This window comes from Erpetoichthys calabaricus, chromosome 2 (assembly GCF_900747795.2).
Source record: "Erpetoichthys calabaricus chromosome 2, fErpCal1.3, whole genome shotgun sequence".
Taxonomy (NCBI): Eukaryota; Metazoa; Chordata; class Cladistia; order Polypteriformes; family Polypteridae; genus Erpetoichthys; species Erpetoichthys calabaricus.
The window spans coordinates 47,654,936-47,895,933 of NC_041395.2; the positions used below are offsets into that span (position 1 = coordinate 47,654,936).

The 240,998-nt window shown below is 38.0% G+C and overlaps 4 protein-coding genes and 1 long non-coding RNA gene across 9 annotated transcripts; 3 read left to right on the top strand and 2 right to left on the bottom strand.

Moving 5' to 3' along the window:
* Nucleotides 1–10,173: 10,173 nt before the first annotated feature.
* Nucleotides 10,174–46,648, top strand: tmem41b (transmembrane protein 41B). Its single transcript, XM_028793749.2, has 7 exons — nucleotides 10,174–10,477; nucleotides 18,767–18,884; nucleotides 26,931–27,059; nucleotides 31,913–32,006; nucleotides 33,069–33,173; nucleotides 34,047–34,185; nucleotides 44,273–46,648. The coding sequence occupies exons 1-7, from the start codon at nucleotides 10,378–10,380 to the stop codon at nucleotides 44,440–44,442; spliced, it is 855 nt and encodes a 284-aa protein (XP_028649582.2). The 5' UTR covers nucleotides 10,174–10,377; the 3' UTR covers nucleotides 44,443–46,648.
* Nucleotides 46,649–52,048: 5,400 nt separating this feature from the next.
* LOC114645867 (HMG domain-containing protein 3) lies at nucleotides 52,049–55,596 on the bottom strand. Its single transcript, XM_028793751.2, has 7 exons — nucleotides 54,807–55,596; nucleotides 54,569–54,708; nucleotides 54,261–54,465; nucleotides 54,070–54,174; nucleotides 53,763–53,959; nucleotides 53,514–53,655; nucleotides 52,049–53,393 (listed from the first exon to the last, which is right to left on the bottom strand). The coding sequence occupies exons 1-7, from the start codon at nucleotides 55,594–55,596 to the stop codon at nucleotides 52,735–52,737; spliced, it is 2,238 nt and encodes a 745-aa protein (XP_028649584.2). The 3' UTR covers nucleotides 52,049–52,734.
* Nucleotides 55,594–56,940, bottom strand: LOC127526570 (uncharacterized). The gene is made up of 3 exons (XR_007934062.1): nucleotides 56,881–56,940; nucleotides 56,396–56,555; nucleotides 55,594–56,046 (listed from the first exon to the last, which is right to left on the bottom strand). It is a non-coding gene; the product is annotated as an uncharacterized LOC127526570 (long non-coding RNA).
* Nucleotides 56,941–62,719: 5,779 nt separating this feature from the next.
* Nucleotides 62,720–189,295, top strand: dennd5a (DENN/MADD domain containing 5A). 4 transcript variants are annotated; one of them, XM_051922348.1, is made up of 24 exons: nucleotides 62,720–63,196; nucleotides 111,891–111,962; nucleotides 112,727–112,836; nucleotides 114,290–114,953; nucleotides 130,826–131,013; nucleotides 137,010–137,327; nucleotides 140,957–141,172; nucleotides 141,519–141,753; nucleotides 142,146–142,235; nucleotides 145,345–145,495; nucleotides 150,723–150,816; nucleotides 153,555–153,686; nucleotides 157,037–157,189; nucleotides 157,281–157,368; nucleotides 157,448–157,532; nucleotides 166,046–166,174; nucleotides 167,014–167,135; nucleotides 171,009–171,154; nucleotides 171,767–171,885; nucleotides 172,745–172,926; nucleotides 177,327–177,409; nucleotides 178,873–178,996; nucleotides 184,654–184,822; nucleotides 185,448–189,295. In XM_051922348.1, the coding sequence occupies exons 1-24, from the start codon at nucleotides 63,097–63,099 to the stop codon at nucleotides 185,629–185,631; spliced, it is 3,954 nt and encodes a 1,317-aa protein (XP_051778308.1). In that variant the 5' UTR covers nucleotides 62,720–63,096; the 3' UTR covers nucleotides 185,632–189,295. The 4 variants fall into 4 exon arrangements, with proteins under 4 accessions (XP_051778308.1, XP_051778309.1, XP_028649585.2 ...); XM_051922349.1 differs by lacking the exon at nucleotides 111,891–111,962 and having other exon boundaries at nucleotides 62,721–63,196; XM_028793752.2 differs by lacking the exon at nucleotides 142,146–142,235 and having other exon boundaries at nucleotides 62,726–63,196.
* Nucleotides 189,296–199,970: 10,675 nt separating this feature from the next.
* On the top strand, nucleotides 199,971–205,175 carry sinhcafl (SIN3-HDAC complex associated factor, like). 2 transcript variants are annotated; one of them, XM_028793755.2, is made up of 6 exons: nucleotides 199,971–200,065; nucleotides 201,312–201,456; nucleotides 203,223–203,322; nucleotides 203,939–204,017; nucleotides 204,129–204,279; nucleotides 204,781–205,175. In XM_028793755.2, the coding sequence occupies exons 2-6, from the start codon at nucleotides 201,329–201,331 to the stop codon at nucleotides 204,932–204,934; spliced, it is 612 nt and encodes a 203-aa protein (XP_028649588.1). In that variant the 5' UTR covers nucleotides 199,971–200,065; nucleotides 201,312–201,328; the 3' UTR covers nucleotides 204,935–205,175. The 2 variants fall into 2 exon arrangements, with proteins under 2 accessions (XP_028649588.1, XP_028649586.1); XM_028793753.2 differs by having other exon boundaries at nucleotides 199,972–200,065; nucleotides 203,939–204,053.
* Nucleotides 205,176–240,998: the final 35,823 nt, after the last annotated feature.

Genomic DNA, 240,998 nt, shown 5'->3' on the forward strand with positions numbered 1-240,998 from the left:
AGTTAGCTGTCTCAGGCAGGGTTGGTTCCAGTGCCAGTGTTGGGGTGTTTTTGTTTTTATATAGCTTAAAATCAGTTATTGTTGGTTTCTTTTTACTGAACTCTTTTTTCATGTTATCAATAAAAATTTGATTTAAAAAATTACAATAAATTAGCATCCAGACCCTTGCTTGATGTGTGCTTCTTCTGTCTGGTCATCAAATATATTTAAGGACTTGTCCTTAAAAGCTCATCTTAGGAAAAAGGGACTGGGTTATGAAAAAGTAGGGCAGAGTCAACAGGATAGTTGAAAAAAAACAAGGTGAGGGGAGGGTATATGATTAAAAGTCAAAGTACCAAATTAAAAGTACCAAAACAACAAAACTAAAATGCTAAACAAGAATTCAAGGCTGAAAAGTCAAAATCATTATAAGAAAAAAGGATCTCTAACTTACAAAAGTAATATGAGTTGCTGTTAGTATTATTTTGAGGAAGAATCCAAAAACTTGAACATTGATATTAGTAGACGGCAGTGTTTTATAGTGGCAGGCCTATTATGTCACATGCTGCATGATTTGAGTCGTGTAATCAAATGGTAAACAAAATAGCAGCAATCATGCAGAAAACAAACAAAATGGTGGCGATCGTGTAAATTCAGAATAACACTGAGAAAATAATAATGAATAATTCAAAATAAACATAGTTAAGAGATTAATTTCAATAAAAGTAAACTGGAATTAAAAATCAAAGCAAATTTAATTTACTTTATTTAGTAACTTATTATTTTTTCTACTTAATTTAGGGAAGGAGGTGAAAGACTGTGGCTTTCAGTAAAAACTTACAAATAAAAGAATAATTTCTCAGAAAGAATGTGCCTAGATGTTCCTTTAACATAACAGCTGAAATCTATCCTGCACTGGTTCCAACGGACATCCTTTATTCAACAGGTCTGACGGAGCATTTGAAATATCAACACCTCAGTTCACTATAAGTTTATAAACATTGAGACAATCTTCATAACAAACACTGGAATCATTTGCAATTTACAAGTTTCTGGTAACCATCTTGTCATTAGGTTGGAATTATCTTGTATTATTATAGTTGACTCTCTTTTATTTGTTTTTTGAATCTTAGGAGAATGATAGAATTCCCTTCTGGGCCTGGGTGGGCTTTTAGTTGTGGAATGCTATAGGTTTTTTTTTCTCCACTGGAGTTTTTTTTTCCTTCCCCCCCACTCGTCTGGCCAACTGACCCTTAGTATAAAGTGCATATGATTTTCTTTACATTCACTTATTACTATTTGAAAAAACACTCTACCATTTATAAAGCACCTTATATTAGAAGGTACTATAGAAATAAAAATTGTTGTTGTTGTTTTAGCTAAGGAAAGAGTTACATACTAAAAGAATAAGAACTTATCATATGATCCCCCAACCTCCATCTTGGATGTAGTAGGCATGATAATTCTTTATTACACAGTATAGCATTAAAAGATAATACATATGAAAAAATGGTAGTAAATTAAGTAGAAATGAAGGCTGAAATGAGGTTCCTGTGCTGGGTTGCTGGGCTCTCTGTCCATGGCTGGTGAGGAATTCAGTAATAAAGAAAGACCTTAGAGTAGAATGTCTACTAATGATATCTGTTTAGAATGCCCCCTTGGTGCCTTCCATTGGAAATGAAAAAGCCACTCTGGCCTGTCAAAATGCAAAAGACACTCAAGAGAAAAATTAAACAGAGACAAGATCATAACTCTTGAGGTTTTATGGCCAGCCTTACTTTACATTTCTAGGCCTTATTAATGTATTTTAAATATCTGAAACAATAGTCAATATGACGTTTTCTAAAATACATTGTAAGATATCTTGATTACATTTCTACAAATCTTGAAATAACATCCAAATGATTCTGAGGTATCGAAAATGCATTTTAGATCTCCATTTTCAGATGTTTACAATGCATTTCAAGGTTTCTCAGAATAACATCCTGCTCATTTCAGAGTATCTCAAATTAATATCAAGATGTCTTAAAATTAACAGGAACTCCTATTGAAACATTGTTTATAAACTTACAAAGCTGTTTGTGGTCTTCAGGACAAAAAACATACCAGAAGACTCTGTACTAATTTTACTATGTTCATAAACTTGGAGAGGCGTCAGCTAACTCTTAAGAATTACCCAGGGCAGAGCACGTGGACCCACCTTGTGCTTGCTGCCCCACTGGCTTTCGTAAGAAGACACTGGCGATACCATATCTTAGCCGTATCACTGGCATATGAGTCCTGTTAATCTTGGTCTCGAGAAAATACCTCGGGATAGGCAATGTTTTTAGTGAAAACCTCTAGCCTTGTCCTCTGTTACTGAGGTGTTTCACTTGCATGTTGTTGAGCCGCGCCGATTGCTTTGTTTCAACATTGGGTCTCTTCCTCTGTGTCATTAGCATGACGTTGTTCTTGTGTGGCAGTATTTGCTACACACAGGTCTTTCATAGTGAGGTGCATGCAAGTACCGAAAAAATTTAAAAGTTCATACGACTCCAATATACAAACATGTCATCTCTGATTATGCAGAATATTCTAAGCTTGTTTCTTTGTAATTTCGTGATTGATTAAATTATGTATTAGTATTTTGTATAGCTTATCTTGAATTTTATTATTGTTTACTTTGTAAATGGGCAAAGTGGTGGCTCTGAGGCTGGGGATAAGGTTGTCAGTTCGAATCCCATAAAATGCCAAAAGTGACTCTACTGTGTTGGGCCCTTGAGCTCGGTCCTGGGTATGACATTAATCTACATCTGGCCTTGTATGTAGGTCCCCCAACCTGCAGGGAAAAACAGAACTGGCACCCCATTCCATCTGAACTAGTGTGGTGCTGAGGTATCACCTGTTGCATGGCTGCACTCTGGCCCTAATCTGGGATCCTGAGTTGGTTTGTCATGTGGTGGGTGCGGCAATGCGCTGCATCAGCACATGCTCCTAATCTCTTCCTCCTCCTCCTCCTCCTCCTCCTCACTTTGTAAAGAACCTTGTGGTAGTTTGCTGTAGGGAAAAAGGTTCTATGTAATGCAAAGAATGATTATTAGAGAAAGAGCTAGTGACATACTATGATTTAGTTGAATACACAACAGACCTTTTCCAAAATAAAACTGTGGTGATCATCACAATTCATTGGTATAACAGCTTTGTTAATTCCACTTGAAAATCCCTCTTCTCTATATTATTATTTTTGTCGAGTTGTAACAAAGGAGTGACATATTTGGATGTTTTGTCAGTTTTCTTCTTAGACCACCTAACTGAAGAAAATGATTGTAATTACATGGCTAGCCTTCCATTTTAATGACTTTTGTTTTCTTATTCAGTGTCCATGTCATCACCCTCATTCACCTATCAACTGTGGCTTGGACCTGCAAGTATGCACAAAAACCAGCACATTTCAGATTTTAAACTTTTGTTTAAAATTTTGCATTTTGTTCAAGAAAGTGGCATATTAAGTAATAGGTCACTATTACTTTGGTCTTAATTGAAGGTTTGTGACCTGATCTGTTCTGGAAATCCAAAAAAGTAAGGTAGTGGCTACCTGGTAGCCATGACCTGTGGTGGTGTGTTAACAGCAAAGTGATCGAGTGTCATGTATTGAGATTAAGATATGTGTAGCTTATGTTTTACTATTGTGTTAATTTGTTTTGAGTTATACTTTTCATGTCCTTGTGTTATTTTTATTGGTTTCATATGTGGTTATATATTGATGTACTGTCCCTTTAAATATGCATATATTCCATGATCCTTGTGGGAGAAACCCAAAAAGAGCAGGGCCATCTGTCAGTCTCCATTTAGGAACTGTCTCCAGCCCTATAAAACCTGTGAAGACAGACAGTTCAGTGGAAATCATTTGTTACTGTAAACTCTTTCAGAGTGTATTATTTTTATGCTTGTGTTTTCTATTTTTTATTATTATTTTTCAATGTTTTGGGTATCTGATTCCTGGATTGTGTTTTTTTTTTGGGACTTGCTCTCTGTGGACCTTTAAGGCAACTGCTTTACTGCTTCTGTTTGCTCAGTGGAGCTTCTGTTACATTTTTTGGTATTTTTTCAATTGAATCTCCTTTTTAAAAAGATTCTTTTTTTAAACCAGCTGAAGTTTATGGTGACCCTCCTTAGGTGTTTCTTGTTGTGATACTGAAAGACAGTTCAAGATTATTTTTGGGGCTTCATTCCTTTTATGCCCGAGGAATGACATTTGCATAGGGATTGGCTCAGTAGGGTGAGGTTTAATTCCAGACAGGTATCAAAGGCCTGGCCTGGCTAGTGAAGAAGCCTGGGAGCATTAGTGAGGCCTCACATTTTTTTCCTTTCAGGAAAGCTCCAATTCATGAAATTAAGAAACCAGGTGATAACCACCACAATGACAAGAAGAAATAGAACAACAGTAACATCTGTTAAGCATCAAGCATATCACAGAAAAAGATTACGTGCCGAACAGTGAGAAAGAATAAGAAGATGAGATGCTGAAAACAACAGACAAGCAAGAGGTAATACTTCATATAAAATCTATGCAGAGGAAACCTTGTGGCCAAAACAAAAGACAGCAAAGTGACCCATGGTTGTGTGTTTACAGCACACTGATCGAGAAACTAAGTGATAACCACCATATTGGCAGAAAAAAAGAGTAGTGACATCTTCTGAGCATCAAGCACATCACAGAAGGTGATTAAGTGATGAAGAATGAGAAAAATAAGAACATAAGATGCTGAAGCACATAGACAAGCAAGAAGTAATCCTGATTATAGCCAGATAAATTTTGGAAATTCAAACAATTTTATGTTGTGGCAACCTGGTGGCTTCTTTACTGGCGGCACAAAAACTTTATTGTAATAAGAACACAGACCCTGTGTTCAGAATTCACTATATAGTGTAAGCATTGTGTTTATTGATGAAACATCAAACTTTATTAAACATAATTAAAGGATGGCAATGTGACTTGTAGTTGTGTGTTTATCGCAAAGTGATTGCAAAACCATGTGATGCCCACCGTAATGGCAGAAAGAAAAAGATAAGCAGTGACATCAGCTAAGCGTCAAGCTAATGAAAGAAGTTGATTAAGTTCCAAAGAATGAGAAGAAATAAGAAGACAATAAGCCCAACCACATTGACAAACAAGACATAATCCTGAATGTAGAGCAATTACGTAACAGGCCATCATGAGAGTTCAGAGTCTAGGATACAGAATGCAAGAATGGCACAGACACAGAAATACACAGAAACTATCAAGAAGAGACAGATGTCAAATAGTCAAAACCCCTGATCATATGAAAGCATTTCTTTTACATACTTACATTTTTGTTTCTTTGCCACGCCACATTTGCAATATGATCAATGTCTAGCTGTATTTTTTCGCATTGAAAATAAAATAATGTGTCCCCAAAATAGAAAAGTTCCACTTGCTCTAGATGAGCCTCCTTAAGTAATAAAATACATTATGGCGCATGCAGGAAATGAAAGAAGTGACAGGTTAGAAAACATAACAAATATCCATGGCTCCTTATCTTCAATTTGTTTTTATTTGCATATTTTTTTTGAACTGTAAGTCTGTGATTCACTAGTAATAATCACAAAACAGCTTCACACCACACCAATATGGTAGTCTGGCCTACCCCATACTTTGCATAAGTTACATCATTTTGTTTTTTATACACAGTCCAGGTAAAATGATGATTCTATATGGGAGGTAAAGTAAACTTTGCAAAAAAGTAAATGAAAATGAAAATTATAAAATGAAAACGCAATCTCTCTTTTGCCATTTATTTTTCAAAGCCTACACACAAGGATGCAGCAAAAATTTAAAATTAATTAAATAAAATCATTTGCAATTAAATTTTCCACAAACATAAGAGTACAGTAATTTGTAAAAATTGTAAAAATAAAATTAACTGACATGCTTTATGTTTAATATGATGCTGTTTGTACATTATGATGTGGTGTAATTAACCGTGGCTAAAATGTATACTACTAGGGAGCTCTGCCGCCTGCTCGCTTCACTCGCCAACCCCCCCAGCCAGCGCTAAATGCCAGCCACTTTGCGTCTCTGCTGCTCGCGTATGTGGATTTCACTTTCACGAAACAACAAACCTTTTAATTCTCACAGATATGACTCTTCATTGGGAAGAAACACTACTTTTCTCTGATGGCAACACGAATTAGACTATCTACAAGTCTCATACTTAAAGTTTAATTCCAATTAATATATTCAATCTCTTTTCGCTATCCTGTTATTTTACTGGGTAATAATTTCCTTTAGTTTGCGCTAATGCGATCTTTACTATCATTATTTTTGAGATTTTCGAATTTTAGTACTTTCATTATCTGTATCCTGCACTGCATGTGTATCGCGCCAACATTTTAGAATTCTTTATGACATTCTACTTTGTCATCTACGCTTTGTCTTTTATTTCCAGCCCCGGGTGTGGTTAAATCTCTTGGCACAAAGTCTCATCTTGTAGAACGTGAAAGTATCTCTCTGAAAAAGTCACGTCTCGTCCCAGGCTAAAAAGTCTCGTCTTGTCCCAGGATTTTTTTATTATAATAGAGAGATAAGAAAGTTAATTAACTTCTTGCATAATCTGATCTTTATACATTGCCAAGCTGGGAAGGGACTGGGGATTGCATAACTGGAAAAGTGTAACTATGGCTACCAGAGGTGCCAGCATTGCTCAGAACTGAGTAGGGCCAGGCAAATAAGAAAGAGAGAAAGACAGACAGACATAGACGAGGTATATCCAGGTTTGCAATTGTGCTAAAATGTATGTGTGCTACTGTGGGAATAGGGGCAAAACCTGGAAATAGTGAGCCTTGAATTTAAAGTAGGCGTCCTAGAAGTAACATAAGGAAAACAGAGCAAGAAAGATGTAGTGACACCTTAGTGGTTTGTATGAGATTCACCCAAGATGCTAGAGGGCAATCCTGTATGGGTCAAGAGTGTAGGACATACTAAACAAGGACAGAGTGGGGCCAAGGAAAGTAATTGAAAGGTCAGAACACTTTCTTGCCAATACTTAACAGCACATGGTCCCATGTCAGGAAAAATGGCACCATGCTACCTAGGCAAAAAACCCAGATCAGGCTCTTCAGGAACTATATAGGGGTAACAAGGCCATCCCATTTTAAATGTCCCTAGAGTCATACTGTCCACTACACTACATGAAAATGTACTCCATGTGTCTCTGGTTGTATGCGTGAACAAAAACTTTCTAATTTTTGTGTAGTACTAGGGTGTTGTACCGTGTTAGCCATTATGAATGTAGAGAAAAGCCAAACAAAATGACACCTTTTATTGGCTAACTAAAATTGTAATCTTTTTAGTTAGCCAATAAAAGGTGTCATTTTGCTTGGCTTTTCTCTAATTTTTGTGTGAAATGTACCCTTAAGTTTCCCCATGTTCCTGATGAACTCACTTTAAAGTAACTGTCTCAATCCACTGTACTTATTCCTGTCATACTTTTAAACACTTCAGTCATGTCGCCATTTAATCTACTTTTGCTTAAACTGAATTCTTTTAATCTTTCTTCACAACTCATTCCATGCAGTCCTGGAATCAGCCTAGTCGATCTTCTCTGGACTTTTTCTTGTATTGCTATGTCTTTTTTGTAGCCCGGAGATCAAAGCTATACATAGTACTCCAGGTGAGGGCTCACGTTATAAAGCTTACCCACAACCTCCTTTGACTTCTATTCTACACATCATGCTATGTAACCTAACATTCTGTTTCCATTCTTAATGGCATCTGAACACTGTCTGGAAGTTGATAGTGGCAAGCAAACCATGAACCCTAAATCCTTCTCATAAGCAGTAAATTCAATTTTCAGACTTTCTAAAGTGTACTCAAGTCTAACATTTTTACATCCTAATACTTTACATTTAGTTACATTAAATGTCATCTACCATGAATATGCCCAAATCTGTATACTGTCTAAGTCTCTCTGTAATGATTCAACAGATTCTAGAAGATCTGCCAATCCACCTGGCTTGGTATCATCTATAAACTTAACCAGGTTTTTGTTTATATTCCTAACCAAATCATTTACTGTATATTTATTTAAAAAAATAGTAGCAGATCTCGCTCCAACCCCTGAGGTGACACCACTCTTACCTTCACCTAATTCCTATAAGGTTCCTCACACCATAACCCTCTGCTTACTGTGTTTTAGCCAATTTTGCACCCATCTACATACTACACCCTGAATTACCACTTCTTTTAATTTGATGCCCAACCTCTCATGTGGAACACTGCATTCTGAAAATCACAATAAGTAATATTACATCTAATTATATCCTTTTTTTACTTCCTTTTAGAATTCCAGCATATTAATAAAACACAACCTTCCTTTATCTGAACCCATTCCATTACTTCCACTAATTAACCTGTGATGCACATTAAGCTTACTGGCATGTAGTTACTTGGACTTGCCCAAGCACACTTTTCATATAACAGGATAATATTTTCCATTTTCCATTCCTTCAGAATTTTCCAAGTGCACAGAGACTTCCTAAAAATATGTGCCAAGGGATTATATATGCACTCACAAACTACCTTAAGCACTTGAGGATAGATGTTATCTGATCCTGGTGATTTGTTAGATTTCACCCTCTAGAATATCACAAATGTAGAGAAAAGCCAAGCAAAATGACACCTTTTATTGGCTAACTAGAAAGATTACAATATGCAAGCTTTCGAGGCAACTCAGGCCCCTTCTTCAGGTTGCCTGAAGAAGGGGCCTGAGTTGCCTCGAAAGCTTGCATATTGTAATCTTTCTAGTTAGCCAATAAAAGGTGTCATTTTGCTTGGCTTTTCTCTACATTCATAATGGCTAACACGGTACAACACCCTAGTACTACTAGAATAACACAATAACTCAGTACCTCCTTATCAGTTCCTGCTTATCAGGTTATCCACCTCCTCTCACATGTGAAAACTTCAGAAAAATGCAAGTTTAGAGGATTTGCTATTTCACTGTCTGTGTCTTTTATTCTCCCCTTACTATCCCTGATACACTTCACCTCCTCCTTGCCTCTTTGTTTTACTGCTAAAATACTGAATCACTCTGGGTCATCTTTCACCTTATCTACAACATTCCCCTCTGACAGCCTTTTAGCTTCCCTAATATCCTTGTTAATGGTTGCCCTCATGAACTCTAGGATTCGCATTGGAGTTTTTAATTTTATACGACTTATACAGTTTTTTTTCTTTTGCAGCTTCTTTTTAAATGTTTTAAACCTGTTTCGCTGTTCTTCACTTGTCTCCAAAATCTATCCCAGTTTACCGCGTTTCGACTTTGTCACTTCTGCTTAAAATTTGCAGAACTAAAGTTAAACTTAACAGTTTTTGTCTTTCCACCTGCACATTTAATATTTCAAAAAGGGCATTTACTAACAAAACCATTTTTTATCATTAGTAAAATTAGAGAACTTTAAAATAGACACAGTAATGTCAAACTCAGCACACCCTGCATTAATCCATTTTTTTAATTCTAACCATACTTGCAACGGCTAACATTGGGGTATTGTAAACCGTCTCACTACAACACTACACAAACTCTCACACTCATTCATACATACATCCATCCATTTACCAACCCGCTGAATCCAAACACAGGGTCACGGGGGTCTGCTGGAGCCAATCCCAGCCAACACAGGCACAAGGCAGGGAACCAATCCCGGGCAGGGTGCCAACCCACCGCAGGACACACACAAACACACCCACACACCAAGCACACACTAGGGCCAATTTAGAATTGCCAATCCACCTAACCTGCATGTCTTTGGACTGTGGGAGGAAACCGGAGCGCCCGGAGGAAACCCACGCAGACACGGGGAGAACATGCAAACTCCACGCAGGGAGGACCCGGGAAGCGAACCCGAGTCCCCAGGTCTCCCAACTGCGAGGCAGCAGCGCTACCCACTGCGCCACCGTGCCGCCCACCTCATTCATACAAGATAAGGTAAAATCGCCAATTAACCGACAAGCTTATTTCAGGATGTGGAGAAAAAGTTACAAGACTGTTTATTTTCAATGGTTAGGTTCTTATCCGTTTAAATAGGAGGTATACTTCCGCCATTTGAGAGCGACTGTATAACAAAGTCAAAGGCTGTCCAATTGGAATTAGGGACATAACACCGGAAGTAATTACTATTGGTGCACATGTTGCGTCACTGAGCAGATGTGACCGGTCTTTGACTGAGTTGTGCGAGAGGTCGGTTTTTCGGAAGGAGGATTCTAAGCAGTGACTGTTTGTCATAGTTTGTATTTTTTTCTTTTCTAGACAGATTTAGAGAGATTGTGGAGACGCCTATAAAACGTGAACCATCTTTGTTTGTTTGGACCTCACCGAGAATCTTGAAAACAATAAAATGGTAAAAAAGCGAAGTGACAAGCGACAGCCTGAGTCGATTTCAGCAGAGTCATCTGCGCACGAAAAGCCATGCCTGCGAGATGGGGAGCTGATTACAGGTAGGATTACTCATGTTACACACCACCGCCTTGAATTAAAGTGGACTTTGAAGGTTAGCTGACAACTTGTACGTTTTGAGCAACCCGGTCCAATCAAATGACGGCGTAGTGTATTTACATCTGTGAGATGGATTTATTTCGTGTATATCACTAGTAATTGAACACAGGCGTTTACATCAGAATATAGTAAGTAATCGAAGTCTGTCTCAGTTAAGAGAAACAAATCCCATATGGAAATGTAATTTTATGAGTGATAATTAACTTTGTTTATGGAGGTTGTAGTGTGTACCCATTAACATATGATAAAATCAAAGTAAGTATGTCTTTAATGTAAATACACTGTAAGCGGTTTTTCTTTTGTTTCTCTCGTTCTTACTTTCTTGTTTATCCAAATTTGGAAAGTGACAATAACTATAATGAAAAGGACAGTTTGTGAAGAAAAGTTTAAAAGAGACGAATGTTTCACTTGGGCTACTTAAGTTGATGAAGGGCTGTACAACATTGCAAAATACAGTTGGTGGCTGTTAAGTGACACTCGGTGTGCCAGTCTGCCCCCAGAAATATGAAAATCAAACAAACTTCAAATACTGTACTGATTTAGTTTTCTGAATGCTCCTACTTCAGTTCTCCCTCCATCAGTTCTGGTCTTTTTGTTATTTTTAGCCCCCTTTGAGTTCTCCACGTGCTTTGCTTGCAGTGCATCAATTGCTATGGTGTTTTGTCCTTACTGCTGGTGAAGATCCAAATTTTGTTAAGAGCCACCCAATAGCGCCTGTGCCACAGACATTAATGGCCAAACCATAGGGCAACGAATGTAGTGGTGGTGTGGCAATGGTAATTATAGCCTTGTATTAGTATATTCGTTCTGATTGGTGCTGCTTGCAGCCAAATTCAAAATTTCAACTTGCAATCGTCTGTATTTAGCTCTTTTCTCTTGTCAATTTCGTGGACTGTCATTTGTTTTTATTCTGCAATCAAAGGTTAATCAACAGCAAATTAGAATATCATTTGTAGTAATTGTGGCTCACACTGCTAACATAATTCTTGTACATTTTTCTTCAGTATTGCTGCAGCAGAGAAGAGATCAACAAACTGCAGCATGATATACAATTTTGAGAAAATTACATTTTCTCAAACTCATGGTTTTTCTAGAAAGTGAATTTTGGTATAGAATAGTTAGTTATCCACTGCGGTGGGTTGGCACCCTGCCCGGGATTGGTTCCTGCCTTGTGCCCTGTGTTGGCTGGGATTGGCTCCAGCAGACCCCCGTGACCCTGTGTTCGAATTCAGCGGGTTGGAAAATGGATGGATAGTTAGTTATCCATGTAAAGTCATTACAGTAAAAACACACACCCGCAAATCAGTCATCCATTTTAACATTCCTGGATGTTTTTTCTTAAGAGAGAAAAGTTCTGGAATTAGACTAGATTGGCTAGTTCATTGGCAGTGACATTAAAAATGATAACCGCAAGTCTGGACTAATGGGTCATCTTTAATGACTGCAAAGGTTTAGTAGCTTCATAACTTCATAACCAGGGACTTAAATGAGTCAGTTTTTTCTAGATATTAAGAACTGTACTGTCTTGTACAGTATGTGCTAAGTTGAATACATTACTCATGGTACTAAAATCATATCTCCAGGTATCACAATCTGTTCATGTTTTGCCTTTTGTTTTAAGATTATGATGTTTTAAAGAGGTATTAGTTTCCTTGATTTTATTTCTGGACAAATTAAATATTATGTATTATTTCTCTGCTGTCACTAGCATTCTTACGGTATATTTGTGTATATAAATATACCCCATGGTCAAAAGTTTTAGAACATCACAGGTTTTCCAGTTTTTCTTTATATTTAATCTGTTGAAATGTAATGAGTGACCTAAAATGATGAAAAGGTATACAGTAAACTACCAGAAGTTTAAGTTTGGATTAGCAAAAACTGAAAAAAAGGAAATATGAGAATATTAAAAATGGGCCTTTTCAGGGAACAACGAATAGGTTTCAACCTACAGATGTTCTGCAGCAATTAAAATAAATTAAGCCTTGGAAGTTGAAGCAAACAGTTTACACAGGTGTTCCATCTTCTGTTGATTACTTAAAAACCCTCGGTCTGTCTTAAAACAGAGTTGGAACAGACTGTGTTACTACACCCAAGTACTACTTGGACAATATTCCAGTGAATATAACCATGGCAAGAAAATGGCAATTAATAAATGAAATGAGAAAGAGAATTATTACCCTTAGAAGTGTAGGCCGTTCATTTAGAGAAATTGCAAAACAAATCAAAGTGTCAGTGAGTATGGTGTCCTACACAACCCAAAGGGAATTAGAAACTGGAAGAAACTCTGACAGCATGAGATCTGGCAGACCCAAAGTCTCAACCCAATCAGAAGATAAGTTTCTGAGGGTTACCAGCTTGTGTGATAGGTGCCTCACAACACAACATTTAACTGGTTGTGTGTGTGTGTGTGTGTGTGTGTGTGTGTGTGTGTGTATGTATATGTATATATAGTAACTCCTACACAGTGTATCAGGCCTGAATTAGTGATTTCTTTGCTTCTCTGACACATAATTAATAACTGATTATAGTGGCTCATTTTATATATTAAAAAAAGTGCAGTTGTAAGTAGGGCGGCACAGTGGCGCAGTGGTAGTGCTGCTGCCCAGGTTCGCTTCCCGGGTCCTCCCTGTGTGGAGTTTGCATGTTCTCCCCGTGTCTGCATGGGTTTCCTCCGGGCGCTCCTGTTTCCTCCCACAGTCCCAAAGACATGCAGGTTAGGTGGATTGGCGATTCTAAATTGGCCCTAGTGTGTGCTTGGTGTGTGTGTGTGTGTGTGTGTGTCCTGCGGTGGGTTGGCACCCTGCCCGGGATTGGTTCCTGCCTTGTGCCCTGTGTTGGCTGGGATTGGCTCCAGCAGACCCCCATGACCCTGTGTTCGGATTCAGCAGGTTGGAAAATGGATGGATGGATGGATTTTTTTTTTTTTTTTTTTAAAGTTTAGTTTTAACTATAATTTAGAATGTGTTCATTTTGTCATTGCTGGGATGGTTGTTGTGTTTTTATTTCAATAGTTTGGTTATGTATAGATGGATTCTGTTAAGATCTGGCAGCTAAATACCTAGGCTTAATACATTCACAAGAGACAATATTTTAATTGCTCCCAAGGGATCTAGAAGAAGTGATGAAACTATTGTACATCTGTTACAGTGATGGAAAAGGCACCAGTTAAATATACCATTAATATAGGTAATAGTAAAATGTTTATTTTAATCAAAATTTATTAGAAAATCTTTATTCACTTTATTTAGCTGTAAAATATAATTATTCTATGGACTTTTCCTTAAAATAAAACTTCATTTTAAAATGGTGTTGATACAACCATTGGAAAAAACAGTTTATATCATATAGTATATTATATATACAGTACTGTGCAAAAGTTTTAGGCAGGTGTGAAAAAATGCTGTAAACAAAGAATGCTTTAAAAAATGGAAGTGTTAATCATTTATTTTCATCAATCAACAAAATGCAGTGAACGAACAAAAGAGAAATCTAAATCAAATCAATATTTGGTGTGACCACCCTTTGCCTTTAAAACAGCATCACTTCTTCTAGGTACACTTGCATACAGTTTTTGAAGGAACTCGGCTGGTAGGTTGTTCCAGACATCTTGGAGAACTAACCACAGATCTTCTGTGGATGTAGGCTTCCTCACATCCTTCTGTCTCTTCATGTAATACCAGACACACTCGATGATGTTGAGATCAGGGCTCTGTGGGGCCATACCATCACTTCCAGGACTTCTCGTTCTTCTTTACGCTGAAGATAGTTCTTAATGATTTTGGCTGTATGTTTGGGGTCATTGTCCTGCTGCAGAATAAATTTGGGGCCAATCATACGCCTCCCTGATGGTATTGCATGATGGATAAGTATCTGCCTGTATTTCTCAGCATTGAGAACACCATTAATCCTGACCAAATCTCCAACTCCATTTGCAGAAATGCCGCCCCAAATGTTCAAGGAAACCTCCACCATGCTTCACTGTTGCCTGCAGACACTCATTATTGTACCACTCTCCAGCCCTTCGACGAACAAACTGCCTTCTGCTACAGCCAGATATTTCAAATTTTGACTCATCAGTCCAGAGCACCTGCTGCCATTTTTCTGCACCCCAGTTCCTATGTTTTCGTGCATACTTGAGTCGCTTGGCCTTGTTTCTGTGTCAGAGGTATGGCTTTTTGGCTGCAACTCTTCCATGAAGACCACTTCTGGCCAGACTTCTCCGGACAGTAGATGGGTGTACCTGGGTCCCACTGGTTTCTGCCAGTTCTGAGCAGATGGCACTGCTGGACATCATCTTCCGATTTTGAAGGGTAATAAGCTTGATGTGTCTTTCATCTGCTGCACTAAGTTTCCTTGGCTGACCACCGCGTCTACGATCCTCAACATTGCCCGTTTCTTTGTGCTTCTTCAAAAGAGCTTGAACAGCACATCTTGAAACCCCAGTCTGCTTTGAAATCTTTGTCTGGGAGAGACCTTGCTGATGCAGTAGAACAACCTTGTGACTTGTTGCTGTGCTCAATCTTGCCATGACATGAAACTGTCTTCCACAACCTCACCTTGGTAGCAGAGTTTGGCTGTTCCTCACCCAGTTTTAAGCCTCCTACACAGCTGTTTCTGTTTCAGTTAATGACTGTGTTTCAACCTACGTGTGACATTGATGATCATTAGCACCTGTTTGGTATAATTGGTTGATCATACACCTGATTATAATCCTACAAAATCCCTGACTTTGTGCAAGTGTACCTATAAGAATTGATGCTGGTTTGAAGGCAAAAGGTAGTAACACCAAATATTGATTTGATTTAGATTTTTCTTTTGTTCGCTCACTTTGCATTTCGTAAATTGATAACAATAAACAATCATTATTTAGATTTCTCAAAGCATTCTTTGTTTACAGCATTTTTTCACACCTGCCTAAAACTTTTGCACAGTACTATATGTGTATGTGTATATATATATATATATGTATGTGTTACCTGTCAGTACTGTTACAATTAGAAGACGCCTATGAGAAGCCAAGCTATTGTCAAGAAGCCCCCTGCAAAGTCCCATTGTTAAAAGAAAGACGTGCTGAAGAGGTTACAGTTTGCCAAAGAACACATTGACTGGCCTAAAGAGAGAAAGCGCAACATTTTGTGGACTGATGAAAACAAGATTGTTCTTTTTGGGTCTAGGGGCCGCAGACAGTTTGTCAGACGACCCCCAAACACTGAATTCAAACCACAGTACACTGTGAAGACCGTGAACCAAGCATCATGATATGGGGATGTTTCTCACACTATGGTGTCGGCCCTGTTTATAGCATACCAGGGATCAAGGATCAGTTTGAATAACTCAAAATAAGGAAATGCCCTTGAAATGGGTGTTTCAACAAGACAACAACCCCAAACACACCAATAAACGAGCAACATCTTGGTTCCAGACCAACAAGATTGATGTTATGGAGTGGCCAGCCCAATCTGCAGATCTTAATCTTGTGAGGTGACATTAAAAATGCTGTTTCTGAGGCAAAACCAAGAAATGCAGAAGAATTGTGGAATGTAGTCCAGTCAGCGGGGGCTGGAATACCTCTTCACAGGTGCCAGAAGTTGGTTGACTCCATGCAATGCAGATGTGCAGCTGTTCTCAGAAACAGTGGTTATACAACTAAATATTAGTTCAGTGATTCAAAGGTAAGCAAAATCTTGAACTATTTTTATACAGCCAATGTTTGAGTTTGAAAAGAAGAATGCAGACACTGCTATTTTTTTAACGTAATATTCCTTTTTCTTCACTTCCTGTAAAGGAATAACACAAATTTGACAAATTTTTCTTCTTGTTTTGATTTGGAATAGCACATGCAGTGTTCCAATGCATTTGCGTGTATGGAAATTAAAGCTATTATAAGGATTTTGAGCTTTATTCACCTTTTTAAGCATACTGCTATTATTCTGAAGACAACTGTGTGTGTGTGTGTGTGTGTGTATATATATATATATATATATATATATATATATATATATATATATAAATAAAAGTAAATCTGAAAAGCACAGTGACAGATAATAGGAAGTGGGCTGTGTGAGATCTTTCATCAGATTTTAACAACCTATATCTTAACAGGAAATTTCGTAGTGTTTAGAAATTGTGAAACTTTACTAGTTATCAAGAGGAAGCTTGCATTAAATAAAGTGGTTCCTAAAGTATATTTTTTAGAAAAAAATGTTTCAAAGATTTTTTTTTCTTTATATAGAGTGTCTTAATTAAAGTGAGGAACGACATACATGTTATTTTACTACTTTCTATTTTTCTTTATAACTCCTTACACCCTGGGGACATTTTTTAGCAGTCTCCACCTAAGGGGAGTATCCCAAAGTAAAGCCTTATTATTCAAAAAATAAAGGCAAGGCAATCAAGTTTTTACTAAAACATGACAGACAACTTCTCAAATGTAATAGAATTCGTGATTTTGTCCAATTTAATCATTCCTTTAACTTGGAAACTGCTGCTAAACTAGGAAAAAGTTTTATGTTGATAAACCAAACAAATAGTTAACAGTGTTTGGCACTTTGTATCACCCTTCCCTGTCACTTTGTATCACCCTTCCCTATCCAAAACCTCTCTAAATGGGGATCCAGGTTCAGAACAGTTTTATATCACATAAAACAAAACTCTGAACCCCATCCCCTAATACACACTTACACTCAAGTACACCTTCTACCCAATTACATGAAACTATTTACGTTGTTTCCTTCTGCTTCAGATAGTGTATTTTTCATTACGTATGCCATCAGCTGTGTCTCATTATGTCCATATATGGACATCTATGCATCATTGGAGAGGTCTTTGTCGCTGGTCAGAGCTTTTGACCCGGAAATGTGAGGTGGTACTTGCTAAAGGTTGCTTCATGACTCCTCTTATTTGGAGGATTTCTCATGATTGATGCATCATACAATAATGTGATTTAATTTTAATGGATAAGTTGGCATTTTTTGCCCATCATTCTACACAGTACCCCATAATGACAAAATGAAAGCATGGTTTCTCAAATGTATACAGATTTATTATAATCAAAAACAGAAATCTCTCATTCATACAGGGTAGTCCTTAGAGTGTCACACAAAGAGTTTGTCTGATCAGACCAGAGCATCTTTTTCTTTATGCTTTCAGAGTCCTTTAAATTCCATTAGGCAAATTCCGACCTTTACCATAATCTCCTGATTGATGGAATGCTGGGTTCTCATATGTCAGCAGAGAACTTCTGAAGTTCTGCTAGAGTGGCCATTGGGTTCCCGGCCAAGCAGCCAACTCTAGAAGGAGTCCTAGTGGTTCCAAACGTTTTTGATTTTAGAATAATTGAGGCCACTGTGTTCCCGTGAACACTCAAAGCTTTAGAAATAGTTTTATACCCTTTTCCTAATCTATGCCTTACCACAGATTTAACACAGAGGTCTACAGAGTGTTCCTTGGACTTCATGACTTGGTTTTTGTCCTGAGATGGACTGTGAATTGTGAATTTTGTGAATGAGAGATTTCAGTTTTGGATTTTGAATAAATTTGCAAACTTTTCTCAAAATATGTTTTCACTTTGTCAGTAAGGCTTATTGAATGTAGATTGATGGAAAAAATAGCAAATGTATCAATTTTAAATTAAATTCACAACTCAATAAGGTGTGTAGAAAGTGAATGGGTCTGAACAGTTTTTGAATCCGCTGTGTATCTGTAAGAATTGTGTTTTAATGCTTTGATTATGATACACTAGCAGAAATATACCTAGTTTGGATTGCATACACAAATCTTTATTTTAGTTATGGGAAAGATAAAAATATGAACATTTTGTGTATGGATATATTAGATTATGTAATTAAGATCTTGTCTATTGATTAAATCTTCCAAACTTTTCATATTTTTTTAAAACCATTTATTGCATCTTCTTTTAGATGTAAGTATATTTTCATACTTTATATATTCCAATTGCATTTATTGTTAGACTATTAACTTTATGCCCAAAGCAAAAATAAGTGTGTAGCCTTTTAATAGTTAATTTTGTGCTAATAGCAAATCGTGGGGCAATTTTGATTTCTGAGTCATAAAGCAATTTTATAAAGTTCTGACGCTTTAAAAGTTTTCAAATGTTTCTGAATTAAAATGTTTACTAAATATTAATTTTTTTGTCTGTATTTGTTTTTGTAAGTTTGCATGCACCAGAGGAAAAAAGTTTTTCTAAATAATTTTTTCCCACATTTTAGGAAAAGCATATTCAGAAGGTGGATCGGCTCGGATGTCTTTATTGATTTTGGTGTCAATTTTTCTGCTGGCTGCATCTGCGATGTACCTGGTTTATCAAAATTTCCCAGAGTTAAACGAGTAAGACCTGTTTAATTTTTGTTGTAGTATTTGTTTAAGTGGGTCATGGCATATTCAACTGCACACTTAACACATGATTTAATGTGTTATCTGTTTCTCTCTGTCTGCAGGGCCAGCTCTACCATTTTAGGTGAATTGTGTTGTCAGCTAGGGTAGCAAAATCTAGGAGGCGTAATTTTTTTTAAAACATTGCAAACCCTGAATTACTAGCACTTGGACTTAATACAACAGTCCGACTCCTATTAGCCCTATTATATTGTCTTAGGTGATTGCGTGATCCCTCCTTTAATTGCAGTTTACCTTGTTAAAGATAAATGCATATTGTGGCATAATGATTAAAGTATAAACATGATAGAGGAGTTTTTTTTGGTTTGTATTTTTAGGTGAGTTTGCATGTAGTGTGAGAATCACCTATTGTGAAAGCCCATGTCCTTCAGTCCATCTGTTTGTCTGCAATTTTGTTGAGATGTGGCACACTTACTCTTCAAAGAAATTTGTTTAGATGGTTCAATTTTTGTTATCTCAAACAGATCGCATTGTATAAAGTTTTAAAATTTCACAATTTCCCATTGAAAAGCATTGGTGATTTTTGTGAGCTCATCCATCTTAAAACTGAAGAATGTGTGCAACTTCAACTATGAATTGGTTTACTGTTTCAGTTTTAACTTGAAAGTGGCTGCTTGAACTTGTATACGTTGTATATTTTCCTTCTTTACTTGTCTGACAGCCATCTGAATACCCAAAACAAATTAATCAAATGCTGGGCAGAGCGTGTACGCCTACAGCTCACACAGCAGCACCTTCTCTTGCTGCTTTGGATGAGTTAACTAACAAAGTACAATAAAAAGCTAGTTCTCTAGAAATAAATACAAGGGAAAAGCAATTATATAAGCATATGTGATGACGAATTGATTGAACAATATAATCTGCAGCTTATTATTAAAAAGAACAGACATTATCAACCTGCAGCTAAATGGTGTTTGAACTAATTAATAACATGGGAAAGACGCAGCTCCCTTAACTGATATAAGCATAGGACATGTTTAAAAATAGACAGTGGTGTCAGGAAGTGGTAAGTTTCAGTGGCTTAAGCCCCTGATCTCTATTGCCCAGCCCCTAACCTTTCTGTCCTAGATTAGTTTAGTGGGGCCAGACATGATTCTCAAACAAGAATGCATGTCTGGAAACAATAAGTGGTAGTGAGTAGTGGCAAAATCCTGCGCTTGAAAGGCTATACCCTCAGGGCTTCTAACTAAAACACCCACAATTTCTCCAGTCCACACATTTTAAACTGCTGTTGGGGTTTCAGGGAGAGAGCTAAACATACTGAGCAAAAAACTTGACATTTAGAGAACATAAAAAGCTAAAATGGCTGTTGTCCATTCAGGAGCTCAGCAGCATAAGGTGACTGAAGTTTAACAGTTAATCTGTGCGTTGTGATGACCATAGAGTCAGACAGACAGACACACACACAAACAAACATACAAGTAGAGCACTGGAGCTACTGGGCTCCACACTTTTGAGAAGTACATCTGCCTTTATGTCAGTTTAGCTATTTCATCACTTTATGACACAACTGGAAACAGAATTTAGATGAGCGTTGTGGTCTATGAATAAACCTTATCTTAATAATAAATAAATACATAATAAATATAAATACTTAATAAATACAATGCTGCAGCTATTTTGTCATGGCATGTTTGCATTTCCAATTAGTAATGTTAAATTTCTTTAGTTATTCATTTAGACATACAATCAGAAAGTGGATGCTGTTCAGCCTCCTGGGTGCTTCTACTGTTGTTGTTAGGCAGATTTGTTGATTCAGGTGCTTTTGAGTACTGAAATACAGATCTTCTGCGTCTGTTATCAGCTCTCTTCACGTCAGTTCTTTAGGCACAATGTAACACACCATTTACTTTTTTGCAGTATATACAGTTAGGTCCATAAATCTTTGGACAGAGACAACTTTTTTCTAATTTTGGTTCTGTACATTACCACAATGAATTTTAAATGAAACAACTCAGATGCAGTTGAAGTGCAGACTTTCAGCTTTAATTCAGTGGGGTGAACAAAACGATTGCATAAAAATGTGAGGCAACTAAAGCATTTCTTTAACACAATCCCTTCATTTCAGGGGCTCAAAAGTAATTGGACAAATTAAATAACTGGAAATAAAATGTTAATTTCTAATACTTGATTGAAAACCCTTTGCTGGCAATGACAGCCTGAAGTCTTGAACTCATGGACATCACCAGATGCTGGGTTTCCTCCTTTTTAATGCTCTGCCAGGCCTTTACTGCAGCAGCTTTCAGTTGCTGTTTGTTTGTGGGCCTTTCTGTCTGAAGTTTAGTCTTCAACAAGTGAAATGCATGCTCAGTTGGGTTAAGATCAGGTGACTGACTTGGCCATTCAAGAATTTTCCACTTCTTTGCTTTAATAAACTCCTGGGTTGCTTTGGCTGTATGTTTTGGGTCATTGTCCATCTGTATCATGAAACGCCGCCCAATCAATTTGACTGCATTTAGCTGGATTTGAGCAGACAGTATGTCTCTGAACACCTCAGAATTCATTCGGTTGCTTCTGTCCTGTGTCACATCAAAACACTAGTGTCCCAGTGCCACTGGCAGCCATGGACGCCCAAGCCATCACACTGCCTCCACCGTGTTTTACAGATGATGTGGTATGCTTTGGATAATGAGCTGTTCCACCCCTTCTCCATACTTTTTTCTTGCCATCATTCTGGTAGAGGTTGATCTTGGTTTCATCTGTCCAAAGAATGTTTTTCCAGAACTGTGCTGGCTTTTTTTAGATGTTCTTTAGCAAAGTCCAATCTAGCCTTTCAATTCTTGAGGCTTACTGTATGATTTGCTTGCGCCTTGCAGTGCACCCTCTGTATTTACTTTCATTCAGTCTTCTCTTTATGGTAGACTTGGATATCGATATGCCTACCCCCTGGAGAGTGTTGTTCACTTGGTTGGCTAGTGTGAAGGGGTTTCTATTCACCATGGAAATGATTCTGCGATCATCCACCACTGTTGTCTTCCGTGGACGTCCAGGTCTTTTTGCGTTGCTGAGTTCACCAGTGCTTGCTTTCTTTCTCAGGATGTACCAAACTGTAGATTTTGCCACTCGTAATATTGTAGCAATTTCTCGGATGGGTTTTTTTCTGTTTTCACAGCTTAAGGATGGCTTCTTTCACCTGCATGGAGAGCTCCTTTGACGGCATATTGTCTGTTCACAGCAAAATCTTCCACATGCAAGCACCACACCTCAAATCAACTCCAGTCGTTTTATCTGCTTAATTGATAATGACATAATGACGGACTTGCCCACACCTGCCCATGAAATAGCCTTCGAGTCAATTGTCCAATTACTTTTGAGCCCCTGAAATGAAGGGATTGTGTTCAAAAAATGCTATAGTTGTCTCACATTTTTATGCAATCATTTTGTTCACCCCACTGAATTAAAGCTGAAAGTCTGCACTTCAACTGCATCTGAGTTGATTCCTTTAAAATTCATTGTGGTAATGTACAGAACCAAAATTAGAAAAAAAGTTGTCTCTGTCCAAATATTTATGGACCTAACTGTATTTTAAAGATTTATAGCTGCCAGTTCTTTCAAGATTACCTCGACTCCTACACTATACTTATAACGTTGAACAACAGAAAGCACACATACCACCTGACACAACATGTTGTTCACATTTACCATTCGTCTAATGATGTTGTTGAAAACAAATGTATAATGTAATGCTACAGAAAGGTTTTTCCCTTGCATCAGGTTATGCTTATTTTTAAAACATGTTTTGTTTATTTTAAAAACGTGCAATGTGTTCTCTGTACACGCTATACATGTTGATATGTCTATTGGGGTTTTTCTGCTGTAAATGGTTCATAATAAACAGAAGCTTGTGCTCTGTCAGACCTGATTATCAAGAGCACCACTAAGCTTTGCAGTTCAGAATCACCGCTACTACTTTGAGTGCTGCCTTTATGAGGCATTGGATTGGTTTAGTATTGTGAAAGTATGTGAGCTGTCTTAATTGTTCCCACCCAGTTTTAAGCAAAATTCACTTATGGTTGTCTCCAGATGTATTTATTATAAGTCTGGCTTCAGTGAGGCTAGTCCCAGATACACACAAACAATTCTGGCAAGCCTCTAATTTCTTGTCCATCATGTTCCATTCGTATATCCAGTTCCTTTTCAAGTTTCTTATTTATATAATTTTAAAATATTACTGTGCTTTAACCAATATTAATAGCTAGTTGGGGAATTTTATTTCTGTCCTTTTCTGCTTTTATAAGGTTACATTAATACAGGATTTAGGCGATGATCAGTCGTTTTGTACAGGGTGAGCCAAAAAGAAGTACCACATTTCAAGTATTTATTCAACAAAACACTACAAGATAAAATAAATTTCATTACAACACAAGAAAGGGTATACAAAATATGTTTTTTCACTGTGTTTTTAAAAATGATTTCTTCAAGGAGGTGGCCATTATTAGCGATACTCTTTGAGATGATTTCTAAATGCTCACATGACTTGTTTGGCCATTTCAAAAGGCATGAAGGCCAACTGACATCGCAGTGCAGGGAGATGAGCTTTTCTAGAAATATGCATGGATCTCTGTGCCGTATGAGCTGTTGCTTCATCCTTTTGAAGCCAGGCATCCACCACATCCATTTCTTCCAGTTGGGGCCACAAAAAGTTTTCTAGCATTTCAATGTAACATTCCGAATTGACAGTGACTGTTGTTCCCCCCTCCTGAAAAAAGTAAGGGCCTACAATGCCAAATTCTGCAACGGTGGACCAAACTGGAACACACTCACTGTGCAGGGGTTTCTGATGAAGTTCACGAGGGTTGGTTTCAGCCCAAGAGTGAAAGTTTTGCTTATTTACGCAACAATTCAAATGGAAATGTGCCTCGTCGCTGCACATGACAATGGCATCTCGATGAACGGTTTGCAGAATGCTCACACACTACTCTCTACGGCTCTCCCAGTCTCTCTCAGTGAGTCCCTGCACTACCATCATCTTGTATGAATGGAAATTAAGGTCCTCATGCAAAATCCTCCTCAAAGACGTGTTGGAAATACCTAAGGCAGGAGCATGTCTGCGTGCTTAACACCTAGGAGACTGCACAATTGATGTCCTTACAGCTTGGATGGTTTCAGGCATTTGTACAGTCCAAGGACGGCCTGTTCAGTGTTGTACCCGTCTGTCTAAATTTTGCCACCTACTGAAGAATTGTTTCCGATTTGGGATGTCCCTGTTAGGAGGAATGCTGAAGTGCGTTTGGAAGGCACGTTGTGTAGTGATGATGGATTCATTGTTTTTGAAGAATGCTTCAATAGCAAAAGCACAGTGTGCACCGGACTAAGACATGTTGACAAATGAAACTACAAGGGATCACCTATCTTAGCACACCCACCCCAATTGCTAATTATTGGATACTACTCTATTGGGTATACTTTCAAAAATGTTTAGAAAAATTGAAGAACAATTAGTCACAGACCCCCCTTCAACCACTAACACATGAATCAATGCCATTTTCATATCACTTGAATTGCAGTCTGCTGTGTATGAAAGCTATTGAGCCACCACAAGCCTATTTGTACTCTATTTCTAACTCCATTGTAAAGTGCTGCTAAAAAGCACATATTTAATGTAGTTTACTAATACACGTAATTGCATTCTGTTACATAACTATTTAATAAATAAAAATGTAATAATTGAGTCTTGAATGAAGTAAATAAAAAATCTCCAACTCACATTACTTAACTAAGTCGCCGAATACTCCTTTTTTTACGAGCTAGACAAACAAAGTAGCAAAAAAAATGCACAGGTTCTGTCTGTTCATTAGACAGTTTTATATTATTTTATTAAACATGCTTGCTTTTGCTATTTGGTTTTCTTTAGTGGAACAATGGTTAGCACTGCTTACCCATTACTTTGGTGTCAAGGGTTTGTTTCCTGGCTAGGTCATAATTTGTGCAATGATTGTGGGTTTTCTCTGCATTCTTGGGTTTCTTCCCACAATTTTAGGATTTTTAGGATGTACTTTATGTACTGGGTTAATTGCTGGCAATACATTGACCCATTATGAGACAGTATGTGTATGTTTATCTGTGTGTACTTGCCCTAGCATATTCTGATACTCCATCCTAAGTAGGCTCCATCTTTGATCTGGTGTATTTTTGAATAGTTTATTGATGGATGGAAGGGAAGCTAATGAGATTTTCATGTTATAAATGGGTCTGTGCTCAGTAATGGTAATTGGTTCACGACGGTTACATGACCCATATTCATGTGAAATCTGAGTTACCATCTTGAGTGTTTTTAGAACAAGGTTTTTGTTTTTTTGTAATGTAACAAATGAGTGCAACTAAACAGAAGCGATTAAAATATTAATTTTAATTTGAGAAAAGAGCAGTTGTATAAAGAATGCCCGTGTAACAAACAGTACAATATTAAACAACTTGTCATTACCAATGCTACCTGGGGCCACCAAAGCTTCAAAGTCACCCTTTTTTTTGGATACTATTCTGCCAGTTGATGATTGGATCATTTCTGACTGTAATTACAGTTACGGTGCCTTTTTTATTTTTTTGAGTATCCAGTTAGTAACAGTGACCTTGAAGATGGATGTTAGTTTGAAGCCAAACTAAACCTATAAGCATCCATCCAGAAGTACACTGCATAAAATGCATTATCAAATGAATAAGGAATGAGGGTGTTTTGCACCTTACAAATGATAGATAGTCTCATCTGTCTAAAGTTTTGTTTTCTGTACCATGACAGAATCAGGAAAAATATGAGAGATTGTGGCTGAGCTCTCCATACCTGTAAACCCTTTGTACAACACTGGTTCCATTGGGCAGCAAATTATTAGCTGTCAGAAACAGAGACAAACTTCTGATTCTCTGGAAATTTGAAACTGTGCTAGAAAGTTGTCATGTAGTTGGGTAGTTTGGGATCCCCAGCAATTTCTAGCTTTGACATTTCCAGCCATTTCTAGTTGTATAAAGTGGCATACTTGGGCGACAAGATCAACAACTATAGTCGTCAAGTTTAACATACTCTCCAGTTAAAAATATGACATGGGATTATGCTGCATCAAAGATTATTCTCCAGAAATGCAATTCTCCAATAAATTACTGAGATGTAGGTTGCTTATCATTTCACAATACAAAATTCATGCAACAAAGTAACATGGTCTCCATCTACTTTAAGTTCCTAGGAGATGACATTTCATCACTTCCAGATCCCTTTAGTATGGCTAGAAAGCTGCAATGACAATGAAACGAGCCTTCCAGCTTAAAGGAATACACCACCCAAAAATTATATATTTTTAATATGTTACTTACCTCATGTAGTTTGCAGAAATGGCCAAGAAAATGTTTTCATGCAGAACATACAGTAGATAAAGTTTATGACATAATATAAGCTAATGGTGACCAATGCTGCACAACAGAAAATAATGTGAAAAACATCCCGTGGGGGGGAAAAAGAAAAAAAAAATATCTCATGTTACTTGTGTTACATAATCCACTTGTCAGCTACCCAGTACTGTGCTCAAAGCATGCAAAATATGTGCATTTTTGTTGCTAAAATATTGTTAGAAAGGTGCTTTTGGAAAAATCCGGACACATCCTTTAATGGAAACATAAGCCATACTGGGATTGAGTTTTTTTAATTAAAGATAAGACACAACGAATGAGGGGGAGAGGCAGAAACTTGTAAAATCTCTGATCCTGTTTATAGTAGATCTTGTTTTAAATTTTGAATATTCAGGTACAGTCTTCTCTGGAACATTTGCCACTCTGATGGAAGAACTGCTCAATTACATGCATAAATCTTTGATGCAAATTCAATTGTGTTAATTATCAAGGGGCTGGGGGTTAAATCCCCATAGCATGAATCAATAAATATTTACGTGGTCTGGTTTTAGAATCCATTCTAATTTGTCTGTTCTATAATATGTCAGATACATTGCCCTTTTCAAATTTAATTCATTTTTTATTATATTTTTTGTTAACTTTCAGGGAAGAAAAGGAGAAGATAAAAATACCAAAAAACATGGATGATGCCAAAGCACTGGGAACTGTGTTGTCTAAATATAAAGATACATATTACACTCAAGTTCTTCTAGCATATTTTGCCACTTATATCTTGTATCCTTTGCATATTGGAAGCTTTTTCTTGGGTTTTTTGGACCAATTATTTGTCACCACTAAATTATTTATGCTACACATTTCTCTTAACAGTATTCATGTGTTCATACTTATTTATTTACAATTATGTGTTTGTGTGCGTGTAATCATATATATATATATATATATATATATATATATATATATATATATATCTTTTTCCTATTTATAATATTTTGCCTGTAGTGAATGGATCAGTGGAGTTTGTGTATGTGTACACACTGTGTGGGACTGGTGTTTCTAAATGTTCTTTGCTCAGTCTGCTAATGGCTATGTAATGGATAGTAAGATGGATGAGTATTTGATGTAATGCTGTAGATCTTTATTGAACATTTCTTTGTGCCTTATGTATGCATGTTAATATAAGAATCGATATGTGAATTCAATACAAATACAAAAACTATTGCATTCAACAAGCGTGTGTGTGCTCATGATGAATGTGCATGTATCCTATGGTAGTGTTCCTTTTATTTTGACTGCTGACCTTTCCCAGAAATGCCTCCACAATTTTATCTAGGTATTTCTGGTTTCAGAAATTAAATATTTACAAACAGTAGCAATGCTAGACATGGAGAAGGTAGGGTAACAACGTTTCACAAACGTATTGATACTGCATAATTCCAAATCCACTAAGCTGGAAAGATGAATTACAGAAATGCCACATGCAGTTATGTATTCATATGGTAACATTCTCAATCCTGCTTAAATCATTTCAGGGTCACATGGATATCAATACCTTCAAATTGGAAAAATGAGGTCATAAATTGAATGAAATGTATTTAATGTTTCCAGCATAGTTAAGTCAAAGCCAGAAGCATAAGAACTGGGTCCTTGTGGAAACAGTAAACTGTACATGTCATTTGTCATACAAATATGAAAACACTGCATCTATGAATTTTATATGAAGCCTTTTATTTCTAGTTTTCTTTCACATTATATATGCACATTTTTGTGTTTGTGTTCACCAACAGTTTTGATATCATGAGTGTAAAAAAAAAAAAAACGCATTAAAGGTATAACGTTCTTTAAACATTATTTGTCTGCTCTGCTAAGGAAGATGATTTTTCTTTGTAAAAGTCTCCATTTCTGTTTCTGAGCATGACTCAAGAGGGATAGTAGAGGATTGCTCTAGAGTAAGGACATCAAGTGAATGGCAGCAGAGGCAGAGTCAGTGGTAGGGGTGGCAGCAGCAACAGTGACGGTGACGACATGTTTTAGAGTAAATTAACTGTTTGAATTTTGCTATTTGCTGAGTTACTTTAGACAAGAAGAGCGTTGAAGTTGCAGAAGATTTTTATATTTTTCCTGGATTTCTGTTATAAGTTAAAGTTGAAACAAAGCTATGGAGTCCTAGAATACTTGAGTTAAACTCCTATTTATATTTTAACAGTAACATTAAATATTACATTTACAGATATCAATAATCATTAAGTAAAATGATAGTAGATTGCATGTCTGTTTAAGTGTTGTCTATGCCTCTGTTTGATCAGTTTCTTGTTAACTATAAAGCTAGAAGGCTAACCATCCATGTATATATTTTTATCTTATTATCTTTTATTTTTTTGCATGAAACGTGATGCATTAGAACTGTAAAACTGTGAACAAATCATTGTAAATCATTGGTTATGGTGGGTTGTTCGACTTTAGTGCCCTTAGCCAGGAAGAAAGAGAATACAGGTCAGTCCAGATGAATAGGTGCTCCATAGTCAAGCACTGGTTTTTGTCAGTGCTTGTGGTCAAAGTATGCCTGGCACAATATTAGCTTTCAAGTTTTTCTTCCTTTTTTTCCTCCCCAGTTATTGTGGCAGTTACTCATAGGACAAAAAAACTCTGATATGTTCTTAATTTCTTTTTTTTATTAATCTGTGATTAATAAGTTTCAGTTTAAAAATAGATTGGAATCATGTAATTTTAAAACACGGCATTGTGCTTAGTGCTGCTAGAATAAGTGGGACATGGATGTGGTAACATCTACTATTTGGAGCTGCTGTCAAAAAATAAAATATGTCTGGGGATGTCTGAGCCTGAGTCAGTTGAAATATAGTTGATTTAAGCTAAGTAGTTATTCCATTTGATGCAGCTTGCATAACTTGTTCTGGGTTGGAAAGTGAGTCAGTGATTGGGATTGAGCCAGCAAGCAATACTATGCTTAAAATTACAGTGTCCTAACTACTAAGCCACACTTTCTCCAATAAGGAGACATAATCATTGCACCGTGGCTTTTTAAATCTGACCGTGAAGTCCCAATGACTTTGATAATTACTGTTTAAATTCTGACAAATGTTACCCTGCATTTTCAACTGATTAGTTATATTCTGTTAAAAAGTGAACAAGTAAATTTATGATTACAACTTTTTTTGTTATGTTAAATTGTCTGATTCATTCTTTTGTCACCCAATAATGCAGCCGATATTAAAAATCTTTTGTCTTCTTTCAAAACTATCATAATTAATGATCACTTAAGTCCATCCATCCATTTTCCAACCCGCTGAATCCGAACACAGGGTCACGGGGGTATGCTGGAGCCAATCCCAGCCAACACAGGGCACAAGGCAGGAACCAATCCGGGCAGGTTGCCAACCCACCGCAGGACACACACAAACACACCCACACACCAAGCACACACTAGGGCCAATTTAGAATCGCCAATCCACCTAACCGGCATGTCTTTGGACTGTGGGAGGAAACTGGAGGAAACCCACGCAGACACGGGGAGAACATGCAAACTCTACGCAGGGAGGACCCGGGAAGCGAACCCAGGTCCCCAGGTCTCCCAACTGCGAGGCAGCAGCGCTACCCACTGCACCACCGTGCCGCCCGATCACTTAAGTCTTCATTTCTAAAGCATCCAGAGGTAAGTTTGAATTGGTTGTATTTTGTAACATTTAGTTATATTTAGTTAGCTATTTTTAATACATTTCATCCATTTGCTTTATTTATTAGTTATATATTAATACATACCCATCATATGATCATAGCAAATCATTTCTTGATTGCTGTATAGCTTGTGATAATTGACTGGTTTTAGTGAAACTTTTCAAATTACTAAAAACCAAGTCTTGTTTTCAGCTGACATGTGCTTATTTAATGTAATTTCTTCTCAGAATGCATTATTTGATTTATTTTCTAAATCAGCTTTTCACTACTAAACGCTTTCATAAAAGAATGATCACATTCTTAAACCTATTCCAGTTCAATTTATTGGGTGACTAGTGACTGTCCTGGCACACTAGGTCAAGAAAAGAAATCACTCATAGTAAGCCTTTTTACTTAAGGACAGTGCTAATTAGCTGTTACTGATGCTTGTAAATTTCATTACTGGTTTATACACTTGATTGTCTAACCATTTTTGTGTAGGAGAATAAGGGTGTTTTTTTTTTTTTAAGTTAGAGAGACAGAGATAAAATTAGTTTAATTTCCTAAAGCAGAAACAACTGTTTTTTCTTTTTTAAATACATTTTAAATACATTTGGGGTGGAGTGGTGGCTCTGAGGCTAAGGATCTGCGCTGGTATCCCGAAGGTTGCCGGTTCAAATCCCTGTCACTGCCAAAAGAGATCCTACTCTGCCTTGAGCAAGGCCCTTAACCTGTAATTGCTCCAGGAACTCTGTACAATGGCTGACCCTGCGCTCTGACCCCAAGGGGTATGTGAAAACTAACAAATTCCTAATACAAGAAATTGTATAAGGCGAAATAAAGAACAAAAAAAAAAAAAATGTCATAAAGAGTCACAAAGTAATGTAAACATGTTAGTTTCTTTATTGAAAACACTGGTTTCTTTAAAGAGTCTATTCTGAATTTTTTGTTCTTATACTTCCCTTAGTATGCGTCTAAGTGGTGATAAACCAAGCAGAGTACACTAGATTTCTTTAATCAGATGGTTCAGCTACTTTTTAGGTAGTAGGAGGAGCTTCAAACATTACTTCACCACACAAGACACATAAATCCTTTATTTATTTTTGGTTTTACCCTTTGTCTCCTGCAAGTAGTCTATGCCTGGTAACTAAAGTGGTAGTTATTCATTATGTAACAGTATGGCTGTAACTGAAGTTAATTAAATAGTTAAACCTATAAACAGATCTTTAAGCAGAAAATTAGCTTCAGCTGCTTTTGCCTACTGGGCACTTTACATGATCACACTTTTTACAGTGTAGATTTCAATGTACATATGCAATTCTAAGATGCTATTTAAAGACACAGTGGCTACCCAACTTAAGTAAATGTCCTAGCCAGTTGACTTGCAAGTAAACTATGGCCCAAAACTGTTCTCTAGGTGTGAGACTTATTGCTCTTCATTCATTCATTTTATATATATATATATATATATATATATATATATATATATATATATATATATATATATATATATATATATATATAATATTTTGGTCCCCTTAAATAGCCCCTTAATCAGCCACTTGTGAAATGTCATGATTAATAAAGGGACCTATGTTTTAAAATGTTTTCAAGATTATAATTTATATATTTTTGTTCATTATAGTCGTATGCGTTATTTAAAACTTTAATAGCTCTAGTGAAGTAAATTCAAAAATGTTACATTTTATAGGAGGCAGCGTAAAGAAAAAAGGGGAAAAAATATAAACCAGTAAAGGACCAGAATGATTGGCAAGTAGATGTTTGAATAAATATTCCAAACTACTTTACTTTTCTGTGTTGTTATTGCCCCATGTTATGCATTCGGGGAAATCTGTGCTTGATTAAACTTAGAAGCCGGTATATATCGATATGTATTGATATGATTCAAGAGATTTATGTTTTCACATCTTTATGAATTCCTTGACTTTCCCAAACAGTTTACAAACCTTTGCCATTCCAGGCTCAATATTTTTGAGTATTTTGTCAGGATATCTTTACCCATTTCCCTTGGCACTATTCCTGGTGTGCTTGGTGAGTAGTGTTCATTACATTTTAACTCTAACATCTAGCTTTAAATTTGAAATGTGTTTTTTTTTTGTTAAATTTTAAATTTAATTTGTGTGGCTCAGCACCATTTCTTTTCTGTCTGTTCATATTTGTTGATTCCTATTTGTGTAACACTGATGATATGAGTGTTGACTGTGGATAAAATAAAATTGCCTTCCGAAAAATAAAGCAAGTAAAGGTGTTGATTTTCCTGAGTTAAGTACTGATAAAAGTAATATATAAAAATGTAATTTGAAAAAAAAACATTTTATGCATTATAAACTAGATGAATTTAAATGTTGCTGATGAGCTGACTGTATTGTATAGTGATGATATTATTATCCATACTCCTATTCTCATAAATAGCCTGAGTATTGTATAGTGATGATATTATTATCTATACTCCTATTCTCATAAATAGCCTGAGTATTGTATAGTGATGATATTATTATCCATACTCCTATTCTCATAAATAGCCTGAGAAACCCCTCAATTCATTATCCTTGCTATTTTTTGCTATTTGCTTGATGACGTCTGTCAGAACAACATGTAACTTTGCTAGTTATTTGTACATGGCATTCCCGAGGAAGTGAGATGGAATTCAGAAAGATCTGGAAAAGATCTACAGTCATCAGTGTTACACTTGGCTTTTGTTGGTGTTAAGAGGAAGAGTGGCTTCTGATCAGAATTAGTCACACATGGGCCTTAATCTGGCAATTAGCCAGAGTTTTTTTTATGGTGGGGAGAATACATGACAGAGGCATATGAGAGAATCGTCTGAGTGAAATTGAATTTCTTGTGAACAATACTGTACTGGACTCCAGGGCATATTTATACAGGATTATAAATATGGAGAAACATGTAAGATATAACGTACTAAATTGAAAAATAACCAAAAAACTTTAAAAGCACTTGAATAAATCCTGCTTGATGAGTCCAAATTAAGATATGCTAAACAGTGTCAGACAGAATGTGCTTCATAAACTCGAGTATTCTTGTTCTACATTGTTTACTTGATTTTATATTTCTTGATTGTTTTCTTTGCAGTGCTCAGGACTTGGAGCTTCCTTCTGTTATATGCTCTCTTACCTAGTAGAAGACCAGTGGTCCTACAAATATTTAACAGAAAAGGCACTGAAATGGTCACAACAGGTAGTTCTTTTTTATATATTTATTCTTCCTTCTTGTGACAGAAATTCTTGATAGTTAAGTGCTGAACTGTGTTACATACTGTGCAGACATTCTGTCACTGTGTCAACTGGACCACAGGTATAAGTCAAATTCAGATAATTTCATTTTTTTCCCCTCCTAATGCCAGTTTCTCAGTTTGTTCTCTTTTATTTCAACTCTGTATGTATATTAAATGTTGTGTTTAAACTCTCTTGCTTTTTGTGTTAGCCCAAACTGTTCTTGAAATAGCTGGCAATCATTATGTCTAAATGTACTTGGTATTTCTGTTTAAAAGAAATTCATAATTCATAATGGCTAACACGGTACAACACCCTAGTACTGTTTAAAAAAAATTAAATTTTACCACAATTTATTAATTTCTTTTCATCAAGTCATGTTGTGACAAGTCAAGACACCTTTTATTGACTAACTAAAAAAATTACAATATGCAAGCTTTCTAGGCAACTCCGGCCCCTTCTTCTGGCAAGATGTAATGATTACATCTTGCATTCATTACATCTTGTAATCATTACATCTTGCCTGAAGAAGGGGCCTGAGTTGCCTCGAAAGCTTGCATATTGTAATCTTTTTTAGCTAACCAATAAAAGGTGCCATTTTACTACATTCATAATGGCTAACACAGTACAACACCCTAGTATTAAGTCATGTTAAAAATAGTCCAGAAAAGTAAAGGTTATGAGTTCTATAAACAAAGTAAAAACCAGCACTGAAAAAATTGTTTTAGTAATGCCGTGAAAGGCAATATTAAAAGGGGAAAGCATAAGATGTTTAGATGTAGTTTTTATATATTGTAATATTATATAATATGTAAACTTTTTTTTTTGTCTTGTTCAGGTAGACAAACACCGGGAACATTTAATAAATTATATCATCTTCCTCAGAATTACACCGTTCCTTCCTAATTGGTTCATTAATATAACATCTCCTGTAATCAATGTGCCTTTAGGAGTTTTTTTCGTTGGCACATTTTTGGGTAAGAGATCATTTTTCAAAAGTACTTATTTTACAGTCACTTAATTTATTGTAATTTTTATATTGTCCCGTTATATATAGTATCATTTTTAAATATATACTGTATAATATATTTTTGCAATATTAACTTGAAACTTTGTTTCTCTAGTTAGTTATTATGTTCGTGTTTAATTTGGTGGTTTATCCTCAGTTATAAACTTAAAAGTTACATATATTTTGTTGCTGCAGTTCCAATACTGTATCATTAGTTGCTCATACTGTATATACTTGATATATTGATTTTTATTGGTTAAATGGATTTCATTACAGTGAATGTGATCAGACATAGAGTGTCTCATCTAATTCAGACCAAATCTGCCACCCCCCCTTATTTATTTAGAAAGCAAGATATAAGAAGCTATTGAAAAATTATTAAAAAGAAGTCTGTCAAATTAGATTTGTACAGTTCCTGGCAAAGTGAATTTGTTTTTTTTTCTGATTTTAAGTGAAATAGAAATAATTTCTTCAATATATATCCATCCATCCATTTTCCAACCCGCTGAATCCGAACACAGGGTCGCGGGGGTCTGCTGGAGCCAATCCCAGCCAACACAGGGCACCAGGCAGGAACCAATCCCGGGCAGGGTGCCAACCCACCGCAGGATACACACAAACACACCCACACACCAAGCACACACTAGGGCCAATTTAGAATCGCCAATCCACCTAACCTGCATGTCTTTGGACTGTGGGAGGAAACCGGAGTGCCCGGAGGAAACCCACGCAAACACGGGGAGAACATGCAAACTCCACGCAGGGAGGACCCGGGAAGCGAACCCAGGTCCCCAGATCTCCTAACTGCGAGGCAGCAGCGCTACCCACTGCACCACCGTGTCGCCTCTTCAATATATATTGTATTTATTATTTATTTAGCATATTAATTACACAATAAACAAAGCAAAATAAAAAAAATCTGAATGTGCAATGACTAAAAAAAATTCACAATTTCAAAATTTTACATCATGTTGCGTAATCCATTAAATTGCTGCCATTGTCACATCCTAGAAGTCTGTCATTTGGCCCTAGAATTCTCTCCAGTTGCATTCTTCGATGAGGTGTTAAACACAGTGATTGGCTGCATGGTAATCAATTTTTTGGAAGAGACATTCCCCTACTTGTATAAACAATCAGCCCATGCTTTTGCAAAATTGGTTAAAGCTGATGTCGCATTATGGAATTTCTAATCATAGGATAATTGCTGACTGCAGTTGCTGATCTCATTGATATACCATGTTAATTTATACAACTGAATATTACTGGGCATGTCGTATTTAGCGAATGCATAATGACTTATCAGCACAGTTGTGCTTGCCCCTTTTTCTGACTGCCAATTGCTACTTGACAGAGCTAGTGCTATATAAAGGGTTAACAAGCACAGCAAGTTCAATCATGATCTCAGCCATTTTCTTTTCTTTTCTCCTTTTCTCCATTCTGTTATTTATACATGAGAAATCAGATAAACGAGCATTCAACTTGAAACCTCAAATTTTATTGAAGAAATTTAATACCATGTATAATAATAATAATAATAATAATAATACATTTTATTTATATAGCACCTTTCCCATGCTCAAGGCACTTACAGAATATAAGAAAGAATGGCAGGGTATACAGTATATACAGTGCATCCGGAAAGTATTCACAGCGCATCACTTTTTCCACATTTTGTTATGTTACAGCCTTATTCCAAAATGGATTAAATTCATTTTTTTTCCTCAGAATTCTACACACAACACCCCATAATGACAACGTGAAAAAAGTTTACTTGAGGTTTTAGCAAATTTATTAAAAAATAAAAAAATTGAGAAAGCACATGTACATAAGTATTCACAGCCTTTGCCGTGAAGCTCGAAATTGAGCTCAGGTGCATCCTGTTTCCCCTGATCATCCTTGAGATTTTTCTGCAGCTTAACTGGAGTCCACCCGTGGTAAATTCAGTTGACTGGACATGATTTGGAAAGGCACACACCTCTCTATATAAGGTCCCACAGTTGACAGTTCATGTCAGAGCACAAACCAAGTATGAAGTCTAAGGAATTGTCTGTAGACCTCCGAGATAGGATTGTCTCTAGGCACATATCTGGGGAAGGTTACAGAAAAATCTCTGCTGCTTTGAAGGTCCCAATGAGCACAGTGGCCTCCATCATCCGTAAGTGGAAGAAGTTCGAAACCACCAGGACTCTTCCTAGAGCTGGCCGGCCATCTAAACTGAGCGATCGGGGGAGAAGGGCCTTAGTCAGGGAGGTGACCAAGAACCCGATGGTCACTCTGTCAGAGCTCCAGAGGTCCTCTGTGGAGAGAGGAGAACCTTCCAGAAGGACAACCATCTCTGCAGCAATCCACCAATCAGGCCTGTATGGTAGAGTGGCCAGACGGAAGCCACTCCTTAGTAAAAGGCACATGGCAGCCTGCCTGGAGTTTGCCATAAGGCACCTGAAGGACTCTCAGACCATGAGAAAGAAAATTCTCTGGTCTGATGAGACAAAGATTGAACTCATTGGTGTGAGGCATCACGTTTGGAGAAAACCTGGCACCATCCCTGCAGTGAAGCATGGTGGTGGCAGCATCATGCTGTGGGGATGTTTTTCAGCGGCAGGAACTGGGAGACTAGTCAGGATAAATGGAAAGATGACTGCAGCAATGTACAGAGACATCCTGGATGAAAACCTGCTCCAGAGCGCTCTTGACCTCAGACTGGGGTGACGGTTCATCTTTCAGCAGGACAACGACCCTAAGCACACAGCCAAGATATCAAAGTAGTGGCTTCAGGACAACTCTGTCAATGTCCTTGAGTGGCTCAGCCAGAGCCCAGACTTGAATCCGATTTGAACATCTCTGGAGAGATCTTAAAATGGCTGTGCACAGACGCTTCCCATCCAACCTGATGGAGCTTGAGAGGTGCTGCAAAGAGGAATGGGCGAAACTGGCCAAGGATAGGTGTGCCAAGCTTGTGGCATCATATTCAAAAAGACTTGAGGCTGTAATTGCTGCCAAAGGTGCATCGACAAAGTATTGAGCAAAGGCTGTGAATACTTATGTACATGTGATTTCTCAGTTTTTTTATTTTTAATAAATTTGCAAAAACCTCAAGTAAACTTTTTTCCCATTGTCATTATGGGGTGTTGTGTATAGAATTCTGAGGAAAAAAATGAATTTAATCAATTTTGGAATAAGGCTGTAACATAACAAAAGATGGAAAAGGTGATGCGCTGTGAATACTTTCTTGATGCACTGTAGCATTGTACAAACCAGATAAATAAAGAAGATTACGACAGTAAAAAGAGAAAAAAAAAACAGACAACATAATTGATGGTCTCGCACACACACATACAGGTTACATGAGCATTTTGACAGAGAAGTAAACTGAGAGAAGGGTAATAAAGTCAAGTACAGCTAAAAGCCTTCCTGAACAGATGAGTTTTGAGTTGTTTTTTAAAAGAATTCATGGAGTCCGCTGCATTAAAGGATACGTTCAGTATTTTTCAAGCCATAGTTTTTCTCTTCATAAACATTGTGTATATGCATTTGCCACACAAATTTGTGTTCTAAAGTTAATCACTTTCTATAAATTTTAATGTAGTGAAAAGTCAAGCAAAAGGACACCTTTTATTGATTAACTAAAAAAGATTACAATATGCAAGTTCTCGAGGCAGCTCAGGCCCCTTCTTCAGGCAAGATGTAATACAGAAACTGGAGTTCCCTGTGCTTATATATACACACTAGGACAAGAAACAACATTGGTAAATCTTTAAGTGAGAAATCTTAAATGTAAAAAATTAATGGACTCCTTCAGGCAAGGGTTCATTTAACAAGAGAGAAGAACAGTGTATGGTCAAGATCTTTGGATAAGATACAGTAACTGTCCAACAAAGTCTTTTGAAGTTTCTAATGAGTTTTTCAATACAATGTGGATCTGTAGTCATGTTGTCTGTGTCAGTCTGAGAGATGCAAACAATCCTCATATCTGGCCATAAAACTCATGTCTCTATTCAAACCATGTTGCAATGTGTTAAATTTCAGCATGAGTTTAACTTCCCATTCTTTTCTCTCTTGCTGTGTTCTGAAGTTGCCCATAAGCATGTGACTTTAAAGTCCCTTTCACAGTGTCCATGGCTGTTAAAGTGGGCCGCTACAGGAACATCTGTTTTGCCACGTTTAATGTGGAACCTGTGTAAATTCATTCTCTGGCGGAGTGTTTGTCCAGTTTCTCCCAAATAGAGTGCAGTGTCAGGACATTTCATGCAGAAAATTAGGTAGACCACATTAGATGATCTGCAGGAAAATGATTCCTTTATGTGATGTTCTAGTCGGCAGTGTGGTATAACGACAAATTTCTTACAGAAACCTTAAAAATATCTGTCCCTCTATCCTTTCTGGATCCATTTCTGATCTTTTACTGTCTTCACCTATTCCGTCAGCACTAGATAGTCTTGTTGACCACTATAACACAGCCCTTCATTCAGCATTAGATAAAACAGCTCCTTTAAAACATAAGGAGGTTTCCTTTAAACGTTCAGCTCCTTGGTATAATTCAGAATTGCGATCTAGGAAAGCAGCTGGCTGACGCCTTGAGAGAATGTCACGCAAGTCTGGCCTCACTGTGCACATCCAGGCTTTCTCTGACCACCAAAGAACTTACAGAGAAGCACTAACCGCTGCCAAGAACACCCATTATGGCAGAATAATAGAAAGTGGCCATGATAACCCAAGGGTTTTGTTCTCTGTAGTTAATAAACTACTCAAACCCACATCTGGCCCAACTACCTCTTCTACTGAAGTCTGTGAGGAATTCCTCCACTTTTTCCGTAACAAAATTAAAGATCTAAATAATTCAACTAACATAAATACATCATCTGCTTATATCTCTCCCTGTTTTCCCATTCCATCCAGCTCCTTCTCCAAGTTCTCACCAGTCACATCTGTGTTTGTTAATAACCTGCTTTGTAAAATGAGGCCGACTACTTGTGTACTGGACCCCATCCCCACCACACTACTTAAATCCTGCCTTTATGCCATAATCCCGACTGTTACAACAATAATAAACTCATCCCTTGACACTGGCTCTGTGCCGCTCTGTTTTAAAATTGCTTCTGTAACCCCAATGTTAAAAAAGTCTGGTCTTGATGCTGAGAATCTTAACAATTTCCAGCCTATTTCCCACTTACCTTTCCTGTCAAAAGTTCTTGAGCGTGTTGTAGCTTCCCAACTCACCAATTACCTAACCTCTAATAATTTGATGGAACCCTTTCAATCTGGTTTCAGGACGCGGCACAGCTGTGAAACTGCTCTGCTACGGGTAACCAATAATTTGCTTATGGCAGCAGACTCTGGACAAACCAACATATTAATTCTGTTTGACCTCAGTGCAGCATTTGACACTGTCAGACATGACATTCTACTGTCCAGAATGGAGAATATGCTGGGTATCTCTGGCACTGCCCTCCAGTGGTTCAAGTCCTATCTTACTGATAGGCAAGAGTTTGTTAGTCTTGGCAACAGCAGATCCAGCTCAGCGCCAGTCACACAAAGAGTTCCTCAGGGCTCTGTTCTCGGTCTTCTGCTCTTCTGTATTTATATGCTTCCCCTTGGCCATATTATTCGTAGCTATGGACTGGGTTAGTATTTTTATGCAGATGACACTCTACTTCAATGTTTAAAGTAGAATTTCATCAGAGCTTTCTCAGCTCACAACCTGCCTTAGTGAAATTAAAACCTGGATGGAGCAGAACTCTTTAAAATTAAACTGCAACAAAACCAAACTCCTGCAAATTGGGACTAAAATGCAGCTTAATAAAATGAGCTCCTTCCCAGTCCATCTTGGCGGTGATCTCATCAGACCTGCCTCTACTGCAAAGAATCTTGGTGTCATTTTTGATTCCTCCCTTTCATATTCCGCCCTTATAAATCACATTAAGTAACTTTCTTACTTTCACCTCCGTAACATATCCCGTGTTCGCTCCTTCCTCTCCTTTTCTAATGCTGAGAAACTTGTCTATGCTTTTATCACATCCTGCATCGATTATTGTAATTCCCTACTGGCAGGTGCCCCTTCTAATCTTATATCACAGCTCCAGTTGATTCAAAACTCGGCTACAAGAGTCCTTACTCAAACCAGCAGCAGCGAGCACATCATACCCATCCTGCTCCGTCTTTCCTGGCTCCCTGTGTCTTCCAGAATCGAATATAAAATTCTACTAATAACCTACAAAGCCTTAAATAACCTCTCGCCAAACTACATCAGTGACCTTCTCCATCACTATGTGCCTGCCCGCCCACTAAGGTCCTCTGATTCTGGCAATCTTGTTGTGCCCCACACTAATCTACACTCCATGGGTGACAGGGCCTTCAGCTGTATAGCGCCCAGACTCTGGAATGAGCTACCGAAATTAATCAGGTCAGCTGACTCCATGAATTCTTTTAAAAAACAACTCAAAACTCATTTGTTCAGGAAGGCTTTTAGCTCCATGTGACTTTATTACCCTTCTCTCAGTTTACTTTTCTGTCAAGAAGTTAATGTAACCTGTATGTGTGTGTGCTAGACCATCAATTATGTTGTCTGTTAGGCTTTTTTTTTTCTCTCAGAATTCACTGTCTTAATCTTATTTATTTATTTATCTGGTTTGTACAATGCTGTATACTGTGTACCCTGTCGTTTTGTCTTATATTCTGTAAGTGCCTTGAGCATGGGAAAGGCGCTATATAAATAAAATGTATTATTATTATTATTATAACTATACGGTCTGTATTATAAATGTGGGCACACGTTTTACATCTTTTCTTTAGGCAGGGAGATGTGCCATTTTCTGTTGGTTCACTTAGGGAGCTTTGGACAATTAATTGCTGAAGGTTTGGTGGTTGTCTGTATGCCAGGAGGGGAGGTTCAGGAAATACATTTTTCAGTGTTTGGTCATTGTTTAGCATTGGCTGAAGTTCTTTTATAATTTTTCAAAGTGCACTCCAGTTTCTGTATTACATCTTGCCTGATGAAAGGGCCTGAGTTGCCTCGAAAGCTTGTATATTGTAATCTTTTTAGTTAGCCAATAAAAGGTGTCATTTTACTTGACTTTTCACTACATTCATAATGGCTAACACGGTACAACACCCTAGTAGTATAAATTTTAAAAAAAATTGTTATCATTGGGGCTTTACATTGTATGCAATGGGGCACCGAGAAAAGCTTCAAAACTTACCAAATATGTCCATTTTTCAAGACATTTGTCAGGTATTGTTCCACGTCTTTTGATTACATGCACATTGTAAAATAATTTCTACATGTCATTTTTGAACAAAAATACCAATTTCACTGAGATTCATTTGCCCATTTAAGCTGTATGGTTTCTGATCTTTGTCTGAATTTTGGTGATAATTTTGCCTTCAGATTTAGCATTAAATCTTACCACTCAGACTGAATAAATACTGTGTTAGATCTCTCAATTTTCTTGGATTATTTTGTCTCAGCAATCTCAGGGAGCTGTTAATTCATATCTGTGAGAACTTCATGAGGGAGTTTCCACACTTTTATATTTTCATTGGAAACGGCGAAGGCGGGAGGAATAGTAAATGGGCTTTAACAAGAAAGTACAACGCTGGTAAAATTGCATCGCAAACAAAGACGACTAGTAGAAAAGTGATGTAATTTATTTTTGAAATTCTTAATAAATAAAATAAAAAAATGTGGAAACCTTCTGAACATCCCTCGTACAATTCAGTATTTTCCAGTGTCAACCAATTTGTGCTTGTGTTATGACATTTAAGAGACTTATACTTTCCTTTAAAAAATGATAAATATGATGGATTGATTATAAGAAATTCAGTCAAATCAGGACTGAAGGTTAAAAAGAAAATCAAATGAATAATTAGAAGGACACACATAAAAGAAAAATATTTGATTGTGGAAAATCAAAAAATGTACACCTGAACACTGAAGGGAAAAAAATAAAGATAACTTTTGGGTGGAAAAAAACAGAAATGAACAGACACTTTGCAACATGTTTAGTAATATGAGATTTACCAGGGAGTGTTACAAAATGAGATACTTGAACAAAGTCATAGATAGCGCTATGGCTGTTCCTATTGGAGTTACTAATATGCAAGGTGATGAAGAAATTAAATGGCTACCTAAAGTGACATACTTAGTTGCACAAATAATTGTCCTTTCAGTTTTATTGGACTAAGTTTTTTTTTTTTTTGGGGGGAAAAAGAATATCCTTTTGGAACAATGTAAACTTGTCAAAGCAACCTATGGAAACTACCTGAATGACAAATGTTTGTCAGAAATGTGCCAAGCCATTGCTTGCACATTATTGGAAGAGCTACAAACAGCTTTAGTGACTATTCCACTGTTTTTCTTAATACTGGATGAGTCAACAGATGTTAGCAACAACGTTAGCTCATCGGGTAAACAAATTTTAGCAAGACCTGTGAGCAGTTTTTGTTTTCAGCAACTAAGCTGTAAGAAGGCACATGATCCTTGAATTACAGAAGTCGTTCAGATATTTACCCATCTACATATCTACATACAGTAGGTACTGTACATGTTAATTCAAAATCCAGCAGCCGTTATTTAATGATCACTGGTATCTCTGAGAGATGTCCTAAAACACCTGGCTGCCACCAGCACTCAGAACTCATCTAGACACTTGGTCTTACTGTCATTCAACCCTGTGAAACTCTGACATCTGCTTAAGTACAGTATGTTCTCACGCATGTAGTCTATCTCGCAATGTATTGTCTAAGGGACTTCCCTACAGTCTGGCCCATGCTTCAAGGGGAAAAAGAGGCCTTCACATATGTAGTATACCATCCTGCACCTTTGTGATAGTAAAAATAGATGTATTTGGTAAGTTTTTAAATCTGTGCCCTCAGAGGGGAGCAGATGCAAAGGGAGAAGCTGGTTGAAGACAAGTATTTGATGGGCTAGTGAGAAAGACAAAAGTTTTAATTTATATTGTAGGGCAAGTTTGAGACCTCTTTAGAAAAGCTGTCTGCTATATCTGTTCTTCTTGTGAACCATCGAGTAAACAAACTGATGGAAATAATGCATTTTATCAGAGTGTTGAATTCTCAGATGCAAAAGAGATACTAAATAAGACGTGAGAAATATGCAAATACTGTATAAACCAAAAGTTAAGAAGTATGTTTGAGCAGCAATATGAAATTATTGTAGCATTAATATAAACGATTGAGGGTGTAGACCGTCCTAAAGCCACACTGAATGTCATGCTAAAAAGTGCAGGCAACTTAAAGTGTGCCACAATGACAAAAGCTAAAACCTACTCTGCGCTATAAAGGGAAACATTTTATGGAACACCTTATTTTGATTAGGAAGAATGGACTCTTTTTAGTTATATGGACATCTTTCTCCTGGTTTTACTAAGCCAGCTTGCAGTATGGACATTTATTTGAAACCTTCAGATTGTATTTTTTCTTTAACTTTTGACTTCTAGTATTAAAATTGCTGGTTTATCTTCAAATAAGCATAAGTAATGATTACATTATAGTTTGAATATTTCCTCAGTAAAACTTGCCTTGATTATTGATATCATGTGCCCCTGTGTACTTTTACAAGTGATTTGTTACTTTTTTAGCCCTTTTAAAGATAATGATCTGGCCTTGTTGGAGTATGTATCTTGCATATTTGATCAGTTGCAAGCTGTGCTTATTCTGTTAGAATTGTGCAGCCCTTTCAGGGATAAAGATGAAGTAGCCAGCTTCTAGCCCCTGCTATGGTTTGAAGCTGAGGTTGCCAGCCTTGGACATGTTCTTGTTTGATTTATTTATTTGGGATACAAGTGGTGACTAGGTGCCACATAGGTAAGTGTTGGGGAATATACTGTACATGTAAAAATGTAATAATGTAGGCATTGTCAATATTAACTTGTCCACTAGTATAAAAAGAACTTTAGAGGTACCTTTTTTTTTTTTTTGATCATTTTCACATGACAAAACAGGTGTTACAATGTCCATGTCAGGAATACATGGATGCATGTCATTACTTTTAACTTGCTTAATGTTTTTTTTTTTTCTTGTTTGCATTTTGTATTTTTTAGGAGTTGCACCTCCATCTTTTGTTGCTATAAATGCTGGAACTACATTATATAAGCTTGCAACAGCAGGAGAAGCAGTGTCCTGGAACTCTCTTTTCATCCTTGGGATTCTTGCTGTCCTATCCATTCTACCAGTCTGCTTCAGACAGAAGCTTCAACAGAAACTGGAGTAAATTTGATTTTTATTGCAGCTCAGGAACTCTGTTTTAATTCTTGTTTAATATTTATGAGATTGTAATATTGTACTTTAGTTTTTATTTTCAATTTGGACCCTGTTAGTTGTGGGTTTCATTAATGTTTATGTATATAGAATGCCTCATTTGGTAAACAAACAGAAAAAGTTGCTCTTCAAATTAATGGAAAGAGCAGTGAAATATTTTAATTTAACATAATATATTTGTAAAAGAGTAACAAAATTATGTTGAAGCAGCTAAATTACCCAAGTAGGTTGCAGTTTGAATATTCCTCCTAAAGGTTATATGCATTTAAATGTATGGCATAAATGCACACACATGTTGGTATGTATTATGACCTTACAATAGGTTATTTCAGAATGAAACTGAAACTGGTACTTTAACCTTATAATTGTATGCCTTCTGTTTATTTATTGTAATGTTTTTCTTAAATTAAAGGTAGTTCTATGGGTGATAGAATCCCATGTATATGCACACTACACTTTGCCAGAAAGAGATGTTGAAATAGCAGTTTTTTAATGCCATACATGCATTTCTGTAGTGTTCAAAATGAGGGGTTAAATATGAGTTGCAGTTAAAAAGCAAAATTGATTCTAACAGATGTTTAGGCCTCAGATAAAGTGTGGGAAATAGACTAAGACAAGTTATAAAGTGTATACAAAAGTATAGGGTGTATATAGTTAATCTGTTATTAACTTTGAGCAGAGAAGATCTATGAGAAGCAACAAAGAATTTTGGTGCCACACATGTATGCAGATAAGTGAACTACTGTATTCATATTGTTTAATTTTCCAAACAGGAATTTACCCGTGAATATATGAAACATAAGGTAATAAACTATTTCATCTGAGTGCGAACTAAAAAACAATGTTAACATTTTTCATATATTTGATTTTTTTACAGGATAATCCGTGGTGGGCAAAAAGTGCCAAATTAATGACAATTTATGGAATATGTAAATCCTTTCACTAAAGAACCACATTGTTATTAATGTGTATTTATAATTGGAAGGGATGGTGGCTGTAAATGTAAGGAAAGAGTATAATTATCTTTACAGTCTGCACTTTTGTGTCTTGTATTACTATTTAATTCATTTGTATATTTAACTGACTGTCACTATTCATTTATTTGTATAAAAAAAAAAAAAAAAATCATTTTTTAGGTAAAATAGAAAAATATACACCTTTCATATAAAAAGTCTTAAGCCAGTTCATGCAGTGTTAGAGTATATATAATTTTTTTTTTTCTCTCTCCTGCATTTTTAAGGTTATTTTGTGCTTGTATCTGAAATATTTATCCCCAAATTCCAGCTCTTCTGATTTACACATTTTAGTAGAATGTGTTGGCATATTTTGGTGTTCATGGAATTATAGCCAACCACATCAAAGTTGTGTTCAAATTAATAGCTCACAACCCTTTTTTGACTCTTTAAAAAAAATTTCTGGTGTCCGGCTTTGGAACAGATTGCTGTACTACCTAGTGTATTACCAGAGCCCCTTAATAATATGTTACCTAATTTAATAAAAATCTTCTTGTACTAGTGATAAAATATTAGTAAATAAGTAGCACAGGAAGTGTAGAGTTAGTCTCTCAACAGTTGTATACATGATAATATATACACTTCTACATTTCATACTCAACAGTAGTTCTTCAGTCCACAAACTAGTTAAAGAAACTGTAAATGAAGAAGTCCAACTTAGTGTGGGGTTCAAGTAAATTGTTTAAAAGTGATTGAATGAAAACATGTAGCTGTGGTGGTCTCTCTAATCAGGCATGAGTATCACAAGTAGAACTCCAGAGCTGCTTTGCGCATCAGTATCTATTTTTACTGTGATTTCAGAGAAGTTAGTTTTTTGCCTTGACTCTCATAAACATATATTTTATCAAACAGCAGCTTATAGCCTGTGTATTTTTTCCTGAACATTTTAATTTCATAATTTATAGTGTTAATTGTCAGTATTAACATTAATACATAAAAATGCACAATATATGTATATTATATGTACAGAAAGTACATGTATAAATATAATTCTTAACATATTTTTTGTACTTGACAGAAATATGATGGAATAAAAAATATTTCTAAAATTTATACTCCTGTGTACAAGTAAAGAGCTGATATTACAGAACTGTAACAAAAAACAACAATTAGCATTTAATAAAATTCTGTCTGTTTTGTCTATTTTTCATTGTGTATTGTGGTATGTTAATAGAATCCTTTTTGACTTCAGTTTTTTAAAGATTGTGATGTGATCACCTAGTTTATATTGCCCTGCATTTTTAATTCACAATTTCACTTCAGCATATTTTCCGTCTACTTATCTTTGAGCGAGTTGTGGTTTCAATACCTGGAGTTGTTATGTCTCTTTTGCCCAAATAGTGTCCAGGTACTTTTGAAGAATGATGAGGAGCCTATAGTTTGGCAAATTCAAATAATCCTCAAACCTTGTCCTGGGTCTGCCCTTGGGTCTTCTCCCATTGGGCCATGCTTGGTACATCTTCAGGAAGAGGCAGCCATTGGGCGTACTCTGTACAGGTACAAACCACAACAGCTGATGCCAATCAGTCTAGCTTCAGTTTCACTTACAGCTCTTCATCATATAACAGTGATTAATATCAACAACTTAATTTTGGTAGCTTGCACCCAATATCTTAATCATCTGGTCACTTCACAGAGACAAGGGCCATAGGTGAGAAAGGGAATGTACCGTAGATTGCCTAGTTGACTCAAATGTTATACTGTACTTTATCCTCACATTCCAAAGCAGTGTTTATAAGACTACAACCACAACAGGCAGTTTAATGTTCAGTTGTGAGGTAAAAGGAGATCAAGATCCAAGGTACTTGATCTCTTCCTCATTGGCCTGCTGCTCCCCTATAACCTCCAGGAAGCAAAGTACCAGTGTTTTGGTAGAGGACCATGCCATCAGAATTGGAGGTACTAATTTAATTCATTGTATTTTTGTATTGTTGCTCACAAAGCACAGCCTAAGACCATATGCACATGTATCCAGCAATCCCTGAACAATATAATCTTCACCCTGACTGCATCACACATAAATCCATAACTGTGAATTTTTCAGAAGTTACTGCACACTGGGGATTTTCTAAGGATTTGCACAATAGAAACATGACATTACATTAAAAAATAATGTTTTGGCTGATCTGAAAAACTGAATTAATGAAAGCAATTGTTAATTAGAAGACAACATCATCTATAAAGTACAAGTGAAGGTTGAACGTGGATTTAAATCGGGAAGAGAATGCTTAATATGTTACAGTTCTATGAGAAAACAACACAAGTATTTAATCTGAGAAATTTACACAATATTTACAGTGCCTACAAAAAGCATTTAACCCTTTTGAAGTTTTTACACTTTATTTTTATATAATGTTGAACCACAGTGGGTTTAATTTGCCTTTATTTGAAACTGGTCAATAGAAAAGGACAATGAAAGCAGGTAAACGAAAATGGATCTCAGTAAAACCTCAAGTCATTATTTAGTAGGTGCAGCTATGACCGCCTTGAGTCTGTGTGCACTGGTCTCTTTCACCTTTGCATATCTGCACTCTGCCATTTTCCCCCCATTCTTGTTTGCTAAAATGCTCGGGCTCTGCTAGGTTGCATGCGGATCAATGAGTGAACAGCCTTTATCAAGTCCAGGCACAAATTCTCAATTGGACTGAGATCTGGATTCTGACACGGATACTCCAGGGCATTGTTGTTTTTAAGCCAGTCCTGTGTCGCTTTTGTTTTATGCTTGGGGTTGTTGTCCTGCTGAATAACAAATCTTCTCCCAAGGTGCAGACTTCCCCTGCACTCATTTGACCCCCTACCATAACAAGCCTGTAACGACACTTCCCCTCCCACAGCCTGATGCTGCCACCACCATACTTAACAGTGGGGTCATGTGATTCAGATAATGTGCAGTGTAACATGCCGTTTAGTCCAAAGGCCAAAGACAGCACTTAATTTTGGTCAAAACAGACCACAAAACTGTCCAGTCTCCCATGTGCCTTCTGGCAAACCCTAGCTGAGATGCTAGCATTTTTATTATTATTATTTGCTGATCTCCCATAAAGCTGCAGCTGGCGAAGCACCTGGACAACAGTTGTCGTCTGCACACTCTGTCCAAACCTAACCACTGCAGCTTGTCACTCCTTTCAGATTTGTTTCACTTTTACATTAAAGAGTCTTTTTCTGCTGATTAGTGTCAGAAATCCCAAATGAGTCAATGTTGTATAACAATAAAATTAAAAACTTCCAAGGGGGTAACTAGTTCTTAAAGGCATTGTAATTCTCACAGTGTTGTCAGCCTAGTTCAGATGGGAATATGTGTTGTGGAACATAATTAAGATAATTGCATCTTCCACTCCAATATTTATCTGATAGGCAAACTGCAGTGTGTATTGAGGTAATTCTTTCATTCATTATCTATTCCTGCTTTGCCCAATTCAGTGTCACAAGAGCAGGAGCCTCTCTTAGAAACAGAAAGTAGTCTTGGATGGGGGTCTTCAGTGTCGGTCCTTAGCAAGATACACTGATGCAGATAGCCACAATCACTCACATCAGACAATTTAAAGTCACCAGTCAAATAAACATTCACGTCTTTAAGATGGAAACCCGGAGTCAAGAGATGGACATTAATGTGCATCTCCAAGCCGAGAATTCAGACCCAGGCTACTGTAAATGTGAAGCAGCAGTGCAAACTACTGCACCTCAATACCACCCTTGCATTAAATATACCTGGTGGGTGTCCAAATTACATTTGATGACAGGTCCAGTTGATCCATTATAGAATATATGGAATTATGATTCATGTGCCCCCCGTTAAATTAACGCCTCAAAATGCCTCTGCACCCTTTTTTTTCCTGTATGCTGAACCAAATGTCTCAAACAAGAAGTGTTCTTGACAAAGTGATTTTGATTGATTATATATGACAGTGTCACTTAATTAATGCTGTTCACTCAGTTCTCATTTCCTTCATAAAACCTGTAAGAAAGCGAGTGGGGACAAAATAAAGTGTTGGCTACTGCTCTGGTACCCTGTTTAATACATAAGGGACAAGAAATGGAAGTATGTTAGAAAACAAATAATGGAAAGACACAATGCATCAACCTAATGTTTCTCAGATTTAATGAGTGTCTGCTAGGAGAGCTCCATCATCTTCAGGTGAAGGTTCAAGACTGACCACTGATTTCCAGTCTGACAATTTCTTAAATACCCAGTGGGGAGGACCCTAGTGGGCTGACCCCAGAAGTTATGTTAGAGATCCTCTTGTTTACCATCCTGGATGAGAACCATTTTTTATCTCATTAGAGTCTTGAAGGTACTCCCAATGTGCCAGTCTGCACCACGTCACATATTTAATATTAATAATATTTAAACACACCACATGTATATTGGAGGTTATTTCATCAAACGGGCTTAATGGATGGAATAGTCTCTTCTCGCTTGTTGAATCTCTCATGTCCTTATTTGAGTTTTGCTTATCAAAAGCATCTACAGCTAGACTAATTTTGGGTTGCTTTTAGAGCATACATTTTACATTTTAATGTGAGATTCTCGACCACAACTGTTACAGGACACTGGCTATGCCACAGAGGGCAAAAGTGCTAGAGATGTGGAAATGGTGTGACAGAACCTGCAATGAAAATAAATTAATGTTGTGAAACAAACACTACAGCTGGGAGCAAAACAACAGTCAACACTGCCAGGACATTACTGAGGAGCCATGACCAGAATATGTTCTTAGCTACAATATAACTACCATTGCTTTCTGTATTGCACCAGTTTTGTAGAAGTTTCTGTCCCTGTGAAAGCTGATTGGATTTGATGGAGATAGTTGGATGATATTTTCTGGAATGCACTGGAATGTGACATTGTACGTGAATCCGTAGAACTTCAGGTTGACCTGGAATGAGACATGGTGGATGAGTCCATGAGCAGTGTCAGATCTACGTTTTTTGGGCCTTGAGGCTTGAACTGTTATGGGTGCCTGTATAAATCCAGCAATGAGGTCTGGGTAACCACCATTTATCTTTTTCAATGACAGATTACCACAATTTTTTTTTTTGATATTTTAATAACAGCGGCACGGTGGCGCAGTGGGTAGCGCTGCTGCCTCGCAGTTGGGACACCTGGGGATCTGGGTTCGATTCCCGGGTCCTCCCTGCGTGGAGTTTGCATGTTCTCCCCGTGTCTGCGTGGGTTTCCTCCGGGCGCTCCGGTTTCCTCCCACATTCCAAAGACATGCAGGTTAGGTGGATTGGCGATTCTAAATTGGCCCTAGTGTGTGTTTGGTGTGTGGGTGTGTTTGTGTGTGTCCTGCGGTGGGTTGGCACCCTGCCCAGGATTGGTTCCTGCCTTGTGCCCTGTGTTGGCTGGGATTGGCTCCAGCAGACCCCCGTGACCCTGTGTTCGGATTCAGCGGGTTGGGAAATGGATGGATGGATATTTTAATAACCTTTTAATCTTTCTTTTAAAACCCTTATCATAGTAGACACCCAGGATTAAGAGCCCTGATACTTAAGATTCATTAATTTCGTAGAAGATACGTTAGAAATACAAACTTTATTAATCCCATGGAGAAAGTGAGACGAATACAGCAGCAGAAACATAAAAAACAAGGATAAGGACTCGCAGAATAAACAATACAGTCAACCTATTGATAAATAAATAAATTAATGTATATTGTGCAAATATTTCAAAATGAATATAACGAGTATTTCTGGAGTATTTCATTGAACTTCTTAGCACACCGTGGTGTAATGAGCCTGTGGCTAAAAGTAGTCCAAGAGAGTGCCACCTGGAGGGGATAGATGGGATTTTTCATGATGACATCCAGTTTTGCTGCGATCCTCTTTTCTACAACAGCTTCCAGTGTGTTCAGAGTTCGCCCAGTGATACAGGAGGCTTTATTAATATGTTCGTTCAGGCATTGTGCTTCTTTTGAGCTAAGGTTGCTTCCCCAGGATCCCCTGGGCTTCAGGGCCCCAAAAATGCCCCTGTCTGCCAGTGTCCTCTGCTATGGACTCACTGACTCTCTGGTGTTGTTACTGTTCGCTCGCTAATCTAAACCCGAATTAAAAGGAGTAGGGTCTGGCTGCAGACCGTGCACTCTCAGCCACTGACGTCAGATGCACGCTCAGCCACAATAGGAAGTGCAACAGGGGAGTCGTTTCCTGATTGCTAAGTTGGTACGTTTGCTAGTTATAGTCTTACCATTTATGAACGATATGGAATATTCTTAATCATGTTAACTTGTGCAAATTCACGTTGTTTGGCTGGCCTGTGTTGGTTTATTAACATGTTTACCATTTTAACAGATCAAGTTAACCAAGGTAAATGCTTGCCTGTTATTGTGATTACTAGCAGCATGGCCGTGGTAGCGTAGCGAGAGCGCTGATGTTTAGAGCGTGCTAGTTTAGTGTTCCCGCTGTTATCCCAAGGAAAAAACAATTATGCAACCATCATAACTTGCTAACATCATTTAAATTTAATGTATACAGTATTTATGTGTGAATAAAGAGTAAAATGAAAATAAAACAAATAGAACAATTCTGTGTCGTTAATAATCTTATACAGTGGGTACGGAAAGTATTCAGACCCCCTTCAATTTTTCACTCTTTGTCATATTGCAGCCATTTGCTAAAATCATTTAAATTAATTTTTTTCCTCATTAATGTACACACAGCACCCCATATTGACAGACAAAAAAAAGAATTTTTGAAATTGTTGCAGATTTATTAAAAAAGAAAAACTGAAATATCACATGGTCCTAAGTATTCAGACCTTTTGCTCAGTATTTAGTAGAAGCACCCTTTTGAGCTAATGCAGCCATGAGTCTTCTTGGGAAAGATGCAACAAGTTTTTCACACCTGGATTTGGGGATCCTCTGCCATTCCTCCTTGCAGATCCTCTCCAGTTCTGTCAGGTTGGATGGTAAACGTTGGTGGACAGCCATTTTTAGGTATCTCCAGAGATGCTCAATTGGGTTTAAGTCAGGGCTCTGGCTGGGCCATTCAAGAACAGTCACAGAGTTGTTGTGAAGCCACTCCTTCGTTACTTTAGCTGTGTGCTTAGGGTCATTGTCTTGTTGGAAGGTAAACCTTCGGCCCCAGTCTGAGGTCCTTGGCACTCTGGAGAAGGTTTTTGTCCAGGATATCCCTGTACTTGGCCGCATTCATCTTTCCCTCGATTGCAACCAGTCGTCCTGTCCCTGCAGCTGAAAAACACCCCCACAGCATGATGCTGCCACCGCCATGCTTCACTGTGGGGACTGTCCTAAGTCAGAGAAGGTGATGTTTGCAATGTCATGAGATCTGTGACCACGCTGTAACTGGAGCTCCAAAATCTTCTTGTTTGTTGTTGTGTTTTTGTAATGGACTATGTTGCGCATCATGAAGATGTGTGTTGAGGCTGCCATATTGTTGAGAAAGTAGTTGCTTTTCCGTAAGTTTGCAAAGAACTGCTCCACAACTTGACTGTTTAGCCATCCTTGTAGCTCTGGAACCAAATTAATTCGTCTCAATACATCCTGAGGGTCTTTTGTGTTTGACTCGTGAAGTCTGTCGTAAAGAACATAGTGATCAGCTGATCCAGTGACGGGGTGGCTTTGTGGACTTGGATTTTCTGACTTCTCAGTCAACCAAGGAAGAGATATCTTCAGTCTACCCTGCTTTGCTGAGTCAATGTTTTCCTGTGTTGATTTGGCAAGTCTTCCTTCATGTGGTTGGAATGGGATTGAAGATGGCATGCGTAAATTTCCATGTGTTGCAAGACCTCGTGCAAAGTCGTACACAGAAACGTTGGGCAGGTGTCTCCAAGAGAAAAGGAGGTCGGCATAGTCCCTAGGACTCTCAGCTCTCAAATTAAACTTCAGGCTATACACAACACCATGTGGACATAATATGACTGACCATCCACCTATAACAATAATTTAATTACAAAAATAATAATACATATTATCCTTTTTACTATATATATATATATATATATATATATATATATATATATATATATATATATAATTAGTAATGCTCTTACCTGATGCCCCCCAGATTTTTTGGAAAATCTTGTCATAACATTGACGTGTTCTCATCTCTGCTCGTAACCTTGATAACATGTCCATGCGTGAACCCCTGGAATCAATATTGCAGGCCCTGCAGAGTTTTCTGACAACTCCAACCTAATACAGGTAATAATAAAATGTCATTAAACATGCCATAACAAAGACCATAGTTCCCCTACACTTCATCTTAACTGATTTAGTAACAAATACTTAAATCCATCTACCTTCTGCTTCATTAACTCATCCACAAGACGATCTTCGGATAAATTAATGATCTGTGCTTCTTCTGGAGCACTCTTTGAAGTTGTTACTTTCTCATATTCAGTATTGAGTACTATTTGGGCTTTCCTTGTATGTTTACCAATCCATGGAGCCCAGTTCTCATAGGTGGGTTCCACTGAAAAAGGGTTCTGCGCACGACCTGAAGGGAAACACGAGTTAGTTAAATTTCATTTTAAACCTAAAATAACAAATTAGATGATATAATAAAACATTTCAGGAACCAGTTATCAAATTTAAGTGGGTAATTACTTGGAAAAAATCCACGTGCAACCATCTCAAGACAAACAGATCGCCAGAACTGTTCAATGTCCACTTCGCCTTTGAATTCACCAGGTGGCTCTTTGAGGTCACTCACTTTGTTGTAAAGAGAAATAAGGGAAGATTTTTTCCTGGTATAAAATGTAGCATTAATGAAGAGACATAATTTAAATGTTTTTTACCTGCTAAGCCGAAAACACCTTTTTTATGAAGGTCCATGATAACAACTGGGGGATGGTATCCACAGTTTACACATGAATAACTGTAGTCATTATCTGTTAATGCTTCAAAATGCAAGTAACCATGGAGAAGGCTGTCTCTGTTTGGGTATTGGACTCCCCTGAGGCCTTCCAAAGTGTTGATGGCCCTAGAAGTTGAAATATGATTCTGAAGGAAAAAGAAGCAGGGTGAACAGAAAAATTTAGATTATAAAAATCAAACTAAATGAAATTAATCAATCAAGCTCTGTCTTATGCACATTCATACAAACCTGCAACCCTTGTCTAAGGTACAGACAAAGTTCAAGACTTAGAAACAAGTGATTATCAAAATTGTGCAGTCCGTCCTGCCACTCCTGGTACCTGTAAAGCACATGACATACTGGGCATCTTCTTGTGTAGACCCAAACATCTAAAAAACAAAAGGAAAACAAAAAGTGTTCTTCCAGTATTGTGTGTGTGTTGGGAGAAACATGCAAGGCCACACATTTAAGTGAATATTCAACTTACCGTGCATTACACCTGCCATTGTTGCAATTTTGGCCTTTTTTGTGACCAACAGAGGCATTTCAAGTACAGTTTGTTCAGAACAAAATGTACATGTTGTTTCCACAGGACACAACTGTGTAGGATACTCAAGTAATGACTTGGGTTTGCTTATTGCATCTGGGAGGAAAGCTGGTATTTTTTTTTCATCAAAGACATATTGCACACTTCTTTGCAAATCAATGTTGGGCACATGAATACCCACTTGCATTGTTTGTGCATCTGCTGATTTAGATGGTCCAGTCTTGAACAAGTCTCTATTAATTTGAAACAAGTGCCATTTACCAATGTTTTTGTGAGTACAGGATGTGCGAGCCTTTGCACAGGGACAGTGCCAATTGCCATCAGTCGAATTATAGCAGACCATGACTCTACCGAGACGGCTATAATAATGTATTGTAGGCTCATGTATGGATAGCGTAATCTGCTTATTGGAGCCACCAAATTCCACCAAAACAGAAAATGGGACACAAGCTGCCCGTGCTGCTTTTTGCCGTTTTAGGCAAACTGCTTTCTTTTCATTCCCAAAAAATTTAAGGGCCACCATTTCATCTAGAACAATGGGATTTAAGATATCTTCAAAAGCAGTGTCATGGCAATAATCAAGTGAGCGGAGATGTTCACACTGACTAAAAGGCAATCCACTTCTCTGAGCAAAAAGGTGGAATTGGCAGCATTCCTCCAGTTCACATTTAACATGATGAATGTTGCCTGTTGTCTTCCTTTGTACATGGACCGGAACAGAAAAAACCATGGCCAGTTCGTTGAACTACTGACACTCCATTAGATACATCAACACAAATGCTGGAAAGATGAGACATGAGTGTTACATCCTGGGATATGTCTGTATGTTTTCTTAAGATGTGTGTGTCCAAATTCTTTTTGAGCAAATTTAATGAGCAATGAGGGCACTTTGTTGTATTTGTTGTTTTAGAACTGTTTTCTGGACCCAGCTCATTAGCTTGGGAGGGCTCTTGTACTGGTAGCGGTATGGTATGAGAAGGTTCTTGTGCCATAACAGGTAGGTCGAGGGAAGATTCTTGCGCTGGAAAAAGTAGGCTGTGGGAAGGCTCAGATGCAGATTTTGAGCATATTTTTAGATGACACTCCATACTGTTTCTTCTAAGTATTGTCTTCATGCAAAACGGACAATGGTAGTGACCCTCAGACCTACATGGCAGATGGCAACGACATATTCTCTTATCTGTTAGAAATAAGAACAAGTAAAAGGTAACAAGTCAGTAAATAAATTAATCTTGAAACAAAGCATTCAGATGCTAAACATTGGGACTATTGTGGCTATTATGTGGGCTATATCATGGTCTGTGTCCAGTAAATTTAAAAGCACCTTATTTTCCATGTCTGTACAATGCCTTAAAGTAGACTGAAAACAGACTCTGTTACATGGGGGACTCTTACCAAATTTTTAAAAGAATATTTTTCTCATTAAATATTCAGGTTTTTTGTGATTTAACATGCAAGAGTTCAGTGCATTTTTGCACATTAATTATCCATTCACTCTAGTTATATTGTAATAATCCACCTTGCATTACCTTCAAAAATGATTGCATTTTTTAAATGTCCATCTAAATGCTGTTGGATTCTTGCCAACCTCATAGACTGTAGGGCAGGGCATAGTGGACAATGATACAAAGTGCAACAATTCGTGCACTGCTGTGGAACAATAGCCTCACGTCTTATGGAGGGGTGCATCTGTAAAAGCACAAAGAAACAACACATCTTTGTTTTATTAATAAGCTTAATACACATTTTTACATCACTTTAATTCACACGAATTTAAATATGCTTCTGATATCTTAAGGTCGTAGACATGTGTCTATTTAACGGTAAGATAACGTGAGCTAACTGGCTAGTAGTCACCGTAACTGAAAACAAACTCACTCCAGTCATCAAAGAAAGAAGTTACTTAACGCACTTGACCAAAACATTTACACTGCAATAACGTGTGTATGGCATGAAATACAATAAAACATGTAACTATATAATTCGGTAAAAGAACTAATAAAACGTAACTTACCGTTCGCGTTGGCCTCGAAAACTAAGTTGCTGATTGAGCGTCGGTTGGACTTCCTGTTGTGGCTGAGTGTGCATCTGACGTCAGTGGCTGGGCGTGCATGTGGCTGAGAGTGCACGGTCTGCAGCCAGACGCTTTTTTAAAAGTGCATTACTAGAAATGACTATTCCAAGTTTGGCCAGCAGAGGACAGCATTATCCGTTTAAAGGGACTGACGACACTTTTCCTAAATAGCATTTCATTCATTCATTTTCTGTGCGTGATTATTACAACAGACGATTGCGGATGATATTACTCTCTAGACCAGATTTAACTAATGTGGGCTGCTTTCATGGGGGGTTACAGCGAGACGACAATTTAAATGTATTATCCAGTCAAAATAAGAATGTTGCAAGGCATTGACACCTCCTTGTTGTGAAGACTGTACATTCTTTACGCGTTCGTGCGGGCTGATCTGAATTAGTTACTCACCCTTAAAGGGTTCATTTAAAGTGAAAGTGTGCGTGATTGAGCCCAGAGGTGGACTCTTACATCGTTCAGATTTGTATTTCTCTTGAGTCTGATGCTGCCAAGAATGGCTACCGAGCCAATTTAGGTTCGTAGAATGCCGGAGTCTTCTCCGGCAACAACAGGCGCGAGTGAGTAGGCAGCACCGGACAGGGCGACACCCCAGTCGCCAGTCCCTTAATGGACACCCCCAATTTACAAGGTGAACGTGCAAACTCCATTCATGAACAGGTATCGAGCTCTGCTAGACACCTTTTATCTGTATTCTAGCAGTCCTTACCACCACTAAGCTACTGCACCGAATGGAACATTTTAAAATCTGTGCATATTTAAAATGAATACTTTGGCTCGAGCTCTTGAATTCTAACAAATTTAGATAGAAATGACACAATCCATACATTTTCATTTCTGAGCTTGTGGAGACATTAAAGGCACAAGCAAGCACTGACCTGACCGGGAATTCCCGAAAGAGCGTCTTGTTACATTCCCAGAACACGGAACTTGTCATCATTCCTCAATTCGATTCGTTTTTCGCGACCTGTTTTTGGCTGGCATTGCCTTTCGACACAAAATCAGTTCTTTCTGATAGTGTAGCTCCATTTGAGGGCGCGTATATCCGCCAGCTTGAATTACCAAGATTACCGGCACCTCATCACGTCTCTGCGATTAGTCTAAGCTTGACGGAGCTTCAAAGCCTAACGGATCCTTTTCTCGCTCTATTGCTTTTTTTATTTGGGCTGCGCCAATGCAAAATCCAACTCTTATTCTGTGTCTCGTAATGAAAACTATTTTACACACACCGGTGCATTATTGCTCGCCTGAATTGACTATCCAGGTAAACTGATTTTCTTTACCTTCAGGAAATTGGTCACGTTTCCAACAACAGAATTTGCATTAAACATTCAGGCAATTGATTCTTTCTCTCAGCATGATACAGATTTGAGTTCCATTGCAGTGTTTTGGCTTTTGGTCTTTTTCAACAGACAAACACGGAGTTGTCACAGAAATAAGAAGAATTAGGTGGTTGATGGTAAATGGATGCAATGATAGACTTTTTCTTCTTCTTTCGGCTGCTCCCGTTGGGGGTTGCCACAGCAGGATCATCTTCTTCCATGTCTTTCTGTCCTCTTCATCTTGCTGTGTTACACCCATCACCTGCATGTCCTTTCTCATCACATCTTCTCCTTCCTCTTCTTTGGCCAACAGTAGCCCAATTTCCGCTAGCTTTCTCTTGGCTAACAGTACTGGTGTATGCAAGGACGGACATTCTGTTTAAAAATATATGAACAAATAATACATTTGGGAACCTCAGGAACAGGGGATTGACACCCAGTACACAATGTGTGCCTCTTTCTGTACTCATGCACACTTCATCATCTCACTTCCATTTCATCTCCTCCCACTTCTATGGGATTGATGTGTATGACCAACCATCTCCATACAGCTAGGCCCTGGACAGGGTTACCAGATGCCTCAATAGCTAAAGGAGGACATGGGAACCTGGAAAAAGGACAAAAGGAGGGGGTCTCCTATGCAGTGCTTGTAGAGGAACCAAATAATTAACTGGTACTGTCTATTTTTATTGGCTTCAACATCATCTTCACAATGCAGACTTTCAAATGTGCTGATAGTACTAGGGTGTTGTACCGTGTTAGCCATTATGAATGTAGAGAAAAGCCAAGCAAAATGACACCTTTTATTGGCTAACTAGTAAGATTACAATATGCAAGCTTTCGAGGCAACTCAGGCCCCTTCTTCAGGCAAGATGTAATACAGAAACTGAAGTTTCCTATGTTTATATACACACTCTAGGACAAGAAACAACATTGGTAAATCTTTAAATGAGAGATTTTGTATGTAAAAAATTAATAGATTCATTCAGGCTAGGGTTAATTTAGCAAGAGAGAAAAGAACAATGTATTGTCAAGATCTCTGGATAAGATAACTGTCCAACAAAGTCTTTTGAAGTTTGTAATGAGTTTTTCAAAACAATGTGGGTCTGTAGACAGGTTGTCTGTCATTCTGAGAGATGTAAACAATATGTGCTGATATATCTACATTTTATCAAAGAGTGTGGAGGATAGGGGTTCCCCATTACAGTTTCATGTGCACAAATAAACCGGGTTTGGGATCAGACTGTGAGATGTTTGTATGCAACTATTTGGTTCCAGTACTCAAGTTCTTTAAAATGGAATATTACCAATACAGCCCACCTGAAGCCCTGATCTACATAAACTTACAAAAGCCAGACCTTTTTTCATTTTTTTCAGGTTTGCCTGCCAGACAGAGGTCAAGAGGCCAGAAAGAACACAATGTCCTCCTTTTGCCAGATATCTGGTAACCCTTATCCTGCACCTTTTCCCCAGTCAGACTTAACAAGAGCTTACCAGGGGAGTATCCTGGTGTCCTGACATGTTGGGGGTGACTTTGTCGGGTTTGCTGATGACCATGCTCGCTTAATTATTTCCTGAAAATTTGCCATACGGCTAGCTTAGTCAGACTTTTTTCCCAGTGCACCATGATGCTTTGCAAAGTTAGTTATGACATGTGTTGTACATTCCTATGTGGATCTGGGATAGATTGCCATTGCAACACGAGCACTCAAAAACAAACAAACAAAGACGGCATTGGGGCAAGACTGAAAATATGGTGTACTTTTTCATTTCACTCTAAAATGGAAAAACAATATAATTTTTAGACTCCTTGATGTTCATAACCCTTATTTGTAGAGCATACTTATTAAAAATCCATCCAGGAAAAAATTAACAAAGATGGCTAATCATAAGAATGCTGATCCCTTGCTTCACAGGCTGTTGGTAGGAGATCAGGAGATGCAGAAAGAGAAATAAAGGACTTGGAATATTTTTCTTAGTTGATTTATATATAGACTGGGCATATATCCATCCATCCATTATCCAACCCGCTATATCCTAACTACAGGGTCACGGGGGTCTGCTGGAGCCAATCCCAGCCAACACAGGGCGCAAGGCAGGAAACAAACCCCGGGCAGGGCGCCAGCCCACTGCAGGGCATACACACACACTCACACACACACACACTAGGGACAATTTAGAATCGCCATTGCACCTAACCTGCATGTCTTTGGACTGTGGGAGGAAACCCACACAGACACGGGGAGAACATGCAAACTCTGCACAGGGAGGACCCGGGAAGCGAACCCGGGTCTCGTAACTGCGAGGCAGCAGCGCTACCCACTACGCTATGTCACCGTGCCGCCTATATATATATATATATATATATATATATATATATATACTGGGGCGGCACGGTGGCGCAGTGGTAGCGCATGCTGCCTCGCAGTAAGGAGACCCGGGTTCGCTTCCCGGGTCCTCCCTGCGTGGAGTTTGTATGTTCTCCCCGTGTCTGTATGGGTTTCCTCCGGGCACTCCAGTTTCCTCCCACAGTCCAAAGACATGCAGGTTAGGTCGATTGACGATTCTAAATTGGCCCTAGTGTGTGCTTGGTGTTTGTGTGTGTCCTGCGGTGGGTTGGCGCGGAATTGGCTCCAGCAGACCCCTGTGACCCTGTGTTCGGATTCAGTGGGTTGGAAAATGGATGGATGGATAGATATATATACTGTATATATATATTATATATATACTGTATATATACACATATATATATGTATATATATATATATATATATATATATATATATATATATAGAGAGAGAGAGAGAGAGAGAGAGAGAGAGATAGAATTGTTTAGTGCTTGTTTGTGGCTATTTGTTGTATTTTTTTGTGATTATTGTTCCAACTCAGTTTTGTTGTTTAAGGCACGGTGATGCAGTGCTTAGCAGGTTGAAAAGATAAATCTTCTCCTTCTTCTTCTTTTCTATAATGGCAGTTGGCAGACCATCAAAAGTCCATTACTGTCACCAACTGGACTGGAATGTGATGCAGAAAGGGAAAAAAACCTATAACTATAAATACCTATATTTCCAATTAAATGCTTTGTAATAGCCCTATAGTTTTTAAATAACAGAATATGGATCTATTAATCAATTTAAACTCATCTCCATACTTTAATAATTGTTATAATGTCAAATTACACATTCCCAGAGATTTAAAATATTGAACTTGTTTTATGCCACAAATCCTAATAAAATATGCTCTACTGTCTCTAATTGATTACACGATCTGCATACTCCAGACTGATGCTGTCCAATCTTGAATAATGTATAATTTAATCTAGCATGCCCAATTCTGAGACATGTTCATATAATTTCTTCCCTTCTCATTTTGCCCCCTTTTCTCATGAATTCAACTCTGCTTTGTATTCTATACATTTGTAGAGACCAGATCATTTAAAAGCACTATCCATCCTTCCATCTATTATCCAACCCGCTATATCCTAACTACAGGGTCACGGGGGTCTGCTGGAGCCAATCCCAGCCAACACAGGGCGCAAGGCAGGAAACAAACCCCGGGCAGGGCACCAGCCCACCGCAGGGCGCACACACACACCCACACACCAAGCACACACTAGGGACAATTTAGAATTAAAAGCACTAAAAACATTGAATTTGATCCAGTGCTTTTACAGTTTCTTAAAGCAAAAAACCTGCAGAACATCATCCCAAATGCAGGCGTTGCTTTCAAGCTTTACCTGGCATTGCCTGCCAATACAAGTGATAAGCAATATTTCTTCAAGCACAGCCTAGTAAACAATAGGCTCAGATTCACAATGAGACTGGAAAGACTGCATCTTTTGACTACGGTAACAACTGTGATCTGATCAAGGACTTTACTGGCAGAAAAGTACAATTTTGAAAAGTAATACAGTATTTATATATAATTCCTGATTTTGAAGGCATTTTCTAAAGAGTTCTATAGTTGACTTTTGAAACCTTGGTTTGGATGTTTACAGATGTACAGTCCCTCCTTAATCTGGCCCTGGTAGCATCCCGCCTGGGGCTGGTTTCCGCCTTGCTCCTAATGTGCCCAGAATATTATTTGGCTACTAGCAAACCATTAATGTACATAGTAAACTCGGAATAAAATCATTGAGGCAGACACACGACCTTTAAATTGGACTAAAATGTGATGTGTGTAAACCTGATACTTTAATCACGAATAAATCAAAATAATGCAAATCTTATTTTGCATGTGAACATCTTTATAATCATTATCCACTAAGTAATGGAATAAACGGGTTAATAAAACATCGTATACCTCCAATTCATTAAACAGATGTTTAAAGCGTTTAGAGTAACGGTTATATGAAGAAAACGTTTAACTTTAATTGGAGACATGAGGAGATACCAGACTTGTTTCGGTAAAAAGAACATGTGAAATTACAGTGACTATAATACGAAGATAAATGTTTTATCCATGCCAGGACCCAGTTTAAAATCCACACCATTCCTCGCCGATCACCTCCTTCTGAACGAGCGGACCTTCGTGTCCTCTTTGTTAAGTGATAAAAACGTATGACGTCATTGCTTTTTTCGCGCAGCCGTAGTTTGGCGCTCAGAGCGCCTCTTACTTGGGAGCCACAGCTGTGCCCTTGGCCCATGATGCAGCGCGATTGACACCCTCCTCCTGTGTCTTCGGTCTCCTGTTCTTCTTCCAGCTGCTCTCTCCTCCAACGAGCGTTTCTCTTTTTCTGTTTTTCATGGAAGCCTCAAGGTACGGTTGGAAAGCTTGACATGCAGTGCGCTGACAGAATAGCCACCAGATCAGCCTCAAAATGACCACGGGCTTCAGCTCCAACTCCTGCCGATTCGCGGACTACTTCGTCATCTGCGGACTCGATACCGAAACCGGTCTGGAACCGGATGAGCTCTCCGGTGAGTGTGCGGGCTTCAGCAGTGGACATTTAACACGAATTCTTACTGAGGGTTCGGGAAGGTGAGGGGAAAGAAAGAACGAACTGCGGAGACTTTCGCAAAAGGACGGGGTAGCGTTCCTTTTTTTGGCTAGGGGAGAAAAAAAAATCTGGCCAAGATGTTGCAGAGGACAGCTGCTCACTGGCAGATGTGCAGCGTTCATAGCCTTTCCACAAGCAAGCTTTAGCTTGTACACTGCCCCTTTGAGTAACCAAACAGTTTACTTACTTAGTTGCTTAGTTAGTTAAGCAGTTCTGCGGGGTTAAAAGAGGACATCGCTGGTTCTCCCCGTTTGACAGCCGACTGCGTAGAGTGAGGAAAAAGCTTTCCGCACTGCGAGATCGTGGGGGCTCAACCTGAGTTTGGGGCCTAGCAGGAGCACCCTTACATAGACTTCTTGCCCAAATATGCGGTTGCGTGGGCAAGCTTGAGGAATTTGCACAAGTGGTCATTTTCTCTGCATATGGTCTTTAGTGATGGGAAGGGAGTGAACACCCATTACAGTACGTATGTGTATAGTGTATATACAGGGAGTTTGTGTGCATATAGATTGTACTGTATATATTCAGCATACTGTATATGCACACGTGTATGTGTGCAAGTGTGTGAATGGAAACACATTAGTGAAAATTGCATTAAGTAGTGCTACATCAGTGTCTGTGGACACAATCTTAGTATTTCAATTGCCGATTACGTTTAAGAATGCAAGTAAACCAAAAAAAACTAAAATGGCAAAGTAAAAGGGACATCTTATATATTTAAAAAAGTTGTCTTAACAAATGGTCGAACACTTGCCTTAATTTATTTGTTGAGTAATGTAAACTGGCACACTTGGAGTTTTTTTTTCCCCAGGCAGTGTGATATAGTAGTTAAGGCTTTAGACTTGAAAACATGAAGTTGTGAGTTCAAATCCCACAACTGACACAGTGTGACCAGGAGCAAGTCACTTCACCTGCCTGTGCTCCAAGTGGAAAAACAAAAGAGATGTAACCAATTGTATCTCAAATGTAGGTTGTCACGGATATTGGTGTCTGCTAAATACATAATGATAAAACTAATACATTTACAACTTGAGTGTCTACAAAGTGGCATCAGGATAGCTGTTATCCTCAGAATTTTAGTTCCTGGATACAACCCCAGTAATTTTTCAGTGTGGAACTTGGAGTTATGGCAGTGTGACAGATAGCATTGCTTCCTCATCTTTGGACACGGTTTTAAATACTCGTGCTGGTGATCTGTGTACAGATATCATGCCACCCCCAAGTCATGTTTAGTAGTTTTCCTCTGGTAGTTCAGGTTTTTATTTAAAGTCAAAAGAGATGCAGTTAGGTTTATGGGCAACTGGAAGTTGTTCCAGTATGAGTATACCCAACACTGAATAGACATCAAGGATTGGCTTACTGTTGAATGAGGTCTAGGATCCCAGTAAACACAGTTTGAATGAAATGGAAGGAAAAATGTATGAGGACAGATTGGAGATAGGAGTGATCTGTTGCTCAACATTGTTTGCACTCACTTTGCAATAAAGAGCTGCAAGTTTTCCATTGCATATTCATTTGATTTTCATATAGTCTGCCTATAGTACAGGAGGCAGAGTCTCCTTGTAGGTATAAACCTCTGAGATAAATCTAAATCATCTGGGAAATGTTAAGAATCTGGTGTCTATTATGAATGAATTTATTAACAATAAGGACTTGTCTTATTTTTTTAAGAGTGCAGACAGTAAAATAATTCTGACAGTATGCTCACAGCTTTGTTAAAGACTGTTTTTGTAGATTAAATACTTAAACAATAATGATAAGTTATTAAGTTAAGATAAGGAAGTTATAAAAATGATTATGAATCCTGCTTTGGATGGATGCCAAATATTGTTCAGTTTATTATAACATCATTTGTATTTGATTATATTTCGTGTGGTGCTGCACGTTACAAGGGTTTTGTCTTCATTTTTTGCTATGTAATGCATTTTCATTGCTGTATTGCAATGTTGCTCTATGAGCCGTGTGGCAAGTGGTTCACAGAATAATGGTACAGTGGCACAATTTCAGGAACCTTAGGGTAAATTCCCAGCACGGTGGTCTTTGTGGAGCCCGTCCTTTCACTCTCTGTGTTTGTGCAACATTTTTTCTCTGTCTCACAAAGATATGCATGTTTGGCTGACTGGCAACTCTAAAGTGGCACTTTGTGAGTAAGGTTGTATGTGCCCTCTGAAGGATTAGCTTCTCATCAATTCTGCCTTGAACCCATTGCAGCTAAGAGTAATTTCTCTCGTTTTGTGACCATCTTGTTTGTAAAGCGTCTTCAGAAAACAGTGGGATGGACTTTAAACTGTGGTTAACCTAATTATGCTACTTATTGTCAACAACTGTCAGCAACTTACATGGAAACATATTTGTAGTTGGGACATTGCTTCATAGTTGACTTTATTCAGTTTTTGACAGTGTAAAAGGTTCCTTTTTACTAATAATTACCTTCTGGATAAGTGTGAATGTTTTTTTTTATTATTTTTTCAGTTTAAATCTGTGAACTAGTATATCGGCATACTTTGATATTTTGCTTTTGTTTATTATTTTTGGTCAAATTCATCCATTTTCAGAGTGCACATTTCCATTTTAGTTGCAAGAGATGCCAGATGGCCAACCATCCATTGCTTTAGAAGAAAGTCATCAAAAGAGTTTATTGATTACTCTTTGCTGCTGTTTATTGTAGGATTTCTTCTTGCTTCTCTTCTGGTTATTATTACTATTTATGATATTATTCAACAAGTGCCTTGTTGTGGAAAATGGTCAGTTTACAACAATCTAGGGTATATCATTTACCCACCTTCGTTTTTTTTTTTTTGACGTCATGAAGTGAGTGTGCCATAGTAAACCAATGTGTCATTCAATGTCTCTCAGAACATTTCCACTTGCTGGTTTGTGCTATCTGTGCTCCAGTGAGCAGTTAGTGGACAATAAAAGTTACTCCACATGATTTAAGTATTAATGATGTGTTAATAGAGTTGAATGTGAGCACTGTCAAACTGAGGAGAATATATTATTATAAATAATAATTTTATTAATATTAATTATTATACAAATAATAATTTATATAAAATGTAAAGCATGCAGTATTCAACTGTAAAAATTGTGAAGGTTTTAGAAGAACATGTTTTCAGAATTTGTATTAGTTTAGTAAAAACTAGATAGACTTTTGGTTTGCAGCAGTTTCTTTATAATATAGACTAGTCATTTCTTTAAGGCATCTTCTGGTGCTTCTGCTCTAAATATTTTTTTCATCATTGAGCCCTTTGCTGGTTAATAGTCCATCCTGTAAGTACTGGACACAAAAGGAAAGCTCGCTGTCTGCCTTAGTGTCATCCCCTGGGTTTTGACACAAGTCGTTGGCACTAGGCGCCGTGTAAGAAGATGATGTCATTGTAACTGAGACTTGCTTCAGGAAGTCTGTGAGTACTGTCTCGTTCCTAAGGGAGCCGGGGAGGCCAGAGCTGCTCAGTAACGTTTAATAGCTAATGCATTTTATTGAATGGGGCTTGCAGGTAGGCAAAGCTGTTGGAAATCTCTGAGTAGCCAGTTAGCCTTGTTCCCTCCTCCCAGTTAGCTATTGACTTGTGCAATCTATTCTGAAGCTATCCAAAATATCAGTGTATCATAGTTTGTCTATGATTATGGAATTAATTGAAATGTCTTCTCTGTAGATTTGGACAGTACATCTTTCACCATCAGGAATCACTTTGATATTGATATAAATAGAGGGTGGTTGTAAATTAGTTATGTCAAAATATATATTTTGTAATGTTTTATCTGTGGATCATCTAGTCGAGAATAGCACTAAATGAAGGATATGGATTAGCCTGCAGTTAGTTTTATAACATTTTTTTTTTGTCCTTATTAAGTCAGTTCGTTTTCTGACCACTGCTGGAATTAGCTGCATTCAAGACAAATCCCTTCCATTGTGATTTATTTGGTTATTAAACTGAGGAGGAATGTGTACTTTGTGAGTGTGTAGGCATTTATGTAGCTAATAACTTTATCTGTATTGACTTCTAAATTTTACAAGTATAGTGCAGTTTTTTATATTTGTGTAAATAGAGCATCAGTAATTTGTTCATTTTGTTTTGACAAATGGAGTATTTTTAAAAGCTAGATTTATACGGTCATCTTAGTTTTAGGTATGATGTTGTTTCCCATTTTCTAGTTATCAGTGGAGTATTTATTAAACTATTTGAACATCCTAACAATATAAATTTTATGAGTAAAATTAAGTCATTTTTGTATTACATGCACAAATAAAATATTTGTGTGAATGCTTTATGTACTATTTTTACTTGAATCTGTGAAGACTATGCAAAGATCACTCTTTAGGAAAATTAGCATTTTATATTAATTTGAACTTGCAGCTTTTTGGCGTAGAGTTCTGTGTCCTGAATACCTTTACAACACACTGCCTTCCTTTCTAGAATACCAGTACCACTATGATATCTTGATATGTAGATTTGTAAACACAGCTAGGTTTGGAATACCTTTATTTCTACATTTATAATATTATGTTACCTAAAATGCTTGCTCTTTACTTGTTAATGAGAAACTGGTCGACAAAGATGAGGGTGCATTTTTGTGTTCTTAATAGAGAAGCTCCCTTCAATGGTGAGTTTAATGCTAAAGACACCCTCGTCAACATTCCAAGCATTTTCTAGTGAAAATACTTCACTCAAATATTTACTGCATTCTGTCTGTGTCTTAGCAGGTTTGTGATAAAATAAAGTGATGGTACTATGAAGTTTATTCTCACATTTCCAATAAGCCCTGACTGTACTAAACACTAGGGCATATTATGGTCATATGATAGTGGATATAAAAGTAAAAAATGCTCGGGTAGAAAAATGTTTTTTTTATTTTTTTAAAAGAAATAAATGTTCCTGTCACTGCTGCACAGCAATACATCACGTATTGTACATTTTATTTTATGTTTATTGTATGTTTAATGAAAAGGACTTTGGCTACAGCATTGATGTTGTTTTAAATGTACTCTATAAATTGACATAAATTAACGTATTTAAATATTAGTTTTTGCCCAAAGTGCAGTGATATTTTAAAATGTTATTTAATTTATTTCACAGTAAGGTAACTGATTCGGTTTGCATCTCTGTACAGCTGTTAATCTAGTACATTAATCTGCCAGTGCCTTGTGAAAAATATGGTAAATGATTGTACTATAGGTATTTACCCTGTAAATCACCTTCTCTACTGTAGAACAGTGCATGATTTTCAATAAAAAGTTATTGCTTGTTTAAAAAAAAAAAAAAAAAGTAAATGTTATAGACAAGTAGTTTGAAGTTTTTGGTTGAAAGTATCTAAAGGAACACAGTGGGACTTTAAGAATGAATTAACAGCAAAAAGGGAGCCAGCATTCTTATTGCATTGGAATATCCTAATATTGCTGTTCTCAAATTTTTATTTATTTATTCTTCCCTCAACACCCTGCTGTCAATAGCTTAGGAAAGTAGCTATTGCTGGCTGTCTTAGCCGTTACGTTTTCTGCTAGTGTGTTTAATAGCAGTCTGGGGCGTACCTGGCAAAGCATTTACATCTCAGTTTGTAAATACAGTAAAACCTGCTAATGTGACCACCTGTGTAAGGTGACCAACTGGTCAAGGTGACCACTTTTCCTTGGTCCCTTCAGAAACAGGGTGTTTCATACAGCAAAATGTTTGTATAAAGGGACCACCTGCCTATTGTGACCATTGACCACCTCTCCTTGATCCCTAGGAAGACAATCATCTTGGCTATAGTGACCAGAAAAAAATTAATTTGGGAAAACATACAAATTTGGTCCCTTTATTCTCTGTAGGTGTAATAAATCATGTTAGAGCTTCTGGGAGGGACAGGTTTCCAGGAGACTACTGGAATAGCCCTAACTCCCCGCCCCTCTTCTTACTTTCATTTATTCGTGGAATTCTTGTCAACACATGACTCTATGCTGCTTCTGTGGATTACTCATTTCTTTCAAATTTTTTGTATAAATGGAATAATTCCCATTTTTTCTTCAATATTAGTACTTTTTTGTTTTTTCTTGTTTGTTAGTAATAATGTTTTCATGCTTCCCTTCGAATTTTTATTTTAGAGTCTTAAGTTTTCCTTCCATATGTCCTTCTTTGGTTAAGGTGACCACCTGCCTAAGGTTGGTCCCAATAGCAGGTTTTACTGTACTTGTAAAGTCTGCTGTTTAATTAAGAAGAGATTTACAAATCTAGTTTTATTGGAGATTTTAAATTGTTATTAATATTCAAGACATAATACCAAGGAATAAGTATCATCATAACAGCTATCCATTATAATTTATATGCATTTGAGTGCATTATAGTACCTTCTTATAACTTCTGAAAACCACCTTGTTGCAGCAGTTTTGAAGAATTAGCAAAATGTATATAAAGCAACTTTAGATGAATAATAGATTTGCTAGCTACATGGATTTTAATAAGAAAAAGAGTAAATACCCCACTGTTCTTTGAATTAATTTCCAAGTATTAATAATAGTACAGTACTCTTCCTTTTTACTGAAACATTTTTTGCATATAGAAATAAGATCCTCATCATGGGATCAATTTATTGATTTTTTTTTTTTTTATATAAATAAAGTTCTCACCATTTGCTACATACAGTCTTAAGTGGAATTTGTTGATGCTTACTTATCAGTTTTCTTATGGACACTGCAGAGCTCACTTATGGGTATTGTGTTTGTATGTTTGGATATTTTAAAATGGTGACCTCCAGTGAAGGATGCCCTGTCATCTTTAATAACAAGTGATGAGTACTACCGTATGAATTTGAAATAACTTAGCTCTTGGCAACACATTTATATATTTAAGACAATGAATCGGCCTACTAGATGTACATTTTAATTCTAACTTAGTAGTTATTAGGCCAGTTCAGACAGGTGTTAAACACCGCTCAGAGGCTTCCACTTTGAACCAGACAGCTGCAGTCAAACATATCTGAAGAAGGCACTGTAAATAGAGTTGAATCGTAAAGTAGTTTTTAGCTTGTGTTAGATTTTCTAAGCTTTGTTCATCTTTTTTTATTTAATCTGAAATAATATAATTGTTATCATTGTTTGGAAAGTCTAGGAGCCATTCACCAAAAGGGCTGCTTCTATAATTTTCAGTCAGCAATTTTAATTTTTCTGGTGTCTTCAAATCCTAACTGCATCAAAATTAAAAGAACATTAAGGTCTAAAATTGAGCAACAAAATAAAAATGTATTAGGCTGTTGGTCATATTGGGGATTTTTTATCTGTTCCCCACCCACATTTTGTAAAAGTTGTCTGCTTACCTGCATATCCTTCAGCATTTCTTAACTAGGCTGTTTTCAGTAAAATGTTAGAACATTGTGGTGCATAATCAGTGATATTTGTTGTGTCACCTTACTAGAGAAGATAAGCAAAGGAGTTTCTCGTTGCTATACCAAGTACTCAAAATAGTGTATCACCAATGTTTTTCTTTGGTGAATTAATCAATTCAACTTTATGTATGTGTGCATTAGTTTCCAGCATATTGATGGTTTCTTATTTTTATTATTTTTTTCCTCTGTTTTGTTTTGCAATTTTGTACACTGATCAAGGAGGATGAGCTGGTGGCTTCAGGAGATGAAAATGGCTTTACAGCTTTTGTGGAGGGTTTTTTTTTGTATTATTACTGTCTGGGGTTTTTCTTATCTTCAGCAGCCCTTGCTACTTATATAGGCCAGGGCTGTTATAATACTGTACTAGATTAAGTGGGTCTGGTTAAGTTTTATTGTTTTGTTATTGTTAATCAGGGTCTTTTATTAAAAAATATATTCTGTTTCTGAGAAAACGTTTTAGAAACGTGGTACATTTTTGGAATTGTATCTTACATATTATTATGTAGTATTTTTCTTGGAGGTGTAATTTTTCGGTGTGTGAAAATTCTTTTAATACTGTGTTACTTGTCTTCATGTAAGTTAGCATTCAAATTGATGGCATTTTATAGCCTGTGGGTTAACTCAGTCAGATGTGCAGCATATTTTTCTAGGTGTGGAATTTTTCCTTGTGCTTTGTACTATTTACAGTACTTAACTCCTTAAATTATATGTTGGCGTTTCCTCAATTGTTATTTAAGTTGTAATAGTTCTATTTTAACTGGGGCTGGGTGAAGGCAACAGTTGTGGCCATTCTTCTTGTGATGAGTTCCTTAAAGTTTGCAGTTAAAAAGTATTTTCAAAATGTTTCATTAAAGAGCCCATACATCATAGTATTTTAAAATGTATTTTCTTGATATAAATACATTTTCTAATTTGTGTGGTACATGTAAAACTCTTCTGTTGACTGTTAGTCTTATCATGTCACAAGAATCTTTAAAGCTTAAGCCCCCAGGGTAGGTTTTCTCTTTGGAATTAGAGCTATGTACAGGATGTATGCATTCCAACAGAGTGACTTGTTAATGTGGTAGCAGAGAATATTCCTTTTCCTTTGAAATGTCAGATTGTATTAACAGAATCTAGATCTCTATGCAGCTTAAAAGCTGGCAGTTTGAATGTTTCTTAGAATGTATTTTAATTCTAGCAGTGATCTGCTTGTTTCCAAAGAACTAAATGCAATCTGTGTGAAGAGAACAGTCTGATTTTATGTATTTTTTTATCAACCAAAATGTCTATCCATCCGGTCCTCTATTAAATATATGTTGAATGTGAAGCATATATCGGATTGCTTTAACCTCAGATTTCAAATTCGCTTGAAACTGTTCCTCACCCAGGTGGCTCTTTTAATCCATCCTTCTTATTTTTATGTAACCTGCAATTAAGTTGCTGAGTGCCTGCTCCTTTGCAGATTGTTTAGTGTAGCAGTACTCGACGTAGAATTGCTGCTTCTCTGGATAGACAGTAGCCACTTGTAGTAATTTGGGCAAGTATATATTATGGCATTGTCACATGCACAGAGTACGGTGAAATTCGTGTCTGCGTATTCAGTGAAGAAGCTAGCTCACTTGTTAACGAGTAGAAACATTATAACCTATAATACTATCCAATCATGACACCACATTTTGGTTGCATGGTATGTGATAGATAGACATGGAAGTAACAAATTCATTGTACTCTGTACATGTGACAGTAAACTTGATATTTGTGCATTGAAGCATGAAATCACTTAAAAACATATGCAGATGTTCAGTCTGTCTCTGTTTCTTTTGGCTTAACAGAAGAAAAATCATGTTGTTCTTTTAATGTTTTGTTTTTTTATTTATACACAAAGTTAACCCTGTCATAGTTACTTAAAAAAACATGGGAAACCTTTTGTCATTTTTAAAACTGTCACACCAGAGGGAAGCGTCTTCGTATCTAAAGGAACAAGAAGGCTCTGAAATACATAAATTAAAGGCTTATCTTGATGGAAATTTTTCTGATAAGTATCAAACTCTCCTGCAACAAAGAGAATATGTTTACAGTGTTTCTCTTATATTTACATCTCTGACTTAAGCTGTCTTTTAGTTTCCAGATTTACCAAAACCTTTTGTAAGAAATGCACCATTTGTAGCTGATCATCCAATGATGAATAATAAAAGAGGGTTTTCATCAACTATTTTTCATGAATCTGTATATTATTTTGAATGCAACTTTGGGCAATTGCTGTTCATCTTGGTAGCATCTTGAAGTAGCAAGACATTGCTAGTAGGATGTTTTAATAACTTGGTATTGCAGATACTTGGAGTATATATAATACTTAATGCAGCTTTATTAAGCGTGCCTAATCCAAATCTGTTAATTGTGGGGTGTTGTTCTGTCCCAAGAGCATTGGGTACAAATCCCTAGTTTTATGGTTCACCCACACAAGGGCAATTTGAAAGTGGCAATTAAAGTAACCTGCACATATCTGGGGATATGGGAAGAGAATCTAAGGAAACCCCATTTCAGACGGGGGCTTGGGGGGAGGCAATAACCCAGTGCACTGGATCCATGTGGCAGCAGAGTTAAACTCTGTGCCCTCATAGATTATATAGTATTAATAAAGATACGGGTTGAAATGATTTTGCTAGCCATTTACATGAGAGCACAATAACACCATACTCTAGAACATATTTTGATATCACCAAAGAACTGGACCTTACATGTATATACAGAGAGTGTACTTATATGGGTTTATGTGGTCAGCGTGTGAATTATCAAATCTAGTGCTGAGTTTAAGCATTTAAAGTCATTGTGCTGGAAGGGGTAAAGGTGACAAACAAACATAAAATTTGCACTTGGTCACTTTTTGTTTTTTCATGATGTGTTTTTTTTTAACTCCTTGTAGAATGGAACCAGTCTATCTATCTGCAGAATGTTCTGATCAGGTTTGACATCACGGACCATAAGGTGCATACTAATTCAGCGAAAGCAGGAACACTCAGTAAAACTGAATAAAAACAAATTCAAGTGACAAATGAAATAGGAAGAAGGCAAACTCACCAGCGTTTGTGTGTCAGCTTTTATCCATCCAGATCTTAGAATTTCCAGTTCTATTGTCTCAAAACACCACTCACATCTACAGTTACTCCTAGTTTCAAATAAAAACTAACATCATCAGATCCCTTTGGGGGGTTGGGTAGTATGTATCGTGATCGTGACTGAGAGAATAAAACAAAAAAAAAAGTTAACTTTTACAAGTACTATAAATGTACACTGGCTGTTCCAGATGCAAATCAAATGTATGTTTTTATTGTATAATATTATAAGAGCAACTACTCAAAACAGTAAATTTATGAGGCAGTCAGGATCGAACTGGGGGACTCTTGATTACAAGTCAGCAGTTCTTACCACTGCGCTACAGAAGCTGTTGTACCATCCTTGGACCTTTTGTGAAAGTGTTTATTTGATCTTTGGACTTCAGACTTCACATATTATATACAGTTTATGTCTACATTTTGTAATTTATTACTAAAATATGAAAAATGTTTCTGTTTTAACAATGTGTTTACATAGATTGTTGTAGAAACGGAACGCACATGAAATGCATGTGTTCCAAATAACGATCACTTATTTTCCTATACAACTCTACGTACCTGACTCCCAGATAATCCAGGCTTAAGCTGGGAGAACTTTGTGACCGTTCTGTGGCGGTGGGGGGGATAGAATAGTAGGCTGCTTGTCTTGATCGGCACATTTACAATACAAAAGACGGTGGCGGAGAGGTGTGAAGGCATTTAAGATGGGCCAGTTTTATGAGTTTTTTTCATAGGCTTTGGTAATTCTAGTGTTAAAAGCCAATGTAAGTCAGTTGTGCAAGAAGAAAATTTTAAGCAGGAGTTGCCATTAAATCATATTATCAGTATTAGTTGCAGTATAATGGCTATACAATGGCAATTAGTAAAATACATTTGCTTATTTCTTTATCTTGCAGGAAGGAGATTAATAATTTTATGTAATCAAATACACAGACTAAAAACTAGCAGCAAAGAAAATGTGATGATCTACTGTAAGAAGAGCTTGTTATGCTGTCATAGAAAAAGCAAAACGGAGAGGTGCGAAGGGATTTAAGGTGGGCTAGGTTTACGAGTTTTTTTCATAGGTTTTTGTAATTCTAGTGCTAAATAAATACAAACTGCTATTATTTACATACAAAGGCGTATAAGTGATTTGGATGGCTTGCACAGAAGTTGATGCTGAGAAAGCTTCCAGCCTCATTGAGCTGTATGTCTAGGGCATACACCAAATTAACATAATTTTGGACCAAAATCTAAATGCCATAGACGGCCTTGGTGTCACAAAATCTTCTAATCCACTAACCGCTGTGTTTGGTGTACTTCCAGATGGACTTAAAGTGGAGAAGGACAAACTGTAGTTGTCCTTACTTCACTATTGGCATGTAGACTTATCTTGATCAACTGGAAGAATCCAAACTCCTCTCTTTTAAGTTAGTGGGTGACTGATCTTATACAGTATATTATTTGAAATTGGAAAAAATCAAGTTATCACTTAGAGGATCTGTGCAAAACTGAGGAAGCTGATTCTCTCCCCTTTTTTATTCTATTTATTTACTTATTCTTCTTACTATTAAAGTTTTACTCTGTTGGCCTAGCTCTCTTTCTCATGGGTCGGGGTTGATTTGACTCAAACCTAGTTTTGTAAAATTTGACTTGCTTGTATGGAATGTTTATTTGATATTAATTAATTCAATAAAATGTAACTTTTTTTTTTCTTCCTGCACAACTGGCTTACAGTGGCTTTTAAATAAATACAGGCTGCCATTATTTACATTCAAAAGCATATAAGTGATGTGGATGGCATACACAGACGTTGATGCTGAGGAAGCTCACTTTATTATCCCATTCAGTTAGGGCTGCCAACTGTCTTCATTTTCACAGACATGTCCTCATTTTTAACGCGCCATGGACTGTCTGGGAGGAATTTATAAAATTTTGAAAATGTCAGAAATTTTGGCTCCTAAAATTTTGAAAATCTCCATATCCTTATCATTGGTAAAAATTGAAAGCCATACACCAATTAACATTTGCAGAAGTAGTGCGCACACTTTATTTCCCCCAGAATCTTCACTTCCATGCCGATACTAAACAATGCAGATATTGACAAGAATAGTCAATATCTGTCCAACTTGGCTTTTTCACGTCATCTTTTGAATTCAGCTTTATCTGCTCGGCAAGTAGACAGTTAATTATAAATGTTGTTCCTTTCTTTAATTATTTGTAATCCCAATTCACAGTCATTTAAGTGAATTTATTCAAAATCGAAATTACAATTTCAAATTTTTCTATGAGAAATCTTATTTTCAATTCTTCTTTTGGCAGCTTGTTTAAACAAGAAAGTTTCATACATCCAGGTACAGTCTGTCATATTTAAGTGCGTGTAAGTACTCCTTTGTAATATTTTAATGGAAAGTATTGTTATTACCACCTGTTGCTCCAAAATGGATTTATAATTGTAAATGAATGAGTCGACTATTAAAGGTTCAGTTAATTTAAAAAAAAATCACACATTTATTCTGTCATATAAATGCAATATCTTTTTAGTTATTAGTTGATCAAGTAACAAATGACTTCTTCAAATAATATTTTCATAATTCTTTCATTTGCATAAATTCAGGAATACCCATTATGCCAAAAAAAGAGTGCAAGCTCACAGACTACTTGAACAACAAATATCCTTGTTTTCAAAAGGGCAGAACAGATTCAATTAAGGGGCTAATGCTCACAAGGTTCAATTTCAGTAGCATGCTATGTGAAGATTTCTATTCATATTTATCCAAGAACCCAGATTTACTGAGAACAATAGCTTCAGTGAAAAATATAGTCCTGGCCGAAATTATCAGCACCCCTGGAATTTTCCCAGAAAATGCACCATTACTCCTAGAAAATTGTTGCAATTACAAATGTTTTAGTATACACGTTTATTTCCTTTATGTGCATTGGAACAACACAAAAAAACAGAGAAAAAGCCAAATCTGACATAATGTCACACAAACTCAAAAACTAGGCTGGACAAAATTATTGGCACCCTCAACTTAATATTTGGTTGCACGCCCTTTGGAAAAAATAACTGAAATCAAGCGCTTCTTATAACCATCAACAAGCTTGTTACACATCTCAACTGGAATTTCCGACCACTGTTCTTTTGCAAACTGCTCAAGGTCTCTCAGATTTGAAGGGTGCCTTCTCCCAACAGCAGTTTTGAGATCTCTCCATAAGTGTTCAATCGGATTTAGATCTGGACTCATCGCTGGCCACTTCAGAACTCTCCAGCGCTTTGTCTTCAACCATTTCTGGGTGCTTTTAGAGGTATGTTTGGGGTCATTGTCCTGCTGGAACACCCATGACCTCTTCGCTTTCTGACACTGGGCCCTATATTGTGCCCCAATATCTTTTGGTAGTCTTCAGATTTCATGATGCCTTGCACACAGTCAAGGCATCCAGTGCCAGAGGCAGCTAAACATCCCCAAAACATCTTAGAACCTCCACCATGTTTGACTGTAGGTACTGTGTTCTTTTCTTCGTAGGCCTCATTCCGTTTTCTGTAAACAGTAGAATGATGAGCTTTACCAAAAAGCTCTACCTTGGGCTCATCTGTCCACAAGATGTTCGCCCAGAAGGATTTTGGCTTCCTCAAGTACATTTTGGCAAACTCCAGTCTGGTTTTTTTATGTTTCTGTGTCAGCAGTGGGGTCCTCCTTGCTCTCCTGCCGTAGTGTTTCATTTGATTCAGATGTCGACGGATAGTTTGAGCTGACACTGTTGCACCCTGAATCAGCAGAACAGCTTGAAAATGTTTTGAAGTTGATTGGGGCTGTTTATCCACCATTCGGACTATCCTTCGTTGCAGTCTTTTATCAATTTTTCTCTTCGTCCTCGTCCAGGGAGATTAGCTACAGTACCATGTGTTGTGAACTTCTTGATTATGTTGCGCACAGTGGACAAAGGAACATGAAGATCTCTGGAGATGGACTTGTAGCCTTGAGATTGTTGATATTTTTCCACAATTTTTGTTCTCAAGTCCTCAGACAATTCTCTGCTCTTCTTTCTGTTCTCCATGCTTAGTGTGGCACACTCAGACACACAACAGAAAGGTTGAGTCAACTTTTCTCCATTTTAACTGGCTTTAGGTATGATTGCTATATTGCCAGCACCTGCTTCTTGCCACAGGTGAGTTCAAACGAGCATCATATGCTTGAAATAAAACTATTTACCCACAATTTTGAAAAGGTGCCAATAATTTTGTCTGGCCCATTTTTGGAGTTCTGCGTGACATGATGTCAGATTTGGCTTTTTTTCTCTGTTTTTTTGTGTTGTTCCAATGCACATAAAGGAAATAAACGTGTATACCAAAACATTTGTAATTGCAACAATTTTATGGGAGAAATGGTGCATTTTCTGGGAAAATTCCAGGGGTGCCGATAATTTCGGCCATGACTGTATAAGAGAAGGTAGATAAGTGCAAATAAACTAAATTGAAAAGAGTGAATTTACCATGTATATCATATTTTACAGGTTTACGACAGTTAAGCTGTCCAAATAAGAATGGAAGGAATGAAGTCTGTTAATTTAAGAGGCTTAACATATTCAAAATATTTAATGGGTTATTGAGTTTACCAGTGACTGTGATTGTGACTGTCATTTCATAATTATAGTGATAAACTGCTACTAAAGGTTTGTATTATTTTAAAAAAACATAAGACAGTATAAAGGTGTTGTAAGATAAAGGCGCTATATTGCACCTGACCCGATACAGATTGACACAGAGGCACGTGTAAAACTAAAAACTGTTTATTTTTTCTTCAGGTGGAGGGAATGCCTTCCTCCGTAATCCCTCCAGCCACAACACAGTCCACAAGTAACACCAAGCACTCTTCATCTCTCTTTCACCACCACTCCTTCTCAGCAAGCTTTGTTCTCCTTCCACCCAACTGTGGCTGCTGAGTGGTGGTCGCTGGCTCCTTTTATTGGGTACCTGGAAGTGCTCCAGGTGCTTGTTTGCTGACATCCGAATGCACTTCTGGGTAAGGTGAAACCAGTGCACAAAAGGGGCCAGCAACTCCTGGTGCAGCACCCCCTGGCGGCGCCCGCGGAACCCAACAGGGCTGCACAGAATTCCAATCCCCATGAAGCCCTGGGGGAGTAAAGGCACTGCTGCAACTCAGGGAGGCTGCCATCTAGCGTCCAGGGGGAGATACTGGGTTTCCCACCCTTGTCCCCCTGGTATACATGGTGCAGGGGTGCCCAGGCCATCCGTCACATAGTATTATGACATCATAGGGAAAGGTGTCCTCATTTTTCGACCCAAATGTCCTCATTTCCAGAGAAGGAGAGTTGGCAGCCCTACATTCAGTAGGACAGGATAACTAATATAAAGAGGCATTTTCCAGAATATTATGTTTTCATAGATGTACAAATAAACCTAATCCAAGCCGTCAAAGCCAGAAAGTGTACTTGGCGGACATTCCTTATGTCATAGATGTGGTAGATAATTTGGCATTAAAAGTGACTGCCACTTTGATATTCTAGTGGTAAACCAATTAATCTGAATTTCTGCTTGTCTTAGATGAATAGAAAAAAATTCTATCTTGCATTTCAAAGCTACCTATAAAGTCTAGACTTTTTTTAATCATTACAGCTGTATTAAATAATTGGGCAAGGTTCTAAAATTGGCAATTACACTTGAGTTCTGGACAAATACAGAACTCAGTGGAACCTCGTTTCACGAACGTCTCGATACACGTACAACTCGGTTTACGACCAAAAATTTTGCCAAACTTTTGCCTCGGTTCACGACCACACACTCGGTATATGAACAAGCCAGGTTCCCTTTCGGTTTGTACATGTTCAGTCTCTCCGTGTGCATTTCCTGTGCAGCAAGCAAGAGAGAGAGAGAGAGCGAGAGAGCGTGACACACACACACACACACACACAGGCAGCGCAAGACAGAGAGAGACACACGCACACACACAGCGCTCTAGAGAGACACACACACAGGCGCTCCAGGCTCGCAAAAGCACGCACACACACACACACAGGCGAGAGAGAGCAAGCGAGGGACGCATAAGGTAGAGAAGGCTTGTTTTTGTTTTCAGTTCTATTTACAGTGATCGGTTTGTAGCCTGCATTGTTGCAATGTTACTTTTCTTGGTGGTTTATTAAATTACGGATTTTTCAGATGTTCATTTTTTCCCCTGTGCTTAAAACTCATTAAAAAAAGTGTTTTTAGCGAGCGGTTCCTAGCACTATAGCGCGAACTATTGCAGTGTTAGTTTTCTCTGTTGTTCAAGGTTTTCTCAGTGTTATTCAATGTTTTTACATTTAGTTTACCATTACGCTGTGCATTCTATGGTGTAATTAACTATATTTGTGCTTAAAAACTAAAAAATATATATATTTACATACAGTTTGTACGGTCTGGAACGGATTAATTGTATTTACATACAACCCTATGGGAGAAATTGCTTCGGTTCACGACCAACTCGATTTACGACCAGAGTTTTGGAACGAATTGTGGTCGTGAACCAAGGTTCCACTGTACAGGCATTCATCTTGGGAGTACAAGATAAGATATGGAGCCATGTTTCATCTCTGTGCAGGTCTATACTAGGCAGAAACTAGATGTGCTTAGTAACAGGAGGAATTTAGATGATGAAAGTTGAAACGGTGTGGTGTGAACCGGAGAAAAGTCCATCATTTAGATTAAATTGTTAATTGGTGTAGGCCCATAATGGATCCATACAGAGATGATGCTTTATGAAATCATGTCCATGTTTCTGGCATGTCTTTTGGAAGGTTTGCTCCAATTTTTGTTGAATAAAAGTGAATTTCAGAATAAGTGTAAAATATTTTTAGAAAGTAATTTTTTGTATAAGTTAGTGAGGCTTGTATTTCCACTGAAAAGTGTATATAGCTAATTGTCTCACTGTAACGTCCAAGATTAAACCACCATTTACTGTTTTACGTATATTTTTGGGTGTATATATTCTTATTTTTGAAATTCTGTTCATCTGTTCATCTGCCTGATGTTATGGATCAATATGTGTTTTGATAAGACTTCTAAGGTTTATTTAGTTTCCTTAACAACAATGATCCTGTGGTTTCATTGTCTGAAAAATGAGCTGTACAAAACTACTAGCAATGAATGATGTGGGAAAACTGTCATTATTCCTCACTTATCTGAGACAGAAGTTGTAACTGTGTTGTAAAACTTTACTGGGTATGCCAGATGGGACGAAGAAATTTTTTTGGCATGTTAAGTAGGGCAGGTTAGAGCTAGTTTAACTAAGATTAATCAAATTGCTCTCAAACTTGTGTTTGAGATTTTTGCCCTTGGGCTGCAGTGTGTCATTGTATGCATTTACCATCTTCCCCAGCAGAAATGGAAGGTTAGTTAAAGTGTAAATGATACATAATGCTTCTTATTTTTTATGAACACCAATTTCATTAGGTTTGTCAAGAGGGAAACCAAGACCTGTGTTATATGGGATTGTTTTATGTATTTCTATGGCCCATACTTTGTGGCTTTACTTGCTCTGGGGTTAAGAGAGGTAGAATGAAGATTGATGTCACCCATAGCTCTGACACATCATCAATGCCTTATTAAAGGTGACACACCACCAAGACCAGACTTTCATTAATTTGAAGACCTGGAGCTCTGTTCTTAGCTTACATAGCAAAAAATCTTAAAATAAATTTTATTGAAAGTTTTGATTCATCAAAGTAGCCACCTTTTGCTGATATAACAGCCAGACTATGGTTACCCTTTTGATTTAGAATGCTAGTCACTTGATGCAAGTCACCAACTCTGCCTCCGGCAAAAGAACCCCAGACTATCACACTTCCTCCATCATGTTTGGTGTCACACACTGAGGAACCATCCTTTCATGAACTTGATAGCATAAAAACTTCCTCTTTGATGAACTGAAGATTTCAGATTTTGATTCATTGGTCCATAAGACTTTCTTACAGTATGCATTGGTCCACAGCCGTTAATTCATGGCCCTATTTTGTCCTTTAAGAAATGGCTTTTTTAAGGCCACTCGCCCTGTCAAACCTTCAGCACAAAGTCTCCACTTCACAGTAGAAACTGAGACTTGCTTTTTTTCAACCACTGTTAAGTTGTACTTGAAACTGTTGTTCTGTGAGGTGCCTATCACACAAGCTGGTGACTCTCAGAAACTTGTGTTCTGATTGGGTTGTGACTTTGGGTCTGCCAGATCTCTTCCTATGAGAGTTTCTTCCAGTTTCCAATTGCCTTTGGGTTGTGTAGGACACCGTCCTCACTGACACTTTGGTTTTGTTTGCAATTTTTCTAAATTAAAGGCCTGCATGTCTAAGGGTAATTAGGCTGTGTCTCATTACATTTGTTAATTGACATTTTCTTGCCATTATCACTGGAATTTACAACTTTCTAGGGTGTAGAGGATGTAGTAAAACAGTCTATTCCAACTTTGCTTTAAAACAGACAGAGAGTTTTTAAGTAATCAACAGAAGTTGGGACACCTGTGCAAATTATTTGCTTCAACTTGAAAGGCTTAATTTACTTTAATTGCTGCAGAACATCTGTAGGTTGTTCCCCGAAGAAGGCCCATTTGTAATATGCTGAAATTTACTTTTTTCCAGTTTTTGCTAATCTAAACTTTACATTTAAACCTCTGCCAATTTACTACTTACCATTTCACCATTTTAGGTCATCCATTGCATTTTAACTGATTTAATTTGAAGAAAAACTGAGGTATTTTAAAACTTTTAATCAGTAGTATAAATATAAAATAACAAACTGCTGGGAACACACATACTCCCAAAATATGTTGTACCATAATTGGTGGAAAATAATTGAAAATGCTTGTTGAAATGTAGATGCAGATAGATTCAAACTCCCAATAACTTATGGCATTGGCTTTTAAAGGGGGGGGGGGGGGGGGGGGTGGAGGATGGGAGGGACAGTCCTGGTTAGGTTTTTTTATTTTTTTAGAAAGATAAGCTTTTATCTGTGGCACCTCTACATGATAACCACCTTTTCCACCCTCTCAAACTTAAAACAGTTTTTAATGTCTGGAAAATGTACAGGATTGAATTACTTAGAGATTTATACATAGATAATGTCTTTGCATCCTACGAACAATTACACTCCAGATTTAGCTTCCCATCAACACAATTTTCCCACTACTTCCAAATTAGAAACTTTGCTAATCAAAATCTGCCCAATTTTCCTCACCTCCCATCTACTTCAATTTCAGAAGAAACACAGTACTGATCAGTCTTGAGAACTGACAGAATTTCTATAAGATATAAAAACATTTTAAAGTCCCTTCCTTTCAAAGATCCCAGAGTACAGTGGGAAAAGGATCTCTTATTCAACAATTCAGAAAAGGAGTGGAAGGCAGCCATGCACAGAATTCACTCTAGCTCCATATGCAGAAAGCATGTAATTATTCAACTTTAAAATCTTTTATTGATCATATCTATCTCATTTAAAATTGTCCAAAGTGTTTCAAGGGCAAGATCCAACCTGCGAATGTTGCAGTCGAGCTGTAGCCTTATTGGACCTTATGTTTTGGGCATGCAATAAATTAACATCATTCTGGACCAAAATCTTTAAATACCTATCAGATAGCCTAGCTGTCACAATCACTCCTAATCCATTAACAGCTCTGTTAAGTGTACTCCCAGATGGGTTTAAAGTGGAGAAGGACAAACAAACTGTATTTGCCTTTACTTCACCATTGGAACCAATTCTAGCCCACCTCTTTTAAGTCAGTGGGTAACTGATGTTATACACTATTTGAAATTGGAAAAAATCAAATTCTTACTTCGAGGATCTGTACAAAACTTTTTTAAAAACCTTGCAGGATCTAATCAATAATATTTGAGAATAAGCTTTTATATTGGGGGAAGAGGATTCTCTTCCATTTTTTTCTACTCTTAAAGTTTTACTCTGGCTCCCTTTTTCTTGGGTGGAGGTTGAATTGAATTTAGTTTTGTTAAGTTTGACTTGTTTGTATGGAATGTTGCTTACTTTTAATAAATTCAATAGAAATAATATATATTTTTTTAAAATTTCCCATTGGGATTAATAAAGTATCTATCTATCTATCTATCTATCTATCTATCTATCTATCTATCTATCTATCTATCTAAATCACCGCACATAATTTTAAATATATTATCTCAAAATGATTGTCTGTTGTTCAATTAAAGTAATCGTAACTGGAATACAAATACAAAAAAATTATTTTCTAAATACAACCAACGCTTATTTCTCCTCCATAAACTCAAACTATTTAAAGTAGACAAGGACCTCATGTTGTCCTTCTATCGTAGTATGATCCAGTCCGTGATCACTTTCAGTTTCATTGCCTGGTTTAGTAGTCTGACAAACCAAAACTCAAAAAAGCTCCAGCAGATTACGAAGTATGCAGCTAAAGTTATTGGGGCTGATGTAGATGATTTGACTAGTGTGTGTCAGAGTGCAATGCTAAAGAAACTGGAAATCATCTCAACTGATGACAGACATCCATTACATGTAGAACTAAACTTCAGTAAATCAGGAAGGATAGTTGCTTTGAAAACCCACACAAATCGCTCCAGAAACTCCTTTCTTCCTAGTGCCATACGACTTTTCAATAAGAAATATCGGAGATAATGTTTAAGGTTTTGATATATATCCTGTTACCTTTTTTTTTTTTTTTTTTTTTGGTATAAATATGTTTTATCTAACTGCCTTATCTTAACCTTTCTTATTTCTATTTGTCTGTTTTATTTCATTCTGTCTGTTACCTGTTATTAGATGCAACTGAGAAGGCAAATTTCATGTTTTCCTGTGTAAACATGACTAAATAAAGAAACCTAAACCTAAGTTTGTATCAGTGTAGTTATAGCCTAGAGCAAGCTGGTAGTAAGTGAAAGAGCTCAGACGAATTGAGGAGGGGTGCTCGTCTGCACTTCAGTTCCATTGCTCTGTCTGCCAGTACTCCTGCTGTGAGACTCCCCTCCTGTCCCCTGCCTTGGTCTCCTCTTCCATATCCACTGCTTGTGGCAATTGAGAGTCTTCCCAAGACTCTGCAATATTCATAAGCCATGTCCAATGGATTTTTGTGAAAGAAAGCATCTTTAAAGGTGAGCACTGGGAAGCAAAAATACTAGTACAATGAGGTAGTATGGATTATCTCTCTGTTATATAAAAACGTGGGACAAGACGTGATTTTTTGAAGAGAAACACTTTCACATCCTGTGAGACAGGCACGTCACGCCATACTTACAACATTTGTAAGCAAGTCTTATGATACACATGCAGAGCAGGTTAGAGATAATGGAAGTAGGAAAATTCGAAAGTCTCAAAAAAAAAATGAGTGACAAGATCACATTAGCACAAACAAACGGAAAATATTACTTGGTGAAATAATGAAAAAGCAAAAAGAGGTTGCATAGTGTTTGAGGACAAAAGGGCAGGTGCTGTACATGCTTTTAAACGTTCGACGCGCTGCCTGAAATGCCGATCATGTGGAACGAAAACAGCAGCAAGCCAGTAACTGATCGAGCAAAGAGGAGGTAAAAAAAAAAAACAAAAAAAAAAAACAAAAAAAAACTGTTACTTGTTTCCCAATGTATCACTGTTTAAGAGGGATTTCAGAGGAGCGAACACGTCACCTTGGTGTGCATTCAGCCACACTCTTCACATTGGCATTCGGTTCTGGTGGGTGGGGGGGTTTTTTAGAATTTGTATGCGAGCAAAGTTAAGATCACATGGCATGGCAGCAGCAGCAAGACAGCAGCTGATCAAGCAAAGAGGAGTTAAAAAATGTATGTGTTTCCCATTATATCACCATTAAAGCATGGTTTCGGAGGAGTGGCCGCATCTCCTTGGGGTGCGTTCAGCCCCCCTCTTCACAATGGTTCATAGCACTGGGGGGGGGGGGGGTGGTAGGCGAGTGAAGTGCAGATCATGCGGCAAAACAGCAGCAGCAAGGCAATAGCTGATCGAGCAACGAGGAGTTTAAAAAAAAAAATGTATTTGTTTCCCATTGTATCACCGTTTAAGTGTGGTTTCGGAGGAGCGGATTCAGCCCCCCTCTTCACAATGGTGCAAAGCACACGCAGGTGGGGGAAAAGGGGTTGGCGAGCAAAGCGAGCATGGGGCAAAGCCCCCTAGTCTCTTATATATTCATAAAATATGTATTCTAGGAGAAAAGATTAATATGAGACTAAGTTACACAATGTCATCTTTAATTTCTGGGCAGTATTCTACATACTGTAAAACAAACAATATTGGAAAAAAAATACATTTGTTGTGTTTTAGCTAAGCAGAATTATTGGGGCATAGTAATCTATAGTAAACTAAAGTTATCATTTGGTCTCATACCTCTTAGACACAATAATTGCTCCATGTCTGCGACCCTTTGACAACACCAGACTCTTCGTACTGTAACCTCAAACCTTAATAGCTGCCTGTTTCATTGCTGTGCTTGTTTTTCGGATTCTGAATTTACTTTTCTCTTCAATACGTGAAATGTATTCTCAAATGGGTTTAAATCGGAAGACTGACTTGGAAAAATCTAACTTTTTCTTTATGATGATCAACTCTTTAGTTAGGTGAGCAATATGTTTCGGGTCGTCGTCTTGCTGTATTATGAGCTTGGAGGCATTTGTTTGTATTTCATAAGTTGAGATGTTTCTGTACAGTACATGTCAGCATTCATTCTTCTTAAATAAGAATGTAAAAGATGGTGGTAGAACAGGAACCCAGTTCCAGAAGCTGCCATGCCTGCCAAACTATGATGCTGCCTCCTCCATGCCTCAAGATTAACTGGTATGCTTAGGATCGTTTGCAGTTCCTCTGTTTTTTCACACATTTCCCTTCCCATCACTGTAGCAACAGCTAGTAACATTTTCCCATAAAACTTCACTTCAGAGTGTCTTCAGGCTCATCTTTGTACCTCTTTTCAAATTTCAGTCTGATCTTTCCATTCTTGGATCTGATGAGAGGTTTGTGTCTTCTATTGTAGCTTGTGTGTTTTTCCTTTTGACTACTTCAGTGAATGGTGAATACTGACACTTTCACCCATGCACTCTATAAACTGTCTTTTTTCTTTAGATGTTATTTTTTTTATTTGCTCTTGACAGCACTTAACTGCACTCCTGTCATCAGCTGTAATAGTCTTCCTGGAATGGATTACTTGTTGCAAATTGCTTATACCGCCAGTGGTTTCTTTCTTTTTCAAAATATTCCATGCTGTTGATTTCAGAATGCCTAGTTGTTCACCCTGCGGTGGGCTGACACCCTGCCCGGGGTTTGTTTCCTGCCTTGCACCCTGTGTTGGCTGGGATTGGCTCCAGCAGACCCCAGTGACTCTGTGTTAGGATATAGCAGGTTGGATAATGGATGGATTGATAGTTGTTCATCAGTGGTTCTGATCAGTATTTGCTTTAATCTCATTTTCAGAATCCCTTGCATTTCTGCTATAGTCAATTCTCTAATTTTTGTCTTCTTTTGTACCTTTTGATGTAAATACCAGACCCTAAAAGCAAAATGTAATGTTTGCAACCAACAATACACACTTATGTGTTGATACACTAACTAACAACACACGAGCAGTTAGAATCATCTGTTATTCTTTTGTGCCATTACTTCTGCTCAGCTGATGCTGGGGTGTTAGATACAACAAATGTAATTTCTTCCAATATTGCATATGTTTTGTGTAAAACATTGCCCAGAAATAAAAACTGACATTTTGTACAGCATCCTGGTCTCATGTTCATGCTGTCATTTTTAGAACAGTTTGGAAGTTGGTATATTCTCCTGTATTAGTCTGCCATCTTCTTTTGGCTGCTCCTGTTAGGGGTTGCCACAGCAGATCATCTTTTTCTGTATCTTCCTGTCTTCTGCATCTTGCTCTGCTATATCCATCACCTGCATGTCCTCTCTCACCACATCCATACACCTTGTCTTAGGCCTTCCTCTTTTCTTCTTGCCTTTAAATAAGAACAAAAAACAATGTTAACAATTATTAATAATAAACATATCTAACAGTAAATTATAGATTTCATTAGTCCACTTCTTCAAAAAGTGGAATGCTATATTTGTGGGCAGAGTTGCCAATATTTAGTATCCTTTGTCCTTCCTTAAAAGTAAAAACAGGAATAGGAGGAATATGTAACAAAACTATAATTAAAGTTATCAAAAGTAGAAACTGACATAAAGAACCTCTGTGCCATGAGTCATACTCCGCTTTTACATTGACTTGGAAACATTTGTGTTTTGTTTTTTTTTTTTTTGATTTAAAGTCATATGTAACTCGTGAGTTATTTATCTACTTCTGTCTATCTGGATTTCGGTATAACCATATATATTTTTTGTAAATTAAAAGTATGTAAATTTTAGGCATTTTAATTTTTATTCTACAGTATATCAAACCACACTACTGTTCTTATAGTAAAAATTGATAAAGCATTTGGGGTACATAAGAAAAATTAAAATGCATACACTGGCCCAAACAAAAATCAAAAAGACTGTAATTCCCTTTTAAGATCTCTAAGGATTCAATGGGATTGTGGACAATAAAATAATACGAGGAACGTTCAAAAAGTTTTCACACTTTTATATTTGCATTGGAAATGGTGATGACGGGAGGAGTAGTAATTGGGCATTAAAAAGTTTGTATGACACTGGGAAAATTGCATCGCAAAGGAAGGTGACTATATAGAAAAGTGCTCGTAATTTGTTTTTGAAATTCTTAATAAATAGAGTTTAAAAAAAAAAAAAAAATGTGGAAACTTTTTGAACATCCCTCATATGTTTAGTTGTGAGCGAATAAATGATGAAAAAAAGTTCATCATTTATTTTGATGAATAGGTCTACTATTATCCAGTATCATGCTGTTTGATTAATGTAAACAGTTTGGGAACCACTGACCTAGTGCCCTCCTAGGATATCTCTTTCTTAACTATGGTGCAGAAGAGGCTGTGATTAAGGCTGACTGACACAAACAACTTCTGAAAGGCCTGATGTAGGAAATTGTTACAGAACACCACATAACATTCTCAAAATCACTTTATTTAGTTCAGGGTCATAGAGGGACATCGCCTGTTCTAGCAGCTTTGGGTACAAGGCAAAAATTAACTCCGTAGTGGTAGTGAATCAAATGGCCAGCTCATTCCCACCCAGGGCCAAGTCTCTTATTATGCAAGTGAAAGGTTTATGTAAGCTATGTGAACCATTGTCAAAGTGGATGGAACAAAAAGAAAGTGGAAGGGGAATGGCGGCTTGAATAGTTACACAGAGGGTAAGACAAATCTATAACTGAAAGGAGGGATTGGTGTGGAAACAACAAATTTCGTACTGAAGGGAAAAAGTCTGAAGTTGTTAGATCACCTTAAATGAAACACAGAGAACGACGGGGTGAAGAGGAACATTGTGATAGAGGTGAAGAAGAGAAAAGAGGAAGTGGTTGTCAGTCTGAGTGAGTTTAATGTGAAATGTATCCTGTAATAAACTAAGAAAAAAGTGATTTAACCAAGTATTTATAAGTGTTAAAGATAACTGCAAGAAAAATGTAAAATCCAGAGACAATGGAAACATGGTGTGACCCTACTTTGAATAGGTGGGTTTAGAAAATGGATAATCATATTTGGTAATAACCTTATTTGAAACAGAAAAAAATGAAATGAAGAACATTATTTGGTTGTGCTGAAACAAATTACTTATTGGGTTTATGTTAAACATTATGTTGCAGAAGAGTAGAATGTATGAGTGCATCTGCTTGGAATTATTTTAGTATCTTCCTTGTTCCCTTTTCTATCTAGTTTATGTTGCTTTTCATACTGGCGTGTATTTTCTTAAAATATTAATGTTAATTGGAGTGGTTGAGTAGGACGTGGTTCCAGATTCATTTAATTTAAAACTTATGCACAGATTCTGTAATTAACGAGTCCTGCAAAGCTGCTTATACAGGGCCTTCTATCAGAATCATTCAGTGAGAAGAAGAGAACAGTCTTTGGGGAGCTGAACAGTGGAATTCTCATTTTACTTTGCCTTATGAACGTGTGAAATGAAGACCATGTTACTGCTTTGCATGTGTCAGTGAGTGTGGCCACACCACTGCCAGTTCTTTTGATTAGTCTGCCCTTGTTGTTACCTCCAAGATGCAAATCATAGAACAGTCTGAAAGATTCTGATATCCACTGAGAGATTTTAGTATTTTGAAATCCATTTAAAAATTTCAGTCTTTGTCAGTGTTCCACACATTTTCCCTAATGCCAGTGAAACAAGCATTCTTTCTGTTGACTGCACTTGTTTGATGTTTTCTTATTAATACCATGGCAGTTCTCAGATCAAGCAATTGAGTCTTTTTATACAATATATGACCAAAGAATGAGGCAAAAGAGGATAGAGTTTTTGACAAATCTGTTATGAGCAACGGCAGAACTGGGTATGACACCATTTTTGAACAAGAGTTATGTTTTTTTTTTCCAGTATGACTTTTACAACTACACAAACACAGAAGACCGAAGTCCCACTTCCTAAAATCTTGCCATTCATTAGTCACTAGATCTGTCAGTACAGGTGAATTGCAATTGTGACTAATTACAAGATTGTTCTTGAGTTTTCTTACTGATTCCAGGATGCACATTCCTTTGTGCATGTAGCAGAGGGAGAGAGGTAGGTTGATATTTGGTAGCCATTCGATATTAAGAATAATGGAATTTGAACCAGAACACCACATGAAAGTGAACCACACCATAGACCCCTAGTTACAGTATGTCCCCTTCAAAAATTCACAGTGCCTTGATAAATGAATCCAATTTGCTGCAGTATAGGATGGCAAAAATCCTTTAATACCATAAAACGATTCCATACGGATGACAGGGTGGCTGACTGAAACTAGGGGAAATGCTGCCTCCTATCTGTATTCTATGTCACAGTTCATTAAACCAAATTGCAGTCCAGTTTTTAAACTTGCCTATGATGTCAATAACTTCTAGTTTCAGAATTAATCTTAGTTTTAGCCACATCAGAAGATATTTTGAAATTTTAAATAAATTATGTCCACTCTTCCTGCTGCCAGTGTCTAATGGATTGGTTTGGCAAGATCTTCATCTCATGAACCCATGCTGGCTCTTATTTAGTATATTAATTTAAATCAAGTAGCCTTCTAATGTGTTTCTGGATCTTCAAGGAGTAGAAAGTCATATCTGCATAGTAGATTTTAATCACATAGAAAATGTATATGTGCATATTTAAGTATCAGTTTAATTAATCTGATTTAACCTGAATCTCTGAAAGTTCTTATAATTTAGTATATATAGCTTAAAGCCATCATGATATCACATGACAAACCTGTTAACTTTGTAAAATTGCATAAAGAAGTTTATGTTCCAAAATTTATATTTTTTAATGATTTCTTTGTTTCTAGAAATTTTACAGAAGCTGAATTTGTTCTTTTTTGCCACTTCTCTTAATAGTGGTTTACAAATACAGTGGAACCTCTAGATACGAGTTTAATTCGTTCCAGCACTGAGCTTGTATAGCGAATTTCTCGTATCTAGAACAAACTTCCCCATTGAAAATAATGGAAATCCAGTTAATCCGTTCTGCACCCCAAATATATTAACATAAAAATCAATTTTCCTAACAAATAACACTGATAAATTATATATACTGTAGTCTACCTTTAATAAATAACACTGGTAAATAATATAACTGATTATTAAAAGAATCAAAACCGGTGTCCAAAGTGCAGTAGAGCATTCAATAAATCTTTAAATAAATAATCCTTAAAACAGTTGTGAAGTGGAGGTTTAAAATACACAAGAATAACAATCCTTTAACACGAGGTTAAAACGTCAAAAGGATGCCGTCTTTAAAAAACAGATGACAATCCCCGGTGCTTCTTCTCTGTTAGCGTCTCACCTGCGGGCTCTGCAACAGGCGAGACACTCTTAATGCAGCTGACCTTCTCTACACCGTCCTGCTTCAGCTGTTTGGCTCGCCTGTTCAGCTCACTGTTCAGCTACACGCGAGCCTGCACTCACTCGCCCGCCCGCCCGCCTGCCTGCCTGCCTGCGCTCTCGCGCTCTCTCTCTCTCTCTCTTTCTTTCTCTCTCTCCTCTCTTTTCTTTTACTTTTTCTCCCCCTTAACCGGCTCGCGCTTCTCTATATATGCGGGGAGGACATGGCAGCTGCAGCCCATCAGCCACAGGAACAATCATGGATGTGGGCAGTTTCCCACCTGTGCACTTAAGTGAGAAACGCAGACACCGCAGATCGCGGCTCGCAACTGCTACCACGCCCCCTTGCTAAGCCGCGAGCTATACCCACAGCCTGGCTCGTGGCTCGTTACGCGAGCCAATGCTCGTATTTAGATCTGAATTTTTCGCTCATACTTTCCTCGTATTTTGAATTTCTCGTATACAGAGGTGATCGTATCTCGAGGTTCCACTGTAATAAATTGCACTCTTTTTTTCCTAAGGTACCTTTGTGGTAAATAATTGAGGGCAAAAATGCCCAGTCTACCAGGCATTGAAATGTGGAAGTTGCTATTAATCAAAAATGAAAAATATTATTAATAAGAGTATCAGTACTGCAGAGCAGAAGCCTGTATCCATCTGTGTCACCATCTACTTTGCAATCTCTACAACATCAACAACATGCAGCTTTCATTTGAAAAGTAAAAAAGGCTATATAATACATGACTATGGTAGCTAGCTATCAAAAACAGAAATCAGTTGTTACTGGAAGTGATAGATGAGTACAAAATGGTGACTTGGAAGATAATGAAATGTTACAATGTGAAATCTGGAGTAAGCATGGCTGATTAGAGACATTAGAAACTTTCAATTACTTTTTGAATATTCAAGCTGTAACACAAACTCCTATTGATTCAGAATTTACATGTGAATGTGAGAGCCCTAGGGACTATTAGCAGTAATAATGTTTGTTTCCAAAGAGGTGTAATTTGGAATGACCTTGACTTTAAATAGGAACATTTTATTTAGTATTTAGAAATGTATTGCTGGTTTACTCTTTACTCATGATTCATGAGAAGAAAGTCTTCTGTTCGTAGGTTTTTATTACAGCATAAATCATTATTAATGATTCATGGTTGGTTTTGTAAAAGCAGTTTCATTAGTCACCAGGAGCTCAGTGATAATCTTTTTCATCTTTAGAGTTTAAAGGCCTCTTCAGAAAATAGGAAGCCTCAAACTGAAAGCTTGTTTGTTTGAAGGTGCTGCTGTGGTGGAATCTCCCCAAGACTTCTAGCATATGTGGCTTCTTTCTGAGGGTTTGTTATATAAAAAAAACAAGCAAAGTAATAGGTGGCATGGTTATAAACTTCAAAGTCTTTCTTTTTTTTTTTTTTGAAGTATTAGGCTCCATATTGTAGTGAAAAGGATAGTATGCGGAGCTGGCTTTGAGCCGATGTCACATTGCATAACTTCCAAGTCATACAGGATGTCACACCTGATGTCTGCATTTGCCGATTTCACTGCCTGAGCATGTCATTTTATACGATTAGAAATCACAGGCTACTGTATATCAAATTATGCAATTGTGTGGTAACACGAACTTGCCCCTTTTTCTGTCAGCCAATAATGTCCTGTCTGACTAAGTCGGTGCCTGTGTGAAGGCTTTACGTATGGTGATTTTAGCTGCAGTAAAAACATGCATTCCTTGTAGCTGCATTATACTGTATGCATTGTACTTCTGGGTGGGCGCTTATTGGTTGTCGGCTCTCATGATCAAAGAATTCCCCTTATGACTTAAGACAAACTAGCTCGATTTTTGAATCGGTGAGTTACAGATGAGTTTGATTGAGTTGCTGGGTATGTCAGACAAGACTGTTGACTATGGAAATGCACTGCTACTGCCTCCGAGTATCATAAATTATGTAAATGACTGAAAATTGTTGGAGAAATTGGGTAATGTGACATGGTCTTTATTACTGAAAAGACAGGTTGCACAAATGAGTGCCCAGTCTCTCTTAATCATACTGGACCATTGAATAATCTAGCCTAAAGTTTCCTTCAGGTTTTTCTACCACCCCCCCCCCACCCCACCCCCACCCCACCACCAATATTTGCAGTTTAGGTTCATTCGAGATCCATTTGCAGCTTGTGTAAGTGAGTGTGAGAATGTGTGTGTCTGACTGGCAGCTTATCAAGTGTTACTTCTTAGTGTGTACCCAGTGTTGCTGTGATAGGTATAGGCTCTAGTTGTGCCTGAAACGGGATAAGCAAGTTAGACAATGGATGGATGGATGAAGAGCAATGTAAGCTGTGCAGAAAATGTTGAATACAAAAAGTTATTTTTGTATTTGTTAATTGTGGCATTTTGGATTCTGTGCTTTTTTGGCAGGTATCACAGTATAGAGGCAACAAGAAACATTTTGGGGTGGGAAAGCATTTTAGTTTAAATGACAACTGCAATTGGACACCAGTATGAGTGAGTTTTCGGTGTGTGCTTGAGTGGGTGCCACAATAGACTACCATTCTGTCTAGGATTGTTTCTTATCTTACATGTGCTGTGGCTAGGATCACCACTGACCCTCTGTGACCCTGAATTGGGTTGACTGAGTCAGAAAATGTATATATTTTAATTTAGATTTGTTTACACATACACAGCACAGGTTTGTTTCACAATGAGTCCATACAGTAGTAAATGGTGGTATTTTATATCATAGAAATTTTAGCCATATTGATAACTTTTCTGTTTTGCAGAAGATATTTAGTGAAGGTTTCATTTTTTGAAATATTGCTATAATTGCCTGTAGACTGTGTGAGTAGATCTACAAGGACTATATGTCACTTTGTTTTTAAAAATATCTGATAGCCTCACCTTTAGACATTTTCTTTTCTAGCTGTTAAAACAAGCTCATAGTTTGGCCATGCTGTGAAACAGATTGGTGTTAAATATATATGTTTACAGTAATCAAAGAATAGTGTCCTATAGTTTCTTTGAAGACAGCAGAGGAGATAGGATATTGGATTGAATACCATGTTATAGTCTTTGGGTCAGTATACTACAATTGTCCACTTATAATCTGTAAGACTGCGGTGGACTGGCGCCTAGCCCGGTGTTTGTTTCCTGCCTTGCGCCCTATGTTGGCTGGGATTGGCTCCAGCAGACCCCCGTGACCCTATGTTAGGATATAGCGGGTTGGATAATGGATGGATTGATGGATAATCTGTAAATTGACTAAATTTGTGGAAGGTGAGCATCTGTCTCAAAATGATTAGTTTTCTTTTTTTATATAAGACTAGCAGAAGTACCTGGCATATCTGTAAGAAAGCAAATACTATATTTTAAATTTTTGGCCCTTTTTTCATTGCTGACTAAAATGCTAGTGCCCCATCCAACAATATACACTACCTTTTTATGAATTTATCTGCTCTCCTGAGTCAAAAATTTGTTTTCGTGTATTATTGGATACCATAATTTCAGTATCTCCTTGCCCAATTGCAATCATGAATGCTGCAATTTTGTATTTTCAGGTTTAATCTGGTTTTTCAAATATATATTTAATGCCACATAGTAAACTAAATGGCTTTTGAATAATTGAATCCATGGATTGGAGTGGGGGTCAGTGATGGGGATTATTGGGTTTCACTGACATCATTGCAGGTCTAAGTGTGATTACACGAGACAGAGTAAGTGGCGATATTTGATAATGTTATGAAGATAATTTGAAATTTCTATAAATCATGATGCTGTGTTGGCATCAAAGCCTAAAATTATAACTTCCTCATCATAAAATGGATCTGAATAAAGGTGTGCTTACCCTGTGGTCTGTGTATAGATCCCAAAATCCCAGTGCAGTGACAGGGACACTGTGTTGTAAAAATAGGTTCTGTCCTTAGGATGAGATGTAAAACTAAGACCTTGACTGTCTCTAGTCATAAAAGCTCTTTGGACACCTTTCAAAAGGAACAGGGTGCAGCTTGGTGTCCTGGCTAAAGTGCCCACCACAGCCTGTCCATTCTGGCCCCTTAATTATCCCTTGTCCCTTTTTGGCTATCTCTTTAACCTCTTCACAAACTAGCTAATGTCTGGTGAGCATACTGGTACAAAAATGGCTGCCATCATCAAATCAAATCAAAATCTTTATTGTCATTGTAGCAATGAGACATTGTACAATGAAATTTAGGTGCAATTTTCCAATGCAAAAAAATAAAAAAATAAAAACAAAACACAATTACTCAAGTTAAAACTAAAATTATCCATTCATACATATGTCATATTGCACTTGTCCCAAAGCCAATGTTGACTTAGAGCTATATTGTAAACATCATATCATCCAGCTGGATGTTAAATATTGGTGGTGCTTGAAATGGTTCCCCACTGATTGTGTAAAGCGCTATAAATAGGTTAGAAAAGTGATATGTAAAAGTAGTTAGTTAGTTAAATTAATCTCTGCTGGGTCACATTATACACCTTACAGTATATATCGGTAGTAAAGCACTTTCTCTCAAAATAATTTCATCTTAAAATAAGAACTTATGCCAGAAAGAGGTCTTAAGATTTTAACATTGAAGTTATTTTTCTATGAAATCATGAGATGCTGTGTATCAGGTAGTCATATTTAAATAAATTCAGGTTTATTTCATCTTATGAATGTACCTTTGTGAAAATAGAGCTTAATGTGTCTAATCTACTGTAATTTAATTTGTTTCAGAATTACTGTTTTAAGTTTGCTGATTTTAAAATACAGTATGTTGTAATTTTTTCTTTAAGAAGAGTTCAGAAAAATTTGTTTGTGTTTTTTGCTTCTAAAAATATATCTATAAAAGTCACCTTGACAACTGATATGTTGCCCTATAAGGCCTTAATTCTTAAACATGTATTAAAACAAAAGAAAGAGGCACACACTTGAGCAGCTTTTGCCAATATAAGGATGTAGTTATAATCTGAAGGTTTAACATCAAGGTGTGCTTTTATTAATGGAGCTTCTTGCTTTTATTAAGGCGTATTATTACCAGTGCTCTTACCTTGCCTGACGAAACGATCAAGTATCCACAAGTCAAGGCGAGCAAAGGTAGACAACAATCACCCAGGGGCAATAAAGCAGAAGAGTCTAGAATCGAAATCAAGAGGGAGAAATGCTGTGCTTCTCTAAACAACCTGATGTCTAAGCACTACATTGTTAAAAATATAATCCTCTGGGGGTCTTAATCTGGCCTTACAAAAACATATGGGTAAATCTATGATTATTAGAGGGATTAGAATGCATCAGTGCACTCTATATAAAAGTAATTTTCCTGTTACATGTATACTAGATAATTTGAACAGATTTGTGGTTTGACTTTCCCTTGTGCCTACTGTTGTGTTTCCTTCTTAGAACATTCTGTGCAATGCTGGTATTAAGATATATTGTTTTTTTAGGGAATGAAGTTTTGTAGTACCATGTGTAACTATGTGTCTTTTGTATTGACATAATAAACGAAAGACAGTATTATGTCTGCTGTTCTCTGTAATGATGTTTTTAAACTGATATTTATAACCTTGTAATTAAAAAAACAAAAAAAAAAGCTAAGTAGCCTTAAATTGAGTTGAAGGTAAAAACAGAAATAGGCCAGATTGACAGGTGTATTTCTTTTGTGTTTTTTCAGTTAAGACTTACGTCATGTCATGTCAGCATTATAATCATCGTTAGCATATAAATAAACTTCCTCTAACAAGAGCCTGGCAATCAAAGTAGAATCCTTAAAATGCATTTAAATTGTCAAAAAAGAGAGATCAGCTTAAAAAGAAGTTAGGTAAAACTGATGAAACAAAAGCATGTAATGAATATTTTTTTCATGTGGAAATCAATGGACTTAACGTTGACTCAAAAAGTGCATGTTTCAGATGATTAGTAACTTTCTTCTTGCAACTATAGATAGTACGATAAGCAAAAAGTACAGTGAGTAAGCATAAAGAAGTGTTTTGACATGATTTCCGATTCCTGTCTTGTCTTTTACCAGATTTGATAGTTAAAAGGGAGATAAGTGGCACCTATTTATTACTGTTGACTCATTAATGAATGCAAAGGGCAAATGTGGATTAGTTATCAAATATCATTTTGGGGTTTTAGGGGAGATCCCATTGGTTCCTTTTTTTATGTGCATATTGCATGGTATTTTTTGTGGTTTAGTTTTTTTATTTTGTCTTAATTTAGCTATACTGTGTTAGTAACTGTACATTTCCTGGGCTTGTAAATGGAAGTATGTTGTGTAAGAATAAATTAAGTTGAATTGAGCTGAATGGATCCTGCACTGGTGTGCGTTTTTGTAACTTCTCCCTGTGACTGCAGCAAATTTTTTTAGAGTAACTCCAGTTTTCCTCCAAAGATACTATATATGCTACATGAACTGGGAACTGGCAACTGGCAGTAGGTCTTGTGGGTGCGAGTGAGTGATTTAGGGTTAAGATGGAATTAGGTTATGCAGTTTTGAGAATGTTATGTACAGTATATTATGTTATTAATTGTGGAGTTTGTGATTTTCTTTTGTATGTTTGTTTTTATTGACATTTGTGATGTTTATGTGTCATCTTTGCATTCTTATATTTTTACATAATTGCATTTTGAAAGTTTTATAGAGCATAATGCACTTTTTCAAAAACATTTATGGCTTATGTCTTCCCCATGTGTTAAGTCCTAAAAAATATATATTTTCAAGTTTGAGGAAAACCTATATTTTAAACGCTCTCAGGCTCTTTGTGGTTAGATTGCTCTCCCAGCTATTAATAACTGTGTCTTAGTATATGGCTAAATTAACATTTGAACTTGATTTCTAATTGTTTTCTTAACTTATTAAGAGCATTGTAACAACATTTGAGGCTGTTTATTATGTAACTAACTTTTTTGTGTTTGTTTTGATTTTATTCTCAAAATATGCACTCATGTCTTGTTATATATTAATTGGTTATTTTTTATACCTTTATTATGTCTTTTTTTAAAGATTTTTTTATACTGTAAGTAAAAGATTTTTGCATAGTAAAATTTCTTTACATTAAGAGTAATACGTTTATAATTTAATTGCATAAATTATTTGAATTGTTTGTCTTTTTCTGTGATAGGGTCTCATTTTTTTGTTTTTTGGGGCAGTTTACTATTTTTTTTTTTTGCAGATGTGCTTTTGCCTGTAACTGGGAGTGTGTCACTTACTGGCAAACTAATTACTGAATTAGATGAGCCATGAAGATTGCTTTTCACACAGAAACAAAACCTAGTTACACTTCAGATGTTAATAGCCTTTAGTTGAGGAAGCCTGACTGCTTCAAAAAGCAATTCCTCAGTTCTTACTCAAAGTAAGCTAAGTTTGGTTGTACATGACATAGCGGTGTTTTCCTGCCAACAAATGTCAATCCAAGGGACTTTCTTAAAGCCGTAAAGAAAGCAAGCTTTGCTCCAATAGCTCTTTTCATTACACTAAATTAAAGGGGCCGTTGAGGGTTTAGTCAGAATCTACTTGTTCATTGGAATTGTCACACAGCTATTTATAAAGTTATACTACATAAGTCTGAGAAATGCATAATTAATCCATTAAGATACAATAAAGCTAATCTCAAATTTTAATACTGAATTCATATTTTTGAATAATTACTGTGCAGCAATACATTTTAAAATAAAGTTCCATGGAGAAGCAGTGTGATATGTGCTCTAAATAGTGAGAACTAGTATTTGTGTTAAGTGTGTACACAAATGTTAAATTGGACTCACTGCTGTGTAGGGTCCTCATTTTTAAACATTAAAGACAAATGTAGATTGTGCTTAATGGAAATGTATTTGGTAATAATTAACATTTTTGTACACAAATTTGAAACATCATTTTCATTAATTAAGTATATCTTAAAGCCAGGCATGCAGAGAGGTGTAGTGGATAATACTGCTACCTCATGAGTGTAGAGTCCTGGTCTCATTTGATATACTGGCCATTGTCTTTATGGAGATTCATATTCACTGTATGTCTCTCTTTTCTCTCAAGGTGCTTTTGTTTCTTTAAATAAAAACTTGTAGATTAGATTTATAAGCAACTGCAAATTGGCCAGGTTTACAACAGTGTGACATGTGATGGATTGCCATTCTATCCATAGTTGGTTTCTGCTTTGTGTCTGATGCTGCCCTGACTGTACTTTGTCCCTTTATTGAAATAAGAGTATCTGAAAAGTGAACAAATACGTTAAGGGTGAAGTCTGGTATTTTTCAATGTAAAGTTATTTTTTCACAATTCTGTTATTTGTGATCTGGATGTGTTAAGTTTTCCTTGTTGGTCCTGTGCACCACAGACATAATTTTAAACCACAAGAACATCCATGTTGTTATTATTCTTTTTGTAGTCAGGTATGTGTTTTCTATGTGTAGGTTTTAGAAAGTATCATTTCAGATTCATGCTATCTTGTTTAACATTTGAAATAAAACTGTCTTGAAGATATTTAGTAATGAGATCCTTAAGGGTTTTGGAGTATGGACGCATAGCAGAGGCAAGCTGACATTTATTCTTGAGACTGCGATTGAGGATGGCATTGGCAGCCTTGATGTCTCTAGTCAGCTGGTCATGGCTGAAAGTGGTTAACGACATTGTGGTACAAAATATAATCAACACCTTTATTTTCTCACAGTCTCATCACTGGCTTTGGATGCTTGGGATTAGAGCCTGAAGGACTTGCAGTATACCTTTGGGGCATTTTCACAACACAAAACTTGATTTTCTTTTAAGCAAAACAGTGAAAATATGCAACAAATTTACAGGGAGCTCTTTATGCTACTACAGTAGGGTGAACGAGACCGATGAAGTGCCTAGTAGGATACTAGCTGCTTCCCAAACTTGAGCATATGACGCCTCTCTTCTTTCTTTACTGTGCATATCTGCAAAGCCTGCATTTGCCAATGTGAAAGTAAAAATGAGGTTACAGATAAAATCTGGTGAATGCTTGAATTCGAAAAAGTTAATTATGTGAATGTAGAGGATCAGCTGTATTTCTTTAAGTTTTTTATATGTTATACAAGTTTTTTTATAACTACTTTATTTGTCCCAAGGGGAAATTTATTTTTTTATGGAAGCTCAATAAGTACTTAACCGATAACAATCCCCTTAAATACACACCAATATTACTATAAGAAAAAGGAATAAATAAATAAAGAGCAGTCATGGTCACAGTGAGGCATTTTAGGGGAATATTGCCATTAGTATGAAGTCTAAGTGTTTCATGACACACTTCTACTGAATAATTTGTTGGCTTATTATTCTCAATACTAGCCTGTCAGAAAGAGGATATACAGCATTGTTCATAATGGCCATCTGTTTTTGTCTTCCTTCTGTCCTCCACTATTATCTCCAGTTGGTCAAGAGTGTATCCCATAACTGAGCATGCCTTTTGCTTGATGAATCAGTGAGCCTCTCCTGAAGTGATGCTGCTGGCCCAGCACACTACAATGTAGAAAATCACTCATGGTAGAAAATCATCACAGGGTTGTAGAACATATGGAGGATGTCACTACAGTAATCCCTCGCTATATGCGCTTCGACTTTCGCGGCTTCACTCTATCGCAGATTTCATATGTAAGCATATTTAAATATATATCACGGATATTTTGCTGGTTCGCGGATTTCTGCGGACAATGAGTCTTTTAATTTCTGGTACATGCTTCCTCAGTTGGTTTGCCCAGTTGATTTCATACAAGGACGCTATTGGCAGATGGCTGAGAAGCTACCCAACTTACTTTTCTCTCTCACTCTCTCTCTTGCTCTGACATTCTCTGCTCCTGATGGAGGGGGGTGTGAGCAGGGAGGCTGTTCGCACACCTAGACGATACGGACGCTCGTCTAAAAATGCTGAAAGATTATCTTCACGTTGCTCCCTTCTGTACAGCTGCTTCGTGAAGCAACATGCTGCTTCGCATACTTAAAAGCTCGAAGGGCGCGTATTGATTTTTGATTGTTTGTTTTTATCTGTCTCTCTCTCTCTCTCTGACATTCTCTGCTCCTGACTGAGGGGGTGTGAGCTGCTGCCTTCCTTGCGACTGCTTTGTGCGGCGGTGCTTCGCTTACTTAAAAGCCAAACAGCCCCTATTGATTTGTTTGCTTTTCTCTCTCTCTCTGACATTCTCTGCTCCTGACGCGCACTCCTTTGAAGAGGAAGATATGTTTGCATTCTTTTAATTGTGAGACGGAACTGTCATCTCTGTCTTGTCATGGAGCACGGTTTAAACTTTTGAAAAAGAGACAAAGTTTGTTTGCAGTGTTTGAATAAAGTTCCTGTCTCTCTACAACTTCCTGTGTTTCTGTGCAAATCTGTGACCCAAGCATGACAATATAAAAATAAGCATATAAACATATGGTTTCTACTTCGCGGATTTTCACCTTTTGCGGGGGGTTCTGGAACGCAACCACTGCGATCGAGGAGGGATTACTGTACCACATTGAAGGAGTGCAGTCTTGCAAGGGAGAAAGAGTCTGCTCTGCCCCTTTTTTTTTTGTACAGTTCCTCTGTGTTATCAGAACAGTCCAGCCTGTAATTGATGTGAACTCCAAAGTACTTGTAGCAATGCAACATATCCACTCCCTAAATAGTGGTTGAGTTTAGAGGCTCTTTGGTGCAGTGACGGTCAATAACCATTTCCTTGGTTTTGCTGCTGTTAACCTACAGACAATTTTTTTCTGTACCAAGAAGCAAAGTTCTCCACCTGATTCCTATACTCTGCCTTATTCCCCTTGTCAATACACTCCATTAGTGCAGAATGATCTGATATGACCTGGTGTTATTTTTAAAGTCTGAGTTGTGCAGAGTGAAGAGAAAAGGAGTCAGTATTATCCCTTGTGGTACTCCCAGTGTTGCTCACATCTATTTTAGAGACCTAGTTTTTGTGCCTCACAAATTGTGGTCCTCATGACATATAGTCTGTTCATTATTCAAAACACTATAGGCTCATCCACCTGCATTTCTGCTGTGTTCATATTCAAAGAGTGAGTCAGCAGTGGCAATTGAAACTTGTACTTTACAGTCTGTAAAAACTGATGTGAATAAGAGGAGGAATAGATGGGAGTCACAGATTTTAATTTCTTGTTGAGGTTTGCTAATGTGTGTAAGCATACTGAGAGCAGCTGTTGCAACTCATGCTGTGAAAAAAGAGCATCTCTCTTTCAGTCCTATATACCAGTTGGGATTTCAGTTCTTTTTCCAGCCCATTGTCTTCTGGGCCACTAGTGAGTGGTGGTTAAGGACTGACTTGTACTACCCTTTAATATGACCCTTCCTCAGTGCCTTTATTTTGAATCCCTCTAAGGAGAATAGAAATGGATACACTCAAGAAATGTCTAACACTTGAACCATTACAGCACATTTCCTGCATCTGCTTAATTTAAAAAAATTATCATCATTCAATTAGGGCTGCAACTAATGATTATTTTGGTAGTTGACTAATCGTTCAATTTTTTCTTTTTTGATTAGTCACGATTATTTCATGCCTGACTATTTTGAAGCCTGCGACCTGTCCTTGGCTCCAGTGCATGTCTTGCCTCATCTGCTCACGTCTGTCCACCTGTGAATGTCACCCTGATGTTTCTGCATTGACATGACTAAAATGAATAATAATCAAATTAAAATAACAACCAGTGAAACATATGAATTTGAAAATAATCAGATGTTTTTATATTAGTGTGACCATCACAATAAAAAAAGAAATATATTAAACAATACAAATTAAAGTGCACATAGTCTTTAAACAAAAAAAGTGCATTTAACTTAACCAAAAAATACATTGTTAAAACATATTTTAGTAATAAATGACAAAATGTAGACAAACTATGTAATGTGTAAAGTAGGGGTGGGCGGTATGACCAAAATTCTACATCACGGTATTTTTCTAAATTATCCTGGTTTCACGGTATTCGACGGTATTTTTTTCCCCATGCATGAGTGGATGTTAACCACATTTTCCACTGCAATTACTGGCTAAGAATAACCTATTCCACTGTCAAGAGTATTGTACATTGTACAAAAAAACATTTTAATGTGCACACAAGTATTAATACAGTTTTGCATTGCCCCATAAAGTGATAGTTTTCAAGGGGGTGGCATTAATGGAGAAGGTATCACATTGCATGACAGATGCAGTCAAAACATAGAACCTTTTTATTGAACAAATTTTGCAAAAACAAACTATAATTTTGACAACATATTTTCAACCATACAAAGAGGCATTTAGACTTAGTAAAAAATCCAGAAGTGCTTGTCAAAAATTGTATTGCACCGAGTATGTCTTAGAAAAGGAATAAATAGTAAATATTTTTTGTAAACCAACTATACTTTCTGTTAATGTTAACAATCTCTGTCCACTGACACATTAAAGTGTCTTTTTAAACAACTTTATCATCATTAAACTGCATAATATTTAAACTAATAAATAATAACAATAAAATAAATAATAGTATTATTACTGATAGTTGCACTATTACTTCAAGACTTCAAGCCCAGGTGCATTACACAGTATTAACCAAATTAAAATAAAATAAAACAAGTGCAACATGGTGATGACATCTTTACCAACTGAACCATCATTTAGGCAAACTGCATTAATATGGACCTTGCTTCAAGCTAAGCTATACTGGGAAGAAAAAAACAAACTATATGTTGAGAACAAAGTAAACATTTCCACTTTATTCTCGCCGTTTATGTTGAGATTAAAGTCGACATTTCCACTTTATTCTCATAGTTTACTTCATAATTAAAGTAGAATGTCTTAAACTAAACTTCTTTCTAAAATCAATGTTTAATCAATTACTTAATTTACCCCGTCATAAATTAATGCAGCACAGTAAATGCTTTGTGTTACGTTCCCTGACCCAGTGGTTAATCACTACGCCTCTTAAACTGACTTCCTCCGCACTAAGAGAAGACAGCGATCACCATACAGAATCCATTCACTTCATGATATTCCTGCTTTCTGAAAATTTAGAAAGCTAAGATAAATACTTGATATCATTTTCATGATGAAATGCATTAAAGCAGGTATTACACATGCGCGGTAGTGAGGCGGTAGTGCTGCTCCCTCGCAGTAAGGGGTCCCCAGGTGTATGTTCAGTGTAGAGAACTTTATGGCAGGTGTGACGAGGCTCCAAAAAACTGGATATATGAATAGCTATCGCACAGGTTTAACTTAAATATTGTGTAAATGTTGGGTTTGTGATCTGCTGGTCGGAGACACGAACACAGAATTCAATGCATGTTCTTCTGAGCGGGCTATCTTTATTGCATGCATGCTGTCTCTATCTGACGTACCAAAACCCCAGTTCCTATCCTTCCTTTTTCTTTCACCACATAACCAATCACCACACGATAAACGTCTTTGTGAAATTAAAACTAGTTATAAACTTAGCCCACGGAGAGTTCAGAACTTTAAAAATATCTTCGTTATACATGTTTAATTATGCCATCCATTCAGAGTTGCGCCCATCTCTGAACGAGTCGCCAGCACATCGCAGGATGAATACAAGGAAAACATACACTAGCAGGGTCAATATAGCACAACAAAACCCCACATCCTACATGACTTTGAAAGGAAACTGAAGCACGTCGAGTAAACCCACCAGAAAAACATGCAAATGCAAGGCAGGCACGCCGCCGTGCCCCCATATGATTAATGCATGCTTTAATTCATTTCACCGTATTTATCTTAGCATTCTAAATGTTCAGAGAGCAGGAAGATCATGAAGTGAATGTATTCTGTGCGGCGATCGCTGCCGGCGCCTCCTCTTAGTGCAAGAAGAAGTCAGTTTAAGAATCACTTAACACAAAGCATTTAATGTGCAATATAACTTATGACGGGGTTTGAGAAAATCTAGTAAATTAAATATTCATTTTACGATGAAGTTTAGTTTACGATGTTCTACTTTAATGACAAATTACGAGAATAAAGTCAACATGTCGACTTTAATCTTGACATAAACGGCGAGAATAAAGTAGAAATGTTGAGAATAAAGTCAACATGTCGTCACACTATTACACAGTACCCAGGTACATTACACTGTATTGAAAACAAATAAAACAAGTACAACTTGGCTTGCAGTATTATCCAGTAGTACAGAAACAGTATTTACACATCTGACCTTTTAAAACTAAAGTATCTCCAGGCGACGGACGTGACTCCTTTTTTTCGGCAAAAGTTCTTCTGTTCATCATGTTCAACTTTACTTTTAGTTCAGTTTCGGAATGCTCTCTCTGTCCATTTTCACCATGCGGCATACCTATGCTACCGCCCACTATTTGGTGGTGTAGCAGTGAAAAAGAGCCCTAGTGCAACAAATCTGTGTTTAGCGGTGTAGCAGTGAAAAAGGTCCCCCACTTGAACAGTTTCCCGCTGTGCCACGTTCCGAACGTCGTTTAGGCAATTTAAACCGGTGTTGCGGTATAAGAAAAATCCATATCATAAAAAAAATAAAAAGCAGTTTTCAGTATGAACCGGTATACCGCCCGGCACTAGTGTAAAGCCTGAAGTGCAAAGATCAAATAAACACTTTCACAAAAGGTTCAAGGATGATACAATAGCTTCCAGTGGTAGGAATTGCTGACTTATAATCAAGAGTCCCCCGGTTTGATCCTGACTGCCTTGTATATTTATCATTTTGAGTAGTGAGTTGCTCTTATTGTTAATATTACACAATAAACATACTGTACATTTGATTCACGTCTGTAACAGCCACTGTAAATGTATAGTACTTGTAAAAGTTCCCTTTTTTTTCCCACTTTTATTCTCTCAGTCACGATCACTACTACATACTACTGCCCCCCCAGGGATCTGATGCTGTTACTTTTTATCTGAAACTGGGAATAACTTTAGATGTGAGTGGTGTTTTGAGACAATTGAACTCGAAATTCTCTGATCTGGAGGGATAAAAGCTGACACACAAACGCTGGTGAATCTGCCTGATTCGTATCTCTTTGTCACTTGATTTTTTTTTTATTCAATTTTATTCAGTGTTCCTGCTTACGCTGAATTAGTATGCACCTTATGGCCTGTGATGTCAAAGCCACACTGACAAAAAAACAGAGACATAGGTATATATGATAATTGGAATTATTCATTTTATGACCTTATAGTACATTTCGGAAAACATTGTTGCACGGATACAATATTATTCATATTATTCATATTCATTCGTGTGCCTTCTTGCAGCTGTAATCAGTGACCGCTTTTTTTTTTTCCCCCTGACCTTGCCCAGTCTGCACAGGACTCCAGTACATGCAGAGGAAAGAATGTTCCTCTGCAAGGTGAGCCATAAACGCTGTTCTTTTCTCAGTGGACCCCGTACTTGCCTTGCACAGTACATGTGCTTTGATCGCCGCCAGGTCAAGCTTGTTATAGCACAAGCAACCGGCCACCTGCGTGCTTCTGCCGCACTGAATAAGCTCACGCCTTCTGGTGTTAGCACGCAGCACTGGGGGGGGGGGAAGGAAAGAGACAAATATATGTGACATTTTGAAGAAATCATTGTATGACCTGAATAGTACCAATCAGAAAACACTAATGCAATATAATTTAAAAATGAACAGATCGGGTGTAAATTTGTTACTTGTAAAAGTTAGCTTTTTTTCACTTTTATTTTCTCAGTCTTGTTCACTCTCTCCCTCCCCTCCTGTTCTGACCATGACTAACTAACTAAAAGCGCCAGCATACATTTTCAAGAGATGGCGGCATCACAGCTCCAGGATGCTTGCGTTTCAGATGCTCATGCATCGCGCTGGTGCTGCCGTGAAAAGAAAGCTCCGCTTTGCATAATCTGCATTCAGCTTTTTTCTCTTTTTTTGGTGAAGTGCTCCCACACTTTAGAAAGTTTCTGTCTCAATTTTTTTCCATCTCCTTCCCCCTCCTGTATCCGACTCGCCATTGCAACCACGTTTATTTTCCTCTACATTCTTCTTCTCCTCAGATGTTTTGTTGGTAGGACTGTGTGCAGTCTTGAAAAACAATAACAAACGATACTACCCCCAGATGTTCATGTAGTGCATTGCAGTTAAAAAAACCAATGTGATTCTTTGTGACTGGAGCCACTGTTGAAGTTTCTGTTTATGACGCGTCAACGATTTTTTGTAGTCGACGTTATCGATTATGTCGACTAATCATTGCAGCCCTACATTCAATACTGTGTCAACTGCTGTGTATCTCAGTTTATAACAACCTTGAAATGGTGAAGAGAGAAAAGTGTGTGTGTGTGTGTGAGAGAGAGAGAGAGAGAGAGTGTGAGTGTATGTATATATTATATGCACATGTAGGACTCTGTTCTTTTGCTTTTAATATCTGCTTATCCTAACATGGGGTGTGACAGTATGGGTCGGCTCCACACTCCCAGTTGCTCTAGGGAACCCCTTGAACCCGTCACCATCTATAATGTAACTGGGATGAGCTAGACCACGGGTGGGCAGATTCAGTCCTGGAGGGCCGCAGTGGTTGCAGGTTTTTGTTCCAACCCAGTTCCTTAATTAAAAACCAGTCCTTGTCAATTTATTTAATTTCATGGCTGGCTAGTGCTTTAACTCTGCCATGTCAAGTCATTCTCATATCCTAGATTTTTTTTCCTTTCTAAGGATATCATCCAAATGATTTGAAGTCTAAAACAGATGAGTTATTCTCAGTGCCTCACTTTTTTCTCTTCTCTTTCCTTCCAAGTATTTAATTAAACCCAATAGTGCATGATAAATACACACAGGTGTAAATGGAAAACAAGCAATATGGAGAAATGCTGGCTTCTTTTGTCATTTGCATCTTATTGCTAATAAGGAGCAATTAAAAACCAAGAATACAGCTGTGTAAGACTAAAATAAGCAATAAGGGTTCAAAATCTTAACAAGCGAGACAACTGAAATGGAGCAGAGTTGTTACTTGAGCAATAAGTGCTTCTTATTAAGCAATTGGGTTTGAACAAAAAACTGCAGCCACTGCGGCCCTCCAGGACTGAATCTGCCCACCCCTGAGCTGACAGATGAGGACACAACACACAAACATAGCAAGCGATTGGTGCATAAAGTGCTAAAGTGCTTTAATTAAAATAATCCAACAAAACAGTGTATTGCTCAAAAGTCTTTAAATAATTAACCCAATAAAACAAGTGAATTGTGGAGGATAAAATCCAAATGAATAATCTATTAAAATGAAGTTAAAATCTCACAGGCAGGCAGTCCCTAGTGCTTCCCCTTTAAATTGGATGTCTCTCAGGCTTACCCAGCTTGGGTCTTGCAGCCCAGGGAGACATCAAAACAACACATGCAGCCAACTTTCCATGGGTCCAGGCCCATGCTGTCCCATGGCTCGCAGCAGGGCTCCCCAGTCCAAACCCAGGCTCGGCTTCCTATTTTCCATGGCTCCAGTAGTGGTCCTCATCTGAGCATTGCCAGCTTTTGCTGCCTTCCCAGACTTATGTGGCAAGTTGTACCCTCCAGCACTGTATCACTCTGGCTCCCAAAAGCTCAGCCAGTGTGATTCCCATCATCAGTCCCAGAGCATCGGCCATACGCTTCCCTGAGGGCTCTCTCTTGTTCACTCACGCCAGCACTCTCCCTTCTTTCTGTAGTTTCTTGCACTCCCCTCTTTTTGAACTTCAATTTTTTTTCCTTTTATTTTTCTTTGTGATTCTCCTCACAATCCTTGTGCTCTCCCTCATATGCCTCTGTGGGTGCAACACCTCAATTACACACCACCGAAGGCCAATGAAGCAACTGAGACAGACTGCACCCTCGCGCACAGGTAACACATTAACCTTCCATAGCTGCGTGAGCACGCACAACCATGGATATCGAGCCAGTTATTTATTTAATTAAAAACAGTCCATTCATTTCCTAGCCGTGGACTTTCTGTACCACAAGGGGATGCCATAAAATGCTAGTCTGTCAACAAAAAGTGTACATGTTTAACCATGTACTGCAGATTAGGAACTGGGCAAGTTTGTGGCAAAAATGATATGCAGATTTTGTTATTGTTAAAAGGTCTTTCATTAAATTATGTGCTGTGTTTCATGAACAGTTTATTTTCAAATGTATATTACAGAAAGTAATCTAATTTAATTAGAGAATAGCCATGGTCTTTCATGTAGCAGTTAGTATCTCCAAATTGTTAGAAGTGTCAAGTTCAAGTTTACGTTTTTTTGGCATTTACACATAACACTTGAGATTCTCTCACAGCTCTAGTAATATCAACAATATACAAAAAGAAGATGAATTCCACGTCATACATTGAATGCAACATTATCTAGCTATCTTGCAAAGTTGACTGTTTTGTTCATTCACTCACTCATCAACAAAAAAAAGTTTAGATAAAGCAGAATTTTGGTTGGATGGTACATCTAGGGCAGTAGGTATCTGCTAACAAAGTAAATAAAAAAATACCACAAAAATCTCAAAAATTCCTTGACAGATTTGTTTGGAATTTTGTGACATTGTAGGAAAAAGAAAATTAGCTTTTTTGCTTTTTTATTTGTCGATATTTGTTAATACTATGCCAACTTATGTGCTGTGCGCTGCGCTAACTTGCTTTATGCAAATGATGAATACAGCAGAAGTGATTGATGGGCCACACGTTTAACACCATTAACCAATAGGGTAGGTGGAGGACTGAAGACTGGACAGTGTCCTGGTCAGGAAAATAAAAGGTTGATAACATGAAATGGAAATTGAAAGTTCGGCGATGCTCAAGGAAAATTTAAGCAAATGGTTGTTTTTTGCTGTTGACTACCACCACTCTTATTGTGGTCATGTAGGTCATGTAGTCTTGCTTACTTTTTAACAACCAATGGATGAGTGGTCTTGTTATACTGTATAAGTTGACTGTAGATCTTAGTTATCCATTCTGCTTTGTGCAAAGTATGGCATGATCATCAATTCATGGGGAACCCCCTTACCTTATTGCTTCAAAGTGATTGTGACTTCACTGGGGAGATTAATGCTTCGATGTGGTGCATGGTGCAGAATGCCAGGGAAGTGGCTATGAATAGTGATGCAGTGTGAAGTTTGGCTCTCCATCTTCATTGATGACACCCCAAACTCTAAACTACTAACAAAGAAAAGACTGTGCAAGTGCTTGTGGTCAACCAATTTCATAATTCATCGCCCCAGCCCCACCTAAGATACTTCCTGGTTGAACAAAATATACATAACCCTGGAGCAGGAACTAAAAATAGTACCACTAACTACAAATGACCTGAGTTCCTGTGGTGGGAATGCTACTAAAGTTCCAGGTTTCAAAAAAAAGTTCCTGTAGAGGGAAAGCGCTTTATGTGAGTTTTCCTCCAGGTACTCTAGCTTTCCTTTGTTGTTGCAGAGATAATTAATAATAATTAATAATAATGGGTTAGTGATTAGTTGTTAATTGGCCATTTATGAGAGTGTGGTCATGGGCATGAACAGCCTGTGTGGTGGACTGTCTAGGTTTGTTTCCTGCATTGCACCCAGTGATGCTGGACCCACATGCCCCTGAATTGGATTCATTGGGTTTTTAATTGGATTTCATTGAATTAGTGTTTGTGTTTTGACTGAAGCTCTATGCACTCTGCATTTTTAGTTCTGAAAACTTCCTGCAAAATACTATCACCTTGGTTCCCCAACTACCATGAGCTCCATTTAATCATTTTGTGAATCATCTTTATTCAGAACAGAGGTGCAGAGCATATAACCTGTTAATAGGGTTAGTATTGTAAGAGTACAGTGAAATTCTTACTTGCATGTGCTAATCAACATCCAACATGTTCCCAATGTCCTGTGCCACGATCAGTGTTTAGAAATACCTTACCTGAAAAAATCCCCAGTAGCAATAGGTGCAGGATATACGTAATTGACTCTGGTTGTTGCCTTTTCTTCAATAAACATAGGATCATTATGTGAAGGATTGCCAGGTATTCTGTAAAAATGTGGAAACAATGGTTCTTAAAAGTAACACTGGCTTAAATGTTGTCATAATATGCAAATTGCCTGATGTAAGTGCCTATTTCTCAGAAGCTCATTTATTTTTACTAAGGTAACTGATATACTACTTTACTCGATGTTGTATGGGTCCTGTGAATATTTTTCAAATTAATTTATAAACATTTGAAAAAATTTAAGTTTGGTTACATGCACCTGGAAATTCTTAAGTGTTAATTTTTAAATTGTACCTTTTTTGTTTAAGACATGTAACTATTATGTTAGCAATATTAATTGTTCTTTTATTTGTTGTGTAGCATTATGCCAGTTTATACAGGCTTCTAAAATGAGAGTGGGGCCCGGCCTCTTCACAGCCAGTGCGGATGAAGGTAAAATTCCATCTGATGGTCCTTCTGATATCAGCTTCTGAGTGCTGCTTGTGACCCTTTTAACCTTTTAACTTTACACCTCCTTCTTTCACAGCACTCCTTTTTATTTCAAAGCTTGTTCTGTGCAGGTGGAGGGAACTCCTGGAGATTTTTGCACTGCAGCTCTATTCCTTCCAATTGTGCTTAAAGCATATTTATGTCTTCTATTTATCATTATCTTGCACTGAAAATACTCTTCTTGATAACTTACCAGATCTTTTCTCCTCAAAAAAGGGGATTTCTATGTATTTTTTTTATTTCCCTTTTCACATCACTCACCTTGCAAACCGTCAGAATGATTTACGTGCTGTGAATTCTTGTATTGCAAAATATAATGACACTTTTCTGCATTTTGCTGATTCACTGACAAATTAATTTTGCATGTGGGTTAAATGCCAATTGATTTTAATGCATATCATAAACTGTTGGTAATGCTGGTAAAAAGTACTTGACAAAACCATCATAACTGATATGTTTGCTTTTTTGTCTGCTGATAATAAGGCTAGAATCTCAGGTTTGTACCTTGAAATGTTGCAGTAACTTAAGTAGCAGAGGCCTTACAATACTGTTTCTTAAAGCTATTCTTCTAGTGCTTTGTGCAGAAATGTCTTAATACTGCATTTGTGTATATATGTGTGTCGACATATGTGCTCTGCATTTTGCCTGCATGTTTGAAATGGAATGAAGCCAGTTGGGGTTAGTAACTGACTTTGACTCTCTTGCAGGTGAGAATTTTGAACAGAGTCCTTTAAGAAGAACATTTAAATCAAAGGTGTTGGCTCATTATCCGGATAATGTGGAGTGGAGTCCCTTCGACCAGGATGCTGTAGGAATGGTTAGTGTGACCACAATTTGCTGTAGTGATGTTCACATTATGCAATTTAAAATAGTCTGTGTAAAACCTTAAAAATCCATGCAATTGAAATGAATTTATATTAATGTCTTAAGGTTAAGTGGAAACACACAAGCTTTAATGACATTTGTGCATATTCATTTCAGTGTCTGATTGATTTGACCATTTACTTTCCATATAATTTATTTGGCCTTCATAGGTATGAGTCAAGCAAAAATTGACATATTTGTTATAATAATAATACATTTTATTTATATGGCGACTTTCCCATGCTCAAGGCACTTACTTGTTACACAAGTAATCAGTAGAACTGCTATCTGCTTTGTTTTTAGATACTTACTTTTGTTTTTCTGATGAAAAATTTACAATGTCAAAATAACAGTATTACACATAAGGGGCTATACAATATAGAAATATCATAGTATTCAAGGGATTTTAATATTGCCTGGGTTAATTGCCTTTTAAATATAAATTGTGTGTTGAGATCATTATAAATCTTATTTAAATTAATTGTGAATGAATTTAAACAGGGTCATGACTGTAAATTGTTATGTTACAATATACTTAAACAGAAATAGCAGCAAAAAAAAGGAATACTCTTAAATACAGTATCAGGCTACCTGCCACTCAATTGAGAGATGTTTAGGATTTACAGAAAGATAAAGATCATAGACCTTCAGTCAAGTCTGTAACACAGTGTTTAAAGAAAAATAAATTCATGGTTTTTGAATGGCTGTGTTTTTTCAGATTTTGCCACAATTGAAGCCAAATATGGTGGAACAATTGTTAAACTAAATGTTCTACTATCAATGTTGGATGTAATGAGAAACCAGTAGCCAATAAAGTTTTCATCTTGCTTGACTTCTCATTGCATCCATAATGACTAACATGGTACAACACCTTACTACTTACTCTCCAGACAGAGGAGCAGCTTCAGCGACAGACTGCTGTCACTTTCCTGCTCCACTGACAGACTGAGGAGATCATTCCTCCCCCCAAACTATGCGACTCTTCAATTCCACCCGGGGGGGTAAACGTTAACATTGTTCAAAGTTATTGTCTGTCTGTATACCTGCACTGTTATCACTGTTTAATTTAATATTTTCTTTATCAGTATGTTGCTGCTGGAGTATGTGAATTTCCCCTTGGGAATTAATAAAGTATCTGTCTGTCTGTCTGTCTGTGATAAATTTGCTTGTGCTGGCTTAGCTACAATTTATTTTAAGGTGTGCATGAAATCTAACATTAACAATATCAAGATTCAGAAATTCCTTTTGAAGATAGTTTTTATGCAGCTGTTCTTTGTGGGTTAGTTTATTTTTAGTATTTATTGTAAGCTGATTTTAACATTATATATTTGGTAATTATTATATTTTTTTGTTTTGCATTGTTTGTAGAAAATTATCTGCCTTTCCTCTTTCTCTTTTCCCCCCAGCTCTGCATGCCTAAGGGGCTATCTTTCAGGACTCAGTCAGACTGTAGAGAACCCCAGTTCCATTCCTTCATAATCACCCGTGAGGATGGCTCCAGGACTTATGGTTTTTCTCTCACTTTTTATGAGGAGGTCACCAGCAAGCAAATCTGTAGTGCAATGCAGACCCTTTACCACATGCATAATGCAGAACAATATGATATCCTCCATTCATCCTCTAGCAGTGGGAGAGATTGTGACAGCACTTTAGAAGAATTTAATGGAACATCCATTTCAAAATTGCAACGTTTCAACTCTTATGACATTAGCAGAGACACACTATATGTCTCTAAATGCATCTGTTTAATAACACCCATGTGCTTCATTCAAGCATGCAGAAAAGTACTTGAACAACTTCACCAGGCTGTAACATCTCCACAGCCTCCTCCATTGCCATTGGAAAGCTATATCTTCAATATACTTTATGAGGTACCCCTTCCACCATCAGGGAGGTCTTTAAAATTCTCAGGTGTATATGGAGCAATTGTATGTCAGAGGCCAAGCACCAATGAACTACCTCTCTTTGATTTTCCTTTGAATGAGGTTTTTGAACTCCTGGGTCTGGAAAATGTAATACAGCTCTTCACTTGTGCCCTTCTTGAGATCCAGATACTGCTGTACTCTCAACGTAAGTATAATCTAAAATTGATCTTTACAAATGATGTGTATCAAAGGTCACTGTCTAACAAAAATTCTGATAAAGAGAATATTAGTAGTGTAGAATATTACTTTTGAATATTAAGTGTTTATTTAAAAAAAAAAAAAGATTTCTTAGTGAAGAATATAGATTTCAGTACAATTTACAATTTTAAATATCTGGCAGTTTTATGTTTTGGGTTGGTTTGTTTAATGTTTTTCAGCTCTCTTCTGGTTAGTGTTATTTTGGTGAATATTTGCATTGCTCCATGAATGCTTTCTTTTGTCACCTCCCTCCTTGCACATAAAATAGTTATCATTTAAAACATTAGGTTGTGTCTTCAAGGTGTTGTAATAGTATTAGTATTAATTTTGCATGTACAGAGTACCAGCAAACAACATGCCACTCTGGCAAGATGATAAACAATGCAAGCATATGTTAAAGAAGAGAAAAAAAGCTTACATTTACATTTATTCACTTTTATCCAAAGCGACTTACAAAAGAGGTTAACAATAGAGTAACATTAGGCTAGGGCTTGTTTGTTTAGAAAGTATAATAGGACAGTTAACAAAAGTTGATTGCCACAAGGGAAAAGATGTAATAACTCATACATGTGCAATCATAGATTACAACCAATAAAGCAATTAAGCTTAAAAAAAATAACCAAGAATATAAAGTATCACAGTGCAAAGTTCCCCCCACCCCCCATCTTCTTTTCAATTGACATCTATTCACAGAACAGATCAGACACTTCTTAAATACATTGAGGGAGTCACTAGTACGGGTGGAAGTGGGAAGCCTGTTCCACCAACTTGGAAACACAGAGGAAAGAATCTAACTTGAGACTAGACGCCACATAGAGGCGGCATCACCAGACACTGTTCCCTGGCAAACCTGATTGAGTGAGAAGGAGCATAGCACTTCACCATTGTCTCAATATATTCAGGTACTGACCCATTGACTACTCTTTAGACAAGTATCAGGGATTTTAACTTAATGCTTACTGGAACAGGGGGCCAGTGTAGCAACCTGAAGAGAGGAGTGACAAGTGCCTGTCTCAGCTGGTTAAATACAAGATGGGCTGCTGAATTCTGGATCATCTGCAGTGGCTTGATAGCACATGCGGGTACTCCTGCCAGAAGTGTGTTGCAGTAGTCCAGACATGACAAGACCAAAAGCCTGGACCAGAAGTTGCGCTGCATACTCTGTCAGATAAGGTCTGATCTTGAGGATGTTGTATAACATGAACCTACATGAATGAGAAACTGTAGAAATGTGGTCAGAAAAAGACAGCTGCTCATCAGTTACCACTCCAAGGTTGCAAACTGACCTCGCGGGCATTAGCAACAGTGAGCCAAGCTGTAAAGACATGGGAGGCTGGGATCACAAGAAAACTTAGTTTAGCTGTTAGGTGGTGGTCCTTCATCCAGATTTAGATATCAGTAAGACATGCACGGACTCTCAGATACCATATTGTCCTCCAGCGGGAACGACAGGTACAGCTGTGTATCATCAGCATAGCACTGATAAGAGAAACCATGCGACTGTATGATGGAGCCCAGTGAGGAGATATACAGAGAGAAGATGAGCGCACCCAGCACCGATCCTTGTGGCACACCAGTGCATGACTGGTGTGCCTTTGACAACTCCCCTTGCCAGGACACAGTGTTGGATCTGCTTGAGATGTAGGACTCCAGCATTCCCAGTGATGCCAAGGTAAGAGAGGGTGGCACGTTTTGTGGTTGACTGTGTCAAAAGCAGAGATCTGATGACCCGTTGGTAGCTCTAGAACGGCAAAGCTGGTTGTCCACAGTCAGAAAAGCTGTTTCAGTTGAGTGGTTCCTCTTGAAGTTGGACTGGTTGATATCAAGCAATTCATTCTGTACAAGCTTGACATCTGAAGTGATTATTTATGGTACTTCTTAGGAATGCTGTCCTGCTAACACTCATAGCAGCAAAATGCATCAGTAACAGGTGTATTTTTAATGACATTCAGTGAGTTTTAATTATTAATTTTAATTACAGCATGAGGCTAAGAAAGTATTTTTTCACTTTAAAAAAGTAATATTTACATTCACAAGCTGGGATGGTGAGAGAAGTGAAATATAAACATTTTCTTTTAGAACATTCCAGAATGAATTTTCCTGTATTTATTGTTTGGAATCGTTAACTTGCGTGCTATTTAACTGCTTGACTAAATTCGGTTGCTTGCGAGGGGTGTTCTAGGGGCAGAGGAGCCATTAAAGTAGCACAAAATATGAGAAAACTGACCTTACCAGTTCAACACAAGAGGAACCAGCACTCACTATCAGCAAGCCCATTCAAGATTTTTCTGATCATAGATCATTGGAACCAGTGAGTGTTAGCTCTTGTCAATATACAGATTACCATAAAATGTAGCTTCTCAGAAGGACACAAGTGTAACAGAGGTGTCACAGGAGACTGGCAAGTTTCCATGTGTACACCATCCACATCTCCATTCTGCAAACCCATAATGCACCAATACAGAACACTCAGAAACAGGTATGGAGGTGTCTGCCAAGGACAGATAAGCCATTGAGCTGTCTTGTGTTCGTAGAGGAGATCAGTAGTGCAGGAACAGCTAGGTCCTCCACAAAGTACTCTTTTAAGATGGCCCAAGGAATTTGTAAAAATACTCCAAACACCAGAAAATCAATCCTGAGTTGTGTTTAAAGGTTGTTCCCTGAAAGAGCTTTTGAGAATATAGCTGTGAGGTGAACAGAGAAACTTTCAGATGGGTCACTCATCACATTGAATGAATAGTGACACACAGCGTGTGTTGAAGGAACACTGTTTCATACTACTTTTATACCTCTCCTCTTGATTTGTTCATTCCTCCCCTACTAAATATCATTAACAGTGTATTTTATATATGTTGGAATTAGTTAGTATTTTAATGTAGGAAATTTACTGTCAAGAGTTCTACAAACAAGTTTTATTTAATCTTTGATATGTAAATGAAAATACACCTTTTCTCTACAAACCTGTAATTTACAGAATTGCTGTGACATAAATATTTTATTGTTAAGTGAACATTTAATACAAGGACTACAGAAGAAAACAATGAAATTTACATTTTCTGATCCTTTTTGTTTTGCTGAAATAGCTGAGTGAACATGTTTGTTCACCAGGAATTAGACTAATTTTCTACTTTATTACAGTAAGAAGCTGAAAATAATTTGACTTCATTTTAATTGTCAGTCTTTTTCTTTGATACACTTTGTTCATCCACAATGTAGGGAAGTATATACAGTGGAACCTCGAGATACGAGCACCTCTGTATACGAGAAATTCAAAATACGAGGAAAGTATGAGCGAAAAATTCAGCTCTAAATACGAGCATTGGTTCGCGTAACGAGCCACGAGCCAGGCTGTGGGTATAGCTCGCGGCTTAGCAAGGGGGCGTGGTAGCAGTTGCGAGCCGCGATCTGCGGTGTCTGCGTTTCTCACTTAAGTGCACAGGTGGGAAACTGCCCACATCCATGATTGTTCCTGTGGCTGATGGGCTGCAGCTGCCATGTCCTCCCCGCATATATAGAGAAGCGCGAGCCGGTTAAGGGGGAGAAAAAGTAAAAGAAAAGAGAGAGAGAGAGAGAGAGAGAGAGAAGGCAGGCAGGCAGGCAGGCAGGCAGACAGGCAGGCAGGCAAGTGCAGGCTCGCGCAGGCTCGCGTGTAGCTGAACAGGCGAGCCAAACAGCTGAAGCAGGACGGTGTAGAGAAGGTCAGCTGCATTAAGAGTGTCTCGCCTGTTGCAGAGCCCGCATGGGAGAAGCAGGTGAGACACTAACAGAGAAGAAGCACCGGGGATTGTCATCTGTTTTTAAAGACTGCTTCTTGTTGACGTTTTAACCTCGTGTTAAAGGATTGTTATTCTTGTGTATTTTAAACCTCCACTTCACAACTGTTTTAAGGATTATTTATTTAAAGATTTATTGAATGCTCTACTGCACTTTGGACACCTGTTTTGATTCTTTTAATAATCAGTTATATTATTTACCAGTGTTATTTATTAAAGGTAGACTACAGTATATATAATTTATCAGTGTTATTTGTTAGGAAAATTGATTTTTATGTTAATATATTTGGGGTGCAGAACGGATTAACTGGATTTCCATTATTTTCAATGGGGAAGTTTGTTCTAGATACGAGAAATTCGCTCTACAAGCTCAGTTCTGGAACGAATTAAACTCGTATCTAGAGGTTCCACTGTACTGTTTTTGGTGTATGTTTCCCTAATCTTCTTATTCTGCATTATTCTTTGGTGTTGTACATGTTGTATCAGTTAATCTGTTCATCCGTCTGTTTGTACGTATTCCACATTTTATTTTAAAAAGTAGAAAAACATAGCTGCTTGCTTACTGTTGTCTTCAGTTGGAACCACTAAAGGTACTGTTAATGGCAAATTCATGTTATAGAAATGCAATCACTGCATGAATTGTAAGCAAAACATTTTTAGTCAGACTGTATACTTTAAATTCCAGCTTCGTAATGAAATTACTACAGTTTATTTTAGTAACTCAAATCGCAACAGTAAAATTCACAGATAGCTAAGATTTGTTTCATTTTTATAAACACAAAAACATCAGAATTAAATTGTATATTTCATTTTTGTTTTATTAAATGGCTGTACTCTATGATTTTCTTTACAAATCTTGCTTCATAATTAATTTACAGATTAAGTATTCAAAAAAAAAAAATTTTTTTTCACTACTTTTCAAACAGCTGTTTATGCTTTTAAAAGTTTTTAGCAATGTGTAAAAGGTTCTGAATGAAATGTACTGTGTTTAATTTACATAGTAATATTGTTCTTTTATTAGAAAATTCTTGAAAAAATTGGCATGGCTTTCATGTATGTACACTGCTTTTTGTTTGCTGCCATAAAATGTGAAGTCAGATCAACATCTCTAAACTGTACTGGAATAAGCCAGTAATTTGTGCTAGCAGAATAAACCCCAGCTTCTCACAAACCTGTGCTGGATAAAGTCAGAAAATAAATTCATAAACATCCTTTGGTCGACAACACTGGTCTATAATACATTTCATACATTCATACACAGATGAATCATTTTTTTTAAATGTAACATATTGCATTTCTTATGAAATCAAAGCATACTCAGTTTAATCATTGTTAGTTAATTGGAATACATCTTACTATTTCTAGTAATTGTGTTATAAGCTTCAGATACTAATATGACATTTATAAACTGGTTATTTCAGTTCTTGGTTGCAGGTTATAGTATGCTGTATATTTTTATGATGTATCCACATGTAAGACTATGTGTTTTTTAATTCTAGTTTAGTATGAATTACAATGAATTGTGAATTGATGTCGTATTTGTTTTTATGCAGAACTACATTTATCATTTTTTTGTTTTCTTTTTGTCTTGGACACTCTTCTTGTTTTGGCTTGGTTTAGTTTTTAGTGGAAAATAGGAAAAAATTGCTTTCAAGTCACTAATTATATGCATACTTTACATTTTTTTTTTAATTTACTACCCCCAGTTAACAAGAAAAATATGGTATTCCATTTGATAACAGTCCAGTTGTTGTTCTGTTTGACTTTTCCAAGGAAATATGTCTGCTTTCTGAATAATGAATACTTAAGTATGAATTATATACATTACACTGTATTTTAAATGGTGTAGTATGCATTATTCTGTAGTGTTTCCTGATGTATGTTTAACTGGAACATTATTTGGTCTTTCCCATTCAAATTGAAATATTAAAAGCAGAACAAGGCATCTCCAACTATAAAACATTATTTGTTACCCTTATCCATCCATTATCCAACATGCTATATCCTAAGTACAGGGTCACGGGGGGGGTCTGCTGGAGCCAATCCCAGCCAACACAGGGCGCAAGGCAGGAAACAAACCCTGGGCAGGGCACACACACACACACCCACACACACCAAGCACACACTAAGGACAATTTAGGATCGCCAATGCACCTAACCTGCATGTCTTTGGACTGTGGGAGGAAACCGGAGTACCCGGAGGAAACCCATGCAGACATGGGGAGAACATGCAAACTCCACGCAGGGAGGACCTGGGAAGCGAATCCAGGTCTCCTTACTGCGAGGCAGCAGCGTTACACACTGCGGCACCGTGCCACCCCTATCCAAATACATGTTGGAGATAATTTTTTTTTGGTTCTTTACTGCTGAAATTCTTTAATGTCCTTGTTTGTTTGTTTAAGTGTTTTAAAGTATAAAAGTATAATATCCAAAAATCTAAAATGTTAACATCTGAAGAAGTTGTGGTTTTCATCACACTTGGGTGAACTGAGGCAGCATCAACATATCTTCCTTCAAATTGTGAACAAATGTGCTTCAATTATAAGTATTATAAGAATCCCTGGGGGTGGCACGGTGGCAGAGTGGGTAGCGCTGCTGCCTCGCAGTTGGGAGACCTGGGGACCTGGGTTCGCTTCCCGGGTCCTCCCTGCGTGGAGTTTGCATGTTCTCCCCGTGTCTGCGTGGGTTTCCTCCAGGCACTCCGGTTTCTTCCCACAGTCCAAACACATGCAGGTTATGTGGATTGGCGATTCTAAATTGGCCCTAGTGTGTGCTTGGTGTGTGGGTGTGTTTGTGTGTGTGTGTCCTGCGGTGGGTTGGCACCCTGCCCGGGATTGGTTCCTGCCTTGTGCCCTGTGTTGGCTGGGATTGGCTCCAGCAGACCCCCGTGACCCTGTGTTCGGATTCAGCGGGTTGGAAAATGGATGGATGGATGGATAAGAATCCCCCACACACTACAGATGAATAATAATAATATAAATTGAGAACAAAGGCTGCTCTTTAATTAATTCTTAGTTGTAAAACATCAATTTTGGCTTTATATATTATTGATTGTAAGAATACAATGCGGATACTACCAATTTCACATCTACCCTGTGAACTGTTGAGTTTATTTGTTTAACTAAGAACACTGCCTCAAGGGAAAGAGACAGAATAGCACATATAAGTCGTCAACAGCCTTTACAGCTGGAAAGCCACATCTTTTCTTTGTGAAATATACTGGTATATGTAAACATAAATTAGACCCCTAAATCATCAATATTATTGTTGCGGGTAATACTCTTTTAACTAAAGTGTTTGTTATATTTTAGCAGCAATTAGCTCTGAATTAAGAGATTCCAAAAATGTGCAATATATAATGCACATTACAAAAAAGTTAGTCACAAAAACAAAACTGTCAGATATCAGAATTACATGTAGTGAATTTGTAATCATTCAGAACCTATTTATTCTAGTACAGAAATGTAGTTTGGAATTAGACCAAATTGTGCTAGCACTGCAAACAAGTCTGGTTAAACCCATTGGCCTTGTCCTCATCACCTGCTGTTGCCTGGCTCCTCTTTATAGCCATTAATGTTCTTCATTCCCTTCCATACCTCTTTGGTGTTGTGTTGTAGTCTCGCCTCCAATTTTTCCTTATTCTAAATTTTTGCCTGCTTTAATCTCTTCTTTATGGATTTGCTGTACCAGCTTAAGATTCTCCATATCATCAGCCCTGATGAGATATAAGAAGATAACTTCTTTCTGTATAGCTCTGTTATTAATTTACTAGCTCACTACTGTCCCAATTTACAGTCGGTCAGCTCTACCTGGCAGTTGTGTCTATGCAAAGAACTTTTCATGTATTCTGAATTGGATTATAACTAGTTTGGTACAGTGTCTATAACTAACTGCAAACTACAAAAAGGCAGCACTTTTAAACTAGAACAGGAGTGAAAAGAAATCCTTACTCTGTTTTACTATACCACTCTAGTTCTCAAACTCTAATCCACATCACACCCACAAAGCAGTACGTAACACGTGGGTAAAGTGAGATTTCCTTTTCAGGTGGCCCGCTCATTGAAGAAAAATGTACAGGGTATATGTATACATAAGTACGATTCTTTCTTGCCTGATGTTTGTATGAATGTCCTGGACAAGTTGGGAGATGAGAGAGAAAAATATTTGAAGGGGCAGCTGGCTATCCTGAGTACACCTGGAAAATGTCAGTTAATTCATTGATGATGATGATAGTACACAGTAAATGTGTCATGATTTTTTTTTAGTATGACCATTTGGAGGAAATTTTTTAAAGGAGGTTTTTAAAAACAGTATTTTTTGCTTGGAAATGAACAGGTTACTTTTAGTGCTTTAATCTAAAAAAATTATATAAATGTGCATTGGTAAAGCCCACAAATACACTTCACATTTACTTTTAGATGATGAATCAGGTAAGCCAAGTGTCTAATTTATTCAAGAGGTTCCATTACAGGCCCATTACAGAGAAGTGCATTGTAAAGTTAAGGATGAGCTCCTACTAAAAGCTATGTCATGTAACACGGCGTTTCCTGTGATTTTCAGTCATTGCCTTCTTTTACATAATCGGACCAAGTCTGAGGCAATCGGCGGCACGTTCCTGTGAAGGTCATTCATCTAATTTGATATGCGAAGCAACTCACTCCAAATAGTCCATGACATTCTCTGATAAAATCAAACCGGTTTCATTTTGTCTTTAGTCCTGGGGTGAGCTCTGCATGCATGAGATGTGGCAACCAATGAATGCTCACTCCTGCTTCTGATTTGCCACCAAGTACAACTCTTTCCAAACATTCTGAGGTCGAAGATAATTACGTTAGTATACAATTCAGCATTGCACACTTCAGTCATAGAGCTGGTAAAAGCAAAAGGGGTCAGATTAGAAGCACATGAAATGTTTATGTGCAGCACAAGAAAATTTCGTAGCAAGAAGGCTTTTTGTGTCAAATGTACAGTAATTTGTGAAATGTATTTCACAAAGCCGTGCAATTCGAGAGAGAGAGAGAGAGAGAGAGAGAGACCGACCGCTTGGGAGATTGACAAATGACAGCTGTAGTGTCATGTTAGGCAGAAAACATGTGAAGGATACAAGCGGGTTATTTTAAAAGGTTTTGATGTCTGCTTGACCAGTATGGTTAAAACACCCACTGTCTGTGAAGGTATTAATAACCAGCCAGTTCTTCTGGTAGTCACCCATATCTGACATGAATTCTATGAATATATAATTATGTGAGTGTATATAATGACGAGGATCCAGCATGATGTCAGAAACGTCTCACTATGCCACTGACATTCCTCGCTGCTGGATGGGATATCTGTGTGTTGGCATTCTCCCACTTGGCTGTGATGTCCCTTTGCCTCTCTCTGGCCTGAATATGTATGTATACAGAATTATGCATTATATTGTAGGAACGAATGTTATCTTTTAAAGCAAGTTAAGTACAATATAGCTCTTTTTGTACCATATTTCTCTCTTGCAATTATTTTCTGCTACAGGTACAAAAGGGATGGTATTGGTTGTAGTCAATTTTGCATCAAGAAACACATCCCAGGGGAGAACGAGCACCCCCTGCTGGATACACATGGAACAACTAAAATAGCAAGTAGTCAAAATAGCTATGTGCATATTACAGAATGCCAGGTAAAAATGGAAAGGTTTTGAGTTGCATTATTAGGATGCTGTTAAAAAGAAAAAAGTATTATGATTGTATTTCTTAAGATGGATAATAATTACTAGACAAGAAAAACAGCTCTAAAACGCATACTGCTCTGCAGAGTACAAAGAAGGTGGGTAAAGATAAAGATGTAAAAGAAGTACACTCACTAATGCTGGCTGGAATCGTATCACCTTGGAATACTTTTACAGTATATTAATGAATAATATGGTTTGATAGTCTGTGCCCTAGAGACTTAATGCATTTTGGTATAACAGGTGAGACAGTCTGACCTTTGGTCACATACTTTTCCTAATACTGCCTAGACAGGAGAAACGATTGTAGTCCTGAAACCAAATCCAGGACCTGCATACATCTAAGGTTAGAATGTTAGCAGGCAATATAAATGTGCCTTTATAATTATTATTTACTACTCTACATTAATTATTACTGTCAGGAAAACATTACAGGTTACTGCTCAAAGCAAGGAGTAATCAGTACTTTCTACTGCAGTCATCTTGGTCAGTCTTAACATTTCATTTCTGTCAGTCTTTCCCAGAACTCCAGCCACCTCCATCCAAATTTAATTATATTTAAAGACTTATAGAGTAGGGGGGAAGTAGTGTTTCTGTAAGTTGTCATACTGTTTTATGTGTTTCTTTTATAATGTACACTACAGTATTTGCTGCTGTTACATATAATATTATGGGGGATGGCATGCAGTATATTCTGTATTTTACTATCAATTGTATGTTATTATTCTTTTCTCTATTACACCAAAAGAATTTACAATACACTGTTTGTCAGTAAAGTTTGTTTCAATCATTCATTCATTCATTATAACTTCAGTACAAAATCGTATTTACAGTTGGTTCTGCCTGGCATGGCTGCCCTTTGTTACTTTTTTTCTTTTTGGGCAGTGCTTGATAGAGTATGTACATTATCTTTGTGTTTGTGACTTTAAGCTTTGAGTGACAGTGTGAGTGTGTACTCTGCAATAGACTTGCCACTGTACCAATACAGTATCTTGCTTGCCAATATTCAGTGAGCCTTAATTGGAAAGAGCAGTTTTGCACACTATGAATAAATGGATGGATGGATGTCGCTGAAATTAAAGCCAAACCGACTAATGTTTTAGCAAGTTATCTTTACAAAAAAATATAACCTGAAATCAGTCTCAGATTCATCCATCCATCCATTATCCAACCCACTATACCTTAACACAGGGTCACAGGGTCTACTGGAGCCAATCCCAGCCAACACAGAGCACAAGGCAGGAAACAAACCCTTGGCAGGGCGCCAGCCCACCGCAGGGCACACCTACACACCAAGCACACACTGGGGACAATTTAGGATCGCCAATGATAATTTCACACCATGGTGTTTCCTGTTTTACACAGAAAATGATTCTCATATTTAAAAAGATCTCAATTACAAAGAAAGAATAAAGGTCAAAATGAATAGCTGGTGCAAGGTGATGTATGCATCCCCATTACCTGTAAAATGACATCTTACGATAAATAAATGAATAGTGGTGGCATGTAAAAATAAGTGTTTCTAACATTTTACTTCTTCATGCTTTGCCTCCAGTAAAATAAATGATCAAGCGGTGCCTGGTTAATTTAGCAGAAGTTTACAGGGCATACATATATTTGAGCATGCAAAGTATTTCCTTTTCTGAGTAGCAAAACCAGATGCAGCAATGTTTTTATGAGAGCTGCTATCACTAAGGTTAAAAACCCCTTTGCAGCAGTAAGTACTGCAGTAGCAAAGTTATCATGCAGGGAATTTCTGTTTCTGTAATGACTACAGAGTGTAGTTTATTGGTAGAAAATGCAGTACTTGTCCTGTCTTATTGCTGTAGAGTTGCTAAGCAACAGATGGGGGAGGGGGTTGCCTATGATGCAGAGCACATAGGATTGGTCAGAAATGACATCAGTATGTGCGCGTTTTTATTGTGTTCAAACACTGCAGACTTTGATGCAGTACCAAAGCAGTGTTACAAGAATATTTCGCAAATAACAGCTAAGAGTGTATTATGTAACAATATTAGCAGCAAAGTGGCAGTCATTCAGTGGGTATCTTTTATTTTCCTTGGTTTATGTACCACTGATTTAAAGAGAGTGAATTAGCAGCTGTTTTGGTATATTTTTGAATAGGATTAGTTGTTGCATTCAGAGCCTTTTTTTAATTATAATTTTATTAATTTTATTGTAATCATTCATACAAATCGATCAATTTTTACAAAAAATAGGATTGAAAAACAAGTCGACCCCCAACCCTGAGAGAGAGAGCATGGCCAACGGGGTAAAACTTAAGGCTTGTAAACATACCTAAATTGATGAGTTTAATAGGCCAGTAGAGATGAATGAAGAAGAAAAAGAAATGCGGAGATAATTGCTTCCTCGGTGCTTTAAGAGCTTATTCTAAAATTTTATTGATTATATCCTGCCAGGTTTTAAAAAAAATTCTGTACAGATCCTCTAGCATTCAGAGCTTTTATTTCATTTTTAAAATAAGTGACTTTTCCTCTAAGCATCATCAGTTTGTCGTGAGCATTGATTGTAAATTTTAAAAATAAAATGTTCTATTTTTAAACAAAAGTGGGAAAACAGCACTGTCGTTAATAATTTTTAACTTATTCATTTGGAAGCTTTAGCTGTTAAGAATTCCTCATCAAGACTGTTGTCTTACTTTTGGAGAACTGCACCTGTAATACATCCATAATGTAAAATTGCAAAAAAAAAAAAAAGTTAATGCTTTTGCTTCCCCCCCCCCCTCTTTTTCCATCGCATGTATTTTCAATCTCTTCTCCCATGTAACATTTCATCTCAGTACATTCCTCAATTTCACACAGCTTTCTTGTACTCCTTTGAGTTTGTCTGAAATTTTTGTCTGACTTTATATTCCCCTGTCCAAGTTCATTAATTGGCTTTCAGTTAGTTAACAAGAGGACACTGAACTATAAAATGCCAATTTGACAACACTGTTTTTTTCCCCATAATGAATTATGCTGTGTATTGCAGACAAAAAATATGCAGTGCTTTAATAAAACACAGCATTATAGAGCCAAAGTTCAGTAGTTCATAATGCATATAGTAAAATTACAGCAGCATGCAAATTGGGGAAGCAGTCACCTTACACATTTAGTGAAGTCAGATAATCTAATGCTAATTTTCTTTACCTCTGGCTTTTTCTCGGTGTAGTCATTTGCCATATTCTCCTCAGGCTTTGAAATTATAGGTAAAGGGTTTTAAAGTGTACCAAAGTGTGAGGCTAGAATTTCATATTTTGATATTTTGGCTCCTTTGACAAGTTTTTCTGCCCTCTAGCATAAAGTATCAGTGTTTCATATTCTCTGCTGGGGTCCCTGTTGCACAAGTCTTTAAAATAAAGAAAACTGAATTTCAGGCTTATTGACACTAAAGCCCAGCTTAAGAAAGTGAACTCCTTTTCATTCAAATACCACTCTACATGGTACTGTCATGTTGTTGTCGTCTTCTTCTTCTTGGAATCTTAGTGTCATTTTTGATTCTTCCCTTTACTATTCAACTTGCATAAATCACATTACGAAATTTTCCTAATTCTGCCTTTACTAAATAACCTGTGTTTCCTTGTTCCTGTCCTTTTCTAATAATGAGAAGCTTTCCCGTGCTTGTATCATATTTTTCATTAATTTCTGTAATTTGCCACTGATGAATACTCCTAATCTTTTATCTCCACTGTAGCTGGTTCAAAATCCCTGCTACAAGTCACTCAGCCTCACAGCAGTGTGCACATAATGCATGTACTGTTCAGTCTTCACTGGCACACTGTGCCATACAAGCCTAAATACAAAATAATGTTACTAATCCCATGACCTTTAGCACCACAGTTATATTTGCCCACTCCAGTTTACAAATGCTGACAAATATTGTCTTACCTCAAGCTAATCAATTCTTACTGGGTGACAGAGCCTTCTATTCTATTGCACCCAGATTTTGGAATGATATCCCTAAAGTAATTAGATAGGGTCACCTAACAAATTCCCTTATAAGGCAAATTAAAACATTTTTGCACAAGAAGACATTATTATCCTTTCTCTCAGTACACCCTCTCCGTTTAAGTGCTAATGATGAAAATAGCATCACAAATTGTTTGTTATCTACCATTTGGTTCATGTTCTTTGAGCATGGCAAAAATGCAATGTATTGTTGTTCCTATTATTATCATCATGATCATCATTTAGCACCCCCCCTAAATCACTGCGTATCCTGCTTTGCATGTACAGAGAATATTTTTTCGCCTATACCGTGTTGATTATTTAAGGCAGTATTGCAGCATAGAAATGTGTTTGCCCCCAGAAATACGTATTTTGCGGACTATAAGCATTGAATGAAATGTCTCACAGTAGAATATATATTTTTTTGTGTTTGGCTACCCCACCAAAAAATTACATCTTCCTTTGTTTGGTTTTGTGCACTAAAGATAGAGCAGGATATAGATGACAGTTACAATCATTACACTACTACAAAGTACTTTCAAAAATCTTTGAGTGTAGAAAATTAACAAAAAAGGAAAGATTTGAATGGGATTGTACAGTATTGTATAATAAAATTAACAAAGTTATTGATGACAACCTGAACTTGTCCCAGCTGTCCACATACTGTGTGTTTGTGAGGCTTTATTTACAGCTTTTCATGTTAGTATGGCACTTCTCCAACTAACTTGTTTAAGTTATCGAGGATGTGTGTAAATGCAGTTTTCAGGAGGAAATGATGAAAATCCTTCATCATCGGTCTTTCTCCAACTGGAATATAGTCTACCTTAAAGCTTCTAGCTATAATTAGTGAGATTCTTTTGTGGTCCAAAAGCAAACTTGCTTCATCTATTGTCATAAACTGACATTTTTTAAATTATCAATTTACAAGTTTATTGTTCTGTATTACCTTTGCTTTTTAGTTAAAAAAAAATATTATTTGCGTATAACAAATGTAATTCTTAATACAACTTTTTATTTTTTGGGGAGAAAATTAGTCTTGATATATGTCATTGCACCATAATTCTGGTATTTATCATACCATACCATACCATTTTCTAGGGCCGCTTAAACATGGTCAGAGTTGCAGGGGGCTGGAGCCTCTCTCAGCTGCCAGCTTAGGACACAAGGCAGGAACAATCTTTTGTTTTCTGTATTAGTATTTTTTAGAAAAAGATGGGTTGTAATCCAAGTATATTTGTGTATTTTTGTGTGTTTTTTGTTTGGTTTTATAAACTCAGTTTTTCATCATACAATTGTTCATATGAACATTTTATTTTGTGAGTTTTAATATTGATATTTTAATAAAGAGGACCACCTTTTTATGTAAAGTAGGCAAAGAGGCTCACATCTGTTGTTTCCACATACAAAACCATGGGCAGATATCAAGATCCCATTGGACTTCTACACATTGAAAAACCCCATGCTTTGAACCTAGATTTATAGTAGCCTGTTCCTTTTACGTCGGTTTCTATTTGTGAAACTGCATCATCTGTTTTAATGATTATGTCACATTAAAAAAAATACCACACTTAAGGTTTAGTCACTGGTTATTTGTCTGTTTATTTCTTCCAGGCAGCTTTCAAATTGAGATTATTTTGTTTTCAGCAAGATAGAAGTAGTCTGTGCTCTAAATACACTGTAGACCTTGAGTCAAGGACCAGTTGTAATTACCAGATCCTTGTGAGATGGCAGCGGGTGGCAGCATTTCATTAAAATAAGGATATGCTGTCTGTTTAGAATGCCAGCATGATTTTTCAAACTTGCTGTTTTTTGGCATTGCAGGATGGCAGTACTTGTTTTTTAACCTGAAAAATGGTTTTGATGTTATCTGTACACCACTGAAAGTTCTTGGCATTTTTTTTTTTATGCCAGAGTAGTTGAGTTATATTTCCAAGGCTGAGAGGCTTTCTAAATTTTTTTCTAATATTTTGAAGTGACTAGTCATGTTTGATATTTCTGGAAGTGTTTAGCAGGGTTAGGCTTGATTTATTACTCTTCTTAACTTGTATGTCATAAAATTGTGCAGTTCCGTTTTAGGGGGGAAATGCAAAGGCTTAATTTGAATGCAAAATTTCCCCATGTTCTTTCAATTGTTGAAGGATTTCCTGCAGATGACATTTGTAAAAGTCTGTGTAGCTTCATTTGGTGCACTGGTGTAGTACTTGGTTTTTGTACTTGGTTTTGACGCTTTTGAGAGAGCATGAACATCAAAAAACTTGCTCAGTACAACCAAAGGTTTTATGTAAAAACAATCATGTTATAATAAAGGAGTCACAATGTAATAAATCTGTACAGGTTTTTTTTTTTTTTTTAATCCAGCAAGAAAGTCATGATTTTTTTTCTCTTCTCTCTACAGACTACCAGAGATTAATGACCGTGGCAGAGAGCATCACAGCCTTAATGTTCCCCTTTCAGTGGCAGCATGTATATGTTCCCATTCTACCTGCCTCCCTTTTACATTTTTTGGATGCTCCTGTTCCATATCTGATGGGATTACACTCCAATGGCCAGGATGATCGATCCAAACTGGAACTTCCTCAGGAAGTGAGTAGTTCTCTACTCCAAATGTCCACATTCCTCGCATCTGCATTTTCATTTAATTTTGACATACTAACTTACAGATAAAGTGCAACATACACCACCTTATTTGATTTGATTACTGTATATGCGATTTGTGATCTTTAATTAAAATTGCCTATTTTTTATAAACATATTACATTAGGCAAGAACCTGCGGAGTGTTAACTGCAGGTTCTCTTTAAATTTACTTTTAAAACACATTTTACTCTAGGTAGTCGTCTGCTCGCCACAGGCTAATTTAAGCAATAAGTGAATTTCCCAGAATGAAGCTGTTGTATTTCATTTGCACTTATTTGTGTTTATTAAACAGCATACTACTAACTGTCTAATATACTAATGAGTACTAACAGGTTAACTGAACTCAGTTTTATGTTCTATTCAAATCATCAGAAGCAAAGATAAAGATAAAATCTGTTTCTGTTACTGCCTGTTGGGGGGGGGGGGTTATGCGTTTGTGATTCTGTTGTTTGCTGTGCACATGAGACAGCAGCTGCTGTGTATATCAGTAGGGGCATCAGGGTGGAGCAGTGGATAGTGTTGCTGCCTCAAAGCTGCAGAGTCCAGGACATGTATGAGTATACATCAGTGCCTCAATTAAACTAGACTTAAGCTACGTTTTAGCTGTGTTTTAGAATCCCATAGAAAATAATACCCTATGTGATGCCAACAAGGAGACTTCTAAACTCCTTAACATTTGCTTGTAAAAACAGGGTTCCATATGTTAAAACTGATTCTCTGAACCACTCTCCCAAAACTATTGGTCTGCACCTAAATGCAAACATTTAATGGAAGCCTGGCATACACAATGTAGAGTGATACTCTTAGAAGACTAAAGTAACAGAAATAGACTTTAAACAGAATATTGTGTTGTAGCCTTAAGAATGTAACTAGTATTTAAAAGATGTCCCCAGCAAAGCACTGGAGCATAGTGATAGCACAATGTAGGAAGCAGGCTAGTGGTGGTGTTGATGGTGTCGTCAGGGTGCGCTTACTCTATGGTCTTTGTGTAGATCCCAATGTCCCTTTGTAGTGATAGGGGCACTGTGCTGTAAAATTAGTGTCATCCTTCAGGTGGGATGTAAAACTAAGATCCTGGCTCTCTGCGGTCATACGATTCCTGGATATCTTTTTGAAAAGAGTACGCTGTTTTTCGATGTCCTGGCTAAGCTGCCCACCATAGCTTAGTCATTCTGGCCCATTTATCATCATATAATAGCTAATGTGTGGTAAGCTACTGGCGAAAAATGGCAACTGTTGCATCATACAGGTGAATGCTATACATTGATGGTAGTTGAAGTGGTTCCCCACTGTCTATGTAAAGTGTTTTGAATAAAAAGGCACTACATAAATGTTATTATTATTATTACTAGTAATGGCGCACTGCATGAAAACATGCAGTGAATACACTTGACTTGCGCATTCCTAGTTTTCATACTCTTTCTCTGTATGTTTAGCATTCGTTTGCTCAGAGGTTGATGTGCTTGCTGCTTCCTAAACAGCTCTTCTTTTCTCCACTCTTGTGGCCCGCTTATTCTCTTCTTTCGTCAACATCTTCTCGCGTTTAAAACTGATTAAGTCAGTGTTTGTGTTGCAATTACTTAGTATGTATTCTTTAATTTTTAACTTAAGCTGGCACTTTAGTCTTCAATCTGCCTCAAGAATGATTTAAAATATGAAGAGGTAGGGGAAGTGACGGCAAAGGTGGTAGGGAATGAGAATGGCACCCATATGCGTGCGCCTCATGGCCACCCTGCTGGCCACTGCTGAGAGTTGATTCTACAATAAAATAAAAATAAAAAAGAAGAATAACCTTGGAGGTCAATCATCACACTGAAAGTGGATAGTAGGCATCATGTAGCATATGTGTGCCAAATTCCAGGTCAATAGGTCAAATGGTTTGCAAGCTACAGGTGATTTAAAATCCTGTATAGACCAACGAACGGCCATGGTAGCATCTCTCTATATATAAAAGGAAATCCTGGAATGGAAAGCAAATGCAAGGCTACGATATGTGATAATCTCGAAAGACATTTAAAAGACCCGCGAGACCAAGGAGACTTGCTATGGTGCGTCTCGCGGGGACCGTAAATATGAGACTTGGTCCCAAGAGATTGTCCCAGGGCCATAGCAAAAAGGACAGCGGCTGTACAGGCTTTAAAGAAATCGAAGGGCAGCGCGACAGCAGCTATAACCCCCCCACCCCCCCTTCCGATCGCGAGCAGTGTTATACATCCTGCAAGAAAGAATTCAAACACGCCCAAGGCCAGTAATAAAAGACAGGTATTGCTTTAACAACGTCACGCGAGACCAGGCAGTGAGCCATCATTTAAAACAAGTCAACAGACCTCTAAGCTAGCATTTGTTGGATTGCTTTTGGCAGGCAAGCATCGTGTGCTCTGAGCTCTTAAAACAACGACATGCAACAGGCAGAAGAGGCAGCTAGCAAGCAGCAAAAAGACAGCAAATGATCCAAAGGCATATCCTTAGCGTACGTTCTGCCACAACACCCTTCACAACACGAGCAGTATTATACGTCTGGGAAGAAAGAGATGTAACCAGGCACGTGGCCGAAAATAAAGGACAAGTATTGTTTTTACAAAAGTTTTTAAAGTAAAAGTGAAAATAATGCATATGTAACAATTCACAAGAAAATAATCTCTTTAAATTGTAGATTGCCTGCCTAAGGTAAAGTCATCCCTGATGAATGGGGACGTGGGAATGAGGGGTCCTTTCATCGAATTAGCGCTATTTCAGATGTGGAATGGCAAAATGGGGGAGGCAGCTTGATGAGTGAGGTCTCCAGGACTTAAAACAAATCCAAATCATATTATGTGGTATCATCTAATGTGAAATTCTACTCCGTACTTCCAGAATTTTTATTTTTATATTGTATTGAGGATTTATTCTGTTCTATGTATTGTACTGTAGGGCTCAGAATTAAAAGACAATGTGTAAAATGACAAAGTAGAACTTCATAATGACGTTTACAAACATTGGCACTAAACACATGCAGAGCAGGTTAGAGACTATGAAACCAGTGAAATTAGAAAGACTCAAAAAAAAAACAAAAAACGGCGCTATACACATGTGGAGAAAGTTAAAGGATATGATAGTAGGAAAATTAGAAAATATAAAAAAAGAAAGTAAAGATCGCAGTAGCGCAAACAAACTGCCTCATTTAACTATGCACCAGTCTAACTTTGGTTTTGCACAATAATTACTACACTATTGCATCTTAATACTTAATTCTACTTTATTCACATGATTATACTTATTTATTATGTTCTACTATACTGTTATCTTTCAATCTATGACTTTTTGTTAATCTAACTAATACTCTTCTGACTTTGCACAGTTATTGATAAGCGGATCAGGATACATTTCACTGCGTGTTGTCTTGTATAACTATACATGTGACAAATAAAGAATCTTGAGAATTTCAAAAATGGAGTTTACCGCACATGCATTTATTGGTTACTTTGTTAGTGTATATATATTTATCTGTCTGCTTATTTAAAAAGCTAAATTTACCCCAGGAGTCAAAAATGTTCTGTCTAGCCCTTGTACAAAAACCTAGACAAAAACTGGGGTATCACCTTGGTAACCCCATGTACTTTTGGAACTGTGAGAGAAAAATAGCACGACTTTACAGACAGGAGTCCAATGCAGAACTCTACTTACTTTTTTACTTTGTAAAAAAAAAATTATTAACTGCTGATGATATAGATTGTTTTGTCTGTGCTTTAATTCCAAACAGAGAAACCTGTCCTGACCTCAATAAAAAGATCCAGCATATTGGGACTGGCAAGATTACAAATATTGTTTTTACAGAAGTTCTGAAATAAAAGTGAAACTAATTAAATAAATATCTTAAAAGTGTGTATCCGGAAAACCAAACACGGGGGTTGGCGAAGCCCCCTAGTATTATATATAAAGATCGTTATTAGAGGATGGGATGGCAGTAACCAGAGCACTTGCCTGTTGCAAGATATATACTTAACTAGAAGGAAAATTTATTTTCTCCTCTAACATGAATAAAGAATTAGTCAAAAGATTAGGACAGGTAGGAATTTAAAAACACATTCAAAGTTTTGACAATAACAGGCCATTCAGGCCAACCTAGCTTGTCAATCTCTATTCATCTAACTTTTGGGAGGTGGAGGGTGGGTTGATGCAGTTGTGTTTGATAACTTATTTTATATATTGTTGTTCTTTATGTGAAACAGAACTTTCAAACACGTACAGTATCTCCCATTTTCTAAATCTATTTAACCAAAGCATTTTCGTGGGGAATCTAGAGCCTATCCCAGCAAGCTCTGGATGCAAAAAACTATTGTCTGAAGTTTACCTCTCTCCAGCTTCCATCTGAATGTTTGTATTCTTGTTGAAGTATCAGTTTAAAACTATAAGCTGATGTGTACCGTATTAATTCCCTTCAAAATCCTAAAGTTCTGCTGTATCAGCACTTACATTTTTATTGTTTAAATTGACAAGATTCAACTCATTCAATCATTTTTTTTTTGTAGCTAGACCTGGAATAATTGTAGTAGCTTGTCTCTGCACCTTCTCTGTGTTTATTTAATAATAAGTAGAAGTCAAGTGCCTGGGATATTGTAGATGAGGTCTACACATTGAATAGAATAGTTCAAACATAACCTGTGTGGTGCTTGCACTCATCACAGCATGCTGTGCAAACTGTCTTCCTATTAGTCTTTTTAATGGCTTCTGTTCACTGTGTACATGTGGACAATAATAAATAAAAACTAAATATTTTTTCAGTTAATGTACTTTCAGAACCCTTCTATTTGTGCACTTGCATTTACTTTCTACTTGGAACACTTTACATTTATTTGCATTAAATTTCTTCAGCAACATACTGGCCACGTCCATCTACAAACAGCATAGATGCAACAATTGTATTCTCAAACTAGATAATACCTAAGCTTCTGTTACACCTTGATACTGTTTTCATGAGAATTAATGAACAGGAGAGGAGATGAAATGCATCTTTTACAGAGTCAAATGTGAAACCTGAATGAACTTGACTTAAATGTCAAATATGCAGACATAACTGTTGCTTCCCAAATGCAGGGTCTATGTGGCTTGCAACAGCAACCAAAAGCAGCTTCCACAAGATGTCATACTGTACACATTCATAAGCCTCTTCCAGATTTACAAAGAAACAAGTGTTTCTAATAGTCATTTGTGGTTGTATATTTTTTTGGTATTTTACTAAAAATATTAACATGAATGCTGTCTTTGTAGTATTATTTTTTTCTCTAGGTATGACACATTTCACTATTTGTTTAAAACCATGCACTAAAATGTTTAAGGCAAACTGTGTATGAAGTACAACCTTTTTAGCATCTGAGAATGTATGTGTTCAACTTTATGAATTTTTTTAAAATGCAGAGAAGTCAGTTAACATTTCTTTCTGGTTTTCAATCCTTTTTTCTCTGTAATTCTTAAGTTTTAATATTGATCTTCCCATTTAATGTTTTACTTATTTGCATAAATGTTACAGAAAAGTAAATTAAAGTTGTATTATTTGAATACTTCTGTCAGCTTTTAATAAATTGTACTAACATCTAGTATTCTTAACAACCCACATTGTGTAACTATAGTTAATTTTATTTTACTACAGTTTATTTTGTTTGTGAGGGTGTTAGATTTTATGTAAGTACAAATATTTAAAAATTACCAGAATTTTAAATCTTGTAGTTCCCTGTGTCTTGTCCCGTCAGTTATTGTGTAACTACTTCATTCTATTGATAATCAGACAAATCTTCATAAAGTTGGTTGGAGAAAAAAAACTTTCATTACCTTAGAGCTGATAACATTTTGTAATGTGAAGATATGTAGTAAAAAAGAAATTCTAACTCCATGACTTAGCACAGTAGGCAGAAAAGTAGTTTGCTATTCTTGAAATAAGTATTATTTTTGTTTTGATGTGTTTTTCAGGCCAATTTGTGTTTTGTTGATATTGACAACCACTTCATTGAACTGCCTGAGGATTTGCCTCAGTTTCCTAACAAGCTGGAATTTATTCAGGAAATTTCAGAAATACTAATGGCTTTTGGAATCCCTCCAGAAGGCAGTCTGCACTGCAGTGAAAGTGCCTCCAAGTTAAAAGGTCACCGGTCTATTGATGTCGCTTCAGACAAACGCAATGGCAACATTGCATGCTCTCCTCTGAACTCATACAAACTCTTAAAAGAGAATGAAACCATTGCACGACTGCAGGCCCTAGTGAAAAGGACAGGAGTCAGTGTAGACAAGGTGAGTATGTAGACAAGGTAACAAAGTTCAGTTAATGGAACTGTAAAACAAAACTGCAATGCAATCCATATTACTAACCAAGAATGGTAAACCGGAAGGCACAGACCAAGGTACACAGCGATGGACGCAGGAGACATAGTGCGCAGGCGCCTACAGCGCGCATCTCATAAACCTTAAGCGAAGTCTGATCCACCGCGAACGAGGAGTCACGGCTCAAAAACGAAATAGCTCAACTAACGCCACACAGAAAAGAGAATTCTGCACTGCACCCCAGAGTCAAACGGAAGATGCTATGGAGTCTGCAAAGGTCCACAAAGATAGTACGAAAGGCGCAGGCGCCTACAACGCGCTTCTGAACTAAACGTCCTCACTACACAGCATGGTCCGGGTAATAAGAATAAAAGAACTCTCCGTATTAAACGTTCGGCATCCTCACACGTCCAAACCATATAGCATATGTGAATCACATTACAGTGATGCATTATTAACAGTACAACCACAGAAAATGTTCCGTATTAACAGTAAGTGCAATTATCCATATTACTAATGGTAGACAACGGATAACTAATGGAGTCACGGTCACGGCTCCAAAACGATCCAGCTCAACTAACGGAGCTACAAAAATGAGCCCGCATGGATAAAATCATTAAATGTGGGCACCGCAGGCGCCTACAACGCACTTCTCAAACAACGCAACCAAAGGAGTCACGGCTCCAAAACGAAACATCTCAACTGACAGACATACAGAAACGAGCCCGTCTGAATACAATTAATGAACGCAGGCGCCTACAACGCGACTCTCAAACAGCAGAGGCAATACATAAACGGCAAAGAAAGGAACGACAAACAGCTGCTAAACAATTCCGCCAATTAGCTGACAACGCATTCTGTAATGAGTCCACTATTAATGAACATTCATTAGGATTAATGAATATCATTTGCTGTCATTGTCATTCACTTAACTTCCCTGAAGAAACAACTGGCACTACAACTAATGAGTTTACACGTTGTTGTCAAAAGGGTCAGGTTAGACTGCCTCCTTTAGATGACTTTCCTGAATATCTACGGAAGCTTCTAACTAACAGTGTACCCGAAAGTAAAAACTTTATGGACTGCATTGGATCCTACAATAGTTCATTTGCTTTTGCATCTACCGGGGTATATATCAGGCCACCAGCTGGCAATGGCCCATACTGCTTTCGCGTATGTGGACAAGTATTACATCGGATTGGAACAGTGCATCCTGAACCATATCACGAACGCAACTATGTACAAATCTACGTGTTAGATCCAGATGTCGCAATCTATCAACGAATGACCCTTCCTGAAAACAAGCAATACACAGAGCTGATAATGAGAAACGTCGCTGAAGTCATAAACAGTCACCCATTAGCTAAGTCTACAAAAGTACTTACAGGATCACATTCTAACAATACTGTTTTGATTCCTACAGTTGACCTTCCAAGTTCTGACCTGGAATTACCTTTTACACTTAAACGACGCCAATTTCCCATTAAACCTGCATTTGCCATGACAATCAACAAATCCCAAGGACAAACCATGGACAGAGTTGGCATATACCTCTCTGAGCCTGTACTTGGACATGGACAACTTTATGTAGCCTTCTCAAGAGTTCGGCGTTCATCTGACATTAAAGTTAAAGTTGTAGATACTCCATACCAAGGAAAACTCATTCAAGGACAACACACCATCTTTACTACAAATGTTGTGTATAAAGAAATATTCCAATAAATCTTTCTAATGTGCCATGCTATGGGTTCTTTACTTCCTTTGTTCGTCATCTACACCTTTACACTCCAATATATCTCATACATACATCAATGTATTTCGGGTTACCCAACACCAGGGGTTGGCGAGCAGGGGGCGAAGCCCCCTACTATAAATATAATATGGATAGCATTGTTGTACAGTGCTTGGTTCTGTTGAATTACAGATGTGAGAGCCTTTGTGTCCTATTTATTCTTTTTGAGTTTTCTCTGGGTAACTATGTTTCTGTCACATTCGAAAAATGTACCTGGTTAGTAAATTTGTTTTGTATGACTGGGTGGAACAGTGTCCTATATAAAAGTAATGAATTATTATTATTATTATTATTATTATTACACTGGATTATTGCTTTTAATCAGCATTTGTTGTTGCCTTACTTCCAGTTCTGCTGTAATAGGCCTAGTCTACCCTGATTCTGCACTAGTAATATCAGGTTTAGCAAATTGTAGACTTGACTTGCTTTAAATCCATTGCAGTGCACAAGAAGGACTGAAACCTATTTCATATCTTTGTATCGTAGCAAGTTCACTGATCAGGCATCTCCTGACCTCTAGCTTAAACAGTTTGATGTCTATGATAAGTCCAGATAGGTAAAATGAATGACTTCTCTTATATTATTTGGCTTCACTATTCAGCTCTTGTTGGCTCCTAGTTTGTAGTAGTAGCACACCTACAGCTTATAGTGTCCAATAGACAAGCCCAGTAGACACTTGATTCTTTACAAATTATTGTGAGTGACTACTGCAGCTTTAAACCTCCAAGTCCCAATTTATTGCTGGTGACACTTTAATGACCACGATACCTTTGCTGGAGACATAAAGATGCTTTAGTCTCCTCTTCAATATAGACAAGTGGAATTTTCTGATCATATACCTCAGCTTTCTATGTGCCATTCACCTGCAGGTGAATGTATACTTCATAATGTCTGGGCACCATTACATTCTGTATAGCCATCATTGTTATGATAATTAAATAGCATTTAAAATAAAATATAGAGTTGAGAATTGCTATGATGTATTCTGTATATAACTTTTCTGTAAGCTAAATAAATTTGGCTTATTTAGCAACTATGCTTATTACTAGTAAGAGAACAAAACACAAAAGCATAAAACCCACTTAATGTGGAGTTTGTGTAGGCTTTTATCTTTCATGTCTTATCCTTTAAACATAAAAAGATTTGTCATAATAAAACTGTTTGCTTTAAGCATAGGAATAATCTGGAATTAAGACAGAGTGGTTCTTCAGGCCGCCTAGCAATTGATTTTAATACAAATCTGATGTTGGCTCATTATGGTTGTTATGTCTCTACATGCCATAGCAAAAATTGATTAATCTTCCCAATTGCAGAAAAATATCAATGGCGCTATTGTGTTGTTAAAGTGGAAGAAGTAATGGGAAACATGGATCAATTTGGATAATTTCGGCTTCATTTGCTAAACATAGCATGATTTTTTTATTTGACTCCTTTGATTTATGTTAAATAAGAATAATAATAGAATCCGTATATCCCTTACCAAAACCTGCCTAATTCAATACATAGACTAGATTCTCTCCTGGCAGGAACCAACTCTATATAGGTTGTCAGTCCAACACATACATGTACTTGGACAATGCCAATTTGGAAACGTCTGTCAGTCAAATCTGCACATCTTTAGGGATGTGGGAGGAATATAGCAGCATGAGGAGAAAAGCGTAACACTGAGACAGAGAATGTGCAAACAAATCTCACAGAGATAGTAAATCACAGAGTCAACAGGGTTAACAAGTTCAGTGTGTCAGCCTTCATGCCTTACATTAGCTCTTTCATGTATTTAACATTTATTTTTCTTTTTTGTGTTTAGCTTGAAGTAAGGGATGAAGCAAGCAATAACAAGGACTTAAAGGTCCAATGTGATGAAGAAGAGCTTAAGATGCATCAGTTGAACATTCAAATCAGAGAGGTGTTTGCCAATCGTTTCACACAAATGTTTGCCGATTATGAGGTGTTTGTGATTCAGCCCAGTCAGGACAAAGAGTCCTGGTTTAGCAACAGAGAACAGATGCAAAACTTTGATAAAGTGAGTACACAAGACTTGCATTCTGTATTTATTCTTATCAACATGGTTACAACCAATTCATAATAGTTTAAGCAGGCCAAATTGAGCTGCTGTTGTACTTACTAACTTTGAAGAATACAAAGAATAAGTGCTTAAAATAACATCTTTGCATTTTCTTTGTATATCATATGTTGGGTGGGGATATCTAAATGGTTTGACAGGGAATTGGTGGCTTTATTAAGGAGAATTAAATAGACTTCTAAAAAAATTCAAATTTTACAGAGTACATCAAGACAAGCAGTCATCAGAAAAAGCTCTTGGATATGCTTTACTTTATAATAATATGTTTTATTTTCTTTTTTCTTAGGCATCTTTCTTGTCAGACCAGCCTGAGCCATATCTGCCTTTCTTGTCAAGGTTTCTTGAAACACAGATGTTTGCATCTTTTATTGACAATAAAATAATGTGCCATGATGATGAGGACAAAGACCCAATTTTAAGGGTTTTTGACTCGAGAGTTGATAAAATCAGAATGTTGAATGTAAGAACCCCAACCTTGAGGACATCAATGTACCAAAAGTGTACGATGATTGATGAGTCAGGTATGCAAGCAAAAGTTACTCATTTAAAGAATATTCTATTTTATAGCCAGTTTTTAGTCTGGGGATTTTTGAGAAAGGAATTCACACCAGGACATCTTGCTTTTTGTACAGCTGTATATTGCATTAATGCTAAAGGCCTACAGTTGAATATGTATATTGGCTATCCTATACCAAAAGAACGTCTAACCTTTAAGTGTTTTGAAAAATGTGTTCATTTCGAATTGTTTGCAAGGTTTCTTGGAATGTGTAGTAATAAATTTAGTTTGACATAAATCCTTTAAACACAGAGACAATTTGAGCCAACAGAAAAGCTTAAAGCTTTGTAGGTGACATTTTATTGTCTTCTCTTTTGTAGAATAGCTGACCCCTGTGTACCTTTTTGCTGTTTTCAGATGTTCTGCTTAAAAAGAGGTTTGAGCATTTTGATCTGGTTGCTCCTGCTCCTCACTGTATTGGATTGGAGAACTATAAAGCTCATCTTAGTAATTATATTTTGTTTTGATTTCTGTTCTTGGGTGATGGTTTTCTTTTTAAATTTTGATTTTTGTTTTTGGTGGTGGCCTTTATTGCTAACATTGCCAAATAATTAAGCACAATTTTAGTTCTCTTAAAAAGGCGCTTTTTTGTTTTTAACTAATAAATTACATTCACTAAGACAACAATCTCAAAAGGCCAAAATTCACACCTTTGCACTTTGAGTATCACTATGCTGATATTTAGTCATTTTCATTCTTTAGTTGAATAAATACAAGCAATAGTGCTGTCTTCTAGGCCTGGCTACTGGAGAACCACGGCATCTGCAGATTGTTATTTCATCTAGTTTCTTAGTTAATTACAAATATTTCTGCTGATGGAACATTTGAATTAATTAGATGGTATACTTCAATTCTGCATTTCTGAAAAAATAAAATTAGAGCTTTGCCTGTGAACTTCACAAACGTTCTTTCTTTAATTGTCACTTTCATTGCACAGATTTATTCTATTCCATTCTGTCTTTATGATTTTTAGTCGATTAGCTTAAAATTCCTAAGAATTTAGTGTTTTTTTTTCCTTCTTTCCATTAACCAAAGAAAAATAACCTGCACATAACAAAGTAGCTAGTAGACTGTGTAACATGGTATACAAAGCCGTATAACTAATAACGACCAGACCGGGAGCTAATTGAGCCAGTTGTGTTTTAAAAATATAATTAATGCTTTAATGCATTCCTTCTGACAGCCTTATATATATATATATATATATATACAGTATATATACAGTATATATATATATATATATATATATATATATATATATATATATATATATATTTGCCTGTGTTTATAATATGTTAATAAAAAAAGTCATGATTACAAAGTGTAAAAGATCTTGAGTACTGAAGCTAGTTAACCTGAAGCAAATGTACAGAAGCTGTAAACCTATTCTGTCTGTTTAGACATTTTCTTGTCTTTTATTTTGCTGTTTTAGGAGTTGTAGGGGATGAGTGCTTTTTAATATTCTGCACATTTAAACTGAATTGTTTTTGTAATCTTTTTTTTTTTTTTTTTTTTATACTAACGGAGCCTTTTTCCAGCATGAACAGTACAAGTAATGGAGTTGCTAACATTGAAAACAGTGGTTTTTAGAGTCCTTAGATGTTCCCGTGTCAGGCTTCTGCAATAAATTTTGAATGATTATTGTAAGCCTTGTATATTCCTGTAATTTGTAATACTCATGATCTGAAAACAGAAATATAGTATCAAATGCTACATGAAATTAGTTTAAAGGAGTACAGTACTCCACTCAAAAATATTTATTTGGTACTTACTCCATGTAGTTTGTAGTAAAGTAAAATTTCTTGCATTGCCTGTGTCACATAATTCACATCTGTCATTTCATTTATGTTCAAAACTTGCATATTATTCAAAGTTATTTCGGGAAAGTGCAGCACATATTATAAATAGAAAAACTAATTTCTGTAATTTTGTGCTTTTGAATTGAATACAGGACTTCAATTCAGAAGAATGAATGAAGTTATTTTGCTTGTTTTGAACAAAGCATACATGGTAATGGATATATACAAAAGTCATAAAATTTAATACAGTAATCCCTCCTCCATCGCGGGGGTTGCGTTCCAGAGCCACCCGCGAAATAAGAAAATCCGCGAAGTAGAAACCATATGTTTATATGGTTATTTTTATATTGTCATGCTTGGGTCACAGATTTGCGCAGAAACACAGGAGGTTGTAGAGAGACAGGAACGTTATTCAAACACTGCAAACAAACATTTGTCTCTTTTTCAAAAGTTTAAACTGTGCTCCATGACAAAACAGAGATGACAGTTCTGTCTCACAATTAAAAGAATGCAAACATATCTTCCTCTTCAAAGGAAACAGAGAGGAAAGCAAACAAATCAATAGTGCTGTTTGCCTTTTAAGTATGCGAAGCACGCGGTACAAAGCTGTTGAAGGCGGCAGCTCACACCCCCTCCGTCAGGAGTAGAGAGAGAGAGAGGAAAACAAACAGTCAAAAATCAATACGTGCCCTTCGAGCTTTTAAGTATGCATGTCGCTTCACGAAGCAGCTGCACACAGAAGGTAGCAACTCTTTCAGCATTTTTAGACGAGCGTCCGTAGAGTCTAGGTGTGCGAACAGCCCCCCTGCTCAATCCCCCTACGTCAGGATCAGAGAGAGTCAGCGCAAGAGAGAGAGAGAGAGAAACAAAAGTAAGTTGGGTAGCTTCTCAGCCATCTGCCAATAGCGTCCCTTGTATGAAATCAACTGGGCAAACCAACTGAGGAAGCATGTACCAGAAATTAAAAGACCCATTGTCCTCAGAAATCCGCGAACCAGCAAAAAATCCGCGATATATATTTAAATATGCTTACATATAAAATCCGCGATAGAGTGAAGCCGCGAAAGGCGAAGCGCGATATAGCGAGGGATCACTGTATACATGCTTTATAATTATAATCACTTGAGTGTTTTAAATATATACTTTTTAATTTTATTTGACAATACAGGGTGCTCACTGAGGTCCTTTTTCGTTGTATACCCAATGTGTGTATATGTGACAAATATATTCTAAATCTAAATCTAAATCTACTTAAATAATAAAAGCAGTTATGTAGTTTAATTTTCAAAACAAGTTAAATGATACAAGTGGAGTACTGCTGCTTATGTTTTAAGGACCAGGTGCACAATATATAAGCCCTTCAATAAAATATTAAGCCTCATATATGGCACAAACCCTGTCCCTTTAGTAGTTATCTGAAATTCCTGCCTGAAAACTCTTCTGTCTTGGAATAAAGATGCATCCATCAGTAGATGGTTTATTTTGGTGGAGCACTGGAATATCTGAGGACCATAAACCTTTATTGTTTGCTTATTTATTTTTGCATTTCCTAGACATGTGAGCCTGCATTTTCTGTCCTTACTCCACTAACACAATAATTATTGTCAATGCATTTTGTTTCGTGTGAAGTGTATTGCTATTACTCTTAAACTATTTAATATGCGATTCAGCTCCACTTCTCAGGCTGCTGTGTTAATTGTTGTCTGAGATAAATATTATATTTAACTGCTAACAACTACTGTTTATTTTATATGCAGAAAAAGCAATAGAAATGAGACTCGCAAAAATTGATCATACTGCCTTGCACCCCCATTTGTTGGACATGAAGATTGGTCAAGGGAGATATGAGCCTGGTTTCTTTCCTAAGTTACAGTCAGATGTACTGTCTACAGGGCCAACCAGCAACAAGTAAGTGTGATAAGTGGATGATGAGAACTCAGACTGAAAGTAGGATACATGTGCTTGTCTAACTTAAAGCTAGAAATTTCTGTTAAAGCAAGAAATTGGAGTAACTTTGATTAGCCACACCTTCTCTATAATATACCATGAGCATTTTACTATTTGATCAAAATTTGAAAACTATGAACTTTAGTTTCAGTTTATGTATCCATCCACTGGATGAAACGACTGATTCACACTGAGAGGTGGGGGTGATTACTGCGAGAATTTTTTTTTTTTAACTGCTTATTTTTCTCAGGCACTGTCTAGGAGGTTACAATAGAACATTAGAACAATCTAGACAGGAACAGGCCATTCAGCCCAACATAGCCCACCAGTTCTATCCACTTAATTCTGCCAAAAAAAACAAAACATCAAATCTAGTTTTGAAAATATCTAAAGACTTACTGTTCACCACACTGCTTGGTAACATATTCCAAGTGTCTATGGTTCTCTGTGTAAACAAAAACTTCCTAGTGTTTGTGTGAAAATACTACTCACAGTACTCCAGATGAGGCCTCCCCAGTGTGTTATAAAGCTTGAACATAATCTCCTTGGACTTTTACTCTACACATCATGCTATACAGTATAACCTAACTTCTTTTAGCCTTTTTTTCTAAAAACTGTTTGCCATTTAATAGTTTTGCATCCACTACAACTCCTAAATTCTCCTCTTAAGGTGTATGTTCGATTTTTCAGACCTCCAATTGTGTATACATATGTTTTTTATAGGTATTTAGTTAAAACTATTAATTTAATCTCTAAATATCTCACAGTCTGTGTTTGCTTCATTGCCCCCTAGATAGTTTGTAAAAAGTTTAGTGAGTGATAGTGAAGTCAGTGATTGTATGTCTGAGGACAGTGCCGCTTGAATTGGCTTTGGCTGGTTATTTTATGGAGAGGAAATTTAAGCTCTAAAATAAATATAAGAAAAGTTGCTTGTTAAAGACATTTATAAATAATGACTGGTGTGATTGCACACATTGGGTGTGTTAGAGTTATTGGCTGTATAAAATGTAAGATAGTAGGTTAATTTCTGGCTTCAAATTTCTGATTGAATGAGAACAGCTGTGTCTGCCTCTTTAGATCATATCCTGGAGTGCTTTCTGAAAATACTTCTTTTATAAAAATAAAAAAAATAAAAACATTTTCCTATTGAACTTTTTCCTGTCATTCCTAACATCCACATTTGATGCTAATAAAATAACTTAGTGCTAACTTACTGGTACTGAAATAGCCAGTCATACCCAGCCCTTGCTGTGTTTGGTGGGATTCAATGAAACATTAAATTTAAATGCCTTTAAGATATAAAAGAACAAGAGCACCCCCTTTAAGTCTTGAATATGTATTATAAATGTTAAGCAGCTAGTTATGCCCAAAAGGTGGATTTAAATTCTGTAGTGATAATACAGATACACTGTTCTACCACTTGATTTATTTCTGTCTGTCTATAAACACACTCTTAATGACCAATTTTTAGGTACACTGGTATCTGGTAGGATTCCCTTTTTTGCCTCCAAAATGCCCTTAATTATTTCAGGCATGGATTCGGCAAGGTAATGGATACATTCTTTAGTGATTTTGATCCATGCTGGCTTGAAAGCACTCTGTTCATCCAGACTCTTCAGCCACATTCATACTGTGTACTGTCTTAGCAAAGAGTAAACTGAAATTGGAGTTTTGTTCATGGATCCAACTTGAGACAATGCATACATTTTGACATTGTGTTTGCATTATTTTGCTGGAAGTATCCATGTTCTAAAAGGTAGACTGCACACACCAGATTACTTTCAGCTGCCTTTGCATTATACACCAGTTATATTATATGACTCGCCTAGTCATTTGCACCTCTCTCAAACAGTCCATTTCAAGGTGTACATCATGGTTCTTTCTCAAAAAAAAAAAAAAAATCCATACCCTATCGTTAAAATTAGAGTGGTATGGTTATGACTATCGAGCAGGCATGTCTTGTGATAGGAGTGCCTTGTAGTGCTGCAAGCTACAGCAGGACCCTTCTCAGAGTTTGAACTGTGCTAATTATATGACATAAACATGCAGTTTGATTGCCTGTTCAGCTGAGCTCCAAAATCTGAGTGTTCCTCAGGATGGGAATTGAGGTTTTAACAGAGAACCAGTATAACCCCTATTTCCCCTCATGCTTCTTCAAATAGTTCATCAGAAAACTTCCCAGGCACATTTGTGGGACTCATGTACTGTATGTCTGTACATGTGTGTGTGTAAACCTATATACCGCGTTTCCCCGAAAATAAGACCGGGTCTTGTATTAATTTTTGCTCCAAAAGATGTAATAGGGCTTATTTTCAGGGGATTTCTTATATTTATTCCTGTACAACAATGTACATTTATCCAAATACAGTCATGTTGTCATCTTCTGGAATATTGTCATGACTCTCCACATTCAAACCCTGAATTCCACCCTGAATTTCTTGTACTCCAGCCAATTTTTTTCAAAATTATACCGGTTTCACAGTATTCTACGGTATTTTTTCCCCATGCGTGAGTGGATGTTAACCACATTTTCCACTGCAATTACTGCAGTAGACTGGCTAAGAATAACCTATTCCACTGTCATGAGAATTGTACATTGTACAAAAAAATTTTTTAATGTGCACACAAGTATTAATACAGGTTTGCATGGCCTCATAAAGTGATAGTTTTCAAGGTGGTGGCACTAATGAAGCGAAGGAATCACATTGCATGACAGTTGCAGTCAAAATATAGAACCTTTTTATTTAACAAATTTTGCAAACAACTTAAACTAAAATTTTGACAACATATTTTCAACCATCCAAAGAGGCATTAGACTTAGTAAAATACCCATAGGTGCTTGTCAAACGTTGTATTGCACTGAACATGTCTTAGAAAAGGAATAAATAGTAAATATGTTTTGTAACCCAACTATACTTTCTGTTAATGTTAACAATCTCCGTCCACTGACACGTTAAAGTGACTTTTTAAACAACTTTACCATCATTAAACTGTATAATATTTAAAGTAATAAATAATAACAATAAAATAAATAACAGTGCAACTTCCAGTAATAATACTGTTACTTCAAGACTTCAGTCCCAGGTGCATTACACAGTATTCACCAAATAAAAATAAAATAAAATAAAACAAGTGCAACTTGATGATGACATCTTTACCAACTGAACCATCATTAAGGCAAATTGCCTTAATATGCACCTTGCTTCAAGCTAAGCTATATACATAAATAATAAAACTGCAACTTGCATTTATAATGCTATTTGTGGTATAGCCCTACAGAATCATATTAGGGCCACGGGGAAGAAAAAAAAAACTATATGTCGAGAATAAAGTCAACATTTCCACTTTATTCTCATAGTTTATTTTGTCATTAAAGTGGAATGTCGTAAACTAAACTTCATCCTAAAATCAATGTTTAATTTACTAGATTTTCTCAAACCCCGTTATAAGTTAATGTAGCACATTAAATGCTTTGTGTTGTGTTCCCCGACCCAGTTGTTAATCGCTACACGCTTCTTAAACTGAATTTCTCTGCACTAAGAGGAGGCGCAGGCAGCGATCGCCCCACAGAATACATTCACATCATGATATTTCTGCTCTCTGAAAATTTGGAATGCTAAAATAAATACTTGATATCATTTTCAGGATGAAATGCCTTAAAGCAGGTATGAAACATGCACGGTAGTGTGCCGGTAGTGCTGCTTCCTCGCAGTAAGGGGTCCCCAGGTGTACGTTCAATGTAGAGAACTTTATGGCTGGTGTGACGAGGCTCCAAAAACTGGATGTATGAATGGGTATCGCACAGGTATAACTTAAATATTGTGTAAATGTTGGGTTTGTGATCTGGTGTTCGGGGACATGAACACAGAATTCAATGGATGTTCATCTGAGCGGGCTTTCTTTATTGCATGCGTGCTGTCTCTGTCTGACGTACCAAACCCCCAGTTCCTATCCTTCCTTTTTCTTTCTCCACATAACCAATCACCACACGGTAAATGTCTTTGTGAAATTAAAACTAGTTCTAAACTTAGACCACGGAGTGTTCAGAACTTTAAAAAAAAATCTTCATTATACATGTTTAATTATGCCATCCATTCAGGGTTGCACCCATCCCAGCAAGCATTGTGTGCCAGTTCTCCTAGCTTGGATAAGCTATATAATATTAAAAATAGTAGCGGCCCCAGCACTGACCCCTGAGGGACACCACTCTTAACATTACCTAATTCTGGTAAGGTTCCTCACACCATAACCCTCTGCTCCTGTGTTTTAGCCAATTCTGCACCCATCTACACACTATACCTTGAACTCCCATTTCTTTTAGTTTGATGCCCATTCTGTCATGCAAGATAATGTCAAATTCTTTCTGAAAACTGTGATCAATACTATCATATGCCTCATAGAATTCCATCATGTTAGTAAAATACGACCTCTCTCGTCTGAACCCTTGCTAACTGTTCACTAAAATTCCTATTCTTGCCATGTGTTGCACCATCTTCTCCTTACAGGAGAAAGTAGGGTGAAATGACACCATTTATAGGCTAACTAAATAGATTAGAAATGCAAGATTTCGAGGCAGCTAAGGCCCCTTCATTAGGCAAGGTTTACTATACTGGGGCCCTAAGGCTAAAATAGAATTATTTCCTTGGTCCCTAAGGTTAAGGTCCCCTTTGTTGTCATGTATTTTTGATTGAGTTTTTTGAGATTGTCTTGCCCTTCCCTTTATTCTTACCTTAACCCCACACCTTGCCTGATGAAGGGGCCTTAGCTGCCTCGAAAACTTGCATTTGTAATTTATTTAGTTAGCCAATAAAAGGTGTCATTTCCCCCTACTTTCTCCTGTATCAATCTATGGATAACACGGTACAACACTCTGCATCTTCTCCTTAGTGATTCCTTCCATTAATTTACCTCTGATGTTCATTAAACCTACTGGCCTCTAGTTTCTTATATCCGCTTAATCACCCTTTTTGTATAACAGGATAATATTTTCTATTTTTCCAGTCCTTAGGAATTTCCCCCGTATTTAGTGACTTTCTAAAATATGCATCAAGGATTTATATACAGTATGTACTCACTAACCTCCTTAAGATTTTAAGGATAAATGTTACCTGGTCCTAGTCACTTTCAAAGGTTTTGTAAACTAGTAGATACAGGTTTTATTAATTTTTGTTTCTTTGTTATCATTTAGATGGGCTAAAAGAAGTGCTACTGCACAGTGGAGACGGAAAGACAGACAGAAGCAGCATGCTGAACATTTGTACCTCGATAATGATCAGAGAGAGGTCAGCATTGTTTTCCTTGCCTATTTTCTCAGTTTGAGAGGCGTCCATGTGATCTAAAATAATTGTAATATGCTCTTTTAGTTTTTTTATTTTTGTATTTTTTTATTTAAATACTGCTCTGCTTTTATGATCACTATTAAAGGGATTTGTGCAAGTTGTAGTTTAGTCATTGAAAGCTTTTAAGAGGTATTGGTTATGCATGCAGAAAGTGTCCCGTGTGTCTGTGTGGTATTTTTTTTTGCTATTTCTTTTAAAATGCAGTTTATTTTCCTTTCATCTTCTTTAACAATAAATACATCATTTTAAAGTAGTAGAACATGTTTGCATACCACGTGATTTGTAGTAAAAGCTGCAGGAGTGGCCACGCTTGGGTAAGTGTGCCGTAGGTGGCACCTGGCACCACTGGGGGTGAAGGCATGTAAGATTAGTAAGATTTTATTTTTATTGTGGTGTTGTACCTGTTAGTTTCACCACCTTTTCAATACCTTTTTAAATTAGTGTATTTTGTTAACTGCAGATAAAAGATTTCTGATAACATACAGAGGTACAGTATATTGCTACAGTTCAAACTACAATACTTTTGGAGCATTTCATTGCTCTGCCCACCTCTGCATATGTAGGTTGTTAGTTCTCCTGTAGTTCTGTCAACAAAATATAATTTTTAACTTGCTTGGCCCTGAAATAACTTTTGTTCCCAGTTTCTTGTTAAGTTTGTAGTCCAGGTATAAGCATTATTGTCTCCAGAATGCATTCAAATGAATAAATTAGACACCGTCAATATACTGTAAGTAGAATGAAAGATTTTGTTTTAAAGGTTTTAAATTGTAATCACAGAGCGATTTTTTTTTTTTTTTTTTTAAATTTTTTTTTAACCCTGCACATATGCTATAGCACCATTATTGAACATTTATGTACTGAGTGTTTTCCATTTAAATTAATTACTTTTTTAACTTTAACTGAATGATTTTCCTGCTATTACTTTAGGTTCTTCCATTCTGTAACTTGCTTGTCTGTTTTTTGTTCTGTAATTTGCATGCTTTTATTTATCATGCTTTTTTCTTTCCTTTTTTTTTTGTATTTGCTTTCCAATCCATTTGTCTTCATTATTTCCATATGCTCCAGCACATGGACTGTCTTTTGCCAGAACTTCCTTTGCTCTTGTGTTATGAGTGGGACTGGTTTCACCAGCCTTTCAGGCCATCTATAAAATCTGTGTCACAGTTTGATCTGGTATGTTCTGGGAAAAGCATACACTTGGAGACAAAGTGTACGTTCTTTCTCTGTGCTTTGTTTTTCATTTTGGACTTATTGATTTGGCCAGTGTTCATTTTTTCCTTAAGCTTGCAACCCTCTTTAAATTAGGTGCTATAAGCAATTTTCTCATTACTGTCTAAAGGGCTATATACTAAAGCTATAAACTATAACTGTTGTGTATAGGTATTCATGTGTATATATAGGTAAGAAGGGAAAGTAAAAATCAGTCATTTATTCAATCAAATTAATAACATGTAAACAAGATTACATAGTTGTTTCCTCTGTCGGTAATAGCAGAATATTTTAAATAAAACCAATAAGTGAAATGGCATATACTCTGACTAGACCAGAGGCTTTTGAAACTGGGTCAGCCGTTTGACAGTAGCACAAGCCATATATTACAAATATCCATTACAGACAAGACTGCCTTCTTCCAAATAACACACAGTACCTCAGGTAGGCTAACAGTATTATTAAAGACTTCAGCCATTCTCCACAATCACTTTTTGTCCTCCTCCATACTGGACAGTTAGTACATGCAACATTACACTGGGAGCAGACTTACCCTCTGGTCACAAGGCTACTAAGGTGCCACTCCATTCATGCTAACAACTGAGGGTTCCTTGCATTTGTCTTCTGTTGTATTTTGAGTGTGGTGTTAAATTCACCATCTGTTATTTGCAGTATCTAACTGTGACTGTGTGTATTGCAGTACACATGATATTAAACTTCAACTTGCAGGCCGTCTAGCTCTTCAGTATAAGTATCTGTTCTGTTTTAGGAAAGGTTTTCCTTCAAACTTGCACACTTGCCTGGATAAAGATACATGTTTCTAATTGTAGCTTCTGACATTGGGCTAATCAAAGAAGCTGTTACAAAATTAATGTTTAATATTCAGGGTTTGTCTTAAGGAAAAATGTTAATGTTGATATAACATATATACCTATTTTGATTAAGTAAAACAGTATGACTAGTTGAGGCTCCCTAGAAATGAACATGCAATAGAAATGTTATATTTTTATTCACAATAACACTATTATAACAAAACCAAGGGCTGTTAGTAATTAGTTGAGCATAACTTCCACTGGGCTCGTCAATTAACATTTCAGTTTTAGACTCGTCACTTAACCTACTGACAACATACCATCATGCTTATGTTTTAATTTACCAGTGATACAATCCACCTTAAAATGATCTGAAATATAAAATTGCAGTATGAGGCTGAGTTTCTATAGTTATTGTGTTACAGTATAGTTTGGATTTGAGTCTTTTATGTTGTAAAGTTCATCTGGCACTGAGCCATTTATACCATTTGCTTGATGTTTAGATAGAGATATATCCAATACAACTTCAGTTAGGACTGTCCTAACTAAATTAATAAAATTTGTGCTGCCCCAGCTGCTCATTTTTGAATGAATGCATATTTATCTTGTACTGTTATTGTGGGTGATAATTTGACTCTTTTTTGATTTGCATAATTGCAGAAATACATTCAAGAAGCAAGAAGTCTGGGAACAACTATTCGCCAGCCAAAGCTGTCCAATCTATCTCCTTCTGTAATTGCACAAACTAATTGGAAATTTGTGGAGGGCTTACTAAAAGAGTGCAGAAACAAGGTACTTTATTTAAAGGATTTAGAAAGATTTTGTTTCTTTTATGTATGATTGACCATAGGGAACTTGTAATATATAATATATCTCTAAATATAAAATTAATTCCATCAGAATACACAATTAACCTTTAAATGCAGCCTGACTTCCATGTCATTATTCAGCATTTGTTAGTTAACCACTGAGTTAATAGTATCTTGTAATCATTTCCTATCTCAAAATTTTGAAACCTTACATTGTGCCACTGATGTCATGTTGCCCAGTGGTGATTAACGTTCATGCGGTTTGAGCAAAAGCAATTTTGTGCGTTTGTTTGGGGTCACACAGTAAGCCATCATTAGCATTTGAATGTGAAAACTCAGTAAATCCTAGCAGTTTTTTAGGCATTAGGCTGAATTTTTTTAAGAGTAGCAATGGTCATATCTGCCTTGGTGGATTAGTTATGTGGGGGCATTGTAGTTTGTTAAGCTAATTTTTTATATAAATATTTTGTGAATTATTATTAATATTTTCCTGGCACTGAGCATTCTGAATGGTAAAGCAATACTTAGAATCATCATTGATTACATCTTGCTTGAAGAAGGGGTCTGAGTGGCCTCGAAAGCTTGCATATTGTAATCTTTTTAGTTTGCCAATAAAAGGTGTCATTTTGCTTGACTTTTCACTACTTAGAATCACTTATTTTTCCTGGGTGAATATACATCTGTTTTCTTATTGTCCTTTTTGTGTCAGTTTGTTATGTAACTGTTTTTTCCCATTTGTTTAATACTTACATAGGGAGTTTTTATATTCCAGTCTCCATCAAACTGAAAGCAGTATGTGTTATTTTGACTGTTGCTTAAAGAAATATCTTTGCAGTGTTTACAGGTTTTTTTTTTGTTTTGGTATGGATTAAACCTTCTCGCAGTAATGACTAGGTACGTCAGCTGCCTGTCTTAAACATGCCCCTTTGACAAGGCTTGGTTGTTTTTTACAATGGACTTTTTTCTTTAGTTAAAAAAATACATCCCATTTTTTTTGTTAAATATATCCTTCTCAGGTACTCTGTTTTTTCAGTATTTTTGTGAAGTATTTAAAATATTTTTAATAATCGGACTTTATCAGTTAATAAAAAATATAATGGGTAAAGGTATGCCACGTTTGTCTCTTACATTGTTGTGGATAAATTTAGGACTAATGTTTCTACTCAGTGACCCTGGAAGGTTTTCTGTTGGACTACTTTCTGGATTTTGACCCTTCCAAAAGTTTGATTTACTGTGTCTTTGGTCATTCACTTTGTTCTGTATTTTTGGTCTTTGGCTACAAGAAGTGCCTCACATTACAGTGACCCCATGTACTGTCTGTCAGAGAGAGATGCATGGTGGTATCTGAGGATAAGTATAGACAGTACCGTGAAGGTTTGTGCTATACTACTGGAGCAATCTGTACACCACGTACATGCAAACATAACCTCACTGAGGCTTCTGTGTTTGTGCTTTTATTACTTTGACCCTCTTGCATTTAGTAATAGCATATGGAAACATCAGTAAAAATATATAAAAGGTAAGGCACAAACATTTTTAAACAACTGTTATAAAACACAGATAAATTCTTATATGGACATAATTTTTTTTATTCTTCAAAGTACATTCCTCCTTGATCAATACACTTGTTTGCATGTTCCTTCAACTTCTTCATGTCCTCCAGGAAAGCAGTTTTTAAAATGTTGTTACACTCCCTTGTCACTGCACACTGAATTTCTTCTACTGGTCACCAGTAATGATATTTTCCCAAAAAAGTTAAACTTGTCCCATTATATGAAGATCCTGGCAGTAAACACAGCGTTCTTGTTTGTGCTCTGTGGTCAAGGCGTGAGGAACAAATCTTGCGCAGATCTTTCTTTTTCTCCAAGTCCTCAGTTGTAATCCAACAAACTGTATCCTTACCAATATTCAAATGATCAGCAATCATTTGGGAAATGGTACAACGGTACATGAAGCATAGTATACAACGTAGTTACGGTGTCGGCCGCTAGATGTAATGAACAGTACACTTTTAAAACAACTTGTCTAAAAACTTTTGGGTCACATCTTGTATACAAATTCAAATTGACATTTTATACTCTAAAAAGCTAGGAATCCTTGATTTCACATATACAATAGATAAAAGTTAAACATTACTTTGTTAGTTTTAGATATAAATGTTTTTAAATTAGCTGGAGTTTGAGATCATATAGAGTCAGTTCACTTCTTCGGCACAGTGTCAGCTGGAAAGTGAATCCCTGGTCTTTACACTTTACAATGATTAGTTTACCCCTATGGAAGTCTGTATCAGTTTTTAGCTTTACTGTATAAGCCAATTTTTTTTTTTTTATTTATTATGGCAGATGATGTATTCAAGTGTGTGTGTATTTATATTTACATATAAACAATTTGTAAAGATTTCTTCTTCCTCATTGAGTACTTTGTTGAAACACCCCTCGCAGCTACTGTAGTAAGAAGTCATTTTGAATTCTTTTGCGCACTGTGGTGAAGCAAGATTGTCCATTCTTTTATGCTGAATTGTCCAATCTTTGCCAGGTTAGTTGAGGAGCGGCAGTGGACAGCAATTTTTAGATCTCACCACAGATGATGAGTGGGGTTTAAAGACGTTTGGCTGCTCAAAGATATCAATTTTCTTCATTTTAAGCCACTCCATTGTTGCTCTTGCAGTGTGCTTTAGGCCAGTGTCCTGTTAAAATACTAAGTTTAAGCTTTCTGGCAGAGGAGTGCAGGTTTTCTTTCAGAACCTGTCTGTATTGTGAATCATTTATCGTCCCATCAATGTTGACCAGACTGCTACTGAAAAGCATCCCCACAGCATGGTGTTAACGCCACCACCACATTTTACTTGGTTGATGTGTAACGTCAGACTTACACCACGCGTATTGTTTGGTGTTCAAGCCAGAATGTTTCATTTTAGTTTGATCAGACAACAAGACTTTCCGCCACATTTTTGCAGTATCTTCCAGGTGATGTTTTGCAAGTTCTTTACAGACAAGGGCATATTTTCAGGTAGGACGTTCCCTCACTGCTCTTCCAAAAAGGCCCATTTTTGTGCAGTGCCTTTGATGCTGTTGAGCCATGAACATCCTCTTCAATCACTGCCATTGAATTTTGCAACTCAGTCAGGGTGACGGTTGACCAACACCTTCTGAACCCCATGGGCATTGAAAAGGACAGTCCATAAAATAAGAACATACAAATAATAAAAGACACTTTATGACCAACACCTTCTGAACCCCACCTTATTAATCCACCAACCCCTTTACAACCCTGTCCCCACCCCTCACTTCCATTGTTGTTCTTTATTTTTTTATTTCTTATTTTTTTGCCCAGACAAAAAGGATGCTGGTGGAAAAAATGGGTCGAGAAGCTGTGGAGCTGGGCCACGGAGAGGTCAACATCACAGGAGTAGAAGAAAACACACTCATAGCTAGTCTTTGTGATCTCCTAGAAAGAATTTGGAGTCATGGACTGCTTGTTAAGCAGGTAAAGCAGTCTAGTCGCACTGTCCAGTCTGCAGCTATCCTAGATTTGTGTTGTTTTCTGTAAAAGTAACTTTGGTTATGTGGCTTTTCAGGGTAAATCTGCATTGTGGTCTCACATGTTGCATTATCAGGAAAGTAAAGAGAAGAAGGAATCAACGTCAGGAAGTTTGAATACTCCAGGTTTGTATCATTTCCACTTAGAATTTAAGCATATGAAGATATAATTATTTTCTCTTAATTGTTTTTTTTCCTTCCCAAGGCTTTATCCAGGACACAGAAAGGAGAAAATCTGATGTTGGGCCTGTCATGTGTCCCCTTAAAGTTTCACTCATTCAGGATATGCGGTCAGTTTGTTTGTCTTTTAATTAATATGTGTAATGCAAGTATTATTTTCTTTCATTAACATAGTTGCTGTATTTACTCAAATACAATCTTTGCTTTACTGCTGTGTTTTTTTATTTCGTTTTTTGATCATTACTGTGTTTTGCTTCTAAACTGTGATTGTTCATTCTCCAGTTGTTCTTTCCTAACCCCATTAGTGGATTTAAATGCACCTGTATGAGTCTTTGCGCCAGTGTGATGTAGAGTTGATGTGTGTTTCATGAAATGCATGTAATTCTTAAATTTGGCAAGACCCCCCAGGTGTTTTTTTTGTGTCCTTGCTCATTATTTTCATATACAGTATGACTTTGAGAGTCCCTTTAAGATACTACACTGGAGCAGTTTTCAGTCTGTAGAAACTTCTCTATAAATTTATTCTTGGTGTCAATGCTGGCTGCTTGGTAAACAGGGGGATAGACAAAGGCCAAGAAATAGATAAATATTAAGTGCTAGAAGGAAGGTAATGAAAGGTTCTACAGTATGCTGATTTAAATTGTACTAGAGGAAGTTAAGTACAACAAAGCCTACTGTCTTATTTTCTAAAACATAACTCTTTAGTTACAGTAGGTATTATTTTAATCTTCTACAAATGAAAGACAATGAAAAAGCCTGAAAAGTTTAATATGTGGCATGATGATACAGTGGTTAGTGTTATGGCCTCTTTGCCTAACAGACTTCAGTTTTGAGTTTTGATTGGTTGCACCATCTGTGGACTTTCTTCATTGTGCTTTTAGATGTGCATGTTACATTTATTGGTGCCTCTAAAGTATCCTAGTATGATGTAGGATAAAAGGGGCATTGCCCATTCTGCCAGGAGTTTTAGTGGCACACAAGGCCTGTTAAGACAGCAGATTTAATAGGAATGCATAAATCCACCATCACCCCCAATCAGCATTCCAGAGAAAATGGATTAACTGCAGCTCTTAACTTACCAGGATCAGCCTGTACTTCATCTTATAACAGAATGTGTAAATGAGAGTTGAAAAGATATTCTTGCACAGGACCCTTCAGTACAGAAGTTGTTAAATGGTGTTTCCTTAAGAGGCATTAGCTCTCTGGAAATGTGTTCTTCTATATTGCGGTGTTTTAATTAATCTGAATTGTAAATTATTATAGATTAAAAAGGTATTATCCCACCTGGTATGCAAAATGACGGTTACAAGCTTACACGACAAGTTAGGATAACTCTAGCTCTTTATTGACGGTTTCACGCAGCATTATAAACGGGAAGCTTATGACAGACATATCAAGCCGTGGGACTCTTGATCTGTGCAGTCCGTCATCTTTCGTTGCCATGCTGAAAGGATTTTAGCCGGACAGAAGACATACTCTTCCGCCAGGAAGCTTCAAAGTGTTGGCCGTAGGTGTCCATCCTTATATTCAGTTGCTCCATGTGCAGGTTCTTCGCTCCGGGTCCAAACAAGGACAGGACAGGACTCAAACCCCACCTTCAAACATACAGGATTAGCACAATGCCTACATACAGTTCTCATTCTCCCAACAAGGAAAGAGGTTTTTGCTGACAGAAGACATAAATATACTAATCTGTCTTTAGGCTGACTATTCAATTGTCCAGTTGTCTGTGGCTATCTAGTCCTGTGCTTGGCTCGGCAATTCTAAATGCTGATGCTGTGCCCTGTGTACCATATTTGGTCTGCCTGTATGAATGAGTCTATAACAGTGGGCACAGAGAACAGTGACATTAAACTTAATAACAACACATAGTATAACAAATGGACACCTTTGATGTACAAAATAACACATTCAGAGGTTACAACTTTCTTCAAAACCAGCTGCATTCATCTCCGAGCTCTTTGCTTAAACTCTATAAAACCTAAAAGCTGATGAGCAAGTCCCACTTTGGAGAGCTGAAAGCTGACATTCTCTACTCTTTGTGGACCTGTGATCCAATCTGCCAGTGTGCCAGTGACTGAGCCCTGTCTTAGAAGACTGAGACTGAGCCCTGTCTTAGAAGACTGAGAAACAGCATTATTTTAAGAAGGGAACTTCAGAACCTACAATTTTGTGCCAGAAAGAATAATGCTTTTCCTTATGAGGTTTAAGATGACACAGCAGAAAACTTAACAGCGAACTGAGAAAAGCATAGCACACCATGAACAGAGGACCACTTCACAAAGAGAGAGGATGTGCTTCAACGCAGTATGAATCCTCCACTTGAACCTGGAGCAACAACAGCAACAAATCCACACAACACTGGACATGATCCCTAAAGACTTGGTATTGTAAAACTTTTTTTCTGTGCCAAGATAAATTAGAAATCTGAATAACTAGTGAACAGCCAGCCTCTTCTGTGTGTTATGTTTGTCTGGCACATCTGTCTTGAGTCAGGTCTTCTATATCAATATATATGCAGTTATTATATTTCTGTAATCCCTGTTTATCAATAAATTGAATTATTCAGTTTCAGTTAAGTTGATATAAGTCTGTGCTTCCTGTCTAAGATGGGTTGAAATCTAAGTTATCAATGTAAAACCCTGCATTAACGTTTTCATTGCATAATGCAATGCATGTGCCTCTGTTATATGCCATTTGGTATGGGATTTGTAAAAGCAGTTTTAAAGTTTGGGATGCGCCAAAGACGTACAGTAGCAACCAGATGGATACACAGACACTTATCCTTTTATTAAGGTGGATTACCAGCATTGTCAATGGCAAAACTGGTAATTAACTGAGCTAAAATTCTGTTACAATTCTGTGTCTCTTTCCTACATTTATTTTGCCATTCTCTGAAGGATAAGTATGTCCTGAAGTGCACTGACAGAGAGGTTAGTGTTGCTGCCCTTTTTTCTGCATCTTTCATTCACTGCCCAAATTTTGTGTGGGCAACTGTGAGAAGGTAGTAAACTTGATATAAAAGCACCATGACTTTATAATAAAAAAAAAATCCCAGAAAAGGAACAGAATTTGGCCATTCATAAAATACATTCTTATTGAAATATGCACCAAGCACAGCCTAATAATTCAAGTTTTTTTTTTTTAAATTAGCCATGTATATCATTTAAAACTATGTAAAATGTACCCGCTTCAGATCCAACTTATGTGTGATGTCATCAAGCGCCTGCATCGCAAAGTCACATAATGGTGGAATACCACTTTGGGCAATGATTTTTGTATGTCTCTTGGATAGCTTTGCATTTAAAGTCACTCCTAATATCTTAACAACAGTATTTGGAGTAATAACAAATGGGATAAAATTGTGCTGTGAAGAATTCGCTTGTTATTTCTTGTACGCATTACTTGCATGAGTCTTCTTTTGCTCAACTGGAATACCCTAAATCAGCCTGCTATAACTAAGTGGGAAGTTCTCTATTATTTGAAACTGGAAAAAATCAAATCTCTTTTTTAGGATCTGTTCAGAACATCTTCAGAACTTGACAAGAACTTATTAATATACTGTATGTGTAAACACACTGGACTTGTACTTAACTTTTTTTATACCATGGCAATTTTGCAATCTGTTTTAGATGGCACTCTCTGTTTATATGCTCTATTTCGGGTGGGAGTTGAATGCTAGGTTTTTTCTGGATTCTTTATGAAGCACATCTTACTCTCATCTATGCAGTGTTTTGCTAGAATGTTTTTGTGTCCAAATAAATACAAGTACAGTTAAAAATTTTAAGGAATACAGTATATTAATTCAAAGTAGTGCTACCATTTTTTTCATGTATTAAAAAATATTTAGCCAATTCAGCTGCTTTTTACAATAATTTAAAGCATTTTTAAGATAATAAAGTACATCATGAAAACTGGAGAAGAAATAAATTGTGTACAAAAGTGTTGCATACTTTTATTAAATTGAGGTTTTTAATCATTATGGTGGTGGGGGGGGGGGGTACCTTAGGAAGTACAAGGCACAAACTTACAAATCCAAGTAAAAATGGGTGAAACGGTTATATAAAAAAGTATTCATGTGTGAAATATTCATTAGTTAATTCACTGCTGTAAAGCTAGATCTTTGAATCGCAGCCTCAGAGCCCACGGACGAGGCATTGATCTGGAGCCTGTGCCACTAGCGCTAATTAGAGCAGAAATTGATGAGTCACTTGTGACATTTACATTTCTTATTTACACAGTGTGTTACTGCTATCTAAGAAGCCACTAATTAATCTAAGCTTATTTATTAAAGATGTAATCTTCCAGTAGTTGATCACATTTCATTATAGTCATACCAAACAAAGTACAATACATGTATATCAGAATCAAAATATCTCGAAGAAAAATGTTGAGCTGTGTTGTAGCTGAGTGACCTTGGGTAAATATTTAATATCATTGTACCGTACTTTTAAGTGTCAAAGATGCACTACATAGACTTGGAAAAGACATACAAATTGAAAGTGTGGATTCATGACATGCTTCATAAATAAATCAACAGCAGATTTAAAGTTGATGCTTGGCAGATTGATTTTTGACAGACCTCCAACCTGGGTACTACCAGTTGCTGTTTGCCAAATCTAAGTTTTGGCCAATAGTCCTTTATCTAAAGCATCTACCCATTCATTTACAATATACTGTAAACCTGTTTGTCTAATTCATGGTTCGATGTTATCAGCATTGTGTACAAGTTAGGAACCAATCCTGGATGGGACACTGATCTGCTGCAGGGCAGCGCACATTTATGCCCACATTCACACCAGGCCTGCTGTCCTCCTCCACAGATATCCACCTGACACAAAGTTAATGCTTTGTATTTATTCTTGCATCTGGGAGAGAGTAACTGCATAAGCATAATATTATAGATATTAACATAAAGAATTAAAAATGTATGCTTGCAGTGTACTTTCTTGGACAAGGTCTTCACTTCAACCTAGTAACTTATTAGGAGTGCTGATGATATTTATGCACTTGAATATTTTTATTTAGTCACCAAGTTTATATGTATGTTACAGTACCCTCTTCCTAGAATATTCCTCGTTGTTAATATAAATTCCCACTAAGATGTCACAAGTGACATCTGTGCACACTCCTTGTTTGCTTTTTCTCGGGCTCCCCGCCATTCCATACCTGGTTATGCCTGTCGTGTCACATGGGTGGTGAAAACTGAGTTGACTGCACTAACTCTAATGGAAAAGTGGGTTCAGATGGATGGGCTGGGTAGGTGAATGAGCCTGTTGGACTGAAGTTGCCTGTCCCCAAGTGACATGAAGTCCTGACTTCATGTGCTGCTTTAGTTTGCAGGAACACAGAGTTTTGGGGAGAGAAGTGTGACAACACCACCTTAAAGAAATTTGGCGAGGCCAGACTAACTTCTCATTGTAAGTTTTGTAAAGTTCACATCCAGACCAGTATTTGGAATTTATTTTTAATGACTGCAGTAGTCAAGAAGCAGGTCAGAATAATAACCTGGAAATAAATTTGCTATTTCACAGTTAGCATTACTGCACAAACAAATTCATTTTGATGACAATATTTAATTGTTATTTTACAGATTGGTGAAATGAGCATATCATTAAATCATATTTAAGATTTATTAATTGAATCGTTGAACATGATGTGTTTTTCCTACCAATAATTAGACTGCAAATGACAGTGACTTGAATGCCACAGTGTGCATCTTTCCTAAAATTAAAAAATAATAATTTGCTTATTAAATAAACGATTAAGTATAATTCAAAAAACAAGCAATGTGCAAATTTCTTTATTTTTGATTCCCAGATGCTGATTTTTGTACTATTACTATGGTTTTATTGCTTTTTAATTCAATCTAAAACAGAAAGAAATAAGATAAATAACAATGTTTTTTTTCTGGCTATAATTTATTTTGTGTTACTTGTGTTCATTTTCAGTAGTATTTTCAGTATACACAGGGTAACTGCAAGCTCTTAAGTTCTTTAATAATTAAGTTTTTAATTGCATTTTTGACCATCATGCAGCATGTTAACCACCCTCTGGTGCCATGATAATAAACAAGAAAGTATTAAAATGGAGAGTTTCATTGTAATTAATAGAAAAGGCAAACCAGGTGATCTAACATGAGAAATCACATGCCACGCACAAGAGCACAACAGACAAAAAAGAACAACACGGATTAAGTGAAGGTGTATCGTCACTTTGTACAGCCCATGTAAATAAACATTAACTCTTTCAGAAACTGACTTGAGGAAACTGCTATGTTGAATGGCAGCCCTGACCCCAGACACACAAAAAGCAAATATTGAAAAGAAAAAAAAAAAGATCTTTTTTAAGAGAGGTTTAGTGAGACACAGAGTGGCCTAAAGCCTACATGTATAATTCATGTCAAATTATGCAAGTCATTGCATCCCTTACACCACTTTCAATAACCACATCATTCCTCAGTGGCCATGTGAGAGTGTCCAGAGCCCACACTATTGTGTGTTACACTCAACTACATTAAGGCATTAAAGTAATACACTGTATGTTTGAACTCCTAGGCCTGTGTATACCTTTAAGGTGGGCATGATTGGCAACATTGTAGATCTCTTACCTAAACAGCCAACTGTATGGTTGTCCTTGAAAATCATGTCTGCAGTTCCTACAGGCTAACATCTGCCATTCTGCTGTTAACCAATGCTTGATTCACTGGATAACTTTTGCGACTGTCAATATGTAGAGGAGAAATGGACAGAGGTCCCAACTGGAACAGATGCATATCTGTGGTAGTAAGGCTTCCTAAGGAAGCCAAAATATATAACATTTATATTTGAAGTACACTGTGATGATGGATGGCTAGTTTTCTCAGATGGTATGGTTCTGCTTGTCTTGCTTGTTGCTACAGACATTACAAATCACAGCATGTATGCTGTTTGCATGAATTTGAAAGTATACAATGGTTATTTACCATGAAGATCACAGTTGAAATCATCAAGAACCACAAAAGGCTCTCTATGGCTTATATGTTATAGCGCAGTGGGTCACAGGCATGGTTTACAATTTCCTATTGTTTATATTGGTAGTGGGTCGTGTAGTGGGTTGAGGTGGGCCACTGCTACAATACAATACAATACAATACAATACAGTTTATTTTTGTATAGCCCAAAATCACACAGGAAGTGCCGCAATGGGCTTTAACAGGCCCTGCCTCTTGACAGCCCCCCAGCCTTGACTCTCTAAGAAGACAAGGAAAAACTACCAAAAAAAAAACCTAGTAGGAAAAATGACACTGCTCCAATGCTTGTCCTCAGTTCACCAAAGGGGGGGGACTGCATTCTGACACTTGTACTCTATTCACCAAGTGGGAATAAAACCTGTACTGATTCTAATCATTCACCAAGGGGAACTAGCTCTGAAAATGATGAGGGACACCTCCCCCAACCCAGATCTGACAATTCTGCTTGATTGACCATGGGGGGCCTCCACCACCCCACTCCAGTGAGGACTTCCACTATTGGTGGGTTGCAAAGACACTTTTATGAGAAAGAGTGGGTTGCAATACGAAAAGTATGAGAAACACTGCTATGACGTGAGGCTTGTGAGACCAGAATCTAGTAGAATTTTTGTTTTTATTATTATTCTCACCTTTAAGATCTATTTTGGTTGCTGTCTAAATTTATAGTTCTGGAGCTATAACAGTCCCGTACACCAAATACCATTCATTGAAGTTTTTCTTTTTCTATGACCATTGTGAATGTAGAAAGCCACCTCATGTATCATTAAGGTTGGAGGAAACATGGTTCAGAAAGAGACCTGCCTAGATTTGAGTACACTAGAGACATGATCTCAGAACAGTTCTTATTTCTGGGTCTTGCTCATCTCTGACCATAGCTGGCAAAAATCTTCCGTGGTACTCTCATGTGGCTGGGGAGTTCTGACTGAGAGTGGTCTTTTATCATTCATCTTGACTGAGAGGTTAATGCATAGCACTGCCTTTGCTCTTCATGGTGGCAGTGGTGATGTGGTCAGAAGCCTTGTGTATAAAGATGCAGCAGAGCTCATGTCCGAAGTTGTTTAAATAGACTTTTGTCTTTTTCCTGATATGCATACAGACATCACGGGAATGCTGCCACCTAGTGAATACACCATTGACTGTTACTTACCATTGTATGGTTTACTGGTTAGGGTTTTGTCCTTGGTGCTCAGTCTGTTTAATTCTCCCAGAATTCTCTTTGCTGTTGAGCACTCTGTGGCTGGCCAGATATTCTGCAATATGAGCTAAACCATTTTCTATCAGCTCTTTAAACAAATAAACAGGGAAATCAAAAGAGCTTGACTGTTTGATTGCACAGGTATTAAGATAAACGTGTAATGACTTATTGCTGCTGTGTGAAGTTTAAAAATAATACTTTGAATTTATAACATTTAAGTTTCTAGTCTACATAATGAAATTATAATAGTATAGAATTGGGTGAATAATTATAATATGTAAGGCATTTTACTTTTTGTATTAAAGTTTTTATATCATGATATCGTAATAGACAAAACTTTTATTTGGCTTAGTTGATAGAGTTTGTGTGAGTGATATGAAATTTTACTTGAATAACTTATGCTTTTTACTTTTTAGACATATTCAGAATATCAGTGAGATCAAAACTGATGTTGGGAAGGCCAGGGCTTGGGTGCGACTGTCAATGGAGAAAAAACTGCTTTCTAGGCACCTGAAGCAGCTGCTGTCTGACCATGAGCTAACCAAGTAAGAAAGCACATTTGAATTGATCAGTTGCATATGTTTAGAAGGTCAGCATTTTCACTTTTCATTCATGATTGTTAAATACACTAACAATACATTCATTAAATACATTATGTTTCTTTTTGAGTAGCCTAGTTTTGTTCTTTCTCTTACTTGTTCTAACATGCTCTATGTCCTACTTGTGAGAAGAATCCATAAAACTGGCTATATCATCAATTCACAGACATTCAGTAAACACATTTTTTAATATGAATATAATAGCATTTTGTAATTTACAATTATAGAGTACGTTTTCTTGTAAACATCAGACCAACATGAAGTACAGGTGGTATAAAGCAGGTTTTGTTAACTTATAAATACAGAGTAACATAATACAGCGGAATAAGTGGATTAACTTGCTCAGCATGGGGGCATCTGGGAACTTCCCAGAAGAAACTAGAAAAATTGTGTAAAGATAGAGTGACATGTGGTCACTGAGACCTTATCTGCTCAAGAGATGAAATGTATGAATTGTAACCCTAGTTTGAGTTAACTGCTGCAAAGTGGACTTGGAGCACAGAGCTCTAAATGTCCTTGGAAAATATCTAACTTGCTTTGATGAAATGCTAGTATGAAACAGAACAAAAGTTTGCAGCTTTGGTACTGTGGGTGCAGTAGATGACAGTTTAAGTTGAGCACCACCTTCACTTGCCCGGCACTAGTAATACTGGTTGAGTGCATGGAGGCAGCAATAAAAAAATGAAATCTTCCATTTTGACCTGTTTTAGAGCACATAATATACAGTATAATACTGTTTGATCAAAAATGGTGTGAAAAAAGTCACTTTGTTGTTTGCCTTTTAGAAAACTATATAAACGTTACGCTTTTTTGCGTTGTGATGATGAGAAAGAACAATTCCTATACCATCTTCTCTCCTTCAATGCTGTGGATTACTTTTGCTTCACAAATGTTTTCACTACAGTATGTAAGTATTGTCATCCCAGGCATTATTTACCAAGTGAATTGTTGCTGTGCATAATAAATTAAGATGAAAATAAAAAGGTGTTTCATGTTAAAATGACAAAAAATCTGCCAAAATAGATTTGTTAGACTTTTCTAGATTGAGATGGTAGAGTCCATTTGAATCACTGCTTGTGTATTTATAAGGTCTCTTATATAAGAGTGCCATTGTAGCTCCGGTGGAAGGCATTTTCATTAACATTTGGAAGCTTGGCTGATACCTTGAGGGCCTCTCAGGTTGAATGTGAAGTTTTCCAGTCACTTCTCTCACTTTGCCTATACCAACACTTAAGACCTTGCCTTAGCATCAGCACTCCAGGATATTTCCAGCACTGCTGCTAATTTCCTTGAAGTGAAGGACAGACATGCCCTATATTCTGTGATGCAGTTGTTACTGTGAAATAAACTGGCATCATACATGTCACAGTTAGCCATCTCACAAACTCAAAATATTATAAAGCACTGACTTAAAGAGGAAAATGTATCTTATATACAATGTTCTCATATGTTGCACATTCATATTCTACCATAACTTGAAGGAAGTATCCTGCAAATAATCGGACTCCATGTGGGAAAACTAGAGGTACAAAATTTAAATCTGTACTACTGTTTGGAAAAAACTTTTAGTGAATATATGGTGAAGGGGAGCTGGTATTTTTTTCCCATTATGTTTTTGTTTTATATGCAGTGAAATATTCATGTAGTTAGATGCTTTATTTTGCTGGTGCCATCCTACCATGTGTTTATTTAAAAGGAAAACAAAGAACCTCTGGTGCTGCTCATTCTTGGTTCACATCATACCGCAGTGATCGCCAGTATTACGTCTTCATTAGGGAACACAAATCTGCCACCACTTCACTCACACAAGGTATCCCTCAAGGGTCTGTTCTAGGTCCAATTCTCTTTAACATCTATATGCTCCCATTAGGTAAGATTATTCGTCGGTATGGTCTAAGCTTCCACTGCTATGCCAGTGACACACAACTTTATATAAGTGTTGATGCAACTGCAACATCTTCACCTGTTGCACTGACAGATTGCATTCGGGAAATCAATCTTTGGATGACAGATAATTTTTTACGACTTAATCCTGATAAAATAGAAATCTTATTAGTTGGTACTAAATCTGTCCTCTCTACCCTTCGTGGGCTAAAAATTGACATTGATGGGATCCTTGTTGAACCCACAGCAAGATGGGTGTCATCTTTGATCAGCTGCTTACTTTTCAACCACAGATAAGCTCAATACTACAGACAGCTTTTCTTCATCTTCACAACATTGCTCATCTGCATTCTTTCCTCAGTGTGAAGAATACTGAAACACTCATTCATGCTTTCATCACTACCCGTCTGGACTATTGCAATGCATTACTTTTGCATTGCAATTGTTTAATGGGCTCTCCACTAAATATATCAATAGATTACAATATGTTCAGAATACTGCTGCTTGTCTACTTACTCACACTAAAAAATCTGCTCACATCACTCCTGTCCTTTGTGATTTGCATTGGTTACCAGTCTTTTCAAGAATCAAATATAAAAGTATTCTTCTTACCTTTAAAGCCCTTCATGGGTTAGTCCCTCATTATCTGTCTGAGCTGCTGCTTCCTTACACTCCTGCTCATGCATTAAGATCATCGGATGTTAAGGTACTCACTGTACCTAAATAAAGGTTAGTAACTATGGGTGGCAGAGCTTTCAGTGTGATAGCCCCTAAAATTTGGAATGCTCATCCTCTCAGCCTTTGTGAGGAAAAATCTATTATTCATTTCAAACTCCTGTTAAAAGCACATCTCTTCAATGAGTATTATTCATTTTCTTGTATGTAATTTGTATTGTCTTGTTAATGTGTTTATTGAATTGTAAAGTGTCCTTGAGTGTATGAAAGGCACTACAGAAGTAAAACTTATTATAATTATTATGTTATTTTAGTGTTTAGTCACATAGTGCTGTATTATGTGTGATGTGTCCAGCTGAAGGTGGGGATAAAACCTATTATCAGAAACTGATATTTATAATATCTATATATATATTTCAGCATGTCTGTCTGTTGGTTGGTTGGAACGTTTACATCAGTGTTTTGATTGGCTTATATTCTGACATAGTTCGTGTGTGGGTGTCTTCTGGTGAAGTGCGCATGCGCGGGGCACGGTGCGATGCGCGATATCACTGTCAGAGAAAGTTAGAGGCGTTTTACGGAAATACAAACCAGTATTACTGCGAGAGGAAATTAAAGGTACACCATAGAGTGACGCATATTACAGCCACATACAAGCCAGTATTACTGTCAGAGGAGATTAAAGGCATATTACCGATGTGCACGCCTGTATTACCGCCAGAGAAAATTAAAGGTATATTATGGATGTATATTATGGACGTACAAGCCAGCGGACGTACAAGACGGTATCCTTCAATAAGGGCGCGCACAGGCATCCTTCAATAAGGGCGCGCACAAAAAGGCGAGCCTCAAAAGGATGACCTCAATTGGGCACAGCGAATAAAGGCGCATGTAAATAAAGATCTGCACCTGTTGCTCTTCACATATTCCACAGCCATTTGAACTAAATTATCTACGCGCCCTTATTGAATAGAGCCGTACAAGACAGTATTACTGTCACAGAAAATTAAAGACACACAATACATGGCGGCAGCCCACGAAGAACGGTCAGCTCAGCAAGTAAACATCAACAAAAGAAAGGCTGAAAGAAAGAAAAATACGACCAACAAAAAGAATGAGGTCAAAGTCCCTTGCCATTTAATATAGACTGTTCCTACTAATGTTTATACACAACTGTTCTAGCGCCCGTTATTTTAACGGGCTAAATGACTAGTATTTAAAATAATAAGCTACATTTAGGTTGAGTTGAGACCAAAAGATGACAAGGTAAAAGTAGACTATTCTGGTTATACTGCCTGTTATTGTAGGAATAACAGACTGGCTTTGGGATTATAAAAACGGTACATGTTAGTTTTTGTGTGTAACTGTAAATTTTTCAAAGTTCTCCCTGCCCCCCAAAGCCCATGTGGACAAGGCGAGCAAAGCTCATAGTTATCCATTTTCTTGTTCCTTTCCCAGTTTACTCTTGACGTCTTTCCCCGTCTCCTTAAAGAACAGCTTTGGACTACTTAAGTTTAAGCTCTTAAGAAATTGAAGGGTCTCCATTCAGTATCTCTCAGGCCAGGCTGTTCCAAGTTGTTTTTTTTCAGCCTTTACTTGTAGTGAATAATCTTTTTATTTTATGATATTAAGCCATGTTCCTTTTTCTTAAATGGCATTCAAGAGCATCAACAACATTTTAATATCTGCACCCAGATTTTTATACAATGTTGTTAAATTAATGATTTGTAATTTTTAGAAGCTACATGATTGACTGTCTAGATACATCACTGCATATTTTACTGCTGGGGTGTCTCACCATGTAATTCATCTAAAGGTCTAATACATCAGCAGCAACATTTTATATGAATCTCTGTCTTAGCAAAGGTCCTTTCCAGAAAACATCATGGACACCACAGACAAATAATCAACTACTACAGAGATTAACATCTTGATTGGTGGGAAGTAGATCCAAATGTACATGTGATGACTCATTCACAGTGAAGTGTTTTGTTTTCTTTTCTGAATTTTGTTCATGAAGGTCCCAATTTATTTTTTTTCCTTCATTTTTATATTTTGCCCCTCCACACGGGAAGAATTCTGTTGATCTCACACATTTCCCATCTTCTGGTGCCTCTTTACCTTTCAATTATTCTGTCAGACCTTTTCAGAAGCTATACTTGCCTTTAACATACATTTATTTCTTAAAGCTAATGGTGTTCTGTTTTGATTTTATTTCTAGTGATTCCTTATCATGTACTAATTATCCCCAGCAAAAAACTGGGGGGCTCCATGTTTACAGCCAACCCATGGATTTGTATATCTGGAGAGATGTCTGACACAGGAGTCTTACAAATTCCTAAAAACATTCTTGAAATGACCTTTGAGGTGAGTTATATCCTCTGTTAGGATGATGTCTACAATAAAGAATAAATCTGTGATTTTTGCAGGGAAAAAAAGATAATGTTAAAATTTGTGGCTGAAGCGTATTCAGAAATCTGAGCCTTTGTAAGGTGACCCCGACACAGAGGAAATGTGGATTTTTTTTTCACTTTGATTGTCATGGCTTCTTTTTGTGTTTTTCTTATTTGAAAAGTATTTATGTTCAGTTTAAAAGTTGACATCTTTCTGATTGTTCTTCAATAATCAAACATTTCAAGACAAAACCACTGCAAGTCATTTTTCTGAAGAAATCACCTTGGTTTGATTTGGGAGTTTTGCTCTAAACTTGGAAAGGTTCAGTTCCTTCAATTTCTCCTCATATCTCAAACCTCTTAGTACGGGAGTCAAACTAGTTGATCTTCTTTGGACTTTCTCTAATGCTGCTACATCTTTGTTCTTACAAGGAGACCCAAAAGTGCACACTTTACTCCAGACGACGCTTTACTAGTGCGTTGTTTAGCACCTTAAAGAGCTTGTTAATTAAACGTTCATTATGAAAGAGACTGAACTATCATTGCAGACTAATCTTTTCTTTGTGTCTAATTTTTGGACTTTCAGTGTCAAAATCTTGGGAAACTGACAACTGTCCAGATTGGTCATGATAACTCAGGACTGTATGCAAAGTGGTTGGTTGAATTCGTCATCGTCAGAAACGAGATAACTGGTCATGCATACAAGTGAGTGTGATTTGCTTTGTGTAAGCCTTATTTGGAAAATATGCAAAACAAAGTACAGGGGGTCCTCGGGTTACGACACAGTTCCGTTCCTACAACAGTGATGTAACCCGAATTTTGGTGTAAGTCGAAACACACCCTAGCCTAAGTCACTTACCTATCCTAACACATTTGCAAAATCATAATCTAGAACATAAAAACACAACTAAATCACAGAAAAAGGAAAAGGACATAAATATACTGCACTGTACATGGAAAGTGTGCTGTGGCTCAAATTATACTATCTACATTCTTTTAACTGTGGCTAAAAAGGAGACCGAGGTATTAAACATCTAAACAAAGTGCCTTTGGTTCAGACCACTTGACACCAACAGATTAGAATACAAGAAGTTCTTTTCTTTGTCTTGTTCGCTAGGGGCCAATTTATGACATTATGTTCTGTAAATTACTTTTGCTCCTAATTTCATGCTGTTTCTATGCAGCATTAGTCTTGATCTGCAATGCTTCTAATTTGTCAGTCTGAACAAAAAATGCAATCTTCCCGAGTCATTTGTTTGGCTTGCCACTTGCCTATACTTTTCTGTGTTTCACTTTAAAGTAAGTGTACAAGTGTACTGTACAAGTATGTGTACAGTAGTATGAGGCCAGTATTTGCTTTTAAATGTTTCATAATAATTTACAGAGTAAAGATTCATGTCTGTTTAAGCACTTTGAGCTACATTATTTGTATGAAAATGTTCTATATAAATAAATGTTGTTGTTGTTGTCCTACGTCAGTATCTCAATGCAAGATGGAATAATTAACTTAATCTGTTTACTTATAACTGAATTCCTCTAACAATACCTTTTTGTTTGGCACAAGGTTTCCCTGTGGACGTTGGCTAGGAAAGGGAGTGGATGATGGTAGTTTAGAACGTATCCTAGTAGGAGAACTTGTAACACCCAACATGGAAAGTGACGAGCGATTGTGCAGAACACCGCCCATGCAGCAGTCTCCTAGTATGATGAGGAGATTTGTTACCATATCGCCGAACAGTAAACCAAGTGAGTAAACAGTGATTGTATTTGTCAGTTAACCTTTCTTGCCGATTTCATTTAAGGACTGGGCAGGTAACACATCCTTCTAGCACACACTGTTTGCTTGGGGCAGCACGTTGGTAAGAAGGTTATTCTGCACTCAGACCCTGTGCCTGACTGTTGTCCATTTGCATTTTGCATGTTCTTTCCAAATCTTTCTGGTTTTTTTTTCCCTCATCCTGAAGCACACACTGGTTAAACTTACTGGCCATTTCAGATTGGGCCCTGTGGTGGACTGCGGAGCCCGTACCGACACATGTTAACGGCACATACGCTCAACAATTTTTAAAAAATGTCCTTTTGCATCTATTACAATATAATCAGTTTAAAGTTTTGATTCTACTTCATTCTCAACTGGCAAACTAAGTAGAAATGATAATCGCCAAAGCCTATTTTTGGTTACATTTCAGACCATTTTAGTTTGCCGTCTGGAGCCTTGCAGACCACTGCAGGACCACAGGTTCAGCCACTCACAGGTTGCTTCAGGGCTGCATGTGGTCTGCGGGCCGCCATTTGAATAGCTCAGTTGTACAGCATTGGTTACCATTGGCTTATATTCTGTTATAAACTTTTCATTCTCCATGAAAGCATGAGGTTAAACATTTTTCTCAGTTATTACCACTAAACACATGGGATAAGTGACATGTAAAGAAAATATCATTTTTGGGAGGAATGTTACCTTAAGACTATACCAGCTGTCCTTGAATAAGAAGGCTGTGCTATTGGATTGGTGCACAGTGTTTACAACTGGAAGCATAAAGTAAGGCTGAGAAATGAATAAATAGAGTAACTTGTACACTTATGTGCTTTTATTTATGTATGTAACTTGAATGCTTGTTATGTATACTGTATATACTTCTAAGCATACTGTATACAATTTCTTATTGTATTAAATAATAAGTGCATAATAAGTCCTTTGTTATGTAGAGTTTCTTGAATAAACACTCAGTCTTCATTGGGATTTAGTTTTCTTTGCTTTTCTGTATTAAGAGCTTTTATGTGTTACCCATTTGCACTTGAGGTTGCGCTAGTCCAGGTAACACACAATATACTTGGTCATGTGCAAAAACTGCCAATGATAAATAAATGCCAAAATGAATCTAGTTTGCCGAACGATGGAGGAAAAGGCACACCTCCTACCACATCAAAATGTAGTATGAAAATGACTAAAGCAATACGGATATAAACACACACACATCTGTATCAGCCCTAACATCTGTGTTCTGTACTCAGGGTGTCCAAGTTGGAGTTTCTGGTGTGTGTATTCATATTCACTGCATTCATTTCTGTTTTTTCCGTTGCTTCATGCCATACGCTGTTTGGTAATATACACGAGTAATTCAGAGTTGTGAAATGTAAGGTGTCTGCCATGAAAATCACGATTTTTCTTCTGTGGGTATAGAATGGACATGTTGCTGCTAACTTAAGACATAGACAGATATTAAAATTTCTTGAGGTCTGCATGTTATTTGGGATTCTTGCACAATTATAAGGTATGCAGAAGCAAAAAAGTATGATTTATTAATATGTTAGTAGCTGTAAAGCAATGCTCCGTTGCACATAATTTGTGATATACTGTATAGTTTCAAATCTAGTGCCACTGACATGCAACGGTCCTCTTTTAATGTGTAACTTGTCAAAAATTAAATATGTTCTCTGCATTTGAAATGTTCCAGTTTCTTCTTCGTATGCAAATATTAATTTTAAAATCTGTTTGCTTCATTTAGTTACTTTAACATTTGACAGTACACATTTATGCTTTTGACTTTTTAATGATATGTACTTTTTTAGAAGAACTTGTTAAATACCTTTTCCAACATGCATATAAAATAAATGACTTTTCATCAAGAAGAAAAATAATACAATGTATGCAGTTTCATTTCAAATTGACATCTCATTGGTCAATAATATCTAGCATCTACTAATATGCCATGACATCTTCTAAACCTACATAACCCTAAGCAGTGTTGTGGGGGGCTGGAGCCTATCCCAGCAAGCATAGTGTTTAAGGCAGGAACACCTCACGAGCATGCCAATTTTGCATTGACAACCCTCCTAAACTGCATGAAACCCCCACAGACATGGGAAGAACAAGCAGCTCCTTGGGGTCACCCTGCTACCCCAATAACCTCTATAGAATATTAAATGTTTGTCGTCTTACAGACATTGGGGAGATTTCACTCCCAAGTGGGTTGTGATGCGGCCATCCAATGCAGAGTAAAACAGCACTACTTTTGTTTTAATGAATTCGTAATATAAATGGCCATTGGTTGCTGGGGGCACATGTGATTTATCTCACATGTATCCCATGAGGACTCCAATGTGAAGTAATAAATGTTATTTTTATTAAATTGTAAAATGTTTAGTGTCTCTGGTTCAGATGATGTTCTAAGATGCACTGAATGTAGCCAGTGAAGTAATGCTGTCATGTTTAGTATAATGAAGGCAGATGTGGAAACTGAGAGGAATACTCATCAGCCAAGAGTGAGGAAATTTCCAGAACAAATATTTTTTAGTGAGACAGGCAAACAGCTAACCTTTGCAAATGTATCTACAGTGTATAAAACCAGATGAATTCTGGCCTTCGACTTACTAATGGTCAGTTTATGTCATATGTCAGGTACGACTGTTGGTAGGACAGGCCACATGACTTAAGCAGGGCAAGGACTGTATAACTTCTGTCAAGTTTGCTGATCTTATTTGGACCTGGTCTTCTCGGATGCTCCAGGATAGAGGCATGCATTCCCACAGGACTTACAGAATGACATTTCAATTCCATGGGCAGTCAAGGAAAAAGGACATTGGACTAAAACTAAAATAAACGAAATCTTAGTTTTTCATTAACTACATAAACATATTAGACTCCTATATTTGTGTTAAGGTGCACCTTCCTGATTTAGGCAATGTGTGTCAATATACAGTAGCAGCCAATTAGAACAGGTAAAAACAGTTATGTTATACCAGAAGTTCAACTTCACATTAGTTGTGGAACTGTGGTTTACAGCTGAGGCAGCTAAAGGAAACATTGCCAACATTAAAATTACCCTTGAATCTAATGACTTTTAAAGATAATAAAAGGAAAACCAGATGAGTAGTGTGGACCATTGGTTAAGGCTTTGGACTACAAACTCTGAAGTTGTGGGTTCAGATCTCGCTACTCACACTGTGTGACCCTAAGCAAGTCACGTGACCTGCCTCTGTTCCAATTGGAAAAAAGCAAAGGAAAGTAACCAATTTTATTTCAAATGTTGTAAATAGCTTTGGATATAAGTGTCAGCCAAATAAATGCCATTAGAGATGATGACAAAGGAAACAGGCAATTATTTTAATCAGACCTGCTACTGCGGCAAGATGAGGTTCAACCAAATAACCTACAAGCAGCAGATCTTGTTTTTTTTTTTTTTTTTATTTAAGGTAAATGCTAACAAAACTTTTTTTTTTTTTTTTGTAAAATTTTATTTCTTGAGCATGTTGAGTTTGCAATCCATCAACATCGGAAATTGTTTAAAGGCAAAGACATAGCAAAAGGAATTTGACCTAATCTGATTGCAGTATAGTTACTCTGGCATGCAAAGTTTATTGTTTCTGGTAGAAACTGACACTTTTTTTTATCAAGGTACCATTGAATTGATTTAAAAATAAAACGCAAACATTATTAGTGTTGCAAGCAGCCATTATGCTTAAAATGATTTCTTGAGAAAGTTGTTTCATTTTGTCACTTACTGAACTTTAGGAGTGGCTGTACGTTACAACCCAAGGAAAGACAGGGGCCTTGCTTTCTTGAACAGAACAGAATGTTTCAGCTGTGTTAAAACAACTGCAAAGGTTAACCAATGAACATTTAAACATGATTAATTAAGACAAGCTAAACCATTAGGACATTGACAGAATGGTTACTGACAAAGGGTGTTGCAGTCATATGTTAATAATAAATTAAAAATCAGTAATTTCAAGCAGTAATAGCCATTAGATGTATTTTTAGATCAATTTAATGGTTCCTTTTTATCCCGACTCCAATTTTTATCAAAATTTCTGGATGATTCTAAACTTTTGAATGTTAGTATATACCTGTATAGCATAGGAAGCACTTAGGAACAGCCCCACCACCAAAGAAGAATCCTACTAAGTTGTTTAATTTCTTTATATTTTTCTGTCCGCTCAGTACACCTCAAAAGCAGAAAAGGCACTTCCAGTAGATACAGTCATTTGTTATTTGCTGTAAGCAGCTGGATTTATCTTTTTTCTGTTTTGTAATATTGCACTCTTCACTCCAGTTTAGAAGGTGTATCTGTTTTAAATCAGATTGCACGGTTTAAAAGACTTGGGTGACATTAAGCTTTGCATATTTTTTATGCCTCTTCTTTTAGAGCTCAATACTGGCCAGATACAGGAGAGTGTTGGAGAAGCAATGAATGGCATAGTGAAGCACTTCCACAAACCAGAGAAAGAGGTAAGATCAACCAACTGTCATGAAATAGCAAGGAAAGCACTTATTCATTGCATATATATATATATATATATATATATATATATATATATATATATATATATTCACGGCATTCGAAGTCTGTGTCACAATCTGATTGTATGGGTGGTTACCTACCAGGTAACGCTTGTGGTTGGCCAGCAATCTGCTAACATCCGCCACGGTGCCCTCAGTTTGTGAGGAGCACATCATAGAATGGTTGAAATAGTTTACTGTCAAATAAATGTAAAGAGTACGCGACACGTGTTTCGCCCTCATTCTGGGCTCATCAGTTACCTACCGAGGGCACCGTGGCGGATGTTAGCAGATTGCTGGCCAACCACAAGCGTTACCTGGTAGGTAACCACCCATACAATCAGATTGTGACACAGACTTCGAATGCCGTGAATGTAATTACCCCGATCTACATGCTGTCAAATAAACGAACCACACGCCGTGGCGCAACGTTAGGGCGCTGACGTCCGAGGTTCGATTCCCGAGAGGGAGTGCAGTGAAGTTTGTACACCTGATGAGCCCAGAATGAGGGCGAAACACGTGTCGCGTACTCTTTACATTTATTTGACAGTAAACTATATATATATATATATATATATATATATATTTAATAATGCATCATTCACTATATAGTATTTAGTAATAATTCATAACCAGATACTGCTTTCATGTTTAGTTAAATGCCATCTTGGCCACTGTTTTCATGGGTTTTCCATGTACTCCCTGTGTTTGTGTTGGTTATTTCAGAGGACTCTCATCTTCCTCCTACATCCCCAAGATGTGCCATTTAGGTTAAATGATGACTCTGTGTGATTAAATGTGCCTTTGGATTGATTACCTTGTGTCCATTGTTGTATGGACTACGGTTCTTGCCATATTGAATTAGAATAGATAGATAGATAGATCTTTATATTTATCTTTATATAGATCTATATTTGTTTTTATTTCCTTATGTCGTATGTAGGAAGGAACTTTAATAAGGAGTGGTAGCAGTGTGCTACACGTGAGTCATATAACCACTGGTGGTTTACTGAACTATCCATCACACTTGTTAAGAAAGAAGCTGTGCATTTATTGAGCACATTTGAGCACAGAAGCACCACAAAGCCTGATTGTTCTTATTCAGAGAGGCAGAGACGCCACAGCAAGCCCAGAGCTTAATTTTCAGTTATGTAGCAAATGCACTGCAACACTCCAAATATGAAAAAGGTACCATTTTAAAGAGAAATACAGCATTTTTTTAACTGTAAATCCCCAGTCATATGTTACTAGCAACCTAGTTATTTTTCATTTTGTGTCTACAAAACCATAAAAGACGTATCTTTACTTTTTTGAAATAGAAATGTATCATAATATAAATATTGTTAGTTTTTATGCTATTACCATAGAACTAGGATGTCTTTTGTTTATTTATTTTTATTTATTTCTGCCAGAGAGGAAGTTTGACACTGCTGTTATGTGGAGAAAATGGCTTGGTCTCTGCTTTGGAGCAGGTGTTTCAGCATGGGTTCAAATCTCCTCGGCTCTTCAAAAATGTCTTTATTTGGGATTTTTTAGGTAAGCCTAATCTAAAAATGAAAAAGTAAGACTGATCTAAAAATGATAATGGTGTGCCCCTCCTGCCAGTGTTAAATACGAGGTCCCCCAAAGGTGTAAGTTACTGCTGTGCCTGCTTCTCTGTTAATAAATATGAAAATAACCAGGTGATTAAATGTGCAGACCGAAGTCTCAGTTGATTGATCAGTGTCCACAACCAGGACTGAAAAAAAGACAAAGAAAAAGTCAGGTTCAGCACTGTAACTTAATATTGTGCGGCATAAAGGTCAAAATGTAAAGCTGTGCGTCACACTTTTGAGGCCATATCTGGAATCATCCCCAGTTTGTAGGACAGATGCGACATTAGTATAAAACAGCTCTTCTATGGACATTGTCTAACTTTTGGACTACTGTGAATAAGCTGTGGTAAAAGACTAAAGGAGTTGAATCTGTTCATCTTAAATACATGTGGAGTAAGAGGAGACATGACAAAAGTGTGTAAAATGATGAAGTGAAATAAATCAGGTGGGTAAAAGCATAAATGAACAGGTAGAACTGGTGATGTTATTTATGACAGGATAAGCGTAATAATTGATGAGTAAGATGATGTCACCATCAAGAAGCTTAAATACTGTAGAAGCATCATACATCTTTTTCATTTTGGTTATGTACATTAAATTTTTTTTTTTTTTAAAGACAATGCAGTATTAGTTGTGCTATGCAGTGCTCCCTGTTTGATGTCTTGCATATCCCACAAGCACTGCAGAAATTACTACAGTACATCATTTACAGACTCTGGTTTTAAAAAAGTAATTTAAGTTTCTTGTGCTATAACTTTCAACATACAATTACATGTTACCTTAAGACTTTGCTTTTGTCTGGTAGCTTTTACTGGTGAATGCTTCACATAGACACAAATGTGTTATTTTTCTTGGGTTAATTTTCCTTTGTTTAGCTCAAGATCAAGGTTAAGTATAATAGGAGCAGGCATACTGAATGACTATTTGGGTGAAAATCCTAAATATACAAGGGGTGATCAGAATGTCTCAAGCCTGACCTGTTAAGAGAAGTCACAGGAAAACCAAACAAGTTTGAATTTTCAACATAATCTTCATAAACAAAACTTTTCAATGTCACTCAGATAAAACTTTTATTTTGCCTGCGTAAGCACTTACTGTAGCAGTAGCTGATTTGACGTCTTCACCATTGGCGTAGTTGCCCTTATAGGTCACCCTTCAGACTGGAGAACATGGGCCAGGTCTGGCATCAGTTTCATTCCACAGTTTTGCAGACCAGTTGTTCCAATTCATGCAGTGTGTGTGGTGTCATGAATCACCAGGGAGGTGGGCTGACAGGTTTCCTCAATGCAATTCCCTGATCAAACAAATCTGCATAATTTTGACCATTTATGGATGTGGTTTAAGGCATGTAGTCAATAATCAGCATCATAATAATTGTGCTTGTGATCTTGCCAACACTTACTCAGCTTGTTTGGTGCAGGAGAATCGCCATGCTTAGATTGTTGCAGGTGTTCCTAGGAATGCTGAACCACAGTGATGTTTTCAAGTTTAACCGCCACATATAAAACACTTCATGAGCATATTCCAGTATGAATTAATTAGTTCAGTGTTCTTCTTAGAATATTTAATGTGGTGATGCTACATTTTGACTCCTGAAATGAAGTGCCTCCAGCATAGACCGACCAGAACAAATGTTTAATGTTTTCATGATAAATGGATTTTTCTGACCCATAACTAATCCCTTTAGTGCCTGCCATATCACACACACCATCCTCCTCAATTCTCCATTACAGTTCACTCCATAGAGGCAACATTGTGTTCTGTAATCAATGTTTAAGATGGCGTTTGGTGATGTTTGATAAAAGTTCTGTAATCACACACATTAGCAGCTCATCTAGTCTTGTTCATATGTCACAGCCTAAGTCCAGGTACAGTGAAACCTCGGGTCACGACCGTAATTCGTTCTAAAACTCTGGTCGTAACCCAATTTCGTCGTGACCCGAAGTAATTTCCCCCATAGGATTGAATGTAAATACAATTAATCCATTCCAGACCGTAAGAACTGTATGTAAATATATTTTTTTTAAAGATTTTTAAGCACAAAAATAGTTAATTATACCATAGATTGCACAGTGTAATAGTAAACTAAATGTAAAAACATTGAATAACACTGAGAAAACCTTGAGCAGAGAAAAGTAACATTGCAAGAATTCACACTATAGCCTTATGAGCTGCTCGCTGTAAACACTTTTTTTTTTTTAATGAGTTTTAAGCACAGGGAAAAACATGAACATTTGAAAAATCTGTAATTTAATAAACAACCAAGAAAAGTAACATTGCAACAATGCACGCTACGAACCGATCGCTGTAAACAGAAGTGAAGTGGAGGTTAAAATCCAATAGAAAAAAGTCTTCATTAAATACAACGACGTTAAAACAATGCTGGAATCAGTCTCTTTAAAAACAAGTCCGGTGCATTCTTTAACTGCCTTCTCGTCCTTATGCGGCCAGCTCTCACTCTCACTCTCACTCTCACTCTCTCTCTCACTCTCACACTGCATAGGGAGAGACTGAACACGTGCAGACATCATCAGGTAGTACGAACCGGAAGTGAAACTGGCTTGTTCGTCACCTGAGTGTGTGGTCGTGAACAGATGCAAAAGTTTGGCAAACTTTTTGGTCGTAACCCGATTTGTACGTGGTCCGAGACATTCCTCACCCGAGGTTCACAAGGTGCTAAGGAGTGAATAGGAACCTCTGAGGGTGTATTGACATGATCATCAATTTGGGCCTGTATGCAAGTTTTCTCTGCACCCAGGCCATCCTCTAATATTTTTTCAGATATATTAAAATTATGTACAATCTATAAAATTAAGCACATGTTAAGAGTTTGAACAGGGCAGGTGCTCAATTCAGTGTGAGAAGACAAGCAAGATATATGAGAGAAAATTCATACCTGAATTAAATAAATTCACTTTACACTTAACACTTCTATTTCAGAGTCTAAAACTTCAGAAAGAGGTAAGTAATCGCTACACAATTTCACTGAGCGATTGTGGGGATTGCGCCTGTTACTATTAAAAGTTCCACATGGGCTTACTTAATACAGTTAAAATCCTACCGCTCTGTCAGCCTGGGAAGGCTTTCATTATTTGCTACATTTATTCCATTGTGAAATTAGTTCAGAAATAAAAATACATTATATGTGCTTGCTTTAAGAACTTGATAATGGGGACACTCAGCTGTGAGGTTTGAAAGCTTTTAACTTAAACCATGCATTTGAATGAGTGAGTTAGGTTTGTCATTCAGCACCATACATAGTCCTGATAAAGGAATGGAGGCTTTACATTTATGCTCTGAATGTATCTATCTATCTAATGGACATAATAATAATTCTTTACATTTATATACTGTAGCGCTTTTCTCACTACTCAAAGCACTCTCCACACAGGGAGGACCCGAGAAGCAAACCCACAATCTCCTTATTGCAAACGACATGACTACACTTGTCTGTTCAGCTATCCATGCATTTTCTAACCAGTTTATCTGTGTATGTGGCTTATCTACAAAGGTGGCAAAACAAACTGCTCCGTATGTTTATTCCAAAGTAAAGTGTTTTAATTTAGTGTGTCAAAACATCTAAGCTGGCCAGCCACTAATTTCATTTTCTGCACATGGCAGACCCCTCTGATGATATGATCTCAATTGCATTAATGGATGTGCATAATCACGGAGTCTCGTAGTGAATGTGGCTGTTAGAACAGAATGCATCAATGAGCAAACATTAAACCTGTGTCATTGGTTGGGTTTTTGAAGCCAAAGATTGATGGTTATTAATGTAACAATTAAAATGTGACAAAAGAAGATATTGTTCATATTTGATTGGTATGGGATGCCGTCTCCAGCAGCACTTCTGGCAGGTATGTTAGCTAATTCTGAATTAGTACTTAGGCACTGGCAATCATAAAGGCCGGCCACTTCCTGCATGTGAGGCACCTTGTAAACAACACAGCAAAGGCTGATCGACAGGAATTCTGGGATGATGGAATAATTTTTAAAGATCTGTGTACTGTATCTATCTAATATAATGCCTTTCATATCTGTCTATCTCTTAGATAGATATACAGACAGAAAAGGTGCTACATAACTATCTATGGTATACACTGTCTTTAATATCCATGTTTCTATCCATCCTCTGTCAAGACATGAACACAACATGCAGCGGTTGTGGCAGACAGAGGTACCTGTTTCACAGATTTTGTAATGTTACCTTTATCAAGGTCTCCGATAAATGTTTGAAATGTATTTTTAGTACCTCCACATCAGTGAAAGTTTCATTGTGCTCAGCCAGTATCCGTGTAGCCTGGAGGGAAGCAGCTGTTGCTCAGGAGTCCGTGATCAGGCTGCGATTGTAGTTTGCTCTCCAGGCTTTGATTTTTCAGGCTGTGGTGATTTTGTGAAAGTGTCCTGTCTCTGATGAAAGTGCCACCTCACCCCGAAAACGTATCGTAGCAGCTGTCTCACTGCAGATCAGACGGGTCGACTGAGCATTTTGAAATGAAAACTTTATAAAGACATACCTTTATGTCCATTCGCTATTAAAATGATGATCCTTTGTATTCATTTTTCTAAGATTTTTTGACAGACATCTTTGCTAGCACGCTTGCAACAGGAATAGCTACATGATTGGGTACAACCACTGTGGATTTGTTTGAGGGAAAAAATTAGAATATTTGAGCTTACTAGTTTGGAATAGGGCGGCACGGTGGCACAGTGGGTAGCGCTGCTGCCTCGCAGTTAGGAGACCTGGGGACCTGGGTTCGCTTCCCGGGTCCTCCCTGCGTGGAGTTTGCATGTTCTCCCCGTGTCTGCGTGGGTTTCCTCCGGGCGCTCCGGTTTCCTCCCACAGTCCAAAGACATGCAGGTTAGGTGGATTGGCGATTCTAAATTGGCCCTAGTGTGTGCTTGGTGTGTGGGTGTGTTTGTGTGTGTCCTGCGGTGGGTTGGCACCCTGCCCAGGATTGGTTCCCTGCCTTGTGCCCTGTGTTGGCTGGAATTGGCTCCAGCAGACCCCCGTGACCCTGTGTTCGGATTCAGAGGGTTGGAAAATGGATGGATGGATAGTTTGGAATAAGAATAACATCAGAATGAATTCTGTGCAACAAACTGTGTGCTTGATGATTCCTTATTTCCTCTAGATCTGAATTTGACAGGTGTGAAACAACTCTGTGTGTGTGTGAGAGGGAGAGAAGTGAATACGTGGTGCAGGAGTGTGTTAGCTAGGTGTGTGTGAGTATTTGCACTGTGAGGGCCAGATGTATTGGACGACCCCATTGTATTGATTCTCTAGTGGTAGAAATTCAATGATAGAACTACTTATGATTTTGTGGTTTTCAGCATCCATCTTGACTTGGTTCTGAAACAAGTAACGCACACCCAATTTAGTTTCCAAAAGCTACTGTAGTTTTCGGTCACTTACAAAATCTCCACAGTAGTTACATCCCTTTCAGTTTCATCTTCCAAACATTTTGATCATCTGGCCTAGATAAAAATATACATATATAAAAACTGTTGGTTGTGTACATATATATATATACAGTATATATGTATTTGTATATAGAAAGTACTTTATTTCTGAAATGTTTTTGTTTCCTATAGAAAAAGCACAAGCGTACTTTGAAAGCTTTGATCAGAGAGAAATGACTGAAGATGAGAACTGGCAGACCAGAGCACAGACCTTCTGCAGATTTATGAATGCAGTTAACAACACACCACGAAACATTGGGAAAGATGGCAAATTTCAGCTGCTGGTGTGCTTGGGGGCGAGGTAAGCATGCCAGTCACACTGGGTATTCTGTGCTGTCACTGGTTTGAGAACTGTAAGACATTGATAAGAATGTGAGTGATAACTGAGGCCAGTCCTGATTCATGAAAGCCCAGTGTGTTAATGAAATGTTGTTCTTAAGGACCGATAAATCCCTGTTTGAGGTTTCAAGGTTGCAGAACTGCCTTGCACGTTGTGTTTGCTCTTTAATTGATTTCTGTTCATTCCTGGGAGGGATTGTTTCCTGCTGTGCCTAACACTGGTGCAGACAACAGTAAATAGTGTGCCTTCAGTAGTTGGCCGCCTGAGACTGCTGTTTAAAAGCCCAGGCTTGCACATCTTATCCTTCAGATTAAGAGCACCGTGTGTTCGGCTTGCTAAAACTCGTCTTATTGCTGCTTTCATGTGCTCAGACTAAGGGTAAAAAAAAAAAACAAATCCCCAGGCAGTGTCTATTCTGGAGTTTGAACGCTCATGTGTGCGGTTAATAAAATTTACAAAGTCCACCTGTGACTTCAAAAATATTTTTTATTGCTAACTCTGCTTTTTGAATCATATTAGCTAATTTGGCAGAAGTGCTCTGTCATTAATTACATTTGACGTCTGCTTCTTTGAAACTCTCTTCTAGGGACCACTTGCTGCACCACTGGATTGCTCTCCTTGCCGACTGCCCTATCACCGCACAAATGTATGAAGACATGGCTCTGATTAAAGACCACACGCTAGTGAACTCACTAATCCGAGTCCTGCAAACACTCCAAGAGTTTAACATCACCTTAGAAGCTTCTTTAGTTAAAGGAATTTGTATTTAGAATCTCTTTCATACAGTCCATCGTACATATTTCCATAGAATGAAAACTAGGAAATTCAAACATTGCAACCTTTTCTGATGGAGAGAGACCAGCGTACAGCATTCTGACGGCTTATTTTAAAGCTACAGTGCAGTGCGCTGGGTATCGTGTGCAATGAGACGACTGTGGACGTGTCACGCTGGCTGCAACAGAATTGAATGATCTGTGAGGACCTTGTGTGTGCTAGATTATGATTACCAATGTAGTTTATTTTTAGTTGTTTGTTCATATATATAATATGAAAGGACTTAATTTTAATATATTTAAAATGGAAAAAGCAGTATTATTTTGATATTCTTGTCTGTTTGCTTGCACTATTGTTAAATACGTTACCAATTCTAACAGAGGGTGAATGCTGAGCTCTGACCCAGTCGCCTCAAAAGTATACTTTATAAGTACTATATTTACAATGCAGGTAGGATTTTAAAACAAACTATATATGTGTGTGTGTGTGTGTGTGTGTGTGTGTGTGTGTGTGTGAGTGAGTGTGTGTATGTATGTGTGTGTGTGAGACGTCTGTATGCCTAAGTGCATTGATGTTTTGTTTTTTTTTTGCTGCATTTACAGACTGTTCCGATTCCACATGAAACGATAGGAAGCATAAGAACTTTTTACTGGATATTAATTTTCATAATTGCTTTACTCATCCCACCTGCGTGGCTCCTAGGATTTTTATCCTGGCAGCAGGATTTAGGAGTTTCACCATTTCAGATGACCACTGTTGGGACAAAGTAAGTGGAAGTAAATCAAATTGGTCTTGTCGCTTGATGACAAACCCCGTGGTCTCCTGCTTTGCCTTTGCTGCATTCATTTTTTTGATTTTCGGAGTCTCCGACTTGAGCGTGGAATATGCGAGTCTTGGTGTGCGTAAGACATGGCCACCTTGTGTTGCGAGTCTGATGACGTGCCAGCCAGTGAGTGTGCTGTAATTGTTATGTACAGATGAGCTGTTTCTGTCACTTTGCTGCTACAGTCATTTGTTCCAGCATCAGTATAGATAAGCGAGGCACTGCCAGTGTCAGAGCTATGGCTGCCTTGGTCACTTTCTCACATGCACGTGTTTTTCTTTTCTCTCTGCCATCATTTTATTGTTGGCTCGCCTGCCAATATCATGTGGCTCCAAACTCTGTTAGTTCATTAAATTGTAATCTGGTCGCTCTTGTCTGTACACAATGCAGCGATCAAAACCCCCGTAAACTCATTTGTGGTCCACTCCGCCTTGCTCTCTGGCGGCTGTTGTGGATTTCGGCAGCACTCATTTTAGATCTTTTCTTCCCATATATATATATATATAAATGGCTATACTTCCCAGCTTGACCAAACTGTGATCCCCAAGTACATCAAACAAACTATAAAGAGAAGGGCAACTGGTAAATACAACAGCGCACCACCCGTTGGTAGCCAAAGTGAAATTGAAAGTGGTGGTCAAGCATATTTCAGTAGACACGGCAAAGAGGACCTCAGACTCAAACTGGTTTGTCTGAGTAAACTGGGCAAAAACAGGCCCAATACTTACAGATGGCAGTGTGTGCGCATCTCGCTCTACATAGACGTGCATAGAATATAACTACACGTTTATCAACAAATACAATGCACACTTGACGAATTTTCCAATTAAATTAATTTCCATGCATTATGTACAAAATCTCTCTCCTGGAGAAAGAAAACAAAGCAAAAACTTTTAAAATGAGACGTTTTATTCCCCTCATTTGTAACTGTTCAAGTATAGCAGTAGGCTCTAATCGAGTATTTCTTAACCGTTTCTTTTAAAAACTCCTCCTTTAATTTGTAAGGAGGAGATGTAAGCAGTAAACTCCATGGCGTTACCATATTTGAAAACCGCATTGGTCTGTTTGTGAAGGTCTGTAGTTTATTTAATGCTGCTGAGACGTTTTTACCTCATAACATCAAACACAAAAGCTCACTGCCACCTTTGCATGCAAACCGGACCCTAAACGTCTGAGGCACACAAGCACGTATTTCACTTTTCAGGCGTGACGGCCATAACTGACAGTATTCATAAAACACGGCCACACAATCAAAGGGCACGTACAACTCGTGTTAGAAACGTAACTTTTATCTCGCAGTGTTCTGTCGACAGGCCGCTAACATCTTACAGACACGGCGACATCCCGTTCGGTCAATCGAAAACAGAGCTGTCATTAATCAGAAAGTAGATTTCAAACTGCATACTGTCCGTGATTTTAGTCTGTTTAACTGTGGTGTGTTGTTTTATTTTTACTCTTGTAGACCCCCTTACCGAAGGCAGCTTCAAACATTAGTATACAATTCTTTTTAAGTTTATATTAGGCTAAATGGCGTTGCTCGGGTCGCTCCATGTTGGAGGGTCCAGTGCATCAGGCGGCCTACTGGTAGCCATCAGGATCTGAGCCTGTGACGGGAGACCCCGGTAGATCTGCTAGCCCACTCTCTTTACTATTTGGCCGTGTCTGTATGTCGTCGGCCTCTCGGGATTCCTCTTTGTAACCGAGTTGTGTTCATCTTCTGTCTCCTAAATGTACCAGTGCACTGAGGCAGCTCTGTTTGTGTCTTGTGAGTTTCCAAAGCACGTGATCTAATGAATTTAAGAACTAACATGAAAATAATTCTCATTCTGTAGGACGTGATCATATAAAAGCTTACAGAGCTGTATGCACACTTGCCACTGAGCCCGAGGGATGTCCTCCGTGTAGAGTGAGTGCTCCGCCATGCAGTATTGGGACCCCGAGACATGGCAGCCGCGGCCTGTGCGTTTCAGACTAGTGAAGATTCCTTTTCTGGATCGCTTTCCTGTAAAAAGTAAACCGTGTTGGCTGCCATACTGGCCATTCAGAGTTTTCCTGGTGAAAATGCCACACCAGGCTATAATCAATAAAACAGAAGCGCTGCGTGTGTGTGCGTTTGTACCTGCAGTCATTTATACCCAAGGTGTCATGCGTGTTTGCTGCCTTCGCTTCATACAGACGTCCTCTTCGTCGAGAGTGCCTGCTGCTGCTCCTCTCATAAATGTCTACGCTACGCAGTAAAACTTGGAGCATTTGGGTAAATCGTCTCTGAAACCGTCAATCCAGCGTTTTGTTAACTTCTGTGTCAAACTGGGACACACGACGAGTATCTTTTTATGTTGTTGTTTTTTTAATTTTGTTTTCAGTCTTTTGTGATTACGAAAAGGCATTTCAAGAAAATCCAGAAATGCCAAAGTCAGGTCACCTGCTGAAACTCGTAATGTCGGCGGTGAGCTGATGTGACCCGCTTGTGGGGGAGACGGACGTGAGGTTCCCGGGGGTGTTGCTGTTTTATTTTATTGTTCATACTAGGGCTGTGTTCCAAATAGTTACTCACATGGTGTACAGTGTATAAAATGTAATACAATAAAAACCGTGCCGGGTGGCAAGTGTGTGTAAAGAGCGTATCGTATATTTTTACATAATGAACTTGCTGTGGTAAGTGGACGGCTACTAACACGGCGCCTGGCGAGTGCTTTTCTAGAGAGCTTTTTTACCTTTGTAACTGCTCTGGTTGCCTCTGTTCTGTCCGTGAACCGTAGCATTGTACATACTGTAGAGATGTCCTCGAGTAGTTGCATTGAAATTGTCCTCTCTAATAAACTGCAGACATTTCCTAACACGACTGCTTTGTTTTCTTTCCAAGCCCTCTGAAGTTCTTGGTTTCTCCTGCACCTTGAGAAGCGACGGTCACTTTTAAAATCCTTGGTCCACACAGCAGGTTCGTCAAGTCCATCGAAATATTGTGCTTCAGATCCGAGTTCTGCAGAGGAATTCATGACGCTGTAGCTACTAAAGCAGACGTTACAGCAAATGGCCGAGGACGGAGTGTGCTGAAGTGAAGGAGAGGAGATTTAATTAAAACTTGAAAGTCTGATTACTGCCGCAGTGTTCATTAAAATTAACACAAAAAAACGAGGGGCCGATAGAAACACCGGAGAGCCAACCTGACCACACAGTCGTGACTCGGGGCTTTGTCCACAGCACTAGGTTTCCATCAGTCTCCGTCTTCGCCTGTCATCGGCACTACCCTGACATTTTTAACTCCCAAAAACGCAGGGTTTTAAAAAGCAGACTCTGATTTGGACGGGATTATTACGCTGCCCTTTTCTGATTGGATCCTGTTCATTGTGTCTCGTTCCCTGATTGGTCACCCTTCACAGAAAGAAAGCCATAGTCCAACATAGCCGACATTGAAGAGTTGTTTTCCATGGCACTTGCTGTGCTGCTTACCTTATCATCTAAATGACTTTCTGTGCAGTTTGAGTGCTGCATTCGTGCGCAGAAGGCAAGTCATTTCATGGTTGTTCCAGATTTGTGAGAAATCCTGTGGCTGGTCACGTTACCAACCATTCAAGGAGTCTTCGTCCAGCGTAGGTGGTGAACATCTTCGTCATATGCATTCTTGGTCATTTTAGTGTGGACGGAGATTGTGTTTGTGTAATAAAATACAGCAGAGTGGACATAACCGCCTTAAAATCAGACAGATGTGCAGCAAATGAAGTCTCCTGCTAACTCACGTCAGGGAGTCGACCCTGGCAGCACCAGCACCAGCCAGGCAATGTGAGAGACCACAGGCTGCAAATCCAAGCCTGCTCCCGTGTGTTGTTAACCAGACGGCCTGACTTGAAGACCCAAATCTCATCATAAAAAGCCATAAAAACAAATCAAATCTCTTAAATGACTGACTGGGTTCTTGTGTACTCGGATTAACTGGCAACTCTCTAAATTGGCACTGCTTGATTACGTGTGTGTAGGTGTGCCAGCCAAGTCACTACCCAGACCACCTCAATAAGGATCGGAGGTGAGACTTCAGACGTAATGCTGATAGCCAAGTGCAGGTTTCAGGCTCCTTAAAGTCTTCACCCCCCAGTTCCAACGCAGTTGATTTTCAGGGTGGCACGTGGTGTGTGGTGGCACTCGGAGCCAAGATTACCAGGAGCGGTGAGCCCAGAGCTGCCATCATCCAACCTTATGGAAAATGCACTGCAATGGGATTGTGGGCTCTGTGTGTCTGTGCCAATGGGAAAAACTGTCAGTTAGAAAATGAACAAGCTGAATTGTTTTAATAATACATTTTATTTATATAGCGCCTTTCCTGTGCTCAAATTTAATATTTGTGAGTATCCTCTAGTAACATGGGCACGACACACATTTAGAAAGCAGCCATTTTCTTGCCCTTAGGGATTTTCCTTTTTTGGCACCGCAGTGACATTAAACCTAAAATCTCCCAAGGCCTCGGCTAACTAAATTAGCAGTCGCTTTGAATCCATCCTTGTTCACATGTTGATGAAACCCATCAGCTTCACAAAATGTCACTTTAATTTGATCCGAGTGTCCTCACAAACGTCCAAATCCTTAGAACTGGGCCGCCCCCACGACTGGGGTTGGATTCCATCCGTCTCTGATATCCTCGTCGGTCACAAGAAACTAACCAGAGGTGTAAACGCAGTGGAACTCTTTGCCTCAAACCAGAATCACGTCACACAACTTCTGGTCGGAAGGGATGTCGGAGCTTTTTTACCTTTGTAACTGCACTGGTTGCCTCTGTTCTGTCCGTGACCCGTGATACTGTAGAGATGTCCTCTCTAATAAACTGCAGACATTTCCTAACACGACTGGTCTGTTTTCTTTCCAAGCCCTCTGAAGTTATTGGTTCTCTTGCACCTTGAGAAGCGACGGTCACTTTTAAAATCCTTGGTCCACACAGCAGACTGCACCTGCTGATCTCATCAAGCAGAGGATATCCGATTACACAACCGGCAATCGCAGGGGATGTCAAATTTCATGACTCCACACTAACGTTCCAGCACAGTATGACATTTCCCAAATATCACGGGCTCGCCTCTTCTCCTGACAGCCGGTGCTGTAAATGCTCTGCAGTGCAGCGAGTTCAGGCTCAGCCTCTGCCCTTTCTGTTCTCCTTTTGACGTCAGACAGATGAGCCTCTCCTCTTTCTTCAGGTCCACAACACCCACTGCCCCTCTTTTCTTGTGGCTGCTACTGCTGGGTGAGCACTCACTGGTTGTCGGCTTTCGCGTACACAGAGCCCACCGAGCAACTTCAGACAAAAATCGAACAGCAGGACGACTCGCGCTCACCGATTAGCTGGGGATGTAAACTGGTGGTCATAGGAGCACACTGGGACTGCCCCAGACTTGCTAAGACCATCTAAATGAAGTCTATGAATGGAAATCACTGGAACAAAAAAAACAAAACCGGTAATGTGGTGGGCCTCAAGATGAAAAGACTTCACTTCTGCATCCTTTGGTAAGAACCGATGTGCCTCACTCCGGGGGTTCATCTCTGGACGTTCCCTTTTGCTGAAGTGTCGGTCTCGTCACATGGAGAATTGTCAGAATTGCTTGGTGCGGCCCCCCGAGTGCATTCATGTGCACAGAATAATTACTTTTTGTATTTTATGTTACTTTTGTGTACTAATATGATTTGCCTTTTTTTTTTTCCATACTATATACTGGCTAGCAGTAAACTGTAATGCTGTGTGGCTCAAGTCTACAAATCTTTAAGATCTTTTGGATTTGTATTATTATTATTATGCGCTAGCCTCTTTGCGGTTGTGCTGCTCACGTATGTACAATTTACTATTTTCCATTACAGCAAGTAATTAACCATATTAAAAAATAGTAAAACGTAATAATTTGAGAGTAAATTATGTTTCATGTTGCATTCAAGTTTTTCGTTGCGTTATACGATTTTGTTCTGTTTGGCTTTGAAATTAACACACAAATACTTTTTAAACTTACACTTTTACTGTAAAATTTCAGTAAAAACAATTTTTTGAATTACATTTTGGTCAATATCGCTTTGAATTTTGATTCTGTGTTTGGACTTTCACCGTAACAACACAACATATAACTGCCCGTGATTGAATTTCATTTCTTTCTCTCTAATAAATAAAACGACTTTTTTGGATGTTTGGCTCTGTGATTTGTGAATTGTCTTTGCCAAAGCTGATCTAACAGGAAACTGTTAACATTTTAATCCTAATGGAATATCAAGATCTCCTTTGTTGTCTAATATTGTTATCCCCTGAAGGTTTACTACATTACCTTTCTTGGATACATCCTTCTTTCTACAGTAATTTGTGCGGTGGAACACTGGACGGTGTTTTCATCTTTTGCACCACCAACTGTTTCAGCACAGTCTATTGATACGCATTTAACCAATTTGCTGTGTAACTGATCAACAATTTTCGTGTTATTTCGTTTGACTTCACCATTTCTCGGTGCTAGGATTGCCTGTGTACTCATTTTTTTCTGTTGATAACCCTTCATGATGAAATTCTTCAATAAGATTTGGACATAATGTCTTCTTTAATTTGGAACTTAAAGTGAGGAAAACGTTAAAATTTATAAGAGCTGAGAGAGCAGGAAGTGTGTCTGTCAAAAGCATTCACACAAATGAGAGGCGAGAGGACCGTGTTTGTGGTTGAAAATGGTTGAGAGGATGGCGCGACTTGAACACATCTCATCGCCAAAGTCTCGACTTGTGGGACTTGAAAAAATCTTCCAAAAAGTCTCATTGCAGGATTTTTTTAATATAATAGAGAGATATGTTATTGTTAAAATACTGTGTGTTAAAAATTCACCCAGCAGGAGCCAACCTTGCCCAGGGCCTGAGCCCACCTGAAGGGACACTCGCACAAGGCCAGCCACCAACCCAACACCCGTCTCTGGGACTGCGCACTCGTGTCCGCGTCGCTTCGACCTCCGCCTGCGTTCGTTTAACAGACTTCACTCTGCCGGGGAACCTGAGCAGAACAGTCGAGACGTTCAGAACATGAATTACATTTATTAGCAGACGCTTCACTATGAAAATGTACTCACGATTTAATTTTACGCAGAAAAGTAAGCCACCTGATTGGGTATGTCTAAATCTGTGTGCGAAATACAGTTACAGTATACAGCTCAATGTATTCCCTTGTGCCACACTTCTTAGGGTAGACGTTTAGTGTGTTTCAAGTCAAAGCCATTTCTTCTCAGTCATGGCACACGCTAATTTGCAACGTAAAACTGTGCTCTGTGAGAGAATAATGTAGAGGTAACAATAGTAAAGTATTTTGGCTTGCAATATATAAGCATTTGTTTTCCGACTTGCTTTATTGCTAGCATGTAAAAGATACCAGAATTGACTTTGGTTAGGTATACAAGACGTTACCAGCTCAGGACAGATCGATTTCAACCCACCATTTACCTGACATCGTGCAAACCACTATACAGATTCTTGAACAAAAACATTTAGAAACTTCAATGGAACCCTCAAATAAACGGAAAAACCATACAAAAATAATATAAACATCAGATAGTCCGGTTGAGCAAGTATGAAGTAATTACGAGTAGGCAAACCACACCGTTACCAGGTATCTATTTGTAAAAACAGTGTAAGTTTATTTAGGATCTGAATACTTTGAGGAAAGAAGCTGCAGAGATGGCGTGTAGTTTGGCTCGTGATAGACGGGCGCCTCCTCTCTGATGGCAGTTTAATGAACAGACGGCTGCTGGGGTGGGTGGCGTCGGCTGCCATCATTCCTGCTCTCTTTTTTGCTCTGGCGATGAACAAATCTTCTAATGTTGAGAGATAACAGTCAGTGATTTCCTCAGCTGAACAAATCGCCCACTGCAACAGACTCTTAGAAAGAGAAGAGACGGAAGGAAACCAAACCGTGATGGAGGAGGTCACAAAACTCTCGATGGTGGTAGTAAGTAAAAATTGAACAACAATCCACCTTGATATGCCAAGCTTCTTAAGCTGGAGAATGAAGACCAGTCTCTGCCTGGCTTTCTTGATGATTGAAGTGATGTGCTTGTCCCATTTTAATTTATTCATGAAAGTAGTCCCCAGGAAAGTAAACGACTGAACTGCAGACACAATCTGGCCATTAATTTGCAAAGGTGCACCGTTAGTGAGTCGTCAGTGGAGGTCAATCCTCATTTCTGCCGTCTTAACAGCATTGACCTCCAAGTTGTTACAAGAGCAACACCGGCCCACCTCTCTTTGATAGGAAGACACGTCATTATTAGAAATGTAATCTGCAAATTTAAGAAACGTCATGAAGGGAACTACTCAAGTGGTTAAGTACATAAAAGACAAATACGTACCTGAGGAAGGTTGATGTCATATGTAGATGTGTAGATTGGACAAATGTCAAGGATAATGGGTAACCCTAAAAGACATAAGAAAAACGAGTGTAATAAAAAGACTTTATCTGATGTGTAAAACGTAGGCATTGATCGACACTCTTTGTAAATTCAGCTGCTGATAAAATTAACTTCTACTCTTTGTTTTCGACTGTCCTGTGCCAGGCTGCTGAGCTGGACGCTCCGCTCCCTGTTCAGTTTTTACTGAGGAGATAATTAAAGACGCAGCGGACGAGCTTTTCTCCTGCCTGATTACTGACTCACACTCATCCTAGTAGATGATGAATTTCTTTCTTTAATTAGGATGTTTCGATTTCTTGCACAGTTCTAAAGTAAAGCATTTTCTTATAAATTTTTAAAACAACTTGTGTGTTCTTGAGGCTTTGCGGTGCCGACAGTGACTTTCAAAATTTTACTGCATCTTTTTTTTCCACTCCCATCAAACCTTTTCAGTGTTCTTTATCGATCTGAAGGTGTTAGAGCAATTCTCTGGCCAGATTTGGCTCAATCACATCCAGTTTCTTTTTTAGACAAGAGAGGCTTTAATGGAAAAACATTATTTTTGAGATTTTCTTTTTTAAATTAATTACTTTGACTTGAAGAAATGATCAGTTACACCTGTCATTTTTAAACATCATTTTACTTCCAGAAGGGGCTCCCTTGCCAGTCTGTTATGCCTCTTCTAATCCTCTGATGGTGTCCCACAGTGGGATGACCAGCACAAGTCTCGGCCCACTTCACATTACAACGTCTCTCCGTCTGAGCGATGTCTCCTGTGTTCTCAGGGGAAAAAACAAATGAGAGAAACGGAAAAGGACTTTAAAAGACGTGTTGTACCCAAACGCTTGGGAGAAAGAGAGGTCGTAGTTGTCTGCCTTTATAGTCTCAAGATAATTACGGCATTTCTTTCTTTAAATAAAGGAGTGGTGTGTATTTTTTCCCACATTTGCTTACCAATGCATGGATCAACTCCACCTTACATATTTCTATATAAGCCATTTAAACAACTTTTTCACTTATTGACAATAAAAAAATGCATCCTCCTAACCTTCTAAATATAAAATTTCTGGCTTTTTTGAAGGAATAAGAATTGAGAAAAAAATGTGTGAGGGGCACAATTGTGTAGCAAATACTTGATTTTGAGTTGTTTCCACCTCAATTACCATTAAGCTGACATTTCTCAGCTAAACATTTACACTACTCAAAAAAATAAAGAGAACACTTACAGTAAATCACACGTCGGATCTCAATGAATGAAGCATTCGAGTGGATAATCTTTACTGACTAATACTGCGTAATTTGTGGAGAACACACTGATGCACTGACACATAGCGTCCTGGAGCTACTCAACTGGATTCGGGTCTGGGAACGAGCGGCCAGTCAACGTCATCAATGCCTTCGTCATCCAGGAATGGCCTACATACTCTGGCCACATGAGACCAGGCCTCGTCCTGCACCAGAAGGAACCCAGGGCCCACTGCACCAGCGTAAGGTCTGACAGTGGCTTGGAGGATTTCATCCCCAGGATACCATTGCCTAGCCTGTAGAGGTCTGTGCGACCCCCCCAAGGAAATGCCTCCCCAGAGCATCCCAGACCCTCCACCAAACCAGTCACGCTGTATAATGTTCATCATGGCATCGGCAGACTCTTTCATTTTTGTCCCATGTGCCGAGTGTGAATCTGCTCTCATCTATGAAGAGAATGGCAGCTCCCCCATTGGCGACCCAATCGAGCTGCACGGTGATGGGCTGTGCGTGCAGGTCTCACTAGAGGACATTGGGCCCTCATGCCACCCTCATGGAGTCAGTTTCTGACAGTTTGGTCAGAAACATGGACACCAGTAGCCAGCTGGAGGAAATTTTGTAGGGCTCTGGCAATGCTCTTCCTGTTCCTCCTCACACAAAGGAGCAGATATCAGTTCTGCTGCTGGGTTGATGCCCTTCTACTGTCCTGTCCAGCTCTCCTTGTGTAGGGGCCCTTCTTCTGGTATTTCCTGTATGTTATGCAGACTGTGCTGGGAGACACAATGCTTCTTATACAGTAGCACGTATGGATGTGCCATCCTGGAGGAGCTGGACTACCTGCATAACCTGAATTGGCTGCATGTACCACCCCATGCGACTAGTAGTGATAAGGACACAAGCAAAACACTAAACAAGAGAAGAATCTGTCAGGAACGATAAGGAGAGAGCAATCGTCTGTGGCCACCATTCCCTTTTTGGGGATTGTCTTGTTGTTGCCTCTCCAGTGGACCTGTTGTCACTTCCATGTGCACCAAAGCAGGTGACGTTGATTCACAATCGATTATGCTTCCTAACTGGACAGACTGATATCTCTGAAGCATTAACTTACTTGGCGTTAGACCAGGGGTCCTCAATCAGGGTCCTGGAGGGCCGCAGTGGCTGCAGGTTTTTGCTCCAACCCAGTTGCTTAATAAGAAGCTCTTATTGCTCAAGTCACACTTCTGCTTCACTTTAGTGGTCTCGCTCAGTAAGATTTTGAACCCTTATTGCTTATTTTAGTCTTAAACAGCTGTAGTCTTGGTTTTTAGTTACTCCTAATTAGTAATAAGATGCAAATGACAAAAGAGACCAGCAGTTCTCCATTGAGCTTGTTACCATTTACACCCCTGCATGTATTTATCTGCACTATTGGGTTTAATTAAATAGCTGGAAGGAAAGTAAAGAGAAAAAAGTGAAGGACTGAGAATTACTCCTCCATTTTAGCCTTCAAATCATTTGGATGATCTCCTTAGGAAGGGGAAGAAAATCTAAAATATGAGAATGACCTGACATAGCAGCGTTAAAACAACTAACAGGCCATGACATTAAATTATTGGCAAGAATTGCTGTCTAATTAAGCAACCGGGTTAGAAGAAAAACCTGCGGCCCTCCAGGACTGTGATTGAGGACCCCTGCGTTAGACTGTGAGGATTAAGTGTTCCCTTAATTTTTTTTGAGCAGTGTACTTCAAATAATATTCTGAGCATGGAAAATATGCATGCTTTAAAAGAAATGTAACATATGAAAAAAAATATATATATATTTTTTTCCCCGAAAGGTTTCCTCTGAATCTGGTATCTTACAGAAATGGTTTATGGTAGAGAAAATTCAATTTCAGAAATGGATTCAGCACATCTAAATCCATAAAGTACATTGATTGGGTCCGAGACAGAAAAAACCTGACCAGGGCCTTTGTGTCGTCAATGGACTTCATCAGGCTTTTGCATGAGGACCACAACAGTTTTATATTTATGGTATACTAATGATACAGTTAAGATATGCTGAGAAAAACTGGGAAATGTGAAAAGTGAAGCTGTAAGTGGCAAAATAGCAATTACCATGGAAGAAGCAAAGATAGGACCTACAGCAAGCAACTTCTGAAAGGGACTGAAGGGTTTACGTACAGACATTTTCATTTCCTTGACAATGTGCAGAAGCAATTAAAAAATGTTAAAATGGTGGAACGAAGGTCAAAGGGTGTTATGTTTAAACTACTGAGGCCACAGATGGAGTTGTGTGTTCAGTTGTGGTCACTGCACTACATTACAAAAAAAAAAAGACAGTAGAGAACAACGGAATACATGTTAATTAGCAACAACAACAGGTCACTAATTAAGAAAAGCGTTAGAATGAAAACCTGCAGCCACTGGGGCCCTCCAGGATGACCTTCCATCCAAGTACGGGCCGGGCCCAAACATGCGGGTGCATTACCTGTTCTGAAGTGCAGGTAGTATTTTTGATAGTTCGGGGCACAGTAAGTCTGCCGGCATCAGTGGAATGGACTGTGTGGACAGACAGCTAAGCTGAAAGATGGAAAAGGAAAACCAATGTGACACGGAGAGGATGTGCAAACTGTACACATGAGGACTAAGGAGCAGAATCTGAATGGGTGAGGTGACCACCCCACCACTATACGACCCGTTGAAGAAATGAATAAAACTGTTACTCCTAACATGACAAAGTAGCGTACCTGTCTGTTATGATTTAATTCTGACGTCAATCTATGCCTAATAAATTGTTACACTGCAAACCTCCTTACTCAGAAACGCTACCATGATTAGCCCGGCTAGATTATAATTAACGCACGCGGTACTTTTAAAAAGTCCGGCGATTTATGGACTTTCACGTTGCAATTACAGTTAGGATTCAACTATCAAATAGCCAAAATGTCACCCTGCAGCATCACCAGAAAAGTCTGCAATTATACATTATTAATATTTTTTAATTAAAAATTTACGGAAATATTACCTTGCATGTGTTTCGGTGGTACTATCTTCTTTAAATTGATAACGTACAATAATTATATGGAAAATACTGGCAGAGTGCGTCCAGAATTCGGCCCGATTCCTGATATAATGCATGGCTGGGGAAAGGAGGGGCTGGCAACCGCATGGCAAACTGAAACGCCTCATAATGTGGACAGATGGCCGATTTGTACGTCGTAACAATTTACTCTCTGTTGAAATTCGAATATCCTGTTAAACCCATTCGTTTCTTTGAGTTTTTAAAAAGCAAACGGTTTTCTTATAAACTCTTTTAACATAATATCGACTCGCGACGGCTACAGGCGCCTGTCGACACAGGTGTAAACAAAAGAAGCGTTACACCCCCAGCCGCACGATTTACAACTACCGACCCAAGTTATGAATGAAGCGCACGTACACAACAAGGCTGCGCATTCCGGTGGGAGGAGCTACCATGTTAACTCTACAAACTGCACGGCTACACACTTTTATACTGCTTAACGACAAAAAACGAGAAAAGAAGTTTAATGCTCAACAGAAAACGAAGAAATGTTAACGGATTTTGCTTACAAGATTAGTAAAACGGCGCTCTTACAGAGAACACGTAACGCGTTCGCGCCATTTCTACTTCGCTGTGTCTAACAATAGAATTGTTTGTTTAATATTAGTAACTACACTGACTTGTGGATGGTGTAGTTTTTAAGCAGAATTTCTTTACGTTGAAATGCTTTACGGGAGTAGGTGAATCAAACTACGTCTCCCGTCATACACTTCGATTTAAACCACGCCTTACTGCTTTCCGATTGGCAATATTTACGTTTAAACAGGTACGTTATATTCCATATATGGCGCTCAGGCGTTGTTAGCCTGGTGTAGGCGGTGCTATGCAAATAATATGATAATATCCAGCTGTATGCAGAAGTCGTAGTAGGACATGCGCAGTAGTCTATTTAGAAAACGGTAAGGATTCAAAGTTTTTTGTTTGGTAAGTGTTGTTTTCTGTATTTATTACGTGTTTTTTCTTACTTTTACAAGTGTTCGGCAGTATATAGGGCAGCTGAGTTTTGCGTAAGATTCCTTCGACTGGAGGCACTAAGTCACACGCGGAGAGACTTAATCCAGATCGGTAAGGTGATCATTTACGCACAACAATGGGAGAACGTGTGGAGCGTGGCGTGGTAGTAAAAAATAAAATCGTATCAAGAACACACTCGACGTAAAAACCTCATGAATTTTCTCGTTTCTGTGTTCTAATTAGAAAGTCCGAATTGACTTGCTGTCAAGAAATAAGTTACTGTAAGGCCATTCGTCTTAAAAGTAGATGCACTTAAGCAGTGGCGCACGCTGCCTACTAACGCTCTCTTAAGGGAAAAGCACCTCCCCACTTTTGTTTGAGATGCTCTGTCTGTAATTTTCGCTTCTCCCTCGTGGAGATGGGCGATCGCGAATTTAGCATAGAATGCATTTTGAGCGGTGAACTGATTTTATACTACGAGATCGCGGTTTTCAAAACTTGCGGCAGCTTTTCGTCGTTTGCGTTTATAACGATGGCGTCAGACTGATGTTCAGCGAGGGGGCAGTGACAGTAAATCAGTCCGCTGCGAGTGAGACGAACAGATTATCTTTGCGTTTGTTTTAAATACTCGGTGGAAATCGAAACTGATGATTTGTTTGCCAAATAATGAACATTTCAGTCGCACGGGTTTTTTCAGTCGAAGCATCGAGGTTTCATTTTGTACGACGCATGTGAACCTCGTTTGCACTTTTTCTGGAAAGGTTAATCGGGGATTTAGAATTACCCTCTCGGCTTTCTCCGTCACGTTTGCCAGTTGGTGCTCAGTGTGCTTTCCGACGTGTCTTAATTTGTCTCCAGTGACCGAAACTGGGTTATGTTGTGTCTGGCGCTGCAGAAAATGTCGTTTTTGTTGGCGGTAGGAGGAAGAAATAGGTCAGATGTGTCTTGTAGCAGAAGAATACTCCGAAGTCCCCTGCATTCTCGTTCAGGCGATCCAAATGGAAAGTCGAGTACGCCGAGCAGCTGGCCGTGCTGGCTACCAGTCTGCTGGGTGCCCGCCCCTTTCTTTTATTAAAGACCGCGGAAAGTTAAAAAGGGTCGACGGATTTCGTGTCTGCCGGCTGCTCCCTGCAGCTTGTTTGCTCAGCTTTGTTACGAGAATGCCGGTTGGGCGATGATGTTCAACGGTCTGTCGGTGTCTTCTCTCTCTCTCTAGCTTCTCTCGGTGGAGAGATGTTCGGCTTTCATAAATCCAAGATCTACAGGAGCCACGAGGGCTGCTGCATCTGCAAGACCAAGTCGTCCAGCTCCCGCTTCACGGACAGCAGGAGATACCAGGAAAACTTCCGGCTCTGTTTTGGGTAAGCGACGCTCTCGACTCCCCGTTCCCATTCGGTGCTCGTTAGTGCTTGATGTCGGGGTTTTATACTTTAAAGTTGCTTCTTTTTTTCTTCTTCGAGCAAGTGTGATTTTTGTGCCGCATTATCATGACGTTTACTTATCTTTTTCTTTCAAACCGGAGTGACTTATAAATAAAAACCTTCAACTGTTTGTTTTAGTTTGTGATACAATATCAGTTGTATCCTCACCTGTGACTTGGGGCTGAAACTTTGGGCTTTCCAGGCCAATCTAAGTTTATCCTAGCCACACAGGCCTTACTTTTTTATGTTGGGCAGATAATCAAGTAAGAATTTGACAAAAAATCTGCACATATCAGAATCATTTGTATTTGTCACTTTGGAGCTGCTTATGACAAAACATATCAGAAGTTGAACAACCTGCATTATAAACAGTTGGAGGATGCAATTATGTAGGAGATGTGGCAAATTGAATGTTGCGTTTGTTGTGTACACACACACCTTCATATATGAAAGTAAGACCTCTACTATTCCTACTAGATAGATGGGCACGTGCCAGAACCACACTGAAGACTCCCAAGTCTTACAGATTTTCACTTTGTGACTTTTTTGTTTGTTTGGTGGCATTCTTGAAGGAAAGCACATGGACAAGAAATTCAGTAGTAGTATTGAGGAGTTCTATACACATGGATTTAGTCTGTCGTTTTCCTGTACGTTTATTGTTAGCATTGTTGTTTAACTTCCAGATTCCCAGAGTTTAATCTGTGCACTGCTGCACATGATATGATTTGATGTGTTGTGTGAGAGTCAGTGATTCACAGAGTACACTGCGCACACACAGGCTTTCTTGTGACACTCGCCTTGGAAATGTGCATTCTAATAAGAAACAGTTGGGTGCACAGATGGGTGTTTGAAGGCACGGTGGCATTTTGTGTTTCTCAGAGTGATGTCTGGAGAGAACTGCTGCTGTTTGAACATTTCGTGATGTGTGCAGTAAGACAGTCTGTTTTACGCTTAAAAAACATTATTTTATTGAAAATATGGTCTTTTTTTTTTTTTTTGCTATTCTTATGGGTGTTTATTATGCCGCGAGGCTGCAAAAGGCTGTTTGTACACAACTGGATAAGGGGTGTGCGCAGACTTATTTTTTCTGATTTCTTTTCGGTGTGTGGGTGTTTTTTTTTTGTTTTTTTTTTTTAGAAATTTTAAGAATATTGCAATTGGTGTTGGTGGAATAGAACTTAATTTGGTTTATTTCAGGTTTTACAAATTCATTGTGTTTAAGGTAACTGAGCACATCTCCTATATTTTGGTGTAAAGAATGATGGGACAGTTGTATGTCAGGATTCATTTGCAGACATTTCCATATGAAGGAAGCAATAAAGTGCATAACGGGTACAGTATCTCTATTATATAGTGCCTTTCACATCTATCTGTTGGCCTATCTATCTCAGATGAAAACCAATATTTATGTATTTTTATTTTTTTGTTTGGAGACTGTTGTACAGCCTTGCTTGGAATGATAACTATTTGGATAATGCTTACTGCTGATGATAGTTTAAGATAGAACAGTTTTTCTGCATAAATTAAAGCAGATTAATCTAATTTTAGAGTTGGGGAAGCCTGGAGCCAGACCTGGCAGCCTAGAGCAGTTTGTGGAAAGCAACTCTGAATGGACCACCAGTCCAGTGTGAATGGACCATGGGTCTTGAATACCTGCAGTACTTTCTTGTACTTCTCCGGTGTAATGTCACTTTGTCTTTTGGCAGCTTGATGGAAGATCGCACTGGAGATATCTGCAATGCTTGTGTGCTGCTAGTGAAACGGTGGAAAAAACTTCCTCTTGGCTCCAAAAAGAACTGGAACCATGTAAGTTGTCTTTGCACTGTACTCTGCTTCTGAGTTAGCCTTTGATAGAACAGTCATTGAGTTGTGGCCGGGTCTGTGCTTTTTGAGGTGGCGATTGTTGCCACTTATGACAGTAACAACAATTCTCTCATATTTTCAGAAAACACTTAAAGCTGGCATTACTTAGAATTTGTCCTGTTTCAACAGCCTTTTCAATCAATTTTTTGTCAACATTAATGTGTTTTGTTCCTAATTGCCCAGTATATTTATGTTTCATTTATAAGATGTATAGCTGGCATATTAACTGTTTCTTAGGTCAAGTTATATTCAGCTGGTTTGGCTAAGATATACTGACAAAAATAAGGCCATCCTGTGCTATAGCAATATATTCACATATTTGTCCAGGTTTGTGGATTTAAAATGGTTTTTATTTATTTATTTTTAAGTAGCTCTAAAAATAAGGCCAAATTGTGCACTGAACATTTAGCGTGTATTGTTGAACTTCAAGTCAGGAAATTTTGATTCAGATGTCCTTTATTTCTTTGCCCTTTTAACTGGTTTAAAAGTGATAACGTGCTCTATACTCCCAAGAATGAACTATTTGTATTTAATAAGATGTTTGTTTGCTCTCTTATAGGTTGTAGATGCGCGAGCTGGACCAGGGTTCAAATTGACAAAGCCCAAAAAGATAAAAATTGTGGATGGCAAAAAGAAAAGTAAGCTTGCAAAACTGCACAAGTTGAAAAGGCAAAGTGAGTAATTCTGACTTTGTGCAGAAGTGTGTGTTGAATACTACAGTGTGTTAAATGTTTCTGCTTTACTTCTAGATTCTGATGCCCACAGCACAACATCTAGTGCTTCTCCTTCACAGTCCCCAAGTTACAGCAACCACTCAGATGAAGGGTCAGACATCGAGTCCAAACGAAGACATTCATCCCCTGCAGTTCTTTCCTTCATTGATCTTACTTACTGGAAAAGGTGACGGTCCTTCTATATTATCATCCGTGAACACCTTAAGTAGTACGATGTAGTACTTGCAATGGCATGTCATGCGTTAGCAAAGAAACGAACGGTACAGGTTCATTTCTGGGGCTCATAGTATATAGATTTAGGAGACAAAATTCATTATTTCTAAATACAACGTTTGACTTTGAAGTGGATAAAATATTGACAAATCAAGTTTGCTAAAAACCCAGCCTATGTAATGCTTAGAGATGAATAACATGCTGTGAAAGGCTTACTTGAGTGTTTGGTGTCCAGCAGATTATATGATTTAGTGGATTCTTACATTTTTAATTGGCACGGTATTTTTGGGTATAGTAAGCATGCTTGAAAATCACAAGTTTTAATTTTTATTTTGCAAGAAACAATGAAACACACAAGTAGTTCTGAACTTTTGTAAAACCACTCTATTTTTTTGTTTCTCTCTGCCTCAGGACAATTTATCCAAGGGCTTATTTATTTTATTTTCTATTGCAGGCAAAAGGTGTGTTGTGGAATTATTTACAAAGGCCGTTTTGGCGAGGTCATGATTGATTCCCGTATGTTCAAACCTTGCTGCAGTGCAAAAAAGTCAACAACCCTCTCTCAGCCTCCCCCACCGTCACTGCAGGAATTGAAGGAGGAGTGGTAAGGGGTCTCGGATGCTATATTGCGCTCTCAGGATATACCCTGGGTACACTTACTTTTGTCTCCAGTGGCAGACTCTCATTCTTGTTTGTATAATTCCTGTCGTCGTCCACCTTATTAAAAACAAACAAACAAAAAAAGGTAAATCATTCAGGCACACAAGCTATGAAACCATAAAGTTGTGCATCTTTACAGGAAATTGATTTTTTCAGCATCTCTTTCTGAGAAGAAAATGCTGTTTTTAATTTTCTAAAAACAATGGGCATTAGCAAGATATTAACATCAGGAAACCTAAAAGTACTTTTTTTTTTATTTTTTTTTTTTTATATATTACATTTTGTTTATTACATTTAAGGACTGTACATATTTTTTCTTATTGACATGTACAACATATGTAAATAAAGCAACTAGATTTTATTTTGTTAAACTTTGAGTATTTACTGCTAGTTCTATATATGCTACTCAGAAAACGTTCCCACTGTGCATAAAATTGGAGCATAATGGCCTTGTGAAAATGATCGGCACCCAGAGGTGCTCACAGTGTGCTGTTCTGGAGGGACACCAGTTTTGTTTTCGTCATTTGATGCCTTTGGGGGGGGGGGCGGGTTGGGGGGGTTTGGGGATGGAACAGTAAATGTAAAAAATTTTGCCTTGTCAAAATGTTTGTCCTTTTATTTACACATTAGTTGCAATACAATTGTGTAAGAAGTTGAATACGGGTTAGTATGAAATAGAATTGTGAAGATATTATTTGGTTTTTTTTTTTTCTTTCTTCACAAAATGTATTTTTGATAAATCTGAACTCTGGAACAAATGTAACTATTGAGCAAGAGGTGCAGTGAACGTTTACTACGGCAATAACTGTACTACTTATGTCATGGGTGCCGGGTACTGTTTAAGCTTTAATAGATCTTGTGATGTGTTGCCTCCCTAAAAATGTAAGCTGTGAACCCCGCGGCGGACCACTCAGTTAGTTAGTTGGTCTTTTGTTAACTTTTTTTTTTTTTTTTTTTTTTTTGGTGCAAAAGGACTTAAAAGAAGAAAATCGACCATGAATTCATTTTCCATGTTGTATGCCTGTCTGAAAGACCTTTACAAGTTTAATCCATTGATTTGTGAAAATATGAAGGGTTTTCAGTGAAACCTAAACTATTATCTAATAAAAGTTCATCTTCTGAACTTCCTCAGACTGTCTTACCACCTTTTGTAGCGGTGGAGTATCGTTTGAGGGGAAAAAATGTCCGCCCCTTAAATGATCAAATCAGTTTCTTGACTTTTTAAAATGCTCTTATTGGTAACATACATCTACTGTGCTTCAAAGCGTAAACGTAACTTGTAGTCGTCTCCACCTATGCAACAATGGCATACAGTCCCCAGTCTTGCTTTTGAATAAAATTACCTTTTAAAATCCATAAATGTATGTCTTCAGTGCCTTCTCTATTAATCCTAGTATAAAAGCTGAAAATTAGAGTATTTCCAAACTTCTGTAGCTCCTGGCCATTTTATTCATTGTCGGCAAATACAGATGCGCTTGTTCTTTTTGCTTGTAAACTCTGCAGGAGAACTCGCTGACATCCTCCCCTGGTTTATTTATAAGTTCAGCGCGTTTAACCAAGTAATAATTTAAATTCGCTAACTTTATTTCTACTTAATATGTCAGTTTTAAGTTTACTGGCAATTTTTGAAGACCCCCGTCCTCCACTAGTGCTCTTATTAACTACAGCAGGCCCTCGGACCACATTTTGTAGTGTTGCTCAGAAACGTGATTTTTGGACGATGTTTATTCCACTGATGCCGATTAGGGGCCGGATGTGTTCTGGCTGTTCAAACGAGACTTGTCATGAAGGTCGTCACAGTATGCCGTAGAGTTACGTCAAGAACAAGGACTTCTTAGTTAATGCTCTTTTAGTTCGTTTTTTTTTTTTTTTCCAGTGTTCAGATTTTGGATGGAAATATTTTAAAAAGTAGCCAAAATAGAATGATTAAATCTCAGGATACTGTACCATTACATATCTTTTAAATGAACAAACAGTTAAATGAGCTTGCGCTTGTTTGTTTCTTTTTGTAATCTTTCCTACATTGCCACCGCTGTCACATTAGTTTCTTGTCTTTTACTGTTGGGTTATTTTGTCTCAAGTGTGTTTTTTCTTTCTCTTTTATTTTATTTTATTTTTTTTTTTGAAAGAACAAAAATAATTTGGACCATAAATCTTTGTTGTTTTTTAATGAATTTGTTGTTATCCAGCATAATTTATTTTATTTATTTTTTTTTGCATAAACTTTCCATTTTCACCGGTAGCTGTAATGAACTTCTCAAAATCATTTTATTTTTGTGCACTTTTGAAATATTTGGCCTGAAATGTAAATTGTATGCTATTTTATACTTGTATATCACTACTGTAATAATTCTGTATTTTAATAAAATACTGATAAAATACATTTCTCACAATGTTTGTTTTTGATTGAGACTCTCCATATCCAATATGAAATGATTTAGTCCATGAAATGTAATAAATTAACTTTTTTTTTTTTTCTAAATATTATTCTTGTGTATCCCCACCCCCCCCATTTATTAGGAAATTGAGACAATGGATTCACATTTTGACAGTACAGATGAGCATTGTGCTAATTTATGAAGCATGACGTGTATGTGCTTGCAACATATGTGCACAATGTGTAGTTTTAAATCTAGTATTATACACTATTTTTACACACATGTTAGAATATTAGAATTTTTATGATTAGCTTCTCATTATAATTTTGTGGGTAGAAACTGTTCTTGAAGTTACTTGTACGAGTGACAATGGCTTTGTGCCATTTTCTAAAGGGTGGAGTGTGAAAAGCGGCTGTGCAGTATGGCGGAGGTTCCTAATTCTGCTGTTTGCTTTTCTAAGGCAGCAAGCGTCTTTCATGTCCGTAGTATTCTGTGCTGCCTTCACCACCCACTGAAGGGGTTTGTGTTTGTGAGCCAAGGAGATGATGCAGGATGGACTCCACTACATTTCTGTGTGCCTTAAGTAAATTCCTGAACTCCCCAGTGATCCACAGTCTCTTATTAGGAAATCTGCAGATTGTTTTCGTAGGCACAAAGTTATCCACATATTTTTTTTTTTTTTTTTTTTCTTTTGGTGAGTCCTCTTAAGACGTCTGCAAAATCATCCAGATCTGATAAAGGGTCTCTAAATGTATTTTATAGAAATCAAAGAAGAAAACAAAGCCATCTGGCTGTTCTGCAGTCTGTGGTGTCTCAGCAGTTAGCCACATTTCCTATACTATATGTCATCTAGTTGATTATACACGGACTGCACATTAACTAGAAAAGTGCTGGGCAGTGGAAGGTGTTTGCCGTAATGGTTTGTTTTTGCTTGGCAGTTTTCCCTTTGTCCCTGTTTCCTAGCTCTTTTTATATGGGTATTAACTGAGTCCTGCTGGTTGTCTTGTCTCTATATGCTGTAACTAATGATATTACATCCATATTTAAAAAGCTAATAATTAAATTCTGAATTATTTTTCCGATGTTTAAAACGGTTTGTCGATCATAATTAATGATCATTGTAAAAACTGCACGAGCATCAAAAATAATGTACAAAAAACATCTGTGAGGAGAAACACATAATTTGTAAATAACTATACTGGAAAATGTGTGGGTGTTTTTATCAAATATGATCTAAACTGTAATTCAAGGAGGTTGTTTTGTGGCTGTACTGTGGGATAAACTAAACATGGTAACTGTGTATTTAAGGCACCAGCCAGGCTCTGGTATCATAAATTATGGACTGTATATTATCCCATACTAGACAGTATGCACAGGCATTGATAAAGGCTGACAGAATGATAAGTTAGTTAATGCAGTCCGATGAGCACAAGGCAAGTGATGTTATGCTAAAGCAGTGGAAGGCAGCTGGGAGCCCTCATCTGCAAAGATGTGTACACTTTTGGTCCCCACATTAGGAGGAGCGCAAAGAAGAGCCATGAGACAGATTCCAGGGCTGTGGGGCAAGACTTAACGAATAAGCAGATGACGAGTACAGTGTTTCAAATTATAGACAGAAATCTACCTATGGCTACACGATTATCTATTGTGAATTATTACTTTACTCAAGCTAGTGAGCTAAATGGAGACATCAGAGCTTCAATAAATGAATGAATACAACCAAAGGTAACATAATTCATTAATATTTGTGACTATCTTGGGTAATGCATGTGCTGGAGACACTAATGACAAATGTGGCATATGATTGTTCAGGCAAAGAAGAGAAAAGTTTCATAGTTCTACTCGCTAATCATGGCACCAGGGAGTAGTGCATGTTGAATAGTATATGCAAGTAACGCCACCGTCACATTGTGTGCCTACGAGGCGTGTGGCGTTTCAGACTTTCTGAATGCAGTTGCTCATCTCATCGACAGACCATGTCAGTTTACTCAAATGTAGCGCTTCTGCCTCTCAGTTAGGAGACCCGGGTTCACTTCCCGGGTCCTCCCTGCGTGGAGTTTGCATCTTCTCCCCGTGTCTGCGTGGGTTTCCTCCCACGGTCCAAAGACATGCAGGTTAGGTGGATTGGCGATTCTAAATTGGCCCTAGTGTGTGCTTGGTGTGTGTTTGTGTGTGTCCTGCGGTGGGTTGGCACCCTGCCTGGGACTGGTTCCTGCCTTGTGCCCTGTGTTGGCTGGGATTGGCTCCAGCAGACCCCCGTGACCCTGTATTCAGATTCAGCAGGTTGGATAATGGATGGGTGGATGAAAATAGCTGGGCACGTTAAATTTAACTAAAAGGTGATTCTCTGCACAGTTGTTTGCCCCTTTTTCTGACTGCCAATAACGTGCTACCTGACAGAGCTGATGCTGTACAAAGGCTTAACAAGTATTGTGTGTTGAAGTACAGTATTGCCCCCCCCCCACCCCATATGCTTTTTTTATTGTTCTCTTTTTCCATTCTGTCATGGTACATAAAACACGAGACATCAGACAGAAGCTTCTCTTCTGTTTGTGATTTTTCCTATTTCTTTGTCGCACATTTTACCTCCAGATGAGCATTAGTTGGTTGTCAGCTCTCATGCACACACTGCCTGTCCCTACAACTAAAGACAAAATCAAACCTGTCTGCTTTTGTAGGGGCGAGTCACGGACTAGTTGAAGTGAGTCACTGGGCATGTCACATTACTTGACTTGACTTGACAGGATTGTGCTGACAAACTTGCCTCTATCTCTCTAAGATTAAAGTAAATGAAGGCTATGACTGAAAATCGATAGAAACGTCATCTAATGTGACATGGACTTAAGAATTTCATTTCACATGACCAGAGACGGCCTTAGGGGTGTGCGGGGCTTCGGGCTGACCAACTCCACGTGGGCCGGTTACGTCAAACGCTGTTACCGGTATCTGTGGACTGTATAAACTTGTGCGCGAGTTAAATAAAAATAATGTTAACTGGATACACTGGATTTTCTCATTACAGTATTTGGCTAAATTTTTGCAAGATAACACACGGACTTTATCAAAATATAATGATATAATCTATTAAAAAGGGTGGCACGGTGGCGCAGTGGGTCCTCCGGGTACTCCCTGCGTGGAGTTTGCATGTTCTCCCCGTATCTGCGTGGGTTTCCTCCGGGTGTCTGCATGGGTTTCCTCCCACAGTCCAAAGACATGCAGGTTAGGTGCATTGGCGATCCTAAATTGTCCCTAGTGGGTGTGTGTGGGCTAGCGCCCTGCCCGGGGTTTGTTTCCTGCCTTGCACCCTGTGTTGGCTGGGATTGGCTCCAGCAGACCCCCGTGACCCTGTAGTTAGGATATAGCAGGTTGAATAATTAATGGATGGATCTATTTAAAAAGTGCAATTCTTAATTTATGACAATACCATGACGATGTGAAATGCGATGCGGTGTCATGTGGAAATTAGCAGGGTCTCTTCTAGAAAGTAACCAAATGGCAAATGTACTCTGAGTCTCGATATGTAGGATGTCAGTCATAACTCACGTTGATGTCATGTCAGCTGGTTGTCATTAGCGATACGTGTTTTTGTGCATTAATATTCGGACATGTTTATGGCCTACAATTAAAATGTGAGTTTCAGTGTTTAGACAGGAAGTGTGAAATTAAAGTAGAGGTATCATCATGAAATCTTTTACCGGTTTCCAGGTTCAGAAACGAAAATCCACTTTTCTTGCCTTCCGATTGGGAACGTCGTTGACATCTTCGTAGTCTAATCTGGATACAATGTCTTTTTCTATAGATAGGATCGCCAGACCGCAAAGCCTGTCTTGAGACATGGGTGATCTATACTGGAGAATATAACTTGACAAATCCATTCGAACAGGACATGCGGACCTCAAAAGCGGGGCCCCCTTAGACATGGTCGCCCCACTTGCTGCTCTTGCACATGACCATAATGTCCTGACGAACATATATTTCTTTTTCTTCCAGATTTATACCTTCAGTCACTATACAGAGGCACCTCACCTCAGAGTTTCTGCTACAAATTTAAAAACTGCAGCCAACATATATAGTGACCACAATTTGACTTATTAATTAACGTCAAATGTTATAGTAGGGATGCTTTTTTAAATCACTTGTGGCATGTCAAATCTTTTTACATCAAAACATGCCGAGATGTTGTCTATTAAGCCCTTGTTGAGAATAAAGCAGTGCTTATTACTGTTATTTCAATTACAAAATCTAATATCTATGCTTGTCTTAAACATACAGTCATGCCATTCCTTTATTTGAGGCCTCTCCTGATTGTTTTACCTTCTCTCTGCAAGTCACACATTTAGGAGGCAAGGAAGAAAACTTGTAGTAATTTTTAACAATGTATTTCAAATATAACTAAAGTTTCCTGTGAGGCCCTAGAATGTTAAACTAAATCAAGCATGATTATATTTCTAATTTGCAGGTGTCCTTGCTCCACATTCTTACTGAAATCTGAGGACTTTTTGTTCATATTAGGTCGGTGGTTGTTTTTTTGTGTTTTAAAAAACTTCCTAATATGTAGAAAAAAACTGAAATCTTTAATGTGTGGTAGGCTACCGGACACTAACAGATTAAGAAAACGTGAACTTGGCCTGTGTTATTGTGTGCATGCAGCAAGAGTCCTATTAAAATCAGGAACCCGTTGGCATTTTACAGATCTGTGACCATCTGTTCATGGTTATTTACTCTATGGAGCCTCTTACAGATCTAAATAAATAAAGGATCTTTCTGGAAAATTCATGTAAATGGGTCTTTTGGGAACTGAAAATGATTCTCCTATGGCATCACTCTGAAGAACTGCTCTGGTGCCTTTATGTTCAAGAGTGAAGATATCTTAATATTTATACCACAATATCTTAAAATTCCTTTTGATGGTAGTGAGACCAGCTATGTTATGTGGGTTGGAGACGGTGGCACTGACCAGAAAGCAGGAGACAGCGCTGGAGGTGGCAGAGTTAAAGATGTTAAGATTTGCATTGGGTGTGATGAGGATGGACAAGATTAGAAACGAGTACATTAGAGGGTCGGCTCAGGTTGGGAGACAAAGTCAGAGAGGCGAGATTGCGTTGGTTTGGACATGTGCAGAGGAGAGATGCTGGGTATATTGGGAGAAGGATGTTAAAGATGGAGCTGCCAGGGATGAGGAAAAGAGGAAGGCCTAAGAGAAGGTTTATGGATGTGGTGAGAGAGGACATGCAGGTGATGGGTGTAACAGAACAAGATGCAGAGGACAGAAAAATATGGAAGAAGATGATCCGCTGTGGCAACCCCTAACGGGAGCAGCTGAAAGACAAATAAGATCGTAAACTTCATTTTGACCTATCAGCTTGCCATCTTATTTGTTCTATTTTGTCCTCATAATTGTCCTGCTATCAAAGTTGTTGCCTTCCCTCTTTTTGCCTTGCCACTTCATATTCACTCGACATGAAGTTTTTGTCCTTCTGCTTTATCTTCATATGGAAAGGCTCTTGAGTGGTCCTGTGTTCACTGTTAACGTTTATATTTTCTATCCCTGACACTTGTGCTTGAACCCTTAACTATCGATCCACCCAGTTGGAGGACAAACTGCTACTTCCATCCTCGTTTTATGCCAGCACAGAGATCTCTGCATTGTTATTCATCTAGAGAAGAGAGAGGATTAAAGTCAAAGAAATACCCCTGTCCTTCGCTCATACCATAACGTATATCTCTTGAAAACAGTGTGAATAAAGGCTGAATTATTATTCCCTTGTACAGGCATGATCAAATGATACTTGTTTTCCCTGGAATTAAAGTGATAATAAAATTGCCACCCGTTCTTTGATCATGAAGGTTGAAGTTTTTAACGACTTCATCTCAGAGAAATCTGTAATGTTATGTGTTTATTATTGAGACATAGCAGCAGCCAAGTGAATTTATCTGAAAACACTCCTCCTGGTTATTCTTGTATGAAGAAATCCAATTTTTCTGTTCATGGCAGTGGTGGTCTGCCTGTTACTGTACATTTCATAAAGAGTTTCTAAGCAATGAACCTCCCTGCCATGCTGCTGCCGCCTAAATACAGATTAGGAGCTCTGATGCTTATTCTTATCTGAATCATGAACAGCTTACAGCCCTCTAACTCTTTGACTCCTAAAGCTGTAACTTTTAATATTCCTTTTCATTTACTTGAAGAGAAGTGATTTTCTGGCTCTTTTAGAGCGTTTTGATCTCTAGCAGCTGCTTCGTTTTCCCCGCTCTTATTCAAGGCCATATCTTAGATCTAGTTTGAGTTAGACACTAGGATGCCTCCTCATGTTCACTTGGTTTTGATTTATGGATCATTGGGCCATTTTTAATGTAAGTCCAATTAAAAGTGCAGTTTGTTCTAGAAGTATTAAATTGTGAATCCATGTGATGTTTTGTCTATGATCTCTGGTGGAGATTATTCTGAGATGGTAACAAATATTCTGCTGAAATAAAATAAAAGAAATAAAAATATTCTGCTGTTTCTTACATTGGATACTTCAGCTCGTATTAAATCATGTAAAGTTACTTCTACTCACATCTCTCTTTGGTTTACATTAAAACTTCATTCAGTAAAACTTCGTAGATGCCAACAAGAACAACTTAACAAAAAAGCTGGTCTTAAGGTACACTGCAAAGCTTTTAAAATACACCAGCAAGTATATGAAGAAGCACTCATCCCTGCATGAATCTCACAAACAGTATGTGAATTGATTAGGTCTAGTAGTAAGAGCTGGTGGTGGATTTTAGGAGGACCAGGCCCCTCATGGACCCCGTGATCATCAGAGGTGACTGTGTGCAGAGGGTGCAGACCTATAAATACCTGGGAGTGCAGCTGGATGATAAACTGGACTGGACTGCCAATACTGATGCTCTGTGTAAGAAAGGACAGAGCTGGCTGTACTTCCTTAGAAGACTGGCGTCCTTCAACATCTGCAATAAGATGTTCTATCAGACGGTTGTGGCAAGTGCCCTCTTCTATGCAGTGGTGTGCTGGGGAAGCAGCATAAAGAAGAGGGACGCCTTACGCCGGGACAAACTAGTGAGGAAGGCAGGCTCTATTGTAGGCACAGAGCTGGACAGTTTGACATCTGTGGCAGAGCGATGGGCGCTGAGCAGGCTCCTGTCAATTATGGAGAATCCACTGCATCCACTGAACAGTGTCATCTCCAGACAGAGGAGCAGCTTCAGCGACAGACTGCTGTCACTGTCCTGCTCCACTGACAGACTGAGAAGATCGTTCCTCCCCCACACTATGCGACTCTTCAATTCCACCCGGGGGGGTAAACGTTAACATTATTCAAAGTACTGTCTGTCTGTTAATCCTGCATTGTTATCACTCTTTAATTTATTATTGTTTTTATCAGTATACTGCTGCTGGAGTATGTGAATTTCCCCTTGGGATTAATAAAGTATCTATCTATCTATCTATCTATCTATCTATCTATCTATCTATCTATCTATCTATCTATCTATCTATCTATCTATCTATCTATCTATCTATCTATCTATCTATCTATGGGGGAATCTGACATTAAGGCTTAAACAACTGCATTGTTTAGAGTCTCAACTGTACTGTTACATATTTACATCACACCCCATATCTAATTTAGAAAACAGCTCATAATATACATTTAGAATTTGAAGTCTCACTTACAATAACACTATGAGTGCCATACTGCATGGACTGGCATCCCAACCAGGATGGAGGGTGGTTACCTGCTAGGAAGGGAGGCCTTAGTGGAAGGATATGGATGGACTAGTGTCCTGCCAGTGTTGGTTGTTAGTAACTTTCATTGAAGGGAGGCCTTGTCAGAGCGACAGGGAGTGTCTGCTTTCAGGGGTCACGTATTCCCCAGTGCACATGATGGGAGCATCCCACTGGTGGAACTCCCATACGTACACCTACAGGGCATACTGAGACTTGTAATCCTGCTGGGCAGCCCTGTTGGGATACTTATATGCTGCGGGTGAGTACTGTAACTTTTTTGGGGGGCTTCCTCCTGACTTAGAAGTGCTTTCAACGTGCAATGCTGTGGCACCAGAAGTATTCCCGGGTCAGGCATTACAGAAGCCATTTCTCCAGCGCCAGGGAGTCTAAATCAGCAGGCAGGGGACAACACTCACTGAGGTGTGAAAAGAGACAGAAAGAAGCTTGGTTTTGAAATCCATTATCGGGAGTGATGCAGAAACCTGTAAAGGTATTGGCATGGAATAAAACAACTTTAGTTTAACCTTGACACTGTGTCTGTGGCAGTTGTGTTTGGAGGATGGAGCTCTCTGGCACCCTCTAGAGTCCACAACACATTTAAAGTTTTAAATTAAATGAAAGTACACAAATACCATTAACAATATTTAAATGACAGAAAGTGTGCTTTCTTAAGTGTGTGTACATATTTTAATTGTAACAAAATAAGCACATTTTTATTACAAAATTTACACATAGCATAGCATTCAGGTGCAGCTAAAATCTGGAATGATTTCTGTGATACATTTGCTTCATCAAAGAGACAAATATCACATTTTTGTTTTTTACATTTTTGTGACTGGGATGAAGATGATGTGTGACGGAAATTTGCTCAGCTTGCCACACTGCTGTTTGTACAGGCAGGCGTAAGCATGGGGTACATGTAAAAAGACAAAAATACTATGTATGAAATATGTAAGCTAAATCTGTATTATTAGTGTGTTGTACCATGTTAGCCATTGTGAATGTAGAGAGAAGTCAAGCAAAATGACACCTTTTCTTGGTTAACTAAAAAGATTACAATATGCAAGCTTTCGAGGCAACTCAGGCCCCTTCTTCAGGCAAGATGTAATAAACTGATCTGTCATTGAAATTGTATAGTGTATGTCTCTATCTATTTTAAGGATAGGTGACATGCAAGTATAGAGTTGCTTTGGGCAGGATGGATTGAAGTTTTCGTTGATCCATCCATCCTCTAAACCTGCTTATCCAGCGTGAGAGCAGCTAAAGCATATCCCAACCAGTAAAGGGCGCTGGCAGGAATAAGCCAAACAAGAGCCTCTACACCCAGTCACTGTTCAGGAAGTACATGTCGAGGAGGTGCACTCCTACAAGTACTTGGTGGTCCACATCAATGACAGGTTGGACTGGTCTCATAACACAGAGGAACTGTATTAGAAATAGCGTAGCAGGCTCTTTTTTCTCAGGAGAATGCCTTCCTTTAATGTCAGCACTGACATTTTCACATCTTCTAAAACTCTGTGATGGCCAGATGGCAGTCTGGATGAAGGAACACCATCTTCAGCTCAAACTGGCAAACACAGGTCTCCTTGTTGTCCCAGCTCATCCATTTATTCAGAACTCCATCTCTGTTTAGCTGAAATCGTTATCATTAGCAACCAGCTGTACCAGACTTTGGTATTGTCATGTCTGGACTACTGCAACTCTCTGCTGGCAGAAGTACCAGCATGTGTCACTAAGTCGCTACTAATGATTCAAATAGCAGCGAGACATCTGGTATTCAACCAACCAAACCAAACACATGTCGGTGCTCTTTTCAGATGACTATACCAGCTTCCTGTAGCAGCATGATTACGTTCAAATTCTTAATGCTTGCCTACAGAGTAGTCAATGGGTCAACATCTATATATGAGGACACTTGTAAGGTCCTATGCTTCTTCTTGAACCACTCAGGTCTGCTGAGGAATGATGCTCGGTGTTGTGTGGTATCATATCTCAGTCTAGACACTTTTCATGTGTAGCTATCTGCATGTCATTTGACCAATATTGGAAACTTCATCCAATATACGCAAGTGCTTCAGTCGACAGATTTTAAGAGTTCTAGGCACATGGACTACTGTTTTTATTCTTATCAGCCCAGATATATTTAAGTCAATGAATGTGGATTTATAGGTATTTCAGTGGATGGGCCTGAAGACTTTGAAATACAGCTTACTGACCCGCAGGACTCTGTACTTTGGATAGCAACATTTTGTAAACTACACACATTGCATCAGAAAACTGAGGAAGAATGAGGACGCCACTGCTTCTTGAACAATTTTTTGGCCTGAAAAAGATGGCCTGGCAGTGCCGACTGCCTTTGGTTTCACATATTAGTGTGAGCAAAAATTTGTTCATTTTATGTTCATTCTTAGCTCCTCTTGAAGCCAAATTACTGCAGACTAAGACAAAGACATGCAAACAACTTGAAGGCACCACACATGAACTGCAGACAGATCAGCTCAGCATGGGAATCAGGGCTAAAGATGCTATTTACTTGCACGTGTATTTGTCTTTAATTGTTTTAATTGAAGAAATTCATTAATTAACATCTAGGCTGCAAATGCCTCCTCAATGCTGAAATAAAACCCACTACCTCTGGCATTCTACTTTTAAAAATCTAAATTACTCAAGTAATTGGTTACCAGATGAATCAAATATTCATTATATAATTCTGCTTCTAACTTGGAAGACTTGTTATGATCAAGCACAATCCTGTCTCTTTGATTTTATCCAGTTATATGTTCCTGCTAGAATCTTAACTAGGAAAAGAAAATCCGCGCACATCTCTCCAGTTTTGATGTCACTACATTGGTTGCCAATGCCATTTAGAGTCGACTTTAAAATACTGCTTATGGTTTACAAAGCCTTAAATAATCTCACTCCATCCTATATTTCAGAATGTCTTTAACTTTACACTCCAAATCCTAACCTTAGATCTTCAAATAAGTTTCTGTTTATTATTCCAAGAGCTAAACATAAAAGAAGTGGTGAGGCGGCCTTCTGCTGTTATGCGCTAATAATCTGGAATAGCTTACCGATAAACATTTGCCAGGCTAATACTATGGGGCACTTTAAAAAACTGCTGAAAATTCTTCACTTTAACATGGCTTTGTCATAGCTTCATTTTAGTTTAATCCTGATTCTCTGTATATTCAATGAATTATTATTATTATCATTAATGGAGGCTCCGAAATCCGTACTAACCCCTACTTTCTCTGCTGTTCTTTTTCCGGTTTTCTGTGGTGGTGATCTGTTCCACCGCCACCTGATCAAAGCACCGTGATGTCCCTACATTGCTGGATTGAAGGCCAGAAGTCCACATGACCGTCATCATCAAGTTCTTCCATGAGAACATTGAATACAATGAGGACTGATTGATGTCATTTATGTTAGGTAGAATGCCTAGAGGGGGTGGGTGGTCTCGTGGCCCCAGAACCCCTGCAGATTTTATTTTTTTCTCCAAATGTCTGGAGTTTTTTTTTTTTTTTTTTTCTGTCCTCCCTGGCCATCAGACCTTACTTTTATTCTATGTTAATTAGTATTGCCCAATTTTACTTTGTTATATATTTTGTCTTTTTTCTCTACCTTCACCCTAAAAGCACTTTGAGCTACATCATTTGTATGAAAATGTGCTATAGAAATAAATGTTGTTATTGTTTTGTATGTGCTGCAATGACTGACTGGCCCTCTGTGACTGGTAAAGCTCATTCATTCTTTGAATACTTGGAAATAATACTAATCTATTTATTTAGTGTTCCCCTTGTTTTTCTTGTCTAGTTTATTACTTTCATCATCTAAGGTCTGGATATCCAAAATGATGGACTGAGATCCCTATTTGCACTCATTCTAATTAACCCTAAACCATGTACAAAAAATGAAATGAATCTACATTGATAGTGAAGGGTAACACAGACAGAAAGACACTGTCCTTGTAAACCTTGTTAGCTTCCCTTTGTCCTCTTAATATTAAGCCTTTCAGACCTTCCCAGATAACACTGAACACTTAGTTTAAGGGAGACAGGCTTCAAAAAAAACACAATAGGCAGACATGACCTAACTTCAGGTCTGGGCCCACTCAATTGGCCTCACTCCAGGCAGCCTAGCCCAACGTCAAATGACACACTTCTGACATACACAGGACCCAAAAATTGAGCTAAGGCTTTTCAAACAGCAGCAGTTGAAGGTGTCCAAAAGGTATAGAAGGAAACCATAAACTCCGGGGTCCAATGACAACTAAAGAAAAATTCATGCATATATTTAAAGAATTTATTAAAGGTGATTCCAATAAAAAAAAGACTGAACAAAGGGAAAGGAGGGAAAAAGGGGAAAAGCGAAAGCAACCAAATCCAAATACAGAACCAAACAAAATAGTCAGTCAGTCCCTTGAACCAAAGCAGAGGTCGAATCTAATAAATGCAAATATCAAAAATGTAGCAAGAATACAGAAATTGAAATGAAAAAACAATGCTGAAGCTGTTGATCCACCTCCAACTTCAGCTTAAGTACTGCTGGGTCCCTGACTGCACAATTAGGTGGTCCTGCCTCCTTGGTCTCCATATATAGGAGACAAGGAAAAGAACAAAAAAGTGTCACATATATCGTCTTAACATAATACTGAGTTAAAACATAATTAGTAATCACCTTATTGAACTAATAAAATAAATATTGAATAAAAACAGAAACAAAATTAATAACAGTATCAAAATAATATTTTAAAACAACAAAAAGATTGAATAAACAAAGAACATACCTGAACTAACAATAATGTTAATCAATCACAAAATTAATTTTATTGTTGCCTTTGGAAATACCAGTAATTAACTTTGAAAAAAAAAGTTAGTAAGATGTACACCCAGGAAAACCAAATTAAAGTAGGACAGTGATTCCTAAATTGTGTGCGGTTCCATTAAAATCAATAGAAGGTCTGCAAGCTATGTTTCAGTTGCTGTTGCATGAAAAATAAGAGGTGAAGACCCTGCAGTTGACCTAACAATGGTTGTGCCTCTTATAGCACTGATCTGAGCTCACCCAATACAGAAAGCAGAGCTTCTGCCATCTGCCATGACAGTTACTAAACGTTTCTGTGGTTTAATGCTTGCATCATTCAGTTTGTCATCGTGTATCTAGCTGCATCCATTAACTAAACTTTAAGTATCAATACTATTGTTTGATTTTTTTTTACCAATATGAGTAAACAATGCAAATTAGATTTATTATTTAATATAGCACAAGTTGTGGTGCTACAGTTGTCAGTCCTGAGGGAAAAACATTGTCTTCAAGTAATTAAAATCAAAGCAAATGTGTGAGTTCAATGTAAGTGAGGCTTATGCAGCTGAAAGTTTGGAGGAGCATGTGCCATCACAAGTGACTTAAATTTGCAATTTGTATATAAAACACCAACAGTATCAGAATATGTCAATTGAGTTTTTTTAAAAGAAAATAGTACAAGTTAAAATTTAAGAATATTTTTAGATAGAGTATAATTCTAATGGTACAGGAAATGGGTTAACTCTTAAAGCATCATTTTTGGTATAAGTTAGTACTGCAAAATGTAAACAAATTTAACAATAGGAGGAGAATTGATTATATCTTGCATGTTGGATGTCTCCCAAACAATGTTTGGAGACACATTTTTTAAGAAATTAAAAACAATACAATAATACAATTTATAAGTAAATTCAAAATCTCAAGAGAATTATGCTCTTCAGTCAGGTGAGCTGACAGACACTGCTAATAAAGCATTGTTATGTATCTATGTTCACTATATAGACTGAGGTGAAAATCACATTAAAGAAGAATTTCTGAACTGTTTGAACCGAAAAAGTCATAAAACTGGCAAAAACATATTTTCAGCATTGAGTACCTCTTAAATGCTGGTTTAAAATCTGCAGACTGTATTTCAGTTTGTACAAATAGTGGAGCTAATATAGTTGGTAAACATATTGGATAGTCGTACAAATCAGGTAAGAAAAAAGTACTGGCAGATCTAAAAAGCTCACATTGCATGACACATTCAGATATGTTAGCAAGTAGAAGTATAAATGCTGAGTTGAATACAGTATTAAAAATAGCTGTTAAGACAGTCAGTTTTATAAAGTCCAGCGCTTTAAATTCAAACTCTTTGCAATTCTTTGTGAAGAAATGGGCTCCTCCCTTTAAACGTTATTAACAGCAAACATAAGTTGGCAGACTTTTCTGAGACTGAATATTAAAAAGACTTAGTGATCTGCAACAGAAATAATTATATTTCTCCCAAACAAAAACTGTGACCTTACACAATTCTTCCAAAAAACATAGACTGGAAAATGAAGTTATGTTATCTTGCAGACATATTTCAACTTCTGAACAAGTTTAACTTATCTCTTTAGGGAATACATAAAACAATATTTGACAGCTATAATAAAATAGAAGGTTAAAAAAAAAATAAAGAAAATTAAGCTTTGGATTGAAAGTACTGAAAGTAATTGCTTTGAACAGCCTAACTGATCAAATAAACGAGGCAGAGAACAGAAAAGAAGATTACAATTCAATCCAACTAAAACTTATTTTGATTAATCATTTGAAAACATTGTCATTTAAATTTGAAGAATATTTTTCTTAATGTCCAAGAGATCCTGACTTGTACCCAATGCACAAGTAAAGAATGTGCTTTCCACAGATGAAGAAGGCATTTTGGCTAATTTTCCCTCATACATTTCAAGTCTAATTTACTTCTTTATCAGTTTTGTATAAAAATTCATTGTGAACATGGACCTTAAGTGAAAATGCATTTCAGATCCTACTTTGTTTTGCTTCTTCCTACTTACACGAAAGTGGGTTTTCGACTGTCACTGCAACAAAAACAAAACACTGAAATAGTCTAAACATGACATTTATATTAAGGATACCTTTAATAAGTCTTAAATCAAATATTGTTTAATTCAATGCCGGTGCATTCTTCTTATAAAGACTAGGTATTTATATTTATCTTGCCTGAAACCTGAACACCTTTTTACATTATGCATAAATATTTTCTTGATTAAACTTTTTTTTCACATCCATCCATCCATCCATCCTCTTCCGCTTATCCAAGGTCGGGTCGCGGGGGCAGCAGCTTGAGCAGAGATCCAGACTTGGATCCAGCTTGAGCCCAGACTTCCCTCTCCCCAGCCACTTTTTCTAGCTCTTCCAAGGGAATCCCAAGGCGTTCCCAGGCCAGCCGAGAGACATAGTCCCTCCAGCGTGTCCTGGGTCTTCCCCAGGGCCTCCTCCAGGTTGGACGTGCCCGGAACACTTCACCAGGGAGGCGTCCAGAAGGCATCCTGATCAGATGCCCAAGCCACCTCATCTGACTCCTCTCGATGTGGAGGAGCAGCGGCTCTACTCTGAGCCCCTCCCGGATGACTGAGCTTCTCACCCTATCTTTAAGGGAAAGCCCAGACACCCTGCAGAGGAAACTCATTTCAGCCACTTGTATTCGCGATCTCGTTCTTTCGGTCACTACCCATAGCTCATGACCATAGGTGAGGGTAGGAACATAGATCAACTTTTTCACCACGACAGATCGATGCAGAGCCCGCATCACTGCGGATGCCGCACCGATCCGCCTGTCGATCTCATGCTCCATTCTTCCCTCACTCGTGAACAAGACCCCGAGATACTTGAACTCCTCCACTTGGGGCAGGATCTTGCTACCAACCCTGAGAGGGCACTCCACCCTTTTACGGTCTCAGATTTGGAGGTGCTGATTCCCATCCCAGCCGCTTCACACTCAGCTGCGAACAGATCCCATTGGGATTAATAAAGTATCTATCTATCTATCTATCTATCTATCTATCTATCTATCTATCTATCTATCTATCTATCTATCTATCTATCTATCTATCTATCTATCTATCTATCTATCTATCTATCTATCTATCTATCTATCTATCTATCTATCTATCCAGAGAGAGCTGAAGATCACAGCCTGATGAAGCAAACACGACAACATCATCTGCAAAAAGCAGTGACCCAATCCTGAGTCCACCAAACCGGACCCCCTCAACACCCTGGCTGCGCCTAGAAATTCTGTCCATAAAAGTTATGAACAGAATCAGTGACAAAGGGCAGGGTTCGACTTACTGCCGGCAATGCGGACCAAGCTCTGGCACCGATCGTACAGGGACCGAACAGCCCTTATCAGGGGGTCCGGTACCCCATACTCTCAGAGTACCCCCCACAGGATTCCCCGAGGGACACGGTTGAATGCCTTTTCTAAGTCCATAAAACACATGTAGACTGGTTGGGCAAACTCCCATGCACCCTCCAGGACCCTGCTAAGGGTGTAGAGCTGGTCCACTGTTCCGCGACCATGACGAAAACCACACTGTTCCTCCTGAATCCGAGGCTCGACTATCCGACGGACCCTCCTCTCCAGGACTCCCGAATAGACTTTTCCAGGGAGGCTGAGGAGTGTGATCCCTCTGTAGTTGGAACACACCCTCCGGTCCCCTTTCTTAAAGAGGGGGACCACCACCCCGGTCTGCCAATCCAGAGGCACTATCCCTGATGTCCATGCAATGTTGCAGAGGCGTGTCAACCAAGACAGTCCTACAACATCCAGAGCCTTGAGGAACTCCGGGCATATCTCATCCACCCCCGGGGCCCTGCCACCAAGGAGTTTTTTGACCACCTCGGTGACCTCAGTCCCAGAGATGGGGGAGCCCGCCTCTGAGTCCCCAGGCTCTGCTTCCTCATTGGAAGGTATGTTAGTGGGATTGAAGAGGTCTTTGAAGTACTCCCCCCACCGACCCACAACGTCTCGAGTCGAGGTCAGCAGCGCACCATCCCCACCATATACAGTGTTGACACTGCACTGCTTCCCCTTCCTGAGACGCCGGATGGTGGACCAGAATCTCCTCGAAGCCATCCGAAAGTCGTTCTCCATGGCCTCCCCAAACTCCTCCCACACCCGAGTTTTTGCCTCAGCAACCACCAAAGCCGCATTCTGCTTGGCCTGCCGGTACCTATCAGCTGCCTTCAGAGTCCCACAGGACAAAAGGGTCCTGTAGGACTCCTTCTTCAGCTTGACGGCATTCCTCACCGCCGGTGTCCACCAACGGGTTCGGGGATTGCCGCCACGACAGGTACCGACCACCTTACGGCCACAGCTCCGGTCAGCCGCCTCAACAATAGAGGCACGGAACATGGCCCATTTGGATTCCATGTCCCCCACCTCCCTCGGGATGTGGTCGAAGTTCTGCCGGAGGTGGGAGTTGAAGCTACTTCTGACAGGGGGCTCTGCCAGACATTCGCAGCAGACCCTCACAACACGTTTGGGCCTACCACGCCTGACCGGCATCCTCCCCCACCATCGAAGCCAACTCACCACCAGGTGGTGATCAGTTGATAGCTCCGCCCCTCTCTTCACCCGAGTGTCCAAGACATGTGGCCACAAGTCCGACGACACGACCACAAAGTTGATCATCGAACTGAGGCCTAGGGTGTCCTGGTGCCAAGTACACATATGAACACCCCTATGTTTGAACATGGTGTTCGTTATGGACAATCTGTGACGAGCAGGCTCCAAGTCGGGGGGCAATAAGTATACCCACACCCGCTCGGCGCCTCTCACCGGGGGCAACTGCAGAGTGGTAGAGAGTCCAGCCCCTCTCAAGGAGATTGGTTCCAGAGTTCAAGCTGTGCGTCGAGGTGAGCCCGACTATATCTAGCCGGAACCTCTCAACCTCGCGTACAAGCTCAGGCTCCTTCCCCTTCAGAGAGGTGACATTCGACATCTGTAGCCGAGGATCCGACCTCCTTGGCCCCTCCCATAGGTGGTGAGCCCATGGGAAGGGGGACCCACGTTGCCTCTTTGGGCTGTGCCTTGCTGAGCCCCATGGATGCAAGCCCGGCCACCAGGTGCTCGCCATCGAGCCCCACCTCCAGGCCTGGCTCCAGAGGGGGGCCCCGGTGACCCGTGTCCGGGCGAGGGAAAACGCCGTCCAAAGTTTTCATTCATCATAGAAGGTTTGTTTAACCGCTCTTTGTCTCATCCCTCACCTAGGACCAGTTTGCCTTGGGTGGCCCTACCAGGGGCATAAAGCCCCGGACAACAGAGCTCCTAGGATCATTGGGACACGCAAACCCCTCCACCACGATAAGGTGGCGGTTAAACCCCTCCACCACGATAAGGTGGCGGTTAAAGGAGGGTTTTTTTTTTTATCACATGATTTTTTTCACGATTGTTTATTTTTTATGTATTTTTCTACATTCTCATCAAAAAGAACTACTTTTCAGTATGGCTCTGCAGTTCCAAAAAGTTTAACAAACACCGATGTAGGAGAAATGGGAGATTTTAACTTCTGTCCACACAAAGATTTTTGTTTCACCTTCCAGCCAGGGTGCTAGAAATATGAAGAGATCTATACAATTTATCAACGAGGTTCAATGAAAGTCTAAACAAAATGCTTTCATTTACTCTGTTGTAGTTCAGACATGGCAATAGATTTACTTTCAACAAATATCCCAAACATGCTAGCTACAATAAACCAAATGATATAATTTACTTATAATAAAAGATAACATATGCAAGTACATATGTAGGTGTATATGTATATAGATATAAAGTATATAGACAAAGCAAACTATAAATTTAAGCTAGCTTAGTTGAACAGAATACTTAGAAATTCTGATCTTTCAATTCATGTAGTCAAGATGGATAGGTTGTTTGGCTAGTTATAAGGATTTTTGTGCCTGCACCGTGAGGGTGACTAAAACAACAATGTATTTGTCTATAGCTCAAAATAACACAACAAATGGCTCAATGGGCTTTAACAGACCCTGTTTAATTGACAGCCTCCCAGCCTTGACTCTAGGGAGACAAGAAAAAAAAAATTCCCAAAAATTCAAATTCAGCTTCTAGGTAGGTGGAGTATACAATGGGTGTCAAAACATGGGGTAAATACAACACATAAAAAAGAATACAAGTAATCCTCAGAGCAAGATGGCGAGCCTATGATTACCACCTCAGAAATATATTTAACACAATATAATCCATTCTTGCATTACAGTAAAATCCTGCTAGAAATGAATGCATTAATGAAGTTCTCAGTATCCTGCATATTTAGAAAACATCCTAATTTTCCAACAATTTTATGATGGAAAAATGATTGGGATAGTTTTGTAATGTGTGCTTTAAATGACATGCTAGTGTCAAAGATAACACCTAGATTGTTCACTTATTCATTAAAACATATGGTGATTCCGAGTTAAATAATGACTGAATATTGTGATCAGCATCATTCCCTCCAATAATTAACATTTCTGTAAATATGAAACAGGGTCTATAATTTTTAAATGTATGTGGGTCTAGGTCTGACTGTTTAAGTAATTGTCTGATACTTTTAGTGAAGCAGGAACTATGATATTCTATAATCAACTATCAATAAGGCTAAGAATGAGTGCTGCCAGAACATCCCTTGAGATTTTTATTAGTTTTGTTATGGGTGGGTCTATGGAACAGGTAGCAGATTTCATTTTTGAAATTAAAGTTATGACTTTCTGCTCTGTAACAAAATTAAAATTTCTAAAGTGGTGTATGCAAGGCAAGGCAGGGTTTGCCAATCTAGTATTAAGTCTGCAACATGACACTGAAATCTGGGATCTTACATTGTTAAGTTTCACATTAAAAAGTTCATAAAGTCTGCACTGCTAATGTCTTTGGTGTTCTGCACTGCAGAATTTCCATTTGTTAGATCAGCCACTGTTCTAAACAGTACATGAGGACTGTTATCTGTTGTTATCTATTAATCTAGAATAGTAGAGTATGAGGGATATAAAGTGAGCTTTCTTGTACTTTTTAGCACTCTCTGTCCATGCTGTTCAGAAGACCTGCAGCTTTGTTGCTCCACATCTACACTCTAGTTTTCCAGAATGTGACAAATAGAATAAACAACGGCCTATGATTTAAGATCACAAGGATGCAGCCTGAATGGTACTTGGCCAGGCAGTATTGCTGCCATATTTTGGGATAAAACAAAAGATTCCCTCTAGTTAGAATTAGGACCATCTCTCTTGACTTCTTAGGCCCCTACCTAACCTGATTAATTATGCATTTTTGGCAGGTGAAAACTGTCTGTACTGTTGGCCGGAACACCTAAGATGTACATACTACAGGAAACACAATATATAAACCTGCATTTGACAGGCAGAGAAGAGATGAAATTTACGTTAAGCAGAGTTCATCATTATACTTGTATGCAGTAACTTTGGTGTTTTCCTAAGTTTAACTGGTTCAGCGAGAGACAATTACATTCAGACTTTCACCACCTGCTAAGCGACCAACTTTATGCTGTTACTTTTTTCTCCTTGTCAGATGCTGGTATTAATTGCAACATAAAGTTGCCTTTACTGATGGATTTGATTACTTTTTTTTTTTTTTACTCCAAGTAAGCCTGTGCTGGCTTACCGCCAATAACCCCCATATATTTTCTGTGTGTATGAAATGTGGCTCTGAGATTCCTTACTGGATTTAGAATGAAAAACATAAAACAAATAAAAACTTACTGTTCACAAAGGTTATTGTTTTCTGTTACAGTGGTACCACTACCATAATTCATTAGCTAGCTTTATCCTAAATTACAATTAACAATTCTCAGAATCAAAGTAGGTGTACTTATGTTTTATGCAAGCAATGCTTTGCTCCTTTCTTGGTCAACTTCCTCTGCACATGTGGAAGGATCTTCAGCCCACTTTTCATTTTTTGTTCTGGAACTTTTCTCCTTCGTGACCTTTGTAACACCTTGTGGTTGTGGGTGGTACTGCAGTTTTCTCTTCAGGTTTTCAAGGTTTTTACATACAATGTCCTCTGTTGCAAGCAAAGTTTCACCTGCTGAACAATCAACTCTCGTCAGTAGAAAGATGAATGCATGCCTCTTATGTAGGTCCATCTGCTTGTGCACTTGCTATTCTTCAGCAAGGTTTTGATTAATGGCACCCACATCCAACTCTAATACAGACAGATCATCCATTCTTTCAGTCTAGCACAGCTGAACTTTGGAGTAAAAGGGATGGCTTCAGCCTTTATTATGGGCATACACTATAGGCAATGGGGTCCTGTAGAAGATATTGCAAGCATAAGAGCAGTGAGCTTGATGAAGAGAAAGCACAGATTTAGGGCTTGCAAGGGTTTTTAAAGAAAGGAAGAGATATGCTGCCATTAGTTTCTTGGGTGCAAATATGCCTGTATGTTTTGGTTGGCTATTGAAGCAATGTTTTGTCCATCAAGGTTGTCAATCACTGAGTTATAACTCTTTGTTTGAGCCAAATGTTTAAAGGGTACCATGAGAAGACATCTCTGGGATTTCACTTGGTTATTGATCATTTTATCAGATAATGTGCAGAGGCTGCATTGCAAAGAGAGACACAGTCAAGAAGAAGCTGATATTAAGAGTGTCTGGCAGTGGCTTTTTAAGGTAGGACTTCTGTTCCAGGCATAGCTAAATGGATAATAGCAGACCTTGGCTGAAACACAACACTGTCAAAGTCATTTTGCAGACGGTTAACAAATTTGCTTCTATGAAATGTAAAAGAAGGAACAGAACCATTTATTGTTTGCTTTCACTCATTTTTAAGTAAGTTAAGTTACTCATTTGGTGCAATTAAACTACAAGCCTTAGTAGACATCATCAGGAACCTGTTCTTAGTTAGTTTCCATTATATTTGTTTTTAAATGTGTGCAAACGTCTGATGACAGTGGCACCTTACTCCTATCTGCTACCATGGTGTACCCCAGGTTCTAGCATTGGACCACTTCACTTTCCCCTATGCTGTGATATAAAAAATAAGTTAGAAAGAAATAAAGAAAGAAATTTCTGTATCATTACACTTGTCTCAACAATGTTCTTGTCCTCATCAAGTCCTAAAATTAGTCAAATCTAACTTGAGGTGGCAAACACATAATAGGCTAAAGCTAAAATGAGTAAAGAAGTCAAGAGTACTCTTAACTGCATCCATATCAAATGAAATGGTAATTCAGACCGCTGCTTACAATCAGCTGCACTTGACTGATGATCAAGATGTGCTACCATGCTGATGTAAAAATCAAACCTTTTTCAGTTTTGTCTGGAGCATTCAAGCTTGTGCTAACACCATGCAAGTACAAAGGACATTTGCAGTGATCTCATGGAACCAACTGTTGCTGCTTATCACTCTGGGAAGGTTTATGAGGCCAGTTCCAAACAATCTGAAGTCCTCCATGTTAAAGTGGAATGGACTACAGTATTTATAAATCATACTGTTGCCAGTCTTCCTAGAAGTGGACATTCTAGCAAATTCACACAGAGATCAGATTGTGTGATGGTAAGAGGAATCATGAAAAAAACAAAAAATATATACAGGAATTTATAGACCTCTGTCAACATGGTTAGCAGAAATAGCCCAAAAGTTGACAGAAATCTACGCTTTGTACAAAATTTGGTTGACCTAAGTGAAAGCGTACTCAAGTTATTGTGTTTACACACACACACACACAGAGACATAATTCCAAAAATGGTATTTTCGGACTCAGGGAGGTCTAAAACGTTGAGATACATCAAAATCTTGAAATGGAATTTTTGGAGGATTACAATACTTTCCCTATATCTCGTGTGCAAAAAATTAAAAAGTTTAAATTATAGTTTGGCAGAATGCATATTATATGTGATTGGCTGCAGCAGACCCCCGTGACCCTGTAGTTAGGATATAGCGGGTTGGATAATGGCTGGCTGGCATATTATATGTAAGTGTTATCTTTAACCATCCATCCATCCTCTTCCGCTTATCCGAGGTCGGGTCGCGGGGGCAGCAGCTTGAGCAGAGATGCCCAGACTTCCCTCTCCCTGGCCACTTCTTCTAGCTCTTCCGGGAGAATCCCGAGGCGTTCCCAGGCCAGCCGGGAGACATAGTCCCTCCAGCGTGTCCTGGGTCTTCCCCGGGGACTCCTCCCGGTTGGATGTGCCCGGAACACCTCACCAGGGAGGCGTCCAGGAGCATCCTGATCAGATGCCCGAGCCACCTCATCTGACTCCTCTCGATGCGGAGGAGCAGCGGCTCTACTCTGAGCCCCTCCTGGATGACTGAGCTTCTCACCCTATCTTTAAGGGAGAGCCGAGACACCCTGCGGAGGAAACTCATTTCAGCCGCTTGTATTCGCGATCTCATTCTTTCGGTCACTACCCATAGCTCATGACCATAGGTGAGGGGTAGGAACATAGATCGACCGGTAAATTGAGAGCTTTGCCTTATGGCTCAGCTCCTTTTTCACCACGACAGACCGATGCAGAGCCCGCATCACTGCGGACGCCGCACCGATCCGCCTGTCGATCTCACGCTCCATTCTTCCTCACTCGTGAACAAGACCCCAAGATACTTGAACTCCTCCACTTGAGGCAGGATCTCGCTCCCAACCCTGAGAGGGCACTCCACCCTTTTCCAGGCTGAGGACCATGGTCTCGGATTTGGAGGTGCTGAATCCCATCCCAGCCGCTTCACACTCAGCTGTGAACCGATCCAGAGAGAGCTGAAGATCACGGCCTGATGAAGCAAACAGGACAACATCATCTGCAAAAAGCAGTGACCCAATCCTGAGTCCACCAACCAGACCCCCTCAACACCCTGGCTGCGCCTAGAAATTCTGTCCATAAAAGTTATGAACAGAATCGGTGACAATGGGCAGCCCTGGCAGAGTCCAACTCTCACTGGAAACGGGTTCGACTTACTGCCGGCAATGCGGACCAAGCTCTGACACCGGTTGTACAGGGACCGAAACCGCCCTTATCAGGGGGGTCCGGTACTCCATACTCCCGGAGCACCCCCCACAGGATTCCCCGAGGGACACGGTCGAACGCCTTTTCCAAGTCCACAAAACACATGTAGACTGGTTGGGCGAACTCCCATGCACCCTCCAGGACCCTGCTAAGGGTGTAGAGCTGGTCCACTGTTCCGCGACCAGGACGAAAACCACACTGTTCCTCCTGAATCCGAGGTTCGACTATCCGACGGACCCTCCTCTCCAGAACCCCCGAAATAGACTTTTCCAGGGAGGCTGAGGAGTGTGATCCCTCTGTAGTTGGACACACCCTCCGGTCCCCCTTCTTAAAGAGGGGGACCACCACCCCGGTCTGCCAATCCAGAGGCACTGTCCCTGATGTCCATGCGATGTTGTAGAGACGTGTCAACCAAGACAGCCCTACAACATCCAGAGCCTTTAGGAACTCCGGGCGTATCTCATCCACCCCCGGGGCCACCAAGGAGTTTTTTGACCACCTCGGTGACCTCAGTCCCCAGAGATGGGGGAGCCCACCTCCGAGTCCCCAGGCTCTGCTTTCCTCATTGGAAGGCATGTTATTGGGATTGAGGAGGTCTTCGAAGTACTCCCCCCGCCGACCCACAACGTCCCGAGTCGAGGTCAGCAGCGCACCATCCCCACCATATACAGTGTTGACACTGCACTGCTTCCCCCTCCTGAGACGCCGGACGGTGGACCAGAATCTCCTCGAAGCCGTCCGAAAGTCGTTCTCCATGGCCTCCCCAAACTCCTCCCATGCCCGAGTTTTTGCCTCAGCAACCACCGAAGCTGCATTCCGCTTGGCCTGCCGGTACCTATTAGCTGCCTCCAGAGTCCCACAGGACAAAAGGGACAGGTAGGACTCCTTCTTCAGCTTGACGGCATCCCTCACCATCGGTGTCCACCAACGGGTTCGGGGATTGCCGCCACGACAGGCACCGACCACCTTACGGCCACAGCTCCGGTCAGCCGCCTCAACAATAGAGGCACGGAACATGGCCCATTCGGACTCAATGTCCCCCCACCTCCCTCGGGACATGGTCAAAGTTCTGCCGGAGGTGGGAGTTGAAGCTACTTCTGACAGGGAGCTCTGCCAGACATTCCCAGCAGACCCTCACAACACGTTTGGGCCTACCAGGCCTGACCGGCATCCTCCCCCACCATCGAAGCCAACTCACCACCAGGTGGTGATCAGTTGATAGCGCCGCCCCTCTCTTCACCCGAGTGTCCAAGACATGTGGCCGCAAGTCCGACGACACGACCACAAAGTCGATCATTGAACTGAGGCCTAGGGTGTCCTGGTGCCAAGTGCACATATGAACACCCCCTATGCTTGAACATGGTGTTCGTTATGGACAATCCGTGACGAGCATAGAAGTCCAATAACAAAACACCACTCGGGTTCAGATCGGGGGGGCCATTCCTCCCAATCACGACCCTTCCAGGTCTCACTGTCATTGCCCACGTGAGCATTGAAGTCTCCCAGCAGTACAAGGGAGTCCCCAGATGGTATGCCCTCTAACACACCCTCCAGGGACTCCAAAAAGGGTGGGTACTCCGAACTGCTGTTCGGTGCATACGCACAAACAACAGTTAGGACCTGTCCCCCCACCCGAAGGCGGAGGGAGGCTACCCACTCGTCTACTGGGGTAAACCCCAATGTACAGGCTCCAAGTCGGGGGGCAATAAGTATACCCACACCCGCTCGGCGCCTCTCACCGGGGGCAACTCCAGAGTGGTAGAGAGTCCAGCCCCTCTCAAGGAGATTGGTTCCAGAGTCCAAGCTGTGCGTCGAGGTGAGCCCGACTATATCTAGCCGGAACCTCTCAACCTCACGCACAAGCTCAGGCTCCTTCCCCCTTCAGAGAGGTGACATTCCACGTCCCAAGAGCCAGCTTCTGTAGCCGAGGATCGGACCGCCAAGGTCCCCGCCTTCGGCCACCACCCAACTCACACTGCACCCGACCTCCTTGGCCCCTCCCATAGGTGGTGAGCCCATGGGAAGGGGGACCCCACGTTGCCTCTTCGGGCTGTGCCCGGACGAGCCCCATGGGTGCAAGCCGGCCACCAGGCGCTCGCCATCGAGCCCCACCTCCAGGCCTGGCTCCAGAGGGGGGCCCCGGTGACCTGCGTCCGGGCGAGGGAAAACGCCTTCCAAATTTTTTATTCGTCATAGGAGGTTTGTATAACCGCTCTTTGTCTCATCCCTCACCTAGGACCAGTTTGCCTTGGGTGGCCCTACCAGGGGCATAAAGCCCCGGACAACAGAGCTCCTAGTATCATTGGGACACGCAAACCCCTCCACCACGGTAAGGTGGCGGTTCGAGGAGGGGCATCTTTAACACAGATATAAATTAGAAGGGTCACATCTCCATTTATTAAAATCTGCTTTCTCCAGGTTAGAATTCTGATTTATTCTTCACTTGCAAGATCTTTAAAAGTCGGGTCATGCATTCAATGCAGAATTGACTATTGACTCATTTCACTGCAGGCTGTTCTATTTGTTTATTACTGCTCAACAGTTAAGTAAGGACATGGCAGCAAGGATCATAACTAGAAACAAGAAATGTGACCTTATAACTAGAGCTCTGAAATCACTACACTGGCTTCAATTTAAGTTCAAAAATCTCCTTAAGATGTAAAATTGAAAATGGCATAGTCTTCTCTTACCTTAAATGTTTTTATTGCATACTGTGTATGCTAGCGTGTATAGTGCAATTTCAACATGCAAGTCTACTTAATATTCTGAGATAAATAAAACAAATGTAAGAGGCACAATTTTTAGACCAGTGGTCCCATTTGCCTGCAGGTTTTCTTCCCAACTAATTTCAAAATCAGTTATTTTTACCCTTTTCCCCTAATCTTGTTTTAAATTTCAGAGAAGTGCAGTAGTGTGAGAGTTAGGTATAACAAATTAGGAAATATTCATATTTTTCCATAGCTTTAAATGTTTAACTCTGTTTTGTAATTTTTCTATGGAGATTCATTTCTTAACTTTATCCAAATACTAACAATTAATGACAAACAGAGCAGACACCAGCGAAAACATCATTGAATTACAGCAGCTACATCTGTGTTAATCACTTATTTAATATCATAAATAACCAGCACATTAAAGGGACAAAATATTAAAAAGCAAGATTAAAAAAATGAACTCATCCACATCTAACTCACATAAATGCTTACTGCTTTCAGTAAATCTTCATTTTACTTTAACTATTTTGTACTCTCTTGATTGACACAAGAAAGCAGAAAAACTGAGAAAATTACAGCTTGATAAAATTAAGGTAGGAGTCCAGTTAAAGATTTTGATTGGGATAAAAACCTGCAGAAACAACTGGGCTCCATACTGAACTTCAGAACCACTCTTTTAAATATGCAAGGCCCCCAAAACTCTGAAAAAAACGGTCTACAAGTATTTGAAGGGTCCTGTTGGTGTTGGCATGTAAATAAAAGTGCAAAGCCTGTTATTTTAACAAGGAAAACTCTTATTAAACCTGCTGACAGGATGTGTTTTAGACTATAATAATTATAGAAAATAATTTTCTTTTCTTTTTCTACTATGTGCTATAGTGGTTCTTAGTGTACTTTGGATAGGATGAGTCATCTACTAAAACAGATGCACTGTCAGAACTTCCTATCATTTTGCTGTAATTGTTTGTCGCTAGTCTGTCAATCGTTGTCATTTGGGTTAACTGCACCACCTGGTACACTCATTATTATAATAACTATATGCTTGTGCATATATATAATATATTGTCTGTACATAAATATATAAATACAATATATATGTCATATATATTTGCATATGTATATACTGTATATATATGTATGTGTGTGTATATATAATGTTTCTTGTGCCTCACAGTTTTTTTGTGTTTACAGTCAATATAATTTTTGTCTTATTTCAGCTATACTGTATTTACAACTAATTCAAGGTATGCTAATCCTATTAGTGAGATTTGTTTTATAAGAATAAATAATTTGAAACAGAATAAAGGAGAATTGCCTATGGTGATATTTTTCAATCTAATATTTGTCAACACATCTTGAAACTGAATTGACATCTTAAGCTATTTTCTTACTTATTGTTGCAGAATTTAACCTAATAAGATAATTGTAATTTTATTTCATATCACCAGATGGCGGTCTTTCCACAAGTTTTGAAAATGGACTGTTTCAAGCTTTCAGGGGACTGGAGTCTATTCAGCAGTGCATGGCAAGGAGAGAAAATAGCCCTGTACTGAGTTCCCACATTCACACAGGGAAACTTTTGATTTAATTCAATTTGGGAGGAAAACACCACTCACTGTGCTACCCTTTAACAATTTATGTGGCAGTAAATTCCTTCTTACTACTGTCCAGACCTGGATCTGACTGATAGTCCAGACAATATGTATGTATCAGCCCCATGTTCTACGTGTATTATCACAGATATTATATGGTTGCTCAGTTTTCCTCCTACATTTCAGATACATTAATATTAGATTAACTAGCATCTATAAATAGCACAATCAGAGCCGCACAATGAATCAACAGCCTTGTGTTCTACGACCCAACTCATTATCCATCAGGTCACACTGCCTATCTTATATAATATTTTTGCAGGGTAAGATCAATGGGTCCTTCCTAACACCACATAGAAGAGTTTGTTTCTAACTAGATAACAAATTGGTTTAAATGCTGCATAGTCTATTATTTACACATGCAATTGTCACAAAGGGGGTAAAGTGTAATAAAGACATTACTTCAAAAGTTGATATTAGCAGAACATATTTGAACTTTCATTATCCAATTAGTTTAATAGTTTTTTCAAACTTTTAAAATATATTTTTTATCCAAATTAGGCAGACTTTTTTATTTAGGTTGTCTTATAAAAGAAATTAATTCTGTATTCTGCAAATAGCACAAGTGGCTAAATTACATCCTTTAAAACATTTTTCAAAGTCCATCTTAGAATAACTAAAGAATGGTATAACTAATGAGACAGAATTTTCTTTACAACCATTTTATTCATCCTCATTTCTGCATCACTATGAACAAATTATGAATATGCAAACATCAGTTCCTTCTAAAAATTTATAACGTAATACTAGTATTTTCCACTAGATGGCAATTCTTTGCTGCCTTTCCACATGCGCCTACAAAGCAACAGGCTTCTTTTAGGTCTGTATGGCAACCCTGGCCAGGACTATTTCTTGCTTTACGCCAGATGTTGTCAGGAACAACCCTTGAATAGACTACGCAGATGTGAGAATGTTATGTTATAGTTCAAATCAGCGTTTTGCATAAGTAATCATATTTTATCTGCATTTCTGAATACATTATCGGGTTTGAAATCGGCTGTTTATATTTTATCAGTGTCTGATATCTTTATTAGTTTAATACATTTTGGAAGAATACAGAAGCTGCCATACAAATACATATATATTAAATTTAACAATACGTAATATACATGAAAGCATGAGTCTTCTCAGCATGCTTCTCAAGAAATTACTCTCCTAATTCAGATGGCCAGTTTATACTGAGAAGACATGGATACAAGCGTTTCTGATATTCTGAGATTCAGTAATGGCGATATTTGCAAGGTGTTTTTTAAAAGAAACTACAGCAGATACTAGGTACTAAATTTGGTTATCACTGCTTTACACCAAAAATGAGTGAATCAGGTATTTTAGCAGCCAAATAAAAGAAACAAAATATAATACAAATTTTTAACAAAACTTACACTGGAGTGTATCTTTGAATCCATAGCAAAAAGTAACAAGAAGTCAAATCACAAGTTATATTTAAAGGGAAAAAAACAGTCTCAAAAGAAAAAAACTGTATGAAAAGTAAATCAGGAAATTCTGTAGCACTCTTTCCACCTATATTATAGAACTCCGTTATTTAACCATACATATTCAGAAGTCAGTCAGTCATTTTCCAACCCGCTATATCCTAACACAGGGACACGGGGGTCTGCTGGAGCCAATCCCAGCCAACACAGGGTGCAAGGCAGGAACAAACCCGGGCAGGGCGCCAGCCCACCGCAGGGCACACACACACCAAGCACACATTAGGGACAATTTAGAATCGCCAATGCACCTAACCTGCATGTTTTTGGACTGTGGGAGGAAACCAGAGCACCCGAAGAAAACCCACGCAGACACGGGGAGAACATGCAAACTCCATGTAGGGAGGACCCGGGAAGCAAACCCAGGTCTCCTTACAGCGAGGCACCAGCACTACCACTGCACCACCGTGCTGCCCCATATTCAAAGTAGTTTCAATAATGTTCACACAATAACTTCCTCTGTTTTCAGCTTATTCCTTAAATACATGCCAAATTCCAGTGTCATCTACAACAGAGAAAAGACGACCCCAGAAGCATAATATGCTTTCTAGTGATCTTCTGTCCAATGTCTGTGTTCTTTTGACCATTTTAATCTGTTCTTTTTATTCACTAGTTTCAGATATAACTTTTTCTTTAAAACTCTGCTGCTTAGGCCAGGATCTGAGTTGTCTTTTTACTGTCATAGACAACACCGGAATATGCATTTTATTTAAGGAAAAAACAAAATAAAGGCCAGCAAAGTGTTTGTTTCTCACACCACAGACTCTGATGTACTTACTATATCTTTTCATGCTGTTGCCCATTTTGGTCTTCAACTTTTTTTTCTGTCCTGGATAAATCCAGTTTGCCCTCTTCACTCACATTGCAGGAAATCTTCAGCTTCTTGAGAATCTGTCACATTAATAGCTTTAATTTTGAGAAAAAGAAACAAAACAATAGACTGACATATTTATTGAGGAAGCTGTTACTTTCAGCCATTTCTTTAGGAATGCCAGTACTTCGCAACCCGAGTTAACAGAATATCAGGTTTCAGCTATGCTAATGTAATTACAAAGGCTTCTTTAAAAACCAATCAGTATTTAAAATGACTAATTAAGGATGTGCAAAGGTGTTGACCATTAGGAAACTGAAACAATAACTGGTAAAAATGTGAATAATAAATTAAATATCAGTCACTTCAAGCAGTAACAGCCATATTTAATTATATCTTGATAAAAAAAAGCTATTTCCATCAAAAATGTGAACATTTCTGGGTATGTCCGAACTTTTGACGGGTAGCGTATACTATATATTAAAACATTAAGGGCTGTGTGTGTGTGTCCATACAAGGAATCCGATTGGTCAGTTTAGCTTTGGTTAGTTTGGCTTTGGTGAGACGATCAAAACAGGAAGTGCAAATATAAAACACACAAGGAGGAGTAAAGACATAGGGGAAATGCTGAGAGTCACCCTCAAAGATGGTAAATATAAAAGTAGGAAGGAGGTGAGCTAGGCGCCTTGAAATGACAGGCATTACAGGAATATGCTCTTGATTGGGAGTGTCGGTCAAGAGAAGATACAGAGGAAAGGTGCTGAAGGTACATACTGAGAAAATCATATATTTTAAAATGTATTCTATTACCAGTCTTCAAAAGGCAATGAGGTAATGTGGCTAGTTTATAATATTTAATTTAATTTTACTTTAGCCTAGCACTGGGTTCCCAATTTTATCTCCTGAACCTAAAAATTTCAGTTTGAACCAATTGCTTAATATTAGGACAGTTATGATTGACGCATAGACTATTGTTAACTCAGCTGTTAAGCACATTTTGTCTGTATTTCTGTACATTGTGGCATTATAGAAATAAGAATCTTGGTTACTTACAAACATTTAAGTAATTTCACCAGAATGTTTAATGTCCATATACTGTTTATTTTTCCTCAAATTATGTGTCATACTTAACCTTGGGGGCAGCAAAGTGGTGCAGTGCTTAGCACTGCTCCTTTATAGCTCAGAAATCTTGTACCTGGTTTCTGTCTGTGTGCAGTCTGCATGCTCTCTCTTTGTTTGTATGGGCTTTCTACAAGATCCCAAAGACACTCATGTTAGTTTAATAGATGGCTCAAAATGACAACTTGTGTTTGGGTGTGTAAGAGTGCCCTGCAACAGACTGTAGTCTTATGCTCTAGGGACAGACTCTAGTAATTTTAAAGATGGATTACTGGGTCATCAGTTGGAAAAGAAAAAAAAAGTATTAAAGCTGTTCCTTAATGATTAGCACAATCATTAGTACACAGTTAGAAATGTACTGAATTAGCATCTTACCTTTAAAGACACACTGTTATTTAAAACTGCATTTGTTCTTTGTTCAGTGTTAGTTTCAGAAAACAAAAACTAGAAGCAGTTAAAAATTAAAAGACTCCTATGTACTATAAGCTACGACAGTTAATAAATAGTGTTCTATGCAATGTTTTTAATTTACTTTGGCTTTAAACATTGGCATCAGTCAAAATTTGTATCCAAAGTGGTTCTATGACGCACAGTGTAGGAATATTAACCACTGTAAGGAACTCAACAAATGAAGTCTACAGCTACATTTCCTCTTCCCTTTACTTCACCAAATCTCTGTTTTTACCCCTTAAACTGTAAAGTCAGCTACAGTGGAATGTACTTAATGTTCACTTGTCTTTTTTTGCATTTTCAGCTAAATTACACCCAGGTGCACAGTACTAAGTAGCAATCTTGTTTTATGCTGCTGTTAAGCAGCCATAGTGCTGAATACACTCAGATATAGACAAGTAACAGTGAATAAAAAAATGTACAATGTCCTTATCAAGCTGTATTGCGTAGCAATAAAATTAAATAGTTCAAGCAAACTGTAGTCTTCATAACAAGGTCACTTACAGCAAAACGTTTATAGAGTTGCATTTTACATATTTCACCAAAGCACTAACCACCAGGAGCTCATATTTGAGACGAGGTTGCAAACTGGCACATTTTCCTTTAACATGTAAAGAAGAGTTTTCACACATACAGCATGAGGTTCCTGTGCACAAACACTGAAAGTCATGCCCAAGAGATTTCGACAAGTCTTGTGAAGGTTCCTATACAGAACACAGACTGTATTTGTTCAGAAAAAGCTGGAATGGAGGCCGTGGTTAGAGGTGTGCGCAGGCTGATGAGTCTGCAAGTTATTTCCTGGCACATGTTTTTAGACAAATTTGATAGGTAAAAGTAAATAATACTGCAGATGCTGGCAGGGAGGTAGGGGCCAAACAATGCACTACTTCTTATCATTCTCTTTACATCGGTTTTTGGTTTTAACAGGAAGATGCAAGACAAAAAGTAAAAAGACCACACACACTTTGCTTAAAAAAAGTTAAAATATATATATACAGTATATATATGTATATATATATATATATATATATATATATATATATATATATATATATATATATATATATATATATATATATATATATACATACACACACACATATATATGATTCCTAAAAATTAATATAATTAGAATTGGGGCAATCAAAGCATATCTATACAGTATTTCTTCTGATAAAGAAAAAAAACATTGCTGAAATATAAAATCACACAATCAGAGGCGATGTCTATCATATGTTGTGTACTGCCAATTTAGCTTTTCATCGCGGAACTGCTTGAACTATAATAGATTTTCACAATGCAAATATTTCAACGGGGTTGAAGTTTGTCAACATATGTTTACAAGTAAATAATGCAGTATAATTTAATAAGATTCAGTTCTGGAGCTGAAATTTAATGCAATGTAAATATAAACTGAACAAACATGATCACAGATTTGAATACAAAATATATTACCTTCTTTACTCAAGAAGGTTTGCACTCAAGGGATGTCTGCTATAAAATGATGAAATGATAAAATTCAACAGAATTCCTGAAGTACTCACATCTAAGGTATCGAACACAGTGAATTTCTCTATTGGTAATAGCATAAACATGCTGAACACTCTTCTTAATGCTTCCAGTCATCATCTCGGATCACCTGTAAAAAACAAAACTATATTAGCAGTGTTAGAGATGCCTGCATGTACAACGTACCTTGCCTCTATAAGGATCATTCACAATAACCGACTAATGGTTGTTTCATAAATTAAAAAGAATAAGCAAGTGTGGGTAACTATGAGTGGGCCCTGTAATGGAATGTTGCCCTGTCCAGGGCTGTTTTTTGACTTGCATCCAGTGCTTTTGAAGTGAGTTCATTGT

Bases quoted from the DNA above. Each gene is read 5' to 3' on its own strand.
- LOC114645867 (XM_028793751.2), bottom strand. From the start codon at position 55,596: ATGGTTTTTTCTGTTCCGGTCCATGTACAAAGGAAGACAACAGGCAAC. The intron at 54,709-54,806 runs GTAAGTTGAATA...TTTGTTTTTTAG, and splicing joins AATGGCAGGTGTAATGCACG to ATGTTTGGGTCTACACAAGA. The intron at 53,656-53,762 runs GTAGATGGATTT...TACCTGTATTAG, and splicing joins ATGAGTTAATGAAGCAGAAG to GTTGGAGTTGTCAGAAAACT.
- tmem41b (XM_028793749.2), top strand. From the start codon at position 10,378: ATGGTAAAAAAGCGAAGTGACAAGCGACAGCCTGAGTCGATTTCAGCA. The intron at 33,174-34,046 runs GTAGTTCTTTTT...TGTCTTGTTCAG, and splicing joins CACTGAAATGGTCACAACAG to GTAGACAAACACCGGGAACA. The intron at 34,186-44,272 runs GTAAGAGATCAT...TGTATTTTTTAG, and splicing joins TTTCGTTGGCACATTTTTGG to GAGTTGCACCTCCATCTTTT.
- dennd5a (XM_051922348.1), top strand. From the start codon at position 63,097: ATGACCACGGGCTTCAGCTCCAACTCCTGCCGATTCGCGGACTACTTC. The intron at 112,837-114,289 runs GTTAGTGTGACC...TTTTCCCCCCAG, and splicing joins ACCAGGATGCTGTAGGAATG to CTCTGCATGCCTAAGGGGCT. The intron at 114,954-130,825 runs GTAAGTATAATC...TTCTCTCTACAG, and splicing joins GATACTGCTGTACTCTCAAC to ACTACCAGAGATTAATGACC.
- sinhcafl (XM_028793753.2), top strand. From the start codon at position 201,329: ATGTTCGGCTTTCATAAATCCAAGATCTACAGGAGCCACGAGGGCTGC. The intron at 203,323-203,938 runs GTAAGTTGTCTT...GCTCTCTTATAG, and splicing joins CCAAAAAGAACTGGAACCAT to GTTGTAGATGCGCGAGCTGG. The intron at 204,280-204,780 runs GTGACGGTCCTT...TTTCTATTGCAG, and splicing joins GATCTTACTTACTGGAAAAG to GCAAAAGGTGTGTTGTGGAA.